This window comes from Schistocerca americana, chromosome X (genome assembly GCF_021461395.2).
Source record: "Schistocerca americana isolate TAMUIC-IGC-003095 chromosome X, iqSchAmer2.1, whole genome shotgun sequence".
In the NCBI taxonomy this organism is placed as follows: Eukaryota; Metazoa; Arthropoda; class Insecta; order Orthoptera; family Acrididae; genus Schistocerca; species Schistocerca americana.
In genome coordinates, this window is record NC_060130.1 from 141,824,931 (window position 1) to 142,057,287 (window position 232,357).

General features: G+C 40.7%; 1 protein-coding gene and 2 non-coding genes across 4 annotated transcripts; 2 read left to right on the forward strand and 1 right to left on the reverse strand.

The window, feature by feature from the left end:
• Nucleotides 1-27,566: 27,566 nt before the first annotated feature.
• On the forward strand, nucleotides 27,567-177,044 carry LOC124555309 (exonuclease 1). Of its 2 annotated transcripts, XM_047129183.1 has the most exons (11): nucleotides 27,567-27,819; nucleotides 31,153-31,272; nucleotides 67,869-68,130; nucleotides 121,166-121,381; nucleotides 122,823-123,107; nucleotides 133,064-133,205; nucleotides 135,694-135,801; nucleotides 135,898-136,174; nucleotides 139,355-140,093; nucleotides 167,551-167,705; nucleotides 176,489-177,044. In XM_047129183.1, exons 1-11 carry the CDS (start codon nucleotides 27,659-27,661, stop codon nucleotides 176,499-176,501), a joined length of 2,478 nt encoding a protein of 825 aa, XP_046985139.1. In that variant the 5' UTR covers nucleotides 27,567-27,658; the 3' UTR covers nucleotides 176,502-177,044. The 2 variants fall into 2 exon arrangements, with proteins under 2 accessions (XP_046985139.1, XP_046985140.1); XM_047129184.1 differs by lacking the exon at nucleotides 27,567-27,819 and having other exon boundaries at nucleotides 31,153-31,268.
• Nucleotides 38,792-38,865, reverse strand: Trnat-ugu. The gene has a single exon. It is a non-coding gene; the product is annotated as a tRNA-Thr (tRNA).
• Trnat-ugu lies at nucleotides 39,214-39,287 on the forward strand. The gene has a single exon. It is a non-coding gene; the product is annotated as a tRNA-Thr (tRNA).
• Nucleotides 177,045-232,357: the final 55,313 nt, after the last annotated feature.

A 232,357-nucleotide genomic window follows, 5' to 3' on the forward strand; every position in this document is an offset into this window, starting at 1 on the left:
CCTGCAAGCCAATCATCATCAACTATTGTTTGAACCAAAGTTTACTCATTTACAGCAGCTCCCATTTCGAACTAATACTGTCAAAAATCACACTGTTTGGACACTTACATAATACCAGATTGAATCTCAGTTTTTTGGCATATGTGGTAAAACATCAATCATCTCACAAACAATGGGATTTATGATCGTAGTAGTATAGTCATGCTGATCCTGATGCAAAGAGCATTTCGATGTCAAATTTCAAGGATATCAACCAAGAATCCTTTTTCACAGTTTCCCCCAACCAACAAAAATCTCATCTGCCCATACTGAAAAAACCAAATTCCTCATTTTCTCATTTAAAAATTTTCAAATCTAAGAAATTTTATTCTTTATAAATAAGAACCAAAAAATCTCAAAGTTAATTTAACCAAAAACCTTTAAAATAAAAAAAACATATTTCCTTCTCCATAAGAACTATTGAAAAAATGTCAAACACTATCGAGCAGCTTAAGATCATAAAAAAAATACAGAAAATGAAAGTATGGATTGAGTTAGGATGAGGCAGAAAATTACTGTAAAGAAAATGGTTACTGCAATGCAACTAGTTGAGATCTGTTCGAACTTATTGATTATTTTAATAGGAAAGAAATGAATAATGAAATAAACAAGACATGACTATTTTGTAAAACTATAAAAGAAATTCGATCACTCACTAAAACAGAACAGTTGGAGAATTATTCAAGACTAAATAAACAAAAATTAATTACTCTTATTCTAAATACTGTTGACAATATTAATAACAATGATAATGATAACGAATTGAATAAAAAAAATCTATGAAAGGAAAAAAAAAATTACAAACTTAGAAAAAGGAGGTTAATCGCTCATTTTCGAAAGAACTGAGGGTAAAATTAATAATAATGATAACGATTTGAGAAAGAATTCTTTAACTGAACTTCATAAAATCTTTAAGATGAAAAATTTTAAAAATTGGTCTAATCTTAGTTAATCAATCCTGCAAATAGGACTCAGAAAAATATTAACAATAGTGACAGTGATAATTAATTTCAAAAACTTCTAGCAGATAAATATCGAGAAATTAAGCAAAAAAACTATCAGAAAAAATTTACAAGGTTTCAGTTTTCTAGATGTTAAAGATTTTTCAAATCCAAGGAACTAATTTATAAAAAAGCTTCTGGTTTCACATCAAGAATAATCACTTATGGAATTACTAATACTAGTAATATTGCGGAATATTTTAATCAAATTAAGAAGAAATAATCACCAAATCAAAGAATTTTTTAATTCGAAGAAGAGCGATTAGAGGTTAACAGAATTTTCCATTGTCACTTTAAAAGACAAGAAGAAATACAAAAATTTTGTGTTTGACATAAGTAATCAAGTTATATTAAAAACAACTGATTTAGAAGATTATTATCATAAAATCAATGAGTAAACAACTAACTGACATGGAAGAAATGCAAAGGAAAAAAATCTGATTGGTCTGTATTTCATTTAGATAGTTTAGAATTAAATGTTAATGGACACAATCCAATTTTTGCTTCTTATTATAAATATTTCCCAAAAATAATTAAAGATAAAAAAGCTGTAGTTAATATAAAAATTCATATCAAAAATGTTTTCTTTATTCAATCAAATAAGCTTTATAGCCCACGAACATGATGCAGAAAGAGTTACTAAATGAAAAATATTGGATTACAATTAAATCAAATTACTGAAAAAGATAAAACTAATTTTCGTGTTCAGTTAATAGATAATCAAAATTTTTAAAAGTAATCAAATATATTTTAATGTATATGAAGGGAAAAAAAGAAATTATTCTATATCCTCTTTACCACACACAAAATAAACAAGAAAAAAATGTTATTCTTCTTTAATTCGAAATGAAAATAATTCACATTATTGTTGGATAAATCATTTTTGTAGATTAATTTGGTAACAACAAACAAAAAATGGTTATTAAATTTATCTATATGATTGATGTTTATGATATTTTATTCACAAAAAATTAGACATACAGTGAAAACGATTGTAAAGTGTATAAAGCAATAAAACGTAATGCCATTAAAGGCCAAAAAATTAAATTTAAAAATCATAATCAATCACTACACGTAATTTTTGTAATTTATGGAGATTTCGAATGTTTATTAAAAGATAATCAAACTTCTTACCCAAATCCTTAGAAAACTTCCATTAAGAAATATGAGACACATTTACCAGATTCATTCAGTTACTATGTTGAATATTCAAATGGTGATTACAAAAATATACACTTATATAAGTGATGATGCAGTACAAAATTTCGCTTAAATGTTAAAAGGGGAATCAAGAGAAATTGTTCGAATATACAGTCAAAATGTTCCAATGAAATTGACTAAAGAAGATGTAATCAGCTATAAAAAAAGTCGAACACATGTGATATCTCCGAAAATGAATTCTAGTTAGGTGAAAAGAAAGTAATAAATCAGTACCATTTAACAAGAAAATATGAACATTTTGCTCATCAAGATTGCATTATTAATTACCAAAATCGTAAATTAATTCCAGTTGGTATTCAAAATTTAACAAATTTCATTGTTCACCTGTTTATTAAAGAATTATCAATTGATAATAAAGATAATGATGCAATTCCAAATAATCAACAAAAATATATTTCCTTTTGTGAACATGTAGGAAATGCGATAAGATTAAGGTTTTGGGATCATTTAAATTTATGGCTTCAAATATTGATAAATTATCTTCCAGTCATTCAAAACAACAATTTAAAGAAACAGCAAAATATTTTGAAGGTGGTAATTAGATTTAAAAATATATGGATTCTGAAGAAAATATAGAGGAAACTAGATTACTCAAGAAAGAATATTTTTATGTAAGATTTTATTAAGATAATATTTCTAATTAAGATAATCTACATGCAAAACTTGCATGGAAAAAATTCAATATTTTAAATTTAGATGAATACAGAAAATTATATAATAAATTTGATGTTTTGATTTTATAAGATACTTTCGAAAATTTTAGAGATACATCTATTAAGTCTCATAAACATGACCTTTCTTGGTATTTTACTCTACCTGGATTAGCTTGGGATCCTATGTCAAAAAATGAGAAAATTTGAATTAGATAAAATTACATGATTATCATACAATTGTATTTCATGAGAAAGGAATTTGAAGAGGAATATGTCAAAGTACTACAAGATAAGTAATAAATATATGAAAAACCTTGATCTAAAGAAGCAATTAAATTATCTAAAGGCTTTTAATGCTAATTATTAATATGGATATCTTTCAACTCTGCATTAACATTTTAAAAACGCATTGAAAATATTTTAATGCCGAAAAAAGGCATAAAATACTACATGATTATAAATATGGTTATAATTTAGAAGCTGATTTAGAATATCGAAGAAAATTACAAGATTTACATCTTGTTTCACTTTTACCACCTGAAGGAGTAAATTAATTGTTAACACATTTCAATAACAAAAAATATGTTTTCCATTATACAACCCTTAAACACTATTTTAATCTTTGCTTACGAAAAACAAAAATTCAGAGAATCTTATCATTTTAACATTCAGACTGGTTGAAAAATTCATTGATTTTAATATAGAAATTAGAAAAAAGGCCAGTAGCGATTTCTATAGGGTAATGAATAACGAGAAACTATTGATAATATTAGAAATGGACAATATATTAAAATTACAACAAATCTAGTAAAATTTACACATTATATTAAAAACTAAATTATGAGCAATGTACAGTACCTTCTCAAAATTTAATAGTTGTGCATAAGAAGACAATTAAAATGTGTTCAATAAAGCAATTTACTTTGGAATGAGTATTCTCGATATTTCGAAAAAAAATATGTTTTTTCACTACATTATGAAACCTAAATATTGAGAAACTATTGATTTATGTTATATGGATACTGATTCTGTCTTTAAGATATGAGATCGATGATAAACGAATTTGATATGAGTAATTATCCAAAAGATAATTTTTTGCGGCTTCTGCAGGTCAATAAGAAAGTTTTAGGAAAACTGAAAGACGGACATTTTGGCAAAGCTAAACAGCGAAAATGTGTGCTTACAAATTAGAAGATAAAGGATATAAAAATGTGAAGGCTTAAGAGATCTTCTGTAAAAGATGAGATTTGATTTAATGTTTATGAAAATTGTTTTGATGTCAAAAAAACAGGAGAGAAAAAAGAATTTAATTAGGTCATTTAAACATGTAGTGTAAACAATTCATTACAATAAAATTTTTTACTTCTGATGATGACAAACGTGGTGTATTACAAGATGGAATTAATATGTTACCATATGGTCATTATAAATTAAACGAAATTGAATGTGATAGATGATCAAAATTATTTTTGTGAGAACTAATCAACTGTATGGAAGATGATAGAGAATGATTTCTTAAAAGAAATTAATCAGCTACAAAGAAGATTACATAAAAAATTAAATAGCGTTTAATATTTCTTCATTATATTGTAATTTTTGATGACTTGCTAAATAAAATTTACAATCATATTTTCTACTAAATCATTCAACTTTTAGCCAACCCTTTCTTCACCTTTTTGATATTTTAAAGCTAGTTTCTCAGCTTTTGCATGATCAAAGTTATTAATGGATTTAGAAGAATTTTTAACTTACTTTCCACATTTTTCAAAAATAAATTTTATAAACTGCCAATTACAAAAAAGTTCTCTTGTCTCTTTCTTTGAAAATCTTTACAACCTGATTTTGAAGGCAAATTATTTCTTTTTATTTCAATTTTCTTATTGAATTTCTATTTCTTCATTGCTCAGTGGACAAATTATTTTACTTTTAATATCCATTTTAAGACAATCTTTTAATTGTATTAAAAAATAAAAGTATTGATGTTAACATCACAAATATGTGTTAGGTAATATTAACAGCGGCCGCAACTCCCCTATAAGAGGCAATGAAAGTAATTACTATAATTAAAATAAACAAAATTTTTAAGTTTACACATATAGTTGGATTCGCTTATAGATCTAAAAGATAGTAATCTTATTTATAATAACAAAAATGATATAATAATAATTCAACAAAAAATTATCTTGGGTTTTATGAAAATCTAGTTGCTGAAAATTTAGGATAGGAATGTTCTCGAGTTTCTACAAAACAAATGTTAAGAACAACATTGCAAAAAACATGAAGATTTCAATGGCGCTTTTAAAAAATACTCATCCTCAACACAAAATTTATTTATTAACTTGGTTTAGAATCATTAGATATGAAATCAAAAATATCTTTTCCTAAATTGCGTTTTTGAAGAAGTGTTACCAACCATTAGAAAACATGGTGAACATAAAATGAAAGAGAAAATAGCTGACCTTGAAAATTGAAATAATATTAAAGATGGAATAATAAACAAAAGAAATGAAGAAATAAAAAAGTTGATACAACATGTAGTGCATCAAATAAATTATGAAAATTTAAGACCACTTTTGGTTATTTTAACATTATATGATTACAATAATAATTATCATTGTTACGTTATTTGAGCACAATTAAACAATGTACAAAATAAATTCGATATTATCAGAATTAGACATCCACATTATGCCAATTTTAAAAATGAATTATGTACCAAATTCAGTAAATTTATATAACCTTATGAAAGAAAACTTAGGAATTATTAACCATCGTATTACTTTATTATTTTAGATATTTATTCACAAGAACAATTGTATGAAGATATAAATAATCTAAAAATGTTTCTTAGAGGATATTTTGGGACCCACTTCTCAGGCAGATTTTATTTGTAACGAAGAAAGAACAATATTTATAAGATATAAGTAATCCGATAAACGTTTCTTAGAATATGAAACTAAATTTTCAAGGTTTTTTCATAATTAAATAGAAAATAACATTCATAGGTATTTTAATGATCACCTAATAAACACAATTCTATAAATCCATCATTTAATTCCATCAACTAAAATTTAAAAACCTCCATAATTTTGACATTAAATCGTTTTGGTTAACCTTTACTTCAACATGAAAGTGAGCCCTATCTTCATCAATGAAACGATAAACGTTATGACAATTATATTCAACATAAAACAATTCTATATTTTCAATAACAAACTCCATTTATACATAAAATTTTTAAATTAAATTTTAAAAATTTTCTATAGTTTTATTTACCCAACTGTAGTATGAATTATCAAAACCTAATCATTTAATATAATTTTTATTGCCTTTCTTATTTAAAACTTCTTTCACAAGGTAAACATCCCGAAAATTCGTTTTCAGTAGTTATTGTTCACAAATTCCCTTTTATTTGTTTACCAGTTATACATTTCAAGACTGGAACCCAATGAATAACGTCTTCAATTTTGAAAATTTCTGTTGACTAATTTGCTGTAAATCGAAATTCATAAATTCCCTACAGTTTACCTATTCTTACTTTATCACCTAATTTATATATATGTTCAGGATCTAACAAATTTGTCACGTAAACAGTTTTCAATAAGAGCCTCTCAGTTTCTTTATTTTTCACCTTTTGAGACCATTTTTACTGTTGAATGTTTCGTGTTAATATTTTCATCAACTAATGTCGAAACTAAGTCAACTCATTTATAATTTCCCTAAGGCGCAACTTTCTGTCACTACTTTTCTTCAGTGTTCAATTGAACAGTTCAACAACAGTTCGTACCGAGCGAGGTGGCGCAGTGGTTAGACACTGGACTCGCATTCGGGAGGACGACGGTTCAATCCCGCGTCCGGCAATCCTGATTTAGGTTTTCCGTGATTTCCCTAAATCACTCCAGGCAAATGCCGGGATGGTTCCTCTGAAAGGGCACAGCCGACTTCCTTCCCTAATCCGATGAGACCGATGACCTCGCTGTCTGGTCTCCTTTCCCCAAACCAACCAACCAATCAACAACAGTTTCTTTTAATTAGCTAAAAGCTGAATTATGATTCATGTTAAATGTCTCATTAATGCTTGAAATTCTTTGTTATAAAATTGTTTACCATTTCCTGTTTGCAAATATTTGTGTTACACAACTAAAATATGTTTTCGAAAGAATCAACAATATTTCTAACTGTTTTATTTTCAACTGGAATTTGCCAATGCAAATTTTCAAAAAACATCAATAACAGTTGACAAATATCTGTATCCATTACCTATTTTTCAAATTCCTTTCAACTTTCCAGAATCCATTTCGACTAAATCTGTTTGCCATAAATCGTTAGTTCTATGAAAAATTACTTTTTTCCTTTAAATTTTTTTCTAAATGTATTATCTAATTCATCAATAAATTTTTCACGAATATTTCGATGGGGTTTCTTAGTATCAACCCCTTCACCTACAATATTTTTTAACCTGTACTCTCTTTTGGGCTTTACAAGTTGCACAAAGACCTTCAATTTTTCGTTTTCCATTTTTAGTTGTTAACGATGAAAAGGTTCAATAAACTATTTGCACTCCGAACAGTAAATGTGATTACCATTCTTGATCTATATAGAATAAAAAATAAATAATTTAGTTGTTAATTGTTTGAGTCTAAATACTTCAGTAGCTCCAGATCCTTATTAACTTTCTCATCTAAATTATCAAACTTCGAATCCAGTCACTTAAGGTTACTTTTTAGCGAATTTATTTTAGCCATTGCATTATGGATAGTTGTTTTGTGCTGTTTATTTATTATGATTCTTCATGATATCACGTTAAATACCATTTCTTCGTCATAAATCTGTGATCATTTGGCTATATTCGGTTTCTGAAACAAGATTTGATAAAATTTTCTCAATATCTTAGTTGGAATAATAATTTTGAAACAGTAAAAACATTGACATATTGTTATCTAAATTCAAAAAGCCTTATTTCTAAATATCTTTTACTAACTGTAACCAATTCATCATGTGTATCGTTTATACTAAGAATACTACTATTTTTAAAATGAATATAATAATTAGCTACTTTAAAAATGTTATTTCATTCTTTCTAAACTTGTTTAATAACAATAACTATTTTTTCTTCTACAAATAACTTAATACTATTATGTTTGAAAGTAATTACTTATTTATTTTTGGATGAAATGATTAAAAATTTTTATTTTCTCTAAGTCTTTAGTTAGTTTATTTCCAAAATGTCCATTTAGTAAATTTAAAATGTCAGTAAACTTATAATTCATGCAAGATGGTTTTAAAACAAATAAACATGTATGTCCACAAATTACTTTGATCTTATAATATAAATCATTTTTCCCCATAATTAACTAAGTGTTTTGGAATAATTCCTCCACAAAAATTAAAAATTAATGTTATATGTTAATTTGTATAATAGCAAATCCAATGAATTCTAACATTGTCAGAAGTCCTAAAAATATTTTAGGTCATTAGGTAAGTCGTCAGTCATAATAATGCCACGAAAATGTCAAAATTAGATAAAGAATTATCTAATTTTTTGATTACTTCTTTAAAGTTCTTTTTACTCGTTTTCTTCTCTCTTCGAGCTCGAAATTATGTCTTTTTGGATTTTCTAATTCCTTATCACCTTTTTTCTTGTTTTAGAATGCATGTGCAATTGCTACAGAACCACCAGCAAGTGAACCAATTGTTTCTAAATAAAGTAATGCAGCTATTGCTATTGGAAGAAATCCACCCTCTGTTGTGTTTATGCTGATATTTCTTTCTTTTTTGTTAGACACTCAATAATCTTTGTAACAACGGTAATACCTATTGTAATTAGTAAATTTCCGCCAGTATTTTTGAATGCCCGAATGTCGGAAATTTTGAAACTTCGTTTTTTTCTCTCTCTTTCATTTTTGTACATCAGGGAAAAATGGTTCAATACTATGTAGTCGTTAATTATTTAATTCAGCTGTACTTCATATTGGTTTAGTTTTGCCTCTTGGCAGCAAGGTATAAGTAATTGAAATCTTATTCATTTATATAGATTTTAAAAAATAAAAATTTTATAAACCATCCATTAATTACAAATCCTAAACCCAATCCTATTTCTCATTTTCCATACATAATTCCTCTAACTGCAACTGCAGCTATTTTTTCTTTTAATGATGCATCATTTGCATTAAAATAGAGTATTTCTTTTGCAACTGACTGAAGTATTTTTATCAGCTTCATGTCTTTTATTGTCTCTATAAGAAATGCCTTGTTCTTTACATGATTTGTCTAATGAATTAATTCCTTGATATCCTCTAGCTACGCTTTCTTCTACTTTGGTTCCCGGACGACAAAATTTATAGCCTGCAAGACGCATTTCGAATGGTAATTTGTTAATTAAAGTATTAACTAAACCCTTTCCATATATTTCACTTTTCCAAAATGTTTGTGTTAAGTTATTCAAATATCTAATCAAATATGGAATCCTTTTGGGATTATTAATAATAAAATAAGTTAACTGGTTGTTAATGATTGCTTGATTCCAACTTTTTTGCATAATAGAAATTTTTATTTCTTGTTAATTCTTCACCCTGAATTACTGTTAATCTGTGAATTCAATCTCTAACATCATTTAGCCAAATGTACTTGCTTCGCCAACATTTTCTAATGAATCATTAATATGTCTTTCTGAAACACTAGCAAAATATTCTTCCACTATTGTTTTTATCAAATAATATATTGATATCCTGTACTTGACTTTATTTTATATGAATTACTTACATTGATTACTGTATTTGAAGGAAACAAAAATCTTTTATAATTCTGTAAATCAAGATAATCATTCCTTTTCTAAACCATCTATAGTTATCTATCATTAATTTTCATTAATCCATCTGTTCCTTCGTTTTCTTTTTCACCAATTTTTAATTTATCACAATTTTATTTCTAGTGTTAATTTGCCACTATATATATATATATATATATATATAGTGACCAACAGGTCGTAATGCAGTGTATTGATAAATTATATTTTTTCCTTATATTTATGCTTTATCATCATCTTCTTATAATTTTGTTCTCTCTGTTTCATAATTCTCAAACACCTTATGTATTAATGATTCACATAACGAGTAGTAATACTTAGCAGGATTATCATAAATCCATTCATATAGTCTCAATTAGTAAATTCATCTAAATAATGTCATTTACAAGGACTCATTTCTTTTTCACCTTTTCTATTTTGTTAAATTGCTATTAAAACATTTTCCCCTTGTCATTCGATTTGTTGATTAACTTTTTCAACTGTATCAATGACTTGTTGATCTTTTTTTAATTTTTCAGATGGTGTTCTTGGTTGTTTTTTCGATTTCTTGAACTCCCCTTCTAATTGTTCTTTTACTTCTTATTACGATTAGCTTTTTTAACAATTTGTAAATCGTATGTCGCAAATGTTTATTAAGAATAAAGAATACAATAATAATTTTTTATTTTGGGTTTAGCAGTTATGGTAATTGCTTACATTCAATGTTTAATGTTTAACATTTATGTTCGATGATCATGCTCAATCTTTATGTTTTACACTTAATCTTTAGATTTTCGTTTACCATTTATGTTTAATGTTTATGTTTTACATTATATTTACATATAATCTTAATGTTTAACATTTATGGTTTACATTTACGATTAACATTTATGTTTATGTTCACATATAATGTCCAATGTTAAAAAATTATTAATCTTTTCTCTACATCTGACCTCTCCAAGCCATACCTATCTTAATGAAAGCAAATTTATCATTATTCCAACAATTACTACATCTTTCTACAAATTTATCAAATTCTAAATCTCCACCTAGAAATTCCTAATAAATATGATTTAAATTTCTATTATCTTACCTACAAACATTTAAAAAATTAAAATTATCTCTAATCCATTGTTCTTGGATTTTTGAATGTATTTGACTTAAATAAAAACAATGTATACCTTTATGTCTTCCTCTAGTAAATTATTCTCTAACTGTATCTTGATTTTCGAAAATGAAATCATCATAAATAGGAACTGAATTTCCTTCTCTTTCATCCAATGGAATAATTTCATCATTATTTTAATTAAAACTAACAATTTGTTCCGCTACTTTTTCTTAATTTGTTTCATTTTTTATGAATTATTGACATTTTGGTTGAACTAAACATTTTGAATAAGCATACAAATGATTAATTTCTTTCCAGTTTAACCATTCAGGTACTAAAAAATAATTCTCAATCAGTAGTGTTGTTTTTCCACACCTACTTGTCCTATAATTGCACATCAAATAGAATTTGGTATATGTTAACCAGATTTATTTTCTGGTTTCTTTTCTGGAATTATTATTTCTGGTTCCAGATCTGTCATTTTTTTACATAAAATTTACTGATATAAATGAGTAGATTATTTCAATTCAGTGATAATTTTCTATTCTGATAGAACGATTAACTGTTCCATCATGAAAAACTTATAATAACGTTTCACTAGATGGTGTTATTCAACATTTTAAACTCTGAATATCATATTGAAAAGTAATAAACTTTACTGTGATGGAGAAACAATAGAAATTCATGTTGGTCAATATAGTTTGAAAAATATAGAAAAATTTATTCAGTCCAAAAACCCAAATATTCATATTAAAGCAGATAAAATTTTAAATAGAATTGTTATTGATAATGATAAAAAATTATACATGGATAGAAAAGAAAATAATACAGCAAGTGTATTAGGATTTAAAATTCAAATTATCGAAACTAATATAAAAGCCATTGCCAATGATGTTCATAAAATCATTCCATTTGAATTGATTAACGTTAGTTTTAATTTGGCTGATGGAACATTTGTTAAACATAATTACCATTTTCACTAAGAAACTATTACTATTGCATCATTTAAACCTAATTCTGAATTTGGTGGACCAATAATTAATGATCTGAATCATCCAATAAAAATTCCAATTTTCGACATTATTCAGAATTTAGAAATAACTATAACTGATGAAACTGATAATTTAATTGACTTCAATCGTGCTAATGTAACAGTAATTTTAAAATTGAATTAATCAATATATCTTTTCATAAATTATGAACCGAATCGTAAGTGATCTATTTTCCTCATTTCCTGCTAATGAGAAAACAAAAAATAATTTATTTTTCCTAATAAAGAAACAGAAATTATAATTAAAATTCTTGATGGCTGAATTCATCCTAATTGCTCACAAACTTATATAACTTTTGATGTTATTCACACAGATGGGACTGATTTTTCTGCATATGGAGGAAAGTCATCTATTAAACTAATTGATGATTTTGTTTTAAAATTTTTCAGTGTTATTACAGTTAAATAAGGAAATACTATTTTATCTATAATCGAACATCCTTTTATTTCTTCTTCAACTCTTATTTGATTAACTTCTTTGCTTGCAAATGAATTAAATATGGAAGGATATATTCTTAGCAATGGGAGACTTAAAACTAATCGAAATGAAGTTCTTTATTCACTATGTAACGCCGGAAATGCATATCCTCCTATTTCCATCTATAGCACTGCAAATTTTTTTCCTTATTTTGTTACCTGAAGATATAACATTTCTGTGTCTTTGTATATTGTAATTGTTTTACTATTTGGATATATATGCATTTATGTCGATGTATAATTGGTTTCTTTTGTGAATATTATTTGTATTTATACGCTGGGTCTGGCATAGGGAAATCTATGCTATCGAACGAATACATCAATAGGTCGTGTGGAGAACGAAAGTGTTTAGGATCTTTGGTAGTGTTAACTCTGTCGCATGGAGCGTGGGGAGAGGGGGAGTTTGGCTGGGGTAGTGCAGTGCAGGAGGTGTGTTGTGTGACGCTCCCGCGAGTTGCCGCGCATTCGGGGTTTGGCAGTATGTAATTGCGCTCGACTTGCTATGATAGTTTCTGACACGGGGTCGTGGACGGGAAGCATTAGCTGGCGCACATCAAGAGCCCGTTTCGCCTGGTGACCGTGTCAAGAAGAAGGCGCGCCAACATCCAGCTTCTGTAACAGCGACGGCCGACAATGAGTGACTGTCGCCACCTCCTCGATCGACGGCTTCAAACCTTCAATCAACCAACAAGGAAGACTGGAAGCACGTAAAGTTTTAGAACTGTGTGGCAGACCTCAGCTTTTAAAACTGTTCAAATCACAAAATTACAGCAACATAGCATGAACCTTTGTTGCTCATCGTCCCAATTGCATTACCAAGCAGGGTCCCTTCCTTTTCCGGAATGAACCCGAGTGTCGTTGAAATTCAAACGCCAGCATTAAAGCAACATTATTCTATTTCACTGCTTTAATTTCAAAGTTCAATTAAAGTATTCATAGCTGGCTACAATATTTAGATTACACAAGCACAAATTATGAGTGCGAGTTTTGTTACCATATTTTAGCTTACCTGTGACTACAGCTCAGCTTGGTATGTACTAAATTTTACTATTGTTAATTGTTCAGAATCACTTAGTTCAAGTTCAAAGTTAAATCTCTTATTTCTAAATTGCGTAGATTCAAGTAGCTTTTGCAATGATTGTTGAGGTAGTCCAAGACTAACCGTATTTTACTGAATTTCGATGTGCTTCAGAAAGAAAGCTCACTATTAACTTCAGTCACTAAATTAACTTTCGATTTTCCGGTTTTATTAATTCTTTTGCTAAATTAAGTCAGAGTGTAGCGAAATTTATTTCCTATGACAAACTTTCAGTTTTCACACTACACATGTCAACCTTCAGTTGTCATGCTTCTAGTGCTAATTATATGTGTAATAACCATTCTTTTTCAGTTACTACAGTAATTGTCCTTAGGACTGGCGACCGTAATTCCCCCCAAATCTCAAATATCTAATTACCGCTAGTTAATTGTTAATGTAACGGCCGCACATTTACTTCCTTTATTAACTTTACCCCTTTTCAAAATTAATTTCCACCAGTTTCATTTGCATTTTTCCTTTCATTTAGATGCAACCCTTTCCTCCCTCTTTACCGACAAATTAACTTCGGTGACGATTGCTTTTCTCAAATTTCCATTAGGTACACGCGGTTTGATTTTTCATTGTCATTAAGTTCGATAAGCGAGGGGGAGGTTACACGTGGCGACCTGGTGGCAGGACTATCTTCAGATTTGAGGTTGTTCTGGACACGAATTTTGCATTGTGCAAATCTCGTAACAAAGTACTGGTTACAAAATGGTCGATACGTCAGTGACAAAATTAGTGTGAGGAATACTAATAAGATTTGAGATTTGGCATTTATATTGAAAATTATTAAAATGAGTAAAGGCAACAATTACCAAAATTTGGTAGACTTGGAACCGGAGCAATCTGTCGAACAGTGGGAAACGCGCTCCGCGGAACCCATTGTTCAGGGGCAGGTGGCTAGCATGAAGGACGCGTCCGCCGAAACGCAACAAAGAGCAGAAATGGAATTCCAAACTTTAGAAAATGTTTCTGAATCGGAAGTGAAATTCAAATGTGAATCCCTTGATGACTAATATGGGGGGACAATTAAAGAGGAAGCCGCTACGGAAGTAAAACCGGTAGTTTCCGGGAATTTAACTGATTTATTGAATGTTTTGATTAACGAAATCACAAGTCAGTCTGAAAAATTTGAACGGAAGCTAGACAATCAGAACAAAGCTATTAATGTTGTTAACAACAATATTGGAGTTGTTAACACAAAAGTTGATAAAATCAAAGAAGATATTGTTGTGATTAATACCGAAATCGGTAATCTTAAACAGGAAATGATAGGCGTTCAGGTGGAAGTTGCGAGCATAAATACTCGTTTTTATTCCGAAATTAGCAGAATCGAGAAAAGTGTAGGAGAAGCAGTTGCTCTGATCATCGAGAATAAGGTGACGGAACAAATTCAGTTAGCGAAAAAAGAGGATCAAAAGAAGGTGGAAACTTTAAAGGCTTTAGTATCCGAAGTAGATACCAAAGTGACGAAGATGGCTAATACCTGCAAAGAAAAAAAAAGGGAAGTGGAAACGCTTGTGGCAACCACTTGCCAAGTAATTACGAGAGTTTCGGAATTAGAAAAGAAACTTGACAAAAAACAGAGCTATGTGCCAATCTGTGCACATAGTTCGGAATTGTTGACGAAAGACGAGCAGTTTGACCCTTGAAAAAAGGCGGTATACATCCGACGGATTTCATTAAAAATTGTGAAACAGTTTTACCCAGATCATGGACTAATGAGAGAAAAATTAATTCGGTTATTGATGTGTTGGCTGGTGATGCCAAGCGTTGGGGCTTAAACCTCAACATTACGAATCTGACTTTCTACGAATTTAAAAATTTATTTCTGACTGAATACTGCTCAGAGCAAAAACAACAAAGAGTCTGGCGCGAATTTGTCGTATCGAGGCCTTTCGATGCGAATTCGCGCGGCTCGATGGAGGAGTTTTGTGAGGGCTGGATCCGCAAGTTGGAATATTTGCGTGATCGCCGCACGGAATCCGAAATAGTCTGGGAACTCTACAAGAAGCTTCCAGATGATACAAAACGATATGTAGGAAGCAATTACAGGACAATCAATGATTTCCTGGAAAGAGTTGAGGACGAGGATAATTGGCGCAATAATCGCGATACTGGTAGAGGCCGTGGTAACAACAACGGGTACCACAGCAACCACAACAATGATAACTATGGGAATAATGCATTCCGCAATCTTGGCAGCAATAACAATAGTGGTTCGGGCCATAATGACAATCGGTACAATGCAAATAATAACAGGAATGACGGAAACCAGTATCATACTAGCGTGATACGGGCTTCGCAGAATAGTAATAACGCCAGATCGTGTGATCAGCCGCCTCAGCAGCATCCGGGGAGCAGATCTGCTGGGACGAGACAGGGAAACCATTAGCCGCGCCGGTGAGGGGCCCACCGGGCGTGGAGTAATTTTGGAGGCCCAATAACAGGATAAAACCCAGGTGTCGTCGTCATGAAAATTCCGTATGGAATATTCAACGGCGGGAGAGTGTGCCAGTGTTGGGAGAAAGGAGTGCACCCACAAGTAGTAGATCAGTTGTAGACACAGAAGTAGAAAATACATTCACTGTCAGTGAGAACAATTTAAGTAGTGTTCCGGAAATCGATTGTAAAGTGGCAGCTGTAACACCCACAGCGGAACTGGAGATTGAGTTTAAGAATGATTGGCAATTGTTGAGAGGTGGTCAGATGTCGGATAACACGTCCGTCATTGAGCGAGGGGATGCAGAGAGGGATGAGGTCTGGTTAAGGCAGTTCGGTCGTTTATACGACGAATTAAGAGATTATAGTGGCCTGTATGGGAGAAGTGTTTATGGGGAGCGCGGGCAGGATTTGCCGCGTCTCGTCCGACAGGAAGATAGTATTTGTGAAGTGATAGAAAGTTCTGGCCCTAACCGGCAGACTTTACTAGAAATAGTTGATGTTAATGGGGAGCGCGAGCAAGATTCGTCGTGTTTCGTCCCGCAAGAGTTGGATGTTGAAGTAGTAAAGGAAAGTTCTGGTCCTAACCGGCAGACTTTACCGAAAGTTATAGTGGTAGAAGTAGCCGACCCATCCGACGCAAACCTCCAGTTTAAACATTGCGAGAGTATTAAGGAGAAAGATTGCGAAAATTTTGGTGATAGCCGGACACGATTGGTAGAAAAGCACATAGATTACAGCGTGTATGAGGTTAGAGCTGACATTATACGGTCAGACGATAGCAGTGTGGGTTGCGCAGATCTAGAGGAAGTAATTGCAGATACTACTGGGCACATTCCTCCAGGTAGATTGGCAGATGAGATCAATCTGACCAAAGAGGAATCAACGAAGGTGACAATTAGTGAATTGATAGCAAAGCAACACTCACTAGATGACGAGTTACAGGAAAAGGTTTTGGTATTGGAGGCGAAGCTACAGACTAAGCCTCAGGACGAACGTATTGAAATTAAAACTGTATGTGAACAGAGGCTGAAAAAGCCGCCAGATAAGCCAGATTTAGGATCAAAGCCGAATGGTTTTTTCTGGTATGACATTGATATAGATGAGGATTTATTATGGGAAAATAAAGAAACAGCCGAGGACAAGTGTAGACAGATAGTAGTGTCTGTTAATATGCACGACCTACAACTAAACGTGTTGATTGACACCGGTGCAGAATTGAGTGCTGTATCTGGGAAAATATTTGAGCTGCTGAAAGACAGACCCGGCAGCGTAGTTATGCCACTAACAGGGGTGAAAATTATCGGTGCTACTGGGAAGGCCAGTAAACCAGGCACAAACCAGATTTTTGTCAACTTCGAGATATGTGGGGCACGATTTGAACAAGAGTTTGTCGTCATGCCAGACTTAACTACGGAAGTAATTATCGGGTTAGACTGGCTATTAAAGTACAGTGCAGTGATTAGTTGCAAAAGCAAATCTTTGACATGTACGTCACAAGATAAAACAATAGTAGTTAGTTTTGACGAGGCAGGAGATGGTGTGCATAGGCAATACCAGCCTATACACATTGTTAACTGGCCAGATGCCATTGACATAGGTATGAATTTGAACTACTGTAGCGTGAGTAATCTCGGCATTGACAATAGTGTAGAAAGTGAATTGGAAAGTATTGTAGACGGTGTGTCAAATGTAACACACGAACAAAGACGAGGCCTATATGAAGTAATAATGAGGAATAAGAGTGTGTTTCCAGACAAACCGAGTATTGGTGTGAAAAAAGATCGTTTGAGAGAAGTAATTAAGCTAAAAGCCAATGCTCGCATACGTCGTCATGACGCTAAAGCGCGTTTTGCTAAGTTTGCAATCGGAGACTTAGTATTTGTAAAAGCTCATGAGAAATCGAGCGAGATAGACAATGAAATCTCTAAATTTAAGATTGTGTATAATGGACCATATAAAGTCATTGGTATACCTCACACAAATGCTTATTGCTTAGAGTATCCAAGCTCTGGAAAACTATTAGGTATACAGAACATTGTAGACCTGAAATTGTACCAACCAAGGATTGATTAATACCACAGAAAGGGTAATTTGTACAGTATGTAAAAATAGAGTGTAAGATTTAAGGATGTGCCATGTTGCGATGCTTTTGCCTGACCTAGAGGTCATTAAAGAAGTTGTAATTAATAAGTAATTAATGTTGATTAAACAATTTAAGAGTTACTGAATATTAATCAATTTAAAAATCCAAGCTGCTAGTTTAAGTTTTCAGCTGAGTCACAGTAGATTAAGCAATGTAAATATGATTTTGTAACTAGCTGTAAGATTTCATGAATATGTGTTTTACTAGTCATTGCCGACGTACTTAGACGCTGTTTTAAGTTTCAGGCTAGTACATGCGTGTGATGATGGACAGTGTTGAGTTATCCACTGTGATAGTATTAATGGACTCCTTGAAATTACTCGGGAGTGAGTTTTTCCGAAAGAATTCAGTGGAACACACGTTCTGGAAATGCCGTTAAAAGGGCGAGTGAGATCAAGCATGCCGCACAGGCGGGCGCAACAGTACTGGCAAGGCGGAGCCGCTGTCGGCTCTTGTGTTGCTGTCGGCTCTTGTGCTGCTGTCGGCATTCTTTGTACTTGCGACTACGGAAGGTGGAGTTGTTTTTCTTCCCAGACAGCTGATGTGAAAGAATTCTGCTGTCAATATTTATGTTTTTGTCGATCTGCAGTATATTATTTTCTTGTTTAGCGTTAAGTGGACTCTCATGGCGAGAGTATTAATTATGAAAAGGTTATATAAAATGTGTATTCTATGTAATTAATTATTAATTTGCGTATTTTGATCTACCTGTCTTTATGACCATGTATTCTGATTAATTTTTTAAATAGTATTCCATTTCTTGATGCTGTTAGGAAGTTTGATGTTTTAGAATAGCTAAACCATTTTCTAAGTTTTCTATGAATTTTAATATGTTGTCAACCTGTTTTATTTTGTGCAAGATGACTGAGTGGAATAAGATTAGGAGTGTCTCCACTCAATTATTATGGTCCAAAAATTGATTTATGCTTAATTAGACGAATGCTAAATTTTGTTGATGTTTTGAGCATATGCATTTCCGCTGTTTCTTTTTTGGGACATTTTCTGAGTCTGTTTAGGATACACGAACATCCTCAGACAATGTGGGGCACGTGTAACGCCGGAAATGCATATTCTCCTATTTCCATCTATTGCACTGCAAATTTTTTTCCGTATTTTGTTACCTGAAGATATAACATTTCTGTGTCTTTGTATATTGTAATTGTTTTACTATTTGGACATATATGCATTTATGTCGATGTATAATTGGTTTCTTTTGTGAATATTATTTGTATTTATACGCTGGGTCTGGCATAGGGAAAACTATGCTATCGAACGAATACGTCGTGTGGAGAACGAAAGTGTTTAGGATCTTTGGTAGTGTTAACTCTGTCGCGTGGAGTGCGGGGAGAGGGGGAGTCTGGCTGGGGTAGTGCAGTGCAGGAGGTGTGTTGTGTGATGCTCCCGCGAGTTGCTGCGCGTTCGGGGTTTGGCAGTATGTAATTGCGCTCGACTTGCTATGATAGTTTCTGACACGGGGTCGTGGACGGGAAGCATTAGCTGGTGCACATCAAGAGCCCGTTTCGCCTGGTGACCGTGTCGAGAAGAAGGCACGCCAACATCCAGCTTCTGTAACAGCGACGGCCGACAATGAGTGACTGTCGCCACCTCCTCGATCGACGGCTTCAAACCTTCAATCAACCAACAAGGAAGACTGGAAGCATTTAAAGTTTTAGAACTGTATGGCAGACCTCAGCTTTTAAAACTGTTCAAATCACAAAATTACAGCAACGTAGCATGAACCTTTGTTGCTCATTGTCCCAATTGCATTACCAAGCAGGGTCCCTTCCTTTTCTGGAATGAACCCGAGTGTCGTTGAAAGTCAAACGCCAGCATTAAAGCAATATTATTCTATTTCACTGCTTTAATTTCAAAGTTCAGTTAAAGTATTCATAGCTGGCTACAATATTTAGATTACACAAGCACAAATTATGAGTGCGAGTTTTGTTACCATATTTTAGCTTACCTGTGACTACAGCTCAGCTTGGTACGTACTAAATTTTACTATTGTTAATTGTTCAGAATCATTTAATTCAAGTTCAAAGTTAAATCTCTTATTTCTAAATTGCATAGATTCAAGTAGCTATTGAAATGATTGTTGAGGTAGTCCAAGACTAACCGTATTTTACTGAATTTCGATGTGCTTCAGAAAGAAAGCTCACTATTAACTTCAGTCACTAAATTAACTTTCGATTTTCCGGTTTTATTAATTCTTTTGCTAAATTAAGTCAGAGTGTAGCGAAATTTATTTCTTATGACAAACTTTCAGTTTTCACACTACACATGTCAACCTTCAGTTGTCATGCTTCTAGTGCTAATTATATGTGTAATAACCTTTCTTTTTAGTTACTATAGTAATTGTCCTTAGGACTGGCGACCGTAATTCCCCCCAAATCTCAAATATCTAATTACCACTAGTTAATTGTTAACGTAACGGCCACACATTTACTTCCTTTATTAACTTTACCCCTTTTCAAAATTAATTTCCACCAGTTTCATTTGCATTTTTCCTTTCATTTAGATGCAACCCTTTCCTCCCTCTTTACCGACAAATTAACTTCGGTGACGATTGCTTTTCTCAAATTTCCATTAGGTACACGCGGTTTAATTTTTCACTGTCATTAAGGTCGATAAGCGAGGGGGAGGTTACAACTTGAATGATTTGGTGGGTTTTTAAAATTTGTAAAGAAAGTATGTTCGAAGGTAATTTAAGTGTTACTTTTACTTGGAGTTCTATAAAAGGTCAAGTAGATTCTATTCTTCGTTGGAGTACAGAAAATGATAATTCTACACTTCCAAAAGAAGGTAAAATTATTGGAAAAACTATGAAATTTCACTTGAATTCGAACAAGAAAGACTTAAAAATCCAAAAATTCCAATTTTTTTCTTTGAACTCCAAACAATTGAATTTGCTTGTTCACATGGAAAAAGACAGTGTGAACTAGATATTACTAATTATTATAATTCTAGAGAATTTGATATGCCTTAGTTTATTTTCATTGTTTCCTGAACTAATCAAAAATAATCAATTACTTGTAACTTTTTTATTCGATCATGTTAAATTACAAAATATCTATGTTAAAAATGTAAGAAATAAAATTGATCCACCAAATAACTTCTTCAAACCTTATTCCTTTAGAGATTTCAAAAGAATAACTGAATTAAATAATGATCTAAGTGTAAGTCCATTCAATTTTATTCAAAATTAGCCAATTTATGTAATTAATATGTCTACAAGAATGAATGTTTTAACTACTCAAAAAACAACAATGAAACTATGCGCACTCTTTAATGAAAATCTTGCAAATGATACAATTGGTTACATTATTATATTTGGTTAAAAGAATTTAACTTCTGATGCACAGCAGAAAGCTTACTGAAAATTTGTAATTAGTTAAATGAATGAAAAATTATAAATTTTATCAGAACTTGAAAAGTTGAACTTTTACCTATTGTATTTGGTGATAAAATTTTATTGCCATTATATGAAGAATATAAACTTACTCTTACAGAGTGTTATACCAAAATCTTTAAATGGTGATAAAATAGATAAAATTGTAAATTTACATTTTGTTTATCAAGGTAAGAAATCGAATAAAGAATGACCTGTACATGTTATTGAATTTGAATAAATTTTAAACATTTTGTATTTGTCTTTTAATCAAATTAAGATTTCCTTCGCTATAATTTCCTAATCTTTTTAAATAGGTCAATTTTTTTGTGGTTTGTGTTTCCATTGTGTTTATGTAGAATCAAGGTTTTTTTATATAGGGAAATGAGATTTTTTGGTTGGGGGGAAGCTGTGAACTAGGATTTGGCTCAGAAATGCTCCTTGCTTCAGAATCAGCAGAAATACATTACTATCATGGAACAAGAACGATACAAAACTTACATTTAGTATGAGTAAACAAAAGAAATGTACACAGTAATATTAACTACAAAGGTAATAAAATTTTACAATAAACTGCTTCCAGAGCCAAAAGACAACTAAAAATCAAACATATAAAAAGTCACTTCAAGCATACTGGGACCTCTTAAGTTATTCATATTATAAAGACAAGGATTATTTACATTACACTGAGTAAAGAATGCAAAAATTTACCATTATATAACAGTGCAAGTGACATTTTACAGTGCTTCATCATGGTTTAATGAGCCTTTGTGTCATATCCTATATTCAGGATCTGTAGTGAATAATTCTATTCTGCTTTAATTTGCTGGAGTTCAGCAACTCATTCATTGTGATGAAGTGCTGTGTGCTTTTTCAGACATGCCAAAGGGACAATAAAATGAATGCAACAGGTTGGCAGAAACACCATGAAAGTCCTGACAAGGGCCAAAAGTGAGTGAATATTTGTATTGTGGGCAGTGAGCAGTTATCTGATCAAATGACAGACATGAAAATGTCCAATATCTTATCTTCCCATTGGTGTGGGATGTAAATATCTGGTGATGAAGCAGTAGTTGCGAAACTTATGAAACAAAAGAGATACAAGCACTGAAGCATTCAGATCGAGCAACTGGTCTCTCCAAGCTGAGGTTGGCGCCCCTGGCAGCAGAAAGCATCAGAATATGTTGGACTCAGTGTACAGTGTCTATAATCCAAGCTTACCTGTATCTGGTACTTAATTGCACGTTCTGTACTACAGCCTGGCTGGTATGCGAGGGACATCACTTCTGAAATGGCGTTGTGTCTAGTGCTCTGGCCAAAGGTAGCTTCTTCCATGCAGATGGCATGTTTAACACACTGTTCTCGGTAACCTCATGGAGCACCACTCACACACTGACAGCGTCCTGCTACTGAGGCCTCAGCTGGGTGCATCACTTGCATGGAGGCAGTGTCTTCTGTGCTGGCCTTCGTCAGTGCATGGGACAGATAGCTTCCACGTAAAACAGGTTCATTGAGGTTAGCTAATCAGGTACGTGCATTCTGTCCAATAGCAGAACCTGTGAATTAGTTTTGACATCTGTAGGATTTACAATTGTGTCACTCTGTGAGGACTAAAGTTGTGTTCTGACTGTGCTTATCACAAGGATAGTTCTACTGGAACTGCATTCTAGCTGTCCATTATGAGATTGGTTCTCTAGCCCGAGGGTGGTGCATCCTTTGACCAATCTCGGTTGGTCACAGGATGTGCTAAGTACCATGGGACTTCTAGCAATCGCTAGAGCTGCATTTGTCAAGTGCACTCTGCAAAGTAGAGAATCCAGCACAGTTAAAGCCTGGAGCACTCCAACTATAATCAGCGAAGGTAGCCAAGCAGCAACCCAGTGGCCCAGTCTAAAAAAAGGATGTCATGCCAGGATGCAGACCCTTATGCTCTAGCAACTGTGGAGCTGATCCTGGCAAGGCTTGTTAGAGCTGTAGACGTTGCAGACGTCCAGGTGAACTGGTAGAGGAGGCAGATATAAGGAGCTTCAAGGGACAGCTGAGGACCACACTGCTGAGTTGGGAGATGGTGCAGACGACCCTAACATGCAAGGTGGAAGCTGTGGAGAAGGCGTTGGCGAGGACTATGGAAGCGCCACAGAGACAGCTCCAGACCTTCGTCCAGGCAGTAACTGCACCAAAACAACCAGTATCTGAACGACTGGCCACAATAACTAATGCCCACTCTTCATGAAGTCAAAGTGCACAGAAACTGGCTATGAAGTGAAAAAGAAATTCGTCTCCCTGATCAAGCGAGAAGTAGAAGATCTGAAAAACACAAGGGTCCATAATGCGGGTCCAACGCTCATTGTTGATGCTGCATCAGAGAATGACCGCTGAAAACTACTGGCAAATACCAAACTAATGGATAGACTCAAATGTGAGATTACCCGAAACTCAATCTGCTGATTACACTCTGGTATCAGGTTAATACCGGCATTGCCAAGAGAATTACTACCCCCAAAACCGAGAAAATGTTCCCTGCAACCCTAAAAAAAGAATTCTGAAGTGTGGCTGTGTACATGAACAGACAGTGATTCAGAAGTTCACCTTGTGAGTGATAAATTTTATGTGACTCTTTAAGATAAATTAGCATTAGAAATCAGTACTATAAAGTAAACTAGAATTAGAACCACTCATGTACAGTGAGATAATGTTATGTCACAAAATTGTATTTTTTAACTCTGGTGATGTAAGTCATTATTTAACATTATGCAACAGTATGTATATACTATGTAAGCTATTATCTGCACTTACTGTGCAAGCTATTATATGTATGCATTGTCTAGATTGTAAGCATAAAGGCATGTCCTATGTTACATGTACATGAATGAATGAATGAAATGAATGAAAATAGCCCTTGTTGTCCCATTGAGGGCAAAGGCCTCCTACAAGTAGGGGGAGCTGCTTTTAAAGATTTACGTGGTGAGCTAGTCTGCATAAGAGGGTACCACACTTAATGCACACTAGACATTGAATTACACTTGATCACTTAGTTGTAGTTCTAGTTCTTTCCACTCTTTTCTGGCTCTGCTGGTCCACTGTCTTCCTGCTTGTTTTCTGAATAAGTCCAACCATTTACGTCTTGGTCTTCCTGGGAGTCTCTCGCCGATAAGGGGGTCCGATGTGGTAGCTCGTGCTGTCTATCTGTCATCTTGCAGGATCGCCACAAAATGGTTCAAATGGCTCTGAGCACTATCGGACTTAACATTGGAGGTCATCAGTCCCCTAGAACTCAGAACTACATAAACCTAACTAGCCTAAGGACATCACACACATCCATGTCCGAGGCAGGATTCGAACCTGCGACCGTAGCGGTCGCGCGGTTCCAGACTGTAGCGCCTAGAACTTCTCGGCCACTCCGACCGGCACAATTGCCACGTGGCTGTCCCATTTCCATTTGGTTTTCATAACCTGTTGTGCTATGTCAATTGTTGCTGACATCTTGTGTTTCAAAGTGTTCGATATTTTGTCTTTCAGAGAGATACTAAGGATCTTTCTCTGCATTTTCATTTGGCACACCTGTAGAGTGTTTATCTCTTTGGGTTTTGGAGCCCATGTTTGACATCCATGTAATAACAATGGAAAAAACGCAGCTTTCGAGTGCTTCATTTCGAGCCTCCTATTCAGGGTTCTGTCTAGCAATATGAGCTATAAGGCCCAGAAAGCTTTCCAAGCTAAGGAAACTCTTCATTTTATTTCTTTTTCCATTTTGTTGTTAAAGGAAATTATTTGACCTAGGCATATTTATTGTGATGCATACATTAGTTCCGTTCCTTCAAGATATATTCGGGTTTCTAATCTATTTGTCATTAATTGCATTTTAGATTTGTTCATTGTGAGTCCTGCCATCTTGCTTTGTGAGTTAGCTCCTGGAGCATTGATTGCAGTTCCCTTGCAGCTTTGGCAAAGAGGGCTACGTCGTCAGCAAACCTCAAATTAGTTAGTCTCTTGCTGTTGAGGAATATCCCATCTCTCTTATTCCATTTTAGTTTCCTGAATATGTCCTCCAGTATGGAAGTAAATAGTTTTGGGGAGATAGGATCCCCTTATCTAACTCCTCTTTCCATGCAGAAAGGCTGGCTTGTCTTTTCGGTTGTAACTCTAGCGAAGCTGTGGATTTAAATGTTTCTTAGTAGTTCGATGTATTTTGCTTCTATTCCTTGATTTCTTAGTGCTTGAAGTATTTTTGGTTGTTCGATGGTATCGAATGATTTGCTGTAATCAACAAAACAAGGTATATTTTGAAGTGGCGATCTTCCGCTTTTTCTATTATCTGATAACGTTTTGTACAGCAATTCTCGCACTATGCGAAGTAAGGAAAATAGGGGAAGCTATCATAGGGAAATCAAACGGCGATCTGCTGTATTACAAGGGGTCAACCCCAGGACAAAGAGAGATAGGCTTCATCATCAAACCACAGTGATAATGTGAAGTGTTTGGTGCCTATTCAGCATAGCAGTTGATGCAAATACATATGTAGAAATGTTTGTCGCTAGTTTAGACAGGGATGTGAACAACCAGCATTGCTGCCAACACATTGCCAACTTTGGTGGAACAATGTTGTGAATAGAAATATGTTTTTAAGCTTAGTATAAACGTGGCTTAAGGCACATTTACACTGAGTTTGAAATAAGTTCTGCAACAGTGTTCACAGCTATAGCGGGGAGCACATAAGAAGGGGAGAGTACGAAGCATTCTGTGGAGAGAGAGACAGAGTATACTTTGCAGCTTCACCAGTGTGACATCTCTCTCTCTCTCTGTCTGTCTGTCTATCCCACAAATCATTCTCCAGTTGTTGCCTACCATGGATACTGGCAACACAGTTTCTCCTTCTGACCCTGCCTAGCAGAATTTACATGCACGAAAAACCATTGCAGTCGCTTCTCGACACCATATTTGTCCTGTTGCTTTATATCACCAATAACTGTAGTATTCCAGTAACCACACCATACGTAAACTAACACGAAAATCAACCCTAAATGTTCCACAGGCACCCACTGAGCATGCTACAGGCTGACGCAGCAGAATGACGCCGTTGCCTGGAGCATCACATGGGACACTGCTCCTTGCCATTGAGCTTCTGCCCCCACCTGCCCTCTTATTATAGTACTGGACTGCCGCTGTTGGCAACACAAAACCTGTATCGTACGGCTGTGTCCATACGGATCAAAGGAAGTTTGTTCCTGTCTGTTAGCACTAAATGCTAAATGTCTTTACTCTGTCTGTATGTTTCGTGTTGTCTTACCATGTATTCCTTTACGAAATGGAATGGACAAGAAGAAAAATTTAAGAACTTGTCAGACACTGTAAGGCAGAGGACTGCCTGTGGAATGTTCGAAGTCATACTTATAAAAATATTAAACGTAAGTATAAGAAGTATGAGTCTCTACAAAGAAAAATGGTACATTACTTTGCATGGGGAGTAATGAAGTAAACACAAGAATTAAATCTCTCGTTTCCCAATACCACAGAACAACAACAACGCAATTTGTAGTCAACAAGTTACGTGAGGTGCCGTCCAACCTAAAGGGCGTTGACAATAAAAAAATTTTCGATGCTTTCTATGAGATATAAATGAAATATGTAGCAGGCGTAGTCATCTGATTCTATATGACATGTTATGTGACAATAAAGTTTCTATTCCATTCTATTACGCTCTTGAACTTGTTTACGGAATCGACCAGCCTCAGATTATCTTCAAAAGAATAGTTTTGAGAGATGGAACGCGTAACGCTAAGTTATTACTGCAGATGAAGGTTAAATAAATATGAATGATGTGCGGGAAAATACCTACGAAAAAAACCTTCGATCATAGAATATGTATGCTCGAAGAAGGGAACGCTATTCCAGGAATAAGCTGTTTCTGCAGACGAAGATTAAATAAATGTGAATGATGTGCGGGAAAGTATCTTCGAAAAAACCCTTCGACCATAGAATATGTATGGTCGAAGATGGGAACGCTATTCCAGGAATAACGAAACAGTGGGAAAATCGCGTCTTGCCAACGCACACTACAAGTTAGGCACTGGTTACTCGACCCCTTGCAAAACAAATCACTGCAATGCACGCTCTATGTATCGAATTTATAAAAAGTCGAAGACGCCATAATCGTAGGTTAATGAGGATCTATGGTTTTGGCGCGAAATATCGTGTTGACAGTCGGCGTTTTATGTGTGTGCTGTATGTGTAAACTTTGTGGTATAGTTTTGGTGCGTGAGGAATACCATGGGCATACAAGGACTAATTCCGTTCTTGAAAAAGTGTACCAGATCCGCCCACATATCTCATTTTTCTGGGCAATGTGTCGCTATTGACGCTTATTGCTGGCTCCATAAAGGTGCTTATGCGTGTGTAGAAAAGCTTGCAAGAGGCGAACCCTGCGATGCGTAAGTATTTCAGTATGTTGTGTTCACGTAAAAAAAACCCTCACATGTTTTACATGTCATCTAACGCATTAGTTTCAATCTTTGTCCAAGTTGAAATTTATCCACAAGAATAGACTGTTGTTGGCATACACTGTTATACGTTGTATTTATTGACGGTTAATAGTTTATCATTCATGCATAAATAAAACCTGCATTGATTGCGACTGGACTTCATTATAGGTTTATTCCTGAGCGTATTATGTGCTGTTGTCACTACCACATATTTCAATACCAGACAAAAAGTTGGCTTAAAATGTATATGATTTTGAATATTTTTGTATATCGTGCGCTCTCATGTTTTGTAAGCCCTTGGATTTACACTCTGCCAATCGTACACTCTTCATCTCACAGCACACCATCTGCAGTGTATGTAAGCATAACATGCCTGTCTGATCTTTTGTCCTATTGATAAACCTTGCACAGTGCCTAGACTTACATTAAAACACTTAATAAAATGATATATTGGTATTATGACGACGTAGGGAAAGCACAACCAATGTGTCATTGGACATTGCAGTAAACAACTACCTGCATTGTAAAATCTGTAGGCAATTTGTGATCACTGAAACGTTTGTAATATCTGTTTTAGAGCAAAGTAAAATGACATTGTGTGACTGTGAACATATACAAGATAATAAAAGGTATTATTTTTCTCTTGACCTGTGGTTTTTGAAGATACGGTGTAATCTGTCTGTTGCATCTCTCTTTATTGATACCTGGATTATCGTCATCATTAACCCCTTTGCTGCAGTTGGGCAGGATAAATATGCATGAAGTAGAAAAGAATTCCGAATCTCATGGATATTCTGGTGATAGCCTGTCACTCTAAATGGAATTTCACTTATATATGTATCAACTACTAACATTTACATTGACCGTCATAAGCAGTCCACTTTAGTTTTCACCAGGTCAAGGGAAGTGTCTGATTCCTGTAGATATTCTTTTTTTTTCCGTCATGTTTGTGTGATGGGCTCGGGGTGTGTGTTTTTTTAGGCCAACCGCAGCTGCCAATACCAAAACACCAACTCCTACAGCAAAAACTGCTGCTGCCGATACCCAAACAACATCATCTGCAGCAAAAACTACAAAATTGGGATCAGACATTTCCCTTGACCAAAACACCGATACCTACATATAAAACTATGAAAATTAGAATGGGTCATTTCCCATGACCTATATAGATCAACCATAACTATTGATACGAAAAAACCACCACCTACAACTACGAAAAACAAAACCAAAACCGCAACACCTCAAAAATTCAAAAGTCAAACATTCCTACTTAAATTAAAATACATTTGATACACAATAAATACACAAAAAACACAACAAATCGACATCAACAAACACAACCAACTCATAAACTTGGCATCGTAATGACGTCACACACCACAACACCCTTATGTCATGGTCACATTGTGAATTAATTTTCATGCAAACCATACAATTCTAATCTTCACGCACATGCCTTTCATGTACTTCGACTCTTATGACTCCATTCTGGTTTCCACGTAAGTCATTCATAACCTTTCACTCTCTATGTTTTATCCTTGCCAGCTTCAAAATTTTATAGTGTTGTTCCATTCTGAATTGTCAAAAGCCTTCTGTAAATCTACGAACATTGTGAGCATAGGCTTGCCTTTCTTCAAATTTTCTTCTAAGATAAGTAGTGTGGGCACTATTGTCTCACATGTTTCTACACTTTTCTGAAAATGATCTTCCCCTGGGCCAACTTCTACCCACTGCATCCATTCTGTTGTAAAAACTCTTTGTCAGTATTTTGCAACAAGGACTTAATATACTGGTGGTTCTGTAGCATTCACACCTGTCAATGCCTTTCTTCTTCTGAATTATAATCATGGCACTCTTCTTGGAGTTTGAGGGGAAAAGTGAAATGATTGTATGACATAATTGGCTGGGAGACTCCATCGGATATTGTTCCGCTGCCTGTTTCAGCTCTATTTGACGCCAGTATGGTGACTTGCATGTGTTTGTGATGAATATGAGATGAAATGATTAGGACAACACACACACGCACAGTTCCTGAGCAAAAAAAGTCTGCAACCTTACCAGGAATCAAACCAGGGACCACACAATCTAGAGGCAGTGGTGCTAACCATTAGCCAACGAGTAACAGACGAAGTCTGAGGATATTTTGCCTGTCTTGTATATTTTACATTGTAAATAGATAAATTTTGCAATGGCTGGTTCTCTCAAAAATCTCAATGATTCTGAGAGTATGCAGTCTGCTCCAGTGACCTCCTTCAACGTAAGTCTCTCTGAGCTCTTTCAAATTCTTCCCGCAGCATCATATTGCCCATCTCATTTCAGCTACTTCCCTTTCATTCATACATTCAAGTTTGTTTCCGTGTGACTCTTCTATGTGTTCCTTACACCTTTCAGCCTTACCCTCTTTTCTCTTCCCCCTCTTTAAATGAACCAACCTTACCTTCCTTGTTTAATACTGGCTTGCTGTCTCAGCTCTTGATATTCATAAAGCTGCTTATCCTTTCTCCAAATGGTTTTTTTTATATATATATATATATTTTGTTTCATATGGAACTATGGATCAACGAAAATGTTTCACCTGGTCAGATAAATCACATTTCTTGCTACCCCAAGTCAGTGGTCATATTTGGATATGCCATCATTTAAGTGAATGGCTGCTCAAAACACAGACCCAGGCTGGTGGAGCAGTATTATATTGTGGAGGATGTTCACCTTTCTTCTTCTGAATTATAATCATGGCACTTGTGATCATAATTGAAGGCATCATGACAGCTGCAGACTATGTGAACATTATTGTGGACAACCTACATCCATTCATGCTTGATGTCTTCCCAGATGGTGCTGGCTTCTTCCAGCAGGGTGACTGTACATGTCAGAAGGCCAGAATCTTACTACAGTGATTTGAGGAGCATCATGATGACTCACATGATGTCTAGTCCACCAAATGTGCCTGATCTGAATTCGATGTGATACATGTGGGACACTATTTGTCACCAGCTACACCTTCACAAATTGTTGTCCTGTAATTTATGGGAATTATATGACCTGTGCTTAGAAACTCGGTCCCAGATTTGTCAAATCCATGTCACGTGGTTTAAATAAAAACTGTTCTCAGAAAATATATAGCCTTGACACAAATAATGCCATTCTTTAAAAAAAAAATTGTGTGTGTTCATTTTGCACTTGTGAGTAAGAAAATGAAATATTAAAATAGACATCTGCTGTGATAAGGAGCTTGTTTGTGGTAGCCATCTCATTTCTTTCTGTCTGTCCTTTTAATTCCAGGTATGTGACTTATTGTATGAAGCTTGTAAACATGTTGTTATCACATAATATAAAGCCAATTCTTGTATTTGATGGGCGCCATTTGCCAGCAAAAGCAAGAACTGAACTCAAACGACGTGAGTAAGTATATAATTTATTTACAAAGTCATTTTTATATGTTATGTTACTCAGTCACTATATTAATTTATACATTAATCTTGGTAGCCTATTAAAATTTAATGTGTGTGCATTCACTTATTCCTTTCAAATTTTACTCTCAACCTTTACCTATTGATTATCAACAGCTCATAATGAACATTTTTCTAGAATATGAATCTATCTCATCATACATTAACTCCACGACCTTACTCTTCGTTTCTCATCATTATTTTTCCCCTGTTTGAGAAAATACTCTTTTGTTATGTCATCAGTGATTTTATACAGCTATGGATGAGTTTTGCTCTATAGCAGAAAGATTTTTTGTGAAAATTTAAGTGTATCTCAAAAGGATAGGCAAATGTGAAATGGGGGTGGTGTTGGTCGCAGTAGACTAAAAACTCAAATTCACTGAGATAGAAATTGAAGCTGCATGTGAGATTGTGTGGGCAACACTCAGTGTCAGGGGTGGGCATAAAATGATATTTGGATCCTTCTGTCACTCTTCAGACTCATATTCTTATGGAACCAAAAACTTCAGAGGAAACCTCAGTTCACTTGTACGTGAGTTCCCCAGTCATACTATAATCATCAGTGGAGATTTTAATCATTTAAAAGTTAATTGGGAAAATTACAGATTTGTTAATGGTGGGTGTGATAAGACATCCTGTGAGACTTTACTTAATGCCTTCTCTGAAAACTACCTAGAACAGAAAGCTAGGAACCCTACTCGTGATGGAAATGTATTGAGTCTAATGGCAACAAGTAGACGTACCTCTATGTGATGTCCACGTTGAAACTGGTATTAGTAACCATGATGCGGTTGTGGCAACAGTGATCACCAAAATACAAAGGAGAACCAAAGCAAGCAGAAAGATATACGCTATATGATCCAAAGTATCACCTGGCAGAAAATGACTTAAAAGTTCATGGTGCCCTCCATCGGTAATGCTGGAATTCAGTGTGGTGTTGGCTAACCCTTAGCCTTGATTACAGCTTCCACTCTTGCAGGTATACGTTCAGTCAGGTGCTGGAAGATTTCTTGTGGATTATCAGCCCATTTTTCACAGAGTGCTGCACTGAGGAGAGGTAGCGATGTCGGTCGGTGAGGCCTGGCACGAAGTCGGCGTTCCAAAACATCCGAATGGTATTCTATAGGATTCAGGTCAGGACTCCGTGCAGGCCAGTCCGTTTCAGGGATGTTATTGTCGTGTAACCTCTCCACCACAGGCCGTGCATTACGAACAGGTGCTCGATCATGTTGAAAGATACCAATCGCCATTCCCAAATTGCTCTTCAATAGTGGGAAGCAAGAAGGTGCTTAAACATCAATGTAGGCCTGTGCTGTGTTAATGCCACACAAAACAACAAGGGGTGCAAGCCCCCTCCATGAAAAACACGACCACGCTATAACACCACCACCTCCCAATTTTACTGTTGGCCCTACACACACTGGCAGATGACATTCAACAGGCATTCGCCATACGCACACCCAGCCGTCGCACTGCCACAGTGTGTACTGTGATTCATCATTCCATTCGACTTTTTCCACTGTTCAATCATCCAATGTTTACACTCCTTACACCAAGCGAGGCATTGTTTGGCTTTTACTGGTGTGACATGTGGCTTATGAGCAGCCGCTCGACCATGAAATCCAAGTTTTCTCACCTTTCGCCTAACTGTCATAGTACTTGCAGTGGATCCTGATGCAGTTTGGAACTCCTGTGTGATAGCCGGGATAGATGTCTGCCCATTACACATTACGACACTCGTCAACTGTTGGCTGTCTCTGTCAGTCAACAGACAAGGTCGGCGTGTACGCTTTTGTGCTGTACGTGTCCCTTAACATTTCCCATCGGAAACAGTGGACCTAGGGATGTTTAGGAGTGTGGAAATCTCGCATACAGACATATGACACAAGTGACACCCAATCACCTGAGCACATTCGAAGTCCATGAGTTCTGCAGAGCACCCCTTTCTGCTCTCTCTCACAATGTGTAATGACTACTGAGGTTGCTGATATGGAGTACCTCGCAGCACAATGCACCTAATATGAAAAACGTATGTTTTTGGGGGTGTCCGGATACTTCTGAACATACAGTGTGTATGCTCAGCAAACTAGATAAAAAAATCAGTAATGTCATATCTCAATGAGGAACTTGAAACTTTCAGCACAGGCTAGGAGCATGTAGAGGAACTCTGGCTCAGGTTTAAAAGAATAGTTGACCACACACTGGATAGATATGTATCCATGAGAACAGTTCATACTGTGAGGGTAACTCCATGGTATACAGCCACTGTAAAGAAACTACAAAAGAGAGAGAGAGATTACTGCGTAATAGGTGAAAACAAAGTGTAGGGCTACAGGCAGAGAGATGCTGAATGAAACACATTTGGCTGTCAAGAGAGCAATGCATGTTGCCATCAGTGACTACCGTAATAGAATATTGTCAGATGACATTTCACAAAACCCAAAGAAATTCTGGTCATATGTAAACCTGTTAGTGGCACCAAAGTCAGTGTACTGTCCCTCGTGAATGAGACAGGAACTGAAATTGAAGGTAGCAAAGCAAAATCTGAAATGCTTTACTCTGTTTTAAAATGTTTCTTTATGAAGAAAAACCCCAGAGAATTGCCCGAATTTAATCCTCAGACAACTGGAAAGATGAATGAAATAAGTATTAGTGTCAGTGGTGTTGACAAACAGCTGAAGTTATTAAAACTGAACAAAGCTCCAGGCCCCAATGGAATCCCTGTCAAATTCTATACAGAATTTGTGGCTAAGTTAGCTCCTCTTCTCACTATAATCTATCATACATACCTCAGAACTAAAACCCATTTGCAGTTCTTGGAAAAAGTCTCAGATCACACCCGTCTACAAGGAGGATAGTAGAAGTGATCCACAAAACTACCATCCAGTATCCTTGACATCAATTTGTTGTAGAATCTTAGAACATATTCTGAGCTCTAACATAATGAGTTTCTTGATCAGAATGACCTTCTCAATGCTAACAAGCATGGTTTTGGAAAAGACTGATTGTGTGAAACCTAACTTGCACTATTCTCACATGATATACTGAAAGCATTTGGATCAAGACAACATGGTAGGTGCAGTGTTTCTGATTTACAGAAAGCATTTGACTCAATGTCACACCTATGCTTATTGTCAAAAGTATGGTCATATGGGGTATCAACCAAAATTTGTGACTGGATTGAGGACTTTTTGGTAGGGAGGAGACAGCATGTAATCTTGGATGGAGAGTCATTGTCAGATGTAGAAGTAAATTTAAGTGTGCCCCAGGGAAGTGTGTTGGTCACTTGCTGTTCATGTTGTATATTAATGCCCTTGTAGACAATATTAATTGTAAAATCAGGCTTTTTGCAGATGATGCAGTTAACTATAGTGAAGTACTATATGAGAGAATCTACATAAATATTCAGTCAGATCTTGATAAGATTTAAACACGGTGCAGAGACTGGCAACTTGTTGTAGATGTTCGGAAATGTAAAATTTTGGACTTCACAAAACGAAAAAATGTAGTATCCTATGACTATAATATCAGTGAGTCGCTGTTGGAATTGGCCAACTCATACAAATACCAGGGTGTAACATTATGTAGGGATATGAAATGGAATGATCACATAGGTTCAGTCATGGGTAAAGCAGGTGGTAGTTTTCGTGATTGGTAGACTACTGGGAAAGTGCAATGAGTCTACAAAAGAGATTGATTAGATTAGATTTATACCAGTTCCATGGATCATGAATACGATATTTCGTAATGATATGGAACGAGTCAAATTTTCCAATACATGACATAATGAAGTTAATTTAACAACATAATTAAGTTAATATAACAATTTTTTTCCTTAATTTATTTGTAAAAATTCCTCTATGGAGTAGAAGGAGTTGTCATTCAGAAATTCTTTTAATTTCTTCTGAAATACTTGTTGGTTATCTGTCAGACTTTTGATACTATTTGGTAAGTGACCAAAGACTTTAGTGGCAGTATAATTCACCCCTTTCTGTGCCAAAGTTAGATTTAATCTTGAATAGTTAAGATCATCCTTTCTCCTAGTATTGTAGTTATGCACACTGCTATTACTTTTGAATTGGGTTTGGTTTGTTAATAACAAATTTCATAAGAGAGTATATATACTGAGAAGCTACTGTGAATGTCCCTAGATCCTTAAATAAATGTCTGCAGGATGATCTTGGGTGGACTCCAGCTATTATTCTGATTACACACTTTTGTGCAATAAATACTTTATTCCTCAGTCATGAATTACCCCAAAATATGATGCCATATGCAAGCAATGAGTGAATATAGGCATAGTAAGCTAATTTACTAAGATGTTTATCACCAAAATTTGCGATGACCCTTATTGCATAAGTAGCTGAACTCAAACGTTTCAGCAGATCATCAATGTGTTTCTTTCAATTTAATCTCTCATCAATGGACACACCTAAAAATTTTGAATATTCTACCTTAGCTATATGCTTCTGATTAAGGTCTATATTTATTAATGGCGTCATACCATTTACTGTACGGAACTGTATGTACTGTGTCTTATCAAAATTCAGTGAGAGTCTGTTTACAAGGAACCACTTAGTAATTTTCTGAAAGATATTATTGACAATTTCATCAGTTGATTCTTGTTTGTCAGGTGTGATTACTACACTTGTATCATCAGCAAAGAGAACTAACTTTGCCTCTTCATGAATACAGAATGGCAAGTCATTAATATATATTAAGAACAACAAAGGACCCAAGGCTGACCCTTGTGGAACCCCATTCTTGATAGTTCCCCAGTTTGAGGAATATGCTGATCTTTGCATATTATGAGAACTGCTTATATCAGCTTTCTGCACTCTTCCAGTTAGGTACGAATTAAACCATTTGTGCACTGTCCCACTCATGCCACAATACTTGAGCTTGTCTAGCAGAATTTCATGATTTACACAATCAAAAGCCTTTGAGAGATCACAAAAAATCCCAATGGGTGGTGTTCGGTTATTCAGATCATTCAAAATTTGATTGGTGAAAGCATATATGGCATTTTCTGTTGAAAAACCTTTCTGGAAACCAAACTGACATTTTGTTAGTACTTCATTTTTACAGATATGTGAAGCTACTCTTGAATACATTACTTTCTAAAAAATTTTGGATAAAGCTGTTAGAAGGGAGATTGGACGGTAATTGTTGACATCAGATCTATCCACTTTTTTATGCAAAGGTATAACAATAGCATATTTCAGCCTATCAGGGAAAATGCCCTGTTCCAGAGAGCTGTTACACAGATGGCTGAGAATCTTACTTATCTGTTGAGAACAAGCTTTTAGTATTTTGCTGGAAATGCCATAAATTCCATGTGAGTTTTTGCTTTTAAGCAAGTTTATTATTTTCCTGATTTCAGAGGGAGAAGTGGGTGAGATTTCAATTGTATCAAATTGCATAGGTATGGCCTCTTCCATTAACAGCCTAGCATCTTCTAATGAACACCTGGATCCTACTATCCACAACATTTAGAAAATGATTATTAAAAATATTTTCAACTTCTGACTTTTTGTTCGTAAAGTTTTCATTCAATTTTATGGTAATACTGTCTTCCTGTGCTCTTGGTTGACCTGTTTCTCTTTTAATAATATTCCAAATTGTTTTAATTTTATTGTCAGAGTTGCTGATTTTAGACATGATACATGTACCTCTGGATTTTTTAATAACTTTTCTTAATATAGCAGAGTAGTTTTTATAATGTTTGATAGTTTCTGGGTAACTACTCTTTCTTGCTTCCAGTTACAAGATATTTTTATATCCTTTGTAAGCCATGGTTTGTTACATGGTTTCTTACGAGTATATTTAACTATTTTCTTGGGGAAGCAGTTTTCAGATGCATTTACAAAAGTGTCACGAAATAAATTATATTTTAAATTGGCATCAGGTTCACGGTACACCTCATCCCAGTCTAACTGCTGTAGGCTTTCCCTGAAATTTGCAATTGTTAAATCGTTGACTGAACGTACTACTTTGGAGGACTGTTTAGTGCTGCTTACAAACCACTTGTGCAACCCATGCTAGAATATTGCTCAAGTGTGTGGGACCCGTACCAGATAGGGTTGGATACTGCACATATACAGAGAAGGGCAGCACGATCGGTCACAGTTGTATTTAATCCATGGGAGAGTGTCACAGAGTTACAGAAGGAACTGAAATGGCAGACTCTTGAAGATAGATGTAAACTATCCTGAGAAAATTTAGTAACCAAGTTTCAGGAACCGGCTTTAAATTATTACTCTAGGGATATACAACCCCCTATATATCACTCACACTGGGGTCTCGAGGATAAGATTAGAATAATTACTGCATGCACAGAGACATTCAATCATTCTTCCCACACTCCATATGTGAACATATCAGGTAGAAACCCTAAAAACTGGTACAATGTGACATACCCTCTGCCATGCACCTCACGGTGGTTTCCATAGTGTAGATGTAGATATAGAATACTGTATGATATTGTAAGAGTTCATAGTGTTAGATGTTAATATAACTCCTCAAAGAAAGGTCATTGTTCTACTTAAAATGGCCATTTCTGAACTTCGAAGCTAATTATTGCTTAATTTATGTTTATGTGATTTTGTATTTGTGGATAGCTTGAATAAAGTCAACAGTTAGCTTGCTATGTAAAACTGAGTTAGAATTTTAAAAATATCCTCCATTACCTCCATTCATTTGTTTGTTTATTTCATCATGGATTCATCTCAAAATGATATAGGATTTGTCACAGTAATACAATAAAAATCAGTAGCCCAAAATACAGATCAACACAATAGCTGAGTATGCTCTATAATGATAGGAAGTATTGTCGGCCATGCCCTTCATGAAGGAACCATCCTTGCATTTGCCTGAAGTGATATAGAAAGACCATGGAAATCCCAAATCATGATAGCTGGTCAGTGTGAACCCTAACCCCCTGAATTTGGTTGGTCCCTGTCTACATCTACGTAACTACTCCACAGTTCACACTTAAGTGGCTGTCAGAATGTTCATCAAACCACCTTCGGACTATTTCTTACTTTTCTACTCTTGAACAGTGAGTGCATGGGAAAAGTTAAAATGTAAGTCTCTCCATGCGAGCTCTGATTTCTCTTATTTTATGATGATGATAATTTCTTCGTATATTGGTTGGTGTCAATAAAATATTTTCACATTCAGAGGAGAAAGTTGGTGATATGATTCATTGAAAAAAATCTTGCCACAATGAATAACTCCTTTGTTTTAATGATTACCACCCCCTCCTGCTGCCCTTCTTTGGACCTTTTTCTTGTCCTCCAGCAATCCTATCTGGTATGGATCCCAAAAACAAAGTAATACTCCAGCAGAGGACAGACAATCATAATGTTGGCATTCTCGTCAGTAGACTTATTGTAAACGATGACTAACTGACAACCTCAGCTGCCGACAGGTGTTGTTGATATACCTCGATGTGGACAGCTGAAAATGTGTGCCCCGACCGGGACTCGAACCCGGGATCTCCTGCTTACATGGCAGACGCTCTATCCATCTGAGCCACCGAGGACACAGACGAATAGCGCGACTGCAGGGACTTATCCCTTGCACGCCCCCCGTGAGACTCACATTCCCAACTGTCCACAATTCTACATATGTATTGTACCTTATAGACATTTGCCCAACCACTCATTACTCGCGCACACTTTGGCGATTCCTGTAAGAGTTTGGGCAACCTGTGCGCATTCGCACAGACGAAGGTCAATGGCTGGGTAGCCTTTAACTATATATACGAAGTCAGCAACTTGTTCTCGAAAGAACAGTTACTGTTGATGACCGTGCAGCTTTTCCCTGGAATAAACGATGACTAACTGACAACCTCAGCTGCCAACAGGTGTTGTTGATATACCTCGATGTGTCCTCGGTGGCTCAGATGGATAGAGCGTCTGCCATGTAAGCAGGAGATCCCGGGTTCGAGTCCCGGTCGGGGCACACATTTTCAGCTGTCCACATCGAGGTATATCAACAACACCTGTCGGCAGCTGAGGTTGTCAGTTAGTCATCGTTTATTCCAGGGAAAAGCTGCACAGTCATCAACAGTAACTGTTCTTTCGAGAACAAATTGCTGTCTTCGTATATAGACTTGTGTCTTGTAAGTGGTCTGCCAGTAAAATACAGTCTTCGATTTGCCTTCACCACAACATTATCTGTGTGGTCATTTCAATTTAAGTTGTTTGTAATTGTAATTCCTAGGTATTCAGCTGAATTGACAGTCTGTAGATTTCTGTGATTTATGATGTAACTGAAATTTAACGAATTCCTTTTCATACTCATGTGTATGACTTCATTCATACTTTTCCATGTTTAGAGTCAATTGCCACTTTTCAAACCAGGCAGCCATTGAGTCTTAAGTTATTTTACAATTGGTTTTGATTGTCTAATGACTTAACTAGATGGTAAATGACAGCATCATCTACAAACAATCTTAAGAGGGCTGCTCAGATTGGGTCCTAAATCATTTATAGAGTTTAGGAATAGCAGAGGGCCTATAACACTCCCTTAGGAAATGCCAGATACCACTTCTGTTTTGTTCGATGACTTTCCATCAATTATTACAAAGCGTGACATTTCTGACAGATCATGGATGCTGTTGCAAGCGAAGATGATACTCCATAGGCATACAATTTGATTACAAGTCTCTTGTGAGGAACAGAGCTGGTTGTGTTTCACAAGAGCAGTATTTTCTGAATTCGTGCTGGCTGTGTGTTAATAGGTCATTTCTTCAAGGTAATTCAGAATGTTTGAACACAGTACACGAGGTCTGTTCAAAACATTCCGAAACATTGTCCATAAAATTTTCTACGATTACCTTTTACTTATTATGCATTGTCTCCAAAATAGTCTCCTCCGCAATTGATACACTGCTCTCAACACCGTTTCCACTTCTGAAATAAGTCTTGGTATGCCTTTTGCTGGATCGCGTGAAGCACCATGTGTCAGTTTTCTTTTATCTCATCTGTCGGTGCGAATCTTCATCCTTTCAATGTACGAGGGTAAGTCAATTATTATCTGCAAAGTAGTTATAAAATTTTATTGTAATCAAATAGGAAACTTACAAGTACATCATTTTTTGACATAAATCTCCTTGCATTTCAATGCAATTGGTCCATTGTTGTACAAGCTTCCTGATGCCCTCATAAAAGAAGGTTCCCGGTTGAGCTGTGAGCCAGGAATGCACCACTTCTTTCACCGCTTTGTCCGAGGCAAATGGACAGCCCCTTAATTCATGCTTGAGTGGACCAAACAGGTGATAGTCAGAAGAGGAAAGATCGGGACTATATGGAGGATGATCCAGTACTTCAAATGTAAGTTTCTGCAGTGTTTCAGCAGTGTGGGCAGCAATATGCAGATGGGCATTGTAGTGCAACAACACACCACCTTTTGACAGCAAACCTTGGTGTTTGCTTGGAATTGCAGGCTTTAGCATCTCACTGTAACGCACGCTGTTTATTGTTGTGTCCCTTTCCCCATAATGTTCCAATACTGGACCTTGTGTGTCCCAGAAAACTGTAAGCATCAGTTTTCCTGCAGACAGTTGGGTCAAGAAATTTTTCTTGCACGGCAAATTTGGATTTTTCCATTCCATACTCCGCTGTTTACTCTCCGGCTCGTAATGATGGATCCATGTTTCATCTGTTGTGGATAATTTCGTAGGCAGAACCGTGACTGACTTGCAGACAATGTACCACTTCGTCAATAGTTAATCGTCTGCCTAAGAGAATCATTTCTCGTGAACGCTCAATGTTTCTTAATTTGTGGCGGTAAACGGTCGTCCGGCTCCTTCATCATGTGTAACACTTGTATGACTATTTCGGAATTTTTCAATCCTTTTGTAGGCACTCCGTTGTGGCAAAACACTGTTCCTGTAATGCACCAAAAGTCTTCAATGAATTTTGGCGCCTGACATGCCTTCCGACCACAAAAAACGGATCACTGAATGTTGCTCTTCTTTGGTGCTAATAGACAGTGGAGCAACCATAATTAACAGCATGGCAGTGGTAACGAAACTAACCTAGCAGCTTGAAAATTGCAAAGATATAATAACAAATAAACAAGGCATGCATCATAATCGTAAAATGACAGTACTACCAAAATAAACAAAAATATAACTAAATTGCGGATAATAACTAACTCACCCTTGTAGTTTTCAACTTCGGAAATAAAAGAAACAGTCCGCAGGGACCAGGTGTGGAGAGTACGGAGGATGAGGCAGCACAGTGATTTCATTTTTAGTGCAATTGTCATGCACCAACAGGGATGAATATGTAGGTGCATTATAGTGATGCAAGAGCCATGAATGTCTCGCCACATTTCAGGCTGTTTCCTTCTAACGTTTTCTCGCAGGCGTCGCAACATGTCTCGATAGTACCATCAGTTAACAGCTTGTCTCTGTAGCATGAATTCATGATGAACTAGTCCTTCAAAAATCAGAGAAAACTATCAGCATAACTTTGAGGTTTGACCTGACCTAAGAAACCGAGCGAGGTGGCGCTGTGGTTAGCACACTGGACTCGCGTTCGGGAGGACGACGGTTCAGTGCCGCCTCCGGCCATCCTGATTTAGGTTTTCTGTGATTTCCCTAAATCGCTTCAGGCAAATGCCGGGATGGTTCCTTTGAAAGGGCACGGCCGATTTCCTTCCCCATCCTTCCCTACCCTGAGCTTGCGCTCCATCTCTAATGACCTCGTTGTCGTTAAACACTAGTCTCCTCCTCCTCCTCTGACCTAACAAGCTTTTTTTGGTCTTGGAGGACCTTTCCCGACTCATTGTGAAGACTGAACTGTGGTGTCAACATCATAACTATCAACCCACGTCTCATCGTGAGTTATGATTCTCTTGAGGAACATCTTGTTCTTATTTGCACAATACAAAAGCTCTTCACACATTGCGAGTTGAAGGTCTTTCTGGTCTTGACTCGTGAGCTGTGGGATGAACTTGACGGTAACACCATGCATTCCAAGAGGAAGACTGCACTGTAGTTCCTTGTCTAGATTGTCGCAGAGATGACAAAATGGTAGATATCGAAATAGACGACAGAGGGATAGAGAAACAATTAAAATCACTCAAAAGAGGAAAGGCCGCTGGACCTGATGGGATACCAGTTCGATTTTACACAGAGTACGCGAAGGAACTTGCCCCTCCCCTTCTTGCAGCAGTGTACCGTAGATCTTTAGAAGAGCGTAGCGTTCCAAAGGATTGGAAAAGGGCACAGGTCATCCCCATTTTCAAGAAGGGTCGTCGAACAGATGTGGAGAACTATAGACCTATATCTCTAATGTCGATCAGTTGTAGAATTTTGGAACACATATTATGTTCGAGTATAATGACTTTTCTGGAGACTAGAAATCTACTCTGCAGGAATCAGCATGGGTTTCGAAAAAGGCGGCCGTGTCAAACCCAGCTCGCGCTATTCATCCACGAGACTCAGAGGGCCATAGAAACAGGTTCCCAGGTAGATGCCGTGTTTCTTGACTTCCGCAAGGCGTTCGATACAGTTCCCCACAGTTGTTTAATGAACAAAGTAATAGCATATGGACTATCAGACCAATTGTGTGATTGGATTGAAGAGTTCCTAGATAACAGAACGCAGCATGTCATTCTCAATGGCGAGAAGTCTTCCGGGGTAAGAGGGATTTCAGGTGTGCCGCAGGGGAGTGTCATAGGTCCGTTGCTATTCACAATATACATAAATGACCTTGTGGATGACATCGGAAGTTCACTGAGGCTTTTTGCGGATGATGCTGTGGTATATCGAGAGGTTGTAACAATGGAAAATTGTACTGAAATGCAGGAGGATCTGCAGCGAATTGACGCATGGTGCAGGGAATGGCAATTGAATCTCAATGTAGACAAGTGTAATGTGCTGCGAATACATAGAAAGATAGATCCCTTATCATTTAGGTACAATATAGCAGGTCAGCAACTGGAAGCAGTTAATTCCATAAATTATCCGGGAGTACGCGTTAGGAGTGATTTAAAATGGAATGATCATATAAAGTTGATCGTCGGTAAAGCAGTTGCCAGACTGAGATTCATTGGAAGAATCCTAAGGAAATGCAATCCGAAAACAAATGAAGTAGGTTACAGTACGCTTGTTCGCCTGCTGCTTGAATACTGCTCAGCAGTGTGGGATCCGTACCAGATAGGGTTGATAGAAGAGATAGAGAAGATCCAACGGAGAGCAGCGCGCTTCGTTACAGGATCATTTAGTAATCGCGAAAGCATTACAGGGATGATAGATAAACTCCAGTGGAAGACTCTGCAGGAGAGACGCTCAGTAGCTCGGTACAGGCTTTTGTTGAAGTTTCGAGAACATACGTTCGCCGAAGAGTCAAGCAGTATATTGCTCCCTCCTACGTATATCTTGCAAAGAGACCATGAGGATAAAATCAGAGAGATTAGAGCCCACACAGAAGCATACCGACAATACTTCTTTCCACGAACAATACGAGACTGGAATAGAAGGTAGAACCGATAGAGGTACTCAAGGTACCCTCCGTCACATACCGTCAGGTGGCTTGCGGAGTATGGATGTAGATGTAGATGCTGTGTCAGGATTTCAAGACATGATCCAACTGAAATGTTATATTCTTCTGTAATCTCTCAGTCAGTCTTCAGTTGGCACACCACAAGTTCATTGATGTTCCTGACATGAGCATCGTCAGTAGATGTCAGTGGGGGTCCTGAATGAGGGTCAGCTTTAACTTCCTTATGGTCATTTTTAAACTGTGTGAACCATACTTAGCAACAAGTACAACTTACGCACTCATCGCTGTAGGCTTTCTGCATCATTTGGTGTGTCTCTGTGAAGATTTTCATGAGTTTCATGCAAAATTTAATGCAGATGCATTGTTCCTCTAAATCTGCCATTTCAGAATTCACAAACTGTGTGACACAACATTCTATTCAATACAGCACTGAACAACTAACAGACATACAACTATGAAACTTCTGGCAGTTACACATTAAACACAGGCGTGTGCAGCGATGTCAACTGCATTTTCCTCCAACATTACGGAAATTACGGATTTTCTGTAATTTTTTGATCAGACCTCATATGTTCTAAAATCCTGCTGCAAATTGATGTTTGTGATATTGGTCTGCAATTCAGCGGATTACATCTATTTCCTTTCTTGAGTATTGGTTTGACAAGTGAAACTTCACAGTTTTTAGTTACAGATCTTTCAGTGAGTGAATGGTTTGGTATGAGTGCTAAGTATGTAGCTAGTGTGTCACCATATGCTGAAAGAAACATAATTGGTATACAATCTAGATTGGAAGACTTGCCTTAATTCAGAGATTTAAGCTGCTTTGCTACACCACGGCCATCTACTTGGAAGTTTCTCGTGTGGGCAATTGTTCTGGATTCAAATTCTATAATATTTATTTTGTCTTGTTTGGTGAAGGCATTTCGGAAAACCGTATTTAGTAACTCCACTCTACTGGCACTGTCATTAGTGACATTACCATTGGTGTTGTTCTGTGAAGTTTGGTTGGTTGATTTGTGGGAGGGGACCAAACAGCAAGGTCACTGATCCTATCAGCTTAGGAAAGGATGGGAAAGGAATCAGTCACGCCCTTTCAAAGGTACCATCCCAGTATTTTCCTGAAGCTATTTTGGGGAATCACGGGGACCCTAAATCAGGATGGCCGGACACGTGTTTGACCCATCGTCTTCCTAAACTCGAGTCCAGTGTGCTAACCACTGGGAAGGTATCAATTGTATCTTGCCTCTGGTTTATTTTATGTTTGACCAGTACCTCTTTGGGACAATCCAAATGAAGTGGTCCAATAAATACTTTATGTTTGACCAGAACCTCTTTGGGTCAATCCAGATGAAGTGGTCCAATAATAATAATAAGTTTGGGAAACAATAAGGTTTTTGTGCATTTTTATCACCCTACTGGCCCAAGAACATCATTCAAGAAATCTACTAGTGACAAAGTTTGGATACCAATGAAAATGTTTTAAGGAAACCTTCAGTGCTTGAACTTACCACAGCAACTGGGGGGTCTTATTCTATATCACAGAAGCTGTCTCAAGAAATAAGTGTTCTTAACATTCACCACCAGGTTTAGGAACAGTCAAATCTCGAAGGATGTTAATTGAAAATATTTATTTTAAGTATGTCAAAATAATATAAATGTTAATTTCAGTGATGTTTCCACTTTTGTATATAATTCAGTACCTTACTTCAATAATAATTGATTATATCCTGCCAATATCACACATGAATAGGCAACAGCCATAAGATCAGTTGTAGAGTAATGTGGGTTATCTCCTCATTTTCAAAAATTCATATCTTTGTTGATAGATATCAATGTTGAAATTTTTACAGTATATTGCTGTCATATAGGTGTACAAACTGTGCAAAAATCATATTTTTATATTCAGTCCCACCTGAGATAACTAACCCCAAACTTTACAAAAAATGAAAATTTTTAAATGTTAAAAATTCATAAAAAATTAAGGAAACATTTGTAAGTGTATTTGCTCTGTATGAGGCTAGTAGTGTACAATATCTAACTATAGGAAAAATTATACTCTCATAAATCACTCCTTGTTTGTTATTTTTGGGCCTAAAAGCAGATTTTTGAAAATTTGGATACCAAACTTTGGAGGTCATTTTGACTGGTTATTTTTGAATTTAGGGTATTTTGCGTAATAGACAATGTTGTAGAGGACACTTTTCTAAAAACAATCATGTCAATTGCAATGTTGTAACTTAACCCAGTGGAGAGAGATTCAAATTTTCGCTAATGTCTCCAGACAGAAAAATCGTCGCGCGCCTACAAATAAAAATGGCCACCATCCAGTAAAGGTGTAAGATAAATTATTTTAAACAATTGTTTTGAACTTCTCAAATATAGGGCAATCACAAATAAAAAATTTAAATATTTAAAAATGGTCAAGCAACCATCACTGGACCACTTCATATGGATTGACCTCTTTGGATTTCGCCCCCAAGGGCTTTGCATTCCTTTGCTGGGTATTGATTGGGTGATCCCAGGATTCCTGAGCCGGGGACTGGTAAGTACCACCAGCCTCCGGTCACAGTAAGCTCTGGGCATGCTTCAGCGACCACTGTGCGGTGCAGCGGTGGTACATGGTGTGGCATAGGAAACGACTCTTGGCTTGTGCACTGGGATCATGAACACTCTCAATCCCAAGATGTGCTTCATGCTGATGATATGCATGGCTGTTGAGGTGGAACAGTTGTTAGTGGACAACCTCTCAGCAACATGCCATACCTGAGTAGTGTAGGGCTTACTGAGGCACACGGGGCTCTGTCTGGGTGGAGTTTTATTTCGCTGGCTGCTTGTGGGACTGAGTTGGAACCATCAAAATTTTCTCCTCTTCCTTCCAGTAGAATAGGTGGGCCACAGGCTGGTACTAACACTCAGTCGTTCAGAAGACATTGTGTGGTGAGTCCTGCAGATACTGGATTTGTTCAGGTTGGTTCAGTTTTTAGTAGCAGAATGCATGCTGTAGCTCAGAATGTGTTTTTGATAATTAGAAGAAAAGAGGGAAGCTTTGAAAAAGTTTCCTTTTTGCACATTCAGAAGGGTTTAGAGGCCATCACAGGTACATTAAAATCTGTCAAGCGGTTGCACAGTGGGACACTGATGGTCAAAACCTGTAGACCTGAACAAGTGACAAACCTGCAGAAGGCAAAAATCCTTAGGTGATATACCACTGAAACTGAGCACCACACAACCTTGAACTACAGTAAAGGTCTTGTGACGTGTGGGACTCTAGTGGACATTTCCAAAGAAGAACTGAATGAAGAGTTGGCTTGAGAAGGGATAGTCGATGTGCATAATATCGTGACGAGGATGGATGGGGACCTGGTAAAATCTGACTCCTACATCCTTACATTCAGTAGCACAAAACTCCCAGAGGACGTCAAGGAATGTTTTCTTCGCTTAAGTGTGCAGCATTATGTCCCTAACCAATGTGTTGTTTTAAATGCCAGTGCTTTAGGCACACCATTTTAGGGTGTAAGGGAGAAGCCACCTGTGTCTAATGTGGTAATGTTGCCTGCAGAGTCGTCGTTTATTCATCTCCTTTGACGTGTGTAAATTAATCTGAGGATTACTCTGTCTGTAGTAGGAACTGCAGCACATATCTTGAACGAAAGATTCAAGAGCTTAAAACTGTATGACCAAACACATACTGTATGGTAAGACCAGAAAGATACACAAGATCATGCTGGCCCCCATGTTCATTACATCATTTGTTTCAGCTCGTCATCTACATCTGCGTGATTACTCTGCTATTCACAACAAAGTACCTGGCAGTGGGTTCAGTGAACCACCTTCAAGCTGTCTTTCTAGCTCTCCATTCTCGAACGGCGGGCAGGGAAAACAAGCACTCAAAATTTTCTATGTGAGCCCTGATATCTCTTATTTTATTGTGATGATCATTTCTCCCTATGTAGGTGGGTGCCAACAGAATGTTTTCGCAATCAGAGGAGAAAACTGGTGATTGAAATTTCATGAGAAGATCCCATCACAACGAAAAACGCCTTTGTTTTAATGATTGGCACTCCAATTCATGTATCATGTCTGTAGCACTATCTCCCCTATTTCGCGATAATACAAAACAAGCTGCTCTTCTTTGAACTTTTTTGATGTCATCTGTCAGTCCCACCTGAAACGGATCCCACACCACACAGCAATACTCCAGAATAGGGCGGACAAGTGTGGTGTAAGCCATCTCTTTAGTAGACATGTTGCACTTTCTGAGTGTTCTTCCAGTGAATTACAGTCTTTGGTTTGCTCTACCCATAACATTATCTATGTGATTGATCCAATTTAGGTTCTTTGTAATTGTAATCCCTAAGTATTTGGTTGAATTTACAGTTTCAGATTTGTGTGACTTATTGCGTAATTGAAATTTAGTGGATTTCTTTTAGTACTCATGTGAATAACTTCACACTTTTCTTTATTCGGGGTCAATTGCCATTTTGGCACATTCAGATATCTTATCTAAATCATTTTGCAATTTGTTTGGTCATCAGATGACTTTACAGGATGGTAAATGACAGCATCATCTGCAAACAACCTAAGACGGTTAGTCAGATTGTCTCCTATGTCACTAATATAGATCAGTAACAGTAGAGGGTCTATAACACTTCCTTGGGGAACATCGGATATTACTTCTGTTTTACTCGATGACTTTCCGTCTGTTACTATGAACTGTGACATTTCTGACAGGAAATCGTGACTCCAGTCGCACAGTTGAGGCAATATTCCGTAGGTACGCAGTTTGATTAGAAGATCTTGTGAGGAACGGTGTTGAATGCCTTCTGGAAATCTAAAAAAATGGAATCAATTTCACATTCCTTGTCGAAAGCATTCCTTACTTCATAAGTATACAGAGCTAGTTGTGTTTCACAAGTACGATATTTTCTGAATCCGTGCTGCCTATGTGTCAATAAATTGTTTTCTTTGATGGTACTTCATAATGTGTGAACACAGAATGTGTTCCAAAACCCTGCTGCAAATCAACGTTAGTGATATGGGTCTGTAATTCAGCAGATTACTCCTACTTCCCTTTTTGGGTACTGGTGTGACTTGAGCAATATTCAAGTCTTTAGGTACGGATCTTCCTGTGAGCGAGCGGTTGTATATAATTACCAAATATGCAGCTATTGTATCAGCATACTCTGAAAGGAACCTGGGTAGTACACAGTCTGGATTGGAGGCCTTGCCTTTATTAAGTGATTTAAGCTGCTTTGCTACACCGAGGATATCTGCTTCTGTGTTTCTCATCTTGGCAGTTGTTCTTGATTCGAATTCAGGAATATTTACTTCATCTTCTTTGGTGAAGGAGTTTCGGAAAACCGTGTTTAATAACTCTGCTGTAATGGCACTGTCATCAGTGACTTCACCGTTGTTATCGCACAGTTAAGGTATTGATTGCATCTTGTCACTGGTGTGCTTTATGTATGACCAGAATCTCTGGGTTTTCTGCCAGATTACAAGACAGAGTTTCATTATGGAGATTATTAAAAGCATCTCGTATTGAAGCGCACACTATATTTCGAACTTGTGTAAAACTTTGCCAATTTTGGGGATTTTGTGTTCTTTTAAATTTGGCGTGCTTTTTTTGTTGCTTCTGCAACAGCGATCTGATCTCTTTTGTGTACCATGGGAGCTCAATACCATCACTTATTAATTTATGTGGTATATATCTCTCATCTGCCGTTGATACTATCTCTTTGAAATCATTCCACATCTTTTCTACGCTTACATGATCAGATTGGAAGGAATCAAGACTGTCTTTTAAAAGGCATTAAGAGCATTTTTATCAGCTTTTTTAAATAGATATACTTTGCATTTCTTTTTGATGGTTGTATGTGTTACGGTATTCAGCCTAGCAGCAACTACCATATGGTTGCTAATCCCCGGATTTGTCACAATACTCACTATTTGTCCAGGATTATTTGTTGTTAAGAGGTCAAGTATGCTTTCGCAACCATTTATGCTTCAAGTAGGCTCATGAAATAATTTTTCAAAATAATTTGCTGAGAAAGCATTCAGTACAATTTCGGATGATGTTTTATGCCTGCTGCTGGCTTTAAACGTATAATTTTTCCGGCATATCGAGGGTAGATTGAAGTCTGTTAAGAAAGCCAATGCTGCTATACAAACGAAGGTTGCTTGTATCTATCAGCACTACTACCTGCAGTTGTCAATGCACTTGTGCTGCTGCTGCTGTTACTTTGAAGCATATACCTCCCACTCTCCTCACAGCAGAACACCAGAAAAGGCTGTGTGATTGCTGACGTTGCAGAGATTCATACCCCTTTAAAGGTTCAGTCTGGTCCAGTGTCCAGTGCTATCACTACCACTGCACCAGTTGGGGCACCAAAGCCTCCCCAGGTGAAAAAATCGAAGGCCAAGTGTAAACTGATGACAGAGATGGGATGTAAGCATTCCAGTGATGTTGACATCACGCTCTCTGACATCTCTCACGATGCATCTTCAGAGCTGATGGACCTTGATGTCAATGTGGGGCACTCATCTCGCTGCAAGACTGAGCCTCCACCCGTTGTGGGCTCCCCTCCCTGGCAGAGAGACGGGGTTAAAGTGCTACCCCCATGATAAATGGTTATTGTAGTGGAACATTAATGAGTTCAGGACACATGTTGTGGAAATGAAATTCCTAGTACAGGAATGCCCCCCTGTGCTTGTGTTCGCAGGAAACACATTTTAAAGCATCTGATGCCTCTGCACTATGGGGCTATACCCTTCAGTGCAAGGATGACCTGACTGGGGAAAGGGCCAAGCTATGTTTGTCAATAACAAGCATCTCTCCTCTGCCCTGCAGGGGGCTCAACACTTTGGTGAGTTAGTGCTTGGCTACCACAGGGCCCCAGCCTTTGCAGCACCCTTTCTGTGGTGCATGTCTACCCTCTTGCTATTCATTTTCCCTCTCCCTTGGGGGAACATGTCATGGGTACCTTCGGAAATGTGTGTTGTGGCGTAACAAGCTAGCTACGCCACACTGAGAAGGGAGCCGAAAGGCACGCGTACACACATGCCGACTGGCGTCAAGTCTGGAACAGGATAAGTAGTGAATTCTAATAAGAAAAGTATGCAGCTCCTCGAATACTTATCTTTTATTAATACAGCATTCTTGATGAGACATTTCATATGATAACTTTCAAACTATGTAAGGCTAATGGCGCCTTGCTAGGTCGTAGCCATGGACTTAGCTGAAGGCTATTCTAACTCTGTCTCGGCAAATGAGAGAAAGGCTTTGTCAGTGTAGTCGCTAGCAAAGTCGTCGTACAACTGGGGCGAGTGCTCGTCCATATCTCGAGACCTGCCTTGTGGTGGCGCTCGGTCTGCGATCACACAGTGGCGACACGCGGGTCCGACATGTACTAAATGGACCGCGGCCGATTTAAGCTACCACCTAGCAAGTGTGGTGTCTGGCGGTGACACCACAATGTGTTCTGAAATTTTGGTAGCCTGGCTTCGGAACAGTCCCTTATCTGCTTTTTCCTTCTCCCGTCATTCTCCATCTCCTCCCCTTCCTCCGCTCTGGTGTTCGAGATCTCTCTTTGTTTCTTCTACCTCCCTGTGTGTACTTCTGAAATCCGGCCCATGCGTTTGACGCATAGCAGGTAACCTTGTAATGCATTTTACTTTTTATTTGTAGCAATATGGCAAAGGCCTTTGGTTTGGGAACTCCGCTGTTGCTGTGACATATTTTGTGGACCTTTCTCCAAGGGGAAGTCCTATTACAAAAGTTGTACAGTCATGGAAGAAACACTGCAAACAATCGATAAAATTAACTTGGCTTTAGGTTTCTTTCCTTCCAGCGATTGGACTTAACGTGTAGTTGCTTTTAATTTCTTTTACTCCTTGATGTTCGAGATTATGACATGGGTGCATATAACCTCAGTTGTTTTTGTGCCCGAAAGAGAGAGAGAGGGAGAGGGAGGGGGAGGGAGAAAGAGAGAGGGGGAGAGAGAGAGAGAGAGAGAGAGAGAGAGAGATCCTCTGCTCTCTCCCTGGCCACTGACTAGCAAGCAGTTGCAGTTAAAATTCACAAATGCTCCCCCTGTCATAAGAGGCGACTAAAACGAGTCTCACATGTTTCGGCCTTTATGTGATGGTCCCCTGTAGGGTTTGACCATTTTTCAAAATTTTCCCGAAGAGTGAGCCAATTGGGGAAGGGCGCGCCTTACATGGTGCATCATGTCCAGTCTGCCTTGAGATCTTCAGCCCACTTTCTCGTCGTCACACTGCAGTCCAGTTCATTCTCCATCTCTTGGACGAGGATGCCTTCCTGGGTGCATTTTCCACCATGCACTATGCAATGTAGCTTTTTGCGCCGACAATGACCATGGACTTCTTTGCACCTCATATCCAGCACAGTAGCCAGTCCGTTGTGGTGGGGCCGCCATGTACCCTGTTGGTTGTAGCCCCCTGACAACACAAGGATAGCTCTGCTGATGCCTGTGCAGTTAACTCCCCACATATGTCAAGGAGTATATGCCTGTCATTCTGGAGCCTCAGGACTACCAGCAATGGCCATCCTGCCAGGTGGCCTTTGCTGCGGCTGGGTGGCACCCGTGGGGAGGCCGCTGGTCGGAGTAGGTGGCATCAGGGTGGATGACGCGCGATGAAGCATGCCACGTCATCACTTGCTGGTGATCAAACACCAGGAGTCTCTAAGCATTCCAAGTCTGAGTACAATGCAAGAAAGTACAACCCTAAATAATTCCCCTCCCTAACCACACCATGGGAGGAACGCCAGGCTAAGAATGGCAGCAAACCTTATTCACCCCGGTACCTCGTGTGTACGAGAACTGGTGGGGACTCCTTTGTTTCGATGAAGCCACAGTTTTTTGTAGAGCGTTTAGAGGACAAGTTTGGGGAGGTGGAGTGCTTGTCCAAAATGCAATCTTGGTCAGTCTTAATAAAAACAACATCCTCTGCCCAGTCACGGAGTTTACTTGCTTGTAACAAGTTGGGGGATGTTTCTGTTACCATCACGCCACATAAGAGCTTAAATATGGTCCTGGGTATTATCTTCCACAGGGACTTTCTTTTGCAGTCTGACGACAAGCTCCACGCCAATATAGAGCAGCGAGGTGTTCATTTTGTGCGGATTGTCCATTGGGGTCTGAGGGATAATCAGGTTGCCACCAGTGCCTTCATCTTGGCCGTAAAGGGTGACACCTTACCCGAGAAAGTCAAGGTGATGGTCTACCGCTGTGATGTCATGCCATATATTCCTCCCTCGATGCAATGCTGGAAGTTCGGCCCATTGTCTTCCTGCTGTACTTCCAGTGTCCCCTGTCGAGATTGTGGACGTCTGTCACATCCCAATAATCCATGTGTCCCGCCTCCCACCTGTGTCAACTGCGGAGAGCATCATTCACCTTGCTCGCCAGACTGCAGGATTTTAAAGAAAGAGAGGAAAATCGTGGAGTACAAGACCCTGGACCAACTGACCTACACTGAGGCTAAAGAGAAAATATGAGTGACTACATCCTGTGGCTATGACCACCCCATACACCACCATTACAAGAACAGTTGTAGCCCCATCAGTTCCACGAATTCCAGTTGGCTCTCAGACCCAGAAGGCTACATTTGCCTCCTTGAAGGTTGCGGTGGTGGGGGGGGTGGGGGGGGGGGGGTAGGGGGCACTTCCCCTGCTCTTGCACCACCTACCTCGGGAGCACTGCCCTAGCCGGAGAAGCGTAAGTCTTCTTCGGCTCCTCTCGTCAGGAAGGGGTCCCTTGAGTCACTGACTTCCCAGGTTTCTGCTAATGGGAAAGATGACGCCCGCCAGTGGCTGAAGTGCCCAAAAGCAGCTGGTTGTAGGGCTCGACGATCATCCTCAGTCCCAGAGACTGAGTCAGTGAAGCCCTCCCAGCCAGAGAAACCCAAGGAGCAGTGAGAAAAGTCCAAAAAGAAGACCCCTAAGACCAAGGAAATTGCGGTAGCACCCACACCACTGCTACCTACAAGCTCTGTGTCTGAGGATAAGGTGGACATTCTGGCATCCGCTGAGGACCTAGATCTCGCCAGACCCTCAGACACAATGGATATAGACTGCTCGGGCAATAAGTCGGTGGCAGCAGGTGACCCTAGGGCGTAAACTGCCTCATTGAATGTTCCATGCCTTGTCAGTCTCACAATGACATCATCCTCCAGTGGAATTGTGGTGGTTTCTTCCACTGCCTGGCTGAGCTATGGCAACTGTTAAGCTTTACACCTGCTTTCTGCATTGCCCTCCAGGAAACCAATAACTGTCTGCAATGCGTATCTTCCTCCAGATGGTGCAGTAACCCCGAATGTATTAGCTGCACTGATTGCTCAACTCCCTAAACCTTTCCTACTTTTCAGAGGTTTTAACACTCATAACCCCTTGTGGGGTGGCACCGTGCTTGCTGGCCGAGGCAGGGATGTCGAAACTTTACTGTCTCAGTTCAACCTCTGCCTCTTAAATACTGGGGCCACCACACATCTTAGTGTGGCTTGTAATAGTTACTCAGCCGTTGATTTATCCATTTGCAGCCCAGGACTTCTCCCGTCTATCCACTGGAGAGCACATGATGACCTGTGTGGTAGTGACCACTTCCCCATCTTCCTATCACTGCCCCGGTGTCAGGTTCATGGACACCTGTCGAGATGGGCTTTAAACAAGGCAGATTGGGAAACTTTCACCTCTGCGGTCACCGTTGACTCTCCCCCACACAGTAACATCGACATGATGGTTGAACAGGTGACTACAACAGTCGTTACTGCGGCAGAAAATGCAATCCCTCGCTCTTTATGGCATCCCCGGCAAAAGGCAGTCCCTTGGTGGTAGCCGGAAGTCGCTGAAGCAATTAAGGAGCATCGGCGAGCTCTACAGCGGCATAAGCAGCACCCTTCCCTGCAGCACCTCATAGCCTTTAAGCGGCTCCGTGCCCGCATTCGCCAGTTTATCAAAAGACAGAAGCAGGAGTGTTGGGAGGGATACGTCTCTACCATTGGGTGCCATACGTCACCTTCCCAAGTCTGGATGAAGATCAGACGTCTTTTTGGGTACCAGACCTCAATAGGTGTTCCTTTTAACATCAATGGCATGTTATCTACCAATGCAAACGCAGTTGCTGAGCACTACGCTGAGCTCTATGCTCAAGCCTCTGCATCGGAGAACTATCCCTCGGCCTTTCGTACCCTCAAACGGCAGATGGAAAGGGAAGTCCTCTCGTTCGCTACACGCCACAGTGAACCCTATAACGCCCCATTTACAGAGTGGGAGTTCCTCAGTGCCCTTGCACATTGCCCCGACACAGCTCCTGGGCCAGATCGGATCCACGGTCAAATGATGAAATGTTTCTCATCTGACTACAAGCGACATCTCCTCATCATCTTCAACTGGATCTGGTGCGACGGCGTCTTTCCATCGCAATGGTGGGAGAGCACCATCATTCTGGTGCTTAAACCCAGTAAAAACCCACTTGATGTGGATAACTATTGGCTCATCAGCATCACCAACGTTCTTTGTAAGCTGCTGGAACGTATGGTGTGTCAGCGGTTGGGTTGGGCCCTGGAGTCACGTGGCTTGCTGGCTCCATGTCAGGGCAGCTTCCGCCAGGGTCGCTCTACCACTAATAATCTAGTATCCATCGAGTCTGCCATCCAAACAGCCTTTTCCTGATGCCAACACCTGGTTGCTGTCTTTTTTGATTTACAAAAAATGACTTGGCGACATCATATCCTTGCCACCGTATACAAGTGGGGTCTCCAAGGCCCACTCCCGATTTTTATACACAATTTGCTGTTGCTTCTTACATTCCATGTCCAAGTTGGTGCCTCCCATAGTTCCCCCATATCCGTGAGAATGGGGTCCTGCAGGGCTCCGTATTGAGTGTATCTCTATATTTAGTGGCCGTTAATGGTCTAGCAGCAGCTGTAGGGCCGTCCATCTCACCTTCTCTGTATGCAGATGACTTCTGCATTTTGTACTGCTCCACCAGTACCGGTGTTGCTGAGCTGCACCCACAGGGAGCCATCCACAAGGTGGAGCCATGGGCTCTAGCCCATGGTTTCCAGTTTTCAGCCGCAAAGTCGTATGTTATGCACTTCTGTTGGTGTCATACCATTCATCCAGAACCAGAACTTTACCTTAACGACGATCCACTCATCGTAGTGGAGACATATCGATTCTTAAGACTGGTTTTTGACACCCGATTGACTTGGCTTCTTCACCTTTGTCAGCTTAACCAGAAGTGCTGGAAGCACCTCAATGCCCTCCGCTGCCTGAGCACACCGACTCTGGTGCAGATCGCTCTATGCTGCTGCAGCTCTACAGAGCCCTTGTTCAATTCCACCTTGACTGTGGGAATGTGGTTTATGGTTTGGTGGCACCCTCAGCATTAAATTTACTGTACCCAGTGCATCACTGTGGCATTCGCCTAGCAACAGGAACTTCTAGGACAAGTCCGGTGACCAGCATCCTGGTGGAAGCCAGAGTCCCTCCATTGCAGGTTAGGCGTGTGCAGTTGTTCTCCGGTTACGTTGCACATGTTTGTAGTTCTCCAGCGCATCCGAATTACCATCTCCTCTTCTCCGCCCATGGCGGTTTATCTCCCTCATTGGCAGCCCAGGTCGGGGCTTACAATTACAGTTCATGTGTGATCCCTTCTCTCCAAACTGGAGTCCTCGCCTTTACCACCTATACTTGAAGTTCATTCACGAACACCTCCACGGTGTACACCTAGGCCGCGGCTTCGCCTGGACCTTTCACATGGCCCTAAGGACTCAGTTCACCCTGCGACTCTACGCTGTCACTTCCTCTCGATTCTCGACATGTACCGGGGCCCTGAAGTGGTTTACACCGGTGGCTCCATGGCTCATGGTCACATTGGCTTTGCCTCTGTTTATGGAGGACATACAGAACAGCACTCCTCACCAGATGGCTGCAGTGTTTTCACTGCAGAGCTGGCGGCCATATCTCGTGCTCTTGAGCACATCTGTTAATGCCCAGGTGAGTCATTTCTCCTGACCATGAGGATAAAAAGGAAAAGCCAGCCACTCTGCAGCACATTAAAACCTCCACCCAAGCCCTAGGGTGAGAGACACACAGGGACAAAGGACATGTGCTGAAACTTAGAGCAAATGTTAAAACTCACCCTCACAAATGCAACGTAAAGCTAAAGCTGCTGTTGAGGCAGCCTACAAGCTGTCGACCAGTGCTACCCTCCTCATCCTTTGGTAGTGACCGTCCAGGAGTCCACCTATTCCCTGGAACAGTCCAGCCGTTCAGTGGTGTTTGTCTGGACCCCAGGTCACATCGGAATGCCAGGCAATGAACTTTCCGACAGGCTGGCCAAACAGGCTATGCGGAAACCGTTTACGGAGATAGGCTTCTCTGAAACTAACCTTCGTTCAGTATTACACCGCAAGGTTTTGCGGCTTTGGGAGACGGAATGGCATAACCAGCACAACAGGCTACGTGCCATTAAGGAAACTACGAATATGTGGAAGACCTCCGTGCACCTCTCACAGGGCCTCTGTGGTTCTCTGTTGGCTCCGCATTGGCTATACGTGGCTGACACATGGTTACCTCCTGCATCGCGAGGACCCACCTCAGTGTCGCTGTGGCTCATGAATGACTGTCGTCCATCTCTTGCTGGACTGCCCACTTTTAGCCGCTCTGTGGCAGACTTTTAACTTTCACAGCACCCTACCTTCGATGTTGGGTGACAATGCCTCAACAGCAGCTTTAGTTTTATGTTGTATTTGTGAGGGTGAGTTTTATCATTTGCTCTAAGTTTTAGCACATGTCCTTTGTCCCTGTGTGTCCTCCACCCTAGTGCTTTCAGGGTGGAGGTTTTAATGTGCTGCAGAGTGGCTGGCTTTTCCTTTTTATCTTCATGGTCAGCCAGCCATGGTAACCCGCTTTCTTGTTTTAACCTCTTCTACCTGTTTCTTGCGTCTTTGTAGTTTTCTTGTCCCCTTTTGTCTGTTTAAGTGTTTGTTGCCCTTCAGTCGTTGATGTGGTTTTTCCTTTCATTCTGTTTTGTGTTGCAAGTCTCATTGTCTTATTCTCACCCTTGTGGCATTGTTTCCTTTGGAACAAGGGACTGATGACCTTGTAGTTTGGTTCCTCCCCCCCCCCCCCCCCCTCCCTTTTAAACCAACCAACCAACCAGTCACATATGCCAGAGGATCACTGTTTGCTTGCTGTATTTACCTGTGCAGGATGCAACAGACTCTGAGGCTCTTACAGATCTTACAGAACAACTCCCCCCACCTATTTCTCCTACTGGGAGACTTCAATGGCCATCATGTAATGTAGGGCTCAACCTCTACTTGCCCTTGGAGTCAGGTTATGGAGAGCCTCAGGTTGTCTCACAAACTCAGCTCAATTTCTGTACGACTACTGGGTCATCCTCAGCCATTGACTTCTCTTTCTGCTCTCCAGCCCTTGTGGACTCTGTTTAATAAGTCACTATGACCTTCATTCCAGTGATCTCTTCCCACTCTGGATTCACCTATGGGATGAAGCTTTCCCAGAAAGGAAACAGCCACACTGGATGATTGGCATAGCTAACTGGATGCTCTTCAGCCAGCCGGCAGCGTTTGAATGCCACGACAGTGCCCACGAGTGGGTGAACCACGTCACATAAGTGATCTACCAAGCCACTGACTTTGCCCTCAGGAAGTCCTTCACTCATTCTCGGAGACAACCTGTCCCTTGGTGGACTGATGAGTGCCGTTGAGGAATCCATGTAAGGCGTGTGGCTAGGAAAGGACTGAATGTGTCCCAGTTGTTATCGGAGCATCGCCTTAATGATCTCTGCGGGAAAGGCGCTGGAACGAATGGTTAACTGCCATCTAGCCTGCATGTTAGAGACCGGGCAACTCCTTAGCCACTCTCACTGTGGCTTCAGGAGACGGTGATAAACTGTCGGTAGCCCGATCTTGCTAGAGGTGGAAATTCACCAGGCTTTCCTTAATAAATGGCATTGCCTAGGGATATTTCGTTGACATCAGTAAGATGTATGACACTACATGGAGGCATAATTTCTGTACTGCTACTGGGTCATCCTCAGGCCATTGAAGATCCATGTGAAGTGTGTGATGTAGATCATTGGTATGGGGCACGTACTGGCTCAATTCTGGAGTTTTAACCGACTGCCAACCTGGTTTCTGCAGGGGCCCAGAGTAGTTTTAGATTTAGTGCAGTACAGGAGAGATTACTCTCATGCTTATATTTTTAAAACCTTATTTTCTGACATTTTAAATTATCACTGCAACTATGTAGCTGTATTCATGGAGGGGTTTAAATTGGGGCACTCTGTTTTCTGCTCTGTTGTTTTTCCTGATCATGTCCTCAAGATCCTGTTGCCTGCAGATTTCACAGTCTTTGATGCAGAATTATCTGTGATCTTGAGGGTGCTCGAATGTGTGAGATGTGTTGTGCCTGCAAAATTTCTCATCTCTTCTGACTCTGTGAGTACTCTTCAGTTTCTGCAATGCTTGTATCCAGCTGATAAAGTAGTTCAGGATATTCAGGACGCTCTTCTCCACTTACAAAGATGGGAAGGAGGTGTCTTCCTGCTGGGTGCTATGGCATATAGGTTTGCAGGGAATGAAAGGGCAGATATAGCAGCTAAGGAGGCATGGCATAATCCTCAGTTCAGTGTTCCAGCCCCTTCCATGATATCACTTTGCTGTAGAGGTACAGAGTATCCATTGATGGGAAGAGAACTGGCTGGAAGTGACAGACTGTGTTTAGTAAAGTCCACAATGTAGATGTGGTGTACCTGCTTCCAGGCACGCAGGTGGGCTAAGGTACTCCTCACTTGTCTTCCCACAGCCCTACAACACATGGCTTCTTGCTCCTGTGAGAGGACACTCCAACGTGTGGTGTTATGGCATGTAGATCGCTGTGTGGTACATTTTATTAGACTGTGTTTTAACTCCAGACCAGAGGGCAGTGGCATATTTGCTGACAGACCTGCCGTCTGTTGTAAGTGACATTCAAATGACTGTGGTTAGAATTTTAAACTAAACTGAACTCCATCTGAACAGTTTTTGAAGGCCCAGGGCTACTGACCAACTGCCATGTCATTCTCAGCCCACAGGTGTCGGTGGATGCAGATATGTAGTAGCATGTGGTGAGCACACCGCTCTCCCAGCCGTTGTCAGTTCTTGTGATTGGAGCTGCTACTTCCCCATCAAGTAAAACCTCAATTGGCCTCACAAGGGCTGAGTGCACCCCGCTGGACAGTCACCAGTCCAAGTGTCAGCCAATCGCAGCAGTGCTTAATTTCAGTGATCTGATGGGAACCGGTGGTACCACTTCAGCAAGACTGTTGGCTGATAAGAGTTTTAAGGTTTTGTGATATGTCCAACTTGTTTTCTAGGATCTTAGGGAGATGTTCTTGACATGTTAACCGGGTGACTGGCTCACCCTTATGTTTTGTAAGTGGTTAGCCAGTCATATTTCTCTGTACTGTTATTTTAACTCCTTTGTCATTTTATGTTTTAATCCCATGTATAGCATGTTTCGCCATTTCTCCGTTGCCTGATGACATGTGAGATGAAGTGATTCTCTGGGTCAGCACAAGTGAGTAGGGAGTGAGTGAGCATCATTGTGTTTTAGTATTTGCAACCTAGCTGTTGAGTGCCCCTAAACTCTTAACTTACACAACTTTGGATTTTCTTCCAGATTTCAAGACAGGGTTTTGTTGTGGAAACTATTAAAAAGTGTCTCACACTGAAGTCCATGCTAAGTTTCAAGCTTCAGTAAAACATCATCAATCTTTCAGACATTGCATTTTTTTTAAATTTTGCTTGCATATTTTGTTGCTTATTATAATTGTACTGCACCTTGTTGAAAGTTTTTTAGGCAAATGCAATGGACCTATTAGATGGACCAATTCTATGGGAGAGCACAACTCTAGTCCTGTAAGAAAATGCATCCCCAGCTAATACAAAAGGTTTAGCTGGATCAAAATGAACTGGACGACAATGATGACGACGACGACTTAACAAAGTGTCCTTTAAGTGCTGAAATGCGTCCTGACATTCTTGGGACCATGCAAAAGGAATATCTTTCCAGCACAGCTGATTCAACGGAGCAGCAGTATGCGCACTGTTTACAACAAACTTAACGTAATATGTTATTATCCCCATGATAGCCTGTAGCTCCGTGATGTTGCTAGGTGCCGGCAAATCTTTAATCGTGGTCAAGTATGAATGAGTAGGATGTTTATTTATGACATGCCCTAAAATTCAAGTTCTTTGTGGAAAAAGGAGAACTTTTCCTTATTACACTTTAAGCCAGACTCAGCGAGCACTTGGAATAAACACTCCAGATTTGCCAAATATTCAACAGGTGTATGGTCTGTGAAACCTATATCATCCAGACAGTTTGTACATAAAGGGGCATTAGCTGTTAATTGTTCCAGGAAATGGTGAAAAATAGCAAAAGGTGAAGCATTTCTGAATGATAGTCTTTGTAAGTGGAACAAACCCAGATGAGTATTGATAACAAAATTTTTGCTTGGACTGCTTGTCAAGCAGTAACTGTAAATATGCCTTGCATAAATCAGTCTTCAAAAAGAATCTGCCCTGTCTCACCTGTCCATTAATTCCTCCAGTCATGGGAGAGGAAAAAGAGTTCTTGACAGTTTGTGAATTCACCATGGATTTGAAATCAGTACACAGACATAAACCTCTTGATTGCTGTTTAGGAATTACCTGGTGCGTGCTGGGTGGGGGGGAGGGGGGGGGGGGTTGTCTACTGGCTTACAGGCACTGGTTGTCTCATCTGAATGTGTCCATCATTGCAGTTCCTTTGCAATCTGATCATGTATAGCATGGGGGACAGGTCTAGCACGATAAGATTGTGATTACATGTTGTCTTTAACAGTAATGTGCACCTCAAAATTTTTAGCCCTTCGTAATCTTGGTTCAAAAAGATCATTTTACTGTTTTCGCAAGTCGGAAACATGAGTATGAAGCACTGACTCACTGAGTTGTAACACGTTGTCTTGTATGCACAGGTTGAACAAATCAAACAACTCGAAACCAAAAATGTTAACACTGTTTCTAGAACATAGTACATGGAATGAAACACACTTAGTAATGTCATGAGAAATTGGTGGGAAACTGCACATGCCTAGCACTGGTATTTTGTGTCCGTTATTACCAGAAATAGGCAGTTCTAACTGTGGGCTACCGATCATATCATAGGTATCTTTATTGATTAGGGAAATGGAAATTTAACTGTCTTGTAAGCCACTCTTCATTGGAAAAATGTTTGTTCTTCTGACTGTAGGCGGTAGCAGAAGGTTTCCACAAAGCAGAAAAGCGAGACTTAATTTGTGCCTGCTGTACTGCTTCGGCTGTGACAACATTCACGTGCCAATAACCACTCCGTGGCTTCGTATTAGACTGTCACCGTGCCTGGCAGTGTTGTAAACAGATGGTCTGGATATGACCTTGCTGACCACACTTGAAACATTTTACTTCGTGACAAGGACAAGCTTTTCTGTCATGAATAGAGGACAAGACTTCCTCCCTTTATTCTGAAGTGTACCGTGTGACCAAAAGGTTTTACCTCTACTTTTATGTTGAATGAGCCCTATATTGAATCTGTAATGTCTTGTTAACCCTTTGAGCTTAGCAGTCCACCATTTGAACGACTGTTCAGGGTGCTTTTTAAGATGAAAAGATTTAAATCTAACTCAGTGACACGAATCTATGCCTTATAATGCTCATCAATTTTTTGAACAAGTTCTTCTTTGCAATCAACGTCTTCCGGACAGGAGTCGGGAAACAATTTGGAACATAGACGATAGATGTCGACTCTGACAGTGGACAGAAAAAAATGCATTGTGTGCCGAACCTTTAATGTTGTATAGACAGAAGTGGGCTTCCAGTTCAGCACGCCATTCTAACCAGTCTACTTCCTTGCCGTTAAACTGGTGAAACTTGGGTTCAGTAATTGGCTGTGATTCTACTTGTTATGACAGTAAGGTCATCATCTGTCAAGCATTGAGCAGCAGTCATTCAATCTGTTGCACCTGAAACTTAACAACTTTGTTTAGGGATAGTTCATGTGGGGGCGTAGACACGATTAAACACTTTATATTAGATACAAGAACACAAATTATTATTGCCACTGCGACTGATGGTACATCAAGTATGTCCACAGAGGCAGGTGGGAGTGGAAGTCTATTCAGCACTACTCGTTGCTGTGGTTATATATGGCGAATGAGAAAACGCACTTTAAAACATGTGAGAACATATTTGTTGCCGCTGTTATATAAATCATAGCATGCCTAGACATCATCTCAATAGGTTTGACTTCTGGAGGAGGTCGAGTGGAAGCTAAAACATATAATAAATAGTAGTTCAGTTTCAGTAAAGCTTTTTAATACAGAATACTTCGCTTGAAAGGCATTCATGTCTGCATGAGGGACTATATACATATATTATATTCACAAAACACAGTGATAACTGTTCCCTACTTTGAGTAGTATTGAATGACATTAAAATATCACACTGCATTTAACTATTAACTTTGGTACACAGTTCTGACTAATGACAGTAGCTCACTCCTGGATCTGAACTACTGTGAGGATGCTGCTATCCAAGTGGGCTATCAAAGAGTGGGGCAATCAGCACTGCATTCTGACGCAAGTAGATTTCCAGCAGTGGCAGCATACAGAACCTCTTGAGGGCGTGTTGTCTTTGACTCCTCATTCGTGGCTGCATCTGACAGCGATTGTCCTTACCTTGTTTTTGTCACGAGGTGCCAACTTTAGCAAGGGATTACACTCTTTGGACAACACCACAGATCCTGTCAACAATGCTACAGATAGTGAGCTCTGCCTTCATCTCACAAGCTGGACTAGCAGTCCTTAGCAGGTCGTCTAGCCATCCGAAACTGGAGAGAATCTCTTCCGATCCAAAGCAGCACACATCATTAGTGCCGATGTGAGCCACCACCTGCAGTTGGTTGCACACTGTGCTCTTCGTGGCATCTGATATGTGTACGTAGTGCACACTGAAACTCTTCCCCTCCTTGGCAGCCGTATATCTAAGAACTCACAACAACCAGTAATCCCACCCACTGTGAATGCCCAGATCTTGCGGGCATTATTATACAATATTCCTTGATTTACACACGTGTATCTTCTTGACGGTTAATAATATAAAAACATAGTTTTGCTCTTCATTGCTGTACACAATAAGGACACCCGCCGGTGAATGCTGTGCCGTGAAGATGCTGCTATGCCCTTTGGAGTAACTCCAGCCCGTCTGGACAACTAATTTCTGACCGTGATCATTCAAGTATGCTCTGTGTTTACCTCCTGTTCTCCCTCTTTCCACCTGAAAAAAACTGCATTAGTAAGGCATTACTACCATGCACTTAAGATCCTGACACATAACTTTTTACAAAACTGGCAAACTATAATTGTGTATTGAAATGTGACATTGTGTTGTAGATAACCCCTTTTCATTATTACCCACTACTCTTTGTCCTCCGAGTGATCTTTAATTGTGTAATATGCATTAGTTATGAAGAATGTTAGCTGCCTTTTTAAACAGATGTATTTTGGTAAAAAGTTCTTCATTTCTTTGGAAAATTTGTTGCACAGTTTTATTCCCTGATAGAAAATGCTGTATTGAATTTTTTTGTTGTTTTTCTTTGGTCACTGTAAGTCCATACAGCCTCCTGTTCGATGATTATGTGTAGAACTATTAGTGGAATACATAGCAATATTATCCCTAATATGCACCAGACATGGGTAGATGTACTCACTTGGTGCAGCAAGGAGGCTCAGTTTTCTGAGCAGCTCTTTACAATGAGCCCAACTACTAGTTATTATTCGTATGGCTCTTATCTGCAGTTTAAAAATTGTGTCCATGTTTCATGTCTTTGATCCCCAGAAAAGAATCCCACAGCTAAGAACTGAGTGTATGTAGGAATAGCATGTTGCTACAAGACACTGCTTGGTACAAACTGATGATAAAATCCTAAGAGCATGACATGCTGATGACATTCTTTTTGCCAATATCTTTGTGTGCTCATTCCACGTTAACTGATGATCAATATTCATCCCTAAAAACTTGTTACATGATCTACATTTGTATCATTTGTGCCTAATGTGACAGAGTTGTTTTATCTCTCTATGCTGAAGTGCATACTGTTAGATTTCTTTATGTTCAGTGTCAGTTTGTTACATACTGCCCACCCTTGAGGGTTTCATTTGCTTTTTCTAATAGGGACTCTGGTGTTTTACCAATGACTATGATGTTGCTGTCCGAAAAGTCATTAATATACAGGGTCATCAGAAACAGTCCAAAGAGCTTGTAAGGGTGTGGCAGGGGAGTTTTTTCTGAGAAATAATTGTTAAGAAAAAAATTCAAGTTGTTTATCATTGAAGTTAGGCAATCAGGTCATTGCACATGCAAATTCAACACTTGCACATGCTGAAATGTGCTAATGCACAAACATCTGTGGGTCCGTGAGTTGCAATTATTCAAACACTCATTACCAGTTAAAATGTGCCTTTTTCGGAAGTGATGAATTTAAACTTGGTGAGAAAAAGCTATTTTTGTTTGAGTTGAGGAAACCAAAGGAAGAAGTAGTTTGGCGACACTCTGTCATGGGCTGCTTGAATTTGCACACGTGATGGCTGATTGACTATCTTCAATGCAAAACAACATGGAAACAGTGCAGCAGATTGAATTTTTTTCTTATCGATTAATTCTCAGCACAGCCTCCCCTGCAACAACCTTACAAGCTTTTCAGACTGTTTCTGGCCATCCTTAATATTAAGAACAGAACTGGACCCAATATACTACCCTGAGGAACACCTATGTTTATCTGTTTCTCATGTTAGAATGTTTTCCTAAAAATGTGTCATAAGCAGATGTGTGGGCTATCTCTACCTTTTGCACCCTGTTTTCCAGGTAAAACTGGAAGCTCTTGTTTGCTATTCCTCTTAAACCTATGTTATATTGTTGACTGAGTGGTGTGATTGGTAAGTGATTCAACTCTCGTGTCGCAATCACAGATCTCTGGTTATTAACTCTGATGATATCTCAGTAAAACTTTACAGGACGGAAGTCCACACTTGAGTACAACTTAAAAGTCCTTCGTAACTGTGTATACTGGATGCCCACTATGAATAAGTCCACAATTGTCAGTAGTGGTGAAGAGCCGGGAGGTGCCGAAGATTATCAGTGGCACTGTATCACACAGCTGTAAACTGGTGGGTCATTGAGACGCAGGTCCGGGTTTCGGGATTAACTGACAGATGTCCAGCAGCTGATGATCCTGTCAAAGGCAAGAGACTGTCTGTCTGACGAGTAGGGGCAGTGGCAGGCATTGTGGTCTGAAGTGTAGGTAGCTGATGGTAGGGCTGAAGTGTGAATCAAAAACTCACTGTCTAGGGGCTGAGCAGCACCCTAAGTACGCATCAGTGGAAGAATACAGGTGCGGTGTCACATGTAAAAGTGACTACATGGACACAAAAACGTACCTGTGATGCAGGGCTGTTAACCACGGCCTACACACCATGTATTGACATGTATTGCGCCCCCAGATGCTGTGGTGGTTCCCTTAGGTGTGGTGGTAAACATTGCAGTGAAGATTGTGGTGGCTGCAGGAGGCTTGGCGGTAAACAGTCTACCTTATCTTCTGATGACAGCAAACCTTCTGAGGTAAAGCAGGGGCTGTACCTGGCCCACAAAGCGCATCCATGAGTGTAGTATGCAGGGACCCAGACCTGCATTTACAACCTAACACTTCTTGCAAGGGCGTGCTGAAAGGTAGTGCCTCCAAATTTCTTATGTGAAAACTCTCAATACTTTTTAAATAAGACAAATATTATTAACATTTTGCATCTTTACCATTCATGTCTACATACTTATTTCTCAGCGTAGTCATCCTGGCAATGAATGCTTTGCTCCCAGTGAGAAATCAGTTTGGTGGTACTGTCACTGTAGATGTTTTACTTTGCTGACAAAACCACAGCTTAATCTCTGCTTGCACCATTTCATCACTATCAAAGTGAAGTCCGCAGAGGTGTTCCTTAAGTTTTGAAAAAAGATGATATTCAGATGGGGTCAAATCGGGACTGTATGGAGGATGATCGATGACAGTTATCAAGGCGTCAGGTTGTTACAGATGTCGCAGTGCTTGTGTGTAGTCTGGCATTGTTGTGCTGGAAGAGAGGGTGCTCCGTAAGTGGATTAACTCTTTGAATTCTAAACTACATTACAGAACGCTTTTTGTCATGCATTGACATAATTACATTACACATCGCCACGATATGCACTGTAATTCAGAGCCCTCGTGTGGCAGAGGGTTGCAAGTATGCAGCCATGAAGAATTTAAGATGTAGAATGTTAATAACATTTGTTTCATTTAAAAAGCTTTGAATTTCTGCATAAAAAATTCATAGGCATTACTTTTCAGCATGCCCTCGTAGCTTGCTTAGCAGTATATCTTCAACATGTTTAAGAATATGCCTGAAACAGTCATCCCTGTCAAGAGATTCAAGTACCACTTTTGTGAACTCAGTAACTGTCAATATTGTACTCCTCCCATTTCGAAAACCAAACTGTGTGTTTGTTAAACAGATTGTATTTTACATGTAACTCATTAGTCTGTCCTTCATAATAGATTCAGAAAGAAGGCAGTAGTGAAACTGGTCTGTAGTATTCAATACTTTCTGCGTTATCTTTCTTCAGTAAAGGCATAATTCGTGTATGCTTTAGGAACTGTGGAAAAATACCTGTTCCATTGTCTCTGTAACTATCAGCAGCTTTCCTGGCAAAAATAATCGAGAAAATTGATGAAAGCTTGAATTTTGGTAAGAATTTGATGGAGTAATATTACAGAGAACTATTTATCCTAGTAAGACTAGTTAACCAGGGGAAGGCTTTCTAAATTATTTTTAATTTTCTTTCCAGTATGTATTTTCATTAAACACAATTTCATTGTGACTGTTTGCAGATCACGACAACAGAGCCGTGCTCGGGCAGCAGAACTACTTAGAGCGGGTAGAACAGAAGAAGCAAGGAATTATTTGCGTCGTAGTATTGATATAACACACAATATGGCAGTTGACCTTATGCGTGAATGTAGGGCCAAGAATGTGGACTGTATTGTTGCTCCTTATGAAGCAGATGCACAATTAGCATATCTGAACTTAAAAAATATCGCTCAGGTTGTGATAACAGAAGATTCAGATCTGGTTCTGTTTGGGTGTAATATGGTGAGTAATAGTTGCTTTTGGTTATAGAAGAAAGATTAGGAATTACGTATCTTTCGACTTTTTCAGCTGTCCAAGGTACTTGACCTTGTCTTTGATTAAAGATGAAAGTGAAATTAATGCCTTCAGTCATCATTATTTCTATTTTTGTATAGAAATGTTAATGACACAGTGCATTTCTGTTGAAATGAAGTTTGTTTATTTCAATACATACTGTCAGGAGGGATTGCCACAGGAGTAGTAAGACATTGTCCCTCCATATTGATGAAATACGCTCACTTTTAAAAGAATCTCTACTACACATTTGGCATGGCTTGTGGCAATGTAAAAAGTTTTAGATATGGCTGAAACTGTCAACTACACAAGCTGTACACATTTTATGTTCTTCAGTGCCATGAGGAGTTCCTCTCTTATCACATGGAAGAGAGTAGTAATCACATATAAGATAGTAAACTGCTCTTGCTAAATGATTTTCTATAAAATCTTTCAAATATTGTGAAACTTTTCTAGAGAGATGCATTCTAACAATTTTATGTTTTGTATTTGTCTTTTAGGTGAGAAGCTATAATAACAGCAGCAACTTAGTTTACTGAAAACAATTTCAAATAAAAATGGGGGAAAAATCATTTATTTAGAGCAAGCACATGATATTTTATTACATTAGTGATTTTGTAGATGTGGTAGCAGTATGAGAGTGAATCAAATATAAACAAGACTTTTTGTTCTTGAACTCTAAAAAGTACAAGTCAGGTAATTTTTCTGCATAGCCCTCTGCTTTCGAAATGCATTTTGTTGTTGTTACACTGGCCACACAAACCACAGCTGACACTTTCCTGTCATTTGCATCTTCCTTCATCTCCCAGACCCAGTATTTGCATGACTCCCATAGTATTATCCTTCCATCTCATTCTCGGCTGTCCCAGTGGTCTCTTTCCTTCAGCTTCTCCATCTATTACAGCCTTTATTACCGTGTTCTCCCCTAAAGGATCTAACTTACATGAAATAAGAGGAGTATAATCGGTCCCAGGAATAAGCAGCTAGCTTCATGGTGCCTTTCAACGACCCTTGATATCTACTTTTGATGGGACTCTTTCAGGGTTGTCTTTGCTTCACTGCTGGTGACACGCCATCTTAAGACTTAGTTGTGAATCTGAATGCTTTTGAATTCAGATTGTGACTAACTTCCTCATGGAAGCATAGGTCTAGGTAGTGTGGTTCAGAGATTATTTCTGTGTTAACTGATGACAGTGTTTACAATCAAAGAGATTGTGTTGAAGATCATAGGCAACTATTGCTGTCTCCTTTGGTGGACCTTTTCTTGGTGCAAACAACTCCAATAATCATTAGTATCGATAGTGGAGTACTAACAGCAGTGAATCTGACCTTTTGAAGGTAAATTTCATATATTACTAGGAAAGTCACTCTTCTGTTCCAGTGCTTTGTATGTGTTGTGTCTAGACAAGACAGCCTAGACACAATGAGAGGAAGCCGAAAGGCACGCGCTAAGCTAAAGCAGGATGGCGTGAGGTCTGAAACAGGATACGTAATGAATGCTATAAAGAAAAGTACGTATCTTCTGGAATACTTAACTTTAATCCATCCTTTTGGTACATCTGGAGATTGTGGCGATACAAGTGAGACTCTTTAGATACATGCAATGTTACTAATGGCGCCTTGCTAGGTCATAGCTGAAGGCTATTCTAACTATCTGCTCGGCAAAGGAGCGAGGCTTCGTCAGTGTAGTCGCTAGCTACGTCGTCCGTACAACTGGGGCGAGTGCTAGTCAGTCTCTCAAGACCTGCCTTGTGGTGGCGCTCAGTCTGTGATCCCTGACAGTGGCGACACGAGGGTCCGACATGTACTAATGGACCGCGGCCGATTTAAAGCTACCACCTAGCAGTCAACATGGATTTAGAAAACATTCTTGTGAAACACAATTAGCGCTTAACTCACATAAAGTGTTGAGTGCTATTGAGAAGGTATGTCAAATTGATTCTGTATTTCTAGATTTCCAGAAGGCTTTTGACACTGTAACTCAGAAGTGGCTTGTAGTCTAATTGCGGGCTTATGGAATATTGTCTGAGTTATGGGACTGGATTTGTAATAATTGACGGAAAGTCATGGATTAAAATGGAAGTGATTTCTGGCATTCCCCAGGGTAGTGTTATAGGCCCTTTGCTGTTCCTTATCTGCATAAACAATTTAGGAGACAATCTGAGCAGCCGTCTTAGGTTGTTTGTAGATGATGCTGTCATTTATCATCTAGAAAATTCATCAGAAGATCAAAACGCATTGCAAAGCAATTTAGAAAAGAAATCTGTATTTTATGGAAATTGACAACTCACCCTAAGTAATGAAAAGTGTGGGGTCATCCACATGAATGCTAAAAGGAATACTTTAAACCGCAGTTACATGATAAATCAGTCAAATCTTAAGCCAGTAAATTCAACTAAATACCTAGGAACTACATTTATGAATGACTTAAATGCATAGAAAATGTTGTGGAGAAGGCGAACCAAAGACTGCATTTTATTGGCAGAACACTTAGAAGATGCAACAGGTCTACTATAGAGACTGCTTACTCTGCTGTGCAGTGTGGGATCCTTACCAAATAGCATTAATAAAGTACATTGAGAAAGTTCAAAGAATGGCAATGCATTTTGTATTATCGAGAAATAGGGGAGAGTGTGTCACTGACATGATACAGGATTTGGAGTGGACGTCATTTAAACAAAGGCGTTTTTCATTGCAGCAGAATCCTCTCAAGAAATTTTAATCACAAATTTTCTCTTTCAAGTATGAAAATATTTTGTCGGTGCAGACCTACACAGGGAGAAACAATTCTAAAATGAGGGAAATCAGAGATCTCACGGAAATATATACGTGTTCGTTTTTTCCGCGCACTGTTAGAGATTGGAATAATAGACAATTATTTGAAGGTGATTTGATGAACCCTCTGCCAGTCACTTAAGTGTGATTTGCAGAGTATCCATGTAGATGTAGATGTAGATTTGCGTTGTGTGTGGGCTGCCAAACTAGCTGCTCCAGACAGTTTTCAGAAAATGTGTTCAAAGGTACTTTGCATGACAGTCTGTGTGTACCCCCCTGCAATGAACACATCGACATCCCAGTCTATACTTGGTAGGTTAAGGTCACCTCCAACTAGTAATGCGTAATCTGGGTATTTCTGCAATATTGACTGTATATTTCTTTGAATGACTCTAGAACCATAACAGCATAGTCAGGTGGCTGGTAAAAATGTCCAACAATTAGCTGGGTTTGACCTAGACGTGTTCTATGTGACCAGATAACTTCACTGTCGCACTCAACTTCGACCTCAATAAAGACAGTATTTTTGTCAACTGCAGTGAATGATCCCCCTCCTATGACCTCTAATCTGGCTTCCCGATATGCGTTCCATGACTCACTAAGTATCTCAGAGGTTTCCACTTTGAATTTCAGCCAGCTCTTGGTCTCGAGAACTTTCCTGGAGAGCAGTAAACTTGGGAACTACGTTACGAATACTTTGACAGTTTACTGCTAAAATTTTGACAATCGAAGTGTCTGTGCTCGGAATACAGTCTGACTTCCCTTGCTGCATATTGACTTCCCTTGCTGCATATTGACTGGCAAGTGTTCATCAGAGTATCTCGAACTACCACCTAGCCTGTCATTGATGGTATTTGAGTGTTCTACCACCTGGAATGTAATGTTTGCACTGTGATTATTGCACTGGACAAGAATTCTGGAGTACAGTGATTCAAATCCTCATCTTGTCACCCAGATTTAGATTTTCCGCAATATCTCTAAATCATGTAGGGCAAATACTAGGATGTTTCCAGTGAAAAGTCACCCACATTTTCTTTCACAATCCTTTCCTAATCTGTACTTGGGCACAGTCTGAAATGAGTTCATTGTCGATGGAATGTTAAAGTCTAATCTTCCATCCTTTTTTAATTTTGCACAAGATTTCCTGTTGACTAAGGAGGTCACAGAGATTTGGTTATATATAATATGCACTTTCAGAGATGAAAATAAAAATGCTAATGCATTAATTGCACGTCTGTATTGCAACTTGTGTGTTGTACAAATAACTTATGATTGACCTTTTTTGAGAAAATTCCCTAAGGTGGTAGCATTGTCTGATAGGCAGTGTGATGTTTCTTCTGCTTTCAGACAATGATTAATCATCTGCAGAGATTAGTAGCTAATGTTGTACCTAAGGTAACAGATAGAAAACACTATGTTAATGACTGTGCAAAGTCAACTGTAAGCAGTTTAACATCTTTCTCCACAACATAATTTGAAGTGGGTAGAGTTGTATATATACATATAATCTCTGATGTAACTTACCAAACGAAAGCGTTGGTATGTTGATAGACACACGAAGAAACACAAACACACACGCAAAATTCGAGCTTTTGCAACCTATTTTTCCCACGTGGAATGTTTCCCTCTATTTTATATATAATGGCAGATCTTGTTCTCTGGCCCAAGTGTTCTTGCAGCCTACATGCCTCATGAATTCACAATTTCTGCTTTCCACTCTTGCACCCATTCATTGCCTCTCCATTAGTGACTATACCATTGATCTTGATATCAATAAACTACCCCTTTTACCTTGGTCAAGTTGTGACCCCTCAGTGTTAACAATTCCATCCTGGGGCTAGCGGTATTCAGTGAATGTAAACAGATGACTGCAATATCAAGCTCTTCCTAAGCTTCAGCCTTCTGGCTGTAAATGAATGTCTGCATGCCAGTACCTGCTGGTTGTGTTGCTCTTCTAATATGGTGACACTGTTATAGTACGTACTTCATCTTCCATCTGAAAGAGGGTTTTTTTAAGTTGTGAATTGTGTTTGGTGGTTATGTGGATGAAAGCAGCAAACATTTACACTCAGTATACCATTAAGAACACAACTGATCTTTGATCTAGTGACAGTTCTTTTATTTTCAATGGAAATGTGCTATACTACAATGTCTATCAAGAATATGATCTATGGAATATGGAAGTGACTGACTATGAACCATGTCAATGACTGACTGACTGACAAATTTCAATTCTTCAGTACTGTATCATCTCCACACAGAATTTTGTGTTTTTAATTCATCTTCCTTCTCTTCACATTGAAATCAGCTTCCAAGACTTTTAAACATTGATTACAGCGTGCACATTCAGCCTGCAGATTCTTTACCATTACCATTTGAAACATCCTTGCTGAACAGTTGTCCATGAAGTGATAGATGTAAAAAGCTTCTCATTTTCTAAGTGAGTGGAGAATAAATTGAAAATACAGTCAGTGATCTTATTTTGGTTTAAAACCTCCAAGCTCGTATTTCTGTTTAAAACCTCCAAAATCATATCACAGAAAAAAAAAGGGACAGCTTTTGAAGCTTTTGATTCAGCAATACTATATTTTTTCCCTTTTAAGGAGACTGTACTCTGCACTGACTTCAGTATTAATGGGATATTAAACTTTATCCTTATTTTCTTTCCTCCTTCACTTAATCCCCTTTCTCATATGACTCTCTAACATTGATGTGACCCTTCAGAAAGAAGAGGGAGATCCCTGTAAAGAGCTGTTTTACAGTGACTGAAGAAAGCTGTCAAATCCTTCAAGTATGAGGTATATAACTTAGCAATGTCACTGATGTGACAATAAGTCGTGTTGCATTAATTTGAGAACAATTCAGCAATATGTTATTACATATGTTTCATTTAGAAATAATGTGTGGGGAAATATTGTTTTAGTGTAAACATTTTGTGGAATCATGTTAAGAAAGGAAGTGTTTGACAAAGCTCTCAGAGTTCTCATCAGTACTAGATTCTACAAAATGCTGATGAATCTCTGCAAGACAGTGAATGTTACCTCTCCTCACATTTCCTAGCCCCCCCCCCCCCCCCCACACACACACACACACACACACACACACACATACACAAAACTCAATTTCATCCTTTTGTGACCAAGTGCTGATGATTTTGTGAGAGAAGGGCAAATGCTTTCTATGTCTAGATGGTTTTGGTCTTCACATTTTTATACAAAAATTGTGGTGGCAGCGGTAGGGCAGCACCACCATGATTTAGAGTTCCACCTGCCACATCTCATCCTGGGCGCATGCCCACCATGTGGCATCTTGCAACAGTGCATGCTATGGTATTCACTTGTTTGTTTATGTAACTTTTTCTATGTCTCAGGTATTGGATTATTGATTTACTCATATATGTTCTGAAAGTCCCACTAGTGATTATTTCAGTACCATGTCACACACACACACACACACACACACACACACACACACAGACACAGGTTGTGTAAGCAATTCCACACTGTATCCAATTCTGTGTACTGTTGTTGTTTAAATAAAAGCCAGACCATGACAGTACAAAAGACAAGACAAGTTGCATTTCATGCTTAGAAGTAATAGTAACAATCAAGAAGCAACTGGTACTTGATCAACACTTAATGAAGTTATATAAACATGTGTGAAAACATTGTAATGTACCTCTTAAAACTGAGTAAAGCAAAAGCCTGTGATTGTTTAAAATATTATAGGCTCTTGTTCCATAGAATTTAGTTTTGTTGCAGATTTTAATCTTTCCACAAGCTTTTCAGTCTCTCTAGTTTTCGAGTTGTGTAGTTTGTTTTGTATTTTATGTAATAAGTATATGACAAATCTCTGCGGTGCATAATGAGGTGTAAATGATGGCTATAGGTTTCTGTAAATGAGTCATTAATGGCATTTTCCTAACTTGTGTCAGAGTAATGCTCACAATGTCTTTAGTATTTGATGAGCTAACCATGCCTCCTGATTTTTGTCTATTTGTGGACACCGCACAAAATTTAGCCAATGATGCTAGGTTATCAGTTTGACATGCCCAGGGCTAAGGTTCTGCTTGGGTCAACATGTATATCATTAGCTCCTCTTGGGGAACAAACTAATACCCATCAAAACACTCACATAGAATGCTAGACAGTGTTTACATACATCCAAACAAATTTGCTTGTGTGGTAAGTCTGCCTGAAGATTGGTCATCTAAGGCAGTAGAAGATAGTAGTAACAGAACTTATAATTTGTCAGAATGTATTTTTAATTATGAATTGAGAAAAGGGTTCAGTAGAATAGATATTACTTTTATACACACAGAAAGCACTGTACTGTATTAAAGCAACATTGAAAATTTTGTGATGAGACTTAAAAACGCCTTACAGTATCTTCTACCTCTCATCGTTTCCTCGGATTGTAATTGCTAAAAACCATGAAGAATGTTTGCTCATTACAAACTTACATAACCTGCTGAATTATAGCCAAAGCATTTTAACATTCAAGGACACCATGTCTTTGTATACAGGCAAATTGAAATAAGAGTAGCAGTTCATTTGGTATCATTAATCAGAATTAGTCCTGTTTGCAGATAATACAAGCATTGTTATGAAGCCAAGCAAAGAAGCAGAGAAAATAATAAATTATGTTTTGTGGAAGTTGCTGAATAGTTTTGCACAAATAGGCTACCTTTAAACTGTGAAAAAATGCAGTTTGTTCAATAATATAATGTCAAAAATATTTCACCACCTATTAACCCAGTATACCAACAAAAAATAATGAACAGGGTAGATAATTGTAAGTTCTTTGATGTGCATATTGACAAAAACCATATAGTATAACTGCTAAAATGTTTAGGTTTGCAATGTGTGCAATTTACATGTTTACTTACAAATTTAAGCCAGCTTCATAATTTTTCTTTGTTTGGGACCATGTATGCCAGATAGGTCTGATACAAAATTCTAGGTATAAATGTTTTATTTGTTTGTGTTGTTTTCAGATAATCTTTCATTGACTGTGTCAGTATTCGTGTGTATCATGATATATTGTACATTTTCAAATGTTTGCCAGTACCATACCATATTGTTAATTAGAACCTAGTTTGTGCATTTAGAAACTGTGGGCAACAATATCATAATCGTCGTCATCAGTGCAATAGCCCTCTTTGAACCTTGGCCTTTTGTAGAAGATTATTCCATTTGTCTCTGTTTAGTGCCGAACTCATCCAATTTTGATCTCCAATTTTCTTTGTGTCCTCTCTGACACCTTCCTCCCACCTTAGCTTTTGTCTTCCTACTTTCCTGGTTCCTTCAGGCATTGTGCTGAATATCTTCTTAATCAACCTGTGGTTTGCTCTCAGTACAGTCCTGCCCAGTCCAGCCTTTCAGTCTTAATGCAGCTGACAATGTCTGGTTCAGTATACAGACTATATAATTCGTAGTTGAATCTCCTCCTCCAGACACCATTTTCTTCCACTGGCCCCTGAATTTCTCATAAGATGTTTCTTTCAGATACACCCAGTTGCATTTCATCAAATTTTGTAAATGCCCATGTTTCGGTACCATGTGTTAGCAGCAGCCTAGCTAAAATTGTATACATCATTACTTTAGTTTTCCTGATCAGCAACTTAGATTTCAGATATTTTCTGTGGCCATAGCGCCGGCCAGAGTGGCCGAGCGGTTCTAGGCACTTCAGTCTGGAACCGCGTGACCGCTATGGTCGCAGGTTCGAATCCTGCCTCAGGCATAGATGTGTGTGGTGTCCTTAGGTTAGTTAGGTTTAAGTAGTTCTAAGTTCTAGGGTGCTGATGACCTCAGAAGTTAAGTCCCATAGTGCTCAGAGCCATTTATTATTATTGTTGTTGTTGTTGTTGTTGTTGTTGTTATTATTTTTTTTTTTTTTTGCCATGGCAGCACTTGCTGGCAGACAATATTCGTTTTTGGATTACAGAGCTGACATAGTTCTTACAGTTTACATCTGATCCAAGGTAAATGAAACTATGCACGACATCGAACTTATATGAACCAATTCCTGTGAAGGGGGGCCCTGGTATGTTGCTAGCAGGTGTGATGGATGGGAGGGCTGCAAGGACCAAGTCCGTAGAGGATTCTCAACAACAAACTTTATTTACCAGGCATCAAAACAACCAACACTGGTAATAGCACACACACACAATGATATTACAACTTCCCATGTGTTCAAATAATATATAAAGTCAAAAATTTAGAAAACTCTTGCAAAGCAACAATTGTAATGTTTAAGAATATATATTTAAGACAAATAACAATGACTTACTTTAAAAAAAGAAAGAAATGACTTTACAGATATTCTTCTTGTTCAATGCAAATACTTCAGCAAAATTATTTGACAGAGGACTAACAAGTGCAGCAGCTCTGAAAGAGTTGAAAATCTTTTGAATGCTTTAAAACACCAAAAACATTATTTACAAGCCACAGTTTGAAGTCAGAAAAAAATTTCATGAAGGTAGAATCAATGGGTCAGTTACAGTACTGCTCAAACTTAGCAGCCTTCCACTTACCCATCAGAATTAACACAGCTGAAGGTGGCAGTAGCAGTCACAAATATTGGCACAGTGATAGGCTGCAGACAGTTCTAGTCAAGCCTCTGCATGGCTACACTGTCCTCCAGACATAGCTAGGCTAAAGTTCCGCTATTAGTATGAAGTCTCATGCCATGTTGTCCACTCACAAGTGTTGCTTCTGTGCTTGGCAAAAACCGACTCCGGGCTCGCATAGCCCACCACCGACCACGACATGAACAATACTGCAACGACAACGAGTGACAGGGTTACTGTCCTCTCTCGGTAACCAGCATAACTACCACTGCATCTCATTGCTACCCACCACCGGCCATGGTGTGAACAATACTGCAACAACAACGAGTGACAGGGTTACTGTCCTTTCTCGGTAACCAGCGTAACTACCACTGCATCTCATTGCTACGCTAACGACTTTCGAATCATTCCACACGCTCCTAAATAGGCAATTGCAACCGATCGCATCACATCAAAGTGTGGCACAATAAAGAGCAGGTACACTAACCACTCCAGAGATAAGTTATAGCTCAACCTCCTTCCTCCCACCTTAAAGTGGAACTGGGGGTGGGTACCCAGAATCTCCTTTGCTTAAGGCCCCAGGGCACGGTGTGGATTTTGTCTGCAGGCAGTTGCAGTTATAGTTTTCAACTCCAGTGTCATTGTTGGTCTTTGATCTGTCAGAGCTTCTTTTAGTGAACCTAAGATCTGAGTCACAGGGAAATAGGTGTGGGGTATAGGAAGGGCTTCCATCCAAGTTGCTCCAATTTTTGTTTGATCATGGCTGCTGTATGGGGATCCACATTGTCTCAGAGGGGAATCACTTTTATCATTGACAAGGCATGCCGTTTGTGGTGATATGCCTGTCTAACCTCACTCTAAACCTCACATTAGTATTCCGTGTTTATTGTTCCATGCCTGTGCAAAAATTTGATATGCAACAATCCATGACAGTTGAAAAAAATTATTGAACTGATCTTGCCAGCTGACAGATATGACTTGACTTTCATCAGTCTGGGTTCTCCCTTCTTTCTCCACCCCCTGCTCGCTTCGTTTGATTCAGGGGTGTGTTGATGCACCCACATTCCACCACAGGTGATAATGTGAGTTAGAAATAAATCCCATCCTCCTGAAATTTAACAGAGAGATACTCACACACACACCTACAAACAGTTCAGTTTTTGAACAGTTATTGAAAGGTGAGGAATCCACCGGGTGCCCACTTTCCTAAACTCTGGCATGTCTGTGATAATGCAAAAATAGGTGTGATGTATAGGAAGGGTTCCCATCCAAGTTGCTCCAATTTTTGTTTGAGAGCACTCTAGGAGCTATTGCTTACCAAGCGATTAACCACTCCAGAGATAAGTTACAGCTCAACCTCCCTCCTTCCACCTTAAAGTGGAACTGGGGTGGGTACCCAGAATCTCCTTTGCTTAAGGCCCCAGGGTCACGGTGTACCTGCTCCACCTTCAACTGGTTCAAGTGCGCGTGAGTTCTTAGCTTTGTCTTGCTATAGCTCAGCAGGAAGTTCATCGGTGAAAGCCTCGTAACCACCACATAAGGTCCTACAAAATGCAGTAACAGTTTTTCCATGATGCTTTGACTGCCTTGACTCTGCACCCGAAAGTTTTTTAAGAATGCTTCATTACCTACCTTAATGGATACTGCCTGCCTACCCATGTCATATTGGACTTCACCCGATTATGTACTAGCTTTATGTTGTTCCTAGCTGCCTTCGCATCTACTTGCTCTGGCAACAAATCATTCAACAACAATTAATTGTCCAGTGGAGAGTTTAATGAGAAAGATAACATTAATTTGGCGGGAGTGGTTGTCTGAGCTTCATGGTGGGCGGTATTAAAGGCAAAAGACAGCCAGTTCAGGGACAAATTCCATTGCTTGTGTGATGCTGAATGGTAAGTGATGAGAGTGGACTTCAGGTTGTGATTTATCCTTTCTGCAAAAGATTATTGTGGATAATAAGGCGGTGTTGTAACATGCACTATCCCACGATTGAAGCAGAACTGCCTAAATGCTTTGAACATAAATGCAGGTGCATTATTGCTCACCATGGTTTTAGGAGGTCCAAAACTGGTGAATATCTTCTCAAGATGCTCAATATTTATGGCAGACATAACGCTACGAATTAACCAGACTAACCTGGTGAAAGCATTGACTAGGACAATGACAAAATGATTTCCCATCTTGATTCGGGGCAGAGGACCTTGCTAATCAAGAAAAAGTTGGTCCATTGGTCGAGATTCATGAGTCTGTTGGAGAAACCGTTTCCTAGGACCCATATCGGGCTTAGCTGCTTTACACTGATCACACTCTGCGACCAACTTTTGAATGTCCTGGTCCAGCCCTCGCCAAGTTATATTACGTTTGATCTTAAGTCGTGTCTTATGGTAGCCCAGGTGACTTCCACACAAGAATTGATGAAAATATTGAAGCTCGATGGGATGCATAACTTTGCCCCTGACTCTTATTAGGGCAGAAACACAAGGAGCCCTTCTCCAGGGAGTATCCTGGAACTACTTCATATGCATTCAATTTATCAAATATGGGCTGCAATTCAGGATCTTCCTGTTAATACATTTTCAAGTTGGCAAGCAAGGATGGAATGTCTGTCAAAACACACATGTGACACACCAGCTGTGTGTCGGCCTTCGGCTCTTCACCCACATCATCAACCTGAAATATTCGTCTCAGCGCATCAGCTGTGTAATTCTGTCCCCCTCTGATATGACAAACATCTCACTGAAATGCAGAAATCCATACTGGCCACTGTGCTATACTCCCTGTCCTGCAAGGTCGAGCCAACACCCAGCTCAAGGTGTGATTGTCTGTTTTGAGACAAAACCGACAATGTTCCAGGGAAAACTTGTATTTTTCTAAGACGAACATGACAGTCAGTGCTTCTAATTCGTACACCAAGTACTTAATCTCAGCTGGTGACATTGCCCATGAGGCATACGCAAGGGGCCTCCTCTCCCCATCGTATTCTTGCAACAGGACCTCGGCCACCCCAACATTGAAAGCATCGGTTTGAAGAACAACTGGGGCATTAAAATAAGGAATTCCCAACACTGGAGCCGTACTTACAGCAAGCTTCAAAGCATCAAAAGAGGCTTGCTGTGATTCAGCTCACATAAATTTCACCCTTTCCTACATAACTGGTTGATACGAGCAGCTATCTGGGCAAAATTTGGAGTGAATTTGCGAAAAAAAATTCACCGTTCCAATAAAACGAGCAAAGGCTTTCTTGTCTCTCAGAACTGGAAATAAATGAATGAATGGACTGGATCTGACTGTGGTCTATGGCTATACCTTTATGAGATACAGTATGCCCTAAAAACGTTATCTGTGGCTCACGTACTTTGGACCATTTTACAGTCAAACCGGATTCCCTCAGACGCCCAAACACCTGACAGAGATGATCAAGGTACTCATCAAAACTGGTACTGTATATGACTACATCATCAAGGTAATTATAGACAAACTTGAACTTAAAATGGCCCAGGACCGAATCCAACAGATGTGACAAAACCTCTTCGCCTGTAGCTAGACCAAAAGGTATTCTATTAAATTCAAGAAGATTAGAGTCAGTACAGGACACAGTCACTGGCTTTGAATTCTTGACCAAGGGAATTCAATAATAACCTGGTTCAACTTCAGCATGGTAAAAGCCCGAGCACCAGCAAACCATGTGAATCAGTTGTGTAATTCTGCAAGTGGGACTGACTCGAGCACAATCTTTTGATTTAATGCCTGGTAGTCTCCTACAGGCCTAAATCTGTGACCATGAGGCTTAGGTACCAGAAAAATGGGCACTTCATAAGGCGAGACAAAAGAACGAATCACACCGTCAACAAGTAAGTCATCAATTACTTTATGCAATTCTTGCATTTTAGGTGAAGACAATCAGTAGGGGAACTGTCGCATCGGCTGCTGATCAATGAGCTGGATACGCACTTTGATTTTATTAGTTACCCCCAACTTGTTGGTTAATACTTCGGGAAAGTCACCTGTCACATCATTTGTCTGGTTAGCTTGCTCTGCTGACAAGTGACTAACATTGACACTTGTCTGTGGTGTACTCATCATACCGACTTTCACCCCAACATCATGAACACAGAACCGAATGCTTTCCTCTGGCCTAAATTTAAAACGTGACCACCAGCAGAATCCAATAAGTATTTGTCAACTACAAGAAGTCACAGCCCAGAATATACCTTAGGGCTAAATCTTTAACCACTATACACACAGTTGGCAAAGAAAAACCCTGTATGCTAAGCTTGAACCAAGCCTTGCCAACAGTCTTGAGGGGTTGCCCATCAGCAGCATAGTATGCTTAATTAATTTCCTTCAATTCCGGCAAGTGGGCTAGCTGCTTATAACATTTATACCAGGTGTAATCTAGCAGGGTGACTTCGCTCCCAGAATCTAACCCCGCGCACATGGGATCGGTACCTAGCATTGTGCAAATGAAGAGAAGCCGTCCATCTGTCACAGAACAAGCTCTACAACAACCATGCGGCAGCCTCTGTGTAACATTGACCACTTCCACTGCTTCTGGCATCAACTGTTCGTTTGCCTTTCTTTAGGTGTTGGGCACTGCCTGACAAAATGTCCAGGTTTTCCACATCTGTCACACACACTCATAATAACAGTATTTGACTAACTAGCACTGTCCCCATCTCAATGAGATATGTGCTCTTGGTGCTCCCCGCTTGCAGTCGCCATAGCGCATGTTCTTAGTATCAACCAAAAGCTTATCTAAATCAGAAAAGCAGCACGATATCTGGCTAAACGATAGCCTTGACCTATCTTCTGCTAAAATGCTAAAATACCAAGGCGCGCCTCATTAACATTTTAAGCGAAAGAAAGGTTCATGCTCACATTGTACTTGATACACGTGTTTGCTCACCAAATCCCTATCTTCATGAGCATCCAAACATTTACTTTGCAACACCTTGCGGAAATTCCACAGTGTATCTCCATTTTCTAGAGCTTCTGCCATGATTCTACCAACCAACCAATAGCCAATGGATAAATCATTTATAAAACTATTCCATGATCAATCTGCAACAGATTAGCCTGTTCATTCAAACTGACCAAAAGCCACAACAATTCTAGTAACTGTTTGGCGCTATCTACTGACAAATGTGACACCTCTTTAAGAATCGCCATGAATGGATTGGGTAATTTACTAAACGGGTTGCTAGGTTTGCTTTCATACCTCTCCTCATTGTTAACAACATCAACAGCTTGCTCCTCATACCACCAATTAAGAGACAGCATTTACTATTGAAGGGCCACAACTCCATCCTGCAGTTTTTGTACTTCAGGCAGTACTGAAGGGTCTTTATTAGCACTACATATATTGCCAATTCTGTTTGCTAGATGATCTAACAGAGCTTGAATCTGACATTCTTGATTTCAAGATGAGGGGACAATGTGAAAGCTGATACATCATCCTGAAGATCACCCAACAACCTCTTACAAAATTCAACAGCTTCACTCACCTCCTTGATGGGTTCGGTGGTAATTTTTACCAGAACTGTTAAAGCAGCTTGTAAGCACTGGCAAAGGTCACCCATGTTGCCCTCTTCACTTTGTGTGCATATGCGGAGCTCATACTGTAGGCAGGGTTTTCTGAGGTTTGCCCAGTTGATGTCTTTCCTAACTATTGGAGTATCCATGCAGCAACACACAATAAAAACAGCAGCAGCACAGTATTCCAAAGATCACAAAAAATTAATATGCTAATTGCTATGCTGTTACCATTGTTGTCTCAATACTCATCCTCGTGAAAATCGCAACCACAATCTACCACCAATGGTATGTTCCTAACAGGTCTCAAGGCTGCAGGAAGTGCAAGGACCAAGTCCATAGAGGATTCCCAACAACAAATTTTATTTACCAGGCATTGAAAAACCAACACTTGCAATAGCACTGAGACACAAAGATATTACATCTTCCTATTTGTACAAATAATACATAAAATCAAAAATTCTGAAAACTCTTGCAAAGCAATAACCATAACATGTATGTTCAATGCAAATACTTTAGCAATATTATTTGACAGAAGACTAACAAACCTGGTGGCTTTGAAAGGGTCGTCGTACTGGTCGCGCAGCAATACGTCAGACACAGCCCAGCTGGCTTAGAAAAGAAAAAGTTAATTCTATAAAACACCAGACAAACTATTAGAACATTCCCTGTTTTATGCCTGAGAAGCCAGCCAAACTTTTGCATGCAAGATATTAAATCAGATATTAATGTGCAGCCCAAAGTTCTTAAAGCAAATTGCATCACTTTAAAGCACGTAAGACACTTTCATTGCAACTTTAACCATCAAATGATTTAAGTAGGAGGGTTATTGAAATACTCCAGCAGTGCGCAAAGCAATAAAAGCACACCTCATTATAGGGTTAAGATAAGTACACCTTTAAAATTACAACTAAAATGGCATTGCATAATTTGAGGTGCTTGCGCACACACAATTGAGCAGACGTAACCAGTACGTAATCAAGTACTTCAAGGGCTGTGGTTACCTGTAATTTGACTGACTCACAATTAAGACTACACTTTCTGCTACTCAATACAACATACTTCAGGCAACGTAACAGACTTTACCAGTGTTCAGGCTTTATTGGTCTCTGCACAGCTACACTGTCCTCCAGATGTAGCTAGGCTCCAGTTCCACTATTAGTGTGAAGTCTCACGCCATGCCGTCCACTTACGAGTGTTGCTTCCATATTCAGCCAAAACAAACTCCAAGTTTGCAAGGGCCGCCACTGAGCGCAGCATGACCAGTACTGCATTGACAACAACTGACAGGGTTACTGCCCTCTCTTGATAATCAGGATAACTTCCACCACATCTCACTACTATGCCGATGACCTTCGAATCGTTCCGTGCATTCCTAAATAGGCTATTGCGGCCAGTCGCACTGTGGCAAAATGTGGGCACAAGAAAGAGCCAACACACAACCAGTCCAGAGATAAGTTACGGCTCAGGCTCATTTGGATAATCTTTTTAGTTACTGGCATATTCTTATCTTTCTCTTAATTTGTGTGTAGATTCATCATTCTTCCAGCTCTTTCAAAAATTGTAAAGGTTTCCTTCATTGCTCTTTGCGTTCCTGCAGTTATATCAATATTCTCTGCATAAGCCAGCATGCAAACTTATTTATCTTGTATTGATGCCCACATTTCTTATAACCTTTTCCAAGACTGGATTAAACAGAAGACAGGAAATATATCTCCCTGTCTTCCTTCATTTTTCGTGATCATAGCTCTTGACATCTTATTTAGTATTTTAGTTACACGTCGGGTGTTTTCCACAGTGTCCTTCACTAAGGCAATCAGTTTATAAGGAATGTCTAACTCTTCCATTACTATATGCCGCTCCCTTCTGTCAATACTGTCATAGGCTGCCCTGAAGTCTATAAAGAGATGATGTGTGTCAGACTCAAATTCTTCGTGTTTTTCTAGTATTTGCTGTATTTTGAAGATCTGATCAACAGTAGATTTTTCACTGCCGAAATACACATTGATAGTCACCAAGAGCATTTTCAACGTAGGGTGTAAGCCTATTAAAAAGGATTTGGAGAATATTTTATATGCTGTAGGTAATAGGCATCCCTATAGTTAGAGCATGCCATAGTATCAACTTTCTTTTGTATTGGGTGTATGATTCCTATGTTCCAGTCATCAGGAGTACTTTGAACTACCCTCCATCTGAACTACCAGCTTGTGAAAATGTTTGACAAATTTCTTTCCTGCATTTTAATGAGTTCTGCTTGTATTAGAGCAATTCCTGGGGCCTTATTACCCTTCATCTTCTTGATGACTGCCTCCACTTCCTCAGCAACACCCCAGGGGGCTCACCACTCTTTCGTGCTTGGCTACCATGGGGCCCCAGTGTTTGCAGCACCTTTTCCCTTTCCCTGCTGCATATCTGTCCTGCTGCTATTCATCTTCAACTTCCTTGGGGAACATGTCTGGCATATTTACTTGTAAATTATAGATTGCAGCGAGCAGTTGTCCTTTTTAAATTTTATTGCGCAAATCTAGATTTCGGCTAGAAGCTAGGTTAATCCACTTATTATTCAGCAAGGTACTGATGCAGTTGCAGAACATGTAAAATCCTGCTCTTGTTTACATAATGGCACTTTGCTTGTGGAGGTGAATTGTGATTTTCAAGCCCAACAACTGCTTGCAGCTTTGCTCCTGCATGGTTATCCTGTTCATGTCAAGGCCCCTGGGACACTGAATTATTCACATGGTGTTATTTACATTAGGCTTCTCAATGGTCTGACCAAGGAAGAAATCCAAACTTATCTCTCTGATCAGGATGTCACTGCAGTCCACTAGGTAATGAAAAAGGTTGATGCAACCTTAGTGCTTACACACACTCTTTTCCTCACGTTTGATAGTGTAGTGCTTCCATCAAAGATCAAAGCAGGCTATGAAGTCATCATGGTCTGACCGTACATTCCAAACCTGATGCACTGCTACCAGGGTCAACGTTACAACCGCACTAGAATGTCCTGTCGAAACACAGCCAAATGTGTTACTTGTGGCAGGGATGTTCACAAGGGTGATTCTCCACCTCCTTCTCCTGTGTCAATTGCAATGGTGACCAGGGAGCCTCATCCCAAGAATGTCCTGTGTATCTAAATGAGTGGGCTGTTCAGGAGATCCGTGTAAAGGGAAACGTGCCTTATCCTGTTGCTCGCAGGTTGTTGGCTAGTCAAAAACTCTGTGTTTTACCATCTGAAACTTACAGCACCATACTTGCTATGCCTGGCTCCACGAAGGACATGGCCACACAGGCTTGCAATCTCACTTTCGGCACTGCAGTTGTCAAATCTCCCAGTGTCATGGTAGCATCCCCACTCCTCCTCCTCCTCCAGCTGTAAAACAAGCCACCTTCACCTCTGGCAGCGAAATCACCTACTACACAACCAGCAGGGCAGAAGGGATACTCCTGTGAAGAGTTTTTACATCCTTCCAGCCAACAGACATCCGAGTCTTCATGTGCCAACCTGCAAAGACTCTCACACAAAGACAAACGGTCTTCTCCTTTGCCAACTCAGAGATCCTCTTTCACGTGTGACACCCTCATCTCGCTGCCTCCTTTTTGCCGGTGTGCGCCGCAAGCCGTTTTTCTGCCTTGGAATCTGCAGGCTGACCCAGAGAGATTGTCGATACCTTTGTAGATCTCATGGAACGGGAGCCCCTGCACCCTGTAGCAGTGAGTCTTCTAAGGCAGGCACTCGGCAGCCGCTGAGGTGACAGCCTTCCACTTTTCCCCCCCTCTGCTTTTCCCATCATGAATCTCCTCCAATGCAATGGACTGTTCAATTGTCAAACAAAGCATACATTGAAAATTAGTAACCCTCAGTTTCACCCAAAAAAAAAAAGTACAGTTACCTGTAAATTTCCTATAGTCAAGATAGAGTAGGTAGATCTCTGACAGCTCGCAGCACTGTTGCCAGCTTTCAACTGCATAGAGAAATTATGGCTGTTCTCGAAATTACAGGTCCCCTTGTTTTCTGCCTCCAGGAAACAAAATTGCGGCCTTTTTGATCTCTCGTATTTCTTTCCAGCCTGCTGTGACCTTGCCCCCAAGGACAGCATTCCATCTCACCGGGGAGTCGTGTTGCTCATCCAGGATGATGTTCATAGTGAGACTATTTCACTGAACACCTGCCTGCAAGCTGTTGCAGTCTGAACTTTCCTTCCTCATTTCACCTTTTCTCTTTGCAACGCTTACATTCCTCCATCATTTGGTGTCGCCAGTGGTCTACTCTGTCACCCCTTTTTGCTGCTCGGTGACTTTAATGCACACCAAGAGGTGTACTCTTGGCTGGCCTTCTCAATCAACTCAACCTCGTCTGTTCCACCCACATTCCTTTCAGACTCCATGCACGCCTATTCCCATTTGGACCTCTCCTTCTGCCCTGCCCAGCTTGCCCATTGTCTCGAGTGGGCCATTCTCTGTGATACATGCTCGGGCGACCATTTCACGTGTGCTATCTGATTGCTGACTCCTACCCTACCTATGTGTAAAACCAATTGGCAGCTTTCTAAGGCTGACTGGAGGCCGTATTCCTGGTAATCTTTAATGAACATTTCCCCAGTTTTGATGACCAGGTAGAGTACCTTACAAATGTTATCCCTACTCTCGCAGAATGTTCCATATCTTGCACCTCATCTTTACCATACTGTGTTCCAGTCCCTTGGTGGACTGAGGCATGCCACGATGCAATTTGTGTGCAGAGATGTGCTCTCTGCTTTTTTAACTGTCATCCTACAATGGAGAACTCTGTTCATTATAAAGAATTGCGTGCACAGTGTCGTCACATTCTACGGGACAGCAGAAAAGCTGGCTGGATTTCGTTTGCTAGTTCTTTTAACAGTTCCACTTTTGTCGTGAGGGGCAACCTTCAGTGGCTCTCTAGGACCAAGGTCTATTGCCCAATTTTTGGCGTGACCATAATAGGTGACGCCATTATGGACCCCATTGCTATCTCCGACACCTTGGGCCGGTATTTTGAGGAGATTTCGAGCTCCACCCAGTATCACATTGCCTTCCTCCATCAGCAGTGAGTGGCTCGGGTGATACTCTTCTCTTCTCAGAATCATGGATTCTACAATGCTGCCTTTACTGCGAGGTAGCTAGATCATGCTCTGACTTCATCCTGATCATCCTCCCAGGGCCAGACGATGCTCTGACTTCATCCTGATAATCCTCCCCAGGGCCAGACAGTGTTAACATTCAGATGTTGCAGTACCTTTGAAATGCAGACAAGCACTTTCTCCTTCATATGTGCAATCACATCTGGCCTGATGGCACGTTTCTGAGACACTGGCGTGAAGCCACTGTCGTACCCATACCTAAGCCTGGTAAGGACAAACACCTTCCTTCTAGCTACTGCCCCATTTCTCTCTCCAGCTGTATTTGCAAGGTGATGGAATGTATAATTCATGCCCAGCTGGTCTCGCAGTTTACTAAATACTGCTTAATCTGGATTTGGAGTGTGCTGATCTGCAGTTAACCATCTCATCACTTTGTCAACCCATGTCATGAACGGTTTTGTGTGGGGCTTCTGAGGCCATCTGGTATCCTCTGTACTCTCTACACATGGGGCTTCTGAGGCCGTCTGGTATCCTCTGTACTCTCTACACATGGGGATTCTGAGGCTGTCTGCCCCATTTCCTTCAAGGGTTTTTAAAAGACTGAGGTTTTTGAGGTATGTGTGGGTTCTGCCATGTCGGATACCTTTATCCAGGAAAAAGAGGTGCAAGAGGGCTGTGTCCTGAGCGTCATCCTCTTTGCTATAGCCATTAACCCTATTATGGCCTGTGTTGTGTCTAGACAAGACAGCCTAGACACAATGAGAGGAAGCCGAAAGGCACGCGCTAAGCCGAAGCAGGGTGCGTGAGGTCTGAAACAGGATACGTTATGAATGCTATAAAGAAAAGTACGTAGCTTCTGGAATACTTAACTTTAATCCATCCTTTTGGTACATCTGGAGATTGTGGCGATACAAGTGAGACTCTTTAGATACATGCAATGTTACTAATGGTGCCTTGCTAGGTCGTAGCCATTGACTTAGCTGAAGGCTATTCTAACTATTGGCTCGGCGAATGAGCAATGCTTCGTCCATGTAGTCGCTAGCAAAGTCGTCCGTACAACTGGGGCGAGTGCTAGTCCGTATCTCGAGACCTGCCTTGTGGTGGCGCTCGGTCTGCGATCACACAGTGGCGACACGCGGGTCCGACATGTACTAATGGACCGTGGCCGATTTAAAGCTACCACCTAGCAAGTGTGGTGTCGGGTGGTGACACCACATTCCTCCCCCGCAAATCGGCGAACGGTCGTGTTATAAGGCTTCCGCCCGCCGTGGGGAGGACCCCATGTTGACGTATGCGATGAGGTGGGGAGCCTAACAACAGGCGAGGCTGTGCCACCCGCACCCGGCCATTCGGTCCGAGGGGAGCTAGGAAACGCCTGAAAACCTAGTCCAGGGTGCACGTCAACATGCGGTGTATGCGCCCGTAAAGAGACAGGAGGGGCCGAAGGGTCGACCCCCATTGCATCGGGGTATCTGACGCGCGATGACGTCATGTGGTCCGGAGCGGGCAAGAGGTCCATGGCGGAGGACAGCTGGTCACGGGAAGCGATCGGTGGCGCGTGACCCAGGGAGGCGCTTGGCGGCTGCAGCGAAGCATCCACTGCGGGCGGCGCCGGCTGGAGGACAGGCGGCGGCGCCGGCGGAAGCGGCAGCCGCGTGTCGCCATGGGGCAAAATGGAAGGCATCGTCGGTAACACCTGGGGATGAGGCAAGCCAGTAGATGGGTCCCCAGGGCGCTGACCGGACGGCACCGTCGCTGAAAGCAGATGGGGAGTGGCAGAACCCAGGCGACGACAGAGGCGCACCTGATTGAGATGCCGACGCACCGCACCAGAGGCCCCCAAAACCAAATACATCGCGCGGCCGAGACAGCGAAGAATGCGCCCTGCGAGCCAACGCCGTGAACCTCGATAGTTGCGATAGAATACAACGCCGCCTGGAGCAAAAGCAGGAGTCTGCCGCTGCACCGGAACCTGATGCGGCGGATGCAACAAAGACATCAAGGTTCGAGGAGGACGACCGTGGAGCAACTCAGCCGGCGAGCGACCATCTCGGGGCTGAGAGCGATACGAAGACAAAAAGAGCAACAACGCGTCCTCCCGAGAATGCGACTCTTTCAACTTCAACATCTGTGACTTGAAAGTCCGGACCAATCGTTCAGCAGCACCGTTTGACTGTTGCGAAAACGGCGCGGATGTCAGATGTTGAATACTATTGGCCTGGCAGAATGACTGAAATTCTGCGGACATGATTTGTGGGCCATTGTCAGAAACAATAGTCTGCACACGTTCAATCACACCTTGTGATTCTAAATCGTGTAATGTTCTTGCGACCTCAACACGCAATGCGTGAGGAACATTGCGCGCTCTGAAAAATTTCGGTTGCACGTTGACTTTCAGTTCCAAATGTGCTTCATAGTTTATAGCGCAATCTAAGCCCGGTGCAAAAATGTCTGCAAATTCTTCACACAGACGAGAAACACTGTCTGAAGGCACAGTCTGATTCACTGATAGGACCTGATTTACTATAGACATGTTAAACAACTGAAATAAATCTAAACCAAACAAGTTCACTGCAGAAGAAGAACGAAGAACGTAAAATGACACAAGTTTTGTTTGTCCCTTGTATGTTGCAAGAAGAGTGCACTGTCCTAACACAGGGATATTCTGACCTGAATAACGATTTAACTTGACATTTGCGGCACGCAACGTAGGTTTGCCCAGTTGTTTGTACGTGTCATGATTGATCAATGAAACAGCAGCTCCGGTATCGAGCTAGAATGCTATGACCTTGCCATTAAAGTCCAAATCTACAAAAAGTTTATTGTCCTGCTGACGACAAGAGCGACTGTCTCGTGCAATAGGAACTGACACTGGTACAGAACCACTTGCGACTTGACGCGATTTCCGGCGACGTCGACGCACAGTATTTGTGGGACGAACACAGTCACTGTTAGAGAAAGTGGCTCTGGACGAAGTGGAATTAACTACATGAATGTCCATGGGCGAAGGTTCACGAGCCTGAGTATTCTTGGTTCGATTCCGGCGCGAAGCAAAGGGCCTGGAATGGTTGTGATTGTCTGATCTTAGCTTTTTCTGGCAAACACTTTGAACATGTCCTTTTTTATTACAGAAAAAGCAAATAGCTCGGTGTGACGGGCAATTTTCACGCGAATGTCTAGTAGCACACCGCGGGCATGATTTCACTGCATTTGTATGCTGGCGCGGCACACCTGGTTTAGAGCGTGGCGGCAGCTGCGTGGACGTGCGCGAGGGCAGTTTGTCGGTCCGCGCTGCGCGCCCGGCGGGCCGGTTAATGTGACACACGGCTGGCGAAGTTTCAAATGATTCCTGAGCAAAGTCAAGAGTGTCTTGCCTATCCAATATGTCTATCACTTGCTGAAGGGAGGGATTAACTAGTTTCAAAATCTGTTCCCGTATACGAACATCAGAAATGTTCTGTGCTATTGCATCACGTACCATAGTATCTGAATAAGGGAGTCCACAGTCACACTCAAAAGCACAATCCCTGGTAAGGCCTTGCAATGTTGCAACCCACTCCCTATTAGTTTGACCGGCCGTGCATTTTGTACGAAAGAAAGTATACCTTTTTGCAACTACATTAACTGTTTCCTTGAAATAGGCGTCCAATGCCGACAAAATTTCTTCGTAGGACAGAGTTGCTACGTCGCATCGGGGAAACAATTTCACTATCACACGGTACGTTTGCACCCCTACACACGCCAATAAATGAGGCTGCCGCCCGTTACCTTGAATTCTGTAGGCAGCGAGATGAAATCCAAACTGGCGTGACCACTCCGTCCATGTTTCCATAGCTGGGTCAAACGTCCTAAAAGGCGGTGCAACTGCGAGTTGTGGCTGCGGGAGCGGTAGAGCGGCGGCTGCCGCATCGTTTTGCAGTGCACGTTGACCCTGGACAAGCTGTCCAAGGGCATCCAATAACGCCTGCGTCTGCTGATTCTGCAAGCGATAAAATTCGGACAGTACATCTGGCGAAGCCATGACACAAGTAAATGTAAGCAAGTAGAAAGAACAAGACCCTTTTTGGACTCGTCGCCAAAAATTGTTGTGTCTAGACAAGACAGCCTAGACACAATGAGAGGAAGCCGAAAGGCACGCGCTAAGCCAAAGCAGGGTGCGTGAGGTCTGAAACAGGATACGTTATGAATGCTAAAAGAAAAGTACGTAGCTTCTGGAATACTTAACTTTAATCCATCCTTTTGGTACATCTGGAGATTGTGGCGATACAAGTGAGACTCTTTAGATACATGCAATGTTACTAATGGCGCCTTGCTAGGTCGTAGCCATTAACTTAGCTGAAGGCTATTCTAACTATTGGCTCAGTGAATGAGCAATGCTTCGTCCATGTAGTCGCTAGCAAAGTCGTCCGTACAACTGGGGCGAGTGCTAGTCCGTATCTCGAGACCTGCCTTGTGGTGGCCCTCGGTCTGCGATCACACAGTGGCGACACGTGGGTCCGACATATACTAATGGACCGCGGCCGATTTAAAGCTACCACCTAGCAAGTGTGGTGTCTGGCGGTGACACCACAGCCTGTCTCCTGCCAGGCATCTCCAACTCCCTTTTTGTCAACAATTTTGCGACCTATTGTAATTCTCCACGGACTTGCTTCCTTGACTTGCGTCGTCAGCAATGTCTCGATCATCTCATGGAGCATCGGCAATGACTTTCGCTTTTCCACTGACAAAACCATTTGTATGAATTTCTGGTGGTGCAGTGGGTTTCTTCCACCATCTCTACACCTTGGGTGTGTTGCTTTTCCATAGACTGAGACCATGAAATTTCTGGGGCTCATGCTCAATAAAAAATCTTTCTTGGTCCTCCCATGTGTCTTACCTGGCCGCCCGCCGCACCCAGTCCATTGATGTTGTATGTGTCCTAAGTGGTACGTTCTGGGGAGGGAATGTAAACATTCACCTCTGCTTGTACTGATCCCTTGTCCGTTCGATACTAGACTATTTGTGTTTTGTTTATGCATCTGCACGTCTTTCCATGTTACGCTGTCTAAATACAATCCACCATCGTGGAATTCGATTGGCCACTGGTGCCTTTTACACTAGCCTGGTTAAGAGTCTCTATGTAGAAGCTGCTGAAATATCACTGTCATACCAGCATGATGATCTCCTCAGCAGATATGCATGCCATTTGTCTGACACGGCCACCCATCCATCTTATGCCTCCTCCTTTGATGGCGCCTTTGACTGCAAGTATGGGGTGCATCCTTCTTCTCTGCTGTAATTGCTTTTAGCTCCTTTGGATTAGTGTTTTGAGGTTCTGACATGGGTACATGTGACCTTAGTTGTTTTTGTGCCCTAAAACAAAACAAAACAAAACAAACAAACAACTTTCTCAGCCATTGGTAATTGTCCCTCTGTTCCAAATTTTCTTGTATTTACAGCTGTACCATCATTCAACATTTCATCAAAGCACTTCATCACTACTCGAAACTGAACCATTTGTATTTCTATATAAATTCGCCCTTGGCTGGAAATCCTTCTTATGTAGAAATTTAGTGCCAACAGTGTCCTCCTTCAGAAATAGTTGTTACGTAATTTCTTTCTACATTTTTGTGGAAAAAGTTATATTTCTGAGAATTTTTGGATGCTTCCAAACATACATTTTGAGAATATTTGTGAGTTAAGTGTTGTGTATAACTTACCTCATAGTAAATTGGTGTTTTTAATTTACAGTTACTATAAATAAACTGACATAACAAGTGCCATAATTTTCACTTTTAACTGGAGTATATACTGTCTGCCTTTATCATAAACTAACTGAAAAATCCAGCATTGCCTGGATATTTATTTATTGCTACCATCCAAGACTTTGTACACATGGAATTTATTTTTTACTTACTGAGCTTCTTTGTGCACAATGTTTGTAGTAGTATAATTGAGGACAGGAGTTAAGAAATTGTCTGCTATAGTGTCATGAGAGAAAGTCACGTAGAGCTGATTGTGCGAAAAGCAGCTGATGCCAAGGTCCACGCCCACAAAACTTGGCATCTGGCCTTTCACTTTGTTTTTCATCATGGCATATCGTAAGCTCATTCAGAATTGTACATGTATTAAGCGAAATGTTAAGTTTTTAGGAATAGTCAGGATTCGGGATGTAAAAACTATCTTGCCTTCACCACTTTCCATCAAAATTTCCACTTCTATGACATTATGTCGGAGAGAAGTAACTTTTAAGACTCTTTGAGTGATGGGTTCAGAGGAGCAACATAATGCATTATGCCCTTGATCAGAGTTACATCGCGCCAAAGTTTTGGAAGTAGATTGTCGTACCCCGAAAGGGAGTGAGTAGGATACTGTCAATTGACGAGGGATGCTTACCTCGACTGTTGCACTCGTATAGTGGCAATTCACACGGACAGTTTGCAGGTCTCCAACTGTAAGAAACCTCACTAGCTAATACAAGTGAGCAGGAATGCAGAACTCAGAGTAAATATCGGGGAACTCGTATCCAAAAAAGGCTTAAAAAGGACACTAATGAACTTCAAGCCTGGTGCTAATGTACTCGGCATGGAAACTCTTCTACTCTGTTCTACATCTACATCTACATTTATACTCCGCAAGCCACCCAATGTTGTGTGGCAGAGGGCACTTTACGTGCCACTGTCATTACCTCCCTTTTCTGTTCCAGTCGCGTATGGTTCGCGGGAAGAACGACTGTCTGAAAGCCTCCATGCGCGCGCTCGAATCTCTCTAATTTTACATTCGTGATCTCCTCAGGAGGTATAAGTGGGGGGAAGCAATATATTCGATACCTCATCCAGAAAAGCACCCTCTCGAAACCTGGCGAGCAAGCTACACCGTGATGCAGAGTGCCTCTCTTGCAGAGTCTGCCACTTGAGTTTGCTAAACATCTCCGTAACGCTATCACGGTTACCAAATAACCCTGTGACGAAAACGCGCTGCTCTTCTTTGGATCTTCTCTATCTCCTCCGTCAACCCGATCTGGTACGGATCCCACACTGATGAGCAATACTCAAGAATAGGTCGAACAAGTGTTTTGTAAGCCACCTCCTTTGTTGATGGACTACATTTTCTAAGGACTCTCCCAATGAATCTCTACCTAGTACCCGCCTTACCAACAGTTAATTTTATGTGATCATTCCACTTCAAATCATTCCGCACGCGTACTCCCAGATATTTTACAGAAGTAACTGCTACCAGTGTTTGTTCCGCTATCATATAATCATACAATAAAGGATCCTTCTTTCTATGTATTCGCAATACGTTACATTTATCTATGTTAAGGATCAGTTGCTACTCCCTGCACCAAATGCCTATCTTCCTGCATTTCGCTACAATTCTCTAATGCTGCAACTTCTCTGTATACTACAGCATCATCCGCGAAAAGCCGCATGGAACTTCCGACACTATCTACTAGGTCATTTATATATATTGTGAAAAGCAATGGTCCCATAACGCTCCCCTGTGGCACGCCAGAAGTTACTTTAACGTCTGTAGATGTCTCTCCATTGATAACAACATGCTGTGTTCTGTTTGCTAAAAACTCTTCAATCCAGCCACACAGCTGGTCTGATATTCTGTTGGCTCTTACTTTGTTTATCAGGCGACAGTGCTGAACTGTATCGAACGCCTTCCGGAAGTCAAGGAAAATAGCATCTACCTGGGAGCCTGTATCTAATATTTTCTGGGTCTCATGAACAAATAAAGCGAGTTGGGTCTCACACGATCGCTGTTTCCGGAATCCATGTTGATTCCTACAGAGTAGATTCTGGGTTTCCAAAAACAACATGATACGCGAGCAAAAAACATGTTCTAAAATTCTACAACAGATAGACGTCAGAGATATAGGTCTATAGTTTTGCGCATCTGCTCGACGACCCTTCTTGAAGACTGGGACTACCTGTGCTCTTTTCCAATCGTTTGGAACCTTCCGTTCCTCTAGAGACTTGCGGTACACGGCTGTTAGAAGGGGGGCAAGTTCTTTCGCGTACTCTGTGTAGAATCGAATTGGTATCCCATCAGGTCCAGTGGACTTTCCTCTGTTGAGTGATTCCAGTTGCTTTTGTGTGTCTGTCTCACAGTTCCCAGCCTACCTTTTGCTCGATGTTCTCATCTGATATGCTCTGACGACTCTAAGCTCATAGCCCTGCGCCAACTGTCACAGCAGTAGTTTCGCCTGACAACTACTTGACTGTGTGTGTCTCATTTGGAGTGGCACCCCTTTTTATACAGTTTACAATCCCACTGGGCGCTTCCATATGGTGTACACGCCTGGCATGTGCATGATGTTACCACATTAGGGACAGGTCACGAGGCACAAATGTCACGGTCGCGCGCTCATTGCGAGAATTTTGAGTTGTGGGCTGCCTGTCCTGCAACTGCCGTGTGTTTGCATAAGCTGTGTCCAACTGGGCACCTGTCGGTCATGCTGTCAGCAAACAATCGCACAAGTGCATCTACTGCCTACTTCATACATCTCTAATCTACAACACAAATTCAGTGTTCCGTTCTAACCGGCAATACTACACTTTGCGACATGTTTCTGAAGAGCAAGTTATAACCTGAGTTCTTGAGCCACAGCAAGTCTCGCCTCATGATCTTCATTATATTCATGAGATTCCATAGTCCTCAGTCTTTTAGTTCTCAAGTGTATTCAGAAAGACTCAACTGTTTTCTAGGCATTTTTATTTTCAAATGAAATGAAATCAAAATGTAATGTGTAGGTACCCAAATCACAAAGCAAACTAAATAAATTTGTGTTTCCTAGCAAAAAATATACATAAAACTTATTGAAAGAAGCAAAGCAATGTCGTTAAGTTGTTAATACACAAACCAAAATCAGTAAATCCATGTACATTAGTCAATTAAATTCGCTGTTACTTTGTACTCATAAAGATAAGATTGCGCACATAATTCTGTCACCGTCGTGAACTTCTGAAAATACACCTGTCACTGAGTTAAAAAGACTAACAGAGCCATTTATTCGTTCTTTATTTTACTGCAAAATCAACAATACCATCTATTGGTTCTTTGGCGTACGGCGGCATGATGATTAAACATCTGCCTTCTAAGCTGGTCAGATAATTTTAAACGAAACTGTAAATTACAATATATTTTTTCCATGTTCAGATTTTGAGGAAATAAAGCCTGTACATTGCCCCAAGCTATGTTCAAGTTACCTGTGAAAACTCGGTGAAAATTTTTCTAGTTTTTTAGGAGATTAATGTGTTCAGACAGACAGATGTGATGGTTTTACAGATTTACTGCTGGTATAGATTAATGCTATTGTCGAACTTGTCAGTGACCATAACCTTAAAGACGGTTTAGACAAAAAGCCAAGTTTATACAAAGTTTTTTGTTGTTGCAATAGATACCTGATTTTTGGCTCTTAATTGGCTTAGTTCTTAAGTCACTTATAATACTTGTAGCATATCGAGCCTGTAAATTAAACGAGAATCAGAAAGCTTAGTTTAAAGTTATTTGTTTACTGTTCTGTGAAATATTGCAACAGCCACAATGCAGCCTCGCTATGTATGCTGTGCTAGTTGCTGTCAGTAAAGGAGGTAGAAAGTGCCCCAACTACTGTCAATCTGTTGGAAAGAAGAAAGATTGGTTATGTAAACTGAAGGTGGAGGGTGGAGAAAGAAAGCAAAGGGAAGGAACTATTAATGTCAGCTGTGTTGGGACATCATGCAGAACCAGCGGCGACAAGCAAAAATGTTTCCTGGGCTGGGATTAGAACCCAGGATCTCCTGCTTACTAGAAGGTGCCTTAACCAGTGTGCATTTTGTACACACTGTTTATCGCAATTGCATGGCCTGTTTTGGCACACCTGCTGTCTGAACCACATTCTCATCTAGTGCCACCTATCCGCAGTCCCCGTCAATCTCATCCATGCATTCTACTTTAATATTCCTGCAGGAGGCCAAACTTAATTGTACTTCCACACTGAAGGTGGTGAATTCAGTGCCCATCAAGGTGAATCAGTTATATGAGAGGCATTTGAAAAGTCTGTGCAAAAATAAAAACTACTTACGTGTTTGGGGTAAACGTTTTTTTATTTTTTGACATAGTCTCCTTTTAGACTTATATACTTCATCCAATGCTGTTCTAATTTGTTGATCCATTCCGAATAATAGGAATTGCCCAAGTCTGCAAAATAACTATTAGTTGCTGCAATCACCATCTCGTTTGAATAAAATCTTTGTCCTGCCAGCCATTTCTTCAAATTGGGAAACAAACAGTAGTCCAAGGGAGCCAAGTCTGGAGAACAGGGGGGATGTGAAACGAGTTGGAATCCTATTTCCATTAATTTTGTGATCACAAGTGCTGAGGTGTGTGCTGGTGCATTGTTGTGATGCAAAAGGACTTTTTTTGCAGTCCATTCGCCGGCATTTCTTTAACAGTCCAATAATGATGAATAATATTCACCTGTAATAGTTGTACTCTTTTCCAGATAGTCGATGAGGAATAGCCCTTCCGAATCCCAAAAGACAGTTGCCATAACCTTCCCAGCCGAAGGAATGGTCTTCACCTTTTTTGGTGCATATTCTCCCTTGGTAACCCATTGTTTAGATTGTTGTTTTGTCTCAGGAGTATAGTAATGTGCCCATGTTTCATCTACAGTGATGAAACAATGCTTAAAGTTCTGCGAATCCTTCCTGGACAGCTGCAAACCATCCTTGCAACAGTTCACACGATTCCATTTTTTGGTCAAGCATGAGCAATCACGGAACCCCTCTTGCGGATAGCTTTCTCATGTACAAATGTTTATGCAAAATATTATGCACCCATTCATTCGAGATGCCCACAGCACTAGCAATCTCACGCACCTTAACGCTTCTGTCATCCATCACCATATCATGGATTTTATCAATGATTTCTGGAGTCGTAACCTCCACAGGGCATCCAGAATGTTCAGCATCACTTGTGCCCTTATGGCTACTCCAAAAATTTTGAAACCACTTATAAACTGTTCTAATCAAAGGTCGAGAGTCACCGTAATGTTTCTTTAGTCTCCTGAGGCGTTTTGCCTTTCATAAAGTAATTTTTAATCACCACACGAAATTCTTTTTGTCCGTTTTTTGACAATTACTCAACTTCTTTGATTCACACGAATGCCAAACACAAAGAAATAGACCAATATGGCTGAAACTTGGTGTACATTCTTTCCAAAGATGCTAGTAACTAAACATGACTTCGATACGCGCTGGTGGTGCCATCTCTCATACTTTGCACGGACTTTTCAAATGCCCCTCATATCTGAATGCATGGTGTCTTTCAAAGGAACCGTCCCAGTATTTGCTTTAAGGGATTCGGGGAAATGATGGGATATGAACTGCCATCTTGCTGAATGTAAGTCCATTGTGCTAACCGTTGCATGACCTCGGTCAGTCAAGCTATTGAATGCTGCTGCAACTGGGTGTGTAAACAGTCAAATACCACAGATACCAAAGGTACCTCTAATACTATCCTCTCCTGTGGATGCTGTCTCCTGTAGAGGAAGTACGGGGTTGATCACTGCTCATTCACTCAACTGCCCGCCCCAGTAGCTGAGTGGTCAGTGTGACAGAATGTCAATCCTACGGGCCTCGTTTCAATTCCCGGCTGGGTTGGAGATTTTCTGCGCTCAGGGACTGGGGTGTTGTGTTGTCATCATCATCATCATTTCATCCCCATCGACGTGAAAGTCGCCAAAGTGTCGTCAAATTGAAAGACTTGCACCCAGCGAACGGTCTACCCAATGGAATGCCCTAGTTACACATCATTTACATTCACCCGACTAGGACTGTCATGTTAGGGATATGTCCAGGCACCCTATATGGGGGAGACAGGGGCCAGGGAGAACTCTGGATGTTAACCCACCCCCCAACCACCAAGTTCGAGGACTGTCTTCCAATGAAACTAAGCCCGGAAACTCACTTCACCTGTTGGATAAAATGCTGTGTACCACATCAAGGAAGAGAAAACACAAAAGGATAGGGGTCTGTTAACTGTCAGCAGTTTAAATGTGCAATGGATAATGGTATCTCTTAGGGAACTGGCAGCAATGGATGGCAGAGAACACTATTTTTACCAAGTGCCTGGGTGCCTCATTCAACATGTTGAAGAGGGTGTTCCAGCAGCCACTGAGGGTACAGGCTGCAATCAGCTGCAGATCGTGACACATGTTCGGACAAGTGATACCTGTTGTCTATGCTCCAAGGTCATACTTGGATCATTCCATTGTCTGGCAAAGAAGTTTGAGAATGCCAGCCTAGCTCATGGAGTTTCAGTGAAGATCACACTCTGCAGCCATCTCCCCAGAACATATCATGGCCTCCTGGTTTTGGGTTGAGTGGAAAGCTTGAACCAGAGATTCTGAAGTTTCTGTGACAAGCTATGCTGTAACTTCCTAGACGTGTGCTATAGGATTGAGAACTGTAGGGTCCCCTAAATGAGTCAGGTGATCACTGCACATTGGAGGCTGTTAACCAGGTAGGTGGCTGTGTGTGGGGTGCACACAATGGTTTTATTGATTACGCAACTCTCCACCCCATTCAGATAATGATACTTGCATGGAACATAGAAGTACTGTGTGGTTACAATTAAACTGTTCTGAGTGCTGCACTGTGAGCTGTATACATTGGAGGATGCAGAAACGTCATAGGTGAGTTCATTAATTGGTGTACTTGCATAGTGTGCTGAAAAAAAAATAGTAGTTCCACTTTCTGCCACCATCTGTAAATGTAGTGCTGTAAGCAGTCAGAATGTGGTGTGGGTGCAGGAAAAGGGGAGAACGATCAAACACATGATGATGGTGGTTCTGTCTTGTTTATTAGGATATAGTCACAGGCTACAACATGTGTTCAATATGGTTTCCCAACTCAGCAACATGCTGCATCCGTAACATGTTGTGGTTGACAGTTGCTTACAGCATATCTGGTGTAATCAGAGTGATATGTTGTTGTCTGCTACCCTTCAGATCAGGAAGAGACCAAATACATCCCTGATAGACACAATCTTTCAGATATCCTCACAGCCAAAAGTCACATGGATTTAGATTGGGGGATCTGGAAGGTCACAAATCTTGAAATTGCTTAGAGATAATGCAGCCATTACCGAAAGTTTCTCAAAGCAGATCTTTCACCTGGAAAGCAACATGTGATGTCGCCACATCTTGTATAATACTAGTGGTGTGGACACCATTGCATTCTTGGAAAGCCGGAATCGGGTGTTGTGCAAGGAGGTCCTTATAACACGTTGATGCCACTGTACTCCTAACAGGCCCATGAGGTGTCATTTCATCGAAGAAACAACCAAGAATGAGGGAGCATGTGAAACCACGCCACAGTCACATAAGCTGAGTGCAGTGGATGTTCCTGCGTGTGGTGTAGTAGGACCCCTTGTGTGACAGTTCTGTGCATTCACGGCACCATGCTGAGTATCATATGGTTTGTCCACCCAAAGAATATTCCCATGCCACATGTCCATTTGTGTGCAAAAAGATGTAGGGCAAAGTTGCAGCATTGTAGCCTATCTTGGGGCTTCATTTACTGCACATTCTGAATCTTGTAGAGATACCAGTGTAAAATGTGCCAAAAAATCTTTTGAATTCTAAACCAGAGGAGAGAGAATTCTTGTGACACAGCTTAAGCACTGGCTGCAGAATTTGAGGCATGTGCTGCACTGTTGGCTGTTGCTACAGCAACTTTATCAGCAACTGCCATGCGAATGGGTCACCTCCCTCTACCTGCTGCACTGCATAATTCACCTTTCCTTCAGATTTCTTTTTCATATTCGTTAGCCCATTTATTGTCATGGGTCTTCTTCACAGCTGTTTCTGTCAACAGTGTTCCCGCAATACAGCACTGCTGGTGTTACCATTCTGACAAAACATTTTTACCAGCAGTGCACGGTTTTTCTTCTCAATAGCCATTGAGTTTCATGCTGAAAACTTCACCCTTCATAAACCTTTACAATAACAGCCACTTCATAAGAGAAATTGATATGCTTCGCCAGCTGACAAACAGCATACTGATGTCCAAACAGTAAAAATTTCACTTTCTGACTGCTTATAGTGCCATATTTTTACCTAGTGGCAGAAAGTGAAACTGTCACTTTTTTCAGAATACTCTGTGAGCGCACTGACTAGTGAACATACCTACGGTGTTTCAGTGTCCTGTGATGTACACTGCTCGCACTGAAGCCCTCAGAATGCTGTCAGTTTAATTATAACCACCCTGTATAAGTGTAAAATACAAAATCTGGACCTGTAAGTATTAGTGTAATATTCAAAATCCTAGTAGTTAACTACCGAAGTGTTCACAACAAAGTGACAGGGTTTTAAGTGTGTAAAAAGCAATGAAGCTCACAGTAGTATTAGGTACACAAACCTGTCTAAAATCTGGAATTGACTGCCAGGAAATTTTTTGGGTAAACTTAAGCAGGTATCGACAGGATAAGCTATTGGGAAATGATTGTGGGAGGGGGGGGGGGGGGGGGAGAGTGGTTCTCATGATAGACAGGAAGTACATTTCCACTGAGACATAACTCATAACTGCACGTGAGTTTTGGATAAGACTCTTTATCAAGGATGGGCATAACTTATAACTGAATCCTTCTATCAGCCACCAGACTCATCCCCTTATGTAACCAAAAGCTTTAAAGGAAACCTCAGTTCACTTGTACCCAACTTACATGATTATACTGTAATTATTAGAGGAGACTTTAGCCATCCAACAACCAGTTGAGGTAATTATAGTTTTGTTAGTGGTGTGACAAGACATCTTGCAAAATATTGCTAAATGCCTTCTGTGAAAACTACTTACAACAGATAGTTCATAGCCCCACTTAAATCAAAATATGTTAGATCTAATGTCAGTAAATAGACATGACCATCTTGGAAGATGTCCAAAGAACTTGAAACTTTCAGCTCAGGACAGGAGCATTTTGAAGCACTATGGCTCAAGTTAAAGGAATAGTTGACAGTTCACTGAAAACACATACTGAGCGCAATTAATTATGGCAGCGAGCCTTCATGGTATACAGTCACTGCAAAGAAACAGTCTACTGCATAATAAGTGTAAAATAATGCACAGGATCATAGATAAAAAGGTACTAAGTGAAACCTATTTGGCAATTAAATGGGGAATGTGTGCAGCATTCAGTGACTATCGTAGGAGAATGTTATTGAAAGATCATTCACAAAACTTGAAGAAATTCTGGTCGTATGGAATGACTGTTAGTAACAGCAAAGTTAATGTTCAGACAATCATGGACGAGACAGGAAGTTAAATTGAGAGTAGCAAAGCAACAGCAGAAATGCTGAACTCAATTTTCAGATGTTCCTTTACAAAAGAAAACCCAGGAGTTTGCCCCAATTTCATTCTTGTACCATTGCAAAGATGAGTGAATTAGATATTAGTGTCAGCAGCATTCAGAAACAGCTTAAATTGTTAAAACTGAACAAAGCTCTCAGCCTTGGTGAAATCCCAGTCAGATTCTATATTAAATTTGTGGCAGAGTTAGCCTCTGTTTTAACCATAATGCACTGAAGATCCCTTGAACAAAACTCTGTGCCCATTGGTTGGGAGGAAGCACAGGTCACTTCCATGTACAAGGAAGGCAGCAGAGGTGATTCATGAAACTACCATCCATTATCCGTAACAGCCATTTGTAGTAGAATCTTAGAAAATAGTATAAGTCCAAATGTAGTGATATATCTTGAATAGAATGACCTCACTTGTGCCAACAAGCATGGATTCCAAAAACACTGATGATATGAAACCTAATTCATGTTTTTCTCACATTAGGTCCTGAAAGTCATGGCTCAAGGCAGTCAGGTAGACACCTTCCAAAAGGCACTTCACTTAATACCACACATATCTGTGAAAGTACAATCATATGGAGTACCAAGTGAGATTTGTGACTAGACTGAGGATTTCTTGGTGGTGAGGACATGGCATGTTGTTTTTGATGGCGAGTCATCAACAGATGTACATGTAACTTCATGTGTTCCACAGGTTTTCCAGGGAGGTTTGTTGGGACCATTGTGTTCATGTTGTATATTAATGACCTTGCAGAGATTATTAATAGTAACCCCAGACTTTTCATAGCTGATGCAGTTATCTATTATTGAAAAACAAAAAAATCTGCGCAAATATCAGATCTTGATAATATATATAAGTGGTGCATAGATTGGCAACTTGTTTTAAATGTCCGTTAATATAAAATCTTGCACCTCAGAAAACAAAAAAAAAATTAATATCCTGTGACTGCGATATCAGTGAGTTGCAACTGGATTTGGTTAACCTGGTTGCAACAATTTGTAGGGATGTGAAATGGAACTATCGCATAGTTTGAGTTGTAGCTAAAGTAGGTGGCAAACTGTGGTTTGTTGGTAGACTACTAGGGACATGCAATCAGTCTACAAAGAAAACTGCATTCAAAAAACTTGCACAACCCATCCTAGAATATTGCTGAAATGTATGGGACCCGTACCATATAGGACTAACAGGGATATTGAATGTATACAAAAAAAGACAGCACAAATGTTCACAGGATGATTTGCCCATGGAAGAGTGTCATGGGAGATGGTGAAAGAACTGAACTGGCAGACAACAATACATAGGTGCAAACTACCTGGTGAAACCCTACTTGTTTGTGGAATCAACTTTAAGTGATGAATGTAGCAAAATACTACAAACCCCTACGTATCATTCTCATTCGGATCATGAAGACAGGTTTAGACTAATCACAGTGTGCATAGAGGTGTTTAAACACTCATTTTTCCTGCACTCCATATGTGAATGGAACGGGAAAAAGTCCTTCTAACTGGTACATTGGAAAGTAGCCTTTGCCATGGATTTCACAGTGGTTTTCAGAGTATAGATGTAAGTGTTTGCAGAGTATAGATGTAAATGTAAGTCTAGAAGCAGCAAGGTTGTATTCACCTCCATGAGCATGTGTTAACCACGGCAGTAAATATCCCATTTGAACTGGGAAGTGTTCTATCTACTTAAAGGAGAGGTAAACTGAGGATATTAAAGTATTTTTAAGTTCAAAAGGAGTGTGAAGTGAAACAACCACTATCCATTGCAGCTTCTTTTTCTATGATGCTCAAGAAGCTCACACAGAAAATTAGTATCTCTACGCATCCATAGTATCAACATTAATGTGTGTGTAAGGGGGGAGGGCATGTGTGTGCATGCACACGTGTTGCTGCAAAGACACACAAGTCCCGGGAACTTCAGTTTTCTCTGTTTTGTCATCACAAAGAAAGTTGTCACTGTAGCCCAACAGGCAGATGAAGGAAATCCAATTACTATTGGACAAACAGTTAAGGGCCATCGTCTCCAAATAAAACAAAACATTTGGTGAAAAATAATAGCAAAATAAAGGGAACAAACTCAAAGCCATCATGCCATGCCATGTTACTACTGCTTGATGATTCAGATGACAACTGCTTGTCATTACTCGCAGAAGCTATTGTCTTCTGGAGGAACTAACAAGTACCTCTGCCTTCCTCTTAGCCATCACATCATCCCCAGGTAGGTGGAAAGAAAAGAACAGGGAGATGAAAAAGCTAATCTTTCAGATGACTTCCATATTTCATACTAAAGTATAACATGAAGGGTTCGCGATATGTGGGTGATCTGAAAAGCTTAGCACAGAGAAGACCCACCATGCTAACTGTTTCAGGAAATGCATTTTGAAGTAATTGACACACTTTTATTGAGCAGCACCACATTGATGAGCTTACTGGGGATAGGACTAAGGGTGGATGGATATGTTTCAGATTATATTTACCAGTCCTCTGCAGTCTCCTGGATTGTTATCTTCAAGCAGTTGCTGTGACAATCCATGCGGTACATTAGACAATGTTAAACTCAACAGAAATATTATAATGAGCCATTTAAAACAGCACTTCGTAGAACTATTGTCCCCCACAGCTGACTTAAGTCATGGCAGTGTAGTTGTGTGTATGTGCCAGTCATTTGTACAGAATCACTGCAATAATGCAGGTTAACGTGACTACATAGAGAAAGGAGCTATTGTGTTTGGATATGCCTGTGACAACACTGTGAATGAAGCTGTCAGATTTGTCAGCTTATAGACGTGTTCGGCTAAAGTGTGTACAAGGAATTATATACAACCCACAGTCATGTAACATGGCATAAGAACAGTACTCATGAAATAAACCTTAACTGATAGGATCCAGAGTAAAGTGTTTAACCTTGTCAGTGATAATCAGTTTCAAACCCAGCATGAATTGCTGCAGTCAGTGAATGCTAGTTCTTCTTAACCAGTTTACAAATGAACATTGCAAAGGGAACTGTATGCAATGAACATTAAAAGTTAGGTACTTCACAAAAGGCAATTCCTCACACTGGTATGGAAACTGGACAGTAGCTGACTGGAGGCATATACTGTGGTCTAATGAGCTCCAGTTGTGCATCTTTTTAAATTGTGCAAGGTGTTGAGTGCACATACAGCCCTATTATGTGTTTAACCTGCAGTTTGTGGTGGGCATGGTTCAGACCAGAGGTGGTTTTGTGATGTTTTGATGTGTGTTACATACCATTACCTGGGCTCAGTCATCCAGTTTACTGTGAATATGAAAGTGAATATTTATTTCTACATTCTCAGTGACCCAGGTGTTCTGTGGACAATCCCACCTTCCAAGATGACAACACTTGTGTTCACAGGGCTGCATGCGTACATTTATGATTTGCTGAATACTTGGATACCCCTTCGCACGTAGACTGGCTCACTAAAACACCCAATTTCAGTACCTTAGAAAATGTCTAAGACTATTTGGAACAGCTGGAGAAACATAGTAGTCAACATCCTAGCAGTTTAGTTGCTTTACATGATGACTCGTCGATGAGTGACTTGAGATGCATATGGCATATGTGAAGAAATGGGTGGACTATCATCCTCACCAACTTAAAGGTCATTATCAAAGCTAAAGGTGGTGTTACACAATTATGCTACTCTCACAGACCTCATAATACAATATCCACACCATCTTTGATGCACACAGTGCAGTGCCACAACAACAACTCACATTAGGTACCATTGCACATGTCCTGGAAAACAAGGTGAACTCGTGGCGGCAGGCCCCAGCAACGACTGCCCAGAAAATGTCATGTGTACGTTAATTACCTTAAATGAGGCAGATGTCACCAGCTCTGTCTTCATCATGTCGGAGATGCTGTTTGGGTTACCAGCATCACTGGCACTCCTGCAGCATCACACAAAGTGCTGCCTGGGGCATTTCCAGCCTTACATGCCAGTTGAAGAAGGGAGAAACATTGTATCCTCGTCTGTCAGCAACAAAGAAGCAGAGATGTATGATCCACCACTGAGTAAGCAGATTGATATGACCAGCACAGAGCATATCACTGGACTAGCATATTGTTGACAATCTCACTGTGTACTTGGATTTTGTACTGCATTTCTCCTCGTGTGGCTACTTTGTAGTTGATGTACTCGGCTGTGTTCATGGAACAGCTGGCTTACAACTTTACTTGGGAAGTTGTTTACCCTCATCTCAGGGCAGGTATCAATTCTGAATGTAACTGACAGCAATTAGGTATCCCATCAGCATTTCACGTTTGTGGATTTGAACCCGAGCACTGCTTTGCAGGACTCATTTGGCACATATAACAGTGTGTTTAAGGGTTTCCAGGAATAACTGCAACCATTTACCTTTTGTGATGCTTAAGTTTTTATTTTGAATAGCCTAGAAAATCATCATCAGTTGGTACACACTTTTGATGAATGTCTGAAGCATTGTGGGGATTGTGTAGCTGTGGCCAGATAGAAAAGGAAATGATTAAGCAATGTATGTGTTGAGAATTATTTACATGGTAAAATCAATTGAAATACATTACTTACAGTTTTTAACATCCACATGCTTATTCCCGGTTCACACATTACGATAAATCTATAGCACTACACAAACTTTGCCACAGGCAGCAACTCCGACGTGCTTCACAGAATGTAAACGTACCAAAGAGTGTGACTAAATTTAATATCCAAAGAGTCTGTGTTGGAGCAGAGATTTTCTTTGGTCAACATTTGTGTTATCTACAATTGCACATTGACGATAGTAAATACGTGTATCGATTTATGTTACATTCATTATTACAACTGGCAGAAAAATGCTCCCATCGTACCACAAGAAATGTGAATGTGTTCCTGTTTATTAAAAGACTCTGACTGAAAAGTGGGGTACCAGCTGCCTCAGTCTACTGTCCACAGCAACTTTAAAAAATTTTCCAAAAATTTTGGCATGCAAACCTATTTGTGCTCTTTTTAGCATGCAACTCGCCTTAAACTTTCTCAAACTGCCCCAACTATAACTCACACCAACTAGTCCGTCACTGTAAGTTGGTTATACCCATTCACTCTCAGTTGTCCTTTCTCACTCACTCATTCAGCCCAATTTATTGTCATTATCTCTTTGTGTCTCTCTGTCATTGTCTTCTGTGTCACAGCCACAGTTCACTTTGTTCTGTCCGACTACTATAGCCTTCTCTCACTGTCAGTCTCCCTCTTGCTGTCTGTTACTGCTAATATTGGATTCCTTCCTTCCTATTGCTGCCATCTTTTCTCACTCTCACTATCTCTCTATTCTTCATTGTCATTGTCATTGTCATATACTCCGTGTCTCATTATTACTGGCTCACACCCCCTTCCTCTTTCTCTTTTTCCCTCTCCCATCCAGCACTCTTGTCTCTGTCTTTTCCTAGCACTGTTTTGTCACTGTCAGAAATGTTCCACTGCCCCTGTGTCTGTCTCTTTTTCTCACACTGCCACTGTCTCCTTCGCTGTTTCCATAACACGACCACTGTCTACTGTTTTCCAGTATTTATTATTTTTCCATCTCTTTGCCACTGCCACTGTTTTCTTCTCTCAGCATAATAAAGCATGCATATGTTCGCGTGCGAAAATTTTTCAGAAAATTTTTAAAGGTGCTGAGGAAGGTAGAATGAGACAACTGGTACCCCAGTTTTCAGTTAGAGTCTTGGAAATATGCAGGTACATATTTACATTTTTTGTGCTCTGACAGGAGAATTTTTTGTTAGTTTCCTCCTTTTCTGAACTGCAGCAGGACATGTAAATCACGTGAAAAGAAATTTATTGGTCAGTAAAATTTGTGTGTATGGGAATGCAGGCTTTCTTGGTGAATCTCAATGCTGAAGTTTTCTCAGGTTGTCAGCAGAGCCAAGGCATGGTTCTGCGGCCACAGAACAATGCCTTGACTCAACCGATAACCCAAGAAAACTTCGTCATTAAACTTTAGATAGTTTACATGTGTGATTGAAATAATGCAAAAATAATTTTACACCTCAGAACGAATTTTATATGCAAAACAGTTTTGCATGTGCTTCAGTACTACAACATGGGATTCCCAGGTGATAAAGGAGACAGTTTACAGGTTATTTCTCCATGCTACATCACTTTATAAACTATGTTTTCGTCCCACAGTGGATTGTTGTTGTTGTTGTGGTCTGCAGTCCTGAGACTGGTTTGATGCAGCTCTCCATGGCGCTCTATCCTGTGCAAGCTTCTTAATCTCCCAGTACCTACTGCAACCTACATCCTTCTGAATCTGCTTAGTGTATTCATCTCTTAGTCTCCCTCTACGATTTTTACCTTCCACCCTGCCCTCTAATACTAAATTGGTGATCCCTTGATGCCTCAGAACATGTCCTACCAACTGATCCCTTCTTCTAGTCAGGTTGTGCCACAATCTTCTCTTCTCCCCAATCCTATTCAATACCTCCTCATTAGTTATGTGATCTACCCATCTAATCTTCAGCACTCTTCTGTAGCACCACATTTCGAAAGCTTCTATTCTCTTCTTGTCCAAACTATTTATTGTCCATGTTTCACTACCATACATGGCCACACTCCATACAAATACTTTCAGAAATAACTTCCTGACACTTAAATCTATATTCGATGTTAACAAATTTCTCTTCTTCAGAAACGCTTTCCTTGCCATTGCCAGTCTACATTTTATATCCTCTCTACTTCGACCCTCATCAGTTAATTTGCTCCCCAAAAAGCAAAACTCCTTTACTACTTTAAGTGTCTCATTTCCTAATCTAATTCCCTCAGCATCACCCAACTTAATTCGACTACATTTCATTATCCTCGTTTTGCTTCTGTTGATGTTCATCTTACATCCTCTTTTCAAAACACTATCAATTCCGTTCAACTGCTCTTCCAAGTCCTTTGCTGTCTCTGACAGAATTACGATGTCATCGGCAAACCTCAAAGTTTTTATTACTTCTCCATGTATTTTAATACCTACTCCGAATTTTTCTTTTGTTTCCTTGACTGCTTGCTCAATATAAAGATTGAATAACATCAGGGATAGGCTACAACCCTGTCTCACTCCCTTCCCAATCACTGCTTCCCTTTCATGTCCCTTGACTCTTATAACTGCCATCTAGTTTCTGTACAAATTGTAAATAGCCTTTCGCTCCCTGTATTTTACCCCTGCCACCTTCAGAATTTGGAAGCGCGTATTCCAGTCAACATTGTCAAACGCTTTCTCTAAGTCTACAAATGCTAGAAACGTAGGTTTGCCTTTCCTTACTCTAGCTTCTGAGATAAGTCGTAGGGTCAGTATTGCCTCATGTGTTCCAATATTTCTACAGAATCCAAACTGATCTTCCCCGAGGTCAGCTTCTACCAGTTTTTTCATTCGTCTGTAAAGAATTCGCGTTAGTATTTTGCAGCTGTGGTTTATTAAACTGATTGTTCGGTAGTTTTCACATCTGTCAACACCTGCTTTCTTTGGGATTGGAATTATTATATTCTTCTTGAAGTCTGAGAGTATTTCGCCTGTCTCATACATCTTGCTCACCAGATGTTACGAGTTTCGTCAGGACTGGCTCTCCCAAGGTCGTCAGTAGTTCTAATGGAATGTTGTCTACTCCCGGGGCCTTGTTTTCACTCAGATCTTTCAGTGCTCTGTCAAACTCTTCGCGCAGTATCATATCTCCCATTTCATCTTCATCTACATCCTCTTCCATTTCCATAATATTGTCCTCAAGTACATCGCCCTTGTATAGACCCTCTATATACTCCTTCCACCTTTCTGCTTTCGCTTCTTTGCTTAGAACTGAGTTTCCATCTGAGCTCTTGATATTCATACAAGTGGTTCTCTTTTCTCCAAAGGTCTCTTTAATTTTCCTGTACGCAGTATCTATCTTACCCCTAGTGAGATAAGCCTATACAACCTTACATTTGTCCTCTAGCCATCCCTGCTTAGCCATTTTGCACTTCCTGTCGTTCTCATTTTTGAGACGTTTGTATTCCTTTTTGCCTGCTTCATTTACTGCATTTTTATATTTTCTCCTTTCATCAATTAAATTCAATATTTCTTCTGTTACCCAAGGAGTTCTACTAGCCCTTGTCTTTTTACCTACTTGATCCTCTGCTGCCTTCACTACTTCATCCCTCAAAGCTACCCATTCTTCTTCTACTGTATTTATTTCCCCCATTCCTGTCAATTGTTCCGTTATTCTCTCTCTGAAACTCTGTACAACCTCTGGTTTAGTCAGTTTATCCAGGTCCCATCTCCTTAAATTACCACCTTTTTGCAGTTTCTTCAGTTTTAATCTACAGTTCATAACCAATAGATTGTGGTCAGAGTCCACATCTGCCCCTGGAAATGTCTTACATTTTAAAACCTGGTTCCTAAATCTCTCTTACCATTATATAATCTATCTGAAACCTGTCAGTATCACCAGGGTTCTTGCATGTATACAACCTTCTTTTATGATTCTTGAGCCAAGTGTTAGCTATGATTAAGTTGTGCTCTGTGCAAAATTCTACCAAGCGGCTTCCTCTTTCATTTCTTAGCCCCAATCCGTATTCACCTACTACGTTTCCTTCTCTCCCTTTTCCTGCTACTGAATTCCAGTGACCCATCACTATTAAATTTTCGTCTCCCTTCACTATCTGAATAATTTCTTTGATTTCATCATACATTTCTTCAATTTCTTCGTCATCTGCAGAGGTAGTTAGCATATAAACTTGTACTACTGTAGTAGGCGTGGGCTTCGTGTCTATCTTGGCCACAATAATGCGTTCACTATGCTGTTTGTAGTAGCTTACCCGCACTCCTATTTTTTTATTCATTATTAAACCTACTCCTGCATTACCCCTATTTGATTTTGTATTTATGAACCTGTATTCGTCTGACCAAAAGTCTTGTTCCTCCTGCCACCGAACTTCACTAATTCCCACTATATCTAACTTTAACCTATCCATTTCCCTTATTAAATTTTCTAACCTACCTGCCCGAGATCTGACATTCCACGCTCCGATCCGTAGAACACCAGTTTTCTTTCTCCTGATAACGACGTCCTCTTGAGTAGTCCCCGCCCAGAGATCCGAATGGGGGACTATTTTACCTCCGGAATATTTTACCCAAGAGGAGGCCATCATCATTTAACCATACAGTAAAGCTGCATGCCCTCGGGAAAAATTACGGCTGTAGTTTCCCCTGGCTTTCAGCCGTTCGCAGTACCAGCACAGCAAGGCCGTTTTGGTTAATGTTACAAGGCCAGATCAGTCAATCATCCAGACTGTTGCCCCTGCAACTACTGAAAAGGCTGCTGCCCCTCTTCAGGAACCACATGTTTGTCTGGCCTCTCAACAGATACCCCTCCGTTGTGGTTGCACCTACGGTACGGCTATCTGTATCGCTGAGGCACCCAAGCCTCCCCACCAACGGCAAGGTCCATGGTTCTCGGGTGGACGCGCAGTGGATTATACTTGTGTATTTCATGTGTAAAACTAGGGTAACTTTGAACCTCCGTATCTCTGAAACAGATAGAGATACGGAAAAAACTTTCCGGGTTGTTTGAGATTGGGATCTTAGGGACATGTCATAAAAATTTTCAGCCATTAGCTGTGCATGGCCATTTTGGAATCTGCAACTGGGTTTTTGATACCCAAAAAACAAATTTTTGTGCCGTTTCTTGATAATAGATAAAGATTTTTGAAAAAGGGAGATGGCTTTTGTAGGTAAATACCTAGAGAATATACCATTGAAATTTTTAGCAATTTGCTGTGGTTATTTATTATTTTGATTTTACCTCATACGAGATTTTACACGTAGAACTAGGTTGACTTTGAACCTCTGTACCTTGTGAACAAATGAAGATATCAAGAAAATTTTGAAAGTAAAAATCAAACAGTGGAAAATCCAGGATGGAATGTAACAATATTAGAGAAGGAAAGTTGCTCCTCAAAATGCAGCTTGCACATACGTCTGCAGTCTCAGGCAACTGAAACCACATTGCGAGCAGCAGCACCAGTGCATGATGGGAGTGGTGACTGGGTGGGGGTAAGGAGGAGGCTGGGGCAGGGAGGGGGAGGGATAGTATGGTGGGGGTTGCGGACAGTAAAGTGCTGCTGTTTAGACAGAGGGCAGGAGAGAAAGTGGGGAAGGGGGAGAGTAAGGAGAGAAATAAGAAGAAATTAAAAAGACGGTGTGGCGGTGAAATGACGGCTGTGTAGTGCTGGAATAGGAACAAGGAGGGGACTGGATGGGTGCAGACAGTGACTAACGAAGGTTGAGGCCAAGATGTCGGCTAGTAGGCCCAACTTAGCTGCTGCCCAGTGCTAAACCATCATTTTGAATATAGATTTTGTTATTAAAGGTATAGTAATCGTGAGATAGCAGCAACTTGAGCAAATCCAATGACATAGAATTCTATGTTACTTAACTTTTATGATGCAGTACTTATCTTTTACAATATTGTGCAAAGGAAAGTTGCTACTCACCACATAGTGGAGATGCTGAGTCGCAGATAGGCACAACACAAAGACTCTCACAATGAATAGCTTTCGGCCAGAAGGCCTTTGTCAAAATTAGACGGCAAACAGAGACGTACACACTCGCAGAAACGCAACTCACACTCACATTGTTACATTCCATCCTGGATTTTCCATTGTTTGAGTACTTATCTTTTATTATTCAGTGTGTTTCTGTAAAGGTGTGTCGGTGTAAAGGTTAACTGTTCTGAGGGATGTGAATCTTGCTGATCTGGGTGTGGTGATGGGTGTGATGCTGTCAGTCTATTTATAACTGTTATTTATGAAGTATTGGGTTGTAGAATTGTTTTAGTTATTTTGTATCCAGGACTGTTCATTGAATTGAATACTGGGCATGTCGTTCATTGTTACAGTGTTTGGCTTCTGTGGCCGTTGGGAGGAAGTTGCAGTTCTTTAACAGGTTTTCTATTGTAGCTTGATGTTTCGAGGTGGAATTAGATTCTAATTCATTTATGTTATTTTTTTAAATTCTAAAGTTAATTAATGTATTTCTGATTCATACATTATCACAGCTGTTCTGTCTTTGTCAGCCTTAACAACAAGGGCATTAATGTTAGCTAGTTTCATATTAATTTGCTTTAGTGTTGCAGCTTCCTTATGTGTATTTCTTTGATGATTTTCTGTTTTCAAGTTTTTCTTAATTATTTTATTTGCTTCATGGGCTAGAGCATTTTGATCACTTTGACTTAATTTTGTCAATAGACATGCTATTTTGGTGTTAGTAATTAGGTCTTTAAATGTGTTTTCATCAAGTTTGGTTTATGTTTAAGCCCTTTGTTTAGCAAATTTAGTTCTGTTTTATTGAAGTGATGTTTGTTGTCTTTACTACTGTGTCAAAGAATTTGGCTTTTCAGCAGGTGATTGAGACTGGGAACTGGTGGATTTATTTACTTATTTATTTATTTATTTTAGCAATCAGGAGTGAGAACTTTTTCTTTTGCTTGGGTGAAATTTTTATGATTTCTTTAACTGCAGATTGTTGAACTATGTCTAAGAATTTTACAAGTTGGGATAGCATAAGGTAGTTGCTTAACTCTAGTTGCAACATCTAGATCTACATCTACACCTACACCCATACTCCGCAAGCCACCTGATGGTGTGTGGCGGAGGGTACCCTCAGTACCTCTATCGGTTCTGTCTTCTATTCCAGTCTCGTATTGTTCGTGGAAAGAAGGATTGTCGGTATGCTTCTGTGTAGGCTCTAATCTCTCTGCTTTTATCTTCATGGTCTCTTCGCGAAATATACGTGGGAGGGAGCAATATACTGCTTGACTCCTCAGTGAAGATATGTTCTCGAAACTTCAACAAAAGCCCGTACCGAGCTACTGAGCGTCTCTCCTGCAGAGTCTTCCACTGCAGTTTATCTATCATCCCTGTAACGCTTTCGCGATTACTAAATGATCCTGTAACGAAACGCGCTGCTCTCCGTTGGATCTTCTCTATCTCTTCTATCAACCCTATCTGGTACGGATCCCACACTGCTGAGCAGTATTCAAGCAGTGGGCGAACAAGCGTACTGTAACCTACTTCCTTTGTTTTCGGATTGCATTTCCTTAGGATTCTTCTAATGAATCTCAGTCTGGCATCTGCTTTACCGACGATCAACTTTATATGATCATTCCATTTTAAATCACTCCTAATGCATACTCCCAGATAATTTATGGAATTAACTGCTTCCAGTTGCTGACCTGCTATTTTGTAGCTAAAAGATAAGGGATCTATCTTTCTATGTATTCGCAGCACATTACACTTGTCTACATTGAGATTCAATTGCCATTCCCTGCACCATGCGTCAATTCGCTGCAGATCCTACTGCATTTCAGTACAATTTTCCATTGTTACAACCTCTTGATACACCACAGCATCATCTGCAAAAAGCCTCAGTGAACTTCCGATGTCATCCACCAGGTCATTTATGTATATTGTGAATTGCAACGGTCCTATGACACTCCCCTGCGGCACACCTGAAATCACTCTTACTTCGGAAGACTTCTCTCCATTGAGAATGACATGCTGCGTTCTGTTATCTAGGAACTCCTCAATCCAATCACACAATTGGTCTGATAGTCCATATGCTCTTACTTTGTTCATTAAACGACTGTGGGGAATTGTATCGAACGCCTTGCGGAAGTCAAGAAACACAGCATCTACCTGTGAACCCGTGTCTATGGCCCTCTGAGTCTCGTGAACGAATAGCGCGAGCTGGGTTTCACACGACCGTCTTTTTCGAAACCCATGCTGATTCCTACAGAGTAGATTTCTAGTCTCCTGAAAAGTCATTATACTCGAACATAATACGTGTTCCAAAATTCTACAACTGATAGACGTTAGAGATATAGGTCTATAGTTCTGCACATCTGTTCGACGTCCCTTCTTGAAAACGGGGATGACCTGTGCCCTTTTGCAATCCTTTGGAACGCTACGCTCTTCTAAAGACCTACGGTACACCACTGCAAGAAGGGGGGCAAGTTCCTTCGCGTACTCTGTGTAAAATCGAACTGGTATCCCATCAGGTCCAGCGGCCTTTCCTCTTTTGAGCGATTTTAATTGTTTCTCTATCCCTCTGTCGTCTATTTCGATATCTACCATTTTGTCATCTGTGCGACAATCTAGAGAAGGAACTACAGTGCAGTCTTCCTCTGTGAAACAGCTTTGGAAAAAGACATTTAGTATTTCGGCCTTTAGTCTGTCGTCCTCTGTTTCAGTACCATTTTGGTCACAGAGTGTCTGGACATTTTGTTTTGATCCACCTACCGCTTTGACATAAGACCAAAATTTCTTAGGATTTTCTGCCAAGTCAGTACATAGAACTTTACTTTTGAATTCATTGAACGCCTGTCGCATAGCCCTCCTCACACTACATTTCGCTTCACGTAATTTTTGTTTGTCTGCAAGGCTTTGGCTATGTTTATGTTTGCTGTGAAGTTCCCTTTGCTTCCGCAGCAGTTTTCTAACTCGGTTGTTGTACCACGGTGGCTCATTTCCATCTCTTACGATCTTGCTTTGCACATAGTCATCTAACGCATATTGTACGATGGTTTTGAACTTTGTCCACTGATCCTCAACACTATCTGTACTTGAGACAAAACTTTTGTGTTGAGCCGTCAGGTACTCTGTAATCTGCTTTGTGTCACTTTTGCTAAACAGAAAAATCTTCCTACCTTTTTTAATATTTCTATTTACGGCTGAAATCATCGATGCCGTAACCGCTTTATGATCGCTGATTCCCTGTTCTGCATTAACTGTTTCAAATAGTTCGGGTCTGTTTGCCACCAGAAGGTCTAATATGTTATCGCCACGAGTCGGTTCTCTGTTTAACTGCTCAAGGTAGTTTTCAGATAAAGCACTTAAAAAAATTTCGCTGGATTCTTTGTCCCTACCACTCGTTATGAACGTTTGATTCTCCCAGTCTATATCCGGCAAATTAAAATCTCCACCCAGAACTATAACATGGTGGGGGAAATCTACTCGAAATATTTTCAAATTATCCTTCAGGTGCTCAGCCACAACAGCTGCTGAGCCAGGTGGCCTATAGAGACATCCAATTACCATGTCTGAGCCTGCTTTAACCATGACCTTCACCCAAATCATTTCACATTTCGGATCTCCGTCAATTTCCTTCGATACTATTGTTGAGTAGATCTTTTCACTTCAGATTGGACCTAATTTTGTTTTTGATCCATGTGAGTTCAGATTTGCTGCTGGCTACTTGTGCTGAACTACCTTGTTCTTTGATTAAAACTTTGACATAATTAAAAGTCATGTTCTCTGAGATATACTGTTTATAATTTTTGAATAGTTTTCATTAACTTCAGTTTACACTTTCTGTGTGTATTCATTGGTCCTTTTACCTGGCTAGATAGTGAAATAAAAACTTTATCCCTTATTGATGTGGAACACTGTGACTGTGATGAGTACTATAATTATCAATGAAATGTTGTTGGGAATTATTAACTCGGTAGACTTTATAAATAGTGCACATAATTTTGCAGTAATGAATACGTGTTACTGTTGCAATATTGAATGTAATATAAATCAATATATAGATTTACTGTTTTCAGTGTGCAATTTTCAGTAATGCGTATGTTGACAGATGAAAAGAACTCTGCTCAAACACAAATTTTTTGAGCATTAAACTTAACCACACACTTTCTGTGAAGCAGATGGGAGTTGCTGCCTGTGACAAAGTTTGTGTAGTGCTATAGATGTAACATAAATGGAAAATGTAAATTATGTTTTCCAGAGTAATATGGGCACCAGGCATAAATTCATGGATGCTAAAAACTGTGAGTAGTGCCTTTAAGTTGATTTTATGATGTAAATAATTCTCGCCCCATTCATTGCTTGCTTGTTTCGTTTTTGTGACCGAGCGAGGTGGCGCAGTGGTTAGACACTGGACTCGCATTCGGGAGGACGACGGTTCAATCCCGCGTCCGGCCATCCTGATTTAGGTTTTCCGTGATTTCCCTAAATCACTCCAGGCAAATGCCGGGATGGTTCCTCTGAAAGGGCACGGCCGCCTTCCTTCCACATCCTTCCCTAAATCGATGAGACCGATGACCACGCTGTCTGGTCTCCTTCCCCAAACAACCAACCAACCGTTTTTGTGTTTTGCCACAGCTACATGACCCCACGGTGCTCCATGTGGCAGCTTAAAACTGATAATGGTAAATAAAAATTTAAGCATCACAAAAGAGAACTAGTTGCATTTATTTCTGGAAATCTTGATTCATCGCAGTCTCAGTGTTCTACAGCCATTAGGGATAAAAGTTTCACAAAGACTGTTTGTCTCTTGAGGGACACACAACAGACTATCTTTACAGTTTCATGTTTTATCTAATGAAATATTAATGAAAATGGGACAGAGGGAGAGCACTTTCAGTGGAGTTGATTTTTAGCTAAAAAATGCACTTATTTTTCAATGTAGTTCCCTTATAAGTTGGTACACGGTCCATTGTCCTTCAAATGACTAAAATCCACAAGTGAAGTATGATTCTGTATGGACTGCAAAATATTCACTTAAAACTGCTATAACATCTTAATTGAACACAAAATACACTGTTTGACAAGAAAAGTGAAGCACCCTGAAGATATGGTTGGATGTTAATTTAACTTCATACACATACACGCCATCAATGGGTAAGGAAATGATTAGAGTTTCAATTCTCTACGACAGGTAGAACAATCAGTACAGTGCATTAGTGTTGTTCGTGTTTTGTGTCGTTACCAGGTATGGTGAAGTTTATAAGGAGTGTAACTAGAATCAGATATTGACTGTCACTGTGAAGGACATGGGGATACCACATACTTGTGTGAGCAGTGTTATCAGCATCTGGCAGAGTTTGAAAGGGGCCTCTTCTTGTCTCCATTCACTTGGCTGGTGAAATTGTGCAATATCCAGATTTGTGGAGCATTCAGATGTGACAATGGGCCGATGTTGGAGTGCATGGGTACACAAGTGCAGGCATATGCATCAATGAAGTGATGGTCAACCTCATCTGACCACACAAGGGTGGGTCACTGTATTTTCCACCAAACCTAGTGTAATCCTTTCACATCTGCACCTGCCATCTGAGAAGAAGTAATGGACTCCCAGCAAAATTCTGTAACATCTCGCACCATATGTCGGAGACTAGCAGCAACCGGACTAGGGAATTACCACCTCATACGTAGGCTGCCATTAACACGCAACACAAATGCCTCATTTAGAGGGGTGCCATGACCAGCAACCACAGACTGCTGATAAGGGCGTCACATTGCGGTTGGTGATGGATCATGGTTCTGCATTACCACCAATGACTATAGCTGGTGAGTATGGTGGTGGCCTTGAGAGAAAGGTCCCATTTTTTCCAATGTCTTAGAGAGGAATAATGGTATTACTAATGGGGTGTCATGTCACGGGAAACCATTGGGTATCACTTCAGTTCATGGCTGGTAGTGACTGCGCAAACTGTGAAAGTACAACATAATTTTTTTTTTGCAAAGGAGTTCTTGTGGTGGTAGGGTGTTCCATTTGTCCACCAGTTGTTCACATTGGCTGGATGGTCATTGGTGTATGTGGACTTGCTGCAGTATCTTTCTTTTCAACAGTACAATGCTTGTCCACATGTTTTGTGTATGAACTGTCAGTGTGATGTTGAGCTAGACCCCAGATATGTCACTGATAGAACACATGTGGGACCAGCTCGGATGTCAACTTTGTCCCAGTGCCATTATCAAGGATCAGTTAACAGAAGTTCTAGGCCACCTTGCCTCAGGAGAGGATACTCTGGTTTTATGATACCCTTCCAACAGAATCAGTGTATGCATCATACTCAGAGGCCAACGTCATACTGATAAATTGGCTTGTACTGCCAAGTTCTTTGTAAATTTGACCCAGTTTTGTAATCACTTAAATAAGAGATCACTTACTCTCTCAACCAGTGAATTTTCACTTAGTTTCCACTTTCCCTTCTGTGTGCTTCTCCCCCCCCCCCCCCCCTCCAACACACACACACACACATACACACACACCCAGTGTATTTAGCAGCCACGAATTTCTTTAGATGGTTTAGTAGTTAGGAGTTAAAGGGTGCAAAATCTGTTGAATAGAGAAAATTTTTCAACGTTGTGTTCTCCAAATCCTTCAGGTTTTAAATTTTCTATCTTAAGCATGTCCATTGTTCTGCTTCCCCCCACCCCCTCCCCCTCCTTTTTTTCCCTTTTTTGCCTGTTGTCACACAATTCTTTTTTTCATCCATTTCACCGAAACTCTACTTTTTTAGTGATTTTTCAGTTATTGATTTATCCTTTTCAACATAATCAATATGAAAACCCATTTTGCATCACAGAAAACACTGCTTGTAACCTTCCTGACAGATGAAAATACTTTACTTTCTTTAGTGCAGGACCACCAGTTTCCACTCACTGTGTTTTACTGCTAGTTAAACTGTGTTCAAAAATGATACTTGTCAGTTTCCAACACACACACACACACACACACACACACACACACACACACACACACACAAAGTTAATAATAAATTACGGTGCATTAATTATTTATAGGTATTTCTCATTAATGTATTTATTCATGTATTTTATTAATAAATTTTAAATTCTATATAATGCAGAATTTTTTTTTCTGTCATAGGTTATGTTCAAGATGGATATAAGTGGAAATGGACTACTTGTAGAAAAAGAAAAATTGCATTTAGCAATGGGATCAAACCCAGAGAATTTTGAGTTTGATAAATTTAGGCACATGTGCATATTGTCTGGTTGTGATTATTTACCTTCTTTGCCTGGTATAGGACTTGCCAAAGCTTTAAAATTTGTAACAAAGACAGCTGATCCTGACATACATAGGGTAAGTTTTCTGATATTATTCGGCATTATACACTATTTTTTGATTTAAATACTCGCTGGCTGGAAATTTATATTTCATACACAGTTGATAATGTGAGTCTAGCATTCATTCATTCATTCATTCATTCATTCTCTTATTGTCTTCCGTAAAACACATTGTAAAGGAGAGCTTTAAGAGGTGTCGAACAAGTCGTAGTGTGGGTTGGATGGCAGAGGCAGTCACTGCAGGCATACTTCGGAAAAGTATGCTAACGACTATAGTGTGATTAAAATTATTTGATGGTTGATGACTGTTCTGTGGCAGATGACATGTTTTGTAGCTCTGAATTTAAACTCATGTCATAAATTAACCATGATCTCACAGTGTGCAATGTATCTGAGGAAATGGCGGTAAATAATCTGTGGCAGAACTACAATCATAATTGCTTTATTCACAACCATTAAAGATAGCCTCTATGAGCTAACTCAAGTCGGAGAGGAAGTCATTTTCCACTAAATACAAACTGTAATTTCTCACTATCATTGGCTACCTGACACTATCCTCACACTGGCTACACGAGCAGACACTGATGAACAGTCCTTGTTGACACTTGGTTGCAGATTATAGGCAACACAGGCAGCCTCCAGATGAGAAAAGAATGACAGGGAGAAAAATATCAGCAAATATAAAAGTGAATATGATGATAAAAATGACATGGCAAAGAGTTAGAAATAAAAAAATGCATGTAAACAAATTAATTTACTAAAAATAATAATCAAACTCCTTTGATTAGATTGATAAATAAAAATGTTTCTCTCTGTTTGATGAGACTTGAACCTACAACCTTCTACACATTAGGTTTGTGCGTTAACTGGTGCGGTGCGATTCAACACTGCATTCAGTAATTATATTTATGACTCTGCTGACCCAGTCACAATGATGAATTGCAGCCTTCAAAAATTTGGCTTCACACAATGTCATGCAAAGCTTATTTAATGTAAGACAATCTCTGTGATTATGATAACTGTATGTCACGCTGAATCAAGACTGGTGCAGAAGTATCCAGTTGTGTTTGGTTAGTGCTGTATATGAAACATGTATATATCATTAGCATTGTGTGTGTGTGTGTGTGTGTGTGTGTGTGAGTGTGTGTGTGTGAGGGGTGGGGGCTTTGGTTTGGTTATCATGTGTGATGAACTATGGAATAAAAGTGCCAGATGCATTATTCAAGATCCAAATATATCAAGAAAGAATGCTGGACAAGGAATTGGAAGTGAACTGACGTGTGTTGTAGCAGTTTGGCAACGGCAAACTTTTTGGGTGTGACTTTGAGTGTTCTGATTGGAGGAAACCAGCTCCAGCATGTGATGTGTCAACAATCAAGTAATTTTAATCAGACTGTAGTGCTAATTTGCTCACATTGATAATTGTCTTATATAATGTCCTCTTATCTTTTTCACAGGCATTAAGGCGGTTACCTCTTCATCTCAACATGCACAGTCTGTCTGTTTCTAATGAATATCGTGACGAGTTTGTTCAAGCAGTTGCAACTTTCAAGTATCAATTAGTTTATGACCCCATGACTCGAAAGTTAGTGCCACTGAACGAGCCTCCAGCTGGATATGAGCACAATAGCTATGTTGGTGAAATGATGCCTGATGACATTGCTTTTCAGTTGGCTCTTGGAAATTTAGACCCATTCACTTTGAAACCAGTGGATGACTTTAACCCAGACAGGATACAGAAGGTATGTGTCATGGCAGTTTATTTGTATAATTTTAGTATTGAAAAAACTGACTGATAACATTTGACCATACTGGTTATCATTGGTCAGATCAAAATACCTATTATTTTGTTTCTGTTCCTTTACAGCATTGGCTGTGAAATTATTTTCAAATGTTTGTAAAATATAACCCATTAAAAGTATTAAACTTGGGTCAGTCCAAGCACTCATCAAATCGCACCGTGGTAAAAACATATTGGGTTTGCGGGGCTGCACAATCAAAGACATTACACAAAGTGTATCTAGAACAACAGTGATGTAGCATACCACCTAAGAGTTTTAGCTGATGATTTGTATAAACTGTAATGTGATGCAGATTGGTTGGCTTACCCCTTTATAATAATCAGGCAGTCACACATATCTTCTATAATATTTTGATCTCTTCTCTGTAGACTTGAGTTCTTGTTTTGTTTTTTGTTGTTGTGGTTGTTGTTGTTGTTGTCGTCGTCGTCGTCGTCGTCGTCGTCGTCGTCATCATCTTTAGTCTAAATCTTGTTTCATGCAACTTTTGATGCTAGGTAATCCTGTGTGAACCACTTCACCTCTGCAGAACTTCTGCAACATACATCAATTTGGACCTGTGTACTGTAGTCTGGCCTTGTTCTCCCTCTACAATGTCTTCCCCCACACTTCCCTCCATTACCAGATTGGCTATTCTTTGATGCCCCAAGATTTGTCTTATCAGCAAATCCCTCCTTTTAATCAAGTTATGACATAAATTTCTTGTCTCCCGATTTCACTTCAGTACCTCTGCATTAGTTATCTGATCTACCCATCTGATATTCAGCATTCTCCTATAATACCACATATCAAAAGCTGCTATACTCTTCTTGTCTTTGGTAAATTAACTAACCCATTCCAACTTGTGTGTGTGTGGGGGGGGGGGGGGGGGGGTGGTTCTTTTTCCCCCTCTTATTTTTTGTATTAATTCTTTTTAAGTGAAATCTACTCTTTGCCATAACAGACATTTAACCCTAATTGGTCTTTTGTCATTTGGATGGAATTGTATGTTCCAAGTGCATAACTTCTGTCCTCATGTGGATGGTCATTGATGCATGTGAACATGCTGCAATACATCTCCCCACTGTAGCAATTCTTTCTATGTGTGGTTCAAGATTCGACGAACTATGCTACTTGGCAATCTCACTTCATGAGAAATTTATTTTCATCCTTCAGTTTTTGATGCTGGTATACTTACTTCCATGATAATGCCACAGAAATAAATGAAGAGCTTAGTACAGGATTCATGACTTTCTGGAATATGCTGGTCACTTTGTGCAACCTCCCAGGCATTTTGTTGCTTTTGTGGTGCTCACTGCGTGTTCAGTGCTTTTTAATTGGATTATTTATCATCTAGCAGTTTCTTTCTTTGACCAAATCTAACATGGAAAAGCATTTCAAATTTTTAGACGCATTGAGTACTCTGTAAATCCATTAAGCAGTAGTATTCACCCAAAATATGCAGAGTGAGCTGCCTGCTCGCATAAAGTTTTCAGATAACATGATACAGTATTGAGGATTGATGGCACCACTTTCAGCCATATGTTTTTAAAATTCCTTTATTTAGTGCGAAAGGTTTCAGTGCTACACTGCACCATCATCAAGCCCTGTGTACATCAGTGTGACAACAACATTAGTCACACAAGAAACACAATGTCATAATAATTGCTATCTAATACTCTTCCTACTTTTCCCTTAAGAAGCATAATAATACCTCAAAATATTTACTATATTATCATTAGATGAAGAAATTCATACATAAATCATAATTTGTTCATTAAATTAATTGTAAATCTCATTTAGCTAGAAAATACGTCTATTGCTTAATAAGAGTTGGCAGTCATCGAATAAATCAACCTTCAAGCAGATGCCCTAACAGTAGTTGTGAATTCAAAGTGGTCACAAAACAGGACTGTTGCTCAGTGACGTTAATAAATATTGTATATTAAGTACCTAATCCAGTCGGAATTAACTTGTACAAAGCATCGCACCATCAATATATCTACTGTAGCAATCGTAAGTTAGTTGAAAATGCACGAACTGTATATGACGATCCACTGCCTTTGTCTAATATAAGTGAAATGTGAGAAATTGTTCATAAATAACAAGCTTAAGTATATAGCTCTAACAACAGCACAATGTTTCCTCTCTTTAAGTGCTGCCCTCCCATACAGAACAAACTGCTACTATTCCCTGGTCACTACAGAAGTGCAGTTTGCAGCCGTTGCAAAATAGGATCGCAAAACACAATCTTTCAGTAAAGTCCTATGATATTACCAATCAGACATGGCTAAACAGTCCTCTACATCATATGAGTAGTGCACATGAAAGATGATTCCCAGGCAATACTGCACTAGTATTAACGGTAAAACAACGGAAACCTCCGTAGTGCCTGTAGGTCACATACGAGGGCCGTTCAGAAAGTAACCTCCAGTTGATTTAAAAAAATACACCAAGTTAAATAAAAATATTTTAATATATACATCTTACAACTACATCTTTGCACTATTTTTCTACATAGTCTCCATAGCGATTGAGGCACTTATCATATCTCTTCACAAGCTTTGAAATTCCTTCTGCATAAAAATCACCCGCTTGTGCCTGGAGCCAGCCTGTGACCGCATCTTTGAGCTCTTCGTCATCATCAAACCGCTGTGACCCGAGCCATTTCTTCAAATGCATGAAGAGGTGATAATCACTTGGCGCCAGGTCTGGGCTGTAAGGTGGATGGTTGATAACATCCCACTTGAAGGACTCAAGAAGGGCCGTTGTTCTGCGAGCAGAGTGAGGACGGGCGTTATCGTGCAAAAAAACGATACCGGAAGTCAGCATACCACGGCGTTTGTTCTGTATAGCCCGTCGTAACTTTTTTATTGTTTCACAGTACACGTCTTGATTAATGGTCGTACCACGTTCCATGAATTCAACCATCAACACCCCTTTGGCATCCCAAAACACCGTTGCCATCAGTTTTCTGGCAGAAAAATCTTGCGAGGCTTTTCTTGGTTTGGTAGGCGAATTTGAATGTGCCCACATCTTTGATTGTTCTTTTGTCTCAGGGTTCACGTACTTAATCCAAGTTTCGTCACCGGTCACGATTCTGTTTAACAATGGTTCTCCTTCGTCCTCATAATGTGACAGAAAGTCTAATGCAGAGGCCATTCTTTGAGTTTTGTGGTGGCCGGTAAGAATTTTGGGCACCCATCGTGCACAGAACTTACGGTAACCCAATCTTGCTGTCACTATCTCGTACAAGAGAGTCTTAGAAATCTGTGGAAAACCAGTAGACAACTCCGACATTGAGAAACGTCGATTTTCACGAACTTTTGCATCAACTGTCTGAACGAGTTCGTCAGTCACCAATGATGGTCTACCACTCCTCTCTTCATCATGAACGTTTTCTCGTCCACTTTTAAATAAACGTACCCATTCACGGACAACTCCTTCACTCATAACTCTTGGTCCGTACACGGCACAAAGCTCACGATGAATAGCTGCTGCAGAATATCCTTTGGCTGTAAAAAAACCTTATGACAGCACGCACTTCACATTTGGCGGGGTTTTCTATTGCAGCACACATTTCAAACTGCCACAAAAACTAAACTAGCGCAGGTACGACGTTCACTCGACCACGGTTTGATGCCGACTGACCTGTTGAGTGCGTGAACACACAGATGGCATCGCTACTCCCCCCACAACCCGCACTGTGACCAATCGGAAGTTACTTTCTGAACCGCCCTCGTATAATGGAACAAATTCTGTATTATATGGCTATTAGAAGCAATACATAAAATAAAAACAATACTGTCTAGATCAGATAGACAGTAGTACCTGTAATAGTCATTTACAGAATGCGCGGAAAAGGAACTATTCCTGTTTTACTTCACATAAGATAAAATGAATGAAGTGTCCATAGGCATGAACTCATCCATGTGTTACATGAAGCAGGACACTACCGTAAGATTCTAAGGCAATAATACAGTAATATTAGCAGGAAATATTTTATTTCTGATGTGATAATACTTGGTATCGAACATACCTTAGACTTTAAGGTGATTTATGTGGGTGTACTGAAATTCTCAATGCAAATGCCTATGCCAAGTAAGGTTATCAGAATATGTTGAATATGAGGTTCCACTAACTATGGTGTACCTTATTCATTATTTTGTGGCCAAATAATGTGCAATTACATTATGGTACTATAGCCAGTTTTTTTCTTATTCATGGCTGAGGAATTGCTAGCCTTATGACGATAGGCAGTAAGAAGTGTGGTATCATTTCATACAGCTCAACCATTTGTTTACTGGCTGGCTTCCTATTTGTACATTAGTTCATGATATGTTGTACATAGTTCTTCTGAATATGTAGCTCCCTAATAGATCATGCAGGTTATCGTTAATTACATACATGACATGTTGTTACTGGATAAGTCCCGGTGTAGGCATACATGTTGCAAGGTTGTCCTGCAGCTGTAGGTGGCGACATTATCATATATTTCTGACACAGTAACATAGGACTACTTATGTAACTGTGCTAGAAATTCATGCCCTTTTAGTAATACAGGAGTGATTTGTGATACACGTATGATTGTTATACTACTGCACGTGGCATATTGAATACCAAGACGTGTAATATCGGCACTGTAACATCTCCATACAATAGGGTCCTTCTTTATACAGTGTTAATTTTGTTGTCACAGGCATTTTCATTTTAATGCATGTGAAGGATTGTAGGAATAGATACACGAGTTGCTTTTCCATGTATTTTCATTTATCTGATATACTCATTTATGACCTATACTAAACGTTTTGTTCATTTAGTGCCTTGCTTATGCTATCCATCTAATGATGGAATAGTTTTAATCTGTGTGGCATCTAGGCGCTATGAATATGTTTCATTCCCTTTTCCTGTTAATGCTGGTAAATTCTTTCCTTTGTGTCATGTGACAGTGTCCTGTTCTATGTGTGATCTGTGGGCACTGCACAGGTTTCAGTTCTTTTACTGTTAATACTAGTATAGTATTGCCTTGGAATCAGGCCAGCCATGCATTTCAAGATGTGCTTGGATTTGCACAGGTTCTTTCAATATTTGTCATCATCTGAGATATTGTGTGTTTTATGTGGTGTTAATGCATATGCCATGTGACTGCTATTAGGCTTTGGAACTGAGTGTATGGTATCGTGTTACGTGATGCCAAACACAGATTCAGGTAGCATACAAATTTACCTTCCTTTTGTGCTGTCTGTATCATGTAGAGGGTTGTTTGGTCATGTCTGACTGGTGATATAATAAGATTTCATAGAAAGTTTTTGTTTTGTGATCCTATTTTGCAGTGACCGCAAACTGCGTTTCTGTGGTGAGCGGGGAATGTGGGCAGTTTATTATGGACAAGAGGGCAACACTTGAGAATTTGTAATCTTTGCTGTTGTTAGAGCTTTATACTTATGCTTGTTTACCTGTGTCAAACACAGATAGTAGAACTTTATAATACAGTCTATGCCTTTTCGACTAACTTATGATTGCTACTGTGGATATAATGATGGTGAGATATTTTGTACAAGTTCATTTTGGTTGGCTTGGGTACTCAGTGTATACTATTTACTAATGTCACTGAGTGACAGTCTTAGTTTGTGATGTGTTTGAATTCACAACTATTACTAGGACATCCTGTTGTAGGTTAATGTATTCAATGACTGGCTACTCTTATCAAGCAGTAGATGCATGTTCTAGCTGTATGAGATTTATAATTAATTCAATTAGTGGACAGAACTAATTATGATTCATGTATGAATTTTTTTTCATGTAATGATAATGTGGTAAATATTTTGTGGAATCATTATGTTTATTAATTGAAGAGTAGGAAGAGTATTAGATAGCATTTATTATGACATTGTTTTTGTGTTTCTTGTATGACTAATGTTGTTGTCATATTGATGTACATAGGGCCTGATGACAGTGCAGTGTAGCGCCGACACTGGCTGCATTGAATAAAGGCATTTTAAAAACACACGGCTGGTTGCGATACAATCAGTCCTCACATATTGACCAGCCGTCATCTTGTTTCTCACAGAATTATTTAAAAACAGCCTTGACCACAGACGATATTAACTTCTGACCAGATTCAGCCTTTTAATTATGGGCTGTCATCAGAGTTTGCACTGTAATAACAAAAGTAAAAGTGCTATATTACATAGAGAAGCCAATGATGTAAAAGTGTTCTCCCAAATGAAACATCATTACCCATCTGGATGATGGCGAAGCGCCTGACTTGCTATGGAGGTCTCAGTCACTGTAACTGATGCTGATGACTAAGCAGCCACAAGTTATATAAGGTATAGAGAGGGTTGTCTAGAACCTAAGGCATCGCCATGAGCCAATAAGCAATATCTTAAATATATCGTTTTGAGTCTTCATTTTTAAATATTTATCTTTTAAATTCAACTAGCCAAGAAATGAGTTTATATTTATTATGGTTCATAATCTACGTTACAGCCAGCCTGATAAAATGCATTAAAATTTAGTGTAATTCGTTAACTGGGGTCCAGAGTAGTGTCTGGAGGATATAAGTAGCACTGAAATATCATTAATTCTATAGCTGCTGCTATTTATTCATAATAAAACCAGATGTGTGGCATATTAATATGAAAATTATACATATTGATTTTTGTGTATTAGTAGACAGTTATATAATCATAAAAATACAGTTGATGTCACTTACCAAAGATAAAAGGGGCATTGTTCACGGAAGTGGCACCAGTTTAGCCACATTATATTATTGTGGATAATTTGCAATACATCACTGTTCACAAGATGAAACTATTTGTTACAAATAATTTAGAATCGTTTGGAGCTTAGAATAAAAATATATCATAAGAAGAGCATTAAAAACGTAGATATTATGTTACAATCTTATCCATGTCATTTGTAAAATCGTTGACATTGCTGGTATTATAAAGTAATATTTTTGCGATTGTTCCATATCGTGTATCAGGAGAGAGTCACAACTATTAGAGTAATGAGGTATATTTATAAGATTTATTGTCTATTTGACACTAAAAATCATAAATGACTGTAACATAGAAGCTTCAAAATCAAATAGAACTGTAGATAATTGGAGGAGCAAGTATCCTGTATTTCAAAAGATGTCTTCATATAATTCAAAAAGGACTTTTTCATGAAAATCTAACTGTTTGTTTAACAGAGCTAGCAAGATTTTCCTATAGTGAAAAAAATTTCTAATTGTTCCAACATATTTAAAAGTAAACCTTAAGGGCTGGTGTTTATTACATGAAGATTATTCATGATGTCACCTTCTGAATATTTACTGTTAGTAAGTAAGGTGTTGCCCAAAAACCGATTTGTCTCATGATGTACCTGAGATGTGTTCTTTGAAGCAAGTTTTAAAATTGCAACCAGTCTGGCCAATATATATTTTGTTACAAGTTAACTTATACACTTCTGATCCACAGTATTGTTTATCAGATTTGCCTATAATGTGTTTGAATTTATTGAAAAGCATGCTCGTGGTTGAAAAAGCAATGGTAAAAGTAGAATTTATAAAGAGTCTGTTTATTCTGTTAGATACTGTTCCCATATATATCATTTTAGAAAATGTCTGTTTTGTAGGAGCACGTGGTTGTTTTGATCATAGATTTTGGAAAAGATCATCAACTATTCTAGAATTAGTTGCTAGCAGATACAGTTTGTTTTAAAAATTCGATTTCTTTCTGTATTTGATTGGTAGATAAATGAAGTTTGATCATTCTACTCAACCGAGTGAGGTGGCACAGTGGTTAGCACACTGGACTCGCATTCGGAAGGACGACGGTTCAATCCCGCGTCCGGCCATCCTGCTTTAGGTTTTCCGTGATTTCCCTAAATCACTCCAGGCAAATGCCGGGATGGTTCCTTTGAAAGGGCACGGCCGACTTCCTTCCTCATCCTTCCCTAATCCTATGAGACCGATAACCTCGCTGTTTGGTCTCTTCCCCCAAACAACCAACCAACCAACCATTCTATTCAACATGGTTAAGAAGAAAGCTCTCTTATTTCATGGGGTGGCACAAATTAGCATTAATAATGCCATCAGTCATTGTTGGTTTCCTGAAAATGCTAAACAAGTATTTTCCATTTCTATTAGAAAAAGTCAGATCTAAAAAGTCAATGGTTCTTTGTGTTTCATGTTCTATTGTGAATATAAAATTTGGATGCAAATTACTCGGAGAACTCATTACAAAGTTAAGATCTTATTCAGAGCCATTAATGGCAATAACGTGTCATCTACATAACATTTGTAATAAGTGACTTTATTACGTATGTGTGGTTTGTCGTCAAAAAAAATTTTTTTTTCAATGTTGTTGACAAAAATAGCTGTCATCCCTCTGAGTGCAAAAATTTACTGTTAAGTGTAAAACTATTAAAATTGAAAGTGGTTTTCAACGGTGTTGTTATTTCAGAAATTTCTTCACAGTTCATCAGGTAATGCTTGACTAAGTTGTTTGTGATAATTTCGATGGTCTCTGCTGCTGGAATATTAGTACATATGTTTTTTATATCTAGTGAGGCAAACCAAGCTCCTGGTGGAATATCTACATTAAAGATATTTGTTGCTAACTCATAACTGTTTTTCACACTATAATTCTCCTCAAATATATAAAAATCTTTTAAAATGTCATTAAGTCAAGTAACATAGACATGAACCATAAATGGGTATAAACTTGTTTCTTGTTAGTTAAATTTAAAAGATAAATATTTAAAAATGAAGACTCAAAACAATACGCAATTCGTTCCCCATTGGTTGACGGCGATGCGTTAGGCTCTGGAGCACCCTTGTGGCTGCTTAGCCATCAGCATCAGTTTCTGTGACAGAGACCTCCACAGCGAGTCAGGCACATCATCCAGATGGGTAATGGTGCACTGTTTTAGAGTACACTTTTACATCATTGGCTCCTTTATGTAACATAGCACTTTTACTTTTGTTATTACAGTGCAAACTCTGATGATGACATTCTGTAATTAAAAGGCTGAAACCAGTCAGAAGTTAACATCGGCTGCAATCAAGATGGTTTTTAAATAATTTTACGACAATAAAGATTGCTGTTCTCCAACAATGTTATATGAAATTATTTCTCATAGGAGATGCATATGCAAATGATAACAGTAGTGGGGATTAAATTTAGAGAATGGGTGGTAGGAAACTGTTATAACTTCAAGTTGACCAAATGTATTTCAAGGACGACGCAGTACATGGAAGTCACAGATAAAGTAAACAGAGTAAGAAGAGTGTCACTTTAACAGCCAAAGCATAACTGAGTCCGAGTCTAGCGGCTGCTCACTGGCTGGCCACTTAGGTGGCGCTGCTGCAGCATGGCTGGCAGACAGCGCCGCATGTAGAGGACGCGCATAACTGCGCGGCGGCACTTTGAAAGATCGGCGAGTCACAACAGAAACATAGTTTTTTATTTCCAGATCTGATGTATATTTTGTAGTAGGTAAAATGTGTTCTACTATCTCTAGTCGTAAATGTTTCTCCTGTTTCTAATTCAGAGAGTAGTGACGCAGTGTCAAAAGTTGTGTCTATCACATGACAACACAGCTGGGACACAACGTTTCTGTTTTATGTTTTAATATACAGTAAGTGGAAATGGTAGACATAAAATTTTATGAAGTCATTGTTTTATATTAGAGATTAATTTGGAGAGATTCATGCTGCATATAGACCTCATTGTGCAGTTGTGACAGAGAAGTTTTGAGGTTTGTTAGACCAACGCAAAAAAAGCTAGATATTTTGTGACTGGGAAAAGAATAAATGTTGTTAGAGTATAATTACATAATAACTGATCTGTATGTGACAAAGAGCTTACATGTCCTATTTCAAAGAAGATTTTATGTTATGTATTGTTTTTGCTTCATGCTTTCAGCATTCATTTTCCACTAGACAGCCAGCAGATAAAAGTCAGCCCAGCATCTGGACATCTGCTTCTGTTTTGAGCATCAATGAATTGCTGCCAGTGCAAACTAAGAAAACAGATACACAAGTGAAACCCAAAAGGATTGTTATAAGTAAGCATAACTTGAGCTCCATAGTAGTCAGCAAATTTAAGCAGTTGTGTTTTTTCCATGTATATACCAAATTAATTACAGGAATGTTTGTTGAAAAGTGATCTAACAACATTTTGAATAATGCTCATAGCATAAATCTGTGCTCACATGATAGTCTTACTGCAAAATTTTGCCATGTGCGCATACAGGGGGTTTAGTTGGTGATGGGAGGAAGAACATTGGCAGTAATGTAGTATATCTGTCTAATGGTATAACAGTTTTCCTTCTCAGTTTATGGGAGGCTATATGGTTTGAATCCACAAATCAAGAAATGAAGCAAGTACTGGCATGCAAGTCTCATTACATGTAGACTTAGATGGGTTTATAATTTCAACACTGACACATTTTGAAGACAGAAATTTTATAGATTGATACAGCTACTTAGCAGTAAATTGATAAGATTATCAAACATTTAAAGTAACTTATCATGATGTGTTCCACATTTTACTTAAAACTTGGAAAGTAATTCATGTTTATGTTTGTATCAAAAGGAGGAGGCCACAGTAAAACTTAGTGTTCTTGTGTACTTCCCCCCCCCCCCCCCCCCCCCTGAGCGATTCCTGTGTTATGTCTTTGTTTTAACATTTTGTGTTACATAATTCCTGTGACATGTTGTTTTCCAGTTTCTCACTGAGTATTTTCATTGTACCACTCTAGCAGTGCCCTTCAGTTCTCAGAGATAACACACATTATCTTAAAATACTGGCATCAGCAGGGCATGGAGCTGCATGATCCAATATTACAAATAATCTGTTGAATTTGATGTTACTGCCACATCCTTTCCTTGCTTACTGACACACAATGGTCCCTGGAAATGAGCAATCTGATATACATGCAAATAAGATTTGTGGCATAATATGGTATTCCTTGACATGTCATTACCACATTGTCGAAGAAGACAGTCTTTTTTGTGTTGGAGTTAATTGAACTGGAAGTGGAGGATATAACTTATGGTTAGTGAAACTAACGCAACCATGGCAAACATTTTTCTGGTTACATTAGATGTAGAAGGTAACTTTATTCTGCAGATAACCATGTCAGCTGTTTGTCTTGTTTAATGCGATGATAACAAACAGGGATTTTAACTTTATACCTCAGCAACTGAACATGGTTCAATTTGAATCCTGCCTGTGCTACTAAAGTGAGCAAGGAGTGCGGATGAAAAATACATTTCTTGTAGATCTAAAGAATTAATTGCCATGAATTTTTCTCATAATAGAAAGCGATGGATTTGACTGTCTAAAAAGTCCACAAACCTGAGGCTTTCTGTACTCGGATATGAAGAACATGCTCATTAACCTCTCACACATTTGTGCTGCCACTTTCTTAAATTGTATGGACCTTTGACTTTGTGGATTGGCTGTTAAGTACATCCCCAGTTTCTGTGCAATATGCTTTTGTTACTAAAAACTAGTACCTTCATTTAAATACAATTAGATACATAACAGTTGTATGTAAATCACAAGCAGCAACTCTACTTTAAATGACACAAGTGTCCTTAATGGCAGGAGATAATGATTGATGAACAGTTTAATCAATAAGAATTGACCTTTGGAGTTTGTGACATGTGTAACTTAGGAAATGATACCATAATTATGAACTTCTCAGGAAAAATTAATTTTATTTTATAATTATTTATATATATAATTATCATCTAATAAAAGGAGAAATATGTATCACAAATTTAAGGTTTTTTGTTCCAGTATCATGCAGTTTTTATGCCAAATTCCACAACAGCCTAGAAATTAATTACCTTGTATGCATCTTTATTACAAGGGCACACTGAAAAGTAATGCCACTGAATTGTTTATGTGAAAACACTTAAAGCTTTTTAAATAAAACATGCATTATCAACATTCTACATCTTTATTCTTTCTGTCATTTATTTCTCAACATAGTCGTCCTGGTGACTAACACATTGCTCCCAGTGAGACACCAGTTTGTTGATACTGTCGCTGTAGAATGTTTGACTTCGTTGATAGTCACAACCGAACATTTTCTTGCACTGCTTCATCACTATCAAAGTGAAGTCCTCGAAGGTGTTCTTTAAGTTTTGGAAACAGATGTAAATCGGATGGGGTCAGGTTGGGACTATATAGAGGAGGTAGATTACAGTCAGATTGTTGCAGATGTTGCAGCACTTATGTGTGGTCTGGTATTGCCATGCTGAAGCAGAGAGTGCTCTATGTGTGGACGAACTCAACTACAGCACACTGTTTCTCACGTACCACATAGAGTTATGTTACACATTTGGAGGCCTCTAGTTACAGAGTGTTGCAAATATGTAGACATGAAGAATAAAGATGTGTAATGTTAATAACATTTGTTTTATTTAAAAATCTTTTAAGAGTTTTCACATAAAAAATTCATAGATATTTCAGCATGTCCTCATTTTACCAAAAAGATATAAATATATGAGTTATTTATGTTCACTTTGTTTACATTTTAGCTGATACAGGAAAGGATATACATACGTCAGGAGAGCTGCAGGCCTTATATGGCGCAAAGAAATTGAATGCATCACCTCGTTTAAAGGACGATTCAGAGATAATAGATGGTAAGTTTTTAAATGAACTTACTAGGCTTCATAAATCACAAAAAGTATTTTCTAATAGTCAACACTAAGTTTTTACCCTTCACTAATTTATTTTAGATGACAGATCATCTGAAGAAGAGCCTCATCCGAAGAAGCAGTGTATTGATGATAGCCAGAAAGAGAATCATTGTGTATCACCGCGGAGAAAACCTAAACTCCCTGATGCTCTTTCACCTGTTTTGACTCAAAGAAAGGCACGAAATCCTTTTGCTTTGAGCATTAACAGAGAACAAATTCAAAATATCTGCAACATTGAAAGGGAAGTCATATCCTGTAAAAGGATTAAATTATTTAAAAGAAATGTGGAAGCTGGTGTCCAAGTTATAAGAAGCAGGTAAATTTAATTATTTGTGCATGTGTGTGCGTGTGCTTGTGTATTTGCGCATGCGTGCATGCTTGGGTGTGTCCTCTAGCTTGAGAAAAGATTACTCAGAAAGCTGGCAAGTTTTCTTTCTTTTATGTGTGTGCCTCTCAACAACTCGGCTTTTCATTGAATAGTCTCCATTACTCCTAAAGTACAGGGTGATTCTAAGTAAAGTTCCAGTTTCAAAATGCTGTAAAAGAAAAAAGAGAGCAGGAACTATGATTATAAATGAATATTTTGAGTTCTAATTGATACATATGCTTGATCTACTTTCACACACAAAACATAGTAATATTCCTGACAATTATACTATTAATAAATGTCTACCATTAAATGGTCTTTCGCCCTGTTATTTATGATAATCTAAATAACTGCTCGTCACAGAAGTGAAAAATAATTGTCACCACTTGCCACGCGGATTTGTTAACATTATGCGCGGCACACTAGCAGTAACTACTGCAAAATCTAAGCAATCCAAGATGGTGTACAGTCCTCGTGATTTCACTTCCTATCTGTACTGAAAACATGAGTTTAGTTACAGTCTGGTTGTGACGTCATCCGAGGCATCGCGTACTCCAGCGTTTGACTGACATAGACCATAAGGTAGCTGGGTGCGAAGTGAAGTCCTTTCACAAATCTAATCGATCCGGGACAGTGTACAGTCCTCACGAATTCACTTTCTATTATTATTGAAAATGAGCGTTTATTAACAGCCTGTCTGTGACGTCATCCAAGACAGTGCATACTCAGGCATTTGACTGATGCAGATCGTACGGTAGCTGGATGTGAAGTGAAGCCTTGCCTATCAGGCTGTATTTATATATGGGCGCAGTGAACAGCCAAGGGAACAGCTGCTGTCATCTGCTCTATGCCCCTGGTAGTAGCCTCTAAACAGCTGCTTACTTGGACACAATATTTTATAACACTGTTGTGTATTAATTTTGAATTTTCATAATTTTTGTGTGAATGTAGTTAAGATGGCTATATTCGCAGGAAACGAATTGGCTTGCCTACATATAAACTTTGCCATCTAGAATTTTTAGAATGAAACTGACAGAACTTTAATAAGAGACCTTGTTTCAGTTGTTATGAACATCAAGGTGTTGAAACGTTTTATAGCTCTATTATTTAATAGGTTTCATCACATGCTGTAATCAGAACTTTGTAACATTAATATAACAGATACTTAATCTACTACAAATAAGGATGTTTTTGTTCCAAATTTAGTTTTCAGTAAATTACTCAAAAACTATTAGAGGTAAATCAGTGGGGTCACATAGTTACTATTTTTGTGTTTAACTAAAGCTTCATACAGATTTTCATATTTCTAAGTCTAATATTTAGCGCCTTCAATTTTTCTTAAAACATAGATTATGACCAAAATATTGCTTTAATCACATTGAAACTTGTGCCAGTTAATTTTGACGTACATCTGCACATTATGACCAATTTTTGGCATCCCAGCTTTATTGTTTAGTGACACTTATTTTTTTCTTAAAAACATGTATTTGGCAAAAGATATTTATCTGATCAACCTGAGATTTGACAGTTTAAACATTAACATACTAAAGCACATGCTGACAAAGTTTGGAAAAGCAACTTTAACTTTGAATTTCATTCTTAAATTATGGTGCGGTACGTAGGTGCTACGCAAAGATGCATTGTGATAGTAGCAGTGAACTGAGGTAAGTTCCGGCACACTCACTCGCCTCTGTATCTCTCAAATGATACAGCACTTGTTTTGCCACAATGACGATGGCACCTGACTCCTCTAATTATTTTCAATTCTACCAAAACCTGACTTGGTAAAGCATTCATAATTTTATATAACATTGTCAGAGAACAGCGAACTTATTGTTATCACAAACTAGTCAGAAGCTAACATTGGTTACAATCAAGACTGCTTTTATATAATTTTATCACAATAAGATCGCTGTCCTTCATCAATGTTATAAATTATGAGTGCTTACCAAGCCAAGAGGCAGGAGGATCCTGCTCCATGGCGTTCACAGAAGCATCGGCTTTCTTGTACTGTCGATCTGCGGATCCAACGCAGAAAAACAGTTGGTGGTGCGCACCGGTGACGTGGAGGTCGGCTGGATGAGGGTATCACCTGGCGACACTATCGAAGAGGATCTGTGAATCAGCCTCAGCCTCTGCCTCTGCCTCCTGACCTTCCCTCTGAGATCAGCATTCCATCTCATGGGGGCGTCGTGCTGCTCATTCAGGATGACGTTCATAGTCAGCCCATCTCGCTGACCACCTTTCTTCAAGCTGTTGCAGTTCGCCTTTTCCTTCCTCACCTGATGTTTTCCCTTTGTACTAATTATATCCCTCCGTCTGTCAATGTCACCAGGGCAAACTTCCTCCAACTTACTGGGCAGCTACCTCACCCGTTTCTGCTGCTCGATGACTTTCATGCACACCATTCCCTTTGGGGTTCTCCCATAACCTGTCAGAGAGGTGCCCTCATGGCTGACCTTCTTAATGAACTTAATCTCTTCTGCCTTAACACAGGAGCACCTACATTCCATTCTGACTCCTCGCACACCTATTCCAATTTGGACCTATCCTTCTGCACTGCCCAGCTTGCCCATTGTCTCGAGTGGTCCTTTCTTCCTGACATGTACTCGAGCGACCGTTTCCCGTGTGCTATGCGTTTGCTGACTCCTACCCCACCTGCGCGCACACGCAAATGGCAGCTTGCTCAGGCCTACTGGTGGCTTTACTCCTTCCTGTTGACCTTCGACAAACACAATTTCCCCAGTTGTGATGACCAGGTGGACTATCTTACAAACATTATCCTTACCGCTGCACAATACTCCATTCCCCACACTTCCTTTTTACCACACCATGTCCCGGTCCCTTGGTGGACTGAGGCATGCTGCGACGCAATTCACGTGCGGAGGTCTACTCTCTGCATTTTTAACTGTCATCCTATAATGGTAAACTGCATTCATTATAAACAGATGCATGCACAGTGTCGCCGCATTATTCAGGATAGCAAAAAAGTGAGCTGGATTTCATTCCTTCCTTCATTCAGAATACAAAGTCAAAAGCTCCCATGGTTGTCCTTTTTCAATTTACATGTATGTAATAAATTGCAACAGCATTCAAATTTTGTGACTTGATTTTGAATTCTCTTTTTAGGTATTTTACGTCCAACAATCTTGACTGTAATAGTGATACGACTGAAACTGCACAGAAAGACTCATCTGAAGATAAAAACAATCCACCATCTGACAGTGTCCTGCAGTTTTATTCAGCAGTGAGTGAGAAATCTCTGTGTACAGATGAGCGGGGGAAACTAAGTGATGTTTCGGATCCAGTGGAGATGAGCAACTCTGCTTTTTTTGCCTTGAAAAGCAGAGAAATGGTCCAGTGTGATGTTGACTTAGAGGATTCTTTAACTCAGCCCAGCAGTCAGTTTACATCCCAGTCAAGTAATTTAGAAACTCAAGCATCCCAGCGTAGTAACTCAGAAACTCAGTTTGATAGTGGAACAGGCACAAACAGTAGCATGTCAGAAGAACTTGAGAAACCCTTCAAACTGATTGGAATGCATGACAGCTTATCAGGACAAATTGATGACTCGATGAAAACAAAGAGGACTTGTGAAGATACAGATAGTAAATTATTGACAGATGCGACAACCCCCATGGTACAGAAGACCCCCTTTACATCAGTATTTAAGTGGAGAAAAGTAGATACAGAGATCATGGGAAACAAAATACCTGACGTAAGCGAAACATTAAGAGAAAACGATGGGACAACGATGTCTGATCAGCACATCAGTAAGGACAACAAAACTTCTTCATCCAATGAAGATGTTGCTTGTTTTAATGTGGACCAGCGTTCTCAATTGAAGTCCCAAAAAGTTCAGTATGAGGTAAGAAAAATACTACTGCTATATGTTCAGTAGCCCACTGATGTGTTAGAATTGCTGTTTATTTCTGATATAAGATATATTACAAAATCTTGCAGCATTTCATTTTCAAATATAATACTTCACTGTAATTTGATGAGACTTTTTCATCACCTGTAATGTTGACACCATGTAATTTAACTCCTATAAATATCACATCATGTAGAGCAGTTTCTCCTAATGATAAGTTACTACAGTCATAAACGATTGTGAAATATTGTACGTTGTTGCAACATGTACATGATAAGGAGAAATACAATTCAAAAATAAGCAATGCATAAATCCAGTGACAGTGTTGCACACATAGCAACAACTAGCTAATGTTTAATGACAGTGCAAAGAAACATAGTGTATCCACACAAATGAAAATGTCTAGTGCTCAGAATAACTGCAAAATAAGTGGACTCTGTGGCTGCATAAATTATGTCGTAGAAGTTATGGAAAAATTGTGTCTTCTGTTATCCCATTTGCTGCTTTCGTGTGTGATACATCCCATTCGAGAGCTCAGTTCTTCTCTGACTTAATTCATAACACCGACTTTGACGTAAGTACAACAGGGCAACTATCTTACACACCGTACACCAATCAGACAGTATAGAAGTCAGCATGTTGATCACATGCTGCCTAAGTGAAAAGCAGACAGTGTGAAAACTGTTTTGTACACTGAGTGATCAGTAACAGTGACCACCTTACCAGCCGGTGAGCCTGGCAGTGTGGGCAGATCAGTGCACAGCTCATTAATTTATAATGATATGGACTAGGCAGTCAGGAATTAATGAGCATTTAACCTGTTAGTGCACAAATTATTTTTATTATTTTTTTACATTTATTGCTTCTGTCTTGTTTATTAGATTGGGTAAGAAGCATTTAAAATGAAAAAGTATTTTTACCTTTCTAGTTTCATATAATATACCATACCATAAATGTAACCTTAAGCCCTTGTATTAACACGATTCACATTGTCCGTCGCACTTCACATAGTGTAGACCGGGAACTGTCTGCTAGGCATGTCCGATGTAAAACTGACTGGGCACGGCCCGTGCTGCCTGAGTTGTTGTTGTTGTTGTTCCGCTGGCAGAGGGCGTGGCCGAATTCTCGCGTGCCCTCTGGTGGACGGGACTTTACTTGCGGCATCTACTGTCCGTGACACGCCGTGCTGATGTGCGCCTCCCACGATCTTTCTGGTGGCTACTGCACTCCTCCTCATTGCTCTACGACATTACTGATCTATACTTTTTTAAGGAGATTCTTGCATTGCCCAATTACCTGTGGCATGAGCAACAGCAGGTAAAGTCGCAACTAGTTTGCTTGTATGGGATGCTGTCTTGAAAGCAACTACTCAGTAGCAGAAAACCTTTAGATAATGTCGCACACTGTTTTCACACATTTCCATACATCTCATAATATCTTCACAAACTACTTCGTCAAATCTCTGTTTTTCTCAACTTTGGGCTTAACCACTTTTAAAGGCGGAGATGTATTTCTACTGTATACCACTTTGTACCACGAAACCCCAAAGGTGTCATGTCCTTTAGAATTGTACGCAGCTATGACATAAGGTAGGGAAATATCCCAGTTGTTGTGATGGCTGTTCACATAACAACATGTTACTGACAATGTGAGATATGTTCCATTCTTCCATTTTATGGCAGAATGGACTAGTTCTTAGGTTTTGGATTTGCAGTTTGTACAACAGCTTAATTAATTTGGATATGAAGTTGGTGCTCTCATCTGTACTTGTGTTGATAACGCGAAACTGCAATAACCAGTTGTTTACCATTGCCTGTGCCACCAACTTGCTTGTTTATTCGGGATCGCAGCTGTCTCCACATAACACGAAAGGTGGTCTATGATGCTTAACACATAGCAATTTCCCTGTGGTGTTGGGTTGAATGGACCCAAAATACCCATTCCCACCATTTCCAGTGACAGCAGTATGCAATGATGACTGAGATCAATATGTTGTACAAGTGGTACGCAATTATTCACATGCTGGTCAATGTCCTGTCTCCGTGTCCTCTACCAATATTGCTCAGCTATTAGACGATCATTTGTCCTGTGCCCTCCACGATTTGCTGACACACAATCTTGAGCTTCCTTCAATACTTTGTCCTTCAAAGATGTGGGTACCATAACGCATAACCCAAACTTCATCATTCTACACAACAGCCTGTTGTCCTTCACAAAATACAGCTTTGTACTAAATAACTGGCAGTCGGCATCAGAAGTCTGCTCCTCTTGCCACCTTGCAGGGCTTTACTAAGCACTTTTATGACCCCAGTCTTTCCGCTCAAGCCATCGGCATTACTATGTGTCATGCCAGGTTTGTGTACTACCTCGTAATCAAACTCAGTCAACCGTAGTGCCCAACGAGTTGATCTGCTTGAAGTATTCTTCAATTCTAATAACCACTTTAACACCACATGATCTGATACAACTTTAAATTTTGTACTGTACAGGTAATGAAGGAAGTAGATAATACCATATGAGACTTAGCATGTCTTTCTCCGTGGCTGAGTAATTTTGTAAGGCTTTATTCAACTGCCTTGATGCATATGCTACTGGGCGTTTTGTGCAATTTATATCCTAACCAAGAACACAAAGTCTGTAGAGAAAATAACCGAACATTTTGAGTTATGTGCCAATGGAGATATTTAGTAACATGCAGTTGACAGCACTACCTTGTGCATCACCTCCTTTGTAGCCACATGTCTTTGGAATGTTCATATCTTTTTTATTTTCATGATATTGTTATTTAAGTGCAATGTGTTTCAGTGTTAATGGCTATTTCTTAAATGTGCTGTTCTCTGGAACTGTGATGAAATGTAAAATTTTACATGAAACTAGGAAAACTTAAGTGGTTGTCAGTCAGTTGAACATGATCCTTCACCAGGAAGCCCTTCCACTTCAACTGATGCTGCTGTTCAGAAAAGGTGAAACAGTGAACCCTGTAGGCTATCAAGGCATTTTGCAACAGCTACTTGAAAAATTTGCAGAAAGAGAAAATACTTGTGGTGAGACAATTCATGGTTCTTGCACCACAACAATGTGCCTGAACACTCAGCTTTGTCAGTTTGTCAGCTTTGTGCTAAAAATCAGTGACTCTCCTCCTGTGTTCTCCTGACTCACCAGAGGCTATTTTCAGAGTGTCGAATGGCATCAAAGCAAATTCGTCATAGACCTGTAAGAAAATATTTCTTAAGATACTATGTTAAACATCAGCAGCAGGAGTAAACCATTCACTTGATGTGTGTACCCCATCAACAAGGTTGAAACCTCTCTTTTTAAATCCCTTTCATTCTTCAAATATAACAATATTTTCTGCTTACTTAAAGGATATCTCAAAGCTATCAAGGAGAGCTATGCAAAATGGTGACCCCCCCCCCTGCGGGTTTGGGGTTTAGAATAGGCCCAAGGTATTCCTGCCTGTCTGTCGTAAGAGGCGACTAAAAGGAGTTTCACACATTTCGGCCCTATAAGTGCAGGTCCCATTTTATGGATTGACCTACCACTTTCCAAATTCCACAGAAGTGCTGGCCGTATGGGGAAGGACACCTTAGGTGGTGCACGGGTTGTCCATAGTGCCCTTAGATTCAGTCTCCTGTACCTCTTGTTATCATGGCTTTGCATCTCCACCTGCAATTCAATTATTTGGGGGAGGACACTTTCCGGGTTATGTCATCTTCTTCCGTTGTGTCCTGTCCTCTTTCGCCCCCATAACAATATTGGACTTCTCTGCACACAATATCCAGCCCGGTAGCCAGTCCATTGTGGTGGAGCCATCATCTACCCATTTGGTGGTAGCCCCCTGACAACACAGGGATCGCACTGCCGATGCCTGAGCTGTAAACTCCACTCGTATGCCAAGGAGTAGATGCCCGTCTTAAGGGGGCAACCGGACTCACAGCAAGGGCCATCATGACTGGTGGCCTTTGCTGTGGCTGGGCGGCACCCGTGGGAAGAGCCCCTGATTGGAGTGGGTGGCATCAGGGCAGATGACCTGCAATTAAGCGGACTAAGTCATCTTTTGCTGGGGAGTGAATGGCCCCAGCAGTCTCTAAGAAAGGAAGGGTTGATTACAATGCTGACAGGTGTGACCCTAAATCATTCCCCTCCCTAGCAACATCTTGGGAGGAACATAGGGCTTCAGAGAGACAGGATCCTTATTCGCCACATTACTTAGTTTGCTTAATGATTACTCCTTTCTAGAAACGAAGCTTCTGTTTTTTGTTGAGCACCTGGAGAATAAGTTTGGGGAAGTGACAGCACTGTCCAAAATGCACAGTGGGTCAGTTTTGATTCAGACAGCATCCTCAACCCAGTCGCAGGCATTACTAGCCTGTGACAAGTTGGGTGATATTCCTGTTTCGATCACTCCCCACAAAAGCCTCAATATGGTCCAGGGAATTATTTTTCATCGCGACCTCCTGTTGCAGCCCGATGACAAGCTACGTGCCAATTTAGAACGGTGGGGTATTCATTTCGTCTGGCGTGTTTGCTAGGGACCCAAAGACAAGAGAGTTGCCACCAATGCCTTCATCTTGGCCTTTGAGGGTGATTCATTACCTGAAAAGGTCAAGCTGATGGTGTATTGATGTGACGTCAAACCCTATGTCCCTACCCCTATGCGGTGCTTTAAATGCTGGAAATTTGGGAACTTTTCCTCCCGGTCCCCTTCCAGTGCCACATGTAGAGACTGCGGACGTTCGCTGCATCTGAATACTCCATGTGCGCCTCCTCCCACCTGTGTGAACTGTGGACAGCATCACTCCCCTTGCTCACCGAACTGCCCGGTACTCCAAAAGGAGCGCAAAATTATGAAATACAAGACAGTGGACAGGTTATCTTACCATGAGGCTAAACTCAAATATGAAATATTTACTATCAAAAACAGTCTTGATCACAATTTATTTATTACGATGACCGGTTTCGACCACTACTGTTGTCGTCTCCAGACCAGTGATTTACCACCAGAAGGAGGTTCTTACTTATTGGTCTGAAGATGACCACAGTAGTGGTCGAAAGCAGTCACCGTAATAAATAAATTGTGATCAAGACTGTTTTTGATAGTAAATATTTGTAACACATTGATCACTGTTCACACCCACAATGTATTCAAAAGTAATCAAATATGAAAGACTATACCCTGTTCCCATGCTATCTTCTAATGCTGCCGCCGCGACGGCATCGCCATCAATGATGCTGTTTTACCCCCATCATCTAAGGTTGCTCCAGTGGACCCTCAGGGCCGCCCATCTTCCTCCCCCATCGAGTTGGCTGGGGGCACGTCTTCTTCCTTTACTCCCAAAGCTTCTACTTTGGAAGCATTGCCCCCCAAAATGCCAGGACATCGGTTCCCTCCCCCCTGCTGGAGAAGCAACGGCCTCCTCTGACTCCTCTTATGTGGAAAGGGTCCCTTGGGACTTTACCTTCCACAGTCCCCCCCAGTGGTCCAGTGGACACCAGCCAGTGGTTGAAAGAGCCACTGGCTGCGATCGAAAGGCTTCAAGGTCTTCCTCTGGCCCTGAAGGTACTTCCAAGAAGCCCTCCCAGCAAGCTCCTAAGGAGCAGCGAGAGGGCAAAACTTCAAAGAAATGGTCCACTAAGGAACAGGAGCTTCCAGTGCCCCCTACACGAGCACTCCTCCATGGCTCTGCATCCAAGAACAAGGTGGAGATTCTGGCATCGCCTAAGGACCTAGATGTCGCCAATGCCTCGGATGCAGTGGTACTGAATGCCAACACTCAACCAGTGGCAACAGGTGATGCTGAGCCCAAATTTGCCTCCTTGGTCACTCCATGCCACCCCAGATGACAGAAAGCGTCATTCTCCAGTGGAACTGCGGTGGTTTTTTTATCCCACCTGGCTGAGTTACGTTAACTCTTAAGCAGTACACCTGCTTTCTGCATTGTCCTTAAAGAGACCTGGTTTCCAGCAATGCGTACCCCCACCCTTCGTGGCTAACAGGTGTACTACAAAAACTGTTCTGTATTTTCGTCCATACCTCTGTCTGTAACGAACCTGTGGCTCTTCAGACACCTTTAGAAGCTGTGGCTGTCAGGGTGAGGACAATGAAGGAAATTACCATCTGTAGCATCTACCTCCATCCAGATTGTGAAGTATCATCCCATGTTTGGCTGCACTCATTTCACAACTCCCCGCTCCCACCCTTCTTCTGGGTGATTTTAATGCCGATAACCCTTGGTGGGGTTAATGCCGTGGCAAAGATGTTGAGGACCTACTAACTCACCTCGAACTTTGCCTCCTAAAAACAGGTGTCCCCACACATTTCAGTGTGGCATATGACACATATTCGGCCATTGAACTCTGGGTTTGCAGTCTTGGCTTTCTCCAGTCTATCCACTGGAGAGCACATAACAACTTGTGTGGTAGTGACCACTTTCAACTCTTCCCACCCCTACCACAGTGTCCCTCATCTCGACACTTGCCCAGATCAGTACTTCCCAAGGCTGATCAGCAATGCCTCGCTCCTCCAATTGTCCCTAGCGGAAGTCAGTGCCTTGGTGGTCACCGGAAATCGTTGCGGCCATTAGAGACTGTAGGTGGGCCTTCCAATGTCATAAGTGTCAGCCCTCCCTGAGGAACCTTAATGCCTTCAAATGGCCCCGAGCACAGGTTCGCCTCTTCATCAAGCGAAGGAAGCATGAGTGTTTGGAACGCTATGTCTTCACTGTTGGAACATGAACCTCTCCCTCCCAGGTTTGGACCAAGCTCCACCGACTTCACGGTTATCAGAACCCAGCAGGTGTATCTGGAATTTCCAAATATATAGCTGTATCTGCTGCATCAGAGAATTACCACTTCACCTTTCGTCTCCTCAAACAGAGGGTGGAGGGACAACACCTCTCTTTTGCTCCACACCACCCTGAGCCTTATATGCTCCCTTCAGCGAGTGGAAATTTCTCAGTGCCCTTGCCGACTGTCCTGATACATCCCCTGGCCCAGATCACATCCATTCGCAAATGTTAAAACATCTGTCATTGGATTCCCAATGCTGCCTCCTTGCTGTCTTCAACCTCATTTGGAGCAATGGTGAATTCCCATAGCAATGGTGGGAAAGTGTTGTCATTCCAGTGCCAAAGCCCGGCAAGAACCTACTAGATGTTGACGTGAGCCTAAAAGCTCTCAACCAGTGCTTCCCTAGGACGCTCAGTGACCTTCATTTGGACCCCAGGACATGTCGAGATAGCGGGCAATGAACTTGCTGACCACCTGGCCAAACAGGCCACCAGTAAACCATCTCTGGAGATTGGCCTTCCAGAGCAAAGTTTTCACGATAGGGGATACTGAATGGTGCACCCTGTGTACACCAAATAAACTCCGTGGTATCAAGGAGACAATGAATGTGTGGCGGTGATCCATGCAAGCCACTCGCAGAGAATCTGTTGTCCTTTGCCGGCTCCGCATTGGCCATACATGGTTAACACATGGTTACTTTGTCCGTAGCAAGGACCCACCTCAGTGTCGCTGTGGGTCCCTTCTGACTGTCATCTTCATATTGCTGGACTGCTCAATTTTAGCTGCTCTGCGGTGGATTTTTTATCTTCCCAGCACCCTGCCTTCGGTATTGGGCAACAATGCCTCAACAGCAGATTTAGTTTTACGTTTTATTCGTGAGGGGGGGGGGGGGGGGGGGGGGAGGTTTATCGTACCATCTAAGGGTGGGCATTTGGCCCTATCTCCGAAGCCTTCACCCTCCCTCCATTTTTAACTCTTGTCACCCTTTCTTTACATTTGTTTGTCTTTGTGTTCGTCTTTTCCCTACATGTGTTCATCTTGCTTTGTCTTTTTGGGGTGGACATTTTTGTGTGTCGCAGAGTGGCTGGCTCATCCTCTTTTATTCTTGTGATCAGCCAGCCCAGACCATCTGCTCTGTGGTTTTAATACCTCCTCCTACTTTTCCTTATGGTGTATGTTTTCCCCGTTTTTTGTTCTTTCCATTCATTTTCTGTTTAGGTGTGGTTCCCCATTCCTTTTTCCCATTTTACTTTCTCAAACATACATTGGGTGTTGTTTTATATTGAACCTCGTTTCTGACAGGAAAAAGGGACTGATGACCCTGTAGTTTGGTCCCTTTATACTCCAAACCAACCAACTAAAATGGAGACATTGCTGGGAAAAGTGTGTGACTAGGGGAGGGGAGTACTTTGAAGGGGACAAGGGTCAATAATTTCCAAAATTAATAATAAGGTTTGAAAAAATAAAGTATTGTTATTTTCTGAACAGTCGTTTTACATCAGATCCCAGTTACTAGTGTCACAGAATAAGATGCATTTGTTTTTGTAATTTGGCAATATTAATATCATATTATTTGTTAGCCCTTCTTTCAGTTTTTCAAATGTGGCTGGCCAGTCAGTTGTCCACTGGGATTTCACACCTTTTTCTTAACAAATGACAATAGTTTAACCATGTCAGCAAAACCTCTTGACAGTTTTTCTGCAATAATTACATAGGACTAAAAGTGACAAGCTGGTTTGTTGCTTATGACAGCAAGCAATTGCAGAGGACATGTATCAGTCTTAGGCCAGTCTCCATGCCATTTTGACTATCACATGACCTAAATATTCTATCTCTGTGGACACAAAATGGCACATTTCAGTATTTAATGGTAAATTTACCAAACACAACCTCTTAAAGACTTCATCCAGTCACTGCACATCCTCTAGAGTGTCAGAAAACACAACAGTATTGTCTAACTAGACTGACATAGTTTTAATTCCCGTAGTACTCCATCCAACAATATCTGCAACATGGCTGGTGCACTCTTAAGCCCAAATGGCATTAGTTGATACTGGTAGTGTCCCCAAGGAATGACAAATGCAGTCTTTGGCCATTCTTTTGCAAACACTTCAATACGGTGATATCCACTCTTTAATCTATCATGAAGGAGTATTTACACCGACCAAGGTTTTCCAGTGTTTCTGTTATGTTCAGTACAGGCTATGCATCCATCTCGTTCTTGTGTTCAGATATTGGTAATAGCAACAAAACCTGTATTTCTTCACACTGTCAGATGAGTTCTTTGGCACAGGTGCACGTCATGGAGTATCACTTTCCTCAATAACACCATCCTCAACTTTGATGGCTGAATTCTGCCAATATCAGCTGCAAGTACAGTATTCTGTATGGCTCGTTGCAGACCAGAGGTTATCCCCCACTGGAATTTTATGCTGTGTCACAGGTGGGTCTGGTAATTGTCTATTAGGATTGAACAAATCTGCGAATCATATTAACAGAATTTCCATAATTGTCGTATCTTTTCCTTGTAAATGCTTTACTTCCTCACATAATTCAGATGCATCAATGGTGTGCTTGTGGCAAAGGTCTCCACTTGACCTGCCTAAGTTGTCCTCATCTAGAGCATCCAAATTGACAATCAATAATTCCTTTGGCAGCTCCACTGTCAGAGCCAGAATTATCCACGCTCACTGAAACTTCGTAATCCCCATTTACTTGCTGCACACGTGCCACACTGCTACATACAAAACAATGTGAAATCTACAATTGGTCATTGTGTTCCAGTGGCTCTATTACACGTAACATATTGTTCAGTAAGTCAGTATCTACAATCGCCCACATTCACCTAGAGTATCTTTCCCTTACCCATCAGTACTTCATCATGCAAATTGAGCTTCAATGAATGTTTGTGCAGTTTACTTGGCTGCTCCTTCATGATCGGCAAGCTTGCAACAATGTATCATTTGCGGCAGTCATTCCCAGGCACAAAAATTTCCCACTAAATTAGTTAGTGTGCTGTGAAAGATTAATTTCTGCTTGATGCCTATTCAGATAATTCAGCACTATAGATGTGCAGTACCCGTCCCAACATGAGCAATACTTCCATATATTCCCAGAAATTTCTTGTTGCAGTACAGAAGTTGAACAACAATGATGCCACATCATTAACCTATACTACACATAATCTATATTGTGGAGAATTCAGTCTCTTCTTATCCAGGGGGTCCAGACTAGGTACCTGTGTCCACTAAGCATTTGTATACCATTCTGTTTGCCGTGCCCACCAAGTAGCACTCTGCCTCTGCACATACATTCGTAACATTATGCTTTGCTGGAAGTGCTGTCCCAGGTTGGAGGAATTCCCATTGGCAGTGAACAAACCCTTACGTGATGCTGTCCACTTTGCTTTCTGTTTGACAATCTCACACCCAATGTCCACCACATCACATTAATAGAATTGCAATTGGTGGCATTGTTTAAGAATGTGGTACACACCTATAGTATTTCACTTCTGAGGAAAAACACTCCATTTATCCTGCACCCAAGTCGCTATGCCTACTTCTGCTAGTTGCCCAGCAACCTGAATGGCAGTAGCCAATTCCTTTGGATTCTTCATCTTATTCAACATATAGGGTGGTAGACCTCTCAAAAACACATCTCGTGCTCTGTGTTCTGTCTCTTTCAGATTCAGTTTTATCCGCCTTCTCATTCTGTGTTAACTCTTATGTTTGTACATTGATTTTTCCTGATCCTCTCTAAGAATGCTTCCACTGACTCGTTTCCTATCTGCGACATCCCATTAAGTTGTTCCCTGAAGAATCACACTATTCCACTTGTGGTAACACTGATAGAGTCCCTTCTTAAGTTGTTCAAATGTGCACGCCTCATTCAACCTCTCATGATACATGACATATGTCTCAGCCTCACCCGCTAACTGTAACTTGATCATGTGGAAACGTTCCTCGCCTGGCCGAATACCCAGAAAAGGAGCAGCTTCAAGGTTCTCAGTAAAGGCTGACACATCCTCAGTTGGTTTACCTGAAAAAGGAGCCATGAGACTAGCCACAGTGGGATCCACAGAAGGAACAGATACACTTCATGAAGCTTTTGCCTGTACCGTCCGAGCTAGTTCACTATGCTTATTCGCATTCATTACCATTAAAGTAACCATCTCCTTTGTAATGCGGCATTCTTCGATAGTTCAGTCATCAGTTTCACGAATGTTTCAACTGCTTTTTTCATCACTGCTCATGTTTCTGGCATTTGTACAACCTCTGTCTAGGAGTAGAACACTCTTAAACTACACCACGTAACAGCCAAGCAAGGACAGCTACCAGGAACAGTCGGACAGAGAGGTAGCATAAAAATGATATTAAATCTTATGACAAATTGTTGCCCATCGAGACACTGAGCACCAATGTGCCTCGTGCCCACAACTTCAGCAGGTCCCACATCTGGCTTGTAATGCCTGCACACACACAGCAAAAGCGTGACCACCAAATTACAACATTGACACCTCACCGGCCATAATTAGCACTCTCGACAATTTCCTCTAAAAGTCAACAATTGCACAGGTTCTTGTGGCTTCTCAAACTGTGCCTACAAATTCCTATAAACCTCAGCCCTATCTGTCATGATCGAATACAAGAACAACATAAAAAGGCCTCCAAAAATGTAAAACCTACTCACCAAGCTCGTACCACTGAAACCACAAGCCAGAGCTGGTGATGACATCACAGCCAATGCATCCTCTTGATAAATGGCAGCAGCCAACGTTGCAGTAGTCGCTTCTGACACTAGATTGTTGGGGCTGAGAGGTGAGCCCGACAGTGATGTAGGAAATGGCTGTACAAAGATCAGGATGAAGCACCACTTCCTTCATCAGGACATGGATTGAGAATGGTGGTGGGACTGGAATCGAGTGGCAGGCCACTCGTAAAGCATCCCAGAATGAATTTTACTTTTATTCGTGTTATGTACGACGTGGGGTCACTGCTGGAGTGGTGGCCATCAGCCTCAAGATGACATTGTGAACTACAGAAACTTAACAAGCCACTGTCAGCAGGACCGACTGGGCAGCGGTGTCCATAGAGTGTCACCCACTGTCCAGCAGGACGGCAGTTGCTGAAAGTGACTGCATGCTGTTGTCAATGAAAGGCAGCCCATGCCAGTTTGCTTGCTCACCTTTGGCTGCAGAATACCAGATTATATACCAGAATATGGCATGGGAAAACAGACACTTTTATTTGTCATTCTGTTTTACACGTCTAGCTCCATAGGACCAAATTGAAGAGCAAATTCCATGGTCATGGAATGGGTCAATACATGAAATTAACATAAACAAAATAAAATGTAGAGGAATCCTATGCAAATTAAAAGTTGTGAGTATCTATTATCATAATTGATGATGTAACACAGGAATTAGCTTAATTTTTCTAGGAACTCCCCGACAGAATAGACGGAATGATCCATGAGGAAATTCTTTGGTTTAGACTTGAATGTGCAAGCATTACTGCTAAGGTATTGTAATTCCTGTGGCTCTCTATTGAAGATTGATGCAGCAGAGTACCTCATGTCTGTGCATAAGAGTCAAGGAGGTGTGATCCAAATGCAGATTGGATTCTGCGTAGTATTATCTAATTGAAAGCTGAGCGGTCCCAGCACCAACCCCTGAAGGCACCTCCTACTTAACTATGCCCCAATCAGACATTATGTCATAGCTGGTATTTTTTTTTACTGTGGAGAATACCTGTGTGTTCTTAAAGCATGAGAGCTACTTCTCTTATTTCATAATGGTCCAACTTATGCACTAATATTTTGTGAACCACACAATCAAACACCGTAGTTAAATCAAAGAAGATGGCTAGCGTTTGCAACTTCTTGATTAATCCATCCATCACCTCACCGAGAAAAGAGAATATAGTGTTTTCAGTTGCTAAGCCTCTTCTGAAAACGTACTGTATGTTTGACGGCAACTTATATGAACCAAAATGGTCAATTACGCATATCTATGCAACCTTTTCAAAAACTTTTGCAAATACCAATGGCATAGAAACAGGTCTAAAATTGCCTATGTTATACCTTTCTCCTTTTTTATAAAGCAGTTTTACTATTCTGTACTTAAATCATTCAGGAAACTGCCTATTCCTGAAGGAAGAATTACAAATATGGGTAAGTACTATGCTAACATATGCAGCGAAGTGATTCATTATCCTGCTAGACACCCTGTCAGATCCATGAGAGTTCTTAGTTTCCAGTGAGTTAATTATTGACACAATCTTCCCTTTGCCAGTATCATGGAGGTGTATTTCGGATAGAAGTCTTGAAAAGCATTCCCCATAGAAACTAAGTTTTGTTTAATTCACCTGCTGTATTCAGAAAGTGGTTGTTAAATACTGTGCATATATCTGACTTATCACTAACAAAAACATTTTTACTAAGTATCTTTGACCTTGCGCCATTGGCCAAACACTTTCTTCGTAACTGCCCAAATGATTTTAATTTTATCCTGAGGATTAATTACTGTATTTGCATACCACATGCGTTTTGCCGTTCTGTGACATTTTTTAAGCACTTTACAATACTGTTTGTAATGGACTACAGCAGCTTGATTGTTACTATCCATAATGTTTTGATATAATTCCCATTTTGTTCTACATGATATCCTTTTCACATTAGTCAGAAATCCAGGTTGCCTGTTAGTGCCAGTATCGTGTTTCAAACATTCTGACGGAAAGGAGTTTTCATAGAGCAAGAGAGAAATGTTCAGGAAAGCATTACACAATTTTCTATGTTATCTGCACTATAAGCTTTTTTCCACTTTTGCTGTGTAATGTAGTTTAAAAAGTCTATTGCCACTGGATTAACTTTTCTGAATAATATGTTATGATATTTAACGTGTATGTGCACAAATTCCTTTTAATATTAACATTTGTGAATCACAGTCTGAAAGGCCATTTACCCTTTTACTAACAGACTGTCCCTATAGTAATGAAGAATGAACAAAAATGTGGTTGGAGAGAATACAGCCTGCATCAGATAATGTGAATTTAGGGGCTCTTCCTACTTTTCCTTACACAATCACTTTTAAAATTAATATTAAAGTCACCAACAACTAATTTTTGGTACTTTTTTTCACGTGAACCAAGAACACTTTCTAGCTTGGAACAGAAACATCCTGAAGTCAGAGTTATGGGACCTATAAGTAAATATAATTAAAAATGCAATTCCACTAAATTCAGCAGCCCCTGCACAATATTCAGTGACCTGTTCAGTACAGTGCTTTCACATGTCACTAGATTCAAATGGAATACCTTTTTCACATATATGGCCAAGGGTTGAGGAAAACCCAATCCAGTGGGTTAATTTGGGTTTTCTCATGTTGACAATTAAATGGTTAAATTTAAATTCTTATAATTAATTTCTTCCAAAAAATAGCTCAGTCTTACAACTAATTTATTCTTAATATGTAGAAACTGTAACAGAGCACTTTGAAGAAGTCCCTGCTAACCTAAGTGAAATGTTAGATAATTGATAAAGATGCCACTCATCTTCTTCTCAAACAATTGTCAGAGGTTTGTAGAGTCCTGGACCTTCTTCAGTCAGACTGCACAAATATTGCACAAGTTGTCAAGCCATGGTTCAATCTTGTAGAAAGTCGTAATGTGGAACCCCATAAGAAAGTAATAAAAAATACAAGGAACTAGCACTAGAACCATTTCACTATCTTGCTGATATGCTAGATCCAAGATCCAGAGGGACAGTTAACTGCCAAACAAGAAAAAAGTGTCTGATAGAGATGCATTCAGAGTGGATTGCAAGTTTTATGTCTTTTAGGATTGCAACTTCCTGTCAGAAAGGTCACAGTTCATAGTAATAGACGGAAAGTCATCGAGTAAAATGGAAGTAATATCTGGTGTTCCCCAAGGAAGTGTTATAGGCCCTCTGTTGTTCCTGATCTATATTAACGATATAGGAGGCAATCTAAGTAGCTGTCTTAGATTGTTTGCAGATGATGCACTCATTTACCATCTTGTAAAGTCATCAGATGACCAAAACAAATTGGAAAATGATTTAGATAAGATATCTGTATGGTGCGAAAAGTGGCAATTGACCCTGAATAAAGAATAGTTTGAAGTTATTCACATGAGTGCTAAAAGAAATCCACTAAATTTTGATTATGCAATTAGTCACACAAATCTGAAGGCTGTAAATTCAACTAAATTCTTAGGGATTACAATTATAAATAACCTAAATTGGAACGACCAAATAGATAATGTTGTGGCTAGAGCAAACCAAAGACTGCGATTCATTGGCAGAACACTTAGAAGGTGCAACAGGTCTACTAAAGAGACTGTTTACACCACACTTGTCCACCCTATTGTGGAGTATTGCTGTGTGGTGTGGGATCTGCATCAGGTGGGACTGACGGATGACATCGAAAAAGCTCAAAGAAGGGCAGCTTGTTTTGTATTATCGTGAAATAGGGGAGATAGTGTCACAGACATGATACATGAATTGGAGTGCCAATCATTAAAACAAAGGCGTTTTTCGTTGCAACAGGATCTTCCCATGAAATTTTGGTCACCTTTTCTCCTCTAATTGCGAAAACATTCTGTTGGCACCCACCTACAAAGGGAGAAATGATCATCATGATAAAATAAGAGAAACCAAGGCTCGCACAGAAAAATTTAAGTGCTAATTTTCACTGTTCGATAGTGGAACAGTAAAGAGACAGCGTGAAGGTGGTTCATTGAACCCTCTGCCAGGCAGTTTATTGTGAATAGCAGAGTAATCATGTAGATGTAGATTCTGATTATTTTCCTGCCACCCTCTTTTCTGATGCAGTTGTAACACAGTTACATCCAAGTAAGTGGTGGAAGACACACAGTTGGAAACAACAAAAAAATGAAACTTACTAACTAATAGGACTTACTGCTTTCATGAAAAGTCTCACTTCTCGTCCTCCCAGCGCTTTGTCCATTGAGAGAATCTTCTCCACCTACGGGCTTGTTTGGTCAAAACTAATAAATAATTTAGGAGCGAAAATAGCTGAGAAATTAGTGAAGAAATATAAATTTCTGCATGTTTCTAAAGGACTAAATTGTGCTTTACAGTCATTATGATTATACATGAAATGAAAGTCTTTTTTTGTCTGGAAGTTAAATGTTATTTAACTGTGTTTCTCATGTGACAAAAATAGTTAAAACACAATAACCACACATATTATAAAAAAGTGTGTGTGTGTGCTACTGTCTGGAAAGAATTGCTATGGGGTAAGAACAACCTAGATATCAAAGTGGCATAGGTAGGGATGAAGAAGAAATGTAGCCCATGATGTACGAATGCCCAGACTTTGTTCCTGGAATATTTGAGAATGAGAACACTTAGTAATTTGCAACGAACTTTACACATAATTTCAAACCCTTACGAAAATTTTTCTCACTGACAAACCACCAACGCCCCTCCACCCCCCCCCCCCCACCCCCCACCCCCACCCACCCTCACACCCACCCTCACACCCCGAAATGGTGAAAGGAAGGAAGTTTATTGCTCACAACAGTTTTGCTGTTCATGCAGTAAAACTACCACATATGCATGATGTTTTAATTTATTACTTCTATACTACTAACTGTATTGAAGACACATTTGCCACTTGATGTACATGCAAAATTTTATCATTGTATGACACACAGTTCAGGAGAAATGATGTCATGAACATTGAACTGCATGAAAATGAAACTGCAGGGTGAAATTTGCTAGAGATGTTGTTGTTGTGGTCTTCAGTCCTGAGACTGGTTTGATGCAGCTCTCCATGCTACTCTATCCTGTGCAAGCTTCTTCATCTCCCAGTACCTACTGCAACCTACATCCTTCTGAACCTGCTTAGTGTATTCATCTCTTGGTCTCCCTCTACGATTTTTACCTTCCACGGTGCCCTTCAATGCTAAATTTGTGATCCCTTGATGCCTCAAAACATGTCCTACCAACCGATCCCTTCTTCTAGTCAAGTTGTGCCACAAACTCTTCTTCTCCCCAATTCTATTCAATACCTCCTCATTAGTTATGTGATCTACCCACCTTATCTTCAGCATTCTTCTGTAGCACCACATTTCGAAAGCTTCTATTCTCTTCTTGTCCAAACTAGTTATCGTCCATGTTTCACTTCCATACATGGCTACACTCCATACAAATACTTTCAGAAAGGACTTCCTAACACTTAAGTCTATACTCGATGTTAACAAATTTCTCTTCTTGAGAAACGCTTTCTTTGCCATTGCCAGTCTACATTTTATATCCTCTCTACTTCGACCATCATCAGTTATTTTGCTCCCCAAATAGCAAAACTCCTTTACTACTTTAAGTGTCTCATTTCCTAATCTAATTCCCTCAGCATCACCCGACTTAATTTGACTACAGTCCATTATTCTCGTTTTGCTTTTGTTGATGTTCATCTTACATCCTCCTTTCAAGACACTGTCCATTCCGCTCAACTGCTCTTCCAAGTCCTTTGCTGTCTCTGACAGAATTACAATGTCATCGGCGAACCTCAAAGTTTTTACTTCTTCTCCATGAATTTTAATAGCTACTCCGAATTTTTCTTTTGTTTCCTTTACTGCTTGCTCAATATACAGATTGAATAACATCGGGGAGAGGCTACAACCCTGTCTCACTCCTTTCCCAACCACTGCTTCCCTTTCATGCCCGTCCACTCTTATAACTGCCATCTGGTTTCTGTAAAAATTGTAAATAGCCTTTCGCTCCCTGTATTTTACCCCTGCCACCTTCAGAATTTGAAAGAGAGTATTCCAGTTAACATTGTCAAAAGCTTTCTCTAAGTCTACAAATGCTAGAAACGTAGGTTTGCCTTTCCTTAATCTTTCTTCTAAGATAAGTCGTAAGGTCAGTATTGCCTCACGTGTTCCAACATTTCTACAGAATCCAAACTGATCTTCCCCGAGGTGGGCTTCTACCAGTTTTTCCATTCGTCTGTAAAGAATTCGCGTTAGTATTTTGCAGCTGTGACTTATTAAACTGATAGTTCGGTAATTTTCACATCTGTCAACACCTGCTTTCTTTGGGATTGGAATTATTATATTGTTCTTGAAGTCTGAGGGTATTTCGCCTGTCTCATACATCGTGCTCACCAGATGGTAGAGTTTTGTCATGACTGGCTCTCCCGGGGCCATCAGTAGTTCTAATGGAATGTTGTCTACTCCCGGGGCCTTGTTTCGACTCTGGTCTTTCAGTGCTCTGTCAAACTCTTCACGCAGTATCTTATCTCCCATTTCATCTTCATCTACATCCTCTTCCATTTCCATAATATTGTCCTCAAGTACATCGCCCTTGTATAAACCCTCTATATACTCCTTCCACCTTTCTGCCTTCCCTTCTTTGCTTAGAACTGGGTTGCCATCTGAGCTCTTGATATTCATACAAGTGGTTCTCTTCTCTCCAAAGGTGTCTTTAATTTTCCTGTAGGCAGTATCTATCTTACCCCTAGTGAGAAAAGCCTCTACATCCTTACATTTGTCCTCTAGCCATCCGTGCTTAGCCATTTTGCACTTCCTGTCGATCTCATTTTTGAGACGTTTGTATTCCTTTTTGCCTGCTTCATTTACTGCATTTTTATATTTTCTCCTTTCATCAATTAAATTCAATATTTCTTCTGTTACCCAAGGATTTCTATTAGCCCTCGTCTTTTTACCTACTTGATCCTCTGCTGCCTTCACTACTTCATCCCTCAGAGCTACCCATTCTTCTTCTACTGTATTTCTTTCCCCCATTCCTGTCAATTGTTCCCTTATGCTCTCCCTGAAACTCTCTACAACCTCTGGTTCTTTCAGTTTATCCAGGTCCCATCTCCTTAAATTCCCACCTTTTTGCAGTTTCTTCAGTTTCAATCTGCAGTTCATAACCAATAGATTGTGGTCAGAATCCACATCTGCCCCTGGAAATGTCTTACATTTTAAAACCTGGTTCCTAAATCTCTGTCTTACCATTATATAATCTATCTGATACCTTTTAGTATCTCCAGGATTCTTCCAGGTATAAAACCTTCTTTTATGATTCTTGAACCAAGTGTTAGCTATGATTAAGTTATGCTCTGTGCAAAATTCTACAAGGCGGCTTCCTCTTTCATTCCTTCCCCCCAATCCGTATTCACCTACTATGTTTCCTTCTCTCCCTTTTCCTACTGACGAATTCCAGTCACCCATGACTATTAAATTTTCGTCTCCCTTCACTACCTGAATAATTTCTTTTATCTCGTCATACATTTCATCTATTTCATCATCTGCAGAGCTAGTTGACATATAAACTGGTACTACTGTAGTAGGCATGGGCTTTGTGTCTATCTTGGCCACAATAATGCGTTCACTATGCTGTTTGGTGTAGCTAACCCGCACTCCTATTTTTTTATTCATTATTAAACCTACTCCTTCATTACCCCTATTTGATTTTGTATTTATAACCCTGTAATCACCTGGCCAAAAGTCTTGTTCCTCCTGCCACCGAACTTCACTAATTCCCACTGTATCTAACTTTAACCTATCCATTTCCCTTTTTAAATTTTCTAAACTACCTGCCCGATTAAGGGATCTGACATTCCACGCTCCGATCCGTAGAACGCCAGTTTTCTTTCTCCTGATAACGACGTCCTCCTGAGTAGTCCCTGCCTGGAGATCCGAATGGGGGACTATTTTACCTCCGGAATATTTTACCCAAGAGGACGCCATCACCATTTAATCATACAGTAAAGCTGCATGTCCTCGGGAAAAATTACGGCTGTAGTTTCCCCTGGCTTTCAGCCGTTCGCAGTACCAGCACAGCAAGGCCGTTTTGGTTAATGTTACAAGGCCAGATCAGTCAATCATCCAGACTGTTGCCCCTGCAACTACTGAAAAGGCTGCTGCCCCTCTTCAGGAACCACATGTTTGTCTGGCCTCTCAACAGATACCCCTCCGTTGTGGTTGCACCTACGGTACGGCCATCTGTATCGCTGAGGCAGGCAAGCCTCCCCACCAACGGCAAGGTCCATGGTTCATGGGGGGGGGGGGGGGGGGGGGTTGCTAGAGATACAGGTGAAATATGTGTGAAATAAATGAAATATATGTATAATATGTAATGTTTATCCAGGCAAAGCCATGAGTAAAAAACTACTACTAAACCCCTAGAGCATATCAGCTAAACCTGGTACACACATTACTTACTAACTGAAAAGAAATACTGCGGGGATAAGAGCCAGCAACATCGTATTGGGATGGGGGTGATCATATGGAGAGAGAATCAAGAGCGGTTTTTTTTATTTTTTTATATAATTTTTTTTTTATGCCATTTCAGTGTGATGTTGTTGATATGTGGGGGATCTGCTTCATTTCATTGACTTTACTGCAATATATAAGAAACATGAAATTTTTCATTGGTTGTCAATCTTTTTGTGAAGAATTTGTACTTAACAGTTTTCTTACGGTCTATTTGTATGGAGTCTCACTCACACTAAACATCACATATAACTTGCTGTACACTTCAAACATCGAAAATATCTTGCATTTAAAAAAATAAAAATAAAAACAAGACAGTTACGGAGATGTTCCTACAAATAGTCGACAGATAACATTATAGGTCTTCGTAGAGTATGATATGCTTTTGTACAGTGATTATTTATCTTAACAAGTTAAATAATAATTTACTTATATCGATTTTACAATTGTGCTTATTTCTATGTGTTACTATTTTTATTTAAGTATACTATCAAAATATTTGAAGAAATTCACTGATACACTTTCAAGTTTTTCATTTAATATTTTATCTTCATTTTTTCTTTAATGTGAATATATCTCCAGTGCTCTGAAAATGTGTTCTAGCAGCAGCGTAGCAAAACTTATAAAGCCTAATGCAGAAAAACTCTGGTTAAAAACTGACATAAGGCAGTCACACAAGGAGGAGGAGTTACTAAACAGAAAGCTTTTAACATGCAGATAGGAGCAGGAAACAACATGGAACCCACAGTTTATGACAGCATAAGCAAGCACATCTAAGACATTGTCAACAACGAGTACTTGACAATTTGCCACAGACATAAAAAGACATAAAATTCTATACATCCCATGGTGAACTCTACAAATAGCCCAGCACACAAACTGTCACAAAAACTAAATAACATAGTGATGAAAAAATTATACATATGAAGGAATATATTCCATTAAAAAAACTGCATGATACTAGCTAAAGAACTAAGAACCAGAAAGCTCCTCAAGATGCTCAGTTTACATCACTTGATATCACCGATCTTTACTCAAACATACCCGTACAAGAAGCTGTAACAGTAATACAAAAGAACCTTATAAAACCCAAGAAAATTTCATACACAGAAATTGTTGAATTTATGGAACTCCTGTAGCTAACTCTTAAGTTACGACTCCTTTGCTTTTAATCGCAAAAATCAAACAATGGAAAATCCAGGATGGAATGTAACAATATTATGAGAAGGAAAGTTTCTACTCGCCATATAGCCGAGATGCTGAGTTGCAGATAGGCACAATGAAAAGTCTCACACAATTATAGCTTTCAGCCGTTAAGGCCTTCGTCAACAAAAGGCAGAGACACGCGTGCGAGCATACTTGCCCCCCCCCCCCCCCCCCCCCCCCACACACACACACACACACACACACACACACTCTCTCTCTCTCTCTCTCTCTCTCTCTCTCTCTCTCTCTCTCACACACACACACACACACACACACACACACACGTGCAATTGCAGCTCACACACACGGCTGCAGTCTCAGGCAACTGAAACCTCACTGTGAGCAGCAGAACCAGGACATGATGGGAATGGCAACTGGGTAGGGGTAAGGAGAAGGCTGGAATGGGGAGGGGGAAGTTGCGGAAAAGGAGATAAATTAATAGACTGGGTGTAGTGATGGAATGACGGCTCTGTAGTGTTGGAATGGGAACAGGGAAGGGGATGTATGGGTGAGGACAGTGACTAACGAAGGCTGAGGCCAGGAGGGTTATGGGAATGTAGGATGTAGTGCAGGGAAAGTTCCCACCTGCTGAATTCAGAAAAGCTGATGTTGGTGGGAAGGATCAATATGGCACAGGCTGTGAAGCAATAATTGAAATGAAGGATATGACATACTGATAAACACACTCACATATAACACCCTTCTCAAAGCTGTAATGGTACAAGATAATCCAATGTGAATATAAGTCCACTTCTAATTACTTTTAGAGTAAGTATTACCAAAACCAATTATTAAAAAAGTATTTGAAACCTAAAACTGTTTAAAAATCTGGAGAGTGGTGTGAATAGCAGTCTGCCACCTGTGACGTCATACCAAAGGTGTGTCCATAGCATAACCCCCAAAATGATCAACATAGGAGGCATTTGTTTGCTTTAGGCTGAGGCCAGTGATGAGGTGGTCCACAAGGAGTGAAGCGACAGGGTGGCCAGTCAGCAACCATTCCAGACTCACACATATCTTGTCTGGGAGGTAGTCATCCAGTAGGTGATTCAGCTGTGTGAAGATGCCAGGTAGCCCATATACAACCTTCTGCTCTGGCAGATGCATGTAGCTTTTGAAACCCAAGTACAGAGTAGGTGACTAGCTGCATCACTTTGCAATGTGAACAGTCTTTGTCTCGAATTTAGAGGTTGACACTGGTCGTGTAGTTTGACCTCACTTGCACACCTGGATGCTGTTTGAGAACATCTGAGCACACTGATAGGGAGTGTCTAATTCAAGTACTATTTATGTTAACCAGGTCAGCTAATGTTTTTCTCTCACCATCATCTTAGCCCAGAAACCAAAACAAGGTAACCTGCTTGCTCGCAACCGTGAAGCAGTAGTGGCTTCTCATCCATTCAGCTTTTGTGCATACCCTGTTGTAGTTGAAAATGTCTCAACTTCGCTTTTGAGAAGTGGTGGAAGACCTAGTTTTTGGCACTGGTGCGCTGAATAAATACCCTTGCACTCTGAATATATCTTCTTACTTCACGCTATATAAACGCCATGATAATAGCACCTCACTCCTTATCCCATCAATTTGCTGCATTGGTGCCAAGCTGTACAATGCTCCAGACTAAGTTGTGGTGTAACATTTCATTTCATCTAATCAAAACTTGCCTGCTACTGTACTGGAGTGCGGGATTTATCTAGGCCCTTTTGGCGGCATAGGATACCTCTTCATAAGTAACTACATAATTTCTATTTGAAAATTTACACGAGGCATTGTATCTCCATTTCTGTGGTAAAGTATCCAGACATTGTCTACAGTGGCATTCAATAATCAACTGAAACTATTACAGTTATTTATGCTCAACTGATTCACAGTTTGATCCATTTAATAAGTTCCACCCATGTCTTTGTTGTATTTCGTCAGGATGGAAGGTCAGGGAACAACAGTGTGTTTCCTTGACTCCTAAGGATATCTTTTAAAATTAGTTACTTAATTCACACTAGTTGTATTTCAAAGTGGTAGAGAGCAGCAATCAGACGTCATTTCTGTTCTAACTGTATTAAAGCAAATCCAAGTTTTGGCTACTAAAACCTTTAGTCCTTAATGAACTGTGACAGGAGTCCAAACAACAGGTATAGACATACTAGGACATGTATAACAACTCTGAAATATGGCCCAAAATCTGTATCTGCTTTAATAAAGTTAGAATGGAAACAACTACAGACTGATGCTCTCTACCATTTTGAAAGTCATATCATAGTCGTTGAGCACATTCGACTTTCCTAGTGGAAGGTAATTTGACAAAGGAGTTGTCATGCCAATTACACAGGAACAAATAATGTTCCTTGTGTGTGGTGGAATGAATAGTAGCACTTTCTTCTTTTTGCATTTCCTTCTTCTGTGGAAGGGAGCAGTTTTGGGGGATATGATTCTCACAGAATACCTGCTGCAGAAGAATAAACAATTAAACAGCAGTAGGAATAATAGACGAACATGTAAAAATTGTTCTCATTAATTCTTAGAAGCACTTTTATGTAACACTGAAAATTCAGGATTTGTCCCTGCAGTACAAATAATGTTGCATAAATTTAAGTAAATGGTATGTGATTGTAGATGTATTAAGGAACTGTTCACTGTTTTTGAACCTGAATGATTAAAGTATTTTAAGTGTCGTACTAACCATATTCTAAATACATGGCTGTATTGAAAATGTTTTAAATTAAGTTTTCAGTTGCCACAGCAGTCAGTCAGTACTGTTAGGGTCTTCCAAGACCTTTCAGACAGAGTTTAGCTTAGTTTAGTTTTAGTGTTCCCAGTACTGGACTGATTCTCACAGTGACTAATAGGGGAATGAAGAAGAAAAAAAGTTGAACAATCCTTAAATAAGTATAACAAGGTTATAGAAGTTCATTGTTGTTCAAAAAAATCAGTAAAAATCTAGTCGTGTCATGTGCACCATTAATGTTATGCTGTGAACTAATGGGTTAATCACCATGAGGAAAAGAAATGATAGATTGATGTATCATAAAAGGCAGACTGCTGTGACCTTGAAAGGCTGACATCCATTATACATACTTGTGTAGTGATCAAGTTATGATGTGGTTAACTGTTATCAAAATTGATGCCAACTTAGGGCAAAAAAGTTATCACAATCTTCAGAGCAACAAAAAGTTGACAAGTAGCCATGTGACATGTTCAGAGTTTTTGTATGTGTGCCATGTTAGGTTTGTGACATGTTCATATAGCAAGAACCAAGGAATCTTTTGCCTGTACATGAATGCACATCTTCTTTTCCATTATTGTGACATTTTTGAATACTGGCTGTATCAGACAGTGTTGCTCTTCTCTCTGTTATAGAAGGCATCCTTCTAGCTGACAATACTCTTACACAATATACACAAGCTATGTAGAAATCTTTTGAATATACTAATTTAAGTGAGACATTAGTTAAGAATGGACATATATTCGAAATGAATAGGGCTGTCCCCCTCCAATGTTCCGGAATTATGTTTACCATAGTGTCCCTAAATCTCATCATACATTCTAGTTCGACTGACCTAGCAACTAGTCTCCAAAGTGCTTGATGGCGGTGACGTGATTTGGCTGTAATCTTTCTTCCTTTTAAAATTATGAATCAGTATTTCCTAATCTTGAGTGCGTTTGGACTCACCAAATATTGTCATTCTGTATGCCAGCCAACTTCATAAGGACATGAAAGTCAGTGTTACGTAATGTGTGCTTGACTATATTATGAAACTGGTGGTGTATCAATCGTTACAACACTCCCACACACATCTGTTAATGAACCTATCAGTGAACATATTACTAGATCAAATGCAACAAAATAATCCTTTTCCAGTCGAGGGTTATGCTTCAACCTTAATAACCTCAAGTTTGGCAGAAAATTAAGCCCTATTTTTTTCCCTCCCTTCTTTCCTTCCAGTCGCACAGTCAAAAGGTCTTGCGTTGTCCTTTCTTATTTTTCAATTTACATATGTGCTGCAGTACAGTAATCAAAAAGAGACCCTGCACAGTTTCATTTAGTTGAACATGATTCACTGATTACATAATGTATACATTCTGTAGAAATCGTATTGGTTAAGGGTTTGCAAATTATGATCATTAACCAGTAGATCAGTATTTCACTGAAGGCCAGATGTGAGTGTGTAAAAGCCTCCCCCTCCCGTACTGTTTCACCTGTGGCAAAGATTTGTTATTGTGAAAAATAACAAACCATACCATGTTTCAGAAACCACATGCAGCGTTACGGGCCCAGATACACAGGCGATCAAAGGGAGATGAGTACTTACAAATTCTGTACCGTGTAAAGCAGTGTATTTTTGAAGCCAACCTCCAGGTTGAGGACAGCTTTACAAGGCCATTATGCCTGATTTATATGCTTTTGAAAGTTCTTTTCCATATTCTGCTCCAGAGATACCAAGTGAGATGCCATTCGGGAACTGCTACACTATTTTCTTGAATTTTACTCTGTAGAATTAAAGATGTTAAGGGTATTAAGTATTATTTTCAGAGATTATTAAGAGTATGCCCTAATCCCCATCCCTGTTATCATTTTCTCTTCAAAGATTTGGCAAGTGACTTTTGAACTTACCATCTGCTACCTCAAAGCATTTAACAGGCGATATATGATTACTGTTTTCAATTATTCAGGTGATTTCATGAGAATGGAAAACAAAAAAACATTCAGTGATTCTAAATGGGGATCTTCTGTTTTATTTTCACTTGACTGTGGGATGGTGATTTCAACTAGTTCCACATTTTTTTAAGAGACACAAACATCCAGATTGTTTTCACAGATATGTACATTATGTGTTATAAAATAAGTGTAAGGTTATTGAAACTTCCTGGCAGATTAAAACTGTGTGCCCAACCGAGACTCGAACTCGGGACCTTTGCCTTTTGCGGGCAAGTGCTCTACCATCTGAGCTACCGAAGCACGACTCACGCCCTCACAGCTTTACTTCTGCCAGTATCTCGTCTCCTACCTTCCAAACTTTACAGAAGTTCTCCTGCAAGGTTCGCAGGAGAGCTTCTGTAAAGTTTGGAAGGTAGGAGACGAGATATTGGCAGAAGTAAAGTTGTGAGGACCGGGCGTGAGTCGTGCTTCGGTAGCTCAGATAGTAGAGCACTTGCCCCCGAAAGGCAAAGGTCCCGAGTTCGAGTCTTGGTCGGGCACACAGTTTTAATCTGCCAGGAAGTTTCATATCAGTGCACACTCTGCTGCAGAGTGAAAATCTCATTCTGTAAGGTTATAGTTATAACTTCAAGTTGAACAAATATATTTCAAGGACGATGCAATACATGAGTCACAGATCAAGTAAACAGAGTAAGACGTGTGTCACTTTACCAGTCAAAACATAAACTGAGTCCGAGTCTAGTGGCCACTGGCTGGCTGGCCACTTAGGTGGCGCTGCTGCTGCTTGACTGGCAGACAGCGCCGCATGTAGAGGACACGCGTAACTGTGCGGCGCCACTTTGAAAGATCGGCGAGTCACAACAGTTATAAGTTGTTGTTTAAATTTTTGCAGACTGTAGTGGTAGTGTCCATGAAGATGTAAACATGAAATGTCTTACTTTTGTAATGGGGAACTTTTTCATAGGATTGACTGGCAGTTAAGTCAGCAAAAAAGCTACTATGTGCTGGCATCAGTCTAGGCTAATACATGCAAGTCTTTCAGTTTTGTGGCTCGAAATATTAGTTAATTGATAAGCTTCATAAGTTGCTTCATGCTTTGAGTACAAAATGGTTAACTCGATTGGGAAAAATTTGTTGAATTCTTTTGGGAAATTTTTATACAAAATTATGTATGTTAAAATAATATTGGAAATTCTTGGATGAAAAAACACGTAATGGCATACAGAAACTCGTAATAGGAAACGGTTAACACTAGCTTTTGAGCACACATTCACACAAACTCCTACTAAAATAAGAGCAAGAGCTCAAAAACTAGCGTTAACCTTTTTCTATCACATGCTCCTGTGTGCCATCCACCAATCCTCTGTAGGTAAGTGGTTACCTTTCCTATTTTGCGTATTTTAGCAAGGTTTCTATATGTTCCATTTCCATACTCCTTAGTAGAGTAAGTTTTGTTTGTTTGAAATGTAAACATATTTGATGATCCATATTTTAAAGTATTGTCTGCATCCATTATTTATACCAATATCCATTTTCTTTCAGGGCGTAATTTCCAGTGTTAAAAAATCACCTGCCCTGCGTCCATTGTCAAGGAGCATTGGCAGTTGTCGGAAGCAAGGGCTGAACAAGAAGGATCGACCAAGGGAAAAATCCCTGCTCCAGCAGAATCTTCTAACCTTGTTTGCATGTCAAAAGGAGTAAGTACCTCAGTTTACCTTACAGCATTAGATACGAGGTTTGTTCACATGTCTTGTGATAAAAATAATTATTTTACAAAATGTGCAAATCATTTTCAGCTGTGTTGGTCTGCATTTATACCATTTTAGTTTTATTTTGTGATCTGGCTGTGTGAGTAATGGTTGTTTCAGAGAAATGTGACCTGAAATAAGTTGACTTCTAGAATACATAGATTTAAAATGTTCATTCGATAGAGCTACGAACAAAGTTAGAAACTGAAAGCTGTAAAATACAGTATAGACTGCAGAGTAAAAAACTGGTTTTATAATACTGTAAAAAAAGCATTGCTTAGTGCATCAAAATTGCTGTTGCTTTTTTTCTGTAGTTACTAATTAGTTCCTCAGTGCAGATTCTCGGGCCACACTTATATGGGGTTTTATGTAAAACGAGAAATTATCCTTGGTGGGTGGCCGTTGAGTCATAGTTTATTGGTTTGAATCCTGGTGGTGAAAAAAATCTTCTAGTATCTAGTTGGCATTGGTAGAAATGGTGGTGGTGTAAACCTCCTGATCACCATATTTAACACCTATGTCTTGGGTTAAATTTCACATTTCTTCACAGTGTCTCATGGAAATGGGCAAGTGTGGCACGAGGCTTCACCTTCTCTCATTACCATAAACAACATTACTTTATACACTGATCAGCCAAATCATTATGACCACTGCCCACTGTGATGTTGGATTCCACATGGTGGCGCTGTGGGCACATGACACAGTAACAAAAGCATGTAAGTGGAGCAGACACGGGGGATCACCTTAGTGAAGATATGGGCTGCAAATGGGGAAATCCATTGAGATAAGCAACTTTGACAAAGGGCGGATTATTATTATTATGCAGAGCCTGTGAACGAGTATCTCGTAAGTGGTGAAGCTGGTTGAATGTTCATGTGCTACTTTTGTAAGCATCTACAGAAAGAGTAGGAGGACAGTGAAACTACCACTAGGTGCTAAATGGTTGAACAGACACAACTCTTGACAGAATATGGGGTTTGGAGGTCTCTCTGCTCTGTCAAGTAGGATAGTGGTGATCTGTAGCATCTCCACTGGAGGAGCACAATGCTGGTGCACACACACTGTTCATCATATATTGTTAAATGTGGAACTCCACAGCAGACAACCCCTACGTGTTCACATGTTGACCCAACGACATCGCCAATACGACTGCAGTGGGCATGGGACCATTGAGATTCGATCATCAATCAATGTAAATGTGTTGGCTGTATGGGTGAAGCAGATTTCTGCTACACTAGTTCGACGGTCGTCTCCACAAACACTGTCATCGAGGTGAATGATGGCTCGAAATGTGCAATGCGTCAAGGTCGCAGGCTGGTGGGAGCAGTATTATGCTATGGGAGGAATTGTCCTGTGCTTCCATGGGACCTGTGGTAGTAATCCAAGACACGCTGACAGCTGTGAACCATCTGCATCCCTTTGTGTGTGACATCCTCTTTCAGCAGTATAATGGTCATCTCTGAGTCAGAACTGTGCTACAGAGGTTTGAGGAGCTTCATAGTGAACTCACATTGCTGTCACGATGTTGTTTACATGTAAAAGTATTTATCATACACACATCCTGTGGAGCACAAGATGCTAAAATGTTTTATATATTCTAAGGAATATATTTGTACTTGCAAATTCCTGGAATCAAAACAAAATAAAACATATTACACAAATCACTGTTACTGACTTCCATATTACAGTGTTACTGCATGTTAAGTAACCATGTCACCACAAGTAGTAATACTTGCATGACGCTGTCTCAACACAGACTAGCATATCTTCTCAGTGGCACTCACATTTCCATCTTCATTCATATTCTTCAGCCCATTCTGCCATGCGGAGTATACTTTCCGTTGTACCGCATGTTTCTTCCCATTCCATCTGTGTATGAAGTACATGAGGAATTGCTGATTGAATGCCTCTGTGCATACTGTAATTACAGTAGTCTAAACTTTTTACTGCAGTCTTTATCACTCCGATAAAGACTGCAGTATATCCATAGATTTCTTGCATAATATCATTTCTTGAAACTTTGTTAGTAGATATTTGTGAGATAGTTGATGTGTATTTTCAAGCGTCCACCAGTACAAGTTTTTCAACATGTCTGTGATACACGCACAAGAGTTAAACATGTCTGCTGAACAGATTTATAGCCATAGGGACATGTTATTGCAAGTCTTTACTGCCATTAACTGCAAAAGTGTATACCACACGTCCCTGTCAAAACTAGTGTGTTGGTTAAATACCAAGAGGACCAGCGTGCAAATACACTAGCTGTTCTGCCATTTTGCTGTTCAAAAAGTGACATGCATACAAACTGAAATGTGTTTGGTACACATGGCATAGGAAATGCACAGTGCAGTGAACTACCAAGGGCTCATTTTCCAGTACCACAAGTGGATTTTACCTCAAGTTCAAATGGTGGTGTGGTCTCCAGTTCAAAGTCTGGTGTGACGCAGCTCTCCACGCAGATATCCTCTGAAATCTACATCCACTTCAACACACTAACTATAGTCAAGCATTGGTATCTCTCTGCAGTTTGACTGCCCCCCCCCCCCCTCCCGCGAGGGGGCGCGCGCGCGCACACACACACACACACACACACACACACACACACACCACTACACTTCGGGTGCATAACACTAGCAGATTAATAGAACACTTTATTTCTAAAAAGGAAAGAAACGTAACTTAACTTCATGTTATGAGGTGCCTTATGTGCTTCCTTTGTCTTCTACTTGCAATTACTGTTGTGCACCATTACTACTCGCAGAAAGCAGGCTAAGTATTGTCATCCTATTAATCAGTGCTAACGCTCTCAAAGTCTATGACTGGACTGCACCGTACCAGCGATGGGCAGCTGGTTATGTTGGCATTGACATGGGATGCTGAACTCTGTCTTCCTGCTCACTCTTTCCTTTGGCCCGCAGGTCATTGCCTTCTTGATGCCGTTCAACGATGCTGCACCCGTCAGTGTGCAGTCGATGCTATAGAACTGTACATCATCCGTGTTTAGAACCTTCTTCGACGGTACTTAGACCATGTGTTAGCACTCTGTGCAAAATTCTACCAGAGGGCTTCCCTTTTCATTCCTTTTCTGCAGTCCACATTCTCCTACTACTTTCCTCCCCTTCCTTTTCCTACTATTGAATTCCAGTCCCACACCGCCCTTAAATTTTCATCTGTCTGAACTACCTGAATAGTTTCTTTTATCGCCGTAGTTACCCGGGTAAGATTCCACACCTGCAATTCGGGCATGAAGCTTTACAGTGTGATACTGCTGGAGGCCCCCACTCTTGGATGCGCATGCAGCCTCTCCTTAGTGCACTCTACCGGCCGAGCTCGATTCTGTAAATCGTCGGCTGTCCAGTAGGATGCACTATTGAGAGGCTGCATGTGCATCTGAGACTGGTGGTGCTGTCGTCTTGTGACTTCAGTGGCGCACCATACACCTGCTTGCCCGGCTCGCGGAGCACTGCAGTCATATTGTATGTTCTCTTAATCACCTGTGGAGCTGGTTAGCATATAAACTTGTACTATTATGGTGCATGTTTGCTTTTTTTCTGTTTGGCTATGCATTCATAGTAATATTCCTGCATTCCAATTTTCTTATTCATAGTTAGACATATCCTTGCATTATTCCTATTCGATTTTGCTTATAATCCTGTGCTCACCTGTCTAGAAAACCTGTTCTTCCTGCCATCACACTTCATTAATTCCCAGTATAACTAACTTCAGCCTATCCTTTTCTCATACATACTCAGTTGAGGGATTTACTATTCCACACTCGGACTCGTAGAATGCCAAATGTGTTGATCTTTGTGACAACATCCTCTTATTGTGCTTCCTGTAAGGAGATCCAAATAGGGAACTATTTTACCCAAAAAGATGCCATTATAATTAAGTCGTACAGTAGTGCTGCATGTCCTCAGGAAATATAACAACTAGAATGAGTTCTCTTTTCTTCCAAGAGTGCTAGTTCTGCAAGGTTTGCAGAAGAGCTTCTGTGAAGTTTGGAAGGTAGGAGACGGGGTACTGGCAGAATTGAAGCTGTGAGGGCGGGTCGAGTGTCGTGCTCTGATAGCTCAGTCAGTATAGCACTTGCCCATGAAAGGCAGAAGTCCGGAGTTCAAGTCTCGGCCCGGCACAATTGTAATCTACCGGGAAGTTTCAATGTAACAACTAGTTCCTCCTTGCTTCCAGCTCATTACATTATCAACAGAGCGAGGCCGTGGTTGCTAATGTTACCAGGCCATGCTAGTCAATCTTCCATGCTGTAGCTTCTGCAGCAACTGAAAAGATTGCTGTGCTCCTTCAGGAAACATATGTTAATCTGATCTCTCCTCAGTTACCCCCGTGATTCGGTCACTCTTACGGTACGTCTGTTTGTATCACTGAGTCACAAAAGTCCATCATTTGTGGATGCGAGTTCTAGTATACTTGTCCATTCATTTGGCAGTTTAGTGTAACAGGCCTCAGATGGCACAACGGTACCGACTGACTGCTGTTTCATCCTCAGCTGATTGGCATCACTGGATGCAGATATGGAGGGCACGTGGTCAGCACATTGCTCTCCCTACCGTTTCCAATTTTCATGACTGGAGCTGCTACTTCTCAATCGAGTAATTCCTCAATTGGCCTCACGAGGACTGAGTGCACCCTGCTTACCAACAGTGCTCAGCAGACCCGGACAGTCACCCATCCTAGTGCTAGCTGAACTTAACATTGCTTAGCTTCGGTGATCCGATGGAAACTGGTATTACCACTGTAGTGAGGCCATTGGCTATGGAAGTTCACAATGTTCTCTAATTCAAACGGAGTTTTGTTGGAGGACAAATTGCGTGACGTAAATACCAGTGTACACGTGGTCGTGTGAAAGAAACAGTGATGTAGTACTGCCTTAGTGCAGATATTAGTCTCACTTTATCCCTTATGCACATTACTGTAGCATGAGTTCACGGCTGACTTGTGTATTCATACAAGGACACTGTCCACCCGTTGTAAAACATGTTCGCCCATGCCAAAAAAATTTTCACAGTGGGGTCAACCATCATACATGAAGAAAGGCAGTACTTAGCCTGTTATACACCTGCAACAATTTACTCCTACAAATGTCTTGTGTTATGCCTGCAGTCAGTTCAGCAAATGGTGCCATTACAGGTGTTCTACTTCATACTCATTGTAGACTCCATGACCATACAAGAACAGCATATCTCCTTGTTCTTTTAGCAACACCCACAGATTTTTCTCACTCTGTCTACTGAATTTTTCATGATCTCATGGTTTTGCCACAAATGGAGATTTAAATCCCAATATATGTAATGATCTGTGTGTGGATTTTTATATGCTTCTTGGCCTAAGTGGCCACCTCATTTCTTGAAATTTAATACATCCAAAAATTTAATATGTTGTCTGCCTCTTCCATGGTGAATTGATTCTTCAGATTGCTTTATTCGCGCATTCATAAAAACAGCTAGTTCCTTTATGCCATCACTCCACAAACTGTGTAACAAATCATAGAAAATCTGACACTGAGGAAAATCTTGTAGGACGACTAGAATATCTCACCAGCGCATTGTTAAAGAATGAGTACTTTTCCTTAGACATATAAAAGGTGTTATGACCCTCATGGAGACACCACAGGCTGTGAAATCAGTGGTATCTTAACCCTTCGTTATTTATGTCACAGACTGTACAAGAAATATCTTGCAAAAACTGAGTGTCACTGTAGTGTACAATTCCATGAGCAAGGTAATGGGGAATACTGACAGTTGGCCAAGGATTCTCACCAACCATTATAAATTTCAGGCTGACTGTGAGCAAGTATGTAGAGGAACATAAAGCCAACTGTCCAAGAGGAGAAACAGATAGATCAACTGTAGTGAAACACACTCCGCAGTCAGGTCAGGAAACCACAGAATTTAATTTGAAAAGGCCTAAATCTTGGCAGCCATGATAGGCTAAGCAGAAGCATTAGAGACAGCCAAACATAAGTCATTTTCATCAGGAGGAGGAAGATGATGTTAAGCGCAATAGTATTTAGTGTATGGTACTGAAAGAGAAGTGCAGCATATACCCATTATGTGACAGTAACAGCAGCATGAAATTGGTCACCTGTATTCAGATTTCAAGAACATGTGATGTCAAAACCTAGCACAGATGTACCTTGCCATTAAAATTCATTGTCAGCAGCAAGCCAGTGTATGCATCAATCCAAGTCATAAATGACCCCCCCCCCCCCCCCCCCCATCCACTTTTCCCATAATTCTGTTGTCTGCAGATATAATTGAGAAAATTATAATAATTTTAACATTTCTGGCCATGAAGGCTTACATTATGTGAGGCTTAAACTCCCATGTGCTCCACAGTTTTAACGTCTCTCTGATACTCTGGTAAAAAGTAAAAACATTTCATATAAACTACTTCTTCATCATCATTGTCGTCTTGTCTCTCTATGGAGTCGACATATTATCTCGGTTGTGGCAATTTTAATGGCAGTTGATGACGGATGCCCTTCGTGACGTCACCACAATGCCCTTTCTGTTGCCGCCACTTCCCCCAGAATTCATGTACCCCATCTGTCTACATCTAGAGTAAATCTCAAGTTCACATATGAGAATATTTTCTAACTGCATAACGTGTATCTCAGGTGAGATGTGGGGGACAGCCCAATATTTACCCAGTTGGATGTGGGGAAACTCCCTAAAAACCTCATCCAGACTGAGCAATGTCCATCAATAATCCACCAGGCAAATTCAAACTAGGGCCAGTGTGGCTCCTGATGTCCCAGAAGTAGTGGGTTCTTTGATGTGCTTGGCTTTCTGGCTGGGTTATTTTGTATGAAGATACATGAAGTTTATATTTTCACAACAGGGCAATGATATGCTGACACGAGAGAAAAAAGTTGATCACTGACACCGTCATTTTGTTTTCAGTCTTAATTTAGTTGTGAAACTTTTGACTGTAATGTTTCTTTCAATTTGTAGACATACGCAAGGCAATGTTTCAGATTCATACACTTTATTAGATACAGCCACTGACTGACAATATTGGACTGTAGAATGCCTCTAATATTTGTTTACATATGTATTTATACCACAACTGAGGTTTTATTACCAGTTCTTCACCAACAGAATGTGCTAAAATGTATCTTCCAGGTCCACATTGATTGCATCAATAGCATAGGATTTAAGGCTTTGTTCCTTCGGTGAAATAATAAACGTGGAATTTTGCGTTCAATAATAAGGTCTTATTATTATTATTATTATTATTATTACACGTGGGAGAGAATGAGATACAATAGTGTCATTTCCCTCCCTATCATTTATGATTAGTCATAAACAATATTCAGTTTATAGTGTGTGCTAATGTGCACTGCATAAATGCTGTCTTGCACACAATACGGAAATGGGCTGAAGGAGTGGTTTATTGATACTGTGGGTTCCAGATAACCAATAAACCAGAGTTGAGCAAAACCCAGGCACTTAAAAAAACATCCCATTGGATAAAATTGGGATTTTATAGGTGGTGTTGGTTTTAAGGGAGATTTTTTCCATATTGATGATTAAATAGTTCAGTTTAAATTTTTATGATTAATTTACTCGAAACGCTAACCCATTCTTACAACTGCTTTAGTAGTGCCGTATTTCTTTCCCTGCCACCGCTGCACACATTTAGAGAATCTTCTCTGCCTACAGGTTTGTTTTGTCAAAATTTAGAAATACTTTGGGAGAGAAAAGACCAGAGAAGTTAGTGAAGATCTATAAATGTATGCATTGAAACTAAATTGTACTTTATTGTCATTACAATTCTATATAAAGTCAAAGCTTGCAAGAAATGTCAAAACACAATATTAATAAAATAAATTATTGTGACAGTAAATAGATGCCTTCAACAAATATGGTGGCTCTTTTTAATTCGTGTAAGGCTAACTGTGTAACATTTTATATGTCAATTAAATTTTTCTAATTAAATATAGTTGGGTTTTAATTGATTTTTTGGTGTCTATTTAATAAAAAATTCATGTTTTTTTTTAATTTTTTTAAAATCATTTGAACAGTGGTTTTGCAAATCATTAACACTGAAATCATGATATTGTAAGAATTAAGTTAAAGATACCAGTCTTCATGAGAAAGGCATGACATAGCTCATAAAATCATGTGTGGTTCATAAAAGCATCAATATAAATGCAATTACACATTCATAAGCAGTAGAAGCTTAGAAGTATTTTGCTCCTATATACCACAAATTAATATGAAGACAAAATTTTGAAGCCTGTAATGTCCATTGTGAACAAAAATATCATGACCAATAATCGCCATTTATTTTATGGTCTTTCAACTAACGTGCAGTTGTAATTAACAAAACCAAAGGGTGTTGAATCTCTCTGGACAATACACTTCCATGATCACTTAAAACTACTTGATCCCTATGTAGTTTGGGCAGGTACCAAAACGAAGCTTCAAGAAGATATAACTGTGGGAAATATTTTTGTCCCAGACAATAATCAATTATATTATAAATCTAAGAAATTCCATTGGCACTTCTTGTTCAATCATTTCTTGGAAAGTGCCATGCTCATCTGAATAGTGTAAATGCTCCATGCACATATTACCTGCATTCAGTTGTCTTTAAGCAAGAACTATCATTATGTAAATTAGAAATAAATGGGTTATCTATCAGTGTATTATGATAAACTTCTTTATGAAAAGTTTTCCAGTTACATAATTTCTTTTCTCTTGCAGGAAACAGCTGTAATGTGCATTTATCATATTTCGTGGTGGAATCTACGTGAAAAACTATTATTTCAAGATCCTGGTACCATCAAATAGCTGTACAGTTACTTTTATTGTATCTTTGTGTTTAATCATGTTTGTAATTTTGTGTATTGACTTTTCACTATTGCAGTATTGTTGTAGTGTGTACTTTATAATTTACATTTTTTATGTGTGGTAGTGTGAAATGATGGTCACTTACTTTTTTGCTATTATTGCTATGTTCCTATACAAGATTGGGTAGCATAAGTAAATATGTTCGTTCCTAAGTATTTGTGTTCATGGCAGCGTGAGTAAATATTTCAAATACAGTGTTATAGCACTTGTCTCAGTACAGCATAGGGAAGAAAAATGTGAGAGTCACACCAATGTAGAAAAAAACTAGACATTTACATGCAAAGCTACTGTGAATGAACTAGAAGATGTACTGATGTAACAGACTCTGAGAAAAAGTTGTCTCTATAATTAATTGTGCAAATGTTATATGTGAAAACAAAACTCATTAAACATTTGTAGGATGCCCTGACCAGTTTGTTTTCCATACAGCCCAAGACCATTCTTATTGACCCTTGTTGCCCCAGTAATGTCAGTAAGAACATTTTAAAAAAGAAGCATATTGTCAGTATTTATATAAATTTTCTGATAACGTTAGCTGTTAAACAACCAAATTATATTGCGAACGCCCGTTCCTCAAATTTCAGTTTACATCTTATTTTATTTTATTCTTCTCAGATCCATATCCATCCTCAGATCACTATTATCCTGACTCACTGTCTCACAGCATCTGCAAAATTTCTGAGCTATATGTGCACTCTGGAAGATGCTAAGGGGTTAGCACCAACAGGAAATAATCAGTCCTATATGAGTTTGTAAAACCCAGAATTCTTGAGCTGGGTACTGGCAGTGCTTTTAGTCCTTTATACTGAAGCTCTGAGCTTCCTTCTGTGATCCCGTTTAGTCATTATGATGATGTGTATGCTGCAAAGAGTAATTTTGGCTTAACTATCTGGATTCAAAAATGGCAAAATTAGATGTGCATTGAGTGGATGCTTGTCTAACATAGTTGATAGCAAGAAACCTGTGGCACGTATGCTTCATCCCACATGCATTTTGTTTGCTCAGGTGTGTGGGACTTTGGCAGAAATGTTTAGTCGCTAACAGAACCAATAGTCCATCATTCACAAACAGGAACCATTCCCAAAGGGATGAACCTGCACAACAGACAAAAAGTTTATCTCCAGCAGACATATACTAATACTGTGTAACAGTGCCTCTGGTCTTGATATTTGCTTCAATTTGACTAGGAAGAGAATCCACAAATTTCTTCAGATATTGAGCTGAGTGACATGTTGAATATTAGATCCTGTAGAACTGCTAAATTGTTAGGATATTGATTGCTGTGTTTCACCCACTGTTCCACATAGTGCCGGACATTTTCTATGAGATTAAAATCATGTGATACAACGGGCCAGTCAAGAGGCTATAGGATGCTCAAGTGTTTGTCAAACCAGGAACTTACTTGTGCAGCACTGTGAGCTGGGGTATTGTTCTCTTGGAAGACGAGAGTGTTCACAACATGTTCAGCATAAAGATGTAGTAGGAAGGGCAACACTTGGTCACAAGAACATTGAAATAAACAGCCTGGTTCATGGTCACGGAAACCCAAATGAGTGGGTCCCCATCATCGTACAAAAAACACTCCCACCCCCTCCACCTCCAAATCCAGTGCACTCGACTCGTTGCATCATTTAAACAAAATTGCGACTTTTCTTACTGTATTACACACCTGCTGTAAGCTACAGTCAAATGTTTTTATTGTTTGGTTCATTGAAGTTTTTCTGCTTTGCATGCTACTGTGAGCCATGCCATTTTGTGAGATACCTGACTCCAAATATCCATTGCATGTTGTCCACTTTCCGGTGTTTGCCTGGAAATTGGTTGAGATGGACCTGGATTCACTGAAAACAGCAATTCCTGTTGGTTTGAAACTAAGTTATTACTAGGCCACGACACTCTTCTTTAGTCCCTATTGGTCAGAATCTGTTTATGACCACTGTTCTTACTCCATGTAGTATGGCTGTGAATGGTACATCATGCCTTGAGGGACACTAGACAGTTTGCATTGATAAACAAACAAAGGTGTTGTCATGGGTGTGTCCCAACACTCCTCCCTCCTTTATGCCATTGTGCCAGAAATAACGTCCATTCGAGAAAGAGGACTTCAATACTTGCATACGCACCCATGCCCCGACCCTCATTTCACAGCAATGACATCCATCAGCACTGAATGTTGTAACAATGGAAAATTGTATGAAATGCAGGAGGATCTGCAACGAATTGACCCATGGTGCAGGGAATGGCAATTGAATCTCAATGTAGACAAGTGTAATGTGCTGTAAATACATGGAAAGAAAGATCCATTATCATTTAGCTACAATATAGCAGGCAAGCAACTGGAAGCAGTTAATTCCATAAATTATCTGGGAGTAGGCATTAGGAGTGATTTAAAGTGGAATGACCATATAAAATTAATCATCGGTGAAGCAGATGCCAGACAGATTCATTGGAAGGATCCTAAGGAAATGCAGTCCGAAAACAAAGGAAGTAGGTTACAGTACACTTGTTCGCCCACTGCTTGAATACTGCTCACCAGTGTGGGATTGGTACCAGATAGGGTTGATAGAAGAGATAGAGAAGATCCAACGGAGAGCAGTGCGCTTCGTTACAATATCATTCAGTAATCGCAAAATCGTTACGGAGGTGATAGATAAACTCCAGTGAAAAGCTCTGCAAGAGAGACGCTCAGTAGCTCGGTACGGGCTTTTGTTGAAGTTTCAAGAACATACCTTCACCGAGGAGTCGAGCAGTGTATTGCACCCTCCTACGTATATCTCGAGAAGAGACCATGAGAATAAAATCAGAGGTATTAGGGCCCACACAGAGGCATACCGACAATCTTTCTTTCTACAAACAATACGAGAGTGGAATAGAAAGGAGAACTAATTTTGTAAAAGGTTCTTTTCACCAATTATCATCCTCTTTACAGGCCGGCCGAAGTGGCCGTGCGGTTAAAGGCGCTGCAGTCTGGAACCGCAAGACAGCTACGGTCGCAGGTTCGAATCCTGCCTCGGGCATGGATGTTTGTGATGTCCTTAGGTTAGTTAGGTTTAACTAGTTCTAAGTTCTAGGGGACTAATGACCTCAGCAGTTGAGTCCCATAGTGCTCAGAGCCATTGAGCCATCCTCTTTACATTCATAAAAATGCTCCTTGTACATGCATGTTTGTAAAAGATACAGAATTGGGTCACAATTGGGACATCTACTTGCTCTCAGGCTACAAAGCTGCAATTGCTTCAGTGAAGACATTGCAAGATACCGTATGTATCAGTGACAAATTATCACAAGCATTCCCTGTAATGAACTATGTCAAATGAAGGTATGTACTGGTTCCTAAAATTTCTGGCATTGGGCATTTATCTGTACACGACTGATGGCAAACTTTTCGTTGGTGTTGCCTCTAAAAACAAAACTAAAGTAAGGTACTGGTACATGAGCTCTTACATGTTGATGATGCTGCTTTGATAGACCCCACTAAATTGTAGGTCCACCGTTTCATTAATAGGTTACCTGATGCCAGTAGAGAAATTTGTCTTAACATTAGCGTGAAGAAATCTGTGATTGTGTAAGGCACACACATTCAGTTATCCATTATTGTAACACCTGGTCTGTGTAACATAAGTGATTTATTTCACTACAGTTTGTACAACACCAAAATACTCTGATAGCTTACTAAAACTAATCCACCCATTGACATCATAAAAATGATAGATAACCAGTCAAATATCTACCAAAAGTCAGTATTCTTGCAGTCTAAGCAGCTGCCAAGTAAACAGTCCAAATAAATAACCATAAGAGTGTCCTAAATCACATCGAGTTAGAACAGTGCACGGTGTTGGCAAGAGTCATCAATGAAATGCAGCACAGTCTAAAGTGATTTCACACCACTGGACAGCAAGTTTTATTAACCATCTGACTCTAGTGGTTCGTCCCATGTGCCAGCCTTCTTACACCGTCTTGCTATGGTTGCTGAAGTCCGTGGCAGTGATGATTTTTGTATCCCGCCTGGTAGGTGGCGCATAGGTCTGTTCCTGTAAACTGAAGGGTAGGCCGAATGTAGGAAGGGAGTAGGAGCAGGAAGAGGTGAAATGCTTCGGTACTGTGTTTAACTTTACAGAACATGTAATAGCAAATAGTAGTCAATGACATACGTAACTTTGCACTGAAGAGCACGTAGGTGCAAAGCTGGATAGGCATCAACGCTAATAGCCACTAGTAGTTGGACAAACTATCATTGAAGTAACAAAGTCTGTAATGGCTAGCCCCTTATGAAGTAGAGGCTAAGTTGCTTGGTCATCGGCTCGGAATCAAATGGGATGAATCTGGAGCGACACTCGTAGAACTGCACAGCACCTGCTAGAGGGCGCTGTCGTCGGTGTCATAGTGCCAACCTAGTAGAGCGCACCTATGTTGTGGCATCATAGCTATCAATACCACATCCCTCCCCCCTGAAACGACGCAACATCGTTGAGTAGGGTTTCTGACAGCGGGTGGAGGGACCCAGGGTCAGCGCAACTGAAGGGGTGGGGAGTGGAACTGCCGTGGTGCACTGCCCACCTCTGTCCTCGAATTGCTTCCGAGGGGCCAAGGAAAATGCCCCGTGGAGAACCTGTCCAGGCCGCGCACCACCACTGGGTATGCTTGGATGAGGAGGTGGAGCAACGACCTCCATGGGCGACGGCGGGAGCAGTGTGACGGTAGCCTCAGCATCCATCGGTTCCAGCACTGCGGAGGAACACAGCAGCGGCGAAGGCAGCAGCCGGAGGTGGGGCCATGGCAGTGGCGAGAGGCATCCGTCTGGTGCAGGTGACCGGACCGGCAGGAGCGCCCGCAGCGGAGACACGAGGGGCCGAGGCGCCATCGGTGGAGTTGTGGGCTGCCGCGGCAGAAGCCTCCAATACTGCAGAAAACAACCAGCGGCAGAAAACCGAGGACGGCACAAACGGATCTGGTCCCGGCATTGCTTGACAGTGCCAGAGGGACCAGAAATGACAAATAAGGTGCGGCCATGCTGGCAAAGAATGCGCCCCTGCTCCCAGCACTGCCTGCCAGAGAAAACGCGATAGTACACCAAATCATGCAGTGCCAAGCCAAGACGAGGCGAAGCGGTGGGAGCGCACAGCGGCAAATGCAATAGCTGCAGGGATGACTGATGGGCGTGGCCATGTAGCAATTCTGCTGGGGAGCGGGTGCCACGCGGCTGAGAGTGATAGGAAGCAAGGAAAGTCCCGAGCGTAGACTCGCGAGAGTGCGTGGTGCGCAACTTGCTCATCTGCGACTTAAACTTACGCACAAAGCATTCAGCCTCATCGTTCGACTGGAGGTGGAATGGGGCTGAGTTCAGATGGCGAATTCCATTAGCAGCACAGAACACTTCAAACTGGGGGGCCATTGTCAAAGACAATAACTTCACGAAGGCCCTCAGTGCAGAAAATAGATGTCAAAACCCGAACAGTACTGGCAGATGCAGTAGAAGACATGGGCACAACAAGGAAAGTTGCTGTACGCATCAATAACTATCACCCAGCGGGTGTCCAAGAAAGGACCCACAACATCAATATGAAAGCACTGCCAAGGCGCAGTAGGAGTGTGTCACCCAAAGAAGATTGATGTTCCGTGCAAGAGCAACAGTTAGCAAGCAAATTCTCAATTTGAAACTTCCTGGCAGATTAAAGCTGTGTGGAAGGTAGGAGACGAGGTACTGGCAGAAGTAAAGCTGTGAGAACGGGGCGTGAGTCGTGCTTGGGTAGCTCAGTTGGTAGAGCGTTTGACCGTGAAAGGCAAAGGTCCCGAGTTCGAGTCTCGGTCTGGCACACAGTTTTAATCTGCCAGGAAGTTTCATATCAGCGCACACTCCACTGCAGAGTGAAAATCTCATTCTGGAAATTCTCAATTTGTTTATCAATGCCGACCCAAGTGCAGTGACGACGCTCTAATTGCTTCATCCGCACTATACCCCAATGACCAGTGTGCAGCAATCGGAGGATTTCCAACTGCAATGAACAAGGTACAACCACACGAGACTGATAATTGTCAGTCCGTAACAAGATAACACCATGGTTTACAGACAAGTTGTGATGTTGCGCAAAGTAACGCTGTACAAGGGGATCACTAATCTGGGTAGCAGATGGAGGCCATTGAGTACAAATATACTGCAAAGAAGCATCGGCGGCTGTCGCGGCAGCAGTGCAATGTAAATCCACTGGAAAACCATCGGCTAATTCCTTATCTTGCGAATCAATAAACATGTATCACAATTCAGAAGAATCAAACACTGCATCAGGACCGATAGGTAGATGAGCCAAAGCATCAGCATTGCCATGCTGGCCCGTAGGCCGAAACAGAACTTAATAATTGTAGTTAGACAAAGACAAAGACCAATGTTGCAACTTTAGTGCAGTACAAGAAGCTTTGATGGGTGGAACAATGTCAAAGGCTTATGGTCGGTGACCAAATAGAACTTCCGACCGTACAAAAAATCGTGAAACTGTGTCACTTCATAGACAATAGCTAAAGCTTCTTTCTCAATTTGAGAATAGTTTTGCTGGGCAGAATTGAGTGACTTAGATGAAAAAGCGATTGGCCGATGGACAGAATTAATGTGGTGGGAGAGAACCACTCGATGCCGTGAGAAGCTGCATCGACAGCCAAAACAACTGGTTTGGAGGGATTGAAAGGAATCAAACAGCGATCACTCAACAAAGCAGGTTTGAGCTTGTGGAACGCAGCATCACATTCTGAAGACCAAACAAAAGGAACGTTCTTACGCCGAAGGTGATGCAAAGGCGCTGCAATCTGCACTGCATTTGGTATAAACCAAATATAACATGTAATTTTACCCAACACGGACTGAAGTTATTTCAAGTTCCTGGGTGCTGGCAAGTCTCTAATCGCACATATCAGCACACACTCCCTGTCCGGGAGTGTGTGCTGATATGAAACTTCGGTAGCTCAGATGGTAGAGCACCTGCCCGCGAAAGGCAAAGGTCCCGAGTTCGAGTCTCGGTCGGGCACACAGTTTTAATCTGCCAGGAAGTTTCATTTACTGAATCTCAGTTTGAAAACATTTGCACTTGTCTCTGTTACACTTGAGTCCTTCCTGCAGAAGTACAGTAAGTGTTGTTGTTGTTGTTGTGGTCTTCAGTCCTGAGACTGGTTTGATGCAGCTCTCCATGCTACTCTATCCTATGCAAGCTTCTTCATCTCCCAGTACCTACTGCAACCTACATCCTTCTGAATCTGCTTAGTGTATTCATCTCTTGGTCTCCCTGTACGATTTTTACCCTACACGGTGCCCTTCAATGCTAAATTTGTGATCCCTTGATGCCTCAAAACATGTCCTACCAACCGATCCCTTCTTCTAGTCAAGTTGTGCCACAAGCTCCTCTTCTCCCCAATTCTATTCAATACCTCCTCATTAGTTACGTGATCTACCCACCTTATCTTCAGCATTCTTCTGTAGCACCACATTTCGAAAGCTTCTATTCTCTTCTTGTCCAAACTATTTATCGTCCATGTTTCACTTCCATACATGGCTACACTCCATACAAATACTTTCAGAAATGACTTCCTGACACTTAAGTCTATACTCGATGTTAACAAATTTCTCTTCTTCAGAAGCGCTTTCGTTCCCATTGCCAGTCTACGTTTTATACCCTCTCTACTTCGACCATCATCAGTTATGTTACTCCCTAAATAGCAAAACTCCTTTACTACTTTAAGTGTCTCATTTCCTAATCTAATTCCCTCAGCATCACCCGATTTAATTTGACTACATTCCATTATTCTTGTTTTGCTTCTGTTGATGTTCATCTTATATCCTCCTTTCAAGACACTGTCCATTCCATTCAACTGCTCTTCCAAGTCCTTTGCTGTCTCTGACAGAATTACAATGTCATCGGTGAACCTCAAAGTTTTTATTTCTTCTCCATGAATTTTAATACCTACTCCGAATTTTTCTTTTGTTTCCTTTACTGCTTGCTCAATATACAGATTGAATAACATCGGGGAGAGGCTACAACCCGTCTCACTCCCTTCCCAACCACTGCTTCCCTTTCATGCCCGTCCACTCTTATAACTGCCATCTGGTTTCTGTACAAATTGTAAATAGCCTTTCGTTCCCTGTATTTTACCCCTGCCACCTTCAGAATTTGAAAGAGAGTATTCCAGTAACATTGTCAAAAGCTTTCTCTAAGTCTACAAATGCTAGAAACGTAGGTTTGCCTTTTCTTAATCTTTCTTCTAAGATAAGTTGTAAGGTTAGTATTGCCTCACGTGTTCCAACATTTCTACGGAATCCAAACTGATCTTCCCCGAGGTCGGCTTCTACCAGTTTTTCCATTCATCTGTAAAGAATTCGCGTTAGTATTTTGCAGCTGTGACTTATTAAACTGATAGTTCGGTAATTTTCACATCTGTCAACACCTGCTTTCTTTGGGATTGGAATTATTATATTGTTCTTGAAGTCTGAGGGTATTTCGCCTGTCTCATACATCTTGCTCACCAGATGGTAGAGTTTTATCATGACTGGCTCTCCCAAGGCTGTCAGTAGTTCTAATGGAATGTTGTCTACTCCCGGGGCCTTGTTTCGACTCTGGTCTTTCAGTGCTCTGTCAAACTCTTCACGCAGTATCTTATCTCCCATTTCAGTAAAGCTGCATGCCCTCGGGAAAAATTACGGCTGTAGTTTCCCCTTGCTTTCAGCCGTTCGCAGTACCAGCACAGCAAGGCCGTTGTGGTTAGTGTTAGAAGGCCAGAGCAGTCAATCATCCTGACTGTTGCCCCCTGCAACTACTGAAAAGGCTGCTGCCCCTCTTCAGGAACCACACGTTTGTCTGGCCTCTCAACATATACCCCTCCATTGTGGTTGCACCTACGGTACGGCCATCTGTATTGCTGAGGCACGCAAGCCTCCCCACCAACGGCAAGGTCCATGGTTCATGGGGAGGGGGCATGCAAATTCTGCAAATGTTCGTCATGGGTGCGAACTGATACAACTATATCGTCCAGATAATTGGAACACCCATGGACAGTGGCACACAACTGCTGCAAATAAGACTGACAAATAGCAGGAGCTGAAGCACAACTGGACGGAAGGCAGCGAAACAATCCAAGGTGGGTGTTGATCACAAAATAGCACTGCGACTGTTCGTCAAGCGGAATTTGAAAGTATGTGTCCCACAAGTCAATCGTGGGAAAGATTTTTCCCGTACCAAGCTTATCAAAAATGTCTTCAGGACGCGATAAGTAAAACGTAGCTACCACTGTCTAGGGATTTACTGCAGACTTAAAGTCAGCACAAATATGGAGACGACCATTTGGTTTCTTCACACACACACACTACAGGCGAAGCCTGTGGGGAAGCAGAAACAGGTTCAATGCCACCACTGTCTTGCAAATGCGTAAGTTCAGCAGCTACGGTATCGCGAGGTGTGTGCGGTACCAGGCATCCACGCTGGAAAATAGACATGGCATTGTCTTTAACTACAACATGCACTGCAAAATCTGTGGCAGAACCAAGGCCATCAAAAAAGAGTTCAGCAAAATCATCGCATAGGGCAGCAACACTGCATGGTCATTAGTGTTGATGCAAAGTACATTGTCCTGAATTGTGAGGCCAAAAAGTTCAAATGCGTCCATGCCAAAAATGTTCGTAGCATCACTAGAGCGGAGCACATGAAAAGACACAGTTTTCATCATTGCACTATATGTGGTCTGCAAACTACACACACCGAGCACTGAGATTTCCTGTCCAGTAAATGCAGTCAGTGTGGAATGTGAATGACGAAGTGGGGGCGAACCAAGCAAGTCATACGTTGATTTGTTCAGTAAAGAAACTGACACACCAGTGTACAGCTGCATGCGAACAGAACGTCCACAAATGTTCAAAAAGTTTCCTCACATCGCACTGAATGCGAGAGTAAGTGTCTGGTAAAACTTAATTCACACAACGAGCTGTAGAAGCACGTGAAGCAGAAGGCTTTCAATAAATGGCATTAACGTCCATAGGCTGAAGGGAACCATAATTACAGCGGTTTCCGTTGCGGTGACGCCCATGCAAGTCACGCAAACAGGAGACAAGTTGTGAATTAGAGGTTCTTCAGCTTGCACATGTCCTATCTTATTACAAAAATAACACTGTGCTTGATGGGATGGGGAACTGTCCCGTGGATGGGCACAAAAGCAGTTCGGACATGATTTCAGTGTCTGTGTAGGTGCCAGGCGTGAAACTTCTTTACGTGCGCGCAAGCGGCATGGCTGGCTGTGCTGGGGCCAGGCTGGAGGGCACATGTTGTGCCGCGCTAACAGTACACACACCTGGGGTCATGTTGAACGCGGAAGTAGCCATGTCTAATGTATCTTGTCTGTGTAGCAAGTCCACTACTTCCTGCAAAGACAGGTTTTTAAATCTTAGGATTTGTTCGCGGATGCGGTGATCTGCCACATTCTGTGCAATAGCATCTTTAATCATTATATCCGCATATGAGCATCCACATGAGCAATTAAAGTCACAATCAGAAGCTATTCCCTGAAGGTACACTAACCAAGATTTGTTGGACTGAGTAGGGCCAAACCGGAGGCAAAAGAATTTGTAGCGTGCAGCTACCACATTTACACACTGTCACAGAAGTGGGAATTTGTGGTGTGCGTACTGTAAGACCATCGGTACACACACCATCAGATTATTTGACTTGTCGCTCTAACGAAGTAAGCAAGTGTCAGCAATATGTCTCATGGTCTTATTGTGGCGTGTTTATCTTCTTTCGTTAGGTCAGATGATACAAAAGCCACTTGCATGCTTAGAGTATCAGATTGACGGTGACCAACTTTAAACAGAACTTGATTAATTTTCACACACATTTATTAAAATAATAAAAAGCATAGACAGTACGTAACTTGATTCTGGATGCTGTTTACAATTGACAGTCTGAAGTTCCTTTGGTCTTGGTACGTTAATCTTATTCTCACATATCTCTGATACTTGACTAAGTGTCTATTCATTTATCTTCATGCCTATGTACAGGAATACGGTAATCTTATTAGGCGCAGACTGAAACTTGACTACAGACTAATGCAGACTGACTAATCGGAGGTCTGTACACTCGTTATAATACCTTGCGCATTCAGGTATCACTGCGTGAGTGTGATCTGCGAGGAGAAAAGGTTCTACGTTAGCAGCAATCTCATTGGATGCGAGACATATTAATACGCGGATCGGCGGAAGCAGAATTTGGTCCATCTCTAAGACAGCGTAGTGCGGAGACGGACAAGTGCTGCGCCTGCGCTGTTGTGCTTAGCGAAGCACGCTCTAGTGGGAAAGTTGTGTACACGCTGACTACGCGGAACTATGTACACAACAGAATTCAAAGCAACAATCACTTTGTCGTAAGTTTTAGTTTCTGGGTGTGTGGTGGGAAACAATTTCATGAACACACAGTGTAACACAACACCTGCATCGGCAATGAAAATGGCATGCTGCTCTGTACCTGGTATGTTGTATGCTGCAAAGTGTGCCTCAAGCTGGGTGATGTATTCTGGTCAGCGTTCGACGTCAGGATTGAAGGCCCAAAATGGTGGTGACGGTGTCAGTACAGGCGGTGGCGTCAGAGACGCTGTAGTAGCTGCAGTTTGTAGTGTGACCAGTCCATTTATGGCAGCAAGCAGCTGCGTAATTTTCTGAGCCTGAAAACTGACAAGATCGGACAATGAAGCCTGTTCCTGTTGTGAAGCCTTGGTTGTTACAAATGAAAATCTTAAAGCGAAAGGTGGGAGCACTTAGGTACAGTCACATGGGGATATCACAAAAAAGATAAACCAGTACCAAGCAAAAAAAGAAATTATAGGAGAGGTAAAAAATTTTTTTTAATCCCACCCTTGTTGCCACTCTTTTGTATCCCGTCTGGAAGGCGGTGCGAGGGTCTGCTCCAGTAAACTGAAGGGTAGGCCGAATGTAGGAAGTGAGTAGGAGCAGAAAAAAGTGAAATGCTTCGGTACTGTGTTTAACTTTACAGAACATGTAACAGCAAATAGTAGTTAATGACATACCTAACTTTGCACTGAAGAGCACGTAGGTGCGAAGCTGGATAGGCATCAACGCTAATAGCAACTAGTAGTTGGCCAAACTATCGTTGAAGTAACAAAGTCTGTAATGGCTAGCCCCTTATGAAGTAGAGGCTAAGTTGCTTGGTCGTCAGCTCGGAATCAAATGGGGTGAATCTGGAGCGGAGCTCGTAGAGCTGTACAGCGCCGGCTACTAGAGGGCGCTGTTGCTGGTGTAGGTGTCGTAGTGTCAACGTAGCGGAGTGCACCTACATTGTGGCATCGTAGCTATCAATACCACAATGATCATAGGCTATTGATCTTGCTGTTCAAAAACAGAGATATGGCTTTACCACCCTGGAATTACCCGTCCTGGTAGCATAATTTCCAGCTTGAAAAGGGGAGGGGGGGGGGGGGGAGGTGTGGGTAGTCAGGCCAGCAAGAGGATCTGGGGACATCATGTGAGGTTCAGAAACATCCATTGTCAATGACCATTTAGCAGTTCTGCCAGGGTCTGCCCCTGGATTGGTATGGCACTCTATAAGGCATGGAACTGAGTAGGACCTTTGATTTTGATGTGGCCACAATCATCATGTACATTTATACCTGGAATCCTGAAGTGTGTGGATGAACTGCTCGACCTCCCAACTGGAGGTTGGATGGAATGACACTTGTGTAAGGTGGATTATGATGTTTCTTGTGCAGAATGCCAGAAACAAACTGTAAACATATTGTGGGCCATTGTCTCTCACATTGGTTTCTAGGGTGCCTTCTACAGCAATTATTTTTTTATAAGGAACTGACAGAGTCTCAGGCTGTGGTGTTAGGTATTCGCACTAAGAGTATATGCAGGATTTTCACGTATCTGTTGATCTGGATCAGCCAGTTATCCTGGAAGTAGACATGTACACATTTCCACAGGCACAGTAATGTTAGCCAAGCATGGAAGCATTGTCATGGGGCAACTCAAATAGCCTCACAGGTTTCACAGGAGCGGTCTTTTCGCTTGTCTGTGCGTGATGGCAGGGCAGTAGGCATGCAGTCTTGGGGGAACCTTGTTCTCATCATCTTCCTGTAGTCAACATGTAGAAGCTCAACGATGCACTGATGCAGAGATAGCCAGATGACCACCGAGCATCTTCCATCGTCATCTGTTGCCAGTATCTGTACTCCTTGGACCACTTTTATTCTGTTTTTAAAAGAGACATAGCTATTAAAAGTTTTAAACGGCATGGGACAGGAGGTGCTCTGTTCAACCGTACTGAATGTGCTTGGTCATTTGTCATAGTAGTGGATCCTCCTGGTAGCAGACACAACTTTGACTGCATTGGGATGAAAATCTTGTAAACGATTTTGCAAGGAATTGTTAGTTTGTGAGTACATCATTTACAGAAAGACTCAAATGCGGGACCAGCCCCATGAGGAATCTGTACAAAGTGTTGGCATGTATTTATTGCATTGTCAATCAATAGTCAATTGTGTTACTGTAATTGCTTAGGAAGAAGGTGTGTCATTGGAGGTGCCCAGCCACAAGCTTTGTGATCGTCAGTTAGGTGAAATTTTGTACTATGAGGAGATGTGTGAAACTTCTGAGTGTTACACGAGATCATAAGAGCTTCACTTTGAATTTAGAAATAATTTATCCAAGTTGAAGGTGTATGCAATGCACTGTTTATTGCCAGTCCTGTGGAATAGTATCACCTGTGTCTCAGTGCCATACTAAAATGTATGAGTGGGTGTCAATTAGATGGCTTATATATTACTAGACAAGGAGCGGACTTAAGACACTTAATTTTTGAAAAGCCGCCTAGCACTGCTGGAATCATTCATACTTTCTGCACAAGAAACATCTTGTATAAATTATTGAGTGGTTTGGCAGTCTGAGCAGCATTAGGTACAAATTTGGCATAATAATTAGTTTTTTCAAGAAGTATTTGAAAATCTTTTAAGTCTGCGGACATTTGAATTTTGTCTACCTCTTTTACATGTTGTTGGCTTTTTGCAAACCTCTGTGACTGAAGATGTTTCCTAGGTATTCCGCTTCTTTTTGAACTGATCACATTTTAGTCCATTTATGATAATGTGTTGAAGAGCATATTACATTAGTTTCTCAGATGTTGTTCTCTTGTTGCACCAGTGACAGTTATGAGGGCATGCTGAAAAGTAGTGCCCAAAATTTTTTGTGTGAAAACTCTTGAAGCCTTCTAACTAAAAGAAACATTGTTAACATTCTACATCTTTATTCTTCATGTCTCCATATTTGTAGTCCTCTGCCACTAGAGGACTTGGAAGTGTAGTATGTAACATAGTGGTGCATAACGTAACTATATCAGTGTGTGAGAAACAGTGTGCTGTAATTGAGTTTCAAATTCAAAGAGTTCATCCACACATGGAGCATCCTTTCCTTTTGCAGACCACATATGAGCACTGCAATATCTGTGACAGACGCCTTGGGTTCACTGTCATCAGTCAGCCTCTATACAGTCCCTACTCGACCCCATCTGATTTTCATCTGTTTCCAAAACTTAAAGAACACCTTCAAGGACTTTAATTTGATAGTACTGAAGCAGTGCAAGCAGAGCTGAGGTTGTGGCTCCGTCAACAAAGTTGAAAATTCTACAGTGATGGTATTAACAAACTTGGCTCTCATTGTGAGAAATGTGTTCATCGCCAGGGTGACTGTGTTGAGAAATAAATATGTAGACGTAAAGATTAAAGATGTAAAATGTTAATAATGTTTGTTTTATTTAAAAAGCTTTAAGGATTTTCACATAAAGAGTTTGAAGGCATCACTTTTCAGCACATCCTTGTGTATCAGTCAAGTAGTTACCCATGTTCAGAATCTTTTGAATAATTTGTTCCAAGCAGCATTAGAAAATTATTCATGCCCTAATAATTCTGGAAGTTAATCTGTTATGTCTATACAATCTTAAGTTCCAGGTAATTACCATGAATTGATATGACTGTCCTTTTAGAGGCATTTGCAAACAGGCTTTGGCAAGATCTATTTTGGAGAATTACTAGGCATCAGATAGTTTTGACATTAATTCTTCTGGTCATGTAATTGGATGGATGTCAGTGGTTCCTTTGAAATCAGTACAAATGCATAGGGAACCATTTGCTTTCTGTAGAACTACCAAGGGGCTTCCTGTTGACTACAGGTGACAGCTGTGAGAATACTTTGTTTCACTACACGATTTAACTTTGTTGAGAAGCTGTTGCAGTGTTACTACGACTGGTCAAGCATGGAAGCAATGAGGCATTGTAGAAGATTTTAATTGAATAGTAGCCTCATAATTGTTGATACACCCTTAACTTGGAGAAAAGAGATTAGAGAATTCAGTGCGAGTGATTCAAGATCATCAGCCAGTGCAGTTACAGATGCGATTTTATCACCATGTATAATTTGAAACCCAAAAACTGAAAGTATCCATTCCAAATATGTTTACTAAAAACCTAAGTGAAGGACAGACTTCTTCGTACAGTGTTGTTATTGTGCTTTCATCGTGCAACATTTATGGTTTACTATAGTATTTTAGTCTTTTTGATGTGGGCTGGAGTGGCAGTGAAAAAATCTGAACATAGACATCCTCATGGCAGCAAGTGACCGTCTAGTGTCAACAAGAAAATTTGTTGCATGTTTTTGAATTATTAATGGAAGAGAGAACTTTTGTGAGTGCCATAAAAAGATTTATGTTGATGTGGCTGAAGCACATCTAAGCTATGTTAGCGTTGTTGAGTCAACTGACAGGGCTTTCTGAATATAGTTGCGGTAGACCTCTGTGCCACATGTCCATGTTCATATCACCTCAACCCCCCCTCCCCACACACACACACACACACACACACACACACACACACACACACACACATTATGTTTCCTTTTCTTTATATGGGAACTGACTGCAAAGATGCTTTGAAAAAGCTTTGTTACATTGAGGCTGCACTGGTGAATTTTCCTGTGAAGATTGAGATGTGCTGTATGGGTGCTGCAGATTATACAGAGTGTTTCACAATTCATGTTACACACTCCTAGACATTGCAGAGAGGATTTAGTAGGTCAAGTTGTACGTAGAAACCCACGTATGGAAAGGCGATCTGACGATACTACAAAGCATCACGCTAATAGGGAATATCAATAATTCAAGAACAGTCTTAATTGCATTTATTATTGTTATAATACCGCCAACCGGTTTCTATCCCTATAGTTTCCTGCCGTTATGTAGACAGGAGTGACACCACCAGCAGTTGACCAATGGTGTAAACGCCCAGAAGATGACCACTACATTGGGTTGAAACCAGTTGGCGGTATTATAACAATAATAAATGCGATTAAGATTGTTCTTGAATTGCTGCTTAATCATACTAATCGCTGCTTCTCTGCACAACCATGTTGTCCAAAAAACTAATATTGGTTGGTGCCTGTAAATGTATGTAATGTGCAGGATGATTCCATGATGATATTACAAGTTTTCAAGGATGATGGAGGAGGATAAATGAATCATTGTGAGATGAGGCTCCCTGTACTGGAAACGAACGAGTCAAAAATTATAAGCAAAGACCATTCTGATTCCCGTGATAGTGGAATAAATGTATCATACTGTTGTTGTTAAGACTGAATGGCAGGTAACTTTCAGTTGTGGTAGTGTGGACCAAAACAAGAAACAATGTGCAGTAAACATTGGCTCTAAAATGCATACCTTAAGAACTATGAGCACGTGTTCAGTAGAGATGTGTTTCACACTAGTGAAGATGACCAAGTGCTTATAGCTCCTCAGGTATGCATTTCATAGCCCATCGTTACTGGAAATTTTTTTCTTGCCTTGGTCCATACTACCACCTCTGAAAGTTGCATACCATACATTCTTAGCAACAACAGTATGATACATGTATGTGCTGTCAGAGGTATCAGAATGATTTTCATTTGTAACTTTCAACTTGTTCATTTCTTACCTCAAATTGATACATTTATCTATTCCATCATCCTTGAAAGTTTGTAACATCACCAAGGGATTATGCTGTATACAGGGTGTTACAAAAAGGTACAGCCAAACATTCAGGAAACATTCCTCACACACACATAAAGAAAAGATGTTATGTGGACATGTGTCCGGAAATGCTTAATTTCCATGTTAGAGCTCATTTTAGTTTCGTCAGTATGTATTGTACTTCCTCGATTCACCACCAGTTGGCCCAATTGAAGGAAGGTAATGTTGACTTCGGTGCTTGTGTTGACATGCGACTCATTGCTCTACAGTACTAGCATCAAGCACATCAGTACATAGCATCAACAGGTTAGTGTTCATCACGAACGTGGTTTTGCAGATTGATCGGCGTCTTAGGGAGCACGGAACATTCCAGCCTATGACTCGCGACTGGGGAAGACCTAGAACGATGAGGACACTGCAATGGACGAGGCAATTCTTCGTGCAGTTGACGATAACCCTAATGTCAGCGTCAGAGAAGTTGCTGCTGTACAAGGTAACGTTGACCACGTCACTGTATGGAGAGTGCTACGGGAGAACCAGTTGTTTCCGTGCCATGTACAGCGTGTGCAGGCACTATCAGCAGCTGATTGGCCTCCACGGGTACACTTCTGCGAATGGTTCATCCAACAATGTGTCAATCTTCATTTCAGTGCAAATGTTCTCTTTACGGATGAGGCTTCAATTCCAACGTGATCAAATTGTAAATTTTCACAATCAACATATGTGGGCTGATGGGAATCGGCACGCAATTGTGCAATCACGTCATCAACACAGATTTTCTGTGAACGTTTGGGCAGTCATTGTTGGTGATGTCTTGATTGGGCCCCATGTTCTTCCACCTACGCTCAATGGAGCACGTTATCATGATTTCATACGGGATACTCTACCTGTGCTGCTAGAACATGTGCCTTTACAAGTACGACACAACATGTGGTTCATGCACAATGGAGCTCCTGCACATTTCAGTCGAAGTGTTCGTACGCTTCTCAACAACAGATTCGGTGACCGATGGATTGGTAGAGGCGGACCAATTCCATGGCCTCCACACTCTCCTGACCTCAACCCTCTTGACATTCATTTATGGGGGCATTTGAAAACTCTTGTCTACGCAACCCCGGTACCAAATGTAGAGACTCTTCCTGCTCGTATTGTGGACGGCTGTGATACAATACGCCATTCTCCAGGGCTGCATCAGCGCATCAGGGATTCCATGCGACAGAGTGTGGATGCATGTATCCTCGCTAACGGAGGTGTAATAAAGTGTTTGAAGTCACGCTGGTATGTTCTGTTGCTGTGTGTTTCCATTCCATGATTAATGTGATTTGAAGAGAAGTAATAAAATGAGCTCTAACATGGAAAGCAAGCGTTTCCGGACACATGTCCAAATAACATATTTTCTTTCTTTGTGTGTGAGGAATGTTTCCTGAAAGTTTGTCTGTACCTCTTTGTAACACCCTGTATACATACATTTGCAAACGCTGCCACCTATAACTTTGTCACTCTGTAATGTTGTTGGATGACGTTTCCTCTACAGCCTCTAAAAGTGTGTAAGATGAACTGTGAACCCTATGTGTATATTACCAGCGACCCATTCTGGATTCGCACTGACTTATCTGTTGTAGCGGTAATAAGGTATAGACATAAACCTCCCTTGCGAATCAGACTCTCTAGTAGTGAAAACTGTATCAAAATCTGTACAGTAGTTCCCAAGATTAGCCTTCACATATAGACAGAAAAATGCAGGAGGGGGCTTTCTTATATGTACTTCACGTCATGGACTGAATCCCGAGTACAGTGAGAAAGCGAACTTGTGTTCCAGTCATTCTTAGTGTGATATGAATAGTAATGCTGTTTTATAGAAGACAAGTCATGTTCATTAAAAGATTGCTGTGCTGCAACAAATGTATTGAAAGCTTTTGGAATTGTTAACACTTCCTGGAGAGCAGGATTTACTAGTTTAAGCACCTCTGCACAAACTTCCCTATCGGGTGTGTATGTAAATATGTCTCATACTAATAATTCAGCATAGGATTATGTACAAGCTTAATTTTCACCTTTGAATTTACATTTACGCAGTAGACCTTTTGAGATCAGCTGCCATGTAGCGTGTTGTTGATTGGGAAATACGGAAGCGTCCGATCCCGCCCGTCTGCTTTGACCCATGACGTCACAAATATGGCGGAAACAAAAACAAACACACCCACTTTCCACAAGAAGCCTAATGACACTAACGGGACAAGCGCTGGAAATGGGGTGTTTTGGGTGGGGGGCAAACTAAATATAAACAAATTTAGATGCCTTGCGTAGCTACAACGTGTAAGTGAAGACAGCCATGCATGCATACCCACCCACCTCCCCAGGGGTCGTAACCCCTGCAAACCATAGAAGATAAAGATGCTTCAGTAGCTGATTAGTGTTTTTGTCTTTTAAAAAAAAAAAAATCTCACGGGATAGAACTAACAGATCAGAAAGATAAATATAATAAACTAAAACAGAAATTGGAGGAAACAGATAATTAAAATAAGTAATAAGTGTTTTTAAATTTAAAAAAAAAAAAAAAAAAAAAAATCTCACGAGATAGAACGAACAGATCAGAAAATTAAATAAAATAAGATAAAACAGAACTGGAGACAGCCACACTCAAACCAAACTCCGCGCCGTCATGACGTCACACACGACAACACCCTTACGTCACGGGTCAAAGCCGACGCGTGGGATCGGACGCATCTGTCGACCCGCTGATTGTATTTCTTATAACAATTTAAGAATTCAAGCCTGGTTGCTATTACATGTGTTTGCTACTAATGATGCAAAGAGAGCATGCTACTTATTTCTGATATTTCTTTTCACTCAGGATTAGTGTGATGGTGTAATGTTTTAAAAGACATGTTAACAACGTATTATTAGCTCACAAGAAGCGTGCTCCCGAGCGATGTTGATAATAATACAAGGGGACTTCAAAAAGTAAGTTACGCATAATTTTTGTGGATCAATTAACTACATTTCAGAATAACAAAGATACATGACTATTTTCAAGATAGTTACCAAAGTCTCTAAACAACAATCATTCAATTCCTGGATGAAAGAAATGTGTTCCTTGGTCACAGAGCCATTTGAGAACCACTCGTTAACTCTGTGTACACAACTACATCACAGTTGATGATCCCTGCAGCTTCCCCCCCCCCCCCCCCCCCCCTTCCTTGCAGAGGTGAGGCGATGTGCGTCCATTCCCTAGGTGCTCCCTTTCTTGTAGCTGTGAAATTATGAACCCATGTCTGATCCTCCCTAATGATTCAGCTTGGGAAATTATTGCCTTCCATTCAGTAATGCTCAAGGAAGCCCAGAGGTTGCATAAATCTTCTACATCTGCATTTATACTCCGCAAGCCACCCAACGGTGTGTGGCGGAGGGCACTTTACGTGCCACTGTCATTACCTCCCTTTCCTGTTCCAGTCGCGTATGGTTCACGGGAAGAACGACTGTCTGAAAGCCTCCGTGCGCGCTCTAATCTCTCTAATTTTACATTCGTGATCTCCTCGGGAGGTATAAGTAGGGGGAAGCAATATATTCAATACCTCATCCAGAAACACACCCTCTTGAAACCTGGCGAGCAAGCTACACCGCGATGCAGAGCGCCTCTCTTGCAGAGTCTGCCACTTGAGTTTATTAAACATCTCCGTAACACTATCACGGTTACCAAATAACCCTGTGACGAAACGCGCCACTCTTCTTTGGATCTTTTCTATCTCCTCCGTCAACCCAATCTGGTACGGATCCCGCACTGATGAGCAATACTCAAGTATAGGTCGAACGAGTGTTTAGTAAGCCACCTCCTTTGTTGATGGACTACATTTTCTAAGCACTCTCCCAATGAATCTCAACCTGGTACCCGCCTTACCAACAATTAATTTTATATGATCATTCCACTTCAAATCGTTCCGCACGCGCATGCTCCCAGATATTTTACAGAAGTAACTGCTACCAGTGTTTGTTCCGCTATCATATAATCATACAATAAAGGATCCTTCTTTCTATGTATTCGCAATACATTACATTTGTCTATGTTAAGGATCAGTTGCCACTCCCTGCACCAAGTGCCTATTCGCTGCAGATCTTCCTGCATTTCGCTACAATTTTCTAATGGTGCATCTTCTCTGTATACTACAGCATCATCCGCAAAAAGCCGCATGGAACTTCCGACACTATCTACTAGGTCATTTATATATATTGTGAAAAGCAATGGTCCCATAGCACTCCCCTGTGGCATGCCAGAGGTTACTTTAACGTCTGTAGTCGTCTCTCCATTGATAACAACATGCTGTGTTCTGTTTGCTAAAAACTCTTCAATCCAGCCACACAGCTGGTCTGATATTCTGTAGGCTCTTACTTTGTTTATCAGGCGACAGTGCGGAACTGTATCGAACGCCTTCCGGAAGTCAAGAAAAATAGCATCTACCTGGGAGCCTGTATCTAATATTTTCTGGGTCTCATGAACAAATAAAGCGAGTTGGGTCTCACACGATCGCTGTTTCCGGAATCCATGTTGATTCCTACATAGTAGGTTCTGGGTTTCCAAAAACGACATGATACTCGAGCAAAAAACGTGTTCTAAAATTCTACAACAGATCGACGTCAGAGATATAGGTCTATAGTTTTGCGCATCTGCTCGACGACCCTTCTTGAAGACTGGGACTACCTGTGCTCTTTTCCAATCATTTGGAACCCTCCGTTCCTCTAGAGACTTGCGGTACACGGCTGTTAGAAGGTGGGCAAGTTCTTTCGCGTACTCTGTGTAGAATCGAATTGGTATCCCGTCAGGTCCAGTGGACTTTCCTCTGTTGAGTGATTCCAGTTGCTTTTCTATTCCTTGGACACTTATTTCGATGTCAGCCATTTTTTCGTTTGTGCGAGGATTTAGAGAAGGAACTGCAGTGCGGTCTTCCTCTGTGAAACAGCTTTGGAAAAAGGTGTTTAGTATTTCAGCTTTACGCGTGTCATCCTCTGTTTCAATGCCATCATCATCCCGGAGTGTCTGGATATGCTGTTTCGAGCCACTTACTGATTTAACGTAAGACCAGAACTTCCTAGGATTTTCTGTCAAGTCGGTACATAGAATTTTACTTTCGAATTCACTGAACGCTTCACGCATAGCCCTCCTTACGCTAACTTTGACATTGTTTAGCTTCTGTTTGTCTGAGAGGTTTAGGCTGCGTTTAAACTTGGAGTGAAGCTCTCTTTGCTTTTGCAGTAGTTTCCTAACTTCGTTGTTGTACCACAGTGGGTTTTTCCCGTCCCTCACAGTTTTACTCGGCACGTACCTGTCTAAAACGCATTTTACGATTGCCTTGAACTTTTTCCATAAACACTCAACATTGTCAGTGTCTGAACAGAAATTTTCGTTTTGATCTGTTAGGTAGTCTGAAATCTGCCTTCTATTACTCTTGCTAAACAGATAAACCTTCCTCCCTTTTTTTATATTCCTATTAACTTCCATATTCAGGGATGCTGCAATGGCCTTATGATCACTGATTCCCTGTTTTGCACATACAGAGTCGAAAAGCTCGGGTCTGTTTGTTATCATAGGTCCAAGATGTTATCTCCACGAGTCGGTTCTCTGTTTAATTGCTCGAGGTAATTTTCGGATAGTGCACTCAGTATAATGTCACTCAATGCTCTGTCCCTACCACCCGTCCTAAACATCTGAGTGTCCCAGTCTATATCTGGTAAATTGAAATCTCCACCTAGGACTATAACATGCTGAGAAAATTTATGTGAAATGTCAGGAGGTCGGTAAAAGGAGCCAATTATTAACCTAGCTCGGTTGTTGAGTGTAACCTCCACCCATAATAATTCACAGGAACTATCCACTTCTACTTCACTACAGGATAAACTACTACTAACACCGACGAACACTCCACCACCGGTTGCATGCAATCTATCCTTTCTAAACACCGTCTGTACCTTTGTAAAAATTTCGGCAGAATTTATCTCTGGTTTCAGCCAGCTTTCTGTACCTATAACGATTTCAGCTTCGGTGCTTTCTATCAGCGCTTGAAGTTCCGGTACTTTACCAACGCAGCTTCAACAATTGACAATTACAATACCGATTGCTGCTTGGTCCCCGCATGTCCTGACTTTGCCCCGCACCCGTTGAGGCTGTTGCCCTTTCTGTACTTGCCCAAGGCCATCTAACCTAAAAAACTGCCCAGACCACGCCACACAACCCCTGCTACCCGTGTAGCCGCTTGTTGCGTGTAGTGGACTCCTGACCTATCCAGCAGAACCCGAAACCCCACCACCCTATGGCGCAAGTCGAGGAATCTGCAGCCCACATGGTCGCAGAACTGTCTGAGCCTCTGATTCAGACCCTCCACTCGGCTCTGTACCAAGGGTCCACAGTCAGTCCTGTCGACGATGCTGCAGATGGTGAGCTCTGCTTTCATCCTGCTAGCGAGACTGGCAGTCTTCACCAAATCAGATAGCCGCCGGAAGCCAGAGAGGATTTCCTCCGATCCATAGCGACACACATCATTGGTGCCGACATGAGCGACCACCTGCAGATGGGTGCACCCTGTACCCTTCATGGCATCCGGAAGGACCCTTTCCACATCTGGAATGACTCCCCCCGGTATTCACATGGAGTGCACATTGGTTTTCTTCCCCTCTCTTGCTGCCATTTCCTTAAGGGGCCCCATTACGCGCCTGATGTTGGAGCTCCCAACTACCAGTAAGCGACCGCCCGGATCTTGCAGACTGAGGGGCAACCTCTGGAACAGGACAAGCAACCATGTCAGGCCGAAGATCAGTATCAGCCTGAGACAGAGCCTGAAACCGGTTCATCAGACAAACTGGAGAGGCCTTCCGTTCAGCCCTCCGGAATGTCTTTCGCCCCCTGCCACACCTTGAGACGACCTCCCTCTCTACCACAAGTGAGGGATCAGCCTCAATGCGGGCCGTATCCCGGGCAACCACAGTCTTAGTCCAATCGGGGGATGCATGGGAGGAGCTGGCCGTCCCCAACAAACCCCCATCCGGACCCCCACAGTGATGCCCATTGGCAACAGACTCAAGCTGTGTGACCGAAGCCAACACTGCCTGAAGCTAGGAGCGAAGGGATGCCAACTCAGCCTGCATCCGAACACAGCAGTTGCAGTCCCTATCCATTCTAAAAACTGTTGTGCAAAAAACGTCTGAACTAATCTACAGAGAGCACAAACAAATCGACAAAATTTAAACGGTTATTAAAATACAAGATTGCCTAGTAAATGCAGTAATGCTGCTACTTGCGCACTGCTGACACACTGCTCGGCAGCGGAAGGAGACTACGCGATTTTACACTATTCAGGTACTAAAACGCGATGCTACAACTCTCAAATACTATAATATGCCCGAAATTTATGAATTAAACAATGCAAGTACCAAATACACGCAAAGAAATTAAGAATTGATATTTTTTTTTTTTTTTTTTTTTGCAAACAATATATTTATAATAGAAAATATACAAAATATTTTAACATGCTTTCATTAAATAAATGAGGCTAATTTTAAGCATATGACTTGAGTGAATGAATAACAGCAAACTTTCGAAGGAGTCACAGGTATGTATCGTTTTAAGCTTGTGACTGCAGATCTCTATCTTGGCAGGTGCAGGTATTTTCAGGGAAGGATGCAGGTCGACGTCAGAAATGACGCGCAAGTACACCTGCGTGGGATTCCGCGGCAAAGCTTTGTAGCTCTGGAGACTAGTTAAGGGTGCAGAAAGTTGTGCTTCAAGTTTCATTGCATCCACTGCTCTAGGCGTAGAGCACACGGGAAGGGCCCCATACCAATCAGCAAACCTAGAAGCACTTGCGATGCACGATGGATGGCCCCGACTCGTCGTACTCCTCCTCAGAGATACACATTTGCTGGAACGTGGACAGCGTCGCCAGAATGGAACCTCCGATCCATACGGAGTATTTATTATACCGGCAGAAGCCAGCGATATTTGATCCTGCTCTGGTCTGTGTGCTGGGGCCGGAGGGGCTTCAGAATAATTAAATTTTAAAATAAAACAATTTTAAACACTTTGAAAATAAAAAAATTTAAACATACATGTCCTGATAATTTTTTTCACACCATTTCCATTCTGATAGTTATTTAATTAATTAGATTCAATAAATTCAGATTAATAATTATATAGCTTAAAACAAGCTGTAAATACCAGGCTGTATTCCGTGTGTGTAGATACAGCTGGAGCCAAACTTCATAAGTCAAGCTTGAAATATAGCTTGAACTCTGCCAACGTTGATGTTTGTTTCAAGCTTGAATCCAACTAACAGGCCCGAATATTCCAGCTTTGATCAAGCTTATATACTTGAACTTTACATCTGGAAACAAGTTTGAAACCAGCTTACTGTGCTATCTGGATTGAAGCTGCAGCTCTTGTTGCCACGATTTCATGAATTCCAAATTTGTTAATTTAATTTTAGTCTGCCTTCTAAACATACAGGCACTAAGTTTGAGTCTTCTTAGCAGATGTAACAACTGGTCAGTGTAAAAAAAGTGATAAATTTCACTATTCTTTGGACAGCATCAAAATACACTGATAGCTTGCCAAAACCAGTCTACTTCTTGAGGTCATAAATGTGACAGATAACCAACCAACAGATGCATCGAGAAAGTCTGTAGTCATGCCAGTCCTGTCAGCCACCAGGCAGACAGTCTGAACAAATAAGCATGAGAGAGTCCCAAATTGTGCCCACACAGAATGGATCACAATGTTACCAATAGTCACGAGTGAATCACAGCATGATCTGAAGTGATTGTGCTCCACTGGACGGTGAATTACGTTAGCTGTATGATGTCTGCTGTTTGTCCCACAGGACATTCTTCTTATGCTTTATTGCGGCAGTCAGTGAATGTAAAATCAACAATTGTAGGCTGTGATCTTGCTGTTTGAGGAGAGAGATATAGCAGTTACTGTCAATAAACATTTTATGGAAATGGGTAGGTAGCTTCGAGTACATAGGATTCACAATTGGACACTGAGATCATGGTGAGGACAGCAAGTACAACGATATGTATGATCAGTGTAAGAAAAGGTTTTGTGAAATAATTATTTAAAAAGAAATACCAAACTTAGAGTGTACCAGGCCTGTGTAATCAGGAGGCTTTCTAACAACAGTGAAAAATGAAAACCGGTATGAGACAACTATGTATATTGAACACTTTTCTTCTCCACTGTCAAAGGAAGGTTCTCCAGACTTCATTGACAGACGAAGTCCCAAACACCTGTGTTCTTCAGAGAGAAAGTTTGCTTAGCTTATACAGCTTACTCAGTCAGCAACGACTTCGACAGGTAAGCCAAGTCAGACTCGTGGTTCTTGTGAAGAACTTTGTGAGAAAATACTGGCAACTGAAAAAGCCCTTTTAACTTCAGAGACATGTACAAGAGAGATATGAAAAAAACATGACAACATGTATCGCTGATGTGAAGTGTATGATCGATGACTGTGCAAAATTGAATTCAGGCAGCAGGTAACAAATTAAATAAAAAATTCTTTGCAAAGAGAGGTAGATGGAAAGTGTATTTTCATTTATGCCGCATCCACGCTTTGAATTGTGAAGAGCTTGTGACACTCTAGAGCAGGGCTAGTCAGTCAGTCTTGGAAATTGAAATGTGAGAATTATACCAGAGTGATACTGAGTAATCTTTAAGGACATGCAGATGCCTCCATTTGCTGTGGAAATCTCCAGTTACTAGAACTGCGATTTGCTCTCCTGTAAAGTTCATTTTTATATTTGGAGTAGTAATTTCTGATTTTGACTTGGGATAGATCTTCGGTTTTCTGTTTCACCATTTTTTGGGATACTGTCTGGTTTGTTCATCTTTAATATGTTTGAGTACCGTAGCCTTTTTAATTCTGCATTCACCTTCCACACATTTTAAGAAATTAATTTTGTCATTGGTTGTGCAAAAGTTTCATCTTCTGCATCTATGTAAATACTCCGCAATCGGCACGTGGTTGATGGTACCCCGTACCAACATGACAACATGTATCATTCATTTCAATTCCTTTTCCACTCACAAATAGAGCGAGGGAAGAATGACTATCTGTATGCCTCTGTATGAGACCTAATTTCACATGTCTTATCTTGGTGAACCTTACATGCAACGTATGTTGGCAGAAGTAGAATCATTCTGCAATTAGCTTCAAATGTAGGTTCTTAAATTTTCTCTGTTGTGTTCCTTGAAAATAATGTCACTTTCCCTCCAGGGCTTTCCCCTCCAGAGATCCCCATGTGAGTTCCCCAAAGTATGTCTGTAACACTTGTGTGTTGTTCGAACCTGCCAGTAACAAATCGAGCCACCCACCTGTGAATTGCTGTGAGGTCTTCCTTTAATCTGACCTGGTACAGATCCCAAACATTGTAGCAATACACAAGAATAGGTTGCATTAGCGTCCTATATGCGGTCTCCTTTACAGTTGAACCACTCTTTCCTTTCATATTGCTGCTTTGCAATTTTCTCTCTCTCTCTCTCTCTCTCTCTCTCTCTCTCTCTCTCTCTCTGTGTGTGTGTGTGTGTGTGTGTGTGGGCGCGCGCGCGCGCCTTACTGAACACCACAGCATCATCAGGAAACAACCGCAGATTGCTGCCCACTCTGTCCGCCAAAATCATTTATACGAGTATATGTAGATAATAATAGCGGTCCAGTCACACTTCCCTGTGGGACTCTTGATGATACGCTCATCTCTAATGAACACTCTCTGTCAAGGACAGCGTACTGGGTCCTATTACTTAAGAAGTCCTTGAGCCACTCACATATATGTGAACCTATTCCATATGCTCGTACCTTCTTTAACAGCCTGCAGTAGGGCTAGATGTCTTCGTAGTCATGATAAAGCACATGCAGTTATATTACTGGATCCTGGTTTATACCGTATTTTGAAACCATTTTCTTGGATTGCTGATGCCTATGTTGTTAAAAGTTTGTGCATCAGCTTACACTTCAACGAAAAGAAAAAGCCTTATGGTCAGATTGTACTATTGGTTTGCAGTCCAGACAAAAAAAAAAATTAAAGTTATCAAACCCCCAGATAATAGAAAGAGCTTCTTGTTTGGTACCTGTGTATACCCTCTGACAAGGAGATAATGCTCTGTTCGCATAAGTTGTTTCATCAGTACATTTACTTCATAAATTGGTATGAAGATGAGTGCCAATTGCAAATTAACCTACTATGTCTAAACAAAAATTGTGATGTATATCAAGCTGAAGTAAGATCAGAGCTTGTAACAGTTTTGCTTTAATTACGTCAAAAATCTTCTGCTGATTGGCTTTCCAAACTCTAAGTGCTTCTTTCTTCAATAGATTTATTAAGATTGATTATGACAAGTAATGTCCTTTGATGAACCAGTGATTAAAAAAATACAAAAGCTGAGAAATCCCTTAAGCTGTTTCTTGTTGTTGTTGTAAAATTATTGACTGCTTCTTTCATCATAGGATCTGCTTTAATACTAAATGTCCAATAAATTCCATTTGTTTATGTGCAAATTCCAACTCATCCAGATTTAATACCAACTTCTGATGTCCGAAATGCTTCCTGAAATTGTTGTAGAATGTTAATAGAATAAAAATCTGCTTCAGTTGCCACTAATTTCTTATTTATTACATGACCAGTTTCAAAGCCTAGAGCTCCATCTTCTGGTGCCACTAGCTGCAAACAAGAGGATGAGCTACTTGCTTTCAGGAACTATTGGGTCGACATACCAAAATGAAAGTCAAAGCCATGAAAAGTGCTATTACTCACGTAATTAAGAAAACATAAATGTGTGGCAGTCAGGTCTGTCAGCCAAACAAATTCATAGGGCTGGAACAAAGATGTTAACTAGAGGGAGGAATCTGGACAAAAATGGAAACAATAATAAATAAATGCACTCAAGTGTAAGACCAGCAACTGGGATGTTCGCTTCAACAGCCGACACACAAGTGAATAGTGCAACATACCAGGAAGTCAGCTGAACATGGTGGCGGAAGTAACTGACTTAGGAACCAATGTGCTTGAGAATTGAAAAGATAGTTGAAATTGTATGGGATGCAAGGGCTGACTGATCTATCTACTTACATCAGTGTGCTTCACAAGATCAATAAAAAATAAAAATATAAGTAGGAGAATAAATATGGTAACATAAAAACACAAGTATTCAGCAAAACTGCCTAAAAGACAAAGTGACACAGCACACAACAATAAAAATACAACTAAAACAGGGGGTACAGATAGTATACAAAATATACTCTTGAAATTGAGCAATTAAGCAATGACAGGTGAAGTGTGGCAAGAGAATGACGCCAATCGTTAACATCAGAAACCTAATATGACTCATCTTTAAGAGCCGTTGCTACTCCTGTTGTGTATACCTTTTCAATCCTGATTAAGCTTTTTAAACTTAGACTTTCTTTTGGCTCTTAAGGACAAGGCTGTACATGGTTACTGATATTAACAGTTGGCATCATTCTCTTTCCACATTTCACCTTTCATCTTTTAATTGCTTAATTTAGAAATATATATTTGCATACTTTCCATGTCACGTTTTCCGCATATATTCATTATAGTGCATTCTGTCACTTGCCCTTCAGGCATTTTTTCTAAATGCTTTTGTGTTTATATGTTGCCATATTTATTCTTATATTTTAGTGTTATTTTTTATCTTGTGAAGAACACTTACATTAGTGGACAGATGAGTCAGTCCTTGCTTTCCACACATTTTCGCCTATCTGTTCAGTTCCCCACCCCACTGGCTCCAACATCAGTTGCTTCAGCTGCCATGTGCAGCTGGCTTCCTAGCAGGCTGCACTATTCACTTCTGTGTCAGCTGTCAAGGTGGACTACAAATGACTGCAGTTAATTATTTATTACTGTTTTAATTTTTGTCCAAATCCCTCCCTCTATGTTATTGTCTTTCTTCCAGTCCCAGGCATTTGTCTGGTGTGGGTGTGAACCCTGGTGACTGACTGACCCAGTTGCCACACATTTATGTTTTCTTAATTATTATTCCTTACCTTTCATTTTGGTTTGTCAACTCCATAGTTCTTGTAAGCTAGCAGCTTCTCCTCTTGTTCACAGTGGATGTCACTTGAAGATGGGGCATTAGACTTCAAAACCAGTTGTGTAATAAGTAAGAAATTACTGGCAAGTGAAGCAGATTTTTATTCTATTAGTGTGTTCCTCAGTTGTGGATGTTCCCATGATAGTGTTTTGATGTAAATGTTGATGTGTTCTTGACAGGATATTGAACTAATTAATGTGTACTGTCTGCTAGAATGGGGGATGTGCTACCGATCATTGTTTTCCTGTCAGACTGAAAGTTGCACTCACTTGCTAAACTTCTGTCACTGGAACGTAAAGGTATTAGACTTCTTCTCTTTGCAGATGTTTTGTCACCTAACTGATAGTTTAATTAAAGAGTAAGGGACAGTGGGAAAGCTACAGATATGTGGTAGCCAGTAAATGTGATTAAGAGTGAATATATTGTACAAAAAGACACAAATGTGATGTAGATATGTCGCAATATTTTGCAGCTTACACCCACCATTCTGAGTGACTTGGGGAGATGCCACCTTGCTGCATGAAAAGGAATGAAATAGAAATAACATTGAAAACTAAACAAGATACATCCATCCCCTAGAGAGAATGAGAAATGTTTAATCAAGAGGAATAAAAAAAAAATTATATAGGAGATGCTAGCAACAAGTCCTCTGGTACTTATATAGAGATAGGGGCCCAACGATGAGCTTACCACTTTATGATGGTGGAGCTGCAATGCTGGGTACCCACAGGCCAAATGGTGTGACTGGACAGTAACACCCATGTAGGTGCAGCGAGCTGCTTGTCATAAGTTGTGCTGACCTAACTGGATCCTTTTAATGTGAGGCTGCTCCTGAGGTAATGAAGGACAAAACTTGCATATCAAAATAGCGGCAAATTCTGCACTGCTCTTATTGGCGATGTGAAGGCATCCAGGATTACCAGCCAAATAGGGCTGGAGAGTGACTCTTGATGTTATTTGTAAACTTAGGCACTGCACTTTAGTGTGCACATGCAGTTAACTAAAAGCTTCCCATAGCCAACATGGCAGAGGTAGAGATGGAATCATTGCTGCTGCCCTGGCCCACTGGTTGACACAGTCAAGTTGTTTGGATACTAGATCTCTGAACGAGGTAAGAGTTAGTTTGGCAGTGTGACACTGTGGCTTGAACTTAAATTCAAACATAATGGTGCAGAATTTTGCCATCTTGTGTGTTTTCTAAATCAATTAAATGGTTAACATAGAAATTATTTCAACCCTTCCAACCGATGTTCCTCCTGCATGCTAGCCATTGGTGGTAAACATTGGCCGAGAAGGATTAATCTAATTACGTAAACTGATTTAGTTTTGTCACTTTTTAATTAATTATCCATCTGGTCTGAGATTTCTGTCATTGAATTTGGAACTTCACAGACGATCACAATCTGTGATAGTAATTATGAAATTAATTTTATTCGGCTGTCTTTCTCTGTAATACAGACTGGCCTGAGCAGCCATTGTAGCATATTGTATGCCTTCAAGAAGTCTTCATGTTATGACATTATTGTGGTGTTGCCTCTAGTATTTATCTCTCAAGTCTCAGACAGTTACCTTATCTCTTTATTGACTCTACATCCAGTGTTGTTCAGAACGTATAATTCTCTGTAGTATCCTTAGATTATCCCTTTATTTAAATTTCAATCTCAATTCCCATTTTACATTACCCATTTTCAGTGTGCTCTCTTTTATACATCCCAGATGTTCGTAACATCGTCTTTCTTGTCTGGTGGCCTTCTATATAATTACAAATTAAACAATTGAAATCCTTATAGTTACCTCACTTTTCTCCACCTTTTTTTTAATTTTATCCTGCAATGACCTATTTTACTGTAAATGGTTGGTCATGGTGAGTGTTAGAAGTTGTGCGTGTGTTAGGCTGTGTGTCTGCTAGTCGTGTTATCAAATGAAACTAACCTATTCTGTTGGGGGTGGTTTTAGTATTGCAAATCAATTCTCAATGTGTGTGTGTGTGTGGGGGGGGGGGGGGGGGGCAGTGGCAGAGGAGTAGATTCTTTGTAATGCACTGGTTATAGCCTGTAACGCAGCACAGCAGTCACCTCCATGGTGCTTCCTGCCTCAAGTGGAACAGCTGTCTTGCTGTTGCCATACTAATCTCCCACCTCGGGACAAGTGCATAGTACTTCCTGCTTCCTTTACCCACTACTAAACCAGGTCTCTCATCATTGTTTTCAGAAGTTTGCGGTTTCAGAAATTGTATGCTATTTTCCTCTGGATTCACATCGTTGAACTATTAGAAATCAAAGAGTTTTAAATAACAACTTAAATCTTAATAAAGGAAACACAGTACCATGTATGTAAACAAATACAATAGAAACAAAACAATCTTACACTTATGTCGGTACAGTCAACTGCCTACACAATTAGCACAATAATTACACTTGTAAACAACCCGGGGATATTAAACTACTAATCTAATGGTGTGGTGGTTTTAGCTGTTGGAGCAACTGATAATTTTCATTGTAACCCTTTCTCAGGGGAAGGTGATACTCACGCTGCCTCTCTCACGGCCCAGATTAGTGGCCTCTCTAACATGAGTTCATCTGGGGAATAACCTGTGAAAGTGTCTTTTAAGGAACTGATAATATCCTCGAACTGCAGAATATATTCAACCCACTTTGTATGCTTTGGTGAGTGGTGAATTCATGCCAGCTTCCCAGGTTCCTGAAAACAACATTCAATTTGATTTAATGCTGCGTGGTACACACTCGTCATGTGGATAGTGACTTCTCTTTGCTTCATCTCAGTAATCCAATTGCAGGAGCAACTAGACTGAACATGTTAGGTTGGAGTCACCTCCATAATGGAAGCTGTCGCCACTGGTGGTGTACTTCCTGTAGTGTTTTGATGTGTTGGATGCCACCAGTGGCTTGTTTTTTACTTACTCCTCCAGGCCTAGGTAAATCCGGTTGCATTAATTATTTTTTAATTGTTATAATTTTGTAGTCATTTATTTCCATGACTCAGTCTTTCATTCTGTTAAAGTTGATGATTGCTCTCCTCCTGAAAATCATCTGCAGTGGTCAAAACCTCTAGACTGCTCTGTGCTGACAGTAGGTAGAGTCAGCAACTGTCTCCATGCCTATTCCAGCATCCGGTGATAAATTAATAGGATCATCTCCTTGGGGTCTGTAGGTGGCACTAGGACTCACACTGCCAACACCTCACATAAAAACAACTCTTATAGACTTCCACCACTCGGACTGTATGCCAGGTCCATCTTTAGGTTGCTGACTCCATTGGCGTTGTCAAAGACTGATCAGTTGGTCAGTAACATCTGGTGATTTGCCACCAGAGACTCACCCAAATACATGTAACAGCTGGCGATGACTGATACTGATGGTGTCATACCAGTTTCGAAAATTGTGGAGAAAATTGACTGGATGTATTCCACAGTTCGTCTCATTGAAATGTTCACAGTTAGGGGCAGTGAATGGCATGGGAGGATTCCACGACTGTGAATTATTTCCTACTAGTCAATAGGACAACCCTTCCCTGACTGTCTTATGAGAATTTGTCCCCACAGGAAGAATTGTGGTTCTCTCCACAATATTGCATGATCTTGTTCGATTTGCTCTTTCTACCCCATAGGTTATTGGAGGGCAATCAAAGTTAACAGCTGCAGACAATGGTTCAGCTGGAGTGGGCCTGAACAAGTGTTGGCATCTGGCAAGGAGGCCATGTGTGGAGCTATGAGCACTAAAGCCGCCCACTCAAAAGCCGACTAGTCTTTGGACTCCATCCTACCTGCTAGCAAGCCTGCCCTGACACTTTCACCTTTCTGTAAGTGATTTTATAGCATCAGCCCCACTGTTGCATTCCTATCTGCTATCTCCGACTGTCACTTGACTGTGGGCAGGTAGGGTCCACCATGCAGTTGCAGTGTGACCACACACGGTTCAGTGATGCGCTCGGCAGTTTGGGGTCAGCCAACTCGGCCTGTGAATGGACGGCTTTGTTGTTGCCACACGAAGTGGCAGCTCAGGCTGAATGGACTGCCTGGGGACTTTCCGACAAAGATTTCCTCGCACCAGTGTCAGAGACCCAACAGGAAGCCATAACTGGGTGAATCTTATCACTGATTGCATTGTCTAATTTAACTCTAATTCAGTGTACTGCATTGTGATCTTTGCAACAACACCAGTCTGAAATTCCTCCGACTAGCCCTCAGTTTCTTTGAAGCGTGTGTCCGTGGGCTGAAAGAACAGTGCTCGTCTCTCTCACCTGTTCACTCAGCAACTCAAGTGTATCCTTTTGTTCCTCGATTTGACTGGCGATAATGACAACCTGCTCGTCTCCCCCCCCCCCCCCCCCCTCTCTCTCTCTCTCTCTCTCTCTCTCTCTCTCTCTCTCTCTCTCTCTCTGAGGCCTCCTTGCTGTCAAGAAGTATTTAGTCTGACTCTTCTCGCTGTCTTCTTAAATCTAGAGCCTGAGAGTCTACGCAACTGAAGAACTTTTCATTGTGCACCTAAGCGGCGTCTGAAAATGCCTTTTTGACCTCCTCCAGTGCTCACAATTGCTGCTCAAACTTCTTTGTTAGTTCTGAACTTAATTTTGAACTATGTGCTTCCAAATATGCGCGTAATCCAGTACTCTGTATTTCTAATTTTGTATTTTACTTGTCTTCCACTCTTCAGATTTAGCGTACTGTGTTGCAATTGCTGTCAGCAAGTCACCCAACATAGCCTGAGTTACATCATTGGCAACAGCTGGCTGCCTAGCAGTACCCTTTTGTAGGTTGGTGTCAGCAAACGGAAGAGTCAAGGCCCACTCACCGTTTCCCTCGGTGTGAGCGTCCTGCAACACAATGGTATAGATATCAGTGGCGATATTAGGGGCGGTAGCGGTTGAGGGTAGTGCTCATATCGTGGCTGGGCAGTATGCTGGCATTGGTTGTAGTGTTGGCAGGCAGTGAGCTCTCTGTATACTCTTTGACATAAATCCGGCCGCCGGCCGCTGCAGAGTGTAATTCCACACTGATCCCGACTTGGGGCGAATAACATGACTACGCTGATAAAACTCAAGTCCATCTATTTGCACAATCTGGCAACATTGGAGGCTGCAGCAGTCTCTGGAGGCAGTCTCGTCTTACGATCGAGATTTTCTGCAAGGTCTACGCTTGTGATCCAGCAGTAAACCGAGTGTCATCTGAATGCGACGTCTGGCGATCAGTACGACTCACTCCATAACTATCTGTAGCGATTTTCGTCTGAATACTGAAGTCGTGAGTGTAATGGTAGCGTAGCCACAACGTATTTCACTTTCTGGCTCACTCATCGGAAGTTACTGTTCCACGCAACAATATTTGTGCGACATATTTCTTCGCAGTCTGACTGTCTCTGAACTCCACATGCACATCTCTCCATGACCCATTAGCTGGGAACCAGCAGCGGCTGCAGAGGCAATGCTGCGCTGCCTCGTCATCTGTCTAAAGTGCCATCTGCCGCTCATTGCTCTGGATAGTATAAAATGCTTTAGTGTTGTTAAATGATGCTCCTCAAAAAAGTCTACAATTGCATTTCACAATTGATAGCAACGGATATAATATGAAAGACAAGAGTGTGGCTCAAAATTCATTGTGATGTTCGTGATCCAATAAGAATAGGCCTACCTCACTACCTTGTTTAATTTTGTTATTAATGCTTTATATCTCTCGGATTTCCTTTTACAAGAAGTTCTACGTGCAGTCAGGAATTGGTCTGTATTCGTCAAGCCAGAGTGAGTAACTGTCGTGTAATGTGTTCTTCTGTCATTGTTTGATTCCTTACAATAAGCGTACGTGATAAACTGTGTGAATACCTGGCAGACGCCGGCCGCGGTGGACGAGCGGTTCTAGGCGCTTCAGTCCGGAACCGCGCGGCTGATACGGTCGCAGGTTCGAATCCTGCCTTGGGCATGGATGTGTATGATATCCTTAGGTTAGTTAGGTTTAAGTAGTTCTAAGTTCTAGGGGACTGATGACCTCAGAAGTTAAGTCCCATAGTGCTCAGAGCCATTTGTTAAGTCCCATAGTGCTCAGAGCCATTTGAACCATTTGAATACCTGGGAGTGCATGTTCTATAGCAACGCATGTGCAATGCACATTTTGAGATCCATGTACAGATTCATGGAGAACTAAACGCTGATCGAAAGCGATGTTTAAGATACTCAACTTTAAATCAACAAAATCTCCCATTTTCGAAACTACCCAGAGTGGAAGGAAGCTGATAACGCCAGTATCAGCAAACATGTACAGGGGTACCTAATTACTACTACAGAGATTTAGCGCAGAGGAACTATATTGATCAGGATGTTCACTTAATAACTATTCCCCTTATACACTGAGCTGATAAAAGTCATGGGATAGCAATATGCACATTTACAGATAGCAGTAGTATCACGTACACAGGATATAAAATGGCAGTGCACTGGTGCAACTGTCAATAATACTCATGTGTTTCAAATGAAAAAATTTCCAACTTGAATATGGCCCCCAGACAGGAATTAACAGACTTTGAATCCAGAATGGTAGTAGGAGCTAGATGCATGGGACATTCTGCTTCGGTAATCGTTAGAAATTCAGTATTCCGACATCCACATTGTCAAGAGCGTGCCTGTGAACAGTTCAGTGACATGGTTGTTCTTATCAGAATCGACAGCAAACCAAGACCGACAACAATAGTTCAGGTATACATGCCGACGTCGCAAGCTGCAAATGAAGAGAGAGAAAGTGTATAAGGATATTGAAAGGGAAATGCAGTATGTAAAGGGGGATGAAAATCTGATAGTAATGGAGGATTGGAATGCAGTTGTAGGGGAAGGAGTAGAGGAAAAGGTTACAGGAGAATAAGGGCTGACTGAGTTTTGTAACACGTTTCAGCTAGTAGTAGCGAATACCCTGTTCAAGAATCACACGAGGAGGTGCTATACTTGGAAAAGGCCAGGTGATACAGCAAGATTTCAGTTAGATTACATCATGGTCAGACAGAGATTCCGAAATCAGACACTGGATTGTAAGACGTACCCAGGAGCAGATATAGACTCAGATCGCAATATAGTAGCGATGATGAGTAGGCTGAAGTTTAAGACATTAGTCAGGAAGAATCAATACACAAAGAAGTTGGATTCAGAAGTACTAAAGAATGAAGAGATACGCTTGAAGTTCTCTAAGGCTATAGATAGAACAATAAGGAATAGGTCTGTAGGCAGTACAGTTGAAGAGGAATGGACATCTCTAAAACGGCCCATCACGGACGTTCGGAAGGAAAACATAGGTTCAAAGAAGGTAACGGCGAAGAAACCATGGCTAACAGAAGAAATGCTTAAGTTGATTGATGAAAGGAGGAAGTACAAAAATGTTCCGGGAAACTCGGGAATACAGAAATACAAGTCACTGATGAATGAAGCAAATAGGAAGTGCAGGGACGCTAAGACGAAATGGCTGCAGGAAAAATGTGAAGACATCGAAAAAGAAATGATTGTCGGGAGGACAGACTCAGCATACAGGAAAGGCAAAACAGCCTTCGATGACATTAAAAGCAAGGGTGGTAATATTAAGAGTGCACGACGAGGATTCCACTGTTAAATGCAGAGGAGAGAGCGGATAGGTGGGAAGAATACATTGAACGCCACTATGAGGGGGAAGATTTGTTTGATGTGATAGAAGAAGAAACAGGAGTCGATTTAGAAGAGGTAGGGGATCCAGTATTAGAATCGGAATTTAAAAGAGCTTTGAAGGACTTAAGGTCAAATAAGGCGGAAGGGATAGATAACATTCCACCAGAATTTCTAAAATCATTGGGGGAAGTGGCAACAAAACTATTACTCACGTTAGTGTGTAGAAAATATGAGTCTGGCGACATACCATCTGACTTCTACACAATTCCGAAGACAGCAAGAGCTGACAAGTGCGAGAATTATCGCACAATCAGCTTAACAGCTCATGCATCCAAGTTGCTTACAAGAATAATATACAGAAGAATCGAATAGCAAATTGAGGATGCACTGCCGGCCGGAGTGGCCGTGCGGTTCTAGGCGCTACAGTCTGGAGCCGAGCGACCCCTACGGTCGCAGTTTCGAATCCTGCCTCGGGCATGGATGTTTGTGATGTCCTTAGGTTAGTTAGATTTAATTAGTTCTACGTTCTAGGCGACTGATGACCTCAGAAGTTCAGTCGCATAGTGCTCAGAGCCATTTGAACCATTTTTTTGAGGATGCACTATATGACGATCAGTTTGGCTTTAGGAAAAGTAAAGGCACGAGAGAGGCAGTTCTGACGTTGCGGTTAATGATGGAAGCAAGAGTAAAGAAAAATCAAGACACGTTCATAGGATTTGTCGACCTGGAGAAAGCTTTCGACAATGTAAAATGGTGCAAAACGTTCGAAATTCTGAAAAAGTAGGGGTAAGCTATAGGGAGAGACGGGTCATATACAATATGTGCAACAACCAAGTCGGAATAATAAGAGTGGACGACCAAGAACGAAGTGCTCGTATTAAAAAGTGTGTAAGACAAAGATGTATTCTTTCGCCCCTACTGTTCAATCTGTACATTGAGGAAGCAATGATGGAAATAAAAGAAAGGTTCAGGAGTGGAATTAAAATTCAAGGTGAAAGGATATCAATGATAGATTCACTGATGACATTGCTATCCTGAGTGAAAGTGAAGAAGGATTACATGATCTGCTGAACGGAATGAACAGTCTAACGTGTACACAGTATAGATTGACAGTAAATCGAAGAAAGACAAAGGTAGTGAGAAGTAGTAGAAATGGGAACAGCCAGAAACTTAACATCAGGATTGATGGTCCCAAAGTAGCCGAAGTTAGGAATTCTGCTTCCTAGGCAGTAAAATAACCAATGACGGACGGAGCAAGGAGGGCATCAAAAGCAGACTAGCTGTGGCAAAAAGGACATTCCTGGCCAAGAGAAGTTTACTAATATCAAATATCGGCTTTGAGGAAGAAATTTCTGAGAATATACGCCTAGAGTATAGCATTGTATATTTGTGAAACATGGAGTGTGAGAAAACCTGAACAGAAGAGAATCGAAGCATTTGAGATGTGGTGCTACAGACGAATGTTGAAAATCAGGTGAACTAATAATGTAAGGAATGAGGAGGTTCTACGCAGAATCAGAGAAAAAGGAATATGTGGAAAACACAGAAAAGGAGAAGGGACAGGATGATAGGACATCTGCTAAGACATGAGCGAATGACTTCCATGGTACTAGAGGGAGCTGTAGAGGGCAAAAACTGTAGAGGAAGACAGAGATTGGAATACATCCAGCAAATAATTTAGGACGTAGGTTGCAAGAGTTACTCTGAGATGAAGAGGTGAGCACAGGAGAGGAATTCGTGGTGGGCCGCATCAAAACAGTCAGATGACTGATAACCAAAAAAGAAATAAAATGTCCTGCTACGGATAACACAGTGGCCGACGCCTTCACTCGATGACCAAGAGCAGCAGCGAGTGCATAGAGTTGTCAGTGCTAACAGACAAGCAACACTGTGTGAAATAACCGCAGAAATCAATGTGGGATGTACAACGAACATATCCATTAGGACAGTGCGGCGTAATTTGACATTAATGGGCTATGTTAAACAGACGACCGACTCAACTGGCTTTGCTGACAGCACGATGTTACCTGCAACATCTCTCCTCTGCTTGTGACCACATCATTTGAATCTTAGACAACTGATAAATCGTGGCCTGGTGCTATGAATCCCAGTTTCATTTGGTAAGAGCAGATGGTAAGGTTCAAATGTGGCACATACCCCATGAATTCATGGACCAAAGTTGTCAACAAGACACTGTGCAGGCTTGTGGTGGTTCCATATTAGTGTGGGCTGCAGTTACACAGAATGGACTTGACTCTCTGATCCAGCCGAACAGATTGTTGCATGGAAATGGTTATGTTGGATGCCATTTGTGGCTATACATGGACCACATGTTCCCAAACAATGAAGGAATTATCGTGAATGACAACGTGTCGTGTTACTGGGCTACAAAAAAAATGGTTCAAATGGCTCTGAGCACTATGGGACTCAACTGCTGTGGTCACAAGTCCCCTAGAACTTAGAACTACTTAAACCTAACCAACCTAAGGGCATCACATACATCCATGCCCGAGGCAGGATTCGAACCTGCGACCGTAGCGGTCGTGCGGTTCCAGACTGCAGCGCCTTTAACCGCTCGGCCACTCCGGCCGGCACTGGGCTACAGCTGTTTTTAATTGGTTTGAAGAACATTTTGGACAACAGCGAATGGTTTGGCCACACAAATCGCCTGACGTGAATCGCATCAAGCGTTTATGGGACATAATATAGAGGTCAGTTTATGCACAAAATCCTGCTGCACAACACTTTCAAAACTATGGATAGCTATAGAAGCAACGGCTCAATATTTCTTGTCGGGGCCATGCCACTTCGACTTGCTGTACTATGGCAGGCAAAAGTAGGTTTAACATGATGTTAGAAGGTATCCCATGAGTTTTGTCATCTCAATGTATATTGGTCCTACATGATGTACTAAACTCAGATTTGTGTCATTGATGGTTGAGTTGAAGCTCTTCAGAGACGTTTGTATAGTGATGCAGCTTGGTTTCGTAAGTAGGTATTCTAGGAGCATCGTGGACAAAGTAGATCACCACTGACATCATGACTCGCAACTGCATAAAGCTTCGCAGATTACTCATACTCGCTTTTCTACGGCTTCCATCAGACATTTCCACTGAATTTCTAAGTCGGACATTTCTACAGAAGTCGGAAAACATACGAGACTTACTGTCAGTTCTTGAAAAATGGGAATGACTGTAGGACAGCATCTTGGTACACATTACAGCTTCGATTCTGTGTTACACATGGTGAGAATGTTGCTGATGACATTGACACATTTTGAATTTGTCATACAAAGCGTAGTAACCACCTTGCATAGCGTAATTTATGAAATCAAAGAAGTGTGCCACTGTAACTGTGAAAGGTTTGCTTGATAATAATCATTTGATAGGAAAAAAATGGTTCAAATGGCTCTGAGCACTATGGGACTTAACATCTGAGGTCATCAGTCCCATAGAACTAAAATGGTTCAAATGGCTCTGAGCACTATGGGACTTAACTTCTGAGGTCATCAGTCCCCTAGAACTTAGAACTACTTAAACCTAACTAACCTAAGGACATCACATACACCCATGCCCGAGGCAGGATTCGAACCTGCGACCGTAGCGGTCACGTGGTTCCTTACTGTAGCGCCTAGAACCACTCGCCCACGACGGCCGGCTTGGAACTAAAACCTAACTATATAAAAGCGGTAGGTGGATCAAAACAAAATGTCCAGACACTCTGTGACCAAAATGGTACTGAAACAGAGGATGACAGACTAAAGGCCGAAACACTAAATGTCTTTTTCCAAAGCTGTTTCACAGAGGAAGACTGCACAGTAGTTCCTTCTCTAGATTGTCGCACAGATGACAAAATGGTAGATATCGAAATAGATGACAGAGGGATAGAGAAACAATTAAAATCGCTCAAAAGAGGAAAGGTCGCTGGACCTGATGGGATACCAGTTCGATTTAGCACAGAGTACGCGAAGGAACTTCCCCTTCTTGCAGAGGTGTACCGTAGGTCTCTAGAAGAGCGTAGCGTTCCAAAGGATTGGAAAAGGGCACATGTCATCACCGTTTTCAGGAAGGGACGTCGAACAGATATGCAGAACTATAGGCCTATATCTCTAACGTCGATCAGTTGTAGAATTTTGGAACACGTATTATGTTAGATTATTACGACTTTTCTGGAGACTAGAAATCTACTCTATAGGAATCAGCATGGGTTTCGAAAGAGACGATCGTGTGAAACCCAGCTCGCGCTATTCGTGCACGAGACTCAGAGGGCCATAGACACGGGTTCCCAGGTAGATGCCGTGTTTCTTGACTTCCGCTAGGCGTTAGATACAATTCCCCACAGTCGTTTAATGAACAAAGTAAGAGCATATGGACTATCAGACCAATTGTGTGATTGGATGGAAGAGTTCCTTGATAACAGAACGCAGCATGTCATTCTCAATGGAGAGAAGTCTTCCGAAGTAAGAGTGATTTCAGGTGTGCCGCAGGGGAGTGTCATAGGACCGTTGCAATTCACAATATACATAAATGACCTGGTGGATGACATCGGAAGTTCACTGAGGCTTTTTGCAGATGATGCTGTGGTGTATCAAGAGGTTGTAACAATGGAAAATTGTACTGAAATGCAGTAGGATCTGCAGCGAATTGACGCATGGTGCAGGGAATGGCAATTGAATCTCAATGTAGACAAGTGTAATGTGCTGCGAATACATAGGAAGATAGATCCCTTATCTTTTAGCTACAAAATAGCAGGTCAGCAACTGGAAGCAGTTAATTCTGTGAATTCGTCTGGGAGTAGGTATTAGGAGTGATTTAAAATGGAATGATCATATAAAGTTGATCGTCGGTAAAGCGGATGCCAGACTGAGATTCATTGGAAGAATCCTAAGGAAATGCTATCCGAAAACAAAGGAAGTAGGTTACAGTACACTTGTTCGCCCACTGCTTGAATATTTCTCACCAGTGTGGGATCCGTACCAGGTAGGGTTGTTAGAAGAGATAGAGGAGATCCAACGGAGAGCAGCGCGCTTCGTTACAGGATCATTTAGTAATCGCGAAAGCGTTACGGAGATGATCGATAAACTCCAGTGGAAGACTCTGCAAGAGAGACGCTCAGTAGCTCGGTATGGGCTTTTGTTGAAGTTTCGAGAACATACCTTCACCGAGGAGTCAAGCAGTTTATTGCTCCCTCCTACGTATATCTCGCGAAGAGACCATGAGGATAAAATCAGAGAGATTAGAGCCCACACAGAGGCATACCGACAATCTTTCTTTCTACGAACAATACGAGACTGGAATAGAAGGGAGAACCGATAGAGATTCTCAAAGTACCCCCCGCCACACACCGTCAGGTGGCTTGCGGAGTATTGATGTAGATGTAGATGTAGAACCTAAGGACTTCACACACATCCATGCCCGAGGCAGGATTCGAACCTGCGACCGTAGGGGTCGCGCGGTTCCAGAGTGAAGCGCCTAGAACCGCACGGCAACATCGGCCGGCCGTTTGATAGGTGGTGTGACTTCCGTTTGATGGCATAGTTGTTTTTGACGAGGTCATATGGCAGATATATACGTAAAATTTTCAGGCTCATTTGACAAGCAGGCAAGATCCAAATTTCATCTCTCTGTTCAGAAGTAACTGTGCAAGAATATAACGCATTGATTCTACTGATTAAAAAGCATTACAGAGATGTGCGGATGTTTATTTCGCGAAACAGTAATGCTAAGCTTTACAGAACAGGAGTACAAATCACTCACTCAACACACCAGTATCTTTTTCAGCAACGACAGTTCCATCTTTAACGTGTTGGGGGATGATACGATGACGGTAACATCTTGAGGGCCAGCACAATGTGCTTATTTAAAGCGCCCGTCTTGAGCCTGCATGACCTGTGCAATACAATATTTATTATAATGGCGAGACTCAGTCTATGGCAGAGGTATGCTAAACAGCTCTTCGATGATATTGTAAAGTATCTATTGGACCATGAAGTGTATGATGAGGATTACGAGTCTACCAGTATTACTTCTATAAATACAAATTTCATACAAGTGGAGTTTAAAGACAGTATTCCTAAGTCTATTAGTGCTCCAATTGGTTTTCACGAAATATATGCTTAATTTAAAGCATACAAAAAACAGTCATTTGGAAAGCATTGCACAGTGATGAATACAGTTGATGTAGAAAAAAGAGGATGACAATGTTCTTTTTAATGATCGTTATCAATTATCCACAGTTCACAAAGTACGTAATTTTTATTGAAATTTATAAAAGTTGTATTTAATAAATAACATTTTTACTAATTGCACTGTGTTTTACGCCATCATACTTATCATAGGAGACTTAACAGTTCAGATGTTGGAGAGAGAGAGAGGGAGGGCCTTAATAGTTCATACGGTACATTTGTAATGCCATAGAGAGACTTTACAATCCAGCTGCTTCTGCTGTGTCCATGACACTTAGTGGATTATACATGAGATGAGCTTTTTACGCTGAAAGGTCTGAGAGTTATATTTTCTTGTACAGTTCTCAGAGTTTTTTTGAACATATGGCCATTAGCAACTGCCGTCCTATCACGTTCCTACAGCAGTGGGAAGAGTCTGTGACACATTTAGCTGTCAGGCAAGTAGATTTCCAATAATGTGGTAAATAGATGTTTGAAATTCTAAGAAAATAGGCAATTGTAATAAAACAACATATAGAAGAACCTATTGCAATGTAAGTCCAAGAACAAGATGGCTGGACTGACAGTGAGTAAGACAAACTTACAGTTGATCATGTACATCAAAGAAGAACAGAATTGCTGCAATACTCCAGACAGTTATTCAATCAGAGAAATAGTTTTAACTTCAGCCTACCCCTAGTTACATGGTTTGTTCACGGCTCTTTTAGATGGTTTCTTGCTGATTTTACCCAGTATTCTTCCTGCAGTCAGATTGTCATGCCCAAGCATACATAACAAATTACAAACATGTATTGAATGGATGAACCACCCAAGATGTTTGTGGCCACAGAGGGGGACAGGAGGAAGAGGGGACTGCTCTTCACGAGCATCGCCATATTACGGGCCGCATACTCCCTCAACCGCATTCGCATACAGCACAACAATACACCATCGGGCTAATGGGTTGTACAACCCTGTATAAAACCGTGTTTTGGTGGTATACTCCACCACCCATCGGAGGCACTGTACCACCCCATCTGGAACTGCGTTTGAGTTTGCCTCTATATTATACCATCCGCCTAAAGCACTGTACTACTGCATCTGAAACAGCATTCGGCTACAGTACTATACTCTGCCATCCATCTAAGGAACTGTTCCACACCTTCCGTAACTATTTCTGAGTAAAGTGCTATGCTATACTTCTCAGCTATAGTGCTGCACTGCCTGCACACTTGTGATGGGCTGTCTCCCCTCCCCCTGCCACAAACACTTTGTGTGGGTCAGCTGTATGACACATACGTTTGTGATTTGTCATGTATGCTTCAATACCTATGCTTCAAACATTTGTTTACCACCTCATTGCGGTTAAAGGCGCTGCAGTCTGGAACCGCAAGACCGCTACGGTCGCAGGTTCGAATCCTGCCTCGGGCATGGATGTTTGTGATGTCCTTAGGTTAGTTAGGTTTAACTAGTTCTAAGTTCTAGGGGACTGATGACCTCAGCAGTTGAGTCCCATAGTGCTCAGAGCCATTTGAACCATTTGAACCACCTCATTGGAAATCTGCCTTTCTGACAGTTGCATGTGTCACAGACTCTTACCACTGCTGTAGGGTTGTGATAGGAAGATGGTAGATACTTGATAATGGTCATATGTTGGATGGAACTGTGAGAAGCTGTACAAGACGATATAATTCTTAGACCTTTCAGGATAAAAATCTCATCTAGAGTAAAATTTGCTGAGTGTCTCGGACATAGCAGCAGTAATTGGACTGTGATCTCTCTCTCTGTCTGGTATTGCAAATGTAAAGGCTCTCTCTCCAACATATGAACTGTCAAAGTCTCACAGGATACGAGTATGATGGAGTAAAACAAAATGCAACTTGTAAAAAACATTATATACAGCTTTTATAGATTTTTAATATACATTTTGTACTTTGTGAACTGTGGAAAATAAATAATGATCATTACAAAAAAAACATCATTCTGTTTTTTCTACATCAGCCCCACTCATCACTGGGCAGTACTTTCCAAACAACCGCTTTCATGTGCTTTAAATTCAGCATGTATTTCACGCAAATCAACTGGAGCACTAATAGACTAAGGAATGCCATTTGTAAAACTGCTGCTTGTATGGAATCTCTGTTTATAGGAATAATACTAACACACTTAGGTATAGTACACATACACACCTATATACACACACTTTACTCATCATCCGTATCATGCACTCCATGTTCCAATAGATACCTGACAGTACCATCGAGGAGCAGTTTAACGTACCTTCACCATAGAATCATTCTCTGCCTGGTGATCTGCATCACTCAGGCCTTGCAGGTTTGTGACACTTGGATGCTTCAAATATACACATTGTGCTGGTTCTTGGAATGTTAACTTCATTGTATCACTCTAAAATGTGCTGACGATGGATACACTATTGCTGCCAAAGTTACTGATGTATTGAGTGAATGGTTTGTGCTTGGTTGTCATGCAGTCTTCAATGTATTTCAGCTTGATGCATAGCTGATCCCATTCCATATCAATGAACTGCACCTTAGTGCCCTAACAGACATGCTCTATTTCCACTGTAACTTCAAAGTCTGTGTCAGATGCTAAACCAACATTAACAAGCTTAGATCCATTGGTGGTCAACTGACAAGTAATGTTGAACAACAGCACTCCATAATGACTTAGCAGAGACTTGATGAGTGGTACAGTCTTTGGATATTGTGGAAAGTCAGGTTCTAGAAACAATCATGTGTCCTGCCTCAAAATATCAGGTGGTGAGTGAGAGAGCTTGTCTGCATTCTGACTTATTGGCGCCAGTGATGCATGTAGTGGAAACACAAAGTCTGGAAATCTCTGCGGGAGGCTCACCACTCTTTGATGAGGTCATGTTTGGCTACCACAGGACGCCAGCCTTTGCAGCACCTTTTCTCTTTCATGCTGGATGTCTATCCACGTGCTATTTTTTGTCCCCTCCTTGGGGAAGAAGTCTTGGGTATGCACTCTGAAGTTTTGGCAGCCCAGTATCAGAACAGTCCCTCACTGTTTTTTCCTTCTTTCTTCATTCTCCTTCTCCTCCACTTCCTCCGCTTCAGCGTTTGAGATCTCTTTGTGTTTTCTTCTTCCCTGTGTGATCCTGAAGGCCAGCCCACGCATTTGAAGCATAACAGGTGACTGGGTAGTGCATAATTCCCAGCCTCGTATCGACCCCTCGTATAGGCCCAGGTATGGGTGACTGCCTGAGCTATTACCTTCCAAATAGCCACTTGATCACTTGGTCTAAAGTTCGAGAGGTGTAAACAATCACTTAAGGTGGGTGACACCCCCCCCCCCCCCCCCCTCTGAGGGGCCTTCCAGTAGCAAGCAGTGCGCCATTTCAGAGGCTTTTCTTTTCTTCGGAATGAGACAGTCATCTTCATCTCAGAAATTGTCTACTAAGTGGTAAACAGAGTGAGGCTAAAGATTCAGTGACTCTTGCAGCTGCACCTCGGCTCCTCATGGTGTCACGTACTGAAGAAGGTCAGTTTTTCACTACATTTAATCCGTTTGTTATTCAGAAAGTTCTTAATGCAATTGCAGGCCCTGTGAAATCCTGTTCTTGCTTACATAATGGGAATTTGGCACTGGACACCAATTGTGATTTTCAAGGCCAACAACTGCTTACAGCTTTACTCCACCACAGCTATCCTGTTCGTAGCAAGGCCATCATACACTGAATTCTTCATATGGTTTTATTTACACTTGGCTGCTTGATGGTCAGACTGAGGGAGAAACCCAAAATTATCTCTTTGATCAGGGTGTCATTGAGACCCATTGGCAACTGAAAAAGATTGATGCAAACTTAATGCTGACACGCACTCTTTTCCTCACATATGACCGAATAGTGCTTCCATTGAAGATTAAGGCAGGCTATGAAGTCATCATGATCCGATCATACATTCCAGACCCTATGCATTGCTGCCAGTGTCGACATTGTAACCACACTTGTGTGTCCTGTCAAAACACGGCCAGAGCTTTCTTTTGTGATAGAGATGCTCATGAGGATGACTGCCTGCTTCCTTCTCCCCGCTGTATCAACTGTAATGGTGACCATGCAGACTCATCCCGACCAGGAGATCTGGATGAAGGAAAAAGTACCCTGCCCTGTTACTCGCAAGTTTTTGGCTACTTGAAAGCACTGCATTTTAGCATCCAGCAACTATAGTACCATTCTTGCTATGCCTCGCTCCACAAAGAACATGGCCATGCAGGCTTGTTACCTCCAATTCAGTGCTGCAGTTGTGAAATAGGCCAGCATCGCGGTAGCATACCTCTCTCCTTCTCCCACAGAAGTGCAACAAGCCACCAAATCTTCGCCCCTGGCGGCGAAATTACCTGCTACCCAACTGGCAAGTTGGAAAGGGCAAAAGGAATACTCCCGCGAAGACTCTGTATGTCCCTCCAGCCAACAAACGTCAGTGTCTTCGTCTGCTAACCGTAAAGGCTTTAAGAAATCGACAAAGGAAAATGGTCTTACCTGACTTGGAAATCTTCAGTGGTTTCGCCACGTGATACTCTCATCTGGCTGACTTCAATTTCGCCAGTATGCACTGGTTACCGTTTTTCTGCCCTGGAATCCACAGGCCAACCCAAGTAGAATGTTGATGCCTCTGTAGATTTCATGGAACAGGGTCCTCCAGCCTCTGCACTCTGTAGCAGTGAGTCTTCGAAGGCTGGCACTTGGTGACTGCCCTTCCCTGTTATGGCTCTTCTGCAGTGGACCCAGGTTCGATTCCCGGCGGGGTCAGGGATTTTCACCAGCCTTGAGATGACTGGGTGTTTGTGTTGTCCTCATCATTTCATTATCATTCCTGAAAGTGGCGAAATTTGACTGAGCAAGTGTTGGGAATTTGAACAGACGCTGATAACTGCGCAGTTGACCACCCCACAAACCAAACATCATCATCATCTTCTGCAGTGGAATGGTGGTGGCATTAGATCCAACAAGGAGGAATTACAGCTGCTCTTGGAATCGCAGCTTCTGGTTATTTTCTGGTTTCAAAAAACGAAACTGCCTTCTCACGACCACCTTGACCTCTTGTCTTTCCTTCTGGTCTACTATGACCTTCCCCCAGAGGACGGCATTCTTTCTCATGGAGGAGTCATGATACTCATTTGGGATGACAACCATAGCCAAATCATCTCATTGAACACTTCGCTGCAAGCTGTTGCAGTCCACATTTTCCTTCCTCATTTCACTTTTTCTCTTTGTAATGTCTACAACCTTTCATCATTCGCTGTCACCAGGGCAGATTTACTCTAGCTTATTTGTCAGCTCCCTCACACATTTTTGGTGCTCGGTAAACTTAACGCCCACCATCCCCTTTGGGGCTCTTCGAGAACCTGCCCCATAGGTTCCCTCTTGGCTGACCTTCTCATTCACTTCACGCCATTTATCTTCACATTGGAGCACCCATGCTCCTTTCAGACTCCATGCACACCTATTCCCTTTTGGACCTCTTGTTCTGAACTGCCCAGCACGCCCATCATCTCAAGTGATCCATTCTTTCTGGCATGTACTTGAGCAACCATTTCACATGTGCCATCAGTTTTCCGACTCCTACCCCACCTGCATGTAAACTCAATTGTCAGCTTCCTAAAGCTGACTGGAGTCTTTACTCCTCCCTGGCGACTTTCGACAAATAACATTTCCCCAGTTGCGATGACCAGGTAGAGTTAGTTGTGTACGTTATCTTTACCAGTGCATAAATTTCCATACCTTGCACCTCTTCTTTGCCATGTTCCGGTCCCCTGGTGGACTGATGCATGCCATAAAGTGATTTGCATGCAGAGACGTGCTCTGAATTTTAACTGTTATCCTATGATGGTGAACTGTATTCGTTATAAAAAGTTGTATGCACAGTGTCATCATATTCTTCGAGATAGCAAAAAAGGTAGCTGGATTTCCTTTACTAGTTCTCTTAACAGTTTCACTCCCTCTTCCGTCATGTGGGTCAACCTCCATCGTCTCTCTGGGACCAAGATTCGTTCCCTGATTTTAGGCCTGACCATAGCAAATGATATTGTGGAGCCTATTTCTATCTCTAACACCTTTGGCCGCTATTTTGCGGAGATTTCGAGCACCACCTTGCCTTCCTCCCAGGAAACGAGTAGATGAGGTTCAGGTGATACCATCCTCCTCTCAGAATCATGAATGCTGTAATTCCGCCTTTACTACAGGGGATATTGACCAAGCTCTCACCTCATCTTCGTCTCTCGGTCTTCTGCACCAGGGCCAGATGCTGTTCAAACGCAGCACTTTTCTCTTGCAGCAAGCACTTCCTCCTTCATAAATTCAGTCGCATTTTGGCAGATGGCATGTTTTCCAGATCCTGACATAAAACACTGTGATACCCATACCTAAGCCCAGTAAGGACAATTACCTTCCTTCTAGCTACCACCGTATTTCTCTCGCCAGCTGTGTTTGCAAAGTGATAGAATGTATGATTCATGGCCGACTGGTATTGTGGCTGGAGTCTTGCAAGCTTCTTAACTGCTGCACAATGTGGATTTTGTGCCCGCCGTTCTGCAGTTGATCATCTCGTCATTTTGTCAATCCATGTCATGAACGGTTTTCTGCAGAAATGCCAGACTGTAACCGTGCTTTTTGATTGGGAGACAGCCAATGACACCTGCTGGACGACTGGTATCCTCCTTGCGCTATACACATGGCTTCTGAGGCTTCCTGCTCCATTTTCTTCAGGAATTTTTAAAAGGCCGAGTTCTCAAGGTACGATTGGGTTCAGCCTTGTCAGACACCTTTATCCAGGAGAATGGGATGCCTCAAGGCTCCATCCCGAGCATCATCCTCTTTTCTACAGCCATTAACCCTATTATGGCCTACCTCCTGCCAGGCATCTCAGGCTCGTTTTTCGTTGACGACGATCTATTGCAGTTCTCCACGGACTCATCTCCTTGAGTAGCATCTTCAGCGATGTCTCGATCGTCTTTACTTGTAGAGCATCGACAATGGCTTTTGCTTTTCCACTGACAAAACCATTTTTATGAATTTCTGGCAGCACAGTGGGTTTCTTCCATTGTCTTTACATCTTGCGCCTGTTGCTTTCCTGTTCACTGAAACTACGATATTCCTGAGGCACATGCTTGATAGGAAACTTTCTTGGTCCTCCCATGTGTCTTACTTGGACACATGCTGTAGCCAGTCCCTCAATGTCCTGCATGTCCCAGGTGGTACTTCCTAGGGAGCAGATCGTATCACCCTCCTCTGTTTGTACTGATCCCTCATCTGTTCGAAAGTAGACTATGGTTGCCTCATTTATTCCTCTGCACGTCCACCAATATTTCGCCATCTTAACACGTTCCACCATTGTGGAATACATTTGGCCACTGGTGCCTTTTGAAGTAGCCTGGTTGAGAGTCTCTTTGCAGAAGCTGTCGAACTACTGCTGTCATACTGGCATGATGTTCTCCTCAGCAGATTCGCATGCCATTTCATGTCACTGACTGTGTGGCCACTCCCGCCGGATGTTTGAGTCCTCTCTCGCGCATGGGAGTGTGTATTGTTCTTAGTATAAGTTAGTTTAAGTAGTGTGTAAGTCTAGCGACCGATGACCTCAGAAGTTTGGTCACACACACACACAAAATATTCACGCGCCATTTGTCTGCCATGCTTGGCCACCCATTGTATGCCCTCCTTTTTGATGACTCTCGTGACCACCAGCTGCGGGCGCACCCTTCTTCTTTGTTACCTCTGAGAGCTCACTTTCGGTTACTGCTCCTGCAGCTTAATTTCACGCCACCTGCCACCTTCCCAATGGGTGTGAACCCTCCAACGCCTTGGCTATGTACAGTGGCGTCTGTCCATCTTTGACTTCATTTGCTTCCCAAAGACACTACTCCGGATTCAGTCTGGCGCTGTAAGTTTCTCTGCCTTTGCACACAACTTAGCGGTAGCACCTTCGTCTACACTGATGGCTCTAAGACTGACTGTGGTGTCGGATGTGCCTTTGTCATTGTCACCAACCATTTTTGGTATAGGCTTCTACAACACTTCCCGATTTTTACAGCAGGACTCTTTGCTCTCTATCAGGGCAACCAGTACAGTGCTATTCAGATCCTCTGTGTGCTGTACACCAGGTCCAAGAAAGCTTTCACTAGCTGCCTATTGAGGGAGCCACTGTGATGTTCATGTTGGTTCCTTGTCACGCTGGTCTGACAAGAAATGAAGCTGCTAATTCTACTGCCAAGGCTGCAGTCCTCCTACCTTAACCTGCTTGCTCTTAAATTCCTTTGGATGCCCTCCATGGTGTCATCTGTCGGCAGATGGTGTCACTCTGGCATCACTACTGGTCTTCTCTTCAGAGGAACAAGCTCCAGTGAATTAAACCTCTCCCAATTATAATTCAGAATTATATGGGATTCTGATGGCACTGGAGAGAATTCACAGACATCACTATGCAACGTTTCTTGTCTGTTCCAACTCGCTTAGTGTACTAAAAGTACTTCACCAAATGTATCCAGTAGACCAGCTGGTTCAGCTCATCCATGACTCCTTACAGTGGCTCCAGCACTGTCGCAAGGAGATGATCTTTCGCTGGATACCTGGCCACATCGGTATACAGGGAAACGACATGGCTGATAAAACTTCCAAGGAAGCATCTCGGGATGGTGCTGTCCATCAATGTCCCATCCCATTGCATGCCATCGTCTCATTTTCTGACAGAGGCATCATGTGTCAGTGCTAGACTGAATGGTTGCAGGTGACAAAAAACTAACTGTGATTGCTCCAATCGACCACACAGGCATGGCAGACTTCATGTCAGCCTCATCACTGGAAGGTTGTTCTGCTTACCAGACTGCACATCAGACATAGCCCTTTAACATATGGCTTCCTCCTCTGGCGGGAAGATCCACCACTCTGTGAAACTTTTGGTGTCCCACTTTCAGTTCAGCACATTATGGCAATGTGTGTCCTATATACTGATATTAGGGTAGCCATCAGTCTCGGTGGAGATCTGCTCACCATCGTTGCAGATACTGATTACAGGGTTACAAGAGTGGTGAAATTTTGTGAACTGTCACGCCTCATCCCTAAATTGGTGGGGAAGGGAGGCAGACTTTAATATATTATAAACGGCTCTGCTTGTAGGAACAGCCTTCGTCCCCACCCATGAGATTTGCATGCTGACTTTTCGTCAGTTCACTGATGACCATGATGTTGAGCGCCCCTCACCTCAAATCATCATCATCATCATCATCATCATGATCAATCACATTCTGTTTGTAGGAATAAGGGTTGCAGTTTAACTCTTTTTCTACATATATATATCAAATTTCCATCACACCAAGGCGTGTGCCACCCATAAGGGTGTGTGGGTCACAGTGGTACAGCTGGCTGTCAATCCTACAGTTAGCTGGGAACCTATTCAAATCTGAATTCACCATGGGGCCTAGTGTAAGAATGCAGAGTCTAGTACTTGCAGGGTGACGTCAGTGCTCAGTGGCTTACTATGTTTGAATCTATTGAATCTACTGCTACAAATGCCAGTATGATTCTATACCAGTTGAGCCAAAGCGACCCACATGTCTGTATTATAGCACATTTTTCTTTACAAACACCCTTACAGTTAATCAGAAATGAGAGGTGTCTGTTGTTAAATTATCTAATGCCACTTCTGCTAAGCATCAAACCTAAGGAAGGCGACTGTGTATACTCTGGAAGCCTGCATACAACACATCGTCTAGAATATCTTATAACACTGCTAGTTGACCCCTTCTGTTATTCCACCTGCATATGCAACAATGGAAGAACGAACATAGGTCTCTGTCAAGAAACTTTAAGTGTTCTAGTGTAGTGAACCTGTACGACTTGTACTGTACAATATGTATCGCTATGGAGAGACTACCTATCGTGGACATATCTTAACTGTTCTTCGATAATGTTGTCAAGTACACTCCTGGAAATGGAAAAAAGAACACATTGACACCGGTGTGTCAGACCCACCATACTTGCTCCGGACACTGCGAGAGGGCTGTACAAGCAATGATCACACGCACGGCACAGCGGACACACCAGGAACCGCGGTGTTGGCCGTCGAATGGCGGTAGCTGCGCAGCATTTGTGCACCGCCGCCGTCAGTGTCAGCCAGTTTGCCGTGGCATACGGAGCTCCATCGCAGTCTTTAACACTGGTAGCATGCCGCGACAGCGTGGACGTGAACCGTATGTGCAGTTGACGGACTTTGAGCGAGGGCGTATAGTGGGCATGCGGGAGGCCGGGTGGACGTACCGCCGAATTGCTCAACACGTGGGGCGTGAGGTCTCCACAGTACATCGATGTTGTCGCCAGTGGTCGGCGGAAGGTGCACGTGCCCTTCGACCTGGGACCGGACCGCAGCGACGCACGGATGCACGCCAAGACCGTAGGATCCTACACAGTGCCGTAGGGGACCGCACCGCCACTTCCCAGCAAATTAGGGACACTGTTGCTCCTGGGGTATAGGCGAGGACCATTCGCAACCGTCTCCATGAAGCTGGGCTACGGTCCCGCACACCGTTAGGCCGTCTTCCGCTCACGCCCCAACATCGTGCAGCCCGCCTCCAGTGGTGTCGCGACAGGCGTGAATGGAGGGACGAATGGAGACGTGTCGTCTTCAGCGATGAGAGTCGCTTCTGCCTTGGTGCCAATGATGGTCGTATGCGTGTTTGGCGCCGTGCAGGTGAGCGCCACAATCAGGACTGCATACGACCGAGGCACACAGGGCCAACACCCGGCATCATGGTGTGGGGAGCGATCTCCTACACTGGCCGTACACCACTGGTGATCGTCGAGGGGACACTGAATAGTGCACGGTACATCCAAACCGTCATCGAACCCATCGTTCTACCATTCCTAGACCAGCAAGGGAACTTGCTGTTCCAACAGGACGATGCACGTCCGCATGTATCCCGTGCCACCCAACGTGCTCTAGAAGGTGTAAGTCAACTACCCTGGCCAGCAAGATCTCCGGATCTGTCCCCCATTGAGCATGTTTGGGACTGGATGAAGCGTCGTCTCACGCGGTCTGCACGTCCAGCACGAACGCTGGTCCAACTGAGGCGCCAGGTGGAAATGGCATGGCAAGCCGTTCCACAGGACTACATCCAGCATCTCTACGATCGTCTCCATGGGAGAATAGCAGCCTGTATTGCTGCGAAAGGTGGATATACACTGTACTAGTGCCGACATTGTGCATGCTCTGTTGCCTGTGTCTATGTGCCTGTGGTTCTGTCAGTGTGATCATGTGATGTATCTGACCCCAGGAATGTGTCAATAAAGTTTCCCCTTCCTGGGACAATGAATTCACGGTGTTCTTATTTCAATTTCCAGAAGTGTATTTCTTGGACCACAGAGTTAGCATTCCTGCCTTCTGGTTTGTGTTAAATACGGGGTACATTGTGGGCTGCAGTCTGGCAGTGGCGGCTGTTTGAAAGTAATGGGCTATTACTCTTATAGGATGTCTCATACATTTACCGTCACTGACGATCATTTTATAGCTATTATGTGAACATACCATAATTTCCGAGCTGTAATCGGACGTGAACTTTGTAAAACGTTGATGTTTTGCATCTCCAGAAACCTATAAATGACTTCTGTCCGACTTGATCAATATTGTATTTGGTGTCCAAGGTAGCAATTTCACCCTCTTAAAGTTTGTGACCGTAGTGTTTGGAACTTGCTAGCTCAATGTAATTTTAAGGGCTGCTGGATTAAATCACCATCAGCATGTTTGCATTGTCTGTGTTCTGCACTCCCACCTTTTGTGCAT

What these genes read in the sequence shown, in the direction of transcription:
- LOC124555309 (XM_047129183.1), top strand. Translation starts at nt 27,659, where the DNA reads ATGGGCATACAAGGACTAATTCCGTTCTTGAAAAAGTGTACCAGATCC. An exon ending in AGAGGCGAACCCTGCGATGC is followed by an intron (nt 27,820 to 31,152) that starts GTAAGTATTTCA and finishes TTTTAATTCCAG; the next exon opens with GTATGTGACTTATTGTATGA. An exon ending in ACTGAACTCAAACGACGTGA is followed by an intron (nt 31,273 to 67,868) that starts GTAAGTATATAA and finishes GACTGTTTGCAG; the next exon opens with ATCACGACAACAGAGCCGTG.